The sequence below is a fragment of the Mirounga angustirostris genome, unplaced genomic scaffold, assembly GCF_029215605.1.
Source record: "Mirounga angustirostris isolate CCGP_5_RB_7025 unplaced genomic scaffold, mMirAng1.0.hap1 SCAF_13, whole genome shotgun sequence".
NCBI classification, from domain to species: Eukaryota; Metazoa; Chordata; class Mammalia; order Carnivora; family Phocidae; genus Mirounga; species Mirounga angustirostris.
The window spans coordinates 34,865,187-35,153,544 of record NW_026991721.1 but is presented as its reverse complement, the minus strand read 5'-3'; the positions used below and the strand labels follow the sequence as shown (position 1 = coordinate 35,153,544).

The following is a 288,358-nucleotide window of genomic DNA, read 5'->3' as shown; positions in this document are numbered from 1 at the left end:
TCTTTTGGGGAAGGACTATTTTATTTAGCATTTCGTACAGGGTCTGGAACAATGCTATGCAAGAATAGGTACTCAAAAGTCTATTTTAAAGCAGCAGTAAAACATCAAAATAAGACTTGTTTTGGAGAAAAACTCCAAAAACGTATCTTTTTCTACCACAAACCAGGCTAATCTTGGTAGTTTAGCTGGAGACGACTTTGTGCTTGGAAATTTTTGTAAGCCAGTGGATTTTTGTCTGCATTTTAGGAAGAGTGTCCAGAAGAAGGGGCACAAGCTTTTCAAATTTGGTGGTGGGGGGGGTCGTCACAGTCTTGGATAGTGAAAAACTGAAAGGCATCTGGGGAAGAGTAAAGTTGGTGAGGGGACTTGACATGCCCTAGTGTAGGACACGGATCAGCAAACTTACTGTACATATATAAAAGGACCAGATAATTAAATGTTTTTGGCTTTGTGGGTCTATCACAACTACTCAATTCTGCGATTCCAATGAAAGAAGCATGGGAGAAGCTACAGATAATCTGTAAATAAATGGACATGTTCTAATAATTTACATATATAAGTGGCAGTCTTATGGCCACCTCAGACCACAGTTTGTAGACCCCTGCTATAGGAGAAACACTTGAAAGAACACATACATTTAGTTTGAAGAATACAGAAGAAGAATACCATATCTATTTTCAAATATTCTAATGAATTCCATATCGAAAAAAGATTTAATCTATACTATATGACCAGAGGATCTATAACCAATACACAGAAGCTTATGTCAACATATTTTTGCCAAGTAAAACAGTATTTTTAATAGAATTCTCTAGGGTAGTAGTGAGTTTCCCATCACTGGAGATGGTTAAGCAAGCATCAGATTATTACTCAGGAATGTTCTAGAGGAGGCAAAGGACACTGTTGAACAATTTTACTAAATGTGCTCTAAGGTCCTGGTCATCCAGGAGATCCCCTGATTAACATGGATTTAATGCTCATGGCAGGGCACAAAATAGACTCAGGCTGACACAGAGGAACAGGTTAAATTTTATCTATGATAAGTCAATTATTGGGTGAAAAGCCAACTCTGCAGAATATTAGGTACATATAGTAAAAAGCAGGTTTGAAATAACCAAAAATTAAAACCAAGCTAAATATAAATTCTATTCTAGTGAGTTTGATTTATAGAAGAATTTAAGATTATATCTGGCAAATTGGTTAGTAATTCGAAAACCAGATGAATGTATGTCTCCCAGTTACATAGAGTAAAAGAAAAAAAAAAGGTCCAGAGAATTTCCTTGAATTTTAAAATTCAAGGGATTCTAAATTTCTGAATCTCATTTTGGACTTTTTATAGAATTCTTTTTTGTGCCTTCTGATATTTTGCAGTTATAAAGCTGTAAATGCTAAAAACAACAGTCCTCCCAGATGGAGGTGTAGATCCATAAAATTAATAAACACAGTGATTTCTTCAGAGCCTATTGTCCCACTAATGAAAATGAGAACCAGACAGTGTCTGACGGATGAACATGACAAGGACCTAAACGGCTTAAAATTTGTGGCTCTCCTTAACATGCTACCCATGTGTGCCGAAGAAGCAAATCCTCAATCAGCCCTAGCTCACTTTCCACCTCCCAGTGGAGGGTCGGAAGGGGTGAGTGATTCCAATCAATATCCAGTTGTTAGAGTAACAGCCATGTCGGTTCTGGATGGCCGACTGGGTGAAAACATGTTTGTTCTACTTAATGTGACAGTGTCCTGTCAAATTAACAGCCACGGTGGCAGGAGCAAACTTGCTTAATGGGTTGGAGTCAGTTCCACCGAGAATTTATCATCAACATGCATCCGAGAGGAACCCCAAACCTCATTACCAGGGTTTATTTGTAGATAATAACTGAAGGTATGCCATGTACATACAGCAGGATTTGTTTGCTTTTCAGCAACCCTGGTTCATGCTCTTTATCAAAAGCTGCCCTTTTAACTCCCACAAACTCTGTTGGATCATGCTTGGTCTGTGTTTAAATACACCAAGTAAAGAGGAATATTTAAGCAACTGTACCGAGATAATTTAGCAAGATAAAATGATGATTTGAAATAACCAAGTATTTGATGTCGAGGGCAGCAGAGGAGAGAAACTACCCAGAGAGTTGCTTCACCCCACACTTCATTGTCTGTACTTAAATGCATGTTTCCTCTCCAGGGGAACCTCTGTTCCAAAGCCATCGTCACAAACTGTTTGCCAGGTTCTTCCCACAGCTCGATTATGTTTGACCCATATGATATAAAAAAAATAAAAAATAAAATACCCTCTATCATTTAAAAATAAAAGAATTCCACACACAATCCTGGATGTCTTCTTTGAATTAAAAACCACAGAGAAGTGGGTAGCATAAGCCAGGAGCTGCCTGTCCTCTTTAGATGGGCTGAGTGTTCTCCACGGTGCCCACTGGGCCTGCTTTATTCATGGATGTGACTGAGGCAGCCCCTTAAAGCACTGAAGTTTTCCATCCCTTATGTAAAGGTTGAGTCTTGATTTTCTTCATCATCAGACTCATGGGTGGAAGATGCAATATCGTGGCATTGCGGCCCATGGATAATGGTAAGACCGTCTTTGCTTCTCCCTTTCTCCAGCCCCGCAATCCCCCACCAGAGCCTCTCGGTGGTCTGAACCAGTGGAAGTTAGCTGACAACAGAGGCTGGGCGAGGCCCGCCCTTCGCAGGACAGTCTAAGAATGGCAAGGAGAAGATCTGAGAGGATCTATTTGGAAGCAACAAATCTGGAAGCCAGAACGCATGGATTCTAACCCACTAATTGACTCTGTGATCTTGGCAACTTGATGCTCAGAGTTTTCCATCTGTAAAATGAAAAAATTGAGCGAGATGATCCTTGAAGGCTGTTAAGGTCCATGCTTCTGTGGTGGAGGGGTTGGTACAACCTTCATTTCCATTGTCTGTGTATCCCTGTCAGCTTCTCGGATGACATGAGGCACTGGGAGGCACCTAAGTAGCTGACATTTGTGAGACCCTGAGCTGTTTTAGGGAAGGCAGGGGATGTAGCTTGCCTGATAACAATAAAAATATCTCTGGGTAGCTTTACTTAAAAAAAAAAAAAAGTGAAGGAATCTACCAATGGCCGCTTTAGCTGGATTGCTGCTTGGAATGAGAAGACAGCAATGCAGTTCCTGCCCCCCGGACTGGCCTGAGAGCTGAGGATGTTGTCCTGGGCGATTATGACCTTAGCTGTTTTCATAGTTCTTAGGAACCCGAGGGCATTTTTTTTTTTTTAAAGATTTTATTTATTTATTTGACAGAGAGAGAGACAGCGAGAGAGGGAACACAAGCAGGGGGAGTGGGAGAGGGAGAAGCAGGCTTCCCCGCAGAGCAGGGAGCCCGATGCGGGGCCGATCCCAGGACCTCGGGATCATGACCTGAGCCGAAGGCAGATGCTTAACGACTGAGCCACCCAGGCGCCCCCCGAGGGCATTTTTCAAACGAGAAAACTAAACTAACAACAGCATACTATTTTCATCATTTAGATCACAAATGATTTTCCCAGAATGATTGGCTCCAATTTCAGAAGGAATCTGGAAACGGATCCAACGTGCAGTCCAGACATGCAAGTTCCCCATGAATCATGAACTCATTTCTGCTTGCTAGGGAACGGCCTGCTGACACTAAAGTATGGACGTTTGATGGCAAAGTCATTTCTCTTTGTAGGGCAGCAACTACATAATGAATCAGGAAAAATGGCAGCGGCTTTTAGATCTTCATTTGCTCAAAACAGATAAAAATCTTTTCATTCCACCTTGTGAAATGTCAAATCACCCACTAATGATAAAAATCAAAACCTGCATTTTCACAGGATTTTTTTTAAAGTGTATTACCTTTGTTAAGGTACAGCAATGTTTTAAATAAAAGTGAACACACACTTCAAAATGTATCCATTATGGGCCAACTGAGACCTCGATAATTTAGTAACTTTTCTCTCTGAAAATGGGGAATTTCAGAAACAGATCCAGACTCTTCTGTTTTTACCTCATGTGGAACTGACAAGAGGGAGTGAGGCTATTTACTGCCGGTAATGATAACCTGGACACTGACATTCTTCCAGACATTAAGTCATTTGCAGTTTCTCTTTGACAGGTATAAAGACTCAGAAATTAATTGTGGGAGCTCGTCCTGATTCACCCAAGATCACCCAGCAGCTGCAAGAACATGTTCTGTCAAAAGCTTAAAGATGAATCAAGTTTGCTTGTTGAAATGTCCAGCAAATAGGAGACTAAACATGGTCATATATCCTGTTTTGAATTAAAAGGTACAGCTGACTTCAGAGCTATTAATGAAGAAGAAAAGAGAAGCTAAAAATATTACAGTCTGCAAGAGAATCTGATTTTAATGAATGGGTTATTTTTTTTTCACTAAAATCTTGAGTAAGTGGGAAAATTGAGGAAAAGAGATGAGCAAGCAAAATTTTGATTTGGCCGGAAAACATGATTTTTTCTTGTTTGTAGCCTTGCCATTGAAGATCTTCCTAGAGAGATGATCCTTCTGTCTTAAATTCAACTGGCCTTTTATTGGGCACATAACTGGCACAGGCGATGATGATAGGAGGCTAGAAAGACCACTGAACAAATACGCCTCCTGCTGTCAAGGAATTCTTAGACTCAGTGAGTAGAGTGTATTGAACATAAATGAGTAGTTCTGAAAAGTATTTGTTCCTGGGGTCTTCCAGATTCATCATTTTGTGTTTCTGTTTCCATTGGTTCTTGATGGAGACAGAAATGGAGAAGGATGGGAGAAGGATCGCTGGATTCAGATGGAAAAGTCTTGAGGTTGAAATGAAGTGACGTGTGAATGCTTTTATTACAATGTATGCTACTTTATAAGTGTCAACAACGTGCATGTATATTTCTTTATTGTAACAAAGGCATATGGTAGACATTATTTTGATTAACTCCTTGATAAGGTGGGAAGGGAGTTGGATGTCACCAATTTTTCTTAGTCAACCAGCCAAACATGTATTGTGTATCTACCGGAATATGACGAAGCCATGTAAGCTGAGCCATATAAGCCAGGTTGCTCCGGGAACATATAGGAAAGACGTTGAAACCAAATTTGGGATGCCAGGAACTGATTCTTTAAAGAAACTGATATTTGAAGACTACCGTGAAAGAAGGTACATTTTTAGATAACTTTTACCATTTCCCACAGTTTTGTCTATGAAATAAACGAACTATTGGTTCAGAAGCTTAGGTAGTTATCAGATTTCTAAGAAGATAGCAAAGTGCAATTTTTCCAAAATCAAAAGAGAATCCTTCCTTTATATAAAATTTTGTCACAAACTGCTGGAATGAGCTTAGGCAGTGTGCATTTTGTATGATATAATTGTTGAAAAATGAAATCCTAGCATCTCTGTCAGTGTTAAGTGACAATTAATGGGCCATTAGTTTATCAGAAAATGTGCTGAGCTTCTGTTATATTGCTAGAACTCTCAGGTGAAGAGGCAGTACAAAAGAGATTTTGAAGTTGTCTCTCTCCTTCAGGAATTTACAATCTATTGGGGAAGACAGACTTGTACAGACATGACTAAAATATTAGGTTTGAAGTAGAATAAGTACAAATAATTGCTATACTGGTGAAATAAAGTAGGGAACAATTATTTTTACTATATGTTAAGGATTTAGAGACAATTTTACAGTTATGAAACAAACTGTGAAGATAAGCAGTGACATTTAACACTTATTCTCAATTCAGCTTTGGGTATTTGAAAATTACCTTAAGGCAGAATTGTTTCTATGCTCAGAAATGTGGATATTGGCTTTCCTTCTCCCTTTCCATTTGCCTAAACAAATTTTTTTACAATCATAGCTTTTCTGCCCACATCCTTGCCTATGGGCATTTGTAATCCTAAAAAGGATGCATATTTTTTAGGGTTCTGTCAAAATTGGATAGTTTAGGATTTCAACCCTGAGATGTGGGTCTTAGCTTCAGAATGGCTGAGGAAAGTTAGAGCATATTTGAGGCGCTCTTTGCCAGGGATATCATGAAAAATCTATGACTTCAAGGGCGCCTGGGTGGCTCAGTCAGTTAAGCATCTGCCTTCGGCTCCAGTCATGATCCCAGGGTCCTGGAATCGAGTCCCACATCGGGCTCTCTGCTCAGTGGGGAGCTTACTTCTCCCTCTCCCTCTGCCTGTTGCTCCCCGTGCTTGTGCTCTCTGTCAAATAAATAAATAAAATCTTTTTTAAAAAACTATGACTACAGAAAGAATGAGTATCAAAAAATTCTTTTCCTGCTGTACCTTTCAGAGAAGAGATATTGTGATTCTGTGCAAATGTTGGTTTAAACCTCCGTGGTCTACAAAACTCTAGATGATTTGACTCTCGCCTGCCTTTCAACGTGTTCTTACCCCCAGCTCCCCTTCATTTACTCTTCTCTGACCACACTGGCTTCCCTCTGTTCCTCAAAAATCTGACGGTTATTTCTCCCCTCTTTAGGGTCTTTATATTGGCTGTTTCCAAATCCTCTAGATGGCCAGTTGACTCCTTCTCCTCATTTAGGCTTCATTTCCAATGCCACATTTTCAGAGTGGTCTTACCTGACCTCCCAGCCTTTTGTGTCATTTGCCTGTAGGTACAAGCAAAAGAAAATGTGGTTCAAATCCACTTAAAAAATAGGTTAGCTCTCACACAAAGAGAAATCCTGAGGTGGGGTGAATTTCATGTGCTTGGCTTAGCAGTTTCTTTCCTTTTCTTCACTCCAGCTTTCACAGTATCATCTTTCTTTTTCATTTTTTAAAAAGATTATTTGAGAGAGAGAGAGCGTGCAAGCAGGCGGGGGTCGGGGAGAGGAAGAGGGAGACAAAGAATCTCAAGCAGACTCTGTGCTGAGTACAGAGCTCCATGTAGAGCTTATCTCACGACCCAAAACCAAGAGTTGGATGCTTAACCGACCATGCCACACCGGCGCCCCAGCACCATCTTCTTTCTAAAGCTGGTTTCCTTCATGATTGTAAAATGGATCCAGGGAAAATCTGGGCTATAGGTTTTTTGTTAATACCATAAGACTACTGATTGCTCACTACTGTTTCTTAAAAGCAAGGAAAAAAAAAACACTCTCAAATGTCTGCAGCAAAATTGTTTCACTTTCATTGGTTAGACCTGTGTCACATGCTTATGCTTGAACCAATCATTAATAAGGTGGATGGGATCTATTCATAGTAACAAGAGGCTGAGGTCCCTTTCTCAAATAACATTGGTGCTATTTGTCAAGAGAAAATGGGTTAAGTGCTAGGGAGTCAACTGAAATGTCTACCCTCCTCTCAGGCACAATCCCTTTATCTTTTTAATGTTTACATTCATAACAATTTTAAGTTATATATTTATGTTATTATATATATTGTTATTGTCTGTCTTCCTCACCATAATTAAAATTTCACAAGAGGATGACCTTGTATTCAATGATGTATTTTTCCTTAGAATAATAGAATAGTTGGTGCATTTAAAAAATTTGTTGAATCAGTGAGATATGGTATCACTTTTTCTTATAGAGTCTTTTGATTTCAGAGGGATGAAAAAATTTGCCAACTTATAATAAATTGACTCTTTCTTTTCATTACCCAGAGACACTTATTTCTCAGAAGGCCTCAGTTATTGGATAAAGATTCCTAAGAAAGTGGTGATTTTATCAGTCTTGGGAATTTTTGAACTAAACTTTGAAGAATGAATAGATCAATTATGTAAAAAGAAATAATGGGGAAGGTGTATGGGGAACAGGAACAGTAGCAAAACAGTAGATAAAATAGCTTGGGGTGTGCTAAGAAATGAAAGCAGTCTGGTGTAGCTGGGACTAGGATGTGTCCAGTGACAGGGACCAGTGGGGGGTGGGGGGGGGTGGCAGGAAGAGAAGCAGCAACATTGACTTTCTCCAGAATGTCTTCCACCATTGTGATCACCTGGTCGCTACCTTATTCACTTCAGTACATTTATAATTTGTTTTACATTAAATTATCTTACAAATATTCCTATTTCTTGATCCCTTAGGTGTATTTTACTTCTTTACCAACTTTGTAAACTCACTGTGGCAATGAATAGTTTTACTGTGTGTTAAAATGGAACTGAACTGACCTAGGCATAAGGGAAGCTTCATAAAAGCAAGGACCTTGAGTGACTTTTTCACCACTGTATCCTCAGTGCACATGGAAAGCACACATTAATATTGGTAGAATAACTGAATGAAAGAGGGAATGACTCAGACAATCTGTTTTTTAAATCAGGCTTCCCCTTCACTCATATGATCTTGAAAGAGAGTCACCAAATCCCTTTTAAGTCTTGATTTCCTTATCTGTCAAGTGAGGATGATGCTGCTGATGATAAAACATTGCTGGGAGGGTGAGGTGAGATAGTGAAGGCACTTTAGGAAATGAAATGCTGTACAAATGTATATATATATCACAGTGCTGGGCATTATTCTGAGATCAGTAGCTACACTCCAGGAGCAGAGATGGGAACAGGAACAAGATAGATTGTCAATTTGGCCTCCAAATGAGAAAGCGTAATGCTTACATTGTTTGGCCTATCTTGAAGAGTTCAAGCTGCACATATACTATTTTTTATTTTATTTATTTATTTTTTTCATATTTTTTAAAAGTTGCATATTTCACAATAAGAAATGGAGATAGACAATCAGCTGAATAAACAGCTATAGAGATCCAAATCCAAAGACTTCTAGAATTTCAAGATGTTGTGTTAAATAGATGTTCTTGAGTTGGAACGGGCCTCTTCATAAGCAGATATCTCTGGGATTCATGGCCTATGTCAGATGGCTCTTGTATTCCTCCTCTCATTCTTACCTGAGAAAGAATGATGAAATTTTCTTGCCTTGATGTAGAAAAATCATCACCACACCAGGGGTCAGGAAATGTATTATAGTACCAGTTCTCCACTAATTACTTATGTAACCTTATATTAACTGCATATTGGTTTTTCCTCTATAAAATGAAGGAACTATGTGAGATAAGCTCTGAGGTTCTTCTGTTCTCTAAAATTTTATAATCCCTAAGTATTCAGAGGAAATAACGAATCTGAATCCCAGGCAACTTTTCACCATCACTCAGTTTTCTGAGTCCCTTATTCTACCATTATCTGTCCCCTTCTGCACATATTTCTACAGCATACTTTTATTCTGGCTTTGAAAGGCTTACTTTGGGGAGTCATTTTGCTGGTTAATTTAGCTCATGTCTTACTATCCAGCTGGATGATGATAATAATAATAATAACTACCACTTATATAACACTACCTGTGAGGCAATATTCTAAGAGCTTTCATATATTAACTCATGTATTCCTCATAATAGCTTTATGAGGTAGATGTTACTGTGATCCTTACTTTATATATGAGTAAACTGAGGCAAAGGTAGGCTATGGAGTTTGTCCGAAGTCATACTACTCTTAAGTACCATCACAATTCAGATCCAGACTGTTTTATATCCCCACATACATGTGTTAAAGTAATAAACTATACTTAATATGGAGGGTAGGAGGAAAGCTGACAAGAGGTCTACAGCCCAGAGCCAGGCTTCCAGATCAATGTGTCACGTACACAGGACAGGTAAACAATCCAAATCGAGGAGGGAGAGCGACCAAAAGTCTGAGTTCTATCCCCTAGGCCAGTTCGCTCCCCAAATTCTGTCTTTGGGATTGCCTGCCAAAAATGTGACTTTAAATATAAAACTAACAAAATGAAATCATTTCTTGGAGAACATTTCTGTGGTTCACTACGGAATGCCAAGTTAAGAATATCTGTCTTACATTTTCAAGCACATGTGTTGTAGTAATTTTATGGGGTAATGAGTTGGCTTCCATTAAAGATATTTTATTTTTACAGGGGCCAGGCTGGAGAAACGTTATGTGGCAAGCAGTGAAATACCTTACTTCTTTCAGATTGCTTTAACTAATCACCTGCAGGTGAATTTTCTAGGAACTCTAGTTTTAACCCTTTGACTACTATGGATTTCAGTGGTTGTGACTGAAGACTTTGGACATAATGGCATGGGAGTCTAGTGAGCCATGGAGGAGTTCAGGATATGAGGGAAGTGATCAGAGTTTCATGGAAGAAACACAGGATTTTCATCTCAACTTTAAAACTTAAATGAGACTTAACGACCATTCATTGGATTCAATAGAAAATAATTCAAAATGTGACATAGCTAATAAATGGGGACAGATGTAATTTATAAAAGCTAGCATAGTCTCCACTTCCCAGGTTATCATGTGGCAGATGTTGCTAGTTATTTGCCCAATATCCATTCTCTCCTTGCTTGCTAACAGAAGCCAAATTTTGCAACAAAAACATTTTATTCCCCAGATTATCTCACAACTGGAGGTGGCCATGTACACTTACGTGATAGAGATAAGAGGGGAAGATGGCTGGGGCACCTGGGTGGCTTAGGTGGTTAAGTGTCCAACTCTGGATTTCAGCGCAGGTCATGATCTCAGGGTCGTGGGACCCAGCCCTGTCTTGGTCTCCGTGCTCAGCGGGAAGTCTGCTTGAGATTCTCTCTCTCCCTATGTTTCTCCTCCCTCCCTCTCTCTCTTTCTCTCAAATAAATAAATCTGAAAAAAAAAAAAGAGGGGATGATGGCCAAGAGAATCAGCAGCTATCTTGTAACTATGAGGCAAGAGAAAGGAGTGATACAGAAATTGTGGTGGGATGGAAAGACTTAGATTCTTGATTCTGTGTGAAGCTGATGCAGCTACCCTGGACTGCTTAGCCATAGCATTCTAGTTTTCTGAAAAAGAATGACATCTTTTTGATGTGTGAGCGGTTACCTAATTCTGAGGCTAAGGGAAATACTCCTTCTGTGCTTTCTCCTCTTACTTACTCCCTTCCAGTGCCCCAACTTTTAGGACTGACATGTGTTTGCACCTCATCATGTCTGTGGGCAGTGGGGGATGCCAAGATAGGGTCACATGACCATTTCTTCCATTGTGACTATTATTCTTGAATAGGACAAACTACTCTTGGTGTTCTCTGAGAAATAAAAGGGTTTGACCCAAGATGCGATCAGTTGTAATGATACGTTGAATTTCAACATAACAAACATATTAGTCAGTGGGGTAAAAATAATCTAATGAGCATTCTACCAGGAACAGGAAAAGAGTTTGGTGCCTGGTCTTTGCCCCCATAGTGGGATACGGAAATATCACCCAAGAGTTGCTGTGCCCTCCTGACAGAGAAAAAGTGGCAAAAGGCTGATGGCAGCTTTCAGTGTTCTGGGCCTAAAATGCAGCCCCACTGGGAAGAATTCCTCTGAGGCTCAAAAACAACAGGACATGAGATACTGGGTCAGTAAATGCTGTTAAGGAAATTTTAAAGAACTTTGAAGGGACAAGTTCAAGAGTTACTAGGGAGTTAAATGGGCACTGTTGATGTAATTCATCTGGTGTTCCCAACACAAACTGGAGGCTAAAAGTCTGCAAGATAAGGATGGTAGATTAGAAAGACGTTTGATGTCATCATTACACTTAAGCTACCCGGCCTGGGGCTTCTTTTTGTATGAGCCCAATAAATCCTTTACTTTTTTAAATTGTTGGGTTTCTGTTATTTGCAGCTGACCTTACTTCACACTAACACATCCCTTCTTCTCTCTTCATCTGTAGGGTGACCCACAGGTATTTAATAAGGCTGAGAAAGGTATGGGGGGGGGGTGGGGAAGACAGACCTTGTGTTAGAGGACTTTGACTATGATTATGTAGGCCTTTATGATGTCTACTTCATGCTTGTGTTTGGGATTTTTTGTTTTGTTGAGAGGCATTTAGGCTTATTCTATGTGGAGGAGTTCAATGAATATCAGTTTCTTTACAGTTTGAGGTGGGTTGAGATCTTCCAAGGAAATGTGGGCATTTTGATTTTCTAAAGACAATTTGAGGAATGCAGGATGGAATGCCGAGAAGGAAAGTGAGTAAAGAAATAAGTGGAAGGTGAGCACGGAAAATGTGCCGAATATGATACAAGTCGTCTTCTTTATTCCCCAGCCCTGTTCTTCAGGCGTATTTTGTTGAAACCATTTTACAAAATCAGAAATCTGAAATCAAAGTGGGCAAAATACCTCACAAATAAGTGGAAAGTCAGATAACTTCCCCAGATAATCTGACTGAGCAACCAGATTTTCTGTGACCTTTGCCCAGGAAGCAGACATTACCTTTAGTATACTGGACAGTTCAAACCTGCTTGTTGCTCTGAAGGGGGACACTATCTCCCTCTTCCAAGGCCGGACAAACATCCTTGAAGAGAACACACGGAACTAGGACAAGCAGCCAGGGCCTTTGCTTGCAAACAGTGCAAAAATAAGAAAGGCCCATGGAGAATTAGCTCCCCAAAGCATCTACCTTTATGGTCCTCTTCCCCACTCTCTCTGACACCCCTCATCACAGTTCTACCCAAGTGTTCCTTTCCTTGGGGGCTTCGGGGTATTTAAGCTCTTTATTCCCTCCTGTCACCCAAGAAAAGTTTTAAAAACACATTGTAGGCAATAAAATATTTAGAACTGCATTCCAAGGGGTTTTCACATGATCTTTTCAGGCAACAGAAGCATAAGCATGAATTCATTAGCTCATTTATTTATTTTATGTTTATTGTGTAACAACTATTGAGCAGGTCCTAAGTGCTTTCATTATAGAGAGGACAGGTTTTGATAAATAAACAAATTAGCTATTCAGATACCAGGGACTGTGAAGAAGAAAACACTAAGAAGTATGAATTTCACAGGGGGTGAGGTTTGGTGCTTTTACATGGAATGTAATGAAGTGAAAGTTGAGCTAAGAACTCAAGGATAAGAAAGAGCCAGTTACAAAAAGAACCTGAAAAAGAATGTTTCATATAAAAGTATTAGTCACAGCAAAGACCTAAAAAACTGGTCCCGGATGTCTTTGGATGAACCAGGTGGGATGGCTAATGCCGTACATGCAAGCAGGCCAGTCTTGGAGTTCTCGTGTAGCTTGACCTATGTTAACAGGAAAGTCGTCAAGAATGCTGTGTGTTTCTGAGTATTCATTTGCTTAATGTCACCGCAAAGAAGTTTAAAATTTCTACAACATGTTACTAACTTTGAAATTAATTCAATGCCTAAAAGTGTAAACACTGTGTACTTTTTTGAGGGTTTCTCTATTAAACAATAGGTTAAAAGTTTCAAGAAAATTGCTGACCAAATTGCAAGAAGTCTGAGAAACCATAGACAAATGTTAATGCAATTTTAGAGTGCGGATCAAATGACGTATTAGATTCAAATGACTTAAATGAAACTCTACAAGACTAATAATTTAAAATTAGAAGAAAAAGCAATAGGAAAAACAAAAGCACTGGATATCAACAAATTTTAGCATGGAAGAGTTTAACATAGAGAATACGAGTTTTAATTGTGGGTTCTATGAGGCAAAATATTGGAAATAAATAAAATATTTCACTAATAACTGCCAAATTATGTCATGCAGAATATGTACTTTGTTGAGAACGTGTACCTTGTCTCTAGGGACAGTTATTTCACACACCCTTGTGTGATGGTTAATTTTATGCGTTGACTTGACTGGGCCTCCAAGTATCCAGATATTTGGTCCAACGGTATTCCGGTATTCCTGATGTGTCTGTGAGGGTGTTTCTGGATGAGATTAACATTTGAAACAGTTGACCTTATGCAAATTGCCCTTACCAATGTAGGTAAGCCTGATTCAATCCTTTGGACGTCTGAATAGAACAAAAAAGGGTAAGGGAAAATTCTCTCTCTTTACCTGACTGTTTTCAAGTTGGGACATCAGTGTTCTCCTGCACTCAGATGGGGCTTTATATCACTGACTCTCCTGATTCTCAGGCCTTCATACTTGAACTGATACTATGCCCCTGGCTATCCTTGGTTTCCAGCTTGCAAATGGCAGATCACAGGACTTATCAGCCTCCATAATTGTGTGATCCAACTCTTTATAATAAATCTGTGTCATTGTGTATACACACAAATACACACACACACACAATCACCTACTAGTTCTGCTTCTCTGGAGAACTCTAATACTTTGTGTTAGTGATTTAACATGTTACTTTTATCAGGAATACTGGCATTAAAAAAAATAATGGTGGAATTTTCAAAGGCAGTATTTTATGATAGGAATAGCCTCTGTAAGGTAGCCCTTCAATTATAGAACCTAAAATAAAACTACCACCTTGAGTAATTAAGAGATGAACTTTAATTTGGACCTTGGCTCCAGTAAATTCGCTGCTCTATGAGAAAGTAACAACCTAGTTTAGCTTTGTAAAACTAAACTCTATCTGTAAAATAAGAATAACAGTATCTCAAAGAACTGTCCATCTTGGAGAACTGTCACGAGGATTAGGTAAACTCATGTATATAAGTTTTCCAACATAAGTCTAGCACCTGGTAATCATTAAATAAATTTTAATATGTATTATTACTGTTGTTATCTATATAAAGTTGATTCTATTTGAAATTATTCTAATAACTTCTAACATGCTCAAAGATTAATAAAATTATTTTAAAAATGTGTGGGTATGGGGCACCTGGGTGGCTCAGTTGGTTAAGCGACTGCCTTTGGCTCAGGTCATGATCCTGGAGTCCCGGGATCGAGTCCCGCATCGGACTCCCTGCTCAGCAGGGAGTCTGCTTCTCCCTCTGACCCTCCCCCTTCTCATGTACTCGCTCGCTCTCATTCTCTCTCTCTCAAATAAAAATAAATAAATAAATCTTTAAAAAAAAATGTGTGGGTACAAGAGCAGAAGCTGTTGACGTAGAGGAAATAGCATTATCTTTTAGACAAAATATGAGGTTAAGAGATCTCACATTTCCACAGCTAGCCAGCATCAACTGGAGCAAAAGACCAGAGGCTCCCACAGCAAATCATAATGGAAGTTGCAAACTCCTGGGCGAGATCACTTAAGTAGGCTCCATTCGGCTGAGTTCCAGGAAGACAGGGCTCAGCTCATTTATTTCTCTGTTCTCAGTGTTTACCGTGACACAGGCCCTGGTGGGCTCAGAATAACCCAGCGAGGTGCATATTATTATTGGCCCATTTTACAGATAAGGAAACTGAAGCCCACATGGAGTAAGAGAGTTGCTGAAAGTCAAACATGGTAACTGGGGAGCCAGGTCTGGGAGCAAAGGCCACGTTCTTGACCACCCAGTGGTACTGCGTCTCATTGCCCATTGAATGCACCTACACGGGTGCTATACAAGAGGCTTCAGAATGGAATCTTACTCATTTTGCGATTTTAATCTAATCATTTGTTCCAGAATGGAGAAGAGATTACTGACATCATAAACACATTCTCAAGAGTTTTTTGTTTTTTTTTTAAAGAAAGTTTAGAGAGAGCACTTTATTTATTTATTAAAGATTTTATTTATTTGACAGAGAGAGACACAGCGAGAGAGGGAACACAAGCAGGGGGAGTGGGAGAGGGAGAAGCAGGCTCTCCGCCGAGCAGGGAGCCCAATGTGGGACTTGATCCCAGGACCCTGGGATCATGACCTGAGCCAAAGGTAGACACTTCACAACTGAGCCACCCAGGCGCACCTATTTCAGCTTCATTCTTAAAAGATATTTTAGTTGGGTAAAATTCAGGGTTAGCAGTTATTTTCTTTTAGTACACTGAGGACGTCATCACTGTATTATCTTTTCAACTCTACTCTTTCTGCTGAGAAATCACTTACCAGTCTATTTACTGCTCCCTTGAAGGTAACTCCAGTGGTCTAGTCATAGCCCCACTGACTGCTTTTAAGATTTTCTTCTTGATTTCTTTTTTTTTTAAGATATTATTTATTTATTTGAGAGAGAGAGAATGAGATACAGAGAGCACGAGAGGGAAGAGGGCAGAGGGAGAAGCAGGCTCCCTGCCCAGCAGGGAGCCCAATGCGGGACTCGATCCCGGGACTCCAGGATCATGACCTGAGCCGAAGGCAGTCGCTTAACCAACTGAGCCACCCAGGCGCCCTTCTTCTTGATTTCTGTAGTTTTATTAGGATGTTCTAGGTGATTTCTTCTCCCTCTTTTTTTTTTTTTTTTAAGATTTTATTTATTTGACAGAGAGACACAGTGAGAGAGGAAACACAAGCAGGGGGAGTGGGAGAGGGAGAAGCAGGCTTCCCCGCGGAATAGGGAGCCCGATGCGGGGCCCGATCCCAGGATCCTGGGATCATGACCTGAGCCGAAGGGAGACGCTTAACGACTGAGCTACCCAGGCACCCCCACATTCTCAAGAGTTTTATCATCAAACTTAACACTTATCAAACACCTCTGTGTCCCATGTCAGTGATTCCTGAGCACAGCAACTCCTTTGAGAACTGATGAAAACTATGAACACTCTCTATACAAAAATTCTGTTGCAGTTTTGAGGACTTCATGGTCAGCCTGAAGGCGCTGCAAATATCTCAGGTTGTGAACCCCTTGTGCTACCTCACCTAGTCCTCAGCATAATCCTGAGTAGTTACTCCTACACCCTTTCACCAGGGAAGAAATTAAGATTAGAGACTGAACATAGTTTGCTCAAGGTGACATTGTGGATGGGGAGCAACATGGAAACTAAACTCAGATCAGTTTGGGTCTAAGTTTGGTCTATTTAAGTGATACCACATAGCTTCAAATCTAGTGGGTTTTTTTCTTTTTTAATTTTCTCTATCACTTGGCATCTCATTTTTTTTTTCCTTTCAATTCAGAGAAATTAAAAAAGAAAAAGATCTGATTCCTCTGGTTGTCGTGTGGCAATTAGAATTTGAACTTTGAAACCTGGAGTATAAAGAATGAAATGATTAAAAATGTCTGTCTGCTAGGAGCTTTTGACTTTAGAAAAAATGCCTCATTAGCTGACACAGAAAGGCATTCTCACTGCATGCCTTACTTTGATTTTGCAAACTGGGCACTGGTGTTATGGTTTGATATAGCTCTGGGGTCACAGGGTTTACGGTAAGTTAATTTAGTTCAGCGTTTGGCCTAAGATAGGAACTGGCTTTAGATGCAGAAGTTTATCCAAATTGTATGGAATTTTAAGCGATGTAGTACAAACCAGAAAGTACAATTAAGTTCCTAGCATCAAGCTGGAAGTGACTTTTGGCTTGGGAAGTGGGTCCAGGTCCAAAGGGATTGTGAAGACTCTGGGTTTTGAGAAAGCGTCATAGTAACATTCACATTTCCACAGATGCTTGAAAAATTCTGATTGAAATGGGAATATCAATCAAAGGACAAAGAACATCTCATTGTTTATTGTTCTTCCCATAAGGGAAAAAGTCTGGAAGAAAAATTCATAAATGAATTCAGCCATCAACATCCAATTTAAAACTAAATGACATCTTACCTATAGTATGATTTCTGTGTGGCCTTGATCTTTAATGAAAATGAGAACTATATGTTGTATTTTGCTCCTAATTGGCTGTTGGGAAAAAAAAATAGTGCCTAACAATATTCTTTTAAGGTTTTGAAAGAAATTAACTTTGTGGTCTTGAATCAAAACCAAACAGTGATGAAGAAAGGTTCCAAATAAAAAGTTCTTCCATATTAGAAAGTCACCTCTGACCATGTTTGACTTCTCCTGAGAACCAATGTCTTATGATCAATAGCTCATTTCAAAATTTTTTTTTTAATGACCAGAAAATTTGTAAAATAAACTATCATTTCCATAAAGGAATATGACATATGAGGAAGGAGAAAGTGTTAGGATTCATGGGTCAACTCTATCACAAATTGCTATACTCGTTCTTTTCTTAAATGTGTCCCCTCCCATAGCTTTATTAGGCTGAATTTACATAACAAAAAATTCACTTACCTAAGTATACAATTTGATGATTGTTTATACATTTATAGTCATACAACTATCACCATAATCCAGTTTTCAAACATTTCTATTATTCCTAAATTTTCCCTTGTGTTCCTTTGCAGTTTTAATCCCCAATTCCATACCCAGCCTCAGGCAACCATTGATTCATTTTTTTATCTCTATAGCTTTGTTTTTTCTGGGTATTTCACAAAAGTGTTGTTTTTTGTGTGTGTCTGGTTGCATTTTGAGGTTCTTCCATATTGTGGCGGGCTCAGTAGTGTGTTCCTTTTCCTCTGCTATGTATTATTCCACTGGATGGGTAGATTATATTTTGTTTATCCACTCATCATTTCATGAACATTAGAATTATGTCATGTTTATGGCCATTATGAGGGACACTGCTATGAATATTCACATACAAGTCTTTGTGTAAATACATATTTTCATTTCTTTTTGGTAGATAAATAGGGGTGGGATTGCCAGATGGTGTGGTAAATGTTATAGACTGAATTGTGTTCCTGTCAAATTTATATGTGACTCTACTTGGAGCTAGAGCCTTTAAGAAAATAATTAAGGTTAAATGAGACAATAAAGGTAGAGCCCTAATCCAATATGACTAGTGTCCTTATAAGAAGAGGAAGAGACCCCAGGGATGCTCATGCTCATGCACAGAGGAAAGACCACATAAAGACACAATGGGAATGCAGCCTTCTGCACATCAAGAAGGGCCTCAGGAGAAACCAAACCTGCCAACACCTTGATCTTGGACTTCCAACCTCCAGATATGTGAGAAAATGTATTTCTGTTGTTTAAGCTTTCCAATCTGTGGTATTATTTTGTGGAGGCCCCGAGGAAACTATTTCAGTAAGTTTAACTTTTTAGTAAACTGCCAAACTGTTTTCTATACTAACTGTACCACTTTTACATTCCCACCAGTAATATATGGGAGTTCCATTTTTGCCAGGTTCTCACCAACACCTGATGCTATTCACCTTTTTTATTTGAAACATTCTGGTGGGTGTAAAGTGGTATGGTGTGGTGGTTTTGATTTGCATTTCCCTAATGACTAATTATATGGAGGATCTATTCACATGTTTATTAACCATTTACCTTCTTTATTTTCTTTCATAAATATCTATTCATGCCTTTAATCATTTTAAATTGTGTTATGTTTTCATATTGAGTCCTTTGTCAATATATGATTTACAAATGTCTGTGGGCAGCAGATGGCTTATCTTTTCCTTTTTTAATGATTCATTTTGAAGCATAAAATCAATTAAATTTTAATTAAGTCCCATATATATATTTTCTTTTTATGGATTTTGCTGTTGTTTTCCTACCTAAGAATTCTTTGCCTAACCCACATTTTTCTCCTGTGTTTTCTTCTAGAATATTTATAGTTTTAGCTCTTATGTTTAGGTCTGTGATTTATTTTGAGTTAATTATGTATATTATGTGAGGTAAGGTTCTAAATTCATCCTATTTCATGTAAATATCCAATTGTCCCAGCAGAATATCCTCCACTGAACTCCCTTGGCACTTTTGTTAAACATTAATTGATCACACATTTAAGAGTTAATTTTTGTATTTTCAGTACTGTTCCATTCATCCAGATTGCTTATCGTTATGCCTGAATTACACTATCTTAATTATTGTACCTTTATGGTTTTACACTATCTTAATTACTGTACCTTTATTACGTTTTGAAACTGGGTAGTGTAAGTTCTCCAAATTTGTTTATCTTTTAAAAATTGTTTTGGTTAGGGCACCTGGGTGGCTCAGTTGGTTAAGCGTCTGCCTTAGGCTCAGGTCATGATCTCAGGATCCTGGGATCGAGTCCAGCATCAGGCTCCCTGCTCAGCAGAGAGTCTGCTTCTCCCTCTGCCTCTCCTCCACTCATGCTTGTTGTGTGTGTGCAAGCGTGTGCACTCTCTCTCTCTCTGAAATAAATAAAAGCTTAAAAAAAAAGAATTTTCAAAAAATGTCCTTAAATTTTCAAATAATTTCTTTTAAATTATATTTTATCAGTAGTTTTTAAATCAATATCATTGTTTATATGTGCCTCTCCACTCATTCTTGTTCTACTATGATTATAACTACCACCACCACTACTACTACTGGTCTGCTAAAGATTTATCTACTTTATTATTTACCTTTTTATTTATTTATCTACTTTGTTGGACTTAATAAAATCCAATAAAGTTGGATTTGTTGAGATCCTTTATATCCTTAATAATTTTTTTGTTGAGTTGATTTAGCAGCTTTGACAAAGGCATCTTAATCCTCATCTTACTGAGGATATTATTCCATTGCCTTCTGATTTCTTGCAGCTGAAAAATCAAATTATTATTCCTTTTAAGATAATCTGGTATTTCTCTTTGGTTGCTCCTAAGATGTTCTCTTTGAATTCAGGGTTCTGCAGTTTTGGTTTTTTTGTGTTTTTTTTTAAGATTTATTTATTTTAGAGAGAGAGAGTGGAGGGGAGGGGCAGAGGGAAAGGGAGAGAGAGACTCTCTAGCAGACTCCCTACTGAGTGCGTGAGCTCCGTCTCAAGACCCTGACACCATGACCTGAGCTGAAATCAAGAGTTGGATGCTTAATCAAAACTGAGCCACCCAGGTGCCCAAGGTTCTGCAGTTTTATGATAATATGTCTATGTGGGGACTCATTTGTATTTGCCCTAGTTCTGCTCTGATGTGATTTGTAAATATAAGGATTATATTTCTCATCGATTATGCAATAATCTCAATCATTATCTGTTTTACTATTAATTATCTCCAATTCCTTTTATTTACTCGTTCAAGGACTTGTACAGATGTATATTGAATCAAAACACTTTCTCCTAAATTTCTCTTAACCCAAGTTTTTATTTCTAGTGGAAGACTTTCTTTTCCTCTCAAAGTCAAACTTCCTTGCCTTTTTCTTGACTGGGACATTTTTAGTCCCACATACATGAAGGAGGCTGCTGTAATGACATCCTTGCTCTATGCAGGGCCCCCAGTTCCAGTTCGAAGCTACTGCTCTTCTGCTCCTAGGTAAGGAATAAACCCTAGACCCTAGACCTTCTGCTCCTAGGTAAGGGATAAACCCTAGACCCTAGATTATAGGATCTGTTTCAGGGTTTTATCTTCTACAGGATGTTATAGGCTAAAGCAGTTGCTTACCCTTTTCAATACAAGTTCTCTTATTCTTTTCTGGAATATGAGATTTACGTTATTTCTTCTGAGTACAGCTATTTATTTGTTTATTTACTTACTTCTCTTTATTAAATTTTATGTAGCGTTACCGAAACTTTTTGAGGAGAAGAGCCTGTATTAGATCAGTTTTTCATATTGCCAAAATCACAAGTCTCCTTTTACATATTTTTATATATTTCATTTTGTGCATAATTAGCTGCCATTGCAATGGGCTTTCCATGCATAATCATTGAAAACTCAATGACTAATGTTACAATTGGCTCATTTATCTGGTACTAAATTCATGATCTACAATCATTTACCATTTAGAGTCATATTATTGAAGAGTCCCCTTCTTTAAACAACTAAAAAATAATAATTCCTTCCGGGATGAGCCAGAATTTTTCTAAACAAATGAAGAGCCCTAAATTAGATTTAAATCAGCTCAAAGAATGTGGTAGAAATAATTGCTGCTTTTTAGAAACCATCATTGTATTGATGTCTTCTTAGACAATTTTTTTAGCTTCCAATGAATTTTAGTTATTTGCTCCCAGGTTTGTGAGCACTGCTAATAAGAAGGAAAAAAGTAAAGAGTGAATATAATAAGGAAACTCAAGTCATAAATATGCCAACTGCATATAAGCAGCATTAATTATAGGCACTTGTGAAGGACAGAAAATTAAAATACCCTTCTACAAGTTGCTTGAGTTTTAAACCTCCACTTGCTCTCTTATTAAAATACTTCACTGTGTAATTTGGCAAGAGTTACTTGACATTACTCTGAAGGTACCTAGAGTTGGAACACCAGACTCAGGAGTCAACCCTCAACCTTCTTATATACTGTGGTCTGTTGGGAGATTCCATTTCTCTTATGGTTTTTATTGAGACCAAATGGCAGGAGAGAGTTAAACTAAAATTTTCTTAAGCTTTTATGTTCTGTTGGAAATGGTCATTATGGATTTATATTATACCACACTTAGGCCTAAATACATACAGAATAAATGATTTATTTAACTTAAGTCAAACTTTAGGCAGATAATCCTCATTGTATAAGATTTCTTGAGAGCAAGAAAATTATGTGTGGTGGGCAGAAAGAATATGTGGTGGAGTCAGAAAGAGAGGAACTTTGTCATTTATCACTGGATGACCTTTGTTAGGCATGTTACAGAATATCAGCTTCCTCACTTGGAGAACAGAGGTAGAGTCTTCTTCACAGGGTTGTTGTGATAATTTAAAAATAAAATAGATGTGCAACATTGAGCCAGCCCCAGGTGCTTAATAAATGTCAATTTCCTTCCTTGCTTTTCTAAAAATTTGGATTAGGTGTTCCAGGTAAGAGACAAAGATTTTTTAGAGGGAATTTAAGAAACACCCATTGTAGGCTGTTTACAAGAAAAAGATTGGAAACATAAGGTTTCAAAAAGGTTGAAAGTAAAAGAATAAAAAAAGATATGCCATGGAAATAGAAAGTTGGTGTCATTTTTATGAGACAAGTAGACTTTCAGATAGAAAGCATTGTATTAGAGTGGGTCACTTCATGATAAAAGGTTCAAATCACTAGAAAGAATAATAATTCTAAAATTGCAGTTCCTGTAAGCTTTGCAAATTTGTGATTTGTGTAATTTCTTATCTCATTCTAAGTAAACTTATTTTTGTACCTGAAAATTTTTGAATTAATTCATAAAATTTTGGCACCGGTAATCTGAAAAGAACCCTGGAGGTGGGTGCCCTTTTCCAAAGCTTGCTAGTGGTGTGGAGGCTAGGACATAAGGGGGAGAGCAAGTTCACACAGAAGTTACCTCAAAGACACACTTCTGATTCCATACTGAATATGTCACAAAAGCTAATGGCTTTATGCTTTTTCTATTGTTGTTTAATACAAAGGACACTTGTGTTACCCCTGTGATATCAGAGGATGCCTTTTTCTGTAGGATTTAAAATAATATCATTTGCCCTTTATGATATTGCTGGTCTCTTGTCTGCACTCTCCCCATCTCTGTGAACTGCTTTGTTGTGGGCTTGCTGCCTCAGAGATTCGCCTCCAATCCCTCACCTCAGCCCAGGTACAAAGGATTCTGTGGAAGGAAGTTCAACCCCTCCCCCACACACAGACAACACACAACCTTCTGCTCTAGGGAAACAGGCAGAACCATAGACTCCAAGGGATAGATAAAATAAGAAGACAAAAAACAAAAGAGGAGAAGGTTCTGCAAAAGGTCAGACTTCCACAGACTCTTAGGGAGAAAATGTCTTTCCTTCTCTATGGGGATATGAATGAGCTTTTTATCTAAACCAAGCTCCGGAGATGGAAGAGCTGGAAAATGAAGAGCATTAATAATGTCTTCTTTTAGAGGTGCGACTATAAAATTAAAGAATGAGTCATATTCTACTGTTTAGTCTATGAAACTAAGAACTGGTTTTTCCTTTGTTTCTTTTTCTCTTCCCCTCCTCTAAGGAACACACAGATGATTTAAACAGACTTGAATTACAACCTACCTAAAATAATAAAGCAATTGAGGGGGAAAAAATCAGCTGAAGGTGTAAACCCCCTCCAGGCTGAATGACTGCAGCATATTTCATCCTCTCATTCTAAATCAATGCTAAGCAAAGCACAGAAATGTTTACCTTTGTCTGATCTCTAATTCCCTAAATTTATGTGGAATCATGCACAGATGCGCTGGAAACCAGCCTGGAAAAGCCTGGCATTTTAATTGATCCCAGAGCTTCTTGCCTCATGGCTCCTGCTGTGATGAAGACTCCTACTTGTTCCAGAGATTCTCCGCCCGGTTGCCTAGCCACCGGCAGCTGGCCAATCAAGGTGTCCACAGGCAGCGGAGGAAGTAACCAATCAATTTTTTAATTTCCTTCTGTAAACGGGAGTGAATCAGGATGGATTTGAAATCTCATTAGTCAAAAGTAAGACGTGTAGTGTGCATTTTAACATATGTATTAGTTGAATACATTTGGCGTTTAGTCGGAAATTCTGATGAATATCTGAAAGCCCATTTCAGAGAAGGTTGAACCTTGCACTACTAACTTATTTTTTCAAATCAGTTTTCTATTCCTACTGGCCCAATCTATGTATAAAATTTCAATAGACTTTTCTTTTCCTAATTAACACCTGACTCTTTGATAACCAGCTTCTTATCAATTCTTACCAATTCTTATCCATTTCTTTCTAGAGACGATGGCATGTATTATTTCCAAATCATCCAAATTCAGTATACAAGAGCCATAGTTAACTAACGTTTTGCCTTCATTCCCCAATGCATCCAGTCATCTGTTTTTTGCTCTTGGTTCCCCCCCACCCCTATTTTGACCCTATGTCTCCATTCTCATGACCCCACAGTTTGATCTATGGCCCAGATTTCTTCACATTTGTATTCAGAAACCGCCCTTGGCTCTAGTTCCTTTAATGCATTCTATCGGCCATCATCAGCTGTCATCACTTGAATCTTCTTCTGGAAAACCTTTACTGAAATGCAGGCTGAGATGAGTTGAAGTCAGCACTTCATGATTGGCATATTCCGGTAAGTTGTCTTGCCTCTCCCTGCCTGTTTCCTCATCAGTGAACATGAGATAATTAGGTTTAAGGAGGTGATGTCTGTGCTTCATCTGGCTCATATTACAAATATATGATATTTATTGTATAATTATATATACACTTTTTTTAGAGAGAGAGAGATAAAACATGTGTGTGAGGCGGGGGAGGGGCAGAGGGAGAGAGAATCTTAAGAAGGCTCCATGCCCAGGGGCACTTGGGGCTCAATCTCATGACCCTGAGATCATGACCTGAGTGGAAATCAAGAGTCTGCCGTGCTTAACTGACTGAGCTACCCAGGTCCCTCAACACATATATCTGTTATTTAATTCTCACTACTATTATTTAATGGCCCCTGTTTTGTTAACCTTTTCCTTGTATTTTCAAGGTCTTCATAATTTGACTTCCATCCCATCCATCTGTCCACCCTTATTTCTAACATCATCCTTCCTGTACCCCTGTGCTCACTACCATGTAAGCATCACTCTAATCAGAGAGTCTCCTTGCCGAACCTCACATTCACCACATTACACTCATTGGGACCATCCCCTAACTCCTATTTGTTCTTTGGATCTCAAACTCAAGCACCACTTCTTAGTAAAATGTTCCTTTATTATATGCTTTCAAAAGGCCATGTTCACTGACTTCGTAAGACTTTCTCAGTTTGTAATTATACACTACCAGCACAGCTACTTAATAATTAATATTTGCCTCTGCTACTTTTTAGATTTCTGTGAAAACAAGAACAGTGTAAATTTTTGTTTACCACTCTATTCCTAGTGCTTAATATGGTAACTGTGGTATAAATACCTGTATGAGAATGTTGTTGAATTCTTATTAACTGAAATGGCCTCTACTCTTCCTCTCCCTTCAGATCTCAAAAATCTTAACCTTTGAAACTGTATACGAATTCCATTAGAGGGACCAATATTCAAATAAACATTAGTTGAAAATACTCTATGTGCCCTATATTATGAGGGGCAATATGGAGGGATTATTTTCCCAGACTTCATGAAGAAAACAAGATACGGTGGAAAAGGAGGTGAATATAAGGAAGGTGTAGGATGAAACCATGTAGTCTAGTAGCAAAAAAACAACAGACTGAAAAATAAGAATCCTGCCATTTGATATTTGATCCTGGATAAACATAACTCACTTCTCTATGCCTCATTCCTTGTCTGTAATATGAACGCATTGGACCAGTATTCTTTAAAAAGTCTTCAAACTCCGTGGGTCAAAACGAAACATATGATGGTATTAACAAATCAACTGTTCTCTTATTCTTGTAATTCCTTTCAGTCTGAGTTTCTATAGATGAATGCGTGTATTTAATAATCTGTAGTTAGAATATTATATTGGGGTTTTCTCTTGAACAGAGTAACATAAACATTCTCATGATGCTACAATAGACACTACAGTCTTTATTTTTCTATGTTTTTATTCTTTGATTAATATATATTGAACAAGGACTTTGTGATCGGCACTGTGTGAGGTGCTGGAGGTAAAATGCAGAATGGGAGAGATACGGTCTTAGTCCTTTGGGAGCTGCTAGTCTGGGCTACATCCAATGACTGTAAGTTGTATGTTGGACTCACCCTTTTTTAGAGTTGCAGTTTTCCACATGTCAATCAATATGTGATTATTCATATGTTTTTATTGGTGTTGGTTATTACTTATGTGTTCCCATCAAAAGTATACATTTCTTAGAAGCTACATTGTGTATGAGTGTTCTTAAATCACAGAATTTTCATGTCAATTTTGATATTAAATATTTTATTTTGTTACTATAAATGTCCATAAGAATTGTCAGACAATGTATCCTAATATATATTTAGAAAACTTTGTCCTGACTTGTACCTGCATGCAACACCAGTATGTGTTAAATGTTTCTTATGAGTCAGCACTTATGGTGGATTATTTTTTTTTTAAGATTTTATTTATTTATTTGAGAGAGAGAGAATGAGAGAGAGCACATGGGGGGCGGTCAGAGGCAGAAGCAGACTCCCTGCCGAGCAGGGAGCCCAATGCGGGACTTGATCCAGGGACTCCAGGGTCATGACCTGAGCCAAAGGCAGTCGCTTAACCAACTGAGCCACCCAGGCGCCCTATGGTGGATTATTTTATCAAATCCTCGCAACTAACTTGTATGTGATGAATACTACTATCATCCCCACTTAATGGATGGGAAAACTGAGGCCTGAAATCACAGATACTACATGGTGTATGTAGGATTCCAAGCCAGGTTCTAACCACTATGTCATATTAAGCCAGCCCCATGCTTTCCTTTTCCATATACCCTTGTTTCCTTCACATCACTGCACAAAATACAATTACTCTTGTAATACAATAAATGCTCAATCAATTCTTACTGAATTATATTTTTAGAAGAATCTTGATAATTTATTTTGGAACACCACATATATCTTTGTTTTTCTCTGATAAGCCATATCAGATTCCATGGACTGGTGTGCAGGAGGGAAAGGAGACAGAACAGAAAGAAAAAATCCTGAAGATATTTTACGTTAACTTTTGAATCTCAATTATTTTAAATATTTGGAGAATTTTCTAAAGGCATCCACTTTTCAAGTACCAGTCTTAAGTACTTTGGGTGCATGATATTATGTAAACTTCAAAATAACTGCATGAGGTAGGTGCTGTAATTATTCCCTTTTTAAGGATGGGGAAATTGAAGCTTTGTAATATTAAGACACTTGCCTAAATTATTTCTTCTGGAACGACACCTTGCTCCTTTTTCTTCTCATTCCTTTTTCCTGCTTCCTTACTGAATTTGTAGTCTCCAGCACCTGTGCCTTATTGGCATTCTATTATTATTTCTCACTGCAAGGAATGATAGTAAGAACAAGAATAACTAACATTTATTCAACACTTACTATGTTCCAGGCACTGTTTTAAGCATTTTACGTGTATTAATTTAATTCTTATAATATTCCTTTAAGGTAACTACTATAATTATGCCAGTTAAATGAAATAATGTATGACGTGGTTAATCACATCTCCTGGTATAGTTTAGAGGTTCAACTAATATTAGCTAATATTATTATACATATTATAATTATTAGATATACTTGCATTTTGGGCACACATAGTTTTAAGCTTGTTACTTTACCTCATCACCATGGGGACTTCCTATGTATGTGTGCAGCTGTGTGTGTGGTCTATCTATAATTGGTAAATAATCATAAGTTTTAGGCAAGGAGGGAAATCTATAAACTAGCATTCCAACAAATAGGGTATAGTTTATTTCCTCTGACCTCTGGTTGAATTCTGCTTAGTTTCAAAGACATTTATTTTTCTGATAGCTTTAATTTTTAGAAAGTCTTTCTTCACATTGAGTTTAAATCGACTTTCCTGGAGTGGTAGGTGATTGTACAGAAAAAAATGGTGTACCCTTGGACCTTGACATCAACCAGGTTTGGCCTTAAAACCTGACTCTATCACTAACTAGTTGTGGTCTAACTTAAGCTACTCGGTCTCTCAGCTCATTTTCTTCCTCTGTCAACAGGGCATCTAAATCCTTGCTGCAGAGGGTTACTGTGATGTTTGAGGTATGTTTATGTTTTTATGAAGTGCACTCACAGAGTGCTTTGTACTCGTTGGTTCTGCCCCTGTTCTTTTCACATCTGGCGGGCACTGCCCTCTCGTCTGAGCCACATTAGGTTAGCAGGAGGCAACATAGTTCAAATAGACGGAGAACAGTGGCTGAGGTGCTTGCCAGGGAAATGTGTGCTGGCTTCATTAGCTTCTATTAGATCCAGTTTGCCATGTTGCTCATAAGCTGGCCCTTCACAGTATCAAAGAGCAGAAACCCTCACAGAACCATTGACCTTACCTCCAAATGGCTGCAGGGGTTTCACTCAGGCACAAATCAAATCCGAGAGCAGGTTCCCTAGAGAACTCAGCTACAAGCTGTGCAACTGCAGTAGTCACCAGGGTAAAGAGAGCATGGGAGAAAGCTATTTGTGACTGTGGACTGGGAACGGAACAGCTCACAATGTCAGAGATGGTCTGGATGAGGGTTGTGGGGATTGCGTGCCTGAAAAAGTCAGTCCTCTCCATGCTATGATGTAAAGAATACTTCTAGAAAAAGATATGGTCTAATGATATAAATAATACTTCTAAACAATAACAGAGGAGGTGTTCAATACCTATTTTGTGGCCAACTAAATGCATGCATGATTGGATGAATTAATGAGTGACTAGAGAGTACGTGAGAGTTATTCAAAGGTACTTATTCATCATCCATCCTTCAAAGCATCCATTCATTTATTTATCAGACATTGGATGCCAGACATGATGGTAGATGTTAGGGATTCAAATATTAATATGACATAATGGCAAAAGATTCTTTTATTAAAAAACTCAAGTAATTCTTAATTGAATAGGAAAAGATGTGAATATATCATTGTGAAACAACATGGTTAGGGTATTAACAACATAATGGGGACTATATTGGAGAAAAATTTCTTTCTGCTGGGGGGTCAGGAATAGAAATGAAAGTCACATCAAAGAAGACATTTCAGTTGTCCGGGTGGGTAAAGGAGGATGAGAAGGGCATTCCAGGCAGAAGGAATAACATTTACATTTATATGCAGTTTGGGGAAAGAACAAATAATCTAGGGTAATCAGTTCATTGAAAGAAAGCTCTAGGATGTGAAGCTTAAAAGGAAGGTTGAAGTAAAACTTAGAAGGACCGCAATTTGAGGAGGGAATTGCTCATGGTAGATAATTTCAACATGTGTTCACGCCTCGGAGATTTTGTGCACTTTCCACCCCAGTTCATCCTTTTAACCTGCCACATCCACAGGTGACTCTGCCCACATTGCCTTGCAATATTCAGCATTGCCATGTCTGGCCAAGAAAATTGCTGTCCTGCCTAGGAGTCTTTAAATTCTTTCTAAAGTTATAAAACCCTCGAAGTGGCCAAATGTTACTGTTATGACTTTGTTAAATTAACATTTTTTTAAGTGGAGCACAGGATGCCAAGTGGTGAGCCATGGTTCAAGAAAAGACCACAGGAGAAATTGAAATAGAGAAGTTTATTACTCATAGGTTCTGCAGGAAGTACAGGACATGCCTGGCGCGACCACATGGGGAGGTCAGAGCAGAGTGCACACAGAGAGAGAGCCAGGACCTGGGGCACCTGCCCTGATTAGGGTCTGTGAGTGGGGTGCTTTGGGGTTCCTCGGCTAAAACTGGATTGGTCAATTCAAACCAAAAAGATTAGGGTTTGGGGGGCTCCATGGTGCTCTTATCTCAGGCACACGAGGGGAAGGTCTTCTGAGCTGGGGAGACCGTTAATCACAAGGGTTGTTGGAGGAGTTGTGTGAGGAGCACTTACATTTGCATGTGACTCTGCAGGCAATCCAGGGCGTGCCCTTGCAGGAGGCCTAGTGTCAGTTAAAGGTTCTTACTGGCCTCCTGGCTAAACAGAATGGACAGCCAACAGCAATACCACGGAATGGCTTAGCTAATCTCTTGACAGTTATACTCCCCTGGTCATAAAGTCTTTCTGTCTTAACCCTTCTGTTTAAATTTTCCTTCAAGCTTTTCTTTAAAGTTTCCTTCTTTAACCTTTCCTTACCAAGTTTGAGAAGGCATGACTCATTCATTCATGTGTTTATTAATTCAATAGGGATTTAGCAAATACCTGTGAAGGAGCAGGCACTCTAGTAATCCCTAGACATCAACACATCACCATCATGTCCTTCATATCTGCCTTATTTTTCACAGATAACTCTCACTTAGTCATTTTTGTGTTTCTGAGATACAAACAAAAAATTCCTCATGCATATTTGTCCTCTGAGTTGTTTATCTTTATTGGAAATTTACAAACTCTCAATCCTGTGATTTACCTGCAAGACCTCTTTAGCAAAGAAGCTTACTGTAGAAAAGAACTCACTCTTTTTTTTCTTTTCTTTTTAATTTTTCATTAACATATAATGTATTCTTTGTTTCAGGGGTACAGATCTGTGATTCATCAGTCTTACACAATTCACAAGGCTCACCATAGTACCTACCCTCCCCAATGTCCATCACCCAGCCACCCCATCCCTCCCACCCCCCTCCACTCCAGCAACCCTCAGTTTGTTTCCTGAGATTAAGAGTCTCTTATAGTTTGTCTCCCTCTCCAGTTTCATCTTGTTTCATTTTTCCCTCCCTTCCCCTATGACCCTCTGTCTTGTTTCTCAAATTCCTCATATCAGTGAGATCATATGATACTTGTCTTTCTCTGATTGACTTATTTTGTTTAGCATAATACCCTCTTGTTCTATCCACATCATTGCAAATGGCAAGATTTTATCTTTTTAATGGCTGCATAATATTCCATTATAACACACACACACACACACACACACACACACACACATATATATGCATGCCACATCTTCTTTATCCATTCTCTGTTGATGGACATCTAGGCTCTTTCCATAGTTTGATTATTGTGGACATTGCTGCTATATACATTGGGGTGCATGTGCCCCTTCGGATCACTACATTTGTATCTTTGTGGTAAATACCCAGTAGTGCAGTTGCTGGGTCATAGGATAGTTCTTTTTTCAACTTTTTGAGGAACCTCCATACTGTTTTCCAGAGTGGCTGCACCAGCTTGCATTCCACCAACAGTGTAGGAGGGTTCCCCTTTCTCTGCATCCTCACGAACATCTGTCGTTTCCTGACTTGTTCATTTTAGCCAATCTGACTGGTGTGAGGTGGTATCTCATTGAGGTTTTGATTTGGATTTCCCTGATGCCGAGTGATGTTGAGCACTTTTTCATGTGTCTGTTGGCCATTTGGATGTCTTCTTTGCAGAAATGTCTGTTCATGTTTCTGCCCATTTCTTTTTTTTTTTTAATTTTTTTTTAAGATTTTATTTATTTATTTGAGAGAGAGAATGAGAGAGAGAGAGCACATGAGAGGGGGGAGGGTAAGAGGGAGAAGCAGACCCCCTGCTGAGCAAGGAGCCCGACATGGGACTCGATCCCGGGACTCCAGGATCATGACCTGAGCCGAAGGCAGTTGCTTAACCAACTGAGCCACCCAGGCGCCCCTCTGCCCATTTCTTGACTGTATTAGTTGTTCTTTGGGTGTTGAGTTTGATAAGTTCTTTATAGATTTTGGATACTAGCCCTTATTCTGATATGTCATTTGCAAATATCTTTTCCCATTCTGTTGGTTTTCTTTTGGTTTTGTTGACTGTTTCCTTTGCTGTGCAGAAGCTTTTTATCTTGATGAAGTCCCAATCATTCATTTTTGTCTTTGTTTCCCTTGCCCCTGGGGACGTGTCTAGCAAGAAGTTGCTGCAGCTGAGGTCAAAGAGGTTGCTGCCTGTGTTCTCCTCTAGGATTTTGATGGATTCTTGTCTCATATTTAGGTCTTTCATCCATCTGAGTCTATTTTTGTGTGTGGTATAAGGAAATGTTCCAGTTTCATTCTTCTGCATGTGGCTGTCCAATTTTCCCAACACCATTTGTTGAAGAGACTGTCTTTTTTCCATTAGACATTCTTTCTTGCTTTGTCGAAGATTAGTTGACCATAGAGTTGAGGGTCCCTTTCTGGGCTCTCTATTCGGTTCCATTGATCTATGTGTCTGTTTTTGTGCCAGGACCATACTGTCTTGATGATGACAACTTTGTAATAGAGCTTGAAGTCCGGAATTGTGATGCCGCCAGCTTTGCTTTTCTTTTTCAACATTCCTCTGGCTATTCAGGGTAAATACATCTGATTTGTTAATAAGTAATATGTTTGTGTCTCTGCAGCACCAAAGGAGATTAGCCATTACTGTAAATTGTACATATAGTTTCTTCTAAATAATTCAGTTTACAGAGCTGGTACTGACAAAATAAGAAATGATAAGTAAAACATATATTTAAAGAGAAGGGGTTTTAAAATTCATAATTGTAATAATCTGTTATTCTCTATCTTTGGTCAGTATTATGAGAATATTTTTTAAAAGCACCAGTAAAAGGATTTGTGTAGTTTTTGGCCTGAAAGGAACAAGTCCCATAGTGATCACAACGTGCTCGAGCCCTTCCTGTTCTGTGAGTTTTACAATCCTGAGTTAAACAGAATACAGATGTCTGCAGATGAAAAGAAAACATATGAAATTCTCACTCTCAAGCCAGGAGAATTCAAGCCAATCCAAGTGTGAAGGCTAATGTCACAGCTGAAATAGAAGTCAAGAGGGTAGCTTTGAATATAATTAAGATATGACAGTTTCACTCAGATCCAAAACCCAGGCACCAAAAAGCAGAATTTTCTCAAAAGGTGTGAAGGTGAAAATAAAATGTTTCTGGGAATTGGGCTGTGATCCAAAACTAATGAATTTCCCATTGAGTTACTAATCATCTAGAGCCATGGCCACCAGACAAGAGGCCAGGGAGATGACAATCCTCATTTTAGAATTATTTGGATCTCTCCTCTCTTTGAGGTCTGCAGAAACTAATCTTCTGGTAAAGAGGGGGAAAAAAAAAACAGTGTCAACAAGAACAGAATCCAGATCTTGTCACTTTAACTTGATCCCTATCTTCTCGGCATACTATTTGAGTCGACTGCTTGCCAAGACTGCCAGTCATCATCAGGAAAATACCAACACAGTTAAATATTCACATTGTATAACCACGATATGGATCTTTTGTTCTACCATGAGCTACTCTTTCCCAGAAGATTTCAACTTTATTAAGGGTTACACAGAAAAAAAGCAGAACTAAATCAAATGAACTGAAGATCTTTATTTAGTGGTATTAATTTTTACACTGTGACACAGACACTAGAAAATGTTAATTTTTATCTGTTCTTAAGGAACAGGAAAGATTAGTTATTTAACAAAAGCCAGCCCATACAGAAAAAATATATTAGAGAGAAAAATAGGTAGCAGGATGGGGAAGGAAGTGGAAGAAAACAGAAAAAAGTGACAAAAGCAAAGAGGAAGAAAAGAGAAGAACCTGGGGACAGAAAAAGGAAAGAAAGCAGGAGGAAGAGAATTGGAGAAAGAGAAAAGGATGAAACTTGGGTTTGTTTGTTTTTTTTTTTAAACTTGATCCTTAAAGTTGATTACGTGGAACCAATGAACAGATTAGGTTCCAACTAGACGCCAATGACTGACTATATGTTAGAGACCGCGATGAATGAGACCCAGTTGCCTGTCTCAAGAGGTTTACCATCCGCTGAAATGCTGAGCTATAAAGTAAAGAGAACCAGTATTTATAAAAACCATGCATGTCCAGGCACAATGGGAAGTGCTGTAAATATGTCGTTTTATCCATGCATACTCAGCATTACATTCCACTTTGACAAGTGAAGAAACCAAGGCTCAAAGCGCCCCTGTTCCATGATGGAAGCAAGAATAAAACCCAGATTAACTTGATGACAAACCCATGCTTTTTCCACTGTATCCTGCTTGCAAAATGATAAGTACTATAATCAAGCTATGACCTCAATGTTTTTGGAGAGCAGAGAAGAGAACAATTTATACTGTCTTAAAAACATCAATAACCATTGTTTTCAACTCTAATTTCTCCAGTGTTCATGACCTGAAGTTAGAGCAGTGTTTACTAACAAATATTTTGCAAAATTCTAACTCTTTAAGTTATTGGCCAGTGAGAGGTTCAGTGGTCAAAAACGTATGGGAAACTCTGCAATTCATATACTTCTTTTGAAAATTCTCAGTGCCTATTTGTCTATTACGCCTCTAAGGTCTCTTGTTAAATATTATTGATTGATTGAAGATCCAAGATTAAATTAGTCATGGAATATTCTTTTGGAAATGCTGATTTAGAGGCCACATCTTAAATGAGATAATTAGACCATCTCACAACAGTGTGCTGTCAGCTGTGATCAGAATTATAATACAAGTGCTTATTTTTCTTTTTTCCCCTGAATTAGTCTTTATGCAAAAATGATAGATTACTGGTGTATTAAGCCAAAAATTAACGAGCATTATTATGATAAATGATTGACTTGCCACAAATCAATGACCACCAGTCTCACTTTTGCACTATCTGGAGGTGTTTCCAACTGTGCCAGAGAATTTCTAAATCATAGAAATCATAATTCATTCTCACAAAAATAAATATAGTTAATATTCATTAACCAAATATTTCTGTTGGGACAGTCTCTACTTCACACTCTCCACTTAGTCTCTATGTCCTGATGTTTAATTAAAAAATATGGTCTTAATATTCAAACTAGCCACTTATTGTTCATTTTTCATTAATTTATATTTTTATTATTAAAGTAATGCATGTTCATGGTAAAAGAAATTCAATGAGTACAGAAGAGAATGAGATGAAAAATTTTAAAGGGCTCTTTTCCTACCCTCAAACACTACTTCCTTGTTCTAGAAGTTAACTACCTATTACTTGTTTATACTTTTAGAAAGGCACACACATATGCATATAGTTTTTAAAAATAAACAAATCATTTTATACATATTATTCCATAATTATTTTGACATTTAATCCTACATCTTGATTATCTTCCTATAATCAAAACGTATTAATTTACCTTATTTTAAAATCAATTTTATTGAGGTATAATTTATAATAAAATTCACCAATTTTAAGTCCACTTTTTAAAAATATTTTATTTATTTGAGAGAGAGCACTAGAGAGAGAGAGAGAGAGAGCAAGCATGAGTGGGGGGCAGAGGGGGAGCAAGCATGAGTGGGGGGCTGAACAGGGAGCCGATGGGGGGACTGGAGCCCAGGACCCTGAGATCATGACCCAAGCCGAAAGCAGCTACATAACCTACTGAGCCACCCAGGTACCCCCAGAAATGTGCACAGTTAATATAGTCACCAACACAGTCATACTTATATTACTATAGAAGTGTCCCTTATATAAAGTGGCAACCAAGCTCCTTCTCCTCTTTTAGAAACCACTGATCTGCTTTCTATTTCTATTGGTTTTACCTTACTTAGCAATTCAAACAAATAATTGAAATAATACAGCTTGTAATCTTCTGTGGCTAGCTTTTTTTTTCGTTCAGCAAAATGCCCTTGAGGTTCATCCAAGTTGTCGTATGTATTAGTAGTTAATTTTCTTTTATTGCCAAATATTATTACATTGTGTGGGTATACCAATTTTTTTATCCATTCATCACCTGGTGAACATTTGGATGCTGCCCAGCTTTTGGCAGTTGTAAATAAAACTACTGTGAACATTCACATTACACACAAATCTTTGTGTGGATACATGTTTTCATTTCTTGGGTAAACACCCAGAAGTGGACTTGCTGGTTTATGTGGTAAGTGTGTGTCAATGAGAAACTGCCAAACTGTTTTCCACCAAACTGTATTCTCCCAACTGTACATGAGGGATCCAGTTAGTCTATATCCTTGTCAAACCTGGTGATTTTAGCTATTTTAGCGGCTATGTAGTGATATCCCATCGTGATGTTTTTAATTTGCAGTCTTCTAACTAATGACTTTGAGCATCTTTTTATCTGCTTATTTGCCATTTGTATATCTTCTTAGTGAAATGTTTCTTCAAAATTTTTGTCCATCTTTAATTGAGTTATTTTTATTCTTGTTATTGATTTGTAAGAATCCTTTATATATTCTAAAGACAAATTCTTTATCAGATAGATACAGGTTTTGCAAATATTACTCCCAGTCTGTGGCTTGCCTTTTGAGTCTCATAACAATATCTTTTAAAAAGCAAATTATTTTTATTTTAATGAGATCTAATTTATTGAGCTTTTTTTCTTTATTATCTATTGCTTTTTGTTCCCTACATAAAATATCGTTGTTCAACCAGAGATCACAAAGATTTTCTCCTGTATTTTCTTCTACAGGTTTTATATGTGTGATTCTTACGTTTAGGCTTATTATCCAATTCAAATAAATTTTTCTTTGTCTCATGAGATAAGAGTGGAGGTTCAGTTCTCATGAGGTAAGAGTGAAGAGTGTGTTGTTATCCAATTGTTCCAGCACAATTTGTTGAAAAGATTATATTTTGAGTTGCTTTGGTGACTTTGTTGAAAATCAATGGATAATGTAAAAGGGGGCTTATTTCTGGAATATCTACTCTGTTCCATCTATGTATAGTCTATCTTTACATTAGTATTACACTGTCTTGATTACTGTAGCTTTACATGAAGTTTTGAAATCAAGTAATCAAATTTACTTTATTCTTCTCTTTCAAGCTTATTTTTTTTCTCTATGTTCTTCACATTCCTACCTATAACTATTAAAAGTATTTTTACTTTCACTAATACTGCATACTAGCAAATATTTAAATCCTTGCCAGTGTGACAGGCATTGTAGTCCCTTGTGTAAAGATTGAATGTGCCTTTCTTTATGTGGTTGGGAATGATGCAGAATGATGTTATGACATCAAACAAGTGTTGATTTGCTATACCAGCTCCAGAAGTTTAGGTGTGAGGGCTGTATGCCCAGGAATAATAACAGCCATCACTTGGGCAGAATTTACCATGTGCCAGACACTGCCTTAAGCACTTTTCTCATATCATACCATTTAATTGTCATCACAACTCTATGACCTAGGTAATGGATGGAGGAAATAAGATACCTGCCTAATCTCCCAGCATTAGGAGGAGACTGCTCGTATTTCCTACATGTTGAAACCAACCAACCAACAACCAAAGTAAAATGCCAATCCCAGCTAATGGAATAGGAATTGGACTTCCAGCTTGAAATCTTCCTAAAGACAAATTAAAGAGTCAACTAAATCACATCTTTAACAATGCACTGTTTATTAGGGCAGGCACATGTGTTCATTTTTTTCCCTAAATATAGGAGACGATACCTCCAGTGACTGATTTCTATGTTTTATTCCAAAGCTTTCAAAACAAGTGCTCCATCAAATATTGCATAAGAGTTTTGCAGTGATAAATGGTTTCATTTACAGGCCTCAGTACCTCCCAAACCCAACTCATTAGGTCCAAAGTGGTACAATTAGAGAAGCATGGGGGAGGTCTGGTAATGGGAAGACCAGAGAGCTCGCAGGAATTGCCATTTTAATTTTAATTTGTGGCCCTTCACTTCCGATTTCTTCTCTTTTCACTTTGAATCAGAGCTGTAAACTTACATGCTTTCCGCAGCCTTCTCTGACTTCCCCGAGGAACTTACACTTGTTTTCCTCTCCATTAATGTGAGATTTCTCCTCCCGTTTCATTGTGCGCAGCCACAGAGGTGATGTCATTGAAAGCGCCCCTTCCTTTTCACTCTGGTAAATAAGGAGATCTTTTTCCATGCTGACAGCGGGGTCTCAGAGGCCAGATTCTGTTTGTACCAGAAACTTGCTCTTCTAAACCTCAAAACACTTCACCATATGTTCAGCTCACATGTTCTCCTGGCTGGTTAATTTAACCCATGCAAGGCTCCTCTCTGCTTGGGGCAAGCACTGGAGACATTGCCTGCTTGTGAATTATTACTTATGGGGATGTCAATTCACAGGCCACTTGCAATGACCCCTGGGTGCTTCACTGAACTATGAAAGACACCTATGAGGAGTGATTACAGATGCAAGATATCTGGAATTTAAAGAGGAAACATAATACCCAGGCCTGACACCTAGAGTTTTCTTTAGTTCATATTCAGTTCATAAATTTAAAGCAAAACATACTACTTTAAAAAAAATTATCCATTTGTTGTATACTTTGGTGACACCCAACCTGCTCTAAAATGTCACTTTACATACATACATACAATGCCACTTGGTAAAATAAATATGAGACAAAGGAATAGGGGCGACAGAAAAATTAAAGAATAAAAATGAGTTGTTCCCCAAATATATGCCATAGGGTCTTACATCATTGCTGGAAACAGGCCATATAGTCAACTCTAAATTTTCTAGTAGCTGAAGCAAAAACTTAAAGTTTCTAAATTCATCATAGGCATGAGGTATAAACTGTCCAGTTTCTCAGGAGTATATTCTAGCCAGTACCAAGTTCTAAGATACATTTCTCCTAGAGCTCCACATTAAGGGGTCTCTGCAAGAGGGTTTTCAGTAAGATTATAGTGATAAGCATCCACAGTCACAGTCCTAGAATCAATATTATAACCCATTCTTTAATAAACCTCAGTGAAGTTTAATCTCTCTAATACCAATAACAATTTTGTAAAAGCCGTTTTATTAAGAGGGGTCAAGACACTCTAGTCCAGGTACTCATCTCTCTGATACTTTGTTCATTCAAGAACAAAATGTCGACCATCGACTGGGGAGAAATGAATGAAATGTTACTATACATATTACTTCTCATAAACGGGGTTTGATTATAACTGGTAAGCCAGGAGTTCTGGGTTATATTCTCCCACATGAACTCAAGAGTAGAGATATTTTTTTTTTAAGATTTTATTTATTTATTCATGAGAGACAGAGCGAGAGAGGCAGAGGGAGAAGCAGGCTCCCAAGGAGCAGGGAGCCCGATGCGGGACTCGATCCCAGGACCCTGGGATCATGACCTGAGCCGAAGGCAGACGCTTAACCATCTGAGCCACCCAGGCACCCAAGAGTACAGATATGTTTTGGTAATCAACTAAATAGAGGGTAGAGCTGATATTTTAAAAGACTGTCGTTAAGAACTGTGCTGTTTATTTTGGTCTTCGTTTATTGCTTCCAGGCCCGAAGCTACCGTGGAGCAGGAATGAGCCTACATGCTGCTCAAGCTGTGAAAACCAAGTTGCAGAAGAGGTTGAGGAAATATGGCGAGAGTCCAAACAGGGGCTGCTAGAGTTACAAAGCCCTGAGGCCCTAAATTATGCTTGTGCATGCCCCACCCACCTCTCTGCCGGACCCGCAAGGATTGAGACTGGCAGACCACCACCATCACAGCACTTCTACTCTTCGTCATAAACTTGGAACTTTCTAGGATGCTTAAAGAGACTAAAGCGATACCCTCAACTTCAAACTTCTTTTGAATCCACTCTCCCCAAGAAACTATAGGGTAGAAAATAAATCTTGTTACATACAGTCCTTTTCTTAAGTCATGGAGACTTTGAGACCCTGAGGAAAGCTGTGAACCCTCTTTCTTTCTCCCAGAGCCACCCTGTTAAGGACTCCAACATCCCTATGCAGTATTTTGTGCAATCTTGGAGGGCTTATGTAACCTCTGATAACTAGATTGAGAACCCAGGTTTTAAAGACTTTGCAATGTACCAGAAAGTCTAGATTCTTTAAGCGGCCTACACATTCCCCCAGATAGGCCATGCCTCTGCGTGCCCACTCTCTCACGGCTCATCTCCTGCCATGTCTCCTCTCCCAAGATCCTAAAGATGGCTGCTTCTAAAGCATGTTGTGCTGATTTGTGCCTCAGAGTATTTAATTATACCCTTTTCTTTTCTATCTTCCTGGTGAATTCTCACAAAACCTTCAGGAACAACTCTGAAAATTAAGTTGTCCTTAGGGTCTCTCCTCATTCTCGCATAATTGCTCGCCCACCTCTTTGCCCACAGTGTATTATATAGACTTCTATAAGGCATTGGTCACTCTCTGTTGTAGTTATTTTTGACATGTGGGTCTCCAATTTAAAAAGTGATTTAAGGGATGCCTGGGTGGCTCAGTGGGTTAAGCGTCTGCCTTAAGCTCAGGTCACGATCCCAGGGTCCTGGGATTGAGCACCCCGTCGGGCTCCCCGCTTACTGGTCAGTCTGCTTTTCCCTCTCCCTCTGCCCCTCCCCCCACACTCTTTTTCTCTCTCTCTCTCTAATAAATAAATAAAAAATAAATTAAAAAGAAGAAAGTGACTTTTAAGAGCATTAACCATTTTTTAGTCACCCCTGCATCCTTCGAATAGAGCATAATTCCTAAAACATAGTTGTTGTTTAGAAAGCTTTTTAGTTTCTTAGAAACTATCCAGAATCTTAAAAATCTTCCTGTTGGTTATGGACGCAGAGGCTCAGAGAAGTATTTGTGGAATCAAATGTTGCTAGAGATTCTAGGACTGCAAAGATTTATGGTATTTTGGAGCATGTTCCTGTGCAGAAAATTGGTTTGGCCAAATGTCTCAATGTGTTAAAGAGGAATATTTACAAGGATCTGATTTAATTAAAGTACGTCCCCCATGATTAACTGCTAGACTCTAATTATTGACTTGGAAGTGTTACAGGAATGTCTAATACCATAAGATTTTGTAGAATGGCTTTCCCCCCTCATTTTCAAAGAACACAATCATCAGTCAAATTAGTTGGAATATTTTACAAGTGGATCATAGATTGATACCTTTATATTCTTCCAGACTTGAAGAATGAGAATCTTTGCTGAAAGTGTTTCATTGTGCTGCATGGTATAACAGAAAGAGAAGGGCTTAATCCCAGCATGTCACCCAGTGGTTGTTTTTCACCTCTTAGGGTCTTCAGATATGGAATGGGCTCAGATGAATGATGAGGACTAAATAGGATAAGAGGCGGGGAGAGGAACGGGATGTTTGGCAGGACCAGTCTGTCGAGAGGACCCTTCCCTGTTGAATACATGGTGCAAGCTGGGAGCAGAAGTTATCTGCCATGGGGCGAGATTGAGAAAGTGGCCCCAGTGGAGGATGAAACCTGATGCCGGCCTAGGAAAGGAGAACAGCCTAATTATTTTTGCAAAATTACTCCATTGCTTTAAAATCTTCCTGGAATAGTTAAACAATTAGAGGGAATCAAAGGTGTAGAGTGAATAGAACACTGCTTTGGCTTTGGATCTACCATTTTGAACCTTTAATAAGATGATAGACATGGTGCACATGTGTATACGGTTTTATTTCATTCTTAGAACAACCCCATAGAGGCAAAGAAATGGTTTTGTTGTTATTATTACATCCATTCCATACACAGCTCCGCAGACTGACTCTTAGAAAGATTAAATAACTTTTCCAAAGCAAGGCAGCTATCTGTGGCACCTGGATGCAAATCCGGGTCATTTAGGACATAACCACGTCACTCTCCTGCCACTTGAGCTTGTGGAGCTTTAGATCCCTTGCTGATGAAATGCAGGCCATGATTCCTCCTCATCTTGCTATAAGATTTAAACGAGATAATACATGGTAAGTGCCTCATGATAACTGCAGGATCTGTATAGCTTGATAAAAATAAAGGTTGATCTCAAAGGAGGGTGTGTGCGTGTGTGCTTGTGTACGTGTTTGTCTCAATCTGAGGAGTGGGATATTTTTTACCTGCTGACATGGGGGTACCATGAGAAATTGGCTGGCAGTCAGCAGGCAGTCCAGGGTTTATGACCCTGGCTCAGGGCTCCAAAGCACATCAGACTCTGAGGTAAATAGGAGGGATCCAAGGTCAGGATGGCGATGTGATGAGGTAGTTTGTACCCACTGTGTTTGTCTTTTAAGTAACTAACAAAGAAAGAAACAAGCTCATACCCATTGCCTGAATTTACACCCTGGGGACATGAGGGGTGGGATAAAGGAGCTGGGCTAGAATAAAGGATTTATTTTTTTTTTTCTCCTGCTTCATGAGTAGCCAAGGCCAAGGTGTTCTTGCATCTACCCTCCTCACCCCCTCTCCACCAGCAAAGGTAGGAAAGCAATTGTACTTCTATTATTTAGGCATAAATACTTCAAGGATTCTATCTTTTTTTTTAAGATTTTATTTATTTATTTGGGAGAGAGAGAGAGAGAAAGCATGAGCAGGGGGAGGGGCAGAGGGAAAAGCAGGCTCCCCGATGAGCAGGGAGCCCCATGGCAGGGAGCCCCATGCGGGGCTCAATCCCAGGACCCCGGGATCATGACCTGAGCCAAAGGTAGATGCTTAACCTCTGAGCCACCTAGGCAACTCTTCAAGGATTCTTTCTAAATAGTGGGTTAAACACACACCACACACACCACACACACACACACACACAGACACACAGACACACACACACAGGATTGCTACAGAATAATTAGGATACAAATTCCACACTATGCCTCAGACATAGTAAGAATTTAATTAGCTTTCAGCATTACATAGTTGGAAGCTTATAGATTTAGTGATCAGAAAGACCTAGTGCAAAATCCCAGTTCTACCATGTATGACATTTGGTCCACTCCCTAATCTCACTTAGCCTCGAGTTTGCACATCTGTAAAATAGGACTAAGAATATCTGCCTTGCAAAGTTTGTTCATGAATAAGTGATGTGGAAAATATAATGCAGCTAGCTCAGTGCTTGGGTCAGCAAATGTTAGTTGCTGGAATTTCTAATAGATTGCTTGACGATTTTGACCGTGTTGACCATCACTACCTCTCCATCACTCCACCACCAACCATTCTTCTGTAACTTTTTTTTTTCAGGATGTAGCACTTGTTCTCTGCCCCTAGAGGAACGAACTTCCTTTTCTGCATTCTTACTTAACCATCACCCATAATAGCCATTTGATAATCTCCCCTTTGACTGACACGAGCAAAGAAAATGGGCTGTGTACATGGCAGAGAATTGGTGGTGCCTTTTGAATGTCCTTCTTCCTGCAGCAGAAATCCTGCCCCGTATGAATGGGATCATCTGCTGCATGTGGATATTTGATTCCCTGAATCCCTAATTGGACTATTCTATGTGCACTCCATTTTCTTAAATTATCTGGTTACCAATTTTTCATTTCTTTATCATTTTATTCTTGCTTTATTCTTTTGCTCCAAATATGTTGCCACGTCTCTGAGCTGTCAATCTGGACTATCCTTCTGATTAAATAACATCTTTTTGTTTGGACTTGATGGATCAGTAGATTAACACTCAAGATAAATGGAATCAAGGTGCCACATCCGGGACCTGGGGTCAAGCATGAAGTTGAAACAGTCAGAGAGGCTGTTTTTCAGTCAAATGGCATCGCAAGTGGGACGTTCCATATCAGTCAACATCAGAAGGCGGATGAGCACAGAGAAAATTGGGGCATGACGCTAAGCATTGCAGGGTCTCTGGAGACCCATTAATGGAGACTAAAGATTTGTTTTGGAGAGTGAGAAGTGCAAACTAGAACAATTTCTTCCCAAAGGAAGCGGTGGTTTTTCTAGGGTTCCTGTGGCCTTCAAATGGCTAGGAATGAAGCAATTAAAGAAATAATGTGTGTCGAAGACATCCATGGGTTTTCTGATCAATACCACATGTCTAGGAATCTCTTCCCCTCCCAACTTGTATTTGCAGTCACAGCAGCTAGGTTTTCATTTTTTCCCGTCCACTGACCACTGCTAGTTGACCCAGGGGAGGGAACCTGATACAAACTGGGCCAAAAAACTTCTTTAGGACTCTTGGACTTGGGGTCTAAAATATACCAAAAAATGCTAAGAGTCTATCTTGGACATGTACAAGAAGAAAGAAGCCAATCTTTTGAGAAGGGGAAGAATATATGTACAAAACATGGTGAAATTGAGAAAAAGAGAGACCTGACAAAATTGGAATCTTGAGACGTCCCATATATTCATAATAAGTTATTTCTATTTAAGGTAGTCTTGTTAACTTTGTCACTGTGATTAAAAAACTGTCCAACTAAACACGCCAAGCAAAGTGTCATCATTAAGCTTTTGCTGAAGTCATTCTCCTAACTGGGACTGTCTCCTTTCCTCTTTGACCTTGTCTACACCTATTGTCATCTGCCCATTTAAGTCTCTTCCTCTGAGAAGCCCTCCCTGATCATGTCTGATGTCAGTTTTTTGGGATATCTCTTGCATGGGCAGCTTGATGAAACTATTCGTAGGTTGAATTCTGTATTTTCTTTACTATGAGTTTGGCCAATCCTTCATCTTCCCTGCGCAATTTTTACATCTTTAACTTGAAAACAGATTAGTTATGCATTAAAATCAAAGAATTCTGTATCGGAAAAATAATTTTTCAAAGTCTTATAGTAGAGATTTCCATGATCAAAGTATAAAGAAGTAGAACATTCTAATAGAAATATTTCCACTGACCACGTGAGACTATATTCCCTGACAATCTGCTTTTGGCCAAGTGTGGGTCTAGATTTGTGCTTTTGGAAGGTAAGAATGTACAAAGAAAACTCAAATAATCCACTTGGTGTAAGTAAATGAGGCTCCGAGAAATGTATTTGGATTTTTAATTCTATATATAGCAGTATTCAGGATAGCACTCTTATCTCAGCCCAGATTTTACAATGGAAAAAACATTGGCCCAAGAAAGAGAAGACTTGTATGTACGCACACACATGTACATACACGCAGGTACACACGCACGTGTGGGTGCATTCAGCTCTGGCTGTCTGTGGCTGCATTACGTACGAATGCAGCTGCTGGACCCAGTGGTAAGTATTGACGATAGGGGAGGCGACACAGCAGACGGTCAGCACATTCACCCAAATGTCAGGCAGTCGCATCATTAACATAGTGCAGTGTCCAATAACTCTGAGCTCCCCATAGTGCAGACTCTGCAGGAATAATTACTTGGACATCACATGTACTTCATCACTTCCAAATTAGATTTTACTAATCCACCGCTTTATTTTCAGTGTAATCTCATTACTACAATGGCGGTTCCTTTTTTTTTTTTCCAAAGCCTCAGAAGATTTATTGCTTTAAACCAGTAACAAGATTTAGCGATTGCCAGAGGACATATTATTTTAAGATTTAGACTGATGTGAGTTTGGCTGTGGAAATCCTTTCCTCCTTCTTTTCCATCCCCCCCACACTCTAAGAAAGATTGTAGGGTGAAAAATAAATTATAGCTCCATACCTTGATTTTCCTTTTTACGGTAATACAAATAAAACCATATTAAAGAATGCAGGCGACTATCTAGAACAAAGAATTAGGGTCAAGTGGATCATTGCACACAATCTCCTCGCAAAAATGCACCTAAGAAGCAGTGTCCTATATTCTCAGTGGAAATTTTGTCATGTATACTTTATTTTTTCTCCACTAATAATTGGATAAAATGAATGTTCTTCGTGCTTTTTTCCATTCATGTTGGCCCCGAGAAGATGAAGCTGAATGATTTCTTCCACCAAGATACAGTAGTGTCTAAGGAGCTACAAATTTTAGACCATGCCAGACAGGAATTCTTTTGATCTTTCACAGTGTTAATCCCACATAGCCTGGTTATTTTAACTGACAAAAAATATTTCAAAATATCATGGAAAGCAAGACAAATTATGAAAAATTACCAAAAACCAATGCCCTGCTTTTAGATTTATTAATTGCCTTAGGATATTTTCCTAATTATACACATACTTATACATTCCTTATATAATTTCATACATCATCTAATTTCCATATTAGGGAATCAAAAATATGTGATTAATGATCAACTGAATGAATGATTACTAGTATTCATTATATATATATAGTTGCACTCCCTTTACAGGGAGGTTTTTCACTACAGAAGTAATTACCAGCAAAAACTCAATAAAATGTTTGTCACTGATATGGGACAGACACTGCTAGGCACTGACATTAGAAAAAGAATCAAAATTAGCATGTTTTCTGTCCCCGCCTGCCACAACCCCCCACCCCCTGGCACCTAGAGCACATAAAAAGTAATGGGAAAACCAGATAATTAGATACATGATAATGGTTTAATATGATGAGTGAAGTACAAGGTGTAATAGACAAATTCTCCCTCATTGTATGAGCAGGGTTGAAAGTGAACAAGAAGGATGATGAGGAGGAGATGGGGTATTTGATATCTTCTATTCTCCTTTCAGTGACCCAGCCTTGTCATTTGGATCATGTCCTTTCTGTATATTCCTAGAGATTTGTTGACTAATTACCATCATATGCCCTACATTCAGGGTGTTAGGGAGTACCTTTTCTGCTAAAGGAAGGAATATAAAGTGTTGGAAGACCCAGCTTTTGGTCCTGGGTTTGGCAATAATTGATGCTCCATTCTTGGGAAGAGCTCACAGTGTATCTAGGCTTCAGTTTCTGTGTCTATATGGTAAAGATTTGAACTAAAGTATCCATAAGAATGTTTCGAGTTCTGAAAGCTCATGAACTTAGTCATCTTTCCAGATTATTTCCCCTGCTTCTTTATGGAGTATATTTGAAGACCATCAAGATCCATGAAAAGAAGAAAGAGAAGAGGAAAATTAACAATAACTGAGTACCTGTTATGTGGCTTTGATACTCTGTAAAAAAAATCTAGAAGTAGAGATTACATCCCAGGAGTACTCTGCGAGATTTACTAACCTGCACACAGTATATATATGTGGTAGAGTTGAGATTGAAACACAATGCCTAAACATTAGTGATGACATTCCAGGTACATAGACATAGAATTAGGAACAGTAATTCGGGATAGAGAAGGCTTCCTGGAATCTGTGGAGAGGCAGATTTTTAAAGGCTAACCCTCCACATATGAAATAAACATGTTTGAGAAGACAAGGACAGACAGAAAAACAAACAAACAACAAAAACTGAGGAAAGCCTCTGGTTGGGGATGCCCCCTTCTGGAAGGTGATCTTTTTACTCCTAAAGTATACTTCCTAAAGGATACTTCTCTAAGGATAATACTGTCCTCCACCTGGAAATCATGTCATACTGACAGCATAGTATACAATCAGAGGACTGGCTAGGGTCTTGTGGGGAAGGAGGACCATTCAAACCGGTTTGATGATCCCATACTTTTCTGACACTTTGTAGTGCCAACAAATGAGCTGACTACATGTTTTTACTTCTATCTGGTTGCTATGGTAATACAGCTCAGCTCTTTTCTAAATTTCTACCTTGAGTAGAGTGTGTTACATAAAAAAGGGTTGTTTTTGCCCAACCTTGTGGAGGTGGTGGCAACTATTTAAGCTGTCAGCACCTAAGCAGGAGTGGCAAAACCAGAACTAGGGAAGAGGTGGAGGTCAGAGATCCTTGAGAGGTGGGAGGGATGTCAAATCTTAGCTACGTAGTCTTGGTATCTGACTTAGGTGTCAGAACCGAACACGAGTTGGGACCAAAAACTAGGGTCCATGAACCGGAAGCCCAAACATTCTTAAGGGTTCAGTATTCTGTTCAGTTGAGGAATACTTTCAATAGCTATAACACTCTAAATGCAGCAAGATTGGGGCGCCTGGGTGCCTCAGTTGGTTAAGTGTCTGCTTTCAGCTCAGGTCATGATCCCAGAGTCCTAGGATCCAGCCCCAAGTCCCACATCAGGCTCCCTGCTCAGTAGGGAGTCTGCTTCTCCCTCTGCCCCTCCCCTCCACTCATGCTCTCTCTCTGGCTCTCTCTCTCTCTCAAATAAGTAAATAAAATCTTAAAAAAAAAAATAAATGCGCCATGACTTTTCTTAAAGGCATAGTAGTTTTATTTAAAAATAAAATATTTATTTTAGAATGATTTCAGAATTATAGAACAGTTGCAAAGATAGTCCAGAGAGATCTTATATACCTTTTAAATTAGTTTTCTGTAGCTATTATAACAAATTACCAACTAGGTGGCTTAAAACAACACAATTTACAATTTCGGAGGTCGGAAGTCCCAAATGGAGTTCAGTGGGTAAAATGAAGGTGCTGATAAGGCTGTGTTCTTTATGGGAGCTCTAGAGAAGAAACCATCTCCTTGCCTTTTCCAGTTCTTAGAGGCTTCCCATGTACCTTTGATGCATTACCCCTTTCCATCTTCAAAGTCAGTAATGGCCAATCAAGTCTTTCTCCTACTGCCTCACCTGGATGTTGATTCTTCTAACACCCTTTTCCTCATTTAGGGACCTTTGCAATTACATGTGTCTACCTGTACATTCCAGGATTATCTCCTTATTATAAAATCGATTAGCAAGCTTAATTTTATCTGCTACCTTAATTCCCCTTTGCCGTATAATTTCACAGTTCCAGAGTTTTGAACATGGGCATTTTTGGAAAGTCATGATTCTGCCTACCACACCCTTTATCCAGTTCCCCCCATATTTAACATCCTACATTACCCTCCCCGGTACATTTTTCAAAACTGAGAAACTGACATTGGTACATAACTAAAAACTAAACCTATAATTAATTTGGATTTCACCAATTTTTTCATTAATGTCCTTTTCCTTTTCTAAGATCTGATCCAGTATACCACATCATATTAGGTGTCATGTGTCCCCAACCTCCTCTAGTCTGTGAAAATTCCTCAATCTTTCTTGATCTTCATAGTTTTAAGAATGCCAAATGGCAGTGTTTTGACTGTATGCCACTACTCTGTATACATCACATTTATTATTACAGCCCATAAACAAAGTCAGAGAAGCAAAATCTTTTCTTAATTTGCCATAGCATCATATTGCAGCTCTGCAAGCGTTCCAGAGAAAATGTACCATTATGAATGGGCTCTTTCAAAGCAGTGTTCAATTGTTGGCTCCAGAAGAGAAATAGAGCTCAGTGGCCAAAACCAAGCCTTTGTGGATTTTTCTCCATTTATTATAAAAATACATAGGTCTACCATTAATGATGTAGCATGGTATAATGCAAAGAGAACAGGGCTTGGGATTAGAAAGTACAAGATGTTTTGTTCTGTTTTTTTTTTTTTTTTTTTGCTACTGTTTTCATTATTATTTTTTAAAAGTTTATTAAAGAAAAATGGGAAATGCAAATAAGAAAAAAAGAATTAAAACTAAATGCAAGGAGCCTGGGTGGCTCAGTTGTTAAGCGTCTGCCTTCAGCTCAGGTCATGATCTCAGGGTCCTGGGATCAAGCCCCATATCGGGCTTTCTGCTCAGCGGGAAGCCTGCTTCTCCTTCTCCCACTCCCCCTGCTTGTGTTCCCTTTCTCTGTCAAAGAAATAAAATCTTAAAAAAAAAACCAAAAACCTAAATGCAAACCATCTAGAAATAACCCTGTAAAGGCCATGCTATATGTTGTTTCTGAAAATAATCTGGAAATTATGATTATATACTTAAGATCTTTTTCACTTATTATCATCTTGAATTTCTTGATGTACTTAGATGTACTCTGATTTATTTGAATTTTAGTTTATCTCCAATTTCACTGTCATGAGGGTAAAGTTAACTAAAATTTTGTGAACATACTTAACTATTTCTTTAGAACAAATTCTCAGTGGAAAAATTTCTGATATGTTACATTATGTTGGGTTAACAGCAACTCAAAATATCAGAGGCTCGGGACGCCTGGGTGGCTCAGTCGGTTAAGCGTCTGCCTTCAGCTCAGGTCATGATCCCAGGGTCCTGGGATCGAGTCCCACATCGGGCTCCCTGCTCCGCAGGGAGCCTGCTTCTCCCTCTGCCTCTGCCTATCTCTCTCTCATGAATAAATAAATAAAATCTTTAAAAAAAAATATCAGAGGCTTAAGGCAGTGGTTCATGATAGTGGTTCTTTGGCAGTGACTTGGGCTCTGCTCCATGTCACCTTCACTGTGGACCAGGCCATCAGAGTAGGCATTGTCTTAGACATTGCTGGTTAGGGAGGCAGTGAGGAGAGAATAGTGAGGCACTTGGTGGCTTTCCAAGTTTCTCTTTAGCTCATGAAAATTCATTGGCCCAATCAAGTCACGTGGCTAAATGTGACTTCAAGGAGGCAGAAAAATATAATCATCCCATAGAGAGAAATACATTGCCAAATGACCCTTCCGACTGGTTTTACCAGTTTATATTTCCATCACAACGTATGAAAGTGGTGATTTCCATATAGCTTTGTAAATACTGAATATTATCATGTTCTTCTATTTGCCAATTTGACAGGAGAAAGTCGTATTTCATTGTTTTGTTTTTTTTTAATTATATCTAAAAAAAATTTTAAGTAGGGGCGCCTGGGTGGCTCAGTCGTTAAGCGTCTGCCTTCGGCTCAGGTCATGGTCCCGGGGTCCTGGGATCGAGGCCCGCATCGGGCTCCCTGCTCCACGGGAAGCCTGCTTCTCCCTCTCCCACTCCCCCTGCTAGTGTTCCTTCTCTGGCCATGTCTCTCTCTGTCAAATAAATAAATAAAATCTTTAAAAAAAATTTTTTTAAGTAAAAAAATTTTATCTAGCTTTTTATTAATAAAGAAGAGCCCAGTTTAGTTTTAGTTTTGCATTTAATGGATATGAGTTCTTGGGGAAGTTAATTGTCCTCTTTAGCCTCAGTTTACTTATCTGTATAATGGGAAGAGGAAAAATTTCTATCTCATTGAATTATGGTAAAGATTAAATGTGATAATATATGGAATTATTTTGTTAACTGTGAGATTTTTTAAAGGAGGAATCCATTTAATAATCACCTCTACAGTATTAAATGCCTAATCTAGTATAATAGTACAAATAAGAATAGGAACTACAGTAACATCATGCGTTGAAGACTGAGGTGTTTCTACAGGGCATTGCAATCAAGAAAATTCTGGTCCTGTGTGTACCAGTCATAATTTATCCAACTCTTAAAGGATGATAATATTTTTCTGCATAACTACTATGAGGATTCAATGAAATAAATTATGTAGGGTATGTAAAAATATTTGAAAATATTTATCATTAATGGAAATATGGTAGTTAATAAATAATGAATAAATTGTATAATCATTACCATTTGAAAGCAGTTATTAAACTTATAAAATCAATGTTCCAAGTTCTAAATATACCAAGCACTTATTCTCTGCCAGGCTCTGTACTAAACCTTCTACATGCATTATCTTATGGAATCCTCCTAAATAAATGCATAAAATTGGTATTATATGTATTTCAATTATTTACCAAGATATGAAACAAATTTAGTGAGTTTAAGTAATTTGCCAAAGACCACAGTAGGGAATTGGCAGACTCAAGGCTAAAACTGAGATCACATGCCTTCAGAAAGCATATTCTTAAACATTATGCCAGGCTATCCCAAGCCAAAGACATTTGGGGAATCAGAATAAGTAGGATACTTGTAAAAGCTACATGTATAAGGTAAGAAAGAGAGTTAAATATTATTCAGAGTGTTTGACCCTAGATAACCCAAAAAATATGTTTACTGACCTGAATTCATATCACCCAAGATAAATGTTTACCTTAGTACATTTCTCATGATATGATCAAGGCAACCATTATGGCTCCACTTGACCTTTATTTTACCCTAAATACCTGAGTAAAAATTTTTTTTAAAAAAATGAGTTTTTATACTATTTAACAGATTAATATGGATGAAAGTCCTATGGAGACTTTGTACTTGGAATTAATTGTATAAATTCACCATTAACCCTAATTTAATGATGCACCCTAGTACCACAGAATCAAGGTCCTTGGATGACAATTTTAAGCAGTACAAAACCCAGGAACAGGGATGCCTGGGTGGCTCAGTCAGTTAAGCGTCTGCCTTAGGCTCAGGTCATGGTCCCAGGGTCCTGGGATGGAGTCCTGCATTGGCCTCCTTGCTCAGCGGGGAGCATGCTTCTCCCTCTGCCTGCCACTCCCCTTGCTTGTGCTCTCTCTCTCTCCGTGGCAAATAGATAGATAAAATCTTTAAAAAAAAAAAAAAACCCAAGAATGTGTTTTCTTCATTATTCTTCATTTGAACTTTTATATTAATGACTTGAAATTTCTGGATTATACAGACGCGTACCTCTGCCACTGAGAAAAGAGAAATACATATTTTTCTCTATGACAAAAACATAATATGAAGGGGAATACTGAGGGTCATCTTAGAAAGCAATGGGTCACACAAACACATTCTAATTATTTCAGAAAAGAGTGCCTTAAGATTCTAAAGCTAAAATCATTTTTATGGCAGAAATCTCCCAATATTTATTTGATTTACCTTTAACAACTTGATGCAGCAGGTGAAATCTCTCAGCTACCAAGGAAGTACATTTAGCAATTAATTTAACTCCAAGAGATTGCCAGGAAGTTGCTCTATTGTGAATTTTTTATGGCTATGGTGAGTGATTAGTAACACCTGTTTCAAAAAATTTCCAGTCGTGATTAATAGTGTAGAACATTGAACCTTGGCTACAGATTTATTTCTGTGTTACAGTAAAGCCAAATCTGTTTCCTAAGGAAAATTTGGACCTAACTCCTAGGCATTCCTTTGAACCTCTGTTTAGAACCGAGACAGAGTATGAGAGCTCTGTGTAGCTGGATGGCATTGTTCCACCACTTCGTTGAGTTGTTCTTACTAAATTGCCACTGGTTATGATGACAACAGTCTGCATTGCAGGAAATTAGAATAGACAGATCCTTTATCAAAGGGATATTATTGAGTCTGGTGTTCCTTGCTTCGGTTTGGAATACTAGGAAAAAGATGTGCTAGAAAACCTGGAGTTGACTTGCCAGGCAACAATGGCCACTATGTGGACCTCACAATTTACACATTGTATACAGGCATTTTCTCTAGTTTCCTGCTCTTATTCTCCTTTGGGCCTGATTTTTTCAGCCTTTAATTTTTGATCTGTTATATTTTTATATAATCATAAAAATGTATTCATTTAATAAAATTGTTAAATAACCATACACACTGAAAAGAGTCAGCTTGGTGATTTTTACTAAGTGAATACACATATTTGTCGACCACTTAGATGAAGAAATACATTATCAGTGCCCAGAAACCATCTCTTGAACTTCTCAGGCACTAATTCCCATCTTAGTTTTCTCAGGTTTTAAACTTTACCAAATGGAATCATATAGTATGTATTCTTTCGTGTCTGGCTTTTATCCCCTCCATTTTGCACGTTTGTGAGATTCATCCATGTTGTTTCTTTGTGTAGTGGTGGTATGTATATTTTCACTGATCTAAAGTATTCCACTGTATGAATATACCACAGTTTACTTAACCATTCTATGGTTGATTGACATTTTGGGTGTTTTCAGTTTGGTCCATTCAAGTTATACTTCTGTAAACATTCTAACATGTATGTTTCTATTGGAGATATATATAGTATGCATATGAAGGCTGCTTAAAAATAATTTTTGGAAAGAATGAAGAAAAGAGTGGATATACATGCAAATACATACTATATTGTGGAATGTGGGTGAACTTCTAATTCAAAAATCTGAACTGTTTTAATAAGGAAAGTAAAATGATCAGAAGTACATTTTTCAGCAAAATAATGTAGAAAATGGGTTGAAATGGAAAAACAATTAGGCGACAATTGAACGATCCAAATGGAAAGTGATGAGAACTTCCGCTAGGGGGAGTAAGAGGGAAAGATTGAATCAAGAAATACTTGAGAAGCTAGAATCAGTGGGACAGGGTGATTGGCTATTGAAAGATCGGGGGAGGGAAACAGTCGTGCTGACTTGAGCAGCTGGGTGGATAGTACGCAGTACCAACAGACGAAGTATTAGAAGAAGAGAAAACTTATTGGGAAGGGGAAAAGCTGAAATCATGAATCATAAGTTCATCTTTGAATATCTTGAGATTGCGAAAACTTCCTAAAAAGGGGATGAATCTGAATGTGGAAACTCCAGTAGCAACTGGACCAGAGGAGGGATGAACAGTAAGTATCATTGTCTGAGTAGGAGAGACTGCATATGTATAGTGTCAATGTGTGTTCTGATGTAAGAGGTGACCCAATAATCACCTCACCAAACTGCGGTGGCAGTTATATAGGGAGGTAAAGTGGAAAATAATTTATTTGAATTAATATTGTACTTGAAGTTTCAAAAAGTCCTAAGTAAATCCTCTCCTCTTTCTCATACTTTCTTTCCTCACTGCCAGAACTCTTGTTCGAGACCTCACAGTCATAAAACTATATTCTTCAAGAGGGCCATAGAGGTTATTCCTTCTATCTTTTAGAATTTATGATGAGAAATTGAGACTGAAAGAGGCTAAGTGACATATCCAGAGCACATAAGTAGAGAGAGAAGGAGCCAGGAACCGCATCTTGGTCTCATTTATCCTTGACACCATCCGTTCGATATCTACACTGACTTTTCTCAACTGGTCTCACCATTTCAATCTCTCCTTTTTTCAGTCTGTGTTACCTAAGGTTATGGAAGTTTCGAAGATGTCAATCTCTGTTTAAAAACCTTCAATCCTTTCTCACTGCCTACAAAATAAATACAAACTCTTGATGTTCGTATTCAAGGCCCAACTGCAAAATAATCTCTTCTCTCATTCCTATAACCCAGTCAAAGAGAATAATTTGCCCTTCCCCAATACACCCAGGAATCGATATCTCCAGTTCCTCATCTTTACCTGGCAAAAATCTCACTTCCAAAGCCTGTTCTAAAAGAAGTGTTTTTGTTTTTTTTTTTTAAGATTTTATTTATTTATTTGTCAGAGAGAGAGAGTGCAAGCGCGCTTATGCGCACATGAGCGGGGGGGCGGGTGGCGAGGAGCAGAGGGAGAGGGAGAAGCAGACTCCTCACTGAGCAAGGAATCTGAGGCAGGACTCAATCTCAGGACTCTGGGATCATGACCTGAGCCAAAGGCTGATGCTTAACCAACTGAGTCACCCGGGTGTCCCCCAAAGCCTGTTCTAAATACCAACCACCTCCATGAAGAATTTCTTTATTCTCCTAAATTACGTTCCTTTCTGAGTATGTTTCCTCATTTGGAAAATTGGAATATTAATATCAAACACATAGACTTGTGCTAGAATAACTCTTCTTTAATGTCTCCCCTTTTGGAAGTTCATAGTTATGTATCTGTTCCGTTCTTGTACCCCTGTATTTTGTATTTTTTAAAGTTTTATGAGTGCTTCATTTACCCCTCTGGCTACATAGCAAATATTTCAGGGATCATAAAGTACTTAGGGTTGGGACCATGCCTCATTTTTCTTTGTATCTCCAGCCCCTAACTCTCTGCCTGGCACTAACTAGGTGCTTAATAAATTCGTGAAGTATTGGATCCATTAATTCCCCAGAATAGGTTGTCTTCTCATCATCTAGTCCTGAATCACTGATCATTGCTGGAGAGAAAGTTCCACAATGGAGGAGTTTGGGGGCTGCAAACATCAATCCCTCCCACAGCTCTGCTAGCTTTCCAGCTGCCGGTGGCCAGCACTCCATCCCTTTCTTCACAGTAACTATTGAAACCCTCTCAGCTCTTTCCAAACTCTGTTTCTCTATCTTCTCCCTCCCTCACAACGAAAATAGAAACTCTCAGTTTTCTGCAACCTCATCCGCCAATTTATTTATATTCCCTTGACAACACTGCCTTGCCCCCCATTCTTACTTCCATTTTTGCCCGTCCAATGGACTAGCCACTCCTTCTCTGTAAGGCTAATTTCTTCAGCTGGGTTCTTGATTTCAAAGCTTGTCCTCTTCTGCAGGTGTTTCCCTACTACTTATTTTTCTTCTTTTTCTCTTCTCCACTGACTTCTTCATAACAACACATGAGCATATTTAGTTGTCTCCAACCTTAAAAAAAACTAAGTCATCCCTTGATGACTTAGTCTCTCATGTACCCCACGATATACCTGCATGGAGTCTCCCTTTTGCCACTACCGCTCAAATGAAAATGTTCAGGCAGAGAGTGCCAGTAGTTTCTTGACTGCCAGATCTGACAGATTCTTTCCCTTCAATGGTCCCCTCATTATTCCCCCATCATTCGACAGCCACTTTCATGGTCTCCTCTGCCTTAGCCTGTTTCATTAATCTCCGTGTGCGTCAGATCCTCGGCCCTCTTCTTTCCTTTCTCTCCAAGTGATCCCATCCTCTCCTTATATAAGGACTCTCCTATCTGTAATTCTAGACCTGCTCTCTCTTTCCACCTCCAGACCTGCCTCTCCACCCAGCCACGACACTTCAGACCCACAGCGTGCCTAACAGTGAAGTCTGTATCTTCCTCTTGCCTCCTCTGAGCTCTTCCTCCTCTCTCTCTTAGAGAAAAGCACCACCAGCAACCCAGGGGTCCAAATCAGAATTTGTGGATTCACCATTGATATCTCCTTTCTTCAGTCTCCTTCTCAGCACACTGAATGACTCACCACATTGTGTCAACTCTGTCTCCATTACAAAATCTCTACCCTGTGTGCAAAGCCATCATACCTTTCTATTCGTATTGCTTGTATACGAGTTTGCTAAGGATGCCATAACAAACTACCGCAGACTGGATGACTTAAACAATGGAAATTTATTTGTTTGCTGTCCTGGAAGCTAGAAGTTCAAGATCACGGTGCCAGCAAGGTTAGTTTCTCCTGAGGCTTTTTCCTTGGCTTGCAGATGGCTGCCTTTTCACTGTGTCCTTAAATGGTCTTTCCTCCATGTGTACACATACCTCTGGTGTCTCTTTTTGTGTTCAGATTTCCTCTAATAAGGGCAACAGGAAGATTGGATTAGGGCCCACCCTAACAACCTCACTTTAATTTAATAACCTCTTTATAGGTCCTATCTCCAAATACAGTCACATTCTGAAGTACTTGCATTAAGGCTTCAACATTTATATCAAGGGGGGTATACAATGCATACCACTGTAATTGCTTCTGTATTAGTATTTCCTATGGTATCTGTATTTCCTATGGCTGCCATTAAAAAATTACCATAAAATGGCTGAGAATAGCAGAAATTTATTATCTCGCAGGTCTGGAAGCTGGAAGTCTGAAATCAAGGTGTTGGCTGGGCCATGATCTCTCTACGGGCTCTAGGAATGATCCTTCATTACCTTTTCTTAGCTTCTGGCGGTTGCCAGCAATCCTTGGCATTCCTTGACTTGTAAACACATCACTCTAATCTCTGCCTATGTAGTCATATGATATTTTTCCTTGTCCATGTCTTTGTATATATTTCTTTCATTTTATAAGGACACTAGTCATTGGATTAGAGCCCAAACTAATCTAGTATGACCTCGTTCTAACTTGATTGTATCTCAAAGATCTTAATACCAAATAAGGTCACATTAACAAGTACCAAGGGTTAAGACTTCAATACATCTATTTGGGGGACACAATTCAACTCACAATAGCTTCTGAGCTGGCTTAACTGTCTCCCCAAATCAGGTTCACTCCCTTCTTCCTGGTACAGTCTACCAAAGATTAACCTATGCTGACATAATTCCTTGAAGTAGATAGTTTACCTTAGTGTTCAACTTTCGATGTTGTATATTCCTTGGGTTTGGACAAATATATAATGACGTATATCCATCATTTTAAACATCATACAGAGTGTCTTCACTGCCCTAAAAATCCTCTGTGCTCTGCCTATTCATTCCTCTCCCTCGTCTAGCTCTGATGCAACTACTGATCTGTTTATTGCCTCCATAGCTCTGCCTTTTCCAGAAAGTGATATAGTTGGAATTCTACAGTGTGTAACTTTTCAGATTGGCTTCTTTCACTTAATAATATACACTTAAGTTTCCTGCATAGTTTTCCATGGCTTGATAGCTCATTTCCTTTTAGCACAGGATAATATTTCTTTGTCTATGTGTAGCACAGTTTATTTTTCCATTCACCTACTGAAGGACATTTTGATGGCTTCCAAGTTTGGGCAATTATGAAAAAAGCTAAATTTTTGTGTGAACAGATTTTGTGTGTGTGCAGATTTTTGTGTGAAAGTAAGCTTTCTACCCCTCTAGGTTAATACCAAGAAGTACAACTGCAGGACCATATGGTAAGAGTATGTTAAGTTTTTCAGAAACAACCAAATTATCTTCCAAAGAGGCTGTACCAATTTTGCATTCCCATTGGCAATATATAAGAGTTCCTGTTGTTCCACATCCTTGTGAGCATTTGGTGTTGCCAGTGTTCCAGATTTTGGCCATTTTGTTAGGTGTGTGGTAGTATATCATTTGTTGTTTTAATTTGCATTTCTCTGACAACATACAATATAGAGCATTTTTTTTTCATTTGTTTATTGGCCATCTGTACATCTTCTTTGGTGAAATGTCTGTTAAGGTCTTTGGCCCGTTTTGAAATCAGGTTCTTTGTTTTCTTATTGTTGAGTTTCAAGAGTTGTTGGTACATTTTGGTTTTTTGTTTGTTTGTTTGTTTGTTTGTCTTAAGAGTTGTTGGTACAGGGCGCCTGGGTGGCTCAGTTGGTTAAGCGACTGCCTTCAGCTCAGGTCATGATCCTGGAGTCCCTGGATCCAGTCCCGCATCGGGCTCCCTGCTCGGCAGGGAGTCTGCTTCTCCCTCTGACCCTCTCCCCTCTCATGTGCTCTCTCTCATTCTCTCTCTCTCAAATAAATAAATAAAATCTTTAAAAAAAAAAGAGTTGTTGGTACATTTTGGATAACAGTCTTGTCACAAGTGGCCTTTGGAAATGTTTTCTCCTAGTTTGGAGCTTGTCTTCTCTTTCTCTTGAAATCATCTTTTGCTGAGCAAAACTTTTTCATTTTAATGAGGTCAAGCCTATCAATTATTTCTTCCATGGGTTGTGTCCTTGGTGTTGTATCTGAAAAGACAGGAATGATTATGTTTTCTAAGTCTTCCAAAAATGTTTCCAAAAATAATTTCAGGTTGAAAAGTTGAGAAAAAGATTTGTGTTGGGAAATTTCAAAACAAAATTTTGCCTGTGAGTTCCAATGATTTAGTCTGCATTTCTTTTACCTAGTCTTCCTGTCTTGATAAGTTCCTAATGCAAGTTTTATAATCCTAGAAAGTATTAATATTTAAAATCTTGGTTATTTGTAGACTAAGGAGAATCACGGAAATTAAATGTAATGGCATTAGGCTCTCATTTTCCTTCTGCAGAACACATCCATCTTTAGGAAATATAATTATTCTCCTTTACATTAGTTCTTTCCTTAACAAAAATTAATGACCCTATAATCCAAAACCTTTTTTTCTTTGACTTAGATGAGAATAGCATGAGAACCCAAATAGCCTTCTGACTTTTAGTCAGTTGTGTAAAAAGGGAAAAGGATGGCATTTTAATAGGTCAGATCACATTAAAAGAAGCTCTAAGTAACCATACACATTCTTTGTATAGAAATGCAATTGACCTTGGTATATTCACCTGATGGACAGCTTCCTTGACGCCTGTGAATTCTAACTATTCAATGTGGGATCTTTTGACTTACTTATGAAGTAAACACTCATTATTTGTGACTAATGACAAGTTTTTTCTTTCCATTTTTTAAAACCTCTATTTTTTTTCCCAATCATTAACACACTGTCTGGGACAGCAATAGTGAACAAACTTGTTTCATATGTAAATTCAAGAAGAAAGCTTCTAACCTTTCATTATTAAAAATGATGTTTGCTGAAAATTTATTGAACATGCCCTTTATCAGATTAAGGAAATTACTTTCTATTCCTTGTGTGCTAACAGTCTTTATCACAAATGGGCACTCAATTTTATCAAAGGCGTTTTCTTCATCTGTTGAGCATGCTCACGTTTTATCCTTTCATCAGTCAATGTTGTGGGTTATGTATTGTTTTCTATGAAAGTCTGTGAATGTTTTTTCTGTTCTTAGTTACTTAAACTCTTCTGGTTCATTTCTGCTTAGTATATCTTTTATTATCTTTGGAATCTTAGCCTTTTCATGTCCTTACTTTTTAGATGCATTCTTTGTAAAGCATATTCAGCAGTTACGTATTGACTGCGCCCTGAAAGCCAGATTTATGGTTAGGTGCCGAAGATGCAATGGAGAATAAGAGATATAAATTCCCTGACCTCTTGGAATGTTCATGACATGGGAGAAATAAAATAAATATGTACCCAAATAATAAACAACTAAACGGTTGTAAATTAGGATCAGTCCTATGAGGTACAGAAGCGAGTGCTAGGTTAGGGAATAATGAATGCAGACTATTTTAGGAAGTATAGTTGGAATGATAGCTAAAAGAAGGCAAGGCTTAAGCTGAGACCTGAAAGATGAGAAGAAGCCAACCTTGTGAGGAGCTAGGAAATCACACATACCTGTGGGGAAAATGCATACATCACATACCAGTATAAATTTAGCATTCTCTAGGAATCTGCAGAACAGCTTTCTACCTTGGACATTGTGAGCAAGGGGTTGGAGGGTCCTAAGAGGATGTTAGAAAGAGAGCGAAGGAAGAGAAGATAGAGAACATTTGTGTTATAATAAAGAATTTGTATATAAGTACAATGGGAAAACATCAAAAGTTTTTACAGAGGGGTGCAACATTTCTGACTTATGTTTCTAAAAGTTCACAATGCTTTCCATGGTAGAAGCTGGATCTAGCAGGTGGAGAGATAGGGAGAGGAAACACAGACACAAGACAGGATACTATTGCAGTGAGTGATACCAGTGGCTTGGATTAAGTTGGGGAGAGTAGACAGATTTGGAATACATTTTGGTTGTAAAACTAATAGATCCTGTAGATATTTTGGACATGGGGGGTGAGAAACCAGAAAGAGTCAGGCATGCTTCTCATGGTCATGTCTCAGAATGGTAACTTTAACTGAAATGAGAGAGATAATAGGGCTATGGAGAGAACAGAATATTTTTTGGGGGGTATATCCATGTGACCCTTGGGAAATGGTTGTGGAAACAAAAGAGATCAATTTGAGGCATATTATCACTGAGATGGCTTTGGGACATCTGAGAGAAAATGTCAAGTTAACAGTTATATATACATATCTTCAACTTAGAGGAAATGTTGAGGAAAAAAAACAAATTTAGGAATTGTCATCATCTAGAATAGTGGTTAAACGTATGATTTTGAATCTAGACTGCCAGAGTTTATCTGGTTTTGGTAGCTGTGTCACCTTGGGCAAGTTATTTAACTTATCCATAGTTCAGATTTGTCATCTATAAAACCATGATAATGATGCTGGCAACTACCTTATGTAAATAAATTAATACATGTATAGAATGTAGAAAAATTTCTCCTGTGTTAAGCCTAAATAAATGTTAGTTGCTAAGCATCATCATCATCATACCACCATCACCATCATCATCATCATGATCATCATCATCAATAGCTCTATGGGTTATCTTTCTTGGAGAAATTTTTCTTTTTAACAAAAGTATCCCTGGAAATACTACTTTACTCCAAATATAGTGACTCTCTAATAATGAAATTTAAGGTGAAGGTAAACATTCTACGGAAAATTATTATAGAGTATAAAGAGTATAAATACTCTTGGAAGTGGGATATTTTGTAGCCTTCAATCAGAATGCTAAATTAATAATCTATGCCACCCTCTATATGAGTTCCACCCTAGAACCCACCCTATCCAGTGCCTGGCAGGTAGTAGGTCCTAAGGGAATATTTGTGGGCTGAATAACATTAAAATATATTGATAATTGTCTGGAGTTTTTAAATTGTGTATTCCCTAGAGGGTTCTAGGGAATTAGAACAGTGTTCTAGAACACTGCTGGCTCACTGACATGTCAAAAGGACCTTTTGCCAAATTTCATGCCAGGACTGCATGTATTTCAAGCTGTTCTATTATATTTGCCAAACAGACTCCCTTCTCTACTTCCAGTACAAACTTACAATTCAAAAATCAGACACCAAGAAGAGTGATTCATTACAATTTTGGGCACTGAATGAAGTCATAATCCTTGTTTGATTCAAACAACTGAATTTTTTTTCTATCAGCTAGGGGTCATGGTCTATGTGTAATCTCTCAAAGACATGTAAATGTTTATGTGATAGAATTGTCAAATAGCAAGAAAGGATAAGAATCTATAGTTGAACCACAGTCACTGAGCTCTCCATGCCCGTAGTAAATATTTTAGTGCACTCTAGTGGTAGAAGGAGATAGGCTGGGGGACTTGGAGGAACAGGAGGATTAACTATCATGATTGTTATTTTGAAAAATGTGCCACCAATTTTGGGTTTCAAAACATGATTATGGTAATGTTTCATGTAAAAGCTAGAATTCACACATGAACCTGGCTCCTCCCCATCCAGAAAATACCTGGAGGAGAAAAACTACATGGCTTTAATAGTGGAATACCTCCGTTTAAATAGAAACACAATGTGTATTTCTGAAGGTACCCTATATTTTGTGATCATTTTATTTTTGATAGGAGTGGAGTTCATTGTTATCTTCCCATAGAGAGAGTAAGAAGTATTTTTCAATAAAAAGTTGCCAGGGACTAGAGTATGTGCATGCAAATAAGACAACAGTGGTCATAAATGTAAATTATACATTTGCACACACATTGAAAAATGTTCATTTTAGATGATTTTGTAGTTTCTTCCTATCTCCCCATCATGCCTCTGGCTTTTCCTCTCTGTGATCAACTCCAACTCCCCGATCTCTGATTATTCATTCCTTGGCTCACAAAAACCTCCTTCGGGTGCCTCTTATTTTATTTCCTTGCTGCTGTTAATCCCTTTTTCCAATGATTTGTATCTCCACAGACTGTAAATTTCTGGGAGACTCAGCTGTGCCTGATCATCCCTGCCACTTCCCGCAACACCCTGCGCAGTGCCTGGTGCATAATGGGCATTTGGAAATATCTGATGAGTGAACAAATTTATGAACATCCTGACCTGCTGTTTTAGAGACTCATTATAATGATGGATTGTATTCATAAGACTGCATCCTCTGAAGTCCCCAGCTCAGTCCCAAAAGCTAGATAGCAGGGAGTTTGGACCTCTTCAGTGCTGTTACCCTTTGAGAACCAGGTGCCCATGCCAAGAAGAGTTGATTTCACACTGATTTCTTTCCTTCTAAGGGACCAGCTTAATCTTCTCACTTGGGATACCCTAGGGGGAAGGAAAAATTCACTCAGACAATGCAGTGTCCAAATTACCTTACTAAATTGAAAAGTATATGTTGGGTGTGTGCATTATCGAGGGTGAAAGGAGCACAACACCCACCTCTATGTTGTCCAGTAGAAAGACCCTAGGTTTAGAAATCTAGAGAACTGACATGGATGCTCTATAATTAACTCACCGCGTGGCCTGAAACAAGTAATGGGTCATCCGTAGGTCCCAGGTATCTTATTTATCAAGTAGAACCATAATACACAGACTCCAATGAAACAAAAGCTGTGAAGTGTTTGGCAGAGATAATAGGGCTCTAAGAGCTATTGGCTTTTGGAAATATCACATATGATACAGCCTTAGAGGAAACATTTGAATTCATTCATTCACTTATTTAACAACTATTTTGTGGCTCATCTGTTATGTGCCAGGCACTTTTTTTGGCACAGGAAATAAATATAATGTGAGCAAAACACACACACCTCTGCCTTCATGGAACTTGTATTTTAGTGAGAGAAAACAACAGTGAATAAACAAATCACATGTAATATATAAACATAACAAATTCAGTGTGGTGAAGAAAAATAAAGCAGGAGAGAGAATGACAGAAGACGCAATTTAACAAAAGGAGGCCAGGTAAAAACTCTCTACAGAGGTGACATTTAAAGCAAGACCTAAGTGAAGCAAGAAAGTTAGCTATGTGAATATTTAGGGGAGGAGCATCTGAGGCAAAGGAAACAGAGCATCAGCCCAGCTTGTATGGACTCAAGGAATATCAAGAATGTCATTGTAGCTGAAGTGAGTTAGCAAAAGAGACACCATAAGGAGATAAGCTATAAAGAGGTAGCCAGGGGGTCACATTGTGCAATGTCTTGCAGTCTATGGAAAACCTTTTTAAATAATTTTTTTTACAAGAGCTTTAGAATTATAGAAAAGATGGAAAGATAGTATGAATAGTTTCCCATATACCCCACGCCTCGTTTCCCCTACTATTAACATCTTACATTAGGGTGTATGTTGGTCATAACTAATATACCAATATTAATATATTATTACTAACTAGAGTCCACACTTTATTCAGATTTCCTTACTTTTTACATAACAATCATTTCTTCTGTCTCAGAATCTTATTCAAGATACTACATTACATTTAGATATTGTGTCTCCTTGGGGTCCTCTTGGACCATGACCGTTTCTTAGACTTTCTCTGTTTTTGATGACATTAAGAATTTAGGGAAGAACTGGTCACATACTTTATAGAATGTCCCTCAATCTGGATTTGCTTTATGTAGACTGGGGTTATGGATTCTTGAGTGGAAAACCACAGAAGTAAAGTGCCTCTCTCATCCTATCATATCAGGGGTACATGTTATTAACACAACTTATCACTGATTTTGTTAACCTTTCACCTGACCAAGGTAGTTTTGCCAAGTTTCCGTAGCTATTCTCCCCCACCCCCGTTTTCATACAGTACTCTTCTTTAGAAGGGCATCTATATTAGTATCTCACACTTAAAGGGGTGGGGAGATATGCTCCATCTCCTTGAGGGGATAATATCTACATAACCTAGGGTGCCCAGGTGGTTCAGTCAGTTAAGTGTCTGCCTTCAGCTCAGCTCATGGTCCCAGAGTCTTGGGATCGGGTCCTGAGTTGGGGTCCTTGCTCCATAGGGAGTCTGCTTCTCCCTCTGCCCCTCCTCCCACTCGTTCTCTGAATCTCTCTCTCTGTCTCTCAAATAAATAAATGAAACCTTTTAAAAAAATCTACATAACCTATTTGAAATCCCTCTGCACAGATTTGTCTATTCTTCTCTATTTATTATTCATTCATTCATTCGATCAATCATGTATTTATACCAGTGTGGACTCATGGATACTGATTTTGTACTTCAGGTTGTAATCCAATACCACATTATTTATCTGTTGCTCATCTTGTCCCAGGTGTAGCCATTGGGAGCTCTTTCAGTGGGTTGACACAGCCCATCATTCTGTTTATTTGAGTCATAGTGAGACATTGATCCTCCAACTAACCATAGTGGAAGTCATTGAAGAGTTTTGGGAAGGAGTGACATGATCCCATCTTCATTTTAGGACTCCCATGGCTGCAATGTAGAAAATAAATTATGAGGCAAGGATGGAAGGAGGGAGTTTGTAGGGTAGCTCTAACTCCAGTGTGGGTGAGTGACGAAGGTGGCTTGGAAAAAAAGGTGCAACAGTAGAGATGAAAAGGGATAGGATTTCAGATATAACTTGTACATTGAGTTACAGTATTTCCTGATGGATTGAACGTGGAGTGCGACATAAAGAAGAGTCAAGTCCAATGACTGGTGATACTATTTACTCCTATGGTGAATGCTAGAGAGGGAACAGTTTTGGAACTCTAATGCATACAATATATATATCAGAGCCACACTAAATAAAGCTCTACTTAAAAGAGCAGTTGCCTTGAAAACCTTGTTTTGACTGGTTTTTCTTAGAGAAATCAGCAGCATGATTCAAACACAGACTCTTGGGCCAAGAGAGGCAGATGGTAGCTGTTCCTCAGGCTTAGGCTTAAGGGAAGAGTTTCCATTTATTTTTCCGAATATGGTTCCCCGTATCTTAGTTTATAAATATTTCTCTCAGACTGTGAATCTGGGCTTGTTTTGTCTGTGTACATTCAACTCTCATAGCCCTGGGGGAAGTTAGTCATTTGGAAATCAGAGAGCTCACCAGGAAAAGCAAATTGGGGCAGCCCTAAAAAAGGTAAAATTTTTCCTTCCAAGGAGTAAGAGTACTGAAAATGAGACTTGATTTTGAGACACTTGGGTTTGGATTAAGATATTCTATAAATTCTCTGAATGAGTTTATGAGTAATTCTGTCAGCCAACAGATATCTGCTATGGGCCTATTGTGTGCTACCCTTTGCCTATGGTACCAGGGCAAGAGTTGAAGTTCTCTAATCACCCAGGGGAGTAGAGATACTGTGCAGGAGTCTAGCCTAGGGTGGAGCCCACTGAGTATCCCATCAATGGGATATATTATTATATTCCATTTCACGTACTTTTACCCCTTTGGACCATTGTCCATGCTGCTTTCTCCATCTGGATGATACTTCCCTTCCTTCTCCACCACTTATACCATTACTAACTATATAATTTACATTATATTGACTCACTATTTTTACTTAATTCAATGTCCCTTATTCAATAATACTTTTAAAATCAAATAAAAAAATCCAAGCACCTGTGGTATTATTCAACACATGAAAACAAATATATACTAGTAACATAAAAAACAATGTTTTTTGTTTCAAACACAATAAAAAATCACTTCTCATACCACCATTAAAATGTATACCATGCAGGGTGCCTGGGTGGCTCAGTCCTTAAGCGTCTGCCTTCGGCTCAGGTCATGATCCCAGAGTCCTGGGATCAAGCCCCACATCGGACTCCCTGCTCTGCGGGAAGCCTGCTTCTCCTTCTCCCACTCCCCCTGCTTGTGTTCTCTCTCTTGCTGTGTCTCTCTCTGTCAAATAAATAAATAAAATAAAATAAAAATGTATGCCATGCTTCGAGGCCCACTAGACTATATTTTATTATGATGAATTGTCAATAGATTGCAAATTCTCAATTGCCAAGTCCCAATTGTCTACCCTCCCTTTATCCATGCATCTTTGTAGTGTTCTCCCACTGAAGAAAAGGTGCAAATCCCTGCCCTCGGACTTGGCCTTGACTGATGGGATGTTAGCAGAAAGAGTGCAAGTGAAGGATTTCAAGTCTATATTTTGAGCTCATCAAGAGGAAAGACTATTTTAAATATATGCTCAGCTGGGGCCTAGCACTCAGGAGATGCTAGCAAAAGCTTATTTAGTAATGATTGATGTTATTACCATGAATGTGATTGTCAACAAAAACCATACAAGCTCCCACTCCAAGGTATTTGCACTTGCCATTCCCTTTCCCTGGGAAACTTTTCCCTCAATATTCACACAGCTCCCTCTCTTACCTTCTTCAGTTTTCTGCTAAAATACTATTTTATCAGAGGCCTTCCCTGTGATAAGCAATCTATCTAAATTATCACCACCCAGCATCAGTCATCCTTCTGCCTGTGGTTCTGATCCTGGGATACAAGGGCCCCTCCAGAGGGGTTCTGAGCAGGGACTGCCAATCCTTTGAAATTATATATAAAATTGTGAATGAGGTACAAATGCTCATTTTTCTTGTGAAAAATTCCATAGCTTTCAACAACGTTTAACAGCACCAGTGCCCCAAAAGATGTTAAGGACCTCTGTGAGTTTACAGAGTTTTGGTTTTGGTCAGAGAACTATCACCTTCTCACCTAATGTTTATTTGCTTAACATCTGTCTTCTTGCAGACATGGTAGCAGAGATCTTACACTCGTCAATTTATTCCTACTTTTTAAATTTTTGGTTTTAAATTCCATAATTAATCATTACAAAATTGGGTGATCTTTCTGATAAACCAGTGGAAGTCATTTCACCTGGAAGATGCTTGTAACTTCCTTCAAGGTAATGAAGCATCTTCTTAAAAACTCTGCATCCCAAGCAGAAAGAAACCTTAAGGAACAAATATCTTTCTTGGTCATTCATAAACAACCCACTTTTTAAATTGCCTTTTATGCAAAAAAAAAAGGCACTGTATTTGTAGCTATCAAAAATGTGCTATGATTCAGATTCCTTTTTGAATGTCAGCTCTCTGGGTTCATGGAATAAATGGCTTGATTTAAACTCTGGCTCTGGTAAGTGACTAGGGTGGCAAAACCTGAGGGAAAGTGTTTACCTTCTGTTTGTCTCCATTTCTCTTCTGAAGTTAGAATAAAAGTAGTATTTATATCATGGAGTTATTCTGAGTTTTATGTGACTTAATGACTATAAAGTGATTAGGTAGTTCATAGCATGTCATAAGCATTCAGTAATTGTTCAGTCATAATTGTTGCTAGTGGTTATACCTTCGCTGAGTTTCTCAGCCTGACACAAAAAGGGATATATTAATAACTACTTCTCAGGATCAAACAGGATTGTGTGTGTGTGTGTGTGTGTGTGTATTTCCATTTTGGGTCATCACCAGAACTTTTGATACGACTGCATTTATGATGGTATCTAACCAAAGTGTTTAAAGTAAAGAAGAAGCTCCTTTAATGATTCACAAATATTCTTATTAGATGTTTACATATTGTTTGGTACCAAGACTGCCATGAATAATGTGATAATAGTTTTTGGTTTTGGAGAATCCATTAAACACTGTACATGTATCATGTCATTCAACACTGACAGCTTAGGAAGTATGGGTAACCTCATTTTGCAATAGAGAAAAATGAGACTCAGAGAAGTTACAATTTTATAAGATAGCACAGCTAGCAAACACCAGCCCCACCTTGATCTATTTCCTTCTCCAGTAGTATGTTTTCTCTTTGATACCACCCACAATTCTACTATTCCAACACAGCAACTATTTCTCTATTTCTGTGCTTTTTCGTCATGCATAGTTTCTTATATTGGCATAAATGTAATTTCATATCCCACTCTTCACCTAATATTACATTATAAATAATATTATCAAAGTTGTTAATAATTATTTTCCTTTTTGGCTGACAAACCCACTGAGTGACTTTCCCCTGGTTTTAGATGCTAATGTTGTCTCCAACTTCTTTGTACTAATGGATAATACCAAAATAAGCATATTTCTATGTATTTTACTTCCTTTGAAAAATTTCATCGGAAAAAGTAGCACAAGATTAGTTAGCCAGCTTAATTATATAAAATATTTTACAGTCTTGATTGATATTGATTATTTTTTAAATATGTTATATCAATTTATTCTATGACCAGTGGTGAATGTACAGGTTTCCCACAATTTTGTGGCATTAAATATTACTATTCTTTGTTAAGTTAATGGATGTAAAGTACCTTGCTTTGTTTTTCAATTTGCAGTTTTTTAAAGATTTTATCTATCTATTTATTTATTTATTTATTTGAGAGTGAGAGAGAGCACACATGCAAGAGAGGGAGCACATGAGTAGGAGAAGGAGCTGAGGCACAGGGAGAAACAGACCCCCTGCTGAGTGGGGAGCCCTGCAAAGTGGGGCTGGATCCCAGGACCCCAGTATCATGACCTGAGCCTAAGGCAGATGCTTAACCAACTGAGCCACCCAGGTGCCCCTCAAATTGCAGTTTTTGACTATTTGTTTATTAAAGGTGTTTACACATTCTTGTTTAGTATTGCCACCTTTTTGAATTATCTATGTGTGCTCTTTATTCATTTATCCATTGTAGTCTTGAGTTCTCCTTTATTGATTTGTATTTTTCCAATAAAACACTTTTTTTCTGATTTGAGTTTGTGTAAACAATTCCATAAGTTGTTGCCTCTGTTTTCCAATTGTAAAATTTAAAAGATTATGTTACAAATTAAATTATTTCTATAGGAGGTAGAGGCAACTGTAGTTATTTTTAGAGGGGTAATATTTTCCAGACAAAATATTTTACATACCCAGATCAAAAAAGTTGTCCTTGGTTATGGGGCATCTATTCTACATACGCCTCACTGAGTCCTCTTGTGCAGTATTTCTGTCAAGTGGACCAGTTATTTATGAAATTCTCTGAAATTCATAAATAAAATGAAATATACTGGCACCTAACCATCTGATGTAAATATTACTTGAAAAGAACATAAAATAATTTTAAAATCCATAGATATTTTTAGAAAGCTATTCATTTATCAGATTGAATAAACAACACTGATTTATAAATTTCATGGTTAAGCATTCTTTTTCTAAAAGAATACTAATCTGTGAGTTATTCACGTAGTTTTTAAAACCCTGTTATTTTTCATTTTATCTCAAGCTAGACCCATCTCCCACGAATCTCTTTATAGATGCTATATGACAGCTTCAAAGGTGTCATGGCAGCAATTAACGATCTCAGAACTTATAATAATACAACCCTTTCCTAAAACCTTGGATTTGAATGTTAATTAAGCAATTAGAGGCACAGGGGACAACCACCAGATGATGCCTCTTGGTAGAGTTTAGTCAGCAGACAAAAATTGAATTCTATTAAGATTGTGTTCAGAATTAAAAAAAAAAACTCAAGCAGCCTAAAATACAATCCAAAATAACAATCATAAAAGCAATCTGAGAAATAAGAAGCTATTTTATCTTGGGGGGCTTTTTCCTTTTTATGAGAGTGTTGGCAAATTCCATTAATAAAACATGAACAGGAACTCTTCATCCAAGCTTTTCCCTTGTGAATCATTTTTGAACTGCTGATTTGAGCAAATCCTTCAAAACAGAGTACCATATTAAAACCAAATCCATGAGGTACAGATGGAAAGGCAAGCTCTTAGCATATGTTTGGATTTTATGGATGAATGGTTCGTTTTGATGTGCCCTACCTATTAATGAATTTCCCCATCTTCATATAATCCAGATTATATCAGCAAGTTCAAAGTCCTCTTTTGTTACAGTTGCTCACCCTCGCCTTTATCTACCCCCCTCTCAACACCTACCCTCCAACCCTAACCCGAGGAAGGCCTCTGACACAATGATGTAACTGTGTGGGGCTCCAGATCCCTATTTGCCAAGTCTGTGGATAAAATCTTTGTTTAGAGGGGTGAAATCAGTATGAGAGCTACCCATACAGAACTTAAATACAACCTTGTAAAAGGCACCAACTTTTGAGGTTAGTTAACACTCAATTTTATGATTTTAGAAAGGTAATGACTCTACCCAAGGTTATTTTGGGTGGAGACTGAGAATTGAATTCTTAAATGAAGGTCATTCAGGTTCTCTATGAGTTTTACTCCTCTCTCTCTCTCTCTCTCATTTGTTCTGTTTTACTATTTTCCTTTCTCTTTTCTTTTTTTAAATTTTTTTTAGGAAAGTTCAAGTAATAGTCACTGGTTTCATGTAGCTCATTAAGCTAGAGTACTTCTACCATGCTAGACTGTTTTTTAGGGATCTAAATCTCCCCTGTTACTTAGCCACTATTAGACTTTTTGCCCTCTAGCTCACTGGAAAAGTCAATGTCTTTCTGAAACAAATATTTGAGCGTTGATCAAGCTCTGCATTTCCACAGATGAGGACCATGAAACTCAATATATGCAAATACGTATAGCAGCAACTGGGGAGAGTGCCTAAGAACTGCCTATTGTGGTGATAAAATCAACTCCATGAGACTAGAACAAGACATAACAGAAATCAATTTGGTAAAATAAAAATGTCACAGTGCATTTCATGTAGTTAGAGTATGTATTGTATTGAGATTTCTTTTTTCATTTATATATCTTAAGTAAACTTAAGATCTTGCCAAAATGGGATCCCAAGTGTGCATTGTTCTATATTGTACATAAGGATGTACAATAGTTCAGTTCAATAAACATTTAAGAAATGCTATGTCCTAGACACTATGCTAGGCAGTAGGCACAGAGAGATAATAAAGCATGATGAGTTTGCTTATTGAGTGGATGAATCAATGGTAGGACACATTGAATCCTATAAGAAAGGATATGGGTTCTTGATGCACCTGAAGTGAAGATAAGGGGAGACAAGAGGATTTCCATCATCATCATCATTATCATCATCATCATCATAGACCACACTCATAGAATACTTATTCTGGGCCAGACCCTAAAAACTTTACATGTACTAAGTCATTTAGCCCTCAAAAAAATCCCATGAGGTTGACTTACTTTCACTTTACAGATAAGAAAAATGAGGCATAAAGAGGTGAAATAATATGTTCCAGGTCACACAGCTAATAGGGTAGAGCAGAGATTGGAGCCCAGCAGTCTAGCTCAAGAGTCAACTTTTCATCACCATGTCATCCTTCTCACCACAAGAGACAGAGAAGAGAAAGTGGTGAGACAGTTTTACAGTGTTTTCTCTCCTCTCCCACCTCCCCAAGGCTGAGGCGGAAACCCCTCCACTTTCGTCTAGAGGAGCTGTGAATGTGAATTTAGCTTTCTTTATTACTAACACTCTCCACCCCACAGGGCCCTAGTACCAGCTCCATCTTATGAATAATGAGGAGGAGGAACTGGAAGTGAGTCCAGGAAGATGTAAATGACTTCCCAAGAAGATGCTAATTTTGTGCTGGTTGGCTTCTATTTGATCTGATTTCTGTATCCTTAGCATGTAACTATATTTTGAAGTTGACAAATTACCTGAAAACTTAAAAAAAATAAAATAAAAAGAATCAGCCATTGTTCATTTTCTTTTCTTCTGTGTTTTGTGTTTTCTTTCCCTTCCTTGGAAACTTGCCTTCAAGATTCTAATGTTTGGAAAAATATTCAGAGAGAATGAAGAACAATGGAGCAAGAAAATGAAGTGTGAGTTTGGGAGAATTGAGTGTTATTGCCTGGGAGTATTCCATTGGGATGGGGCCTGGACTTCTAAATCTAAGACCAATCATGCCTTCTTTTCTCCTCGTATACAGGTTTTCCTGAGTACTTGGCTCAGAAATCAAACAGCTGCTCCATTAATTGCTTTAGACCTCTAGTGTTAGTTGTTAAAAACACCTCCCTGGAAGGAGTACTGCCCTCACTGGTTAGTACTCGGCACTAGAGTAGGCAAGAGGCAATTTCTTGTGTTCTATGTTTTGATGGAAATCAGAAAGCCAGCACCCCAGCCCACACACAGCTAAGCTAAAACAAATCTCTGCTCATGTAGACCTACTTTTCTGTCTCTACCAGCACAGTGCTATGTCTGCTGAGGCCTTTTTGACTCCCTTTCCAGAAGCAATCTCTCAATTTCTGAGTCAGTATTAGGGAGATTAGCAGGAGAGGAGAGCGACGAATAATAACTAAATTTGAGCATCTACACTGTGTCAGTGGTGTATTAAGCACTATTCATAAGGTAAATATGATCCACTTTCTTTCTTAAGATGAGAAAAATAAAGCAGGGAACAGTTAAACAGTGTCAGAAGCTGATGGGACTGAGAATTAACCCATCACTAGGATGACCATACATCTTGGTCGATCCAAAGACAGCCCCTGTGACACTCATTGTCTTCATATTATTCTTAATAATCCCCCTCCCCTGCACTCTCAAATGTTAGTTTATATGGTCACCCTGGTGATCATCCTTGTTTGAACTGGAATTCTATGGCCCCAGCAATTCTGCTGGGTTCCAGTGCCTTTTTTGTCTCCCATCTAGAATCTTATTTATTTCCAGCAAGGTAAGAAATCTAGTACAAAAATAGTGTAGGGCCTTGATGTCCCCTTTAGACACTAAGTTGTGTTTTTTCCTAATCCTGGTTTGGGCCAACTTGGAAACCTGAGTTTAGACTAGGTTGTACCTCTTGTCAGTTAGCCTATCAAGTATTTAAACCTTCTATAGGGCTAAGGACCTGCCTTTAAGTAGTTAGAATTCTAGTGGAGCTAATTAATAGTCTGACCAAACCCTGGAGGGAGGGACCAAAACTAGCTTCCTATTGCTCCTAAACAATCCAAACATTTCGCATATGCACAAGACAAGGCCCTTGATGCTTTTGGTTACAGTCTGGTTGGTGTCAGTGCCTAGGCTGGGATTAAAAAAACAAAAACAAAAATAGGGGGAGGGGTAAACCTGAAGCTATAACAGCGCCACTGGTAGAAAAAGACTTTCTATGGGTCAATAGGGAGATGCAGGGTATTGTGGCTACCAAACAGAGATCTTGGGCCACATTAAAACAATCATAATATCTCAGTAAGGAATGCAACAGATCCATTCTATGGTTTGCTGGTCAAAACAATCCTGGGAAACTCTCTTCTCTTAAAGAGAAGAGTTCCTTGGTTGTTAAGATGATCAAGTCCATGACATATGAGGAATGCTTTCGTTAATTCATTCATTCAACAACTATTTATTGAACACCTATTATGTACTAGGCACTGTGCCTGTGTTGGGGATCCCGCGTTCTCTGCCCTATAGAGCATAGAGTCTACTGAGGGACACAGACATTTATCTGACAGTTGCACAGATATAAAATTACTGATAAAAGCAATGAAGATGTACAGTGTGCTCTACATAGAGCATAAGTGGGGACTCTGTGGGTAATGTATGACACTGCTTCTCTGAAGAAGGAATAGTTGGACTGAGCTCTGAGGGTGAGTTAACAATTGGTAAAGGTCGAGGGAACATTTGGGGCTGGGAATGGGCATGCACTGAGGTCTTGAATCAGGAAGGAGGAGCCCATTCATGGACTAAAAGAAATGCGGACCCAGACAAGTTCCATATTAATCTAAAGAGCAGATGGAAGTGGTGGGATGAAAGTGAGGTGGATTTGGGGAGTGTGAAAGATTTCCAGATAACCTGTCCTCTGGAAGGGGAACTTGCATGCTACAGTTCCATTGGGTAGAAGCTATAGAAAACTATTGTAGTTTAAAATAAGGAAGAACTTCCTGATTCAGTGTTTTGAAGGCAGTGAGTTTCTGTCTCCAGAGCTGTTTAGGTGTAAGCTAGATTACAATTTGGATAGAATCTTGTAGAGATGTTGAAAGGGTATTGGGCCTGTTGAAAATTTAAGTCCATCTCAGTAAGAAGATTTTGGGAATCACATACTTTCAATTGAAAACAAACAAGCAGGGGCGCCTGGGTGCCTCAGTTGGTTAAGCATCTGCCTTCAGCTCAGGTCACGATCTCAGGGTCCTGGGATCGAGCCCCGCATGGGGCTCCATGCTCAGCGGGGAGTCTGTTTCTCCTCCTTCTGCCTCTGCCCCTTCCCCCATACTTGAGCTCACTCTCTCTCTCAAATATATAAATAAAATCTTTAAAACAAACAAACAGGGGCACCTGGGTGGCTCAGTCAGTTGAGCATCTGACTCTTGATTTCAGCTCAGGTCATGATCTCAGGGTCATGAGATGGAGCCCCAGTCAGGCTCCAAGCTAAGTGTGAAGGCTGCTTGGGATTCTCTCTCTTCCTCTCCCTCTGCCCACCACTCTCAAACAAGACAAAACAGATCTGCCCACCCCTCTCAAACAAGACAAAACAGAACAAAACAAAATAAAACAAAACAAACAACAGCAAAGCAAAGTAGCCCTGCACAGGGCAAACTTCTGATGAAAGGATGCTATTACAAATGCCCCGAGGACAAAGCAAAGTCTTGGAGATTTCTTTCTGATAACATAATAGCAAGATTTTCAGAAATCTCAGTCCTGGCTAAAGTTGTAGTGTCCTGGAAGTACAACATTTACATTTTTAAAAAGCTGCTTTTTATCTTGCTATCCCATTCCTCGACACCCCCACCCACCCCCAGAGATGTCAAAATGTTGAAAATGCTGACTCACTATTGCTGATCGTGACTAGTGTCAATAACCTGCATGCAGCTGAAGTGTGATGAGAAAACAAAAGTATGAGCAGATAGTGCCAATTTTTCCCAACAAAATTGTAAACTTTGATTCAACTGTTGAATAAAAACTATAAATGGACAAAGGTGCTTTTAAGGCATCTCTCTTCTTCTTTTTTTTTTTTTTTTTTAAGATTTTATTTATTTATTTGACAGAGAGAGAGATAGCGAGAGCAGCAACACAAGCAGGGGAGTGGGAGAGGGAGAAGCAGGCTTCCCGCCGAGCAGGGAGCCCGATGTGGGGCTCGATCCCAGGACCCTGGGATCATGACCTGAGCCGAAGGCAGACGCTTAACGACTGAGCCACTCAGGCGCCCTAAGGCATCTCTCTTCTGATAAACCTATTCTTTTCTTCTAATTCCTTTTGGTTTTGTATTTTTGAATGAGCTGGAATTTCTAGATTTTCTTTGTGCAGAGCATACTGTACGCAGTCGCACTTGCTAGATCGCCCACGCAGTCATCTTTGTAGAAGAGAGTTCTTTCTCTTGCAAAACAACAGGAAAAAACAAAGAAGTAATATTCTTTATAATAAGGCACATCTGTTTTTATCATAAAGTAGAATTGATATGAAATATCTTAATCAGTGATTATGGACAATTATGAAGAACCTTTTTTTTATGAATACATGCTTTGGTTAACTCCATGCAAAAGCCCTGTGTACCTTTTATAGACCCCATAAAAATTTCTTCCAGCCAGACATTGAGTTTTATAGGAACATAACACTTTCTAGTTGCCTCCCAGCCACACGCACCTGAAACACACACACACACACACACACAAAATAGGCTAAGGATGTATCTAGTTTATAATGTTCTTTTTCATCGATAACCCCATCACCTCAAAATGACTGTGGGATGTTTTTTTCCCTGACTCTCACACCACAGAAAGCATAGGTCCAGATTATATTGAGAAACAAAGAAAGTGCCATCATCCCTTTTAATGCCAATATTTTCCATCTACACATTTTTCTATGTTTCTTTTACTAGGAGAACTTCAAATGTTCAGATACCTTGGAATTCTCTAAGCCTTCTTGGTAAATGTGCTCTAAAGCCCCTAAGAGGGCCTTCCGGTGACTTGAATCTTTTCTATAAGCCATCATTTGCTTTAAGTTCCAGATAAAAAGAACTTTCCTTTAATTAGAAAAATCTTTTTAAAGCCTGCCTATTTTATTTCCAGCTCTGTGGTAGGTACTGAAGATATAATGAGGAACATAATTTTGTTGTTTTGAGGTGGCTTACAGTAAGGAGAACCTGGCAAACAAACAATTAATGATACACAGAGATAAATGCTAATAGAAGTATGAACATTTTGCGTGCCAGGATTCTTATTCCTTTTTGAGTCATGGACCCTTCTGAGAACATAACGGTCTGTTATCTGTTGTTATATAATAAATATTTGCCTGAATACTTAGCAGGTTAAAACATTATCTTATGCAATTACTAAAGGTCAGGAATTTGGAAGTAGCTTAGCTGGATGGTTCTGGTTTAAGGGTATCTCATGACATTGTAGTCAAGCTTTCTGTTGGAGTTGCTGTCAGCTGAAAGTCTGACTGGGGCTGGAGGATCTGCTTTCAATATGGCTCATTTTACATGACCATTGGAAGAAAGCCTCAAGGAGTTACCTATAGCCCGTGTCAGAAAAACTCTATTCCCAGCCACATGAGCCTTTCTATAGGCTTGTGCATGACATGGCACTTGGTTCTCCTTGGAACAAGGGATCCATGAAAGATACAGAAAAGAAAGCCATGATGCTTATTGTAACCTAGCATCAGAAGTGACATACCATCAGTTATGCAGTATTCTATTGGTCTGTAGACTGATCTTAGTAAAATTTGGAAGAAAATTACAAAAGGGCATGAGTATCAGGAGACAAGGAACATTGGGACCATCTTTAGAGCTGACTACCACATCTCTGTGGACTTCTTCCCAGAAAATACACCATAAACCCCAGGCTAAGAAATGCTATACTAATAGAGGACCAAATATATAAATGTGCCTAGAGATGCCAGAAAGCTTTTGTAAAAGGTGTGAGCTTAATCACAGCCTTACAGAGTGATAATTTCGTCAGTGGGTAAGATAGAGAGGCAGATGGGTATTCCAAGCAGATTAAGCAGGAAAAGCACACATACATGACAAAAGTCACCTTATATTTGGGAAACTACAAGAGACCCAGTATGCTGAAGCATTGGAAAATTGAGAGGCATAAGCCTGGGTCAGGTCACAGAAGACTTTAAAAGCCATTCCAGTGAGGATGACTTTTATTGTTCGCTATGGAGAACCTGTAGGGACTTGTAAGAACCATGTAAGGACTTGATTTACAAAACCCAATTTGTACAAACCCAATCTGTACAATCTTGACAGAACCCAAGATTGTTCTGTCCATTAACTATAAGTTATGTGGAAAGCAGAGAGCTCAGTTGGGAAGCTATTACACCGGTATGGAGACAAAATACAACGATGACATAAGCGGGGGCATGAACACTGGGAATGGAATGGAGAGTTCAATTCCAAGGGTTTTCTAGGAGGTAAAATGTATGGGAATGGGCAATCAATTGATGTGGGAGATGAAAGAAAATAAGGCATGAATGAAGCTTATGAGCTTTTGCTCCGGACAACTGTCAGAAGAGGCTCTATCTGGGGAGTTGATAAAAGCATAAATACGAGTTTGGGACATCTGATAAGTATTTTCCAATGCATATGTACTGGAAAACCACATATGTGAAAACTTCAAAAAATAAGTTTCCATGAATAAGTAGGTTTAGAAAATACTGTGAATCATGGGCGCCTGGGTGGCTCAGTTGGTTGGGCGACTGCCTTCGGCTCAGGTCATGATCCTGGAGTCCCGGGATCGAGTCCCATATCGGGCTCCCTGCTCGGCGGGGAGTCTGCTTCGCCCTCTGACCCTCCTCCCTCTCATGCTCTCTGTCTCTCATTCTCTCTCTCAAATAAATAAATAAAATCTTTAAAAAAAAGAAAAAGAAAATACTGTGAATCTTATGCCATTGGAGATTTACAATGCACATCAATGTATTAAGGATCAAAGTTTTTTGTTGTTTTTTTTTCCAACAAAGAGACCCATATATTTTCAAGGTAATGTTTCCCCAAAATATTTAACAATAGAATCTTTTGCTCAACCTCTATTAGCATACTGCAAAACTGCATACTGCCTTCTGTGTAACAATTGACACTTCATAACAATTTACAGTTTGCTCAACTCATCAGTAAATGTCCAACAAGTTGTCCAATATGATGTCACAACAATGTAGTTACCAAGTTTTTGAGCCTCACATTAGTCATAGTAAAGTTTTTAGGAACCAATATTTATTTGAATTTATAAAGAAAATCAAATTGAGTTTTAGGCTTTTAGCTATTTCAGTATGTGTAGTTCCCTCTATCAGAACTAATACACAATAAGGTTTTTAAAAACTATGCCCCCCCCAAAAAAATTTGTACCTTGGGGAATAAAAATGTTTCCTAGGTGAAAAATTTACCAACTTTTTAGTATGATACAATAGTTACCTGTTGCAATATAATGAATGTTTGCCTCTCTCCCAAAGCACTGCCGCATGTTGAGGTTTTGAAATGAAAAAGACATCAGGGCCCGGATGATAAGTGGTGTGTCAGCCAATGTTTCTTAAGTGAATGCTGCTTATGAGAACCTGACAATAGGCCGACATCACATGATCTTCACTGGGTTCTGAATCCCCATTTGTAAAGTGAGGAGAATGTTTAGCAAAGCTCACTGCAAGGCTGGAAACTCACAATGGTTCCTGAAGCTGAACAGAAGGTGTTTCTGCACTTATAAATTAATGCAGACACTGAAAACTACCCAAGGGAAAATAATTTGCTTCCAACCTACAGTGTTTTTTAAGCTTCAAATTTCCGATTATAACCCCCAAAAGCCCAGCATGTTACCTGGAGAAAGAGTAGTAGAGCATTTGAGAGGAAGGTTTAAGCTGGGCGAATCTTAATTCTGCTCTTTTTATTGCTATGCAACTGAGCAAATTACGTAAACTGGGTTTGCTTGTTTGCTCAACCATAAAATGGAGGTAATAATACTTAGATCTAGGGTTTTGTGAAAATTAAAAGAATAACTCAAAGAACCCTCAATTAAGATGAGCTATTATTATTATCAGCAAAAAGGCAACTTCCACATATAATCTGGATCACCTTAATATAGAAAAAAAATTGTATAGATCTCACAGTGGGAAACAAATAATGACAATATCTTAGATTTGAATAATGTTTCAGAGGATATGAGTGATTCCACATCTCTCAGCCCATTTGATAATAAAGCACACTTCTCCACAGAATCGTGTTAGCAGATCTGTGTCCAGCCGCTGGTGGGAAACGTATAAGCATAGTGAGCCAGGGAAACACAGGACCGACAGCCATTAGTGAGAAATAACAGATGGTGTCTCATTTTTTGCTATAGGCAAAGATCCAAATGACATGACTAAATAGAAAGACAGCCCCATAGGACTGCATTTGGGCCCCTACTGAGCACGGAGCCTGAAAGGCAGGGACATTTTTAATAACCTTTCTTTGACAAGCTTAAAGCCATTTAATGTCTAAACCTGTCATACATATCCAGCCAGGAGAATAGACCTCCAGAGAAAACCCCAGAGCACACAGTCTTGCCTCCCTGTGAAAAAATAAAAAATGCACGCACACATTACAAAAAAAATTATATGGCAAGGGCACAAAATGTTAATTTCCCTTTAAATAAAAATAGTCATTGCCCTTCTCATGGCAACCTTCTAGACCTGCATCCCATTATGCATTGGATGAAAAGTTGAGTTTCTATCTAATCATCATTTAAATAAAACAATAGAGGGCTCATGGCTACTTTAGCTGAAATTTTAGTTCAGTCTAATTAGAAAGAAATGCATTATAAATTATTATGTGTTGAAAGTATGCACCAAAAAAAGAAAGAAAATGAACTCATAATTCTTTATATATTGGATTTCACTTTTTCATCAATCCAAATGAAACAACAAGTAATTGCTTCTTTTTTAACAGCTTCTGAAGTAAATGGGGAAAAAATCAGTAATCACCATGATTAAAAACTTTGTTATTTTGTCTATTTTTATAATATTCAGCAGTGGTGCACCAGTGATTCTGCAAAAACATTAACTACAGCAAATCTATCTAATAAATTGTATTTGTTTTGCATCACGTCAGCTAGTAGGAGCATTCGTGTAGACATGAATTTGATTTTCCCTGGAGTCCATGGCTTTATTTTGCCCCAGCTGTTTCATTTTCTTCTCATCACCAAGATCATTTTATTATCATAACTTTCCATGCCTTATTCTCCTATAGTTTTATGTGAATACAAGCATATAAAAGTTACCTCCATGCCGAATAGTGGGTTGAAATTTACATTTAAATGCTGCCTTAAAAGTACTTTTGTCAGGAGGAGGAAGGCTGATAGAAAAAAAAAAATAGCTAGAAAAAATATCATCTTATCATTGCTTAACTATATTATCACTTACTTACAAGGGCTGCAATGGGAAATAAATCACCTTAGTAAAAAAAGGAATAATAATGTCTATTTGTTCTACAGATTAACGAATTAAACTCAAATAAAAGAGGCTCACTCATTGCGGTTGGTAGACAGACCTGGCATAACTATCCATATCTTCCTTATAAATCTCTCATGCCCAACACATTATTTCAAACTTGAAATGTGTGCTTATTTGTAAATTCAATAACACAGTAAATTCCATGAAAGAGGCACTTTTTCTTGTTTGCCACTGTGTTTCCATGCCACACATGCATGGTAGATTTTTAATGACTATTTGTTGAATATGTAATGTAATTAGCAGCACAAATGGATAGGACTACAAAAGCCCCGTGAAACAGAAGCAAGCTGGAACACATTTTATCCTGGCCATATCAGAAGAAGTTTGCAGTTGAAAAATGTGGGTCCCAATGATGGAAAGGAAACATGTTCAAGCTCATTCCTTCATCAGGGCAATTTCCTAAAACCCTAGCCTTTGCCTTCCCTCCTCCCATTCCCCCTTTTCAAAAGACATCTAGGGTCTCTCTTCCACAGTTCTGCATAACCCAGCATATCCATGGTTATCTTGATACTTGACCTCATGGTGTCCACTCGTCTCACTTTGATGAACCAGATACTCATTGTGTTCCTATCACTTCTTTCTGCTGATGCTTACATTGTTGCTTCTTAGAGGCCACATAGTAAATCCTCAGAAAATGAGTACAGACCCACGTCCCCAGCTTATGATGCTTTGAATTACAAGTTTTCAACTTTGTGATGATGCAAAAGCCAAATGCATCCAGTAGGAACCGTTCTTTGAATGTTGAATGTTGATCTTACCCTGGGCTGGCGGTATGTGGTAGGATGCACTCTGTGATGCTGGGCAGGGCAGCGAGCACAGCTCCCAGTCAGCCACAGTCATAGGGACCAACAATGACACATTTAGAATCAGTCTGCACCCGTACATCCAATCTGTCTTTCACTTTCGGCACAGTATTCAATGAATTACATGAGATACTCAGCACTCTGTTATAAAATAGGCTTTGTGTTAGAAGATTTTGCCCAAATGTGGGCTAACGTAAATGTTCTGAGCACCCTTAGGGAAGGCGAGGCTAAGCTCTGATGTTCCTAGGTTAGGTGTGTTAAGTGCATTTTCAACTTGCAATATTCTCAGCTAATGATGGATTTACCTGGACGTAACCCCATCGTAAGCTGAGGAAGATCTGTAGTGAGCAAATGGGTGTACTGCTTTTATAGTCAGAAATACGAATGTTTAAAAAAAAAAATTCATTCATGTTGTGACTCTTGAAAAAGCAATTGTTAAAGAGCTTGCAGCCAATCTGGGCTATGTATACCTGGTTCATTTTTCTGTACATAAAAATAAATATCCTAACATTAATTTAAAGCCTGTTGTTCCAGGAAGATACAATGGCACATCCCATTTCAAGGGGTTTGGAAACATACATGCCCTCTCAGTGCTAAAATTGGGGGTGTGGGGTAGGGGCATCTGGGTGGCCCAGTTGGTTAAGGTGGCTGACTCTTGATTTCGGCTCAGGTCACGATCTTGGGGTGGTGAGATTGAGCCCCGAGTGGGGGCTCCCCTCTGGGTGTGGAGCCCCTCTCCCTCTGCCCCCCATCCCTCTCTAAAAAAAATAAAACATTAAAAAAAAATAACCTGGAGTGTAGTCTCCTCGATATCAACTTTCAGTGTGAACTGCTCAGCATTGAGTTAGGATTACTTTACTTAAAATAACGTAAATAAATGTTTTCTCCTTGTTCCTTTTCTAATGTTCAAAATCCTAGTTTTTCTCTAGGCTACCTTTAATTCTTTATATAAAAATATTCTTCCCCTTATGGGCCCTATAGCATTTAAATATATTGCTGGGGCACCTTGGTGGCTCAGTCCATTAAGCGGATGCCTTCGGCTCAGGTCATGATCCCAGGGTCCTGGGATCGAGCCCTGTATCGGGCTCCCTGCTCTGCGGGGAGCCTGCTTCTCCCTCTGCCTGCTGCTCTCCCTGCTTGTGCGTGTTCTCTTTCTCTGTCAAATAAATAAATAAAATCTTTAATAAATAAATAAGTAAATTGCTAACCATGGTCTAACCTGAATTACAGTAATGCTTTCTCTCGCACTGGATTTTAGGTTCCCCGAGGGCAGACTAAGGCCTATGTGTATTCATCTTTGTATCTCTTGGTTTAGCACAGTGGCCAGTCAAGAGTGTTTAATAAAGGTGGGTTTACTGAGAGTCAACCAAAAAGCAGTCCATAATTTTTCCTAGTCTGTGGAGGGACTCAAGGACTAGCAGGTGAACAACAAGCTCCTCCAGTGTTTGCTTAAAATACATCAGGCTTATAGGTCAATTTTCCATATTCACAATTTCTCCAATGAATATAATAACATCACTATGACTGATAAAACATTATTGGCTTGCACACATATATCAAATCATCACAGTGCACACTTTAAATATCTTCCAATTTTATTTGTCAATTATGTGTCAATGAAGCTAGAAAAAATTTTTAATAAAAGAATGCTTGTTTTAAAAAGAAAAAAAAATGACTTTATTCATGAAAGATAGTATTTATCATCTGACTCTTGCCTAATGCTACTCTGGAGAAGTGCCCAAATCCATCTTATAAGCCTGGATTAAGGCTTAAGTGATATCTGAATATAATAATGCAAAAAATTACTTGTAATAAAACCTCGCATATATTTGTGTTTTCTTATAATTACAAAGCTAATTCATGTCTATTCATCAGCATAACCCTTTAAACGTCTTTTATTTAATTAAGTAAATATTTGAGGCTTCACTGTTCCAGGTATTGTACTAAGTGCTGTAGATACAAGGATTATCAGAAAGAAAATTATCTGTCCTCACAGAGTTTATGACTCATTGGGGGAAGCAGAGGGGGTGTGGGTTAGTTAACACATATTTATGAAACAGCAAATTAAGTGCTATAATTTTGTAATTACACAATGCTAAAGGAGTATATTTAAGAGTCTTTAATCCAAAAAACAAGAATATCTATCTATACTCATTTTCTAATGAAAAAAATTCTTGTGGTTATTTTCTCTTACCAGTTAATTTGGCTGATCTCATTTTTAAATTGTTCTGGCATTATAGATACCTTCCCTTTTGTCCTGTAGGATCTTTTAAATTGGAGTACTCAAGCTTGTATTAATGATTAAATATAATAACATGTATAAAGCACTTAGTAGAGTACCTGGAACAGAGTAAATGTTGTTCTTACTGGCTTTCAATGTGCCACGCATTCTCCTAGGTACGGTAATAAAGGACAATTTGTTTAGTCCTTATAACTGCCCGGTAAGGTGAATATTATCATTAGCATTCCCATTTTAAGGATTAGAACACTAAGGCTCAGAGTTCAAATAACTGGTCTCAGATGACCAAGAGACTAGCTGTAGTGCTCTCAAGATCTGAACCTTGGTCAGCCTGAATATCGGGTACATGTCTGCTTTTCCTGTTGCACTGTGCTACCCTCGCTCTCCCCTTAGAGGCCCAGATATTCCTAGTATTCACCTGTATTTCTGTCTGGATGTTTCAAGGGCCTGTGGACTTGATCATTATATTTACCACACTTTCCTTGGCTACATATCTCCCTTCATACCTCCAACCTTGCTTGTACCCTCTCTAGCTCCATCACATTTCTTCCATCAGCCCTAGTACATCTCAATCTTTCTTTTTATTGCTTGTAACTGGTACCTATCCCTCTTTGATGTTTACTTTGTAACCCTTTTCCCCCTGACTGATGTTAGGATGCAAAGTTTGGTGATCAGAGTACTGTAGGAACCTAGAAGAAAAGCACAAGTGTTAATACAGCACTTTTTGGATTCAGATCAATATAGATTCAAATCTCAGTTCTAGTGCCTTGTAGATCTTCCTGAAATTCTCCTGCTTTGGGCTCTTTACCTGCAAAATGAGGATAATGTAATTATTGTGAGAATTAAATTAGATAATGTTTCTAAATGCTTGGCATATGACTGGTACATAGTTAAGGGCTCAATAAATGGTACACCTCGTAAATATCATTAATCAGGTATTTTTAATGAAATAGAATAATCAGCTTCTTAATAGTGAAAAAGTATTCAATGAAAATAATATTATTATCTCACTGTTACCACAATGTGGATAAAATAATGACAAGTATATAAATAAGACCCATGCAACCAATTACAGATCTCTTACACTACATTTTTATAACTCTGAATCTTGCTGACACTAGTAGTCAGCAATAGAAAACAAGCCACTTTTCAAAGTTGTGGAAAGGTTAGAAAATAGGGTAGCTAGCCTCTTACACCTCTAGTGATCCTTCCTTCCTCATGTTCATGCCCTTTTGTAGTTCTCTTCTGGGTAAATCGGGGCTGGGATGTGTGATGGATAGAATACAACAAATGTCATGGCAAGCGACTTTCAAGGCTAGGTCATAAAAACAATAGCTTCTGCCTTGGTCTGTTGGAATCTCACTTTGCTGCCATGTTATGAGGACATTGAGCAGTCCTGGGGAGATATCTGCAAAGGATACAAAGTGAGACCTCCAGCCAACAGCCAGCACTAACTTGCCAGGCATTGAATAATCCACCTCGTAAATGGATCCCCCAACTACCAAATCTTCAGATTCTGCAGCCCCAACTGACATCTGACTATAATCTCATGACAGACCCTTAGCCAAAACTGATCAACTGAGCTGCTCCCAAATCTCTCACCCACAGAAACTGCAAGATCAGTAAATGATTATTATTGCTTTAAGGTACTTAGTGGGTTGTTGTGTTATTCCATCACAGATAACCAATACAGACAAGGGGGACTTAACCCAGCCACAGTCTCTTATCTCAGTCTTTGTGTTCCTTATTACTTTCTGCTGGAAGAAGCTCCATTTCTTGAAGGATCTTTGACCTTTTAGACTTACCTCATGTTAGAGTCTCTCTCTCTGAAAGTAGAATATTTCCAATTAATATCATCACCAGCTGTCTGCTGGATCTTGCTGCTAATACTTCTAAGTCACTATGATTTTTACCTCTGTTCTGTGTTTTTAGACTTATTTAGGTGAATTAAACTTTTAACATCATACTCTACCCATATCGTTTTCACTACATAGCCTTTCTTGGGCCATATTTGCATGGAACATATATCCCCCCAGCCATCATTTTGCTCAGAGTGGCTCGTATGAACACACATTAAAGTAGATGAAGAGGGGGGTATATATTACTCCAGGGCTTTAATGTGTTTGATTTGTGGTTATTCTTCCATTCCGTAGGGTCGTGAGTTCTCCAGCATGGGCCAGGCAGAACTCTTTGCTTATTTATTGGTCTCAATTATTTCCTGTTGGTTTTGGATCATATCAACAATTTTCTTAGATTGTACAGAAATTTTCCACATACTCCTTATATGTCTAGGATGTTCAAAGGCAGAAGGTTCCTGGAAAGGTCAATTAAGAATGCCTTAGGAGTTCTTAAATCACTAAATTTTAGCTGATTGGTCATAAATAGTATGGTACAGGAAAAAAAAAAAACCCACAGGAGACATCTGATCAGAGTCCTGTGTGACCCTACCCAGGTTGTTTACCCTCTCTCACCTTCAAATCCTCATCAGTAAAATAATACCTACCGTTCAAATTTGTAATGAGGACAGGATTTAAAGTTGGTCCCAGATACTCTACAAGTGGCAACAATTATTAAAGGGATTCTTCCCATGACTCAGAGAAGCGCACATTTCCCCCTAGTTGTCCCTTCACATGCAAGTGTTTTACCTTTTATTCTTTTTAGAGTGATCAAAGTCTTTTAGAAAATATGAGGGTTTGATTGTTTCAATTACAAAGTTGGGAATCCCAGGTAAGCCACCTGTAGTGGTCCTAATTTGAGGTCTGTATAAATTACTAGAGGTTATTTGCAGGTTATCAGACACCTCAAAAGGTCCGCCAAACTTTAGAATATATCTATCAGCTAAATGTTCTGCATTTCTCAGTAGAGCTTTCTGGTTAAGAGCATGTGTTTTGAAATTTGACTTGCTAGCTTCAAATTCCAGTTTGGCCACCTACAGACTTCAAGATAAGAGGCTTACCCTCTCTGAAACTCAACTAAACGTGTGTGTGTGTGTAACAAAGATAATACTACTACCTGCCTCACAGTTTTTAAAGGCATTAAATATGGTAAGATATATTGAATACTTAGCACATTTTCTGGCCCAAAGAAAAACTCAGTAAAATCCCAAGAGATGTGTTGCTGTGAGGGCAATAGACTATTACGTCATCTTAAAAATTTACCTGGCTCACTTTTGCATGAGTGAAAAACCTAAGTTCTCCTATTCCCCCTTCCCATGAGATGAATCCTTCCCAAGTAGATTCCTCTACCACATAGGGGTTTGAATTGTATTTATGGTGCAATTTAAGAAATGATATTGAGTCTATTTATAGCCCATATTGAAGTGTACCTCAGAGCAAAGCAATATGTCTCCACTCCATCAGACTACTCTTCTCAAAGTTAAGACTCCAGTTTCTTCAATGTTTCTTCCCTATTGAAAATCTGTTCTTGTCAAATGTCTTACAATGATATATTTCTTCACTTTTGATGACATTGTGCTCTGGAAGTTTGTTCCAGATGGTCTCTGAAGTTGATTTATTACAGTTTATAGATCAGCAAATATATTTCAAGGCATTTCCATTCATAGCTCCTGTGTTAAATGAATGAGACCTGGGTTGAGTCCCTGGGTATTTTCTTCACCATCAGCCTTCATTGCCAGGCCAGATTTCATCAGAGAAATCCTGGTATGCTCAATCAATGCAGCACAAAGCTTCCAAGGTCAGTTATTGTCCTGTGTGGAATGCTGTTTTTCACATTCACAAATTCTCTTTTGTGCAAAACCATAAGGAAACTGGTGTCCTCAAATCCAAGGCAAATTAACAACTGGCTGTGGCTATCACGAATGAACATGTGATTATTTGCTTATCTCCAACTGGATAAGCAGAACTTTGGCAAACCAGTGAGAGTTGAGATAATAGGAAACAAATGTTTTCCTCTGTTCATTCCATAATTTATGACTAGACCTAATATTTGAGACCAGAAGGAATAAGAAGAGATGGGAAGAGAGGCACCACTTTAATCAGATAAGTCTCTTAAATGTTTCTATTTATAAACTTCTTTTATTACCTTAGAAAAATTAAAACAAAACAAAACACCATAACCCCACAAAATCCACATAATTTCTATTGATATTTTTAGAAGCAAAACTAGTATGTATTAGCCATATGTACACAGCTTAGAATTTCTGAGTGTATACACACACACATATATACTCCTATGTATATATGTATGTATATAGACATACTTTTAGGTTAGATATAATTATATCTATCTATATAGATAGATATTCTAAGAGCATCTTATGCTCTTAGGTGCAGATATTTTATTTTATATACCTGAGGTCAAACCTCAAATGACTACAGAGGACTCATAGGTAATATAATTGATTGACTCAGGATAGGTAGAAGATAAACCAAACAAATTTGTAGGGAGAGGTATTTTACAAGTCACCAATTTGTACCAACAAATTTTAAACTGCTGAGATTAGCCCAAGATTCAAATATTTAGTCTGTCATTCACAGGTCTTCTAATTCATCATAAAGATTTTGGTTAGTATATTTTTACAAGGGAGGATAATTTAGGAGCAACTTTTTCTGGGTACAAGGAATTACAAAACCTATGTTTTTAGTAGCTAATGTAAGAGATAGTTTATTCTGCTTCAGGTACTGTGCTAACAGTTTTTAACTTAATCTTTACAGTACCTTATGAAGTAGATACTATAATTTTTCTCATTTTACAATTGAGGAAACTCAGAGTTAAGCAATGTGTTCAAAATCTGATTATCAAGTCCGGGGTTTGAAGCCAGGTTGATCCAACGATAAAATCTAAGCTCTCAAAAAATTGCTGTAAGAGGGGCACCTGGGTGGCTCAGTCGTTAAGCATCTGCCTTCGGCTCAGGTCATGATCCCAGGGTCCTGGGATCGAGCCCCGCATCGGGCTCCCTGCTCCGCAGGAAGCCTGCTTCTCCCTCTACCACTCCCCATGCTTGTGTTCCTGCTCTGTGTGTGTCTCTCTCTGTCAAATAAATAAATAAAATCTTTTAAAAAAATTGCTATAAGAAACTTTCTAAGACCTAATAGATAGATAACTGTCTCACTTTCCTACACTGAGCCTGCATAGGCTATATATAACTTTTAGATTGAGTACTCAGATAGACACTTCATATTCTCCCAAGTCTCATGATATGATGGGAATGATGGTCTGTTTCACAAACGAATTTTTTTTTAAGATTTTATTTATTTATTTGAGAGACAGAGATGCAAGCGAGAGAGTACAAGCAGGGGGAGCAGCAAAGGGAGAGGGAGAAGCGGAATTCCCACTGAGCAGGGAGCCTGATGCGGAGCTCGATCCCAGGACCCTGGAATCATGACCTGAGCCAAAGGCAGACGTTTAACCGACTGAGCCACCCAGGTGCCCCTCACAAATGAATTTTAAAGATGGTTACAGATTATATTAAATGTTTTCATGATATGAATGACTTTGAATAAATGTTAAGAATACTTTTTTCTTTCAAATTGAATCCAGATCGTTAAAATAATTTGGTTTTTCAAAAAATAGTCAATAGTTTAGACTACAAAGTAACAGCATTTTGATTGATCAGATTTTTCTTCTACTTTCTATTTTTCTAAGAAATTAGGTATTCAACCTGTCAGTTGCCCTTTTTCTGAGGTATCATTAAAAAATACTTGCATGGAGCTGGTGCAGCCACTCTGGAAAACTGTATGGAGGTTCCTCAAAAAGTTGAAAATAGAGCTACCATACGATCTAGCAATTGCACTACTGGGTATTTACCCCAAAGATACAAAAGTAGGGATCCGAAAGGGTACATGCACCCCGATGTTTATAGCAGCAATGTCCACAATAGCCAAACTGTGGAAAGAGCCAAGATGTCCATCGACAGATGAATGGATAAAGAAGAAGTGGTATATATATACAATGGAATATTATGCAGCCATCAAAAGGAATGAGATCTTGCCATTTGCAATGACGTGAATGGAACTGGAGAGTATTATGTTGAGTGAAATAAGTCAAACAGAGAAAGACATGTATCATATGATCTCACTGATATGAGGAATTCTTAATTGCAGGAAATAAACTGAGGGTTGCCGGAGTGGGGGGTGGGGTGGGAGGGATGGGGTGACTGGGTGATAGACACTGGGGAGGGTATGTGCTCTGGTGAGCGCTGTGAATTGTACAAGACTGTTGAATCTCAGATCTGTACCTCTGAAACAAATAATGCAATATATGTTAAGAAAAAAAAAGAAGGAGGAGGTAGCGGGAGGGGAAGAATGAAGCGGGGGAAATCGGAGGGGTAGATGAACCATGAGAGACGATGGACTCTGAAAAACAAACAGGGTTCTAGAGGGGAGGGGGGTGGGAGGATGGGTTAGCCTGGTGGTGGGTGTTGAGGAGGGCACATTCTGCATGGAGCACTGGGTGTTATGCACAAACAATGAATCATGGAACACTTCATCTAAAACTAATGATGTAATGTATGGGGATTAACATAAGAATATTAATTAATTAATTAATTAATTAAAAAAAATACTTGCATGGAAGTCTCCAAATCATTTTCTTTGGCATTTAAGGTACTTCAAATGGGAGTTGATGTTCAAAGGGATGACCTTCAGCACTATAAAATCGCCATCATCAAAGATTCGATAATATGCCCACATTTACTAATGCAACCCTTGATCAAAAAAGAAAATCTACCCAATGAAAACACCTCATAACCTGGAAAGCATAACTATTCTCTTGGAAATTTAATAAAGGGATGAGTAATAAAGACAAATTCTGGAGATGGATACACAGAGAAAGCCATGGATGTGGAACCCAAACTCAACAATGGAGAATCAATCCAAGGTAAAATGGAATGTTCATTGCTTTGGCCAGAAACATCATGCAGGAAAAATAATCACTGTTATGAGAAAAGTAGAACCCTGGGAGAGAATTTTCCAAATCTTATGCCAAGGTCTATAATGTTACTATTATTTTCTGTATAAATATATGTTCTGTAAAATGGACCTAGAGTGATTTGATATGAAGACCTGATTCATTAGCAATATCCAATAAATCACAGCTGTGACACAAACCCTCCCAGAGCATCTAATCATGAGGTATATTTTATTTGCAACTTTGGCTCTAACGAGAAGTGTCAAGTTATTAGTTTTGAGATTTTATAGACTGGTTTTTAGCAGATCCAATATAGCCAGGGGATATAAGTTGGTATTGGAACACCCTTATGGAATTTTCCACTGAAGCCTGAGGATAATACCAGAAACTACATATTATAGTTCATGCATATGAAGGTGTATGTATAAAGCTTTCACGAAGAAAGTGAGAGCACCTGGCTAAGGATTCATTTATTCACTCATTCGAGGGATATTTATTGAGTGACTACTGTATGCCAGACTTTGTTCTAGGCCCCAGAGAAACAAATGGGGAACAAGAAAAACAAGGCATCTGTACTTCTAGAGATAATATTCTACTGGAAGGAGTTGGGTAATATACAACTAAGCAATAAATGAATAAGATAACTGCTGACAGTGCTAAGATATATGAAGAAATAGGGGCACCTGAGTGGCTCAGTTGGTTAAGCTACTGCCTTCGGCTCAGGTCATGATCCTGGAGTCCCTGGACTGAGTCCCGCATCGGGCTCCCTGCTCAGCGGGGAGTCTGCTTCTCCCTCTGACCCTCTTCCCTCTCATGCTCTTTCTCTATCATTCTCTCTCTCTCAATAAATAAATAAAAATTTTAAAGAGAAAAGAAAAGAAAAAACAGAACACAATGATGCAATAGAACATAACTGGTCTATGTATGAGTAACTTATTTCTGGAAGAGCTCATGAAGTGAAGGATGTACTAAGATCTAAATGTCGATTTATGCCAGAAGCTGGGGGCATAAATTATGCATATTTCCTTTTGATTAACCTCTGGTTTTAGGTTAGCCTTTTTTTTTTTTTAAGATTTTATTTATTTATTTGACAGAGACAGAGATAGCGAGAGCAGGAACACAAGCCCCGGGAGTGGGAGAGGGAGAGCAGGCTTCCCGCCGAGGAGGGAACCCGATGTGGGACTCGATCCCAGGACCCTGGGATCATGACCTGAGCCGAAGGCAGACTCTTAACGACTGAGCCACCCAGGCGCCCCTTATGTTAGCCTTTTACCATTTTATTTTTCATATAACTGTGTATGACTCTCTAGGTTGTGAAACCTCACTATGCCTGGATCTGGTCGTCCTTTCTAAGTCCTTGCCTTAATAGTTAGGTGCACCCCCATAGCTAGCAAGCCACCTCAAGGAATCAAGCAAGGGCTCCGAGAGTCTTCAGGGCTGTATACATCTTAAAGTGTGACTACCTGACTGTGTAAGTTGATAAAGCTTCAGCTATATCCTTTTGAGAGTATGATACTTTTGCCTTACCATCATGCTAAGCTTATAGTGAATATAAAATTGTAGAAAATAGTAAGGCATGGTTTCTCTAAAAAGTTGCGGAATGACAGATTAGCTTACACAGCTAGAAGAGCACTTCAGCTTTTCACATAGTGGAACATGGATGTCATTTTGCCCAAGGGGAACTAAATGGATTGTAAATCCTTTGTTTTACTTCCTTAGAAATCTGTGTAGGGTACAGAGAATTTTTAATCAATGGTGAAATCAAAGCTTAATGGGAAAAAATGAAGACATGAATGGACTTATTAAAGGATTCAGTTTAGGTATTCACAGCTATACTATATATTTCAGAATTGTGGAGTAAGGGTGGTTAGGAAGGGTGTTATCTGAGAAAATAGATTCATGGCTCAGATTTGCATCTTAAAATATGATCCTCGGTTATCCAGCATTGCCAGTCACTAAGATAGTTGAAATTCCTGCTCAGACAGTTATCAGAGAAATCATTAAATCATGAAAAATGAAAAGATGTTCCCAAAAGCCCAGAATTCATCATGGAAAGTATAATGAATAAAAAATATTTTTATTAGTCGTTCATATGCTTTTCTGTAATGACAAGGAAATAGTATACTTAGAAATTGCAACATGTTTCCTAGTCTTGGGTTCTATAATTTTGTCACTGACATTTTCTGTAGCTTTTATTTTGGTACTTAAATTTCCCATTCTATTTATTTTTGCCAGGTATCTGAACTTTAACTTAATAATTTAACATTTTAGCTTCCTTTAAAGTAAACGAAATAAGAAAAAATAGATGTATAAATACTGTGTTTTAATCATTAAAACATTCTTGGTTTTGTAGCAGGGTTCTCTAAGATTAGACTGGACCATGTCCTATTCTTTAGATTGACTTAATCAACATCTCTTCCAGCCTTCTTTCATAGTGCTTTCCTGTATACAGAGTCTGGAAAGGTGAAAGGAGAACTTCTCAGACTCCCTTGAAGCTAGGGCTCCAGGTGTGATATTGGTTCTGCTGAACAGGTGAATTCTGAGGAGAGAATCAAGACCTGAAGCATCCATTTTACAGGTGCAGATCAGCAGGTAGAGAGCATCCCCTGGAAGCCAACCTTTCCTGCAGTTTCCTCCTGAGCTCCAAAGCACTACTGAGCAATGATTTCCTGGAGGCAATGATGTAGTAGGTGTAGCAGCTTCCTGAATGGATTGTGGATGAGCTAATGTAATACCAGGGCCAGTAGTTGAAATAATGGTTTCCTGATTCCCCAGCTTCCTCACTGTGGAAAGATAGCAATTCCCATAATAAGCAATTCTTGTAGTTTATTCTGGGAGTCTTTCCTAGGAGACTAGGCTAGAGCTTGCTCCTCTAGCCCTTGTAGTGATTTGATAAGCACCTAAGAGGCTGTTTTAAATCTCCTTCTGGGGCGCCTGGGTGGCTCAGTTGGTTAAGCGACTGCCTTCGGCTCAGGTCGTGATCCTGGAGTCTCGGGATCGAGTCCCGCATCGAGTCCCGCATCGGGCTCCCTGCTCGGCAGGGAACCTGCTTCTCCCTCTGACCTTCCCCCCTCTCATGTGCTCTCTCTCTCTCATTCTCTCTGTCTCAAATAAATAAATAAAATCTTAAAAAAGAAAAGCGCATCTGTTGGGCGCCTGGGTGGCTCAGTTGGTTAAGCGACTGCCCTCGGCTCAGGTCATGATCCTGGAGTCCCGGGATCGAGTCCCGCATCGGGCTCCCTGCTCGGCGAGGAGCCTGCTTCTCCCTCTAACCCGCCCCCCTCTCGTGTACTCTCTCTCTCGCTCTCTCAAATAAATAAATAAATCTTAAAAAAAAATCAAATCTCCTTCTGCTCAGAGACCAGGTAGCGGTAAGTTTTCAATTTGGACTAAGATGAAAGATGGAGGCTCTATTGAAGTCTGTTAGCTCAAATTAACCTCAATATTTCTGAACTTTTAAAGGATGAAAGCAGAGATTCAGTCCTAAAACTGGTAGATTTTTATGACTTTAGGGGTAAAAGAAGATATTTTTCTCTTATTAAATTAATTGTTGTTATTATTATTTTAATTGTGGGAGGGATTACTTTATAAACTTCATGGTTAAGTTCCTACTCAATATCTTTGATTCAGCTCCTGATCTTGGTGGAGTTGATCAAATGAAAGTATTTTGGATAAAGATGTCAAAAATTCTACTTGAAAAAGGCTGCTGTAATCCTTGAATGCGGAGGGAATTCTCAGCTGTCCTCCATGCCAAGAAAAACTCCTTGCTCTTCCCAAAGGAATGTTTTATATATAGATACAGATACAGACATACAAATAAACAGAAATGGATGGATTATGGATACTAATTGGGCCTCATTTACTACTCCTCGGCGCCTGGCAGTGTTAAGTACACACATGTGCATGTTAGGCTGAGGGGTAGGTAAACTGAGTCTTAGTTTTTCACAGCAGATTCAACCATCTCGCTTTTTGCTCTCCTTTTCTCCCCTAAATGTTCCAATACTGTCATTTCTTATGACTCAGAGGCCAGCTGGGGTAAGTGTTCAACTGAACTAAGATGAAAGATAGAGACTCTCTTTTGATTTCAAATCTAAGCTGATTTTCCAGCTGAACTTTATCAGAATACCACATTGATTCCAGGCCCTAGATGAGTTAATAAAAAAGCAACACCTACTCTGCTATTATTTGAACGTGGAGGTTTCTTTGGGGCTTCTTGGGTCATAGACAAAGCAATAGTCAGTTATTCCTGAATTCCTGGTAATCATATCAAAAATTTCACCTTCAGTCCTAGACTGAGGAGTTGGGAGTAGAGTTTTTAATTGCTCTTCTGTTAATCTAGTAGCTTTGTGGACATCTGGCAACCCAAACCTTAAAACTCTAAAATGGAAAGAAATAGTCTAGCTGTGTCCAAAGTAAATATTCACACCTAACAAGATAATATTTGCATAAATCCTCGACCTATTTGGGTAAAGATAGTTTTAGAATTGTCAGGTATTCTGTTTAAGCCACAAGGGAGTTAGTAAAAGCAAGCACAGAAATAACTAGGACTACATCACTTCTTGGAAAAAGTACTGTTTTATCACATTCTCATTATTTTTAATGCTATTCTTCCTTTAAAATAGATACTGAGTTTCCATTTTAAGCAGGTACGTCAAGGTAGAAACAAGATTCCCTCACTGTCAAGCTATGGTACATACCTGATCAGCCAGGTACTTTTTATCAACTGCAAACAAATGCCAAAATGCTAAATCCTTTAAAACACAGTAATTTTGGTTTAAAATCCAAGGTCAGATATATCATTCATTAGCTGTTTTAAAAGATTTTATAGGTAGATAGAGAGAGAGAGAGAGAGATGATAGAGGCTAAGTGAGGCTAAACCTTGGACCTAATCTTGCCAAGTTAGATTCTTCCAACCCCCTGCAGAAATTGATAGCAAATGAAGGAGGCCCAGGATTGAGAGGTAGATCTAAGTAAGAAAGCGGGACTAATGAAAATCAGGTTTAAACTTTTCTCGATGGTAGACTTCTCCACTCACCGTGACTAACTCCATAGTTTACAGTGCTTTGCACACTGACAGTCTGGCTGAGAATCTTGATCAGTTTCCTTGGTTAACTCATTTGGATCCCAACTCAGCTATAAACACCTTAAAGACAGGAATCAATCTGAGCACTTCTACCGAAGACAAAGCTTTGCTCGCCCACGGTGAAATGTCAATGAAAGTTTGTGGAATGAATGAACTATTTGCCAGTTTGACTTCCACCTGGATGGATGGCATCAAGAGCTCTAGCCAAGGGCTTCTCAAAACAAATGTGAATGATGACCTGAATTTTGTCACAATTCAGATTCTGATTGAGGAGATCTAGGGGAGGCCTGGAGATTCTGTGCTTCTGAGAGGCTCCCAAGCTATTTAGATCCTGGTGTTCTTCAGACCATAAAGGATCTAACTCACTCCTAAAGGGTCTTATTTTCATGAGGCAATGCAGCCTAACAGTTAAAACTATGAAATGGAGTCAGAGAGACATGAGCTCAAGTTTTATTCCTATACTCACTAATTGAGTCAACACAGGAAACTTATTAACCTCTCCATGCCTTAATTTCTTTATGCATAAAAATTTTGATAAATGTATCAAGTTTTGTGGGCATCATGATCTTAATGAAATAATGTCCGAAAATATTTAGCAGAATACCTAGCATATGGCAAGCACTTCAGATGCAGTCTCATGATTTTTCTCCCTGCTTATGCCTAAGATTTTACATTCAAAAATGTCTTTGTAGGCTAAGTAAGTTAAACCTCAAGCCAGTCTTGCCAAATTTCATTCCCCCCGGCCCCCTGCAGAAACTGATAGCAAATGCAGGAGGCCCAGGGTTGTGAGGTAGGTCTGAGTGACAAGGCAAGGCTAATGAAAAGCAGAGCCTTAGAGACACTGGATAGTAATGTGGAGTTAATTACTGAAAAAAGCAGAGTTTTTATAGTAAAATAAAGCAGGAAAAGGGGCTGAAGAAGAGCATATGGAGAGACAATCTGTTTCACGTGGAAAATGGAAAATGGGTACAAAATATAAAAATGGCATTCGAAATGCTTCTATTTCCTATATCTTAGGTCAGGTTACCCACCAGAAAGATGGTGAGACAAGGATGCATGGCAGTGGCTTAGTAAAGGAGGTTTTCTCAGGGAAAACCGGTAAGAGTGTGGGAAGCTGACGAGGGACGGGGAGAAAGCCAAACAGAGATGGACCAGCTCTCAGGCAAAGTCTCACAGAAGGAAAGTTCAGCTGGACCTTCGGGGAATTCCTGGAGTGTAAATTCGCCTCAAAGATGTTTTGACTTGAGGAGAGCGAGCTGGCTTTTTTTCACTGGTTTTAAGCTACCCCAGAGAAGGGGAAGAGACATAAATTTAAATCTCCACACACTTCTAATTCTCCACAAGTGCTGGCAAAGCAGGCTCCAGTGCCGAAAAGCAGTCTTTCAATAAAGAGCCACAGGTCCTTGAGGCTTGAAGATAAACCCTACAGAAAAGGAAGGATAGGACACAAAATGATAGATGCCAGACTACTGAAAATTAAATTATAAAGGCAACATTATTGTTTACACCTTCCCAGGACAACTGCTAACAATGAGAGTAGTTCTTGTCTATGATTCTTTCAATGCCTAAGGCTTCTTATTGTGAGACATTAAACAGAAATGCCAATGTTCCCTGCAAGTCAGGCTGATTTTTCAACATGAAGTCTTGTCTTGTTTTATTTTTATTTATTTATTTATTTTTTTAAAATCACCCTTCAGCACCAGAACCAGTGAAAGCAAGCAAGATGAAGGAAATGTTAGTAAGCACTGGCGTATAGAGAAATTGGGATAAATATATATCTATCACATGTAAGATTTGGACTGAAGATTAGCTATAGTCAAGTTGCTTAAAACCTAATGTTGTAGACCGGAAAGGAAAAATGTCCAAAAATGATGTACTACAAGTGAAACAAAATATGGTTAATCGCTCTGCCTTTAAAAATTGTTTCCTTGTTTTGTTTGCATTCTCACTTTCTGAGATGAATAAGCTCTCATGAAAAGTATAGAGCTGGACCAGTGATAGAAAGAGTGATGTCCAAAATAGCTGTGCAGTTTTAAGTTCCATAACTTGACTGGCAGAACCTTAGAAATTGAATGTAGAGGGCGCCTGGGTGGCTCAGTTGGTTGAGCGACTGCCTTCAGCTCAGGTCATGATCCCAGGGTCCTGGGATCGAGTCCCGCATCAGGCTCCCTGCTCTGCGGGGAGCCTGCTTCTCCCTCTCCCACTCCCCCTGCTTGTGTTCCCTCTCTCGCTGTGTCTCTCTCTGTCAAATAAATAAATAAAATCTTTAAAAAAAAAAAAAAGAAATTGAATGTAGAACCAAGTGTCTTAGGGTAAAAATAAACTGTAATGTTCTGTTAATGCAAGCACTCCTATCTAGTCCCATATTTCCCATTGCACACAAATTGAATCTGAGGTGAAAAACTAAAAATACTTGAATCTATTTTTTGCACTTGTTACAGAAAATACTGAAACTGGAAGAAAAGGGGGAATTGCCTTTTTCCAAGGACAAGAAATACAGAATATTTTCTTCTAAAATTTGGAGAGTTCGGTGAGATAAAGCAAGCTTTAGGTTAACACTCAACAGAAGTTTAAGAGACCAAACAAACACGAGTATGTGTGTATATGTATGATATATATATATATATGTTGTATATACATATATAATCATATTTCTCAAATAAAATATTTTATACATAGTAAGAAAAATATTGGTTATAATAAATGACTAGCAGAAGTAAATGTCTCTTATTTAGGGTCCTTTCAAATACTTCAGAAACAAAAACATTTCAAAAGAGCAACAAAAACTTAAAATACCTAGGAAGAACTTAATAAAAAATGTCCAAGACCTATGAAGAATAAATTAAATAATACAAATTAAAAAAACAAATAAGAGAGATGCAATTTTCCCAGATGCTAAGACTAAAAAATTATACAGATGTCAGCCTAGATTAATATGTAAATTCTATATAATCTAAAGAGAAAGTCATTAAATTTTTAGATGGAATTTGGCATGGTAATTCTAAAGTTCACCTAAAGTACAAAATATGTCAGAATAACAGAGAAATTCTTGGTAAAAATAATGCAAGGAAACTTACCAGATACCAAATCTATAAAAATACAGAAATTAAAACAAAGTGGTTGTAATGAAAAGATAGACCAGTCAAACAGAATAGAGTCTAGAAGTATTAGCGTGGGGATTTTAGTATATGAAAAGTTAAAATTGCAAATTAGTGGGGAAAATATACACTATTTAATAAGTGGTGGTGGGATAATGGGATTTCCATGTATATTTACGAAAGGCAAAAATATATTCCATATGGAATAAAGATCAATTTTAAATGAATTAAATATAAACAAAAACTACACCTAAGAAACATAAAAACCAAAAACTACAACATCTTAAAAGAAAATAGAGGGAGATAGTTTTCATAATATTAAGGTAGGGGAAACTTTCCTAAGTGAGCAAATTAGAGACTGTTTAAAAAAAAGCAGAAGTGACTTTTAAACACTTAAGACATCACTATGATTAAAGATGTTGTAAGAACAGTTAAAATAGGGCGCCTGTGTGGCTCAGTCAGTTAAACGTCTGCCTTCAGCTCAGGTCATGATCCCAGGGTCCTGGGATCAAGCCCCACATCGGCCTCCTTGCTCTGCAGGAAGCCTGCTTCTCCCTCTCCCACTCCCCCTGCTTGTGTTCCCTCTCTTGCTCTGTCTCTCTCTGTCAAATAAATAAATAAAATATTTTTAAAAAGACCCCAAAACAGTTAAAATATAAGGGTGAGTTCAGAGAGAAAGTATTTGTAACATTTTTAACATATAAAATGCTAAAATCTCAAAAATACAAGGAGGCTAAAACCTATAAGATAAAAATAGAGGTAGAGGATAAACAGATATTTCACTGAAGAAGAAATACCAATGGCCAACTACCATATAAGAGATCCTCAATGTCTCTGAGAATCAGGAAATACATTATAAAATGGGAAGTTAGCATGTAAGCTAAGAATATATTTGTAAGAAACTTGATAGGGCAAATTGTATATTTTTAATTAATATTTGAATAGGTAATATTTCACGTGGGGCAAAATGCACAAGTACAAAATACTATATAATAAAATTCTCCTTCCCGCCCAGTTCCCTGCCCGCAGTTTATCTCTTATAGGCAACTAATTCAATTAGTCATCTGTGTATTTTTACAAAAATATTGCATGCATTTATAAGCAAAATACACTATACTTGCCTTTCATATTCAGATAAACACACAGAGAGCTTTCTCATTCTTTTTTATGACGTTATCATATTCCATTGTATAGATGTGACGTAATTGATGGTTCTATAGGTTGACTGCAATACTACAATAAAAACACACTCTACATAAATTGTATCACTTAGATGCAAACAGCTATGCAGGATAAGTTCTTAGGAGTATAATTGCCGGATCAAATAATATTTGTGCATTTGTAATTGAGTGTAGCCTTTTGAGGAGGAAATTTGAAGACAGCTTTAAAATTTAAAATAGCTATGCCTTGGGACCCAGAACCTATCCTGTAGAAGTAATTTTAATGTAAAAAATGATGTCTGTGAAAGGGTGCATATTGTAGTATTTTAATAGCAATAAACTGGAAATCTAAATGTCCTTACTTTGGGAATGGTTTTGTATATTTAGAAAATATATATTGTGACCTATTCACATTCCAGAATAACATGCAGCTATTAGAACAAATGAGTTAGGTCCACATGAACAAATGTGGAGATATCTCCAACAGATATTTAATTAAGTGAGAAAAGCAAACGACTGAACAATATGTATCATATGATTTGTTTTTTTTAAAAAAACTACCTCTTCGGGTACCTGGGTGGCTCAGTCCATTGGGCGTCTGCCTTCGGCTCAGTTCATGATCTCAGGGTCCTGGGACTGAGCCCTGCATCGGGCTCTCTGTTCAGCGGGGAGTCTGCTTCTCCGTCACTCTCCCTCTCTGCTCTCTCTCTCTCTCAAATAAATAAATAAAAATCTTAAAAAAACAAAAAACTACCTTTTCTGTCTGAAAGGATACACACCAAGTTGTTGAAAGTGATTATCTCTGAAAAATGAAAAGAGACGGTATAGGTGATGGGGCAATGAGAAGGGGAATTTCATTATTTTTGCTGTATGTCAGGAATTACATTGTTTTGTAAATTTAAAAAAAATGAAAATGTTAAGAACACCATCGGACTTGTGAGAGGCAGGCACCTGGGTGAAATCTCCATGAAAAAAGTCAGCCTCTAAAATCCTTTGCACCGGTGCCTGGGTGGCTCAGTTGGTTAAGCGACTGCCTTCGGCTCAGGTCATGATCCTGGAGTCCCTGAATCGAGTCCCGCATCGGGCTCCCTGCTCAGCAGGGAGCCTGCTTCTGCCTCTGACCCTCCCCCCTCTCATGTGCTCTCTCTCTCTCATTCTCTCTGTCTCAAATAAATAAATTTAAAAAATCTTTAAAAAAAATAAAAAATAAATAAAATAAAATCCTTTGCACGGCAGCACTCAGAGACGCTAACACGGAAGTTGCAGACTGCAACAGATAGAAGAGGTGTGTCGGCAAGGATGACAGCCCAGCCAAGGCCGGCACAGGCGGGAAGGTAGACTACCTTTGCGGGTCCATATGGTATTCCCATTCTAAAAGTGCCTTTTCGGCTATAAGTCATAAATCTCATTTTAAACTAAAAAGCAAAGAAAACATAGGCACAATCTTTGCAATTTTTAAATGATGCAATGTGAGCACTTTGGCAATATATATAAAATGCATTTTGTGTAAAAAGGAAAATGTGGAACCAATATAAATAAATCATGTTTTACAAGTTATTTGCAACTGACTGCTTTATATGAATCTACCATATGAGCCTATACTTACACCTTATAAACATGAAAAATAACTAAAGCAGCAGGAGGGATTTCTTTCCCTCAATAAAAGAACCATATGCCAGGTAGAAAGTAAAATAATCACATCCATCAATGTTGTTTCTGAACCTCTGTCCTTGCTCAATAACAGTAAACAGCTGAACCCTACCATCCATTGTACATAATTATATAGAGTAATCTTTACTTATGAAATGTGAATCCGTGAACAGCTAAGTAGAGAGACTCTCTGTTCCTGATTCAATCATCTAACAAGTTACACACAGAAATATTCTTTTTTAAAAAGATTTATTTATTTGAGAGAGAGAAAGAGCTTGAGCAGGGGGAGAGGTAGAGGGAGAGTGAGAGAAAGAATCTCAAGCAGGCGTCATGCTGAGCCTGTGTGCGCTTGATCTCATAACCCTGAGATCCTGACCTGAACCCAAACCAAGAGTAAGATGCTTCACTGACTGAGCCACCCAGGTGCCCCTGCACAGAAGTATTCTGCTGAAAAGTTGGATACAGCCCATCATAAAGACCTGGTATAAATGCCCCTATTCCACATCCCAGTAGGGGCGGGAGAAGATGATCACAAATGCTGTGACCAAGGTAGTCTCAGAATCCTCAGCTCAGCGCTTCATTAGTCAGCAGTCATGACCAACCAACCAAAATCATCGCCAAGCCAGGTGAAAGTCGAAAAATTCCAGTTTTCCATTTGAATCTTTCTATTAAAATACCTGTTGTCGGCCAAATAAATAAATAAAATCTTTAAAAAAAAGATATTTAGTTCTGCTGATTTCACTAGTTTAATACTTTTGATAATTGTGATTGTTTATGAGAGTAAAAAGAGAATTGATTCAATAGAGAAATATTTTCGCTGTTATTCACACAGGATTTTGTCCTTACACCTACTCTACCATGTGTTAAGTGGAATGTTAAGGATTTAACAATTCACCTGGTACTGTTTTTAGTACTCTACATTGAAAAAAAACTTACATTAATTTTAAGCTAATTTCTTAAAATATTTTTTTTTAGTTTTATACTGTCAAAGCCAGAAAGATCAGTCTTTTCCTCACTATATTGAAACTAGTCATTAGTGCATATTTAGCATGTAATATCACCTGCCTTCCAAGGCTCTTGACAGGGAAATATCATCTGCAAATACCTCAGTACAAAAAGCAAAGTTTAATATGAGGCTTCAACTTCTTCAGGCTTTTATCATTTCAGAGCCAGCCCTTAGGTCACTCCCCCTTTTTTTTCTTTTTTCCTTTTCTCTTATAATAGCATTTATGCTTGCTTTGCCTTCATTTTCAATATTTCTAGATAGGAAAAAAATAATGTTAAAGATTTCAGTGCATTCTATTTATTACTTACGCGATAACAAATACGTTGTCAAATTTTAAGAAAAGGAATAGATCAAATAAGTAAAAGCTTACTTGATATAAAACTTAACACTGAGCTAATATAAAACTTAGAGTCCTGGTTACATTTCCATTGTCAAAACTAATTATTTATTAATTTCTGTTAACCTTAGTTTTAAGAGGGCGGGAATGGATGAAATAGCTTTTTATAACTTTTTGTAACAAGCAACTCCAAATTTCATGATTTAGTATTCATGTTGGAATTTAGAGTAATTTAAACATTAACATAGTTTTTGTAAGTGAACAAGTCCTAAAGTATACAATGGAAGTGTTTATCTTATGCTCATTTCTTATCATGATCAGAACCTGACCCAGTAGGAGTTATGGTAAGGTGTCAACTAACTGAATGAAGAACTAAATACGTGAATGAGAAAATAAATAAGGAAAACGTGATTCCTTTGATAAGTAGGTGCTATGTATTAAAGTGTATATTTACAATCGCTTAACTTAAAGGAAGATTAAGTATAGCATATTATGCATGATTTATAAAATGTATTGTGTGTACATATTATGCATATTGATGATGGAGTTACACCTCTCATTCTTTGTTGCCAACACAGATACTCAGCAATTTAGAGTCTTAACTGTTTTATCAGTGAAATAAATACTTCTAATAAAGTTAATTATAAATAAATTCTAGGAAGTGCTAACTGTACTTCCTTGATTTAAAGTCACATGTTTCCCATGTGTAATGTGGTGGTGAACCTTCCAATTAATGGCTTATGTAGGTCAGGAAAGAAATTAGCTATAGAACCTGTCTCTATCTTATAGTACTTCAAATACTCCTCTTTAGCCAACTCTTTATCTTAGAAACATAAAAATGTGTCCAGAATTATGTGTAAACAACACTCACACTCAACATTGAATCAGTGTTGAATGGTCTGCATGGCTTTACCAAAGAGCTGTTCTAGCAGTTAAAATATGAAGAAATTTGACAAGTGGCATACATCACTAGAAATTTGGGTCCAGAAAGTTTTCTCAAATTTTACACCCTGTATTACTCATATATAACTCAATAGAAATATATCATCTCTCATGTAATCATTGTTCTTTCCTAAAAAAATAGACATATTAACCAGAAAAAATGATTCAAAAGCAAAATCTGTATAGAACAGAGAAACAAGTTTTCTTAAGTATATCCTTAAAAATTAGGACATAGTCCAAATGATCTATTATGTTGGATATATTTTAATAAACACTCAAGCTTCATTTTATTATTTTTTTAGATTTTATTTATTTATTTGACAGAGAGAGACACAGTGAGAGAGGGAACACAAGCAGGGGGAGTGGGAGAGGGAGAAGCAGGCTCCCCGCAGAGGCAGGCTTCCAGCTGAGCAAGGAGCCCAACACAGGGCTCAATCCCAGGACCCTGGGATCATAACCTGAGCCGAAGGCAGACACTTAACAAACTGAACCACCCAGGCACCCCTAAAAGATAATATATCAATTTATAAAAATGTGCTTCATATGTCATCTAGGATATTTATCACATTAAAATAAACAAAACATAGCAGATTCATTTTAACGATGTTCTCTGTGAATCTCTTACTCCTATAAATGTTTGCCTACATATATGTGTGTGTTTGTGTGCTTATTTCATACCTGTCTTCCCCATTAGTCTACAAATTCCATAATGGTGAGATTCACAGTTACTGTATTCAGCCCAACTGACAAAGACGCTCTCCTTGACCAAGCTTTAGGCAGACTCCTCTGAACTCCCTTCTCAACTGGACCCTGACTCTTAGGCTTCCTTGTTTGTCTCTGCATAGTCCAATTTTAACAAGAATCCCGTTAAGTCAATTTAACCAGAATCCCCCACCCTTGATCGATATCTGATCACACTCAAATCTGATCTGCTTGCTCATCTTTCATCACCCCTCAGCAGATGTCTGATCAGCCTGGCCTGCCTTCAGCAGGAAGCCTGCTAATCAGTTGGTTAAGCCAGAGTCCCCCTCACTCCTGACGTTTCCTCTTAGTAATTATCCAACCACTGACCACCCCCCCACCCAACACACACAACCTGCTCCTGGGCTATAAAATACTTACTCTTCCTTGTTGTAAGTTGGAGTTGTCCCCAGGATCTTTCCCCTACTACAAAAGTCCCTTGTAGTGGTCCCTACACCTATTGTGATGGTGCTGAAGAAAGTCTGTCTTACTGTCTTTAACAACTGCCATGAATAATTTTTTCCTTAACATAACAAAGAGTAGGCCCTTGACAATATCTTTTAAAATTTTTAAATAAAATTAAAATGTCTCTCAGTTGGAAATCAATGATGTATACTAGCATATTCAAAATTCTAACTGACTCTTCAGTAAGGGAAAACTAATTTTTAAATTTCTGTTTTGCAAGTTTGTTGACATCCTTTGAAATGAATTCCTGGAATTCATTTTGGGAAATTGAAATGCTAAGCTAATTGTAGCTTTCCAACTTTGGCATGTAATGTAGTAGAAATGAAATATCAAGATAAGAAAAAAATGGCTATGAGGATAGATATCCATATCAAGGCATATGTTTAAGGCAGAAATCATTTTGCAAACTATTTGGGCATTAAGAAAGCTGTGCTGAATATAATTATTATATTCCATGGATTTAGCTTGATTTTTAGTTATTTGAATTCCATACACACATTGCTATGTATACATAAGCAAGATACTGCCTTAATACTATCTTTACTTGTTTATTTTTCCCATGCATATGTTAACCTAATGTATATCTAAATTCTACCACATGAGCCATATTAAGTACTGCGCTCTCCTGCAGTATTAGTATCATCTATATGATAGCTGATATGTAGGTATGATAATAACTTTCTTGTATAAAGTTAACAAATCCATATTACTGACTGAAAGTTATACTTTTCATTTGAACAACTTATTTTTATGTAGATTCAGCCAGTCTTAATCTTCTAGACTTTGAGATAAAGCCATTTTAAATAAATTATGTATATACTCATAAATATAAATGTGTATACATTATAATGTATATGTAATCTTTTGCATTTTAATTTTCTACATCTGTAGGTATCTTTTACATAGTTTTCTATTTTCTGACCCAAACTACTAATAGTAATAAATATATTTATATTGCTTAAAGTATAAATTCCAGGAGCAAAATTCTGAAAGATAATGCAAAATATTGTTTCAATGTTTCATCAGAATATATTCAGTGGGTATGTCAGTCAAATCAGTAAATCCTCCAAAGATAAGAATGAATCATTTTCCCCAAAAATCCATAAGTGTAAATAAAGCAAAATTAAATCATAATTCTCTGTACCTTTAAGAAATATCATATTCTTTCCTACTTGCATGAAAAATATTACAGATGCAGAAAATGTACATTTTGTATCTTAATAAAAATAAGCTACTTATTTCTGCGTTATGAAGTCTCTCATAAGAAATTACATCTTTGACTCTTTTTGCATAAGTCTAAGAAAATGGTAGTTAATGGACTACTTAAATATTCCTTATACAAAAGAGTCTCAACAGATATGAATTCTTATCTCTCCACGTTTTATAATTCTAGTGTGATCATTTGTATAATATATTCATGGTCAAGAATATATTTTTATGTTCACCACCTAAAATTTTATCAGCATGTTTCAATTTGAATTAATCTTCTCTCCCTCCATACTTTCTTATATGCCTTTTACTATTCTACCCTAAAATTACTTAACGCTATTTTCCTTATTTGATTAGGTATTTCTGGAAACAAGGAAATCTCAAACATTACAGTTGCATTGATAGGTAGATGAACCAGGAGAGAAATAGCTGAATAATTTTTTCTCTGACCCCCATTCCCCACCCCCCAGTTCTCTGATATCTTATACTGAAACTGTTTCTTAAACATCAATACATAGTGCACAGTTAAAAGTATATTATATATGTGTTAAATTATCTTTAGTGATTACAATGGCTTTGATAATAGTTGTCTCCTTTAATTTAAAATTCAGAGATTTATCATTTTAACTTAAACTGGAAATATATGGCAGCATTAGCATATGTAACAAAAATTAATGCACCTTTGCAAACAAATTGAAACTATAATCGAATCCTACCTATTCTACCTGTTCTTAGATTATTATCTATACCATCCATTTGGATTATCTTGGATATTGCATGTCTAATTTTAGAATATCAGTAGATGAATAAAATATATATAGGCTAGAGTTGTACTGTCCACTGTATGGTAGCCACTAGTCACATATGACTATTCAAATTTTACTTAATTAAAATTAACTTTAACAAAATTAAGACTTTAGTTCCTTAGTTGTGTTAGCATACTTCAAGTACTCAAGAGACACATGTGGCTGCCAGATAGGACAGCACAGATTATACATGCTACAATTATCTTTGCCATTATAGAACATTTCATTATCACAGTTCTATTGCTCAACTCTGGCTTAGTGAGTTGAGATCAAATCAGCTGTTAAGAACTAGAAGGTATTTTTCTGAAGTCATAGTCTTACATATAAATAATTCAAGATTTCCCTTTTAATCTCCTCAATGTTTCAGTGACAGAGGCAGCCAGTAAGTAATGTTTCCTGCACCTTTCTCACAGATGTGACATGGATGTGATTATTTTTCTGTTTCTTTAGGGCACGTCATGCTTGGAGTTCACTGTGGTACTAATTCCCAGGATTTCATTACTCTTTTATACTCATACATTTTACTGTGACTGAAAATCTAATTTTTTAACTTGGTTGATGTAAAGTAATTACTCTTCACCATCACTTGCTGCCAAAGAACCTGGATTAGTTGAGGCTTACTGATAATGGATGGCTTTATCATAAGAAAACAATAGATACTTGGTGCTCTCCCCCCTATGATTTAATATGAAGTTTTCTTTTCAAGGCCTGAAAATTCCTTCTAGTTTTATGAGTTCTCTCTTTCCAAAAGACACCTCATTATGGTTATTCCATACCTTCTTTCTTCTTAATGTCCTACTTCCTTCCCTCCGTTCCTCACTTAGAGCAAGCGACTGTGTCATATTTTCTCTACTGAGATCAAAGCTACCTACTTGTGCTTTTATATGTAAGTTTTCTCATACGTTTTGCTTCCACACACTGTTGTCTACAGCTCTGTTCTTTCCCCTCCCTGATGTTGTAATCCTCTGGGAAAGAGAGCCTACCTCTGCTCCAAAAAAACTTTTCCATCCATTGTCTTTGAACTCTACCTGCTCTTGTCCTTGCCCTAATGTCTTAAATCTCTAACTCCTTCCTGGTTCCTCTTTATATCAGATAGGATTATATGGTCACAAACAACAGAGATTATCCCTGGCCAACCTATGAGAAACAAAATTTATTGGAAGCATATAAATTCCTCACAGACTTACAGGAATAGTTGGAAAAAAGAGTAAAGGGCCAGAAACCAGAGAAGCTCTAAGGATCCAGACGATGAGCTCAAGTCGGGCAGGACACCATGAATAGGTGAATGGACTCCAACCACTTTTTTCATGTTTTGGTCTACGGGAGAGCAGAGCACCTTAACCAGAGTGCCACTGGGCTATATTCAAAGGGTCAGTATAGTTTTCTTTCTTTTTTTTTTTTTTTTAAGATTTTATTTATTTATTTGAGACAGAGAATGAGAGAGAGAGAGCACAAGAGGGGGGGAGCGGGAGCGGGAGAAGCAGACTCCCCACTGAGCAGGGAGCCCGACACGGGACTCGATTCCGGGACTCCAGGATCATGAACTGAGCCGAAGGCAATTGCTTAACCAACTGAGCCACCCAGGCGCCCTTAGTATAGTTTTCCTAAAGCAAAAGCAGGGTGCTATTACTTGAGGAGGCACGGCATGCTAGAAGGCATAAACTACAAATATCCATCATACTTCCCTTTCAAACTTGCACAAAACCACTTTAAATACACATGTACACACAAATGCATACCCTAAAATATTATATCATTGGCTTCTTACAACTATGATTCCATAATAATTTATACCATTACTTGAGCATTTACCATATGCAAACATTATTCTCAATATTTTCATAAGCTATGTTATTTCTCTTTACAAGGATTCTGTTGGTAGGTGCTATTATGATCCTTATTTCTTTCAGATGAAGAAACCAATTCTGTTCCTCAATAGGATCCAAGCTGCATCTTTCTGATTCCAAATACTGAGTTCTGAGCAAATACGCGGGAATATTTCTATTTGCAATGAGTTTTTCAGGTCAGCCAGGGGTCTGTGGTCCGTTTTCTATGTTTTTCTTGCATTAATAACTTCCTTTAGCCTTCTAAAAACTGTCTTATTTTCTTTCAAGTCTTGAGAAACTACTTATTTTCAGTTTGTCAAAATCTTCTTGTAGTCAAATGCAAGGCAATTTCAGTTTCTCTCAGTCTTCTGTTTCCAGATGACACCATGGACCATCCTCTTGTTAAAATGTCCTTCAGTTTTTGTGACATCATGTTCCTCTTGTCCTCCTCTCATCTTCTTGTATGTCATCTCTGAAGATCGTTCTTCCTCCTTTTGCTCCATAACTGAGTGACTTTCTCAGTGTATAAGACATAAGTCTCAAAGACAAAAAGCCAAGGTCAAGGACAGAACTTTTATGCCAACTTTCTTGGAGACCAAATCAAGTCTTATGACCATCATTTCCCAATGCTATTTAATGTCAAATGCTGTATACCAATTTCTAACTCTTTAAATTCTAATTTTATATTTGCAGCTGTCTGCAGACCATTAGGCTTTCAAACTTATTTATAAAATGTATCTTAACTGGCCATCTTTTGGAACAGCTCTATTTCTGTATTAGCACCATAGACCACTAAATCCTGCCAACTATTTAAAGTATTTTAGGATTTTTGTCTAGATCACTGAAATTGCCTATTAGATGATGGAATGATGATTGCTTAATTAATATTAGTCTTAGATTTTCCCCAGTCACTCTGATCTCCAGAACCCAATACATCTAAATAGCATACTCCACTCTGCTTGTTTCCTCGGATAATCCTCACCATGGAGCAGAGCTTAGAAGAGATTTTAGTGGTCATACACCCAGTATCTGCTATGCCTTTCTGAATCATCCACCCATGAGCCCATAAAACTCAGTATCTTCAATCCCTGCTAAGGAAGGTGTTATTATGCAGCAGTCATAGATATATAACTTTGACTGAGTTATTTAATTTTCTATTCCTCAGTTTCCTTATCTGTAAAATGAGGAAGATAACGAGATCACCTTACGTGGTGCTGTGAAGAAATAAATGACTAATCAAATAAATGAACAAGTAATCCCAAACAGTGATTAAGTGCTATAACAAATATAAAACAGACTTATGTAATAGAGTTAATCAAGTGTGTAGAGGGTGGGTGGTGGAGGGAGGGCTACTTCATACAATCAGTGGACCCAACCAACAACCACCCAGCTCATATTCCTCCATCTGGCACAAAACGATTCCATGAAATATTTTGTTGAATATCTTGCCCAAATCATGATAAGTTTTATCTATGGCATTTCCAAGAATATTAGCATAGTAAACTTCACTTAAATGAAAAAAATTTTGTTTTCATGACTTGTTCTTAGTGAATCTTTGTTGGTTGCCACCAGTTACTTTCTGCTTTGACCAGTGCTCATCAAATCATCTGCTCGGTGATTGGTTATGAATTTTAAAGTAAAAAGCACACGCAAACAATGAATCACGGAACACTACATCAAAAGCTAATGATGTAATGTATGATGATTAACATAACATAATAATAAAAAAAGGAAATAGAAAAGAAAAAAAAAGCGTAATACTTGTTTCTCTGTTTTCTTACCTATGCTCAGATTATATAGAAAACCCTGGAAAACTACATCTTTAAGTTTGATCTATCTTGCTATTGTGACTCTGTTAAAGAAAAAATTATTCTGATACTTGTTAAAATGGTAAGGAATACTTTACTCAATACCATCGCAATAGGGGAGATATCAGGCTCAAAGACGGCCTGGTATCTATAGCCAACTAGTAGGGTGAGGGGGCAGTAGGTGGAAAATTACTAAAAGGAGACATCAAACACAGGGAGATTCTTGCTAAACTGGCCTTACAGGATCCTTGCTAAAGACAGGCCAAGGGCCTAGACATTTAAAGTGGGAAATGAAGAACTTTACCAGATATCAAGGGTGATCAAACATCTAAGGGTGGAATGCCTTTGCGGGATTATTTGCTAAAACTCAGCTGAGCAGGCCAAAGACAGAACTGGACAGGGGTCAAGTGTCAGGATTGGTTGAAAAGAGGGTTCAGGGGAGCTCAACTAAAGTTTAGTTGAGGAGAGAGTGTTTGTCAACTTGAAGTCACCCATTTTAGTTGTTAATTTCTCTATGACATAATATGGGTTGGAAATTAAAAACAAAATGAGGGAACACCTGGGTGGCTCAGTTGATTAAGCGTCTGCCTTTGGCTCAGGTCATAATCCCAGAGTCCTGGGATCGAGCCCCGCATCGGGCTCCCTGCTCCGCGGGGAGCCTACTTCTCTGTCTGCCTGCAGCTCCACCTGCTTATGCTCCTTCACGCGTGCACAAGTTCTCTCTTTCTCTGGCAAATAAATAAATAAAATCTTTTAAAGAAATGAATCCCATTGAATGATAGCTAGCTATGAACTGAATGAATTGCACTATTGTCAGTGACTAAAGAAAAAAAAAATCCCTTCTTAGCGATTTCTGGACTTAAAGCTTAGCAACATCCATTCTTTGGAATAGGCTGAAGAAATCGCTATGGGGACAAACAATTAATATCCTGTCTTCAAAATGTTATGAGTAGGGGCGCCTGGGTGGCTCAGATGGTTGGGTGTCTGCCTTCAGCTCAGGTCACGATCCCAGGGTCCTGGGATCCAGTCCCGCACCGGGCTCCCTGCTCCTTGGGGAGCCTGCTTCTCCCTCTGCCTCTCTCTCTGTGTCTCTCATAAATAAATAAATAAAAAATAAAAAATAAAAAAAAGTTATGAGTACCCATTTTTTTGAAAGTTATTCTGTAACTGTGTTTTTGTTTAAATTATTCACCATGCATAATTGTATCTTCAAGGAGCCATTGTAAAGCAAATATTGTTTACTCACACCATAAATTTCAGAATAGAATATTTAAAGCATAATAAATTTCAATTTATTCAATTAATGAAAAATAGGATATTTGAGTAATTATTATACTCTCTCTTTTCTTTATTTCCTCTAATCTTAACACTGTGTATCTTTATGTATTTATACATAATTAGGATATCAAAAAAGGTAGAGATATACTTGATAACTCATAAACATTGTTAACCAATGTGTTCTCTTTTAAGACTTGCCAATAGTTTGCAACTTCCAGTTGCAGAATAATCATTTCTACCTCTCTATCAATCTTCTCTGACTCAAAAGAAAGTTTGAAAGGAACTGGTTTGGTACCTACATCTCAAAGTTACAGACAAATCATTTTCAATTAACAGATCTAATTATAAGCAAAGTCTGTCATCCCTCTTAACTTTTTAAAAAGAAAAACAACTTCTAGCAAAATAAATTAATTAGTAATAAATTAATGAATAAGTTTGGTTATTAATTATATATTATGTATAATTGTTTATAGCAACATACACACACATTTTGTTTTGTCATTTAGCCAATTGTCTCTTTTCTCTGACTTCTCTCATCTTTGTGCCTTCTGTTGTTATGTTATATATTAGTAGTCCAGGGAAAAAATATACTGGATTGCTGCACAACTGCTCTCAAAGAAGACATAAATCAGTTGAATAGGGTCTACAGATCCATTTAAAATTCTTCAAATCAATGCTCCACTGATGAGTATAAAATTAATGTGTCTAGTCACCTTGGCAATGGTTACCAAATCAATTAGATGGTGGCTATATTGATATATTTCCTAAATTGCATTCATAAAGATTATTCTTAAGAAAAATATTTGGCACTTTTATTGTCTATAAAAAATTTTATATGCTTACTACTTTAATTCAACAAAAGCACAAATAAAGAAGTAAAAATCTTTCCTATCCTACTATTTAGCAATAACAATCATTAAATTCAGCCAGATACTTTTCTATGTGTAGATCTATGTCTATATCCATGTGGATACCTGTATCCATATCCACAGCTGTATAGATGTTTAGATAGGGAGTCAGGTAAGTAGATAGTAAACAAGCAAGCAGATAAATAGTAGACAGTATCTACTATGTACAAGTAGGTAGGTATAGGTAAGCAGTAAATATTAAGTGATTTTTTTATTGAATTATAATTGACATATAATATAACATTACAAAAAATAACATTGCAAAAATTGAATTCAACAGAAAAAGTTAATGGATCCTATGCTGAAAGCCCCTGATCTTAACATTGCAAATAATGTCTTCTACTAGGGCACCTAACTTTCAAGGAGCTACATTTTTCTTTCTCTTAGTTGGAAAAAATAAATTTATCTCATCAAAATATATTCTTGAAAAGTGAGAAAATACAATCAGTAGGTACTACCACTAAAATGACACAAGTGTTGGAATTATCTGACAAGGATTTTAAAGCAACAATCATATAAATGATTCAATAAGCAATTACAAGCACTTAAAACAAATGGAAAAAAAAAAGAGGGGTCTCAGTCAAGAAATAAGATATAAAGAAGAAGCATGTGAAAATCTTAGAACTAAAAAATACAACAGAAATAGAAATTCAATGGAAGGACCCAACAACAGCATGGAGGGGACAGAGGAAAGAATTAGCGAACTCAAAGATGGAATTATAGGTATTACCCAGCATGAACAAAAGAGAAAAAACAGACTGCAGGGAAAAAAATTATGAACAGAACTCAGTGACTTGTTAAAGTAAAACAAAATATTTACCATTATGTCATTGGATTCAAGGAAAGGGAGGAGAAAGCGTGGGACTGAAAAATATTGGCTGAAATTTTTCCAAATTTGGCAAAAGACATAAGCCTATAGATTCAAACATGGATGGAACTCAAGGGTATTATGCTAAGTGAAATAAGTCAGACCAAGAAAGACAAATATCATATGATTTCACTCAAATGTGGAATCTAAAAAACAAAATAAATGAATGAACAAAAAACAGAATCAGATTTATAAATACAGAGAACACACTGATGGTTGCCAGAGGGAAGCGGTTGGGGATGGGCAAAATAGGTGAAGGGGAGATTGGGAGATAGAGGCTTTCAGTTATGGAATGTACAAGTCATGAGAATAAAAGGCACAGTATAGGGAATATAGTTAATGATATTGTAATAGCATTGGATGGTGACAGACGGTAGCTACACTTGTGGTGAGTATAGCATAATATATAGAGTTGGTGCTATGTTGTACACCCGAAACTGACGTAATATTGTGTGTCCACTATACTCAAAATTTTTTTTAAAAAAAGAAGCTGAGCAAATTCCAAATAGGGTAAAGCCAAAGACATCCATAAAGATACACCATAATCAAACCCCCAACAACTATAGACAAAGAAAAAGATCTTAAAGCAGAAAGAGAGAAATGAGATTTTATCTATAGGGGTAAAACTATTTAAATGACAGATTTGTCCTCATAGACCACACAAGCCAAAAGGAAAGGGCACATTTTCAAATGCCGAAAGAAAAGCCATGTCAAATTCTATATCTGATCCAAATTATCTTTCAGGAATTAAGAGGAAATCAAGACATTCTCAGATGAAGAAAAATGAAGAGAATGTATCGCCAATAGATCTACCTTAAAAGCAAAAGATGTTCTTGAATATTCATGCACTTGTTTTGCTGAAGGAAGATGTAATTACTCTTTTTTTTTTTTAAGATTTTATTTATTTATTTGAGACAGAGAGAATGAGAGAGAGAGAGAGCATGAGAGGGGGGAGGGTCAGAGGGAGAAGCGGACTCCCTGCCGAGCAGGGAGCCCGATGCGGGACTCGATCCCAGGACTCCAGGATCATGACCTGAGCCGAAGGCAGTCGCTTAACCAACTGAGCCAACCAGGCGCCCAGATGTAGTTACTCTTATCCAAATTACATAAATGAAAAGTTGGAAGCTTAGAGCAATGAAAGAATTTATCCGAAGTTATCCAGAGATAGTGTTTTATGATAAAAAAAAATCAGTCATAAAGGAAAAACCATATAACGAGGTTTTTATTTCCCCCTTTTTGTGTCCTTAGTTACACTTTAGTTCCCTCACCATAAAAAAGTCATTGTTTTCTTTAATCTTTTAAAACCCTTAAATGGAATTATAAATGCCTTTTTAATTGTAATATGAAGTGTAATATTCCATTCATGGAACTAGACTCTAAAAAGGGTGTAATACCTTTAACAAATTACAGAGACCATATTCTTCAAATATCCTGCCTTCGCTAACGTCTATAATGACAAACAGTGAAATCATTTTGAATCTACTGGGGCCAATTTACTGGTGCAGCGCACAAGGTCCAGTGCTTCCAGCTATAATTAGAAGATGGCGCGGGCTCTCGATTAGTTTCGGGTCCTACGCCTGCTGACTAGTGAACTAGATCGTGTATCTTTTGTAAATTGCTCTTGTTAGTCGCTTGTAATTTATTTTATGTTTCCAACAACAATTTCAAACCAGCAGTGTCAGGAACACATGTTTTTGCACTTATTGGAAAAACAGACCAGAGAATGTGCGCCTCCAACCTCGTCCCCACTATTGGCTATCAGTATTTATGCAGACTACTGATTATTTTTGAAAGTCATCAGAGATCGTGAACATAATTTTTTTAAATACAAGAGAGAAAATAGACTTCCTTTTTGGCCCAGAATATTTATTGCAGAACTATGAGATTGCTTTATCTCTAAAATAGTTTATAGTCTGCATTGTTTTCCCTGTTCTTCATTTTGATAGTCAATATATTAGTAATAGATTATTTGAAATTTTATCTTAACATCCATTGTGGATTCAAATTCAGTTAACATTTTTAAGGTACATAATGTATCTAAGATTAGCAAACACCTTTTTACCCATTCTTGCCATGGCTGCATCTATATTCACTGAACGCTAATAGCGTGCTGTTTTCTTATTCCATTTTGGCATATTGTCAATGCTCATAAATGTATGCACAGTCTCCAACAGAATATCTTACAAAATAAGTATTGATAATATGTCAGATGCTTGGTATAATAATGAATATTTCAACAGTTATCCCATAGAGCTTTGAACAATTATGGAAGGTAAAATACCCAATATTGATTTACACATATATCCATACTTTACATATTGCTTTCCAGATGTATTTTCTTTTGAGAAATAAAAAATTTGGTTCATAACATATACATTATAAGCTAAATTGGTTCGTAATCAGTTTTAGTGCATCAAATCACAGACTGACATATAAGGAGGTGATCAAATGTTATTTGAATAAATAAATGAGTAAAAATTTGCAATGCAAATATGAACTGAAGGATATCTAGTGAGGAGGCTTTGCTTTGCTTGTACCGATAAATATATTTGCCTTTACGATAAATTTATTTTAAATATTGATATGTAAAACCCAAATTTCAGTACAAATTTCAGATATGTCCCTAACAATGAGGTTATAATAGACCTCATTCAGAACTTGATAATCCTATCCGTAGTACTTGTATAAATGTAAAATACACAGATTATTCACTTTTTATATCCCTATGCTTATACTTCTGAATTACTGTATATAAAATTTTCTAAGATTAAAGTCCTGATCATCAATGAGATAAAAAGATAAAACCACAATGAGATTTTAAAACACTGTAAGCTCTTTTGAACTCAAACCTTTACCCCAATATTAAGAGTAATGAAGCTTCAAGAACCAGTTGTATACACATTAATTATTGTAATTATTTGAGCTGCTTTCCCTTAGGGCCACCAGATTTCTAAGCCGAAAGGGCATTCTTAGCCGACTATGACAATTAGCACCTGATAAATGATGCTACTGCCACACTTCTAAGATAGTGATTGATCATTTCCAATTAATTCCTGAGAGAAATCAATGCTTCCTTCCTAGAGCATTTACGTTAACTAATTTATGTTAATATAAATATCCTATATCCACAATTATCTAGGGAAGGTGGGCCATTCTATTTATAACTGGCTACTATTTAGAGCATCAGTATACTGTTTCAGAGCTCCATATATGTGTAAGAGTTATAAAAACCAAGGAAATTGAGCAATTTAACCACAGCAACTAAATCTTGACATCGATGAAGGTTGACCCATGTCAAATCCAACAAAGAAGCTTCAGAAGATTTTTCAGATTGTTGGGTTACAGCTTGAAAATGCTACCACATATTGAGGTCACCACTCTTTTTGTTTGGATTTGTCCTCCTTGTAGCCACTAGGAAAATTATTTATGTTTCTTAAAGATATGACCCAAAGGGTAACACTCTAAAGAAATGTTTACTCCACTCCTATTCCTATTTTATTATTTACTCCATTCCCATGCATTCATAAATAGTTATCAACTATTTAATATGCCAGTATGTCTAATGTTGCAGAGAGGACAAATAACTTGATACCAGAAAATTATCCTTTGAACTTGGTGTCAAGTATTGAGGGCAGAAGTTAAGTTGGTATAGGTTAAAGGAAAAATGAAGACTTCTACTTCTGGCAAAGCCGTAATTGCATATTCAGTAGGGCTCAACTGCTACAAACATTTAGATTCTCAACAAAACATATTTTAAGGCTTCGTTGGAATTTTAGGAAATAAAGGAAATTTCCAAGTCACCTCTCGCACCCTGCCCCACCAACCCCCTGCCAAACATATTATCTCCAAAGGCAGAGATATGAGTAGCATGCAAACCTGCAGCTTCATCTTTGAGCGTACAGCATTTGTTCCAGTTGCCCTCAGTCATGTGATTAAAAGTAGCTCACTAGAACCATACTGCCATTCCAGTTCACTGGAAGGGAGAAACAGGGCATAAGGACAAATAATTTCATATTCCTAGAGTGTGAATCCTAAGTTTGGCATATCAATTCTGCTTATATACAGCTGGTCAAAATAGTGTGAGGGCCATACCTAACTGCAAGAGAAACTGGAAATTTACTCTCTAATTGGGTAGCCATTTCTAGATGAAATGTGGGGGTGAGATATTATGTGTCAAAAAAGATATATGTCAAAACATGAGACTTGCAGTGAAAGCAGAATCCAGAGACAATTTAATAATACAAAAAGAAAAGTTACAAATAAGCTAAATGTCCTTGTTTAAGAAGAACAGAATAAAACAAAGAAAATAGATGAAATAATAGCATAAACATTTAAAAGGAAAAAATGTATGATAAACTATTAGTTTACTGGTAAACATTACGTAACATTTAACATCTGAAGAGACTAATCAAAAAAAAAGCAAAGACAGGCTAAGTAAAAAAAAAAAAAGAACAAAAATGAAACGGAACTATAGATACACTAATGACAAAAAAGCTAAGAAGATATTAGTGATAAAAAAATAAGAAACCACTTTGTTCCAATAGATTTGTAAAGTTAGATGAAATAAATTTTTAGATAAATGTAACTTACCAAAACTGACTTAAGAAGAAACAGACATGTTATAACCACTAACAAAATTTAAATTTTAGTTAAGTAATTAAAAAAAAAATCAAGCTCAGATTGTATTAGAGAAATTCTACAAAACTCTCAAGGAATTGATCATTCCAATTTTATATAACCCTTCCATACAATAAGAAAAATAGAAACAGTCCATAATTCAAATGGTATGGACAATATATCTTAATTTCAAACAAAAGTAAGAATAAAATATTACAGGCCAACTTCACTTATGAACTGAGAATCAAAAATCTAAACAAAATATGCATGGAATTAACAGAATATTAAAAAGTTAATACATTTGACTAAGTTGAATATCCCAGAAATGAAATGACAAATTATCATTAGAAAAGATAGCATAATAAAGGTGGAAATAGACCTCAACATTTTCATCTCATTAAATGTAGGAAAAGCATTTAACTAATATTTATTTAGGACAGTCTATAATCAGTGCAGATTTTCTTTATTTTTAAGGACTAAATATGAGTATGTTTGATAACTTTATAAAATCTAGAAATGGCATGTACATTTATTCTAGCTATAGAAATAGTGGACATATGACCAAAAGATGGAAAGGAATACATAGACATTAAAATAGTGCTGAGGTGACAGGATATTCCTTTAATATTGTTATTTATACAACAAAAATGTGTTTACTGTATTAAACTCTCAACCCCATTTTATTTAATTATTTTTTAAAGATTTTATTTATTTGACAGAGAGAGAGACAGAGAGGAAACACAGAGAGCCTGATGTGGGGTAGATCCCAGGACTCTGGGATCATGACCTGAGCCAAAGGCAGACGCTTAATGACTGAGCCACCCAGGCGCCCTTCTCAATTTCATTTTAACCTCATTTTCTTTTTAAATTTATTTTAATGGTCAAATCTAAATAATAAGTTTCATTCTTAGTTCTCATTTTATTTTTATGTATAGTTGCTCTTCATAAATACTAATGGATTAAATTTACATAATTTACAAACATGTATTTGTATTTATCAACCTAAAGAAAATAAGTGAATATGCCTGTTTATAACTTCTGAAATCATTTTCATATGCATTATCATTTTATCTTTTAATTATGCTAAGTAGTAGAAAAGGTGGCATTTTTCCATTTAACAGATGAATAAACTCTCATTGAGAGAGTGAAATAACTTGGTAAAAGTTATAGCAGGGGGTAATAACCCAAACTTAATAGAATATTGAAAAAATATAGGGAATAAACTGAGGGTTGCTGCAGGGGAGGTCAGTGGGGAGGATGGGGTAACTGGGTGATGGGCATTAAGGAGAGCGCTTGACGGAAGAGCACTGGATGTTATATGCAACTGATGAATCACTAAATTCTACCCCTGAAACTAATAATATACTAGATGTTAACTAAATTGAATTTAAATACAATATATGTGCCAGACCCTGTGTTAGTTGGGAGTTTACAATGATGATACAGATCCTTTTAACTAAATATTGGTTTTCAAATCACCAATCACCTAAAATCACCTAGAAAGTTTGTGGAGCAATTTAAGTTAGAAAATATCCAGATCTACATTGGCTTTACCACCATACAATGTTGGACAAATGTTGAGATTCAATTCCTGAGTCTCAATTAATAAAATTGGAAGCTCACAGCACATTGCCCTGTCTTACAGAGTTTCTGCTAGATGATTTAATTGTAAAACTCTGTAAACTATATAACATCATACATATGACACCAAAAATGTGACAAATTTATTCGCCAAAAGCCAAATCTTAGGCATTTTCCATTAGAATCAGAATGAGTAGCCAGCACATAGACAACAGCATTTAGATTTGAAATAGTCTAATACACTCAATAAATATACAACCAGCCCGAAAAGTGCTAAGAGAACACTGAGATGTATGTCCTCAAATAATACTAACAGCAATACAACAGACATGAAGTCATTTTATTTGCCAACTCATGAGAAGCTTGAAATTATTTCTCATCCCTTCCTCTCCCTTTTTCTTATAGATTCCTAGAGAAATAAGATTGCTATAATCAATAGCATATTTTCAAATATTTAATTCTGTTTAAAATAAGATAAAGAATACAGATTAAGGTTCTAATCCTGGTTTCATTTATGCAAACATCTGGAGTACCTACCACATGCCAGGCACTGTGCTAGGCTCTGGGGGGAAAAGAAAACAAAACAGATAGGGCTTCTGTTCCCGTGTTACTTATTTTCTGTGTGCCCTTGGGCATTCTTCTTGATCTCTTTCAGCCTATACCCTGATTTATAAGAATACAGTCTTGGTATGAAGATTAGACAAGATTATCTATGTAATGAACATAACATAGAGCCTAAAATAAGATATGCTTAGGTATAAATATGGATTTTAAAATTTTCTTAAATCTATATCAATTTTTATCATTTTAAATAAGAGTATGCAATATAGCTGCAGCAATAGGGAAATTACAAACTGTCATTCTCTAAAGCTAAACCTTAGAGTTATGGGATTTGGGGTTGAGTCAACATTAGGACTTGCCCCTATAGAACTTCACTAGGTTGTTTCCTGAAACAGTTCATGTAACTGACAGAAGGAATTGCCTTTCTTCTTGCATTAATGGCAAACAATCTAAAAGATGGTCTACATGGATTAGAGGTAGAAAAAGGAATCAGACCACAGGAAAATAGAACCTACTACTGTTAACCTAGGATTATCTAAAAAAAAGTGTACATGCTAGGGGAACAGTAGCTTACTCCACGTTCTATTATAGAGTTAAAAATTCCACAAGATTATACAACTTCTCATTCTAACTACGTTTCTGGAAATTAGGAATTAACTTTCTGAACATCCCTACGTTTTCAAAAAAAATCTTGCTACCAACTAACTTGGATAGGGACAAAAATATCTTTATAAATGCAAAGTTATATCCCCCTAATAAAAGTTAATAAAACACTCAAGTTTGGAGATTGGGAATCACTCTACCAGTTGTGGAGCATCTGGGTAAACTCACAAAATTAGGTTCCTACACACACGAGACAAATATTCTAAACTGTTCCCATAGGGCAGCCATTAAGGAAAAAATGAGGAAATTTAACTATTTTAAACACTTCATTTAACACATGAGGCAACTGTAGCACCAAGACTGTGATTTATTAATCTAGTCAATGGCTGAAGCACTAAAATCTGGGTCTTCTAATTCATATTTGGTTTGATTGTTTTACCATCAAATGCTAAATCCAAGGGCATATATTTGTATTTACTATACCTTAAGCAATTTTTTTTTTTTTCTCATCCTTAAGTCAGTGCTTTAAAATATTGTTTGGTAAAAAACAAAAAACAAAACAAAACAAAAGAAACCTGTTTGGTCTCTGAATTTCAGAGAGCAGTGATTTGCAGAAATAAGAAACTCATTGAACAACACAATTTTAATACATGTTGAGGCTGGCTAATTGGTTAGGATACTAGGTTAAAAAGGCCAAAGTCCAGGGTTTAAACTCCAAACAGGCCAGTTAGCTTTTCAAACGAACATTTTTTGACAACCCATGTTGTTGGTTAAAGGAAACTCTTCACTACTGAGCGGTGGGTAAGGGGGAGGGGGGCTACAAAAGTAAGCCATACTTATAGAAAAAAAAGGTGGTTTTGTCACTTTTAAAAGTACACATCTTTTCAGCATTCTTAGGAAGGAGCCTTCTAATAAGCAAACTATTGTTAATCTCTTGGCTTTAAGTAGGATCCTTCCAAAGTCACTCCTCTATCCACAAAATCCATGACAGTACAAGCCAGTTCCTTTACAAATTATAAATTATAATCCTATTATAAATTAGCACCTAAAATAATATTTTGGACACTTGAACGTACAGATCTGGAGCAAGCACTGGAATTTTAATTTTGTAAACTATACCTACAAATAATAACAGAACACCGCCCATAGTGAACTGGGGCCTGGGCTGAGACCTAAAACTTTTGTTCCCCCCAACTGCACTATCACGACGCACTCCCAAGAGCTAACAACAGGTCTGTCCAGATGCTGAGACCAGGGACTTGGAAATCTCCATCTTGCGCCTTGCAGGACTCCAGGGCAGTTAGAACTTCATCTTTGAGAGGTGGAGGGGCCTGACAGAGGCTTTGAAACCTGCCGTACAACTCCTCCCAGGACACGTGTTGGGACTCAGCTCCAACCCAAGTGCCTTTCTCAAGGTCGTAGCGCAGAAGTCGACCCCAGTCCGTAAGCAGACCCAGGTAGGCCCGGGAGAGCTCTGGATGGCGGCCTGCCACCGAAGTTAAAAGCCCGACCGGGAGGTTGTGGCAAAAGGCAGCCATGACACCTGACTTCGCCAAAAGCCAACGGACCAGCTCCTGACCCCCCTCTCCGGGCGTTTTGGGGGTGCCCAGCTCCAACTCTTCTCCCTGGGGCCGGGGAGACGACGGGGGAAGCAGCAGCGCGACCGCTATCACCTTCAGAAAGTTGTTCTGAGGCAAGCGGTCCCACAGAGCGCCGAGAAACCTGCTGGGGCCCTGGGCTTCGGCCTTCGGCACCTCCCGCAGACGCTCCAGCAGCAGCTCCGCCTGGGTCTTCAGCACTGCGTCCTCAAGCACCGAGTTCTCTCCGTAGCCGACGAAACGCAGCATGTGGACGGCGGAGCCGCGGCGGGCGAGGCGAACCAGGCTGCCTTGAAGCGTCTCCTCGTCGGCGTCCGGGACGCCAGGGCCCGGAAAGAGCTGCTGCAGCAGGTAGTGATAGGCGGCATCCCCGAGGGCCCGGTTCTCCAGCAGGCGCAGAGACAGCAGGCGGTCACAGCGCCCCAGCGCCTGGAAGTTCGTCAAGCCGGGGACTGGAGCGGACCCAGGGGCGCCGTCCTGTCTCCCCCGTTTCTGCAGTCGCCGTTCCAGAGCCGTGCGAATGCGGACATGGCGGCCAAAGCGACTGTGGACGTGGCGCAGGTAGCGAGCCCACTGCAAGGCCCGGCGCACGGTTGCGGGGTCCCAGGTGCTGACGTGGGTCGTGCGGGAGACGGCCAGAAGCTCGGAGAAGCGCTCCAGGTGTTGCAGGATCGATTCCATGGGGGCGTGCTTACTTCCGCGTTCACCTTGGAGACGCCGACTCTCTGCGTGCCGATTGGAGCGTCCGTGTAAGGATACGCCTCTCTACGACGCTATTGGATAAAGTCCTTATCAATCTCACATCGGCTTTGATCCGGGTATTTTGACCCCGGGAAATTTAAACTGGAGAAAAGGCCCGGCCGTTTTACTTTCGCCGCCAATATTAAGGAGGCCCTTGGGGCTGGAGGAGAATAAATGTGGGGCGTCCTAGAGAAAGTTCCCGGAGTCACGTGTGAGATGCTGTTAGTCACGAAAGTCTCCGTGCTTCCTTTCACTTTGGAAATAATCCCTAGTAGAAATTTCCTGAGCTTTGCCTGAGAGTCTGTGCTGAGGTTTATCATAATTGGGTAATGCCAGACGTGGTGTTAATATTAAATGAAGGCTTTAATTAACTCAGTTTAATAGAAAATGTACTGGCCTCCAATTAATTAATGCCAGGCACTCTTAAATTCCGGCCTTCATGTTGTTCTTTCATTTTTAAGAACTGAAGCCCAGATTAATTGGAACAAACAAAACTTATTAATACTTCACTAAAAATTTTAAAGGAACTTAAGTTTTCATTTCAAAATTGCACTATTTATTTTTGTTTTCATTTTTTCCATAGCAAAATAGCTCAGTTGAATTTTGTTTCACACAAACAACTAATTGAGCAAAAGTGACAGTTAAGAGCAGATACCAAAAGCAAATACTTGACTAAGATTGTGGGAAGAGAGAGGGGAGAGAAAAAAAGGATCTATTTCGGGAATGTCATCTGGATTATTCACTCATTTATGCATTCAACAAATATTTATGTGCCAACTACTAGAGGTTGCATTGTCCAAATACCCACAACAATTTTTAACTTACTGATGTTGATGACACAGCTCATTTGAGCTGAGTTCCTTTACAGTCCTAAAGATACTAGCCAAAACTCATTCTAATTTAAGTAGGCAGAATTGATGTTTTGTTTTGTTTTAACAAAAGGGAAAGAGAAACGAATTTAAGAGGGGGAAGAGCCATGTTTCATTTATTAAAATGAGCATTCCCACATCTATACCTCTGAAACAAATAATACATTATATTAAAAAAAAAAGATACTAGGAAGGGAAAAATGAAGGGGGGGAAATCATGGGGGAGACGAACCATGAGAGACTATGGACTCTGAGAAACAAACTGAGGGTTCTAGAGGGGAGGGGGCTTGGGGGGATGGGTTGGCCTGGTGATGGGTATTGAGGAGGGCACGTTCTGCATGGAGCACTGGATGTTATGCACAAACAATGAATCATGGGACACTACATCAAAAACTAATGATGCAATGTATGGTGACTAACATAACATAATAAAATAAAATTAAAAAATTAAAAAAATAATTAAAAATGAATAAATAAAGCAGTGATGCTTATGCTGTTAATTCGGTTTTATTATTTGATATTTATCAGCCCACAGTCATTTGGTCCTGAAGTATTACTAGATTTATGCCAGGAATACCATATATCCCAAAATTCTTTGTATTGGCTACTAGACACTTTGAGCCCAGTGTGCAGCCTGCCTTTAGGAAATGTACGGGCTTCACTAATTCATTCATTTATTCTTCTATTGAGCACTTGTTATGTCACATCATGTTGATACTAGGGATTTAGTGATAAATAAAATAAATGTAGCCCTTGTCCTAGTGGAGGAATTCATCTCCTGACTTTGAAGAGAGACATTAAACAAGTAACCTCAAATTTGATAGGAGGATAGAATAGAGGTAGGTCAGTAAGACTTAGGTAATAGGGAGACCTCTTTAAAAAACTGGCTTTTCACCTGAAAGCTCAAAGATGAGTGTTGAGAATTGTTTTCATGGCCAAGGGAACAGTTAAGTTGCAGATAACTGAGTTGAGAAAGTCTAATCCATTCAAGGAGGTGAAAGAAATCCAATAACGATGCCTTTAGTTCAGGATGGGGTGAGAACTTATGGCAAGAATTGTTCATATTAACTTCAGCTTCAGATCTTTCCACTTATCTCTTTAAAATACTATTTTATTTTAAATCCTTACTTGAGCAATATAATGTATAAATTTATACATATTTTACATTAGCCTATTTTCAATAAACAATGTCTATGAAGTCCTCCCCTTTAGAAGAAAGAAAAGCCTAGGGTTTAGAGCTTCTCCTCAATGTTAGATTTAATTCACCAAAATTCAATGAGCATTAATTCTACTTCTACATATAGCTTCTACTATATGTAAAGTGTTAGGGATTGAAAGATAATTATGACAGGGCCTTCACTTTAAGAAACCTACAATCTTGAGCCAGGGGTGGGGAGGGGCACAAAACCACTTAACTATAATGCAAATCAGATGTTATATGTTTTAAAAATTGTAAGAATGATTCTCTGAGAGACCAGTTATAAACTGGAGAGTCCTAGGAAAGTTTTATAAAGGACCAATACTTCATTCAGGCCTTAAACTCCTTGAGCAAACATGGGATAAGGGAAAATCCAAATGAGAGAAATAACAAGGTAAAACATATAATGACATGAACATGTACAGTGTGGGCTACAAATACCAGGAGCAATCTCCCACTTCTTGGTTATGATCCCTAAGTTTCTGGGATACAGTAAATTAGGATAGTGTATGGAAGGCCAAATCTCAGGAGATTTTTGTTAAAACATGATAATCATTCAAACCATGGCTGTTAAGCAACAAACAAGTGAGGTTCAGAAAAGAGAGGACATGAGATAATAAATGTAAAATGCCGTACCTAATATTATGACTGTCTTTTAATATCCATTCTATCATCACTCCCACCCACTTTGAATGATGACAATGCCATTTGGGATAGGGACTCAGCTCAGCTCAAGGGGTAGTACCTGGTAATTTTGAGCCAATCATTTTAATCTGCCCCTCTTGTAATTCAGTAATTAATTTAGGAACCCAGTCTTAAGACTTTCAAAGTAAAGTGTTTCCTAATGACAGAAATTTGTTCAAAAATAACCAGGTGAATCATTTTCAATCCCTTAGGCCTAGATGATTCAGAGAATACTTTCTTACTTTTGAGAGTCCGTAGAGCATGAACACTGAGCATGAACGTTGACTAATATGAAGAGGAAGTGGTAATAAACCATCTGAGTGTACATAAGCTGAGTATCAGGCATGCTTAAGAGCTAGTTTCTGTCTTCCTCTTGATACTGTTATATATCTATATGAAGCCCAAAGCTGCCACAGCCGCCTCCTTCCCAGAGCCAAGAGAATCTCAGAATCACAAAGCATACATCGGATTAAGACAATCCTCAAACTAACCCCGTTTAGGATTATAGCCCTATATGTTCCCAGTTATGGTATGTTTGTGTGTGTGTGTGTTGTTTGGTTTTTTTGTTTTGTTTTGTTTTGTTTTTTGGCATGTGTGCCAGTTTTAGTTTCATTTTTGTCAGTTTTAGCTAAATGCACCCAACTAGTACAAGCCCTGTAGGACACTATATGACATGTATAAGCAATACATTGGCTATTGCTGTTGTTATTATATAAGCCTTGAAAGTATACATCTGCCCACATCTCTAAATTCCCCTCCTCCCAAAGGTAAAAGAGCAACCACCAACACTGTTACGGACAGTGGCGAAGAAAATTTTATTGAAGAAAGATGCGGCTTGCTGCAGCAATATTTACTCTTGGTCCTGTAAGTTTTCTTTTTTTTTTTTTTTGAAAGAGAGAGAATGAGAGAGAGAGCACATGAGAGGGGGGAGGGTCAGAGGGAGAAGCAGGTTCCTTGCTGAGCAGGGAGCCCGATGCGGGACTCGATCCTGGGACTCCAGGATCATGACCTGAGCTGAAGGCAGTCACTTAACCAACTGAGCCACCCAGGCGCCCGGTCCTGTAAGTTTTCTAATACAGTCTTGTTCAATGCACTGTAAAGACTAGAAAAATCAAATTGGTTTTATTCTCTAGGTGAGGTCTAAATCTTAGTCCTATAATTTATTGTCCTAAATTATAGGACACTATGCAGCTGAGAGACCAACAAAAACAAAATATTCTGATACCTCTTTTTTCTACTCTGAACAATGTCATAATCACATATCACCACATTAATTTCAGCTATCTGGTTGTTGACATAATATTTTTTCTGTATGAATAGGTAGGCCTGGATGCCCCATCTTCAGGCAAGACAGACACAGAGGGTTTTTCCTTCATCCAGGAAACTGCTTCATGGAAGGAAAGTGTTTTGACCTTTTTACAGTCCCTCCAGGGGCAAATATTATGGGCAATGATTACACCTGATCCTGACTCCATTACCTCATTCAAAACAGTGGTAAGAATAGGTCTCTCTGTATTCTTTAGTAACAACAATAAATAACAAGCTGGTATACCTTTTAAAAAAATTTATTATTAAAATATAGTTGACATACAATGTTATATTAGTTTCAGATGTACAACATAGAGATTTGACAATTCCATACATTAAGCAGTGTTCACCACAATAAGTATAGTTACCATCTGCCAAGTTGGCACAACTTTTGAAGAGAGATTTCTCATAAAAAATTTGCAGACACATTTGTCATTTTTTTCCCCAACAATGCAATCTATCTTTCTGAGAAGGCTGTCATGGGTAAGGGGCCCAGGAAGTTAGTGGAAGAGTTCCAGATGTCCAAGAAGGACAGAGCATCATCCTAGTGAATTCAGAGGAAGGTGTTGGAGAAGGGATTAAAAGGTAGGACTCTCCTTGTACGCATAGGTGTAGATGTCTGCTCCAAATCTCTTTTTTTTTTTTTTCACAAATCTGAGACACTCCTTTCCATTTGCACTGTATGTGGCTTTAAGCGGTCTCAAAGCTAGTAGTAGAAAGACCGTTCATTTTTTTTTAATGTTTTATTTATTTATTCATGAGAGTCAGAGAGAGAGAGAGAGGCAGAGGCAGAGGGAGAAGCAGGCTCCCCGCTGAGCAGGGAGCCCAATGCGGGACTCGATCCCAGAACCCTGGGATCATGACCTGAGCCAAAGGCAGACGCTTAACCATCCGAGCCACCCAGGCGCCCGGAAAGACCGTTCTAATAAGGCATAAATATTCTGAAAATCAGAACTTCCATGAAAACTTTGAAATACTTGATACTAGGAATTTTTGGATTCAAAATTCACTTACGTCATTATAATAAGGTTTAGCATTATGTTGCCTTTATAAGGAAAGAAGAGCTTTTCTTTAAATATAATTTCATTTTGGGGTGCCTGGGTGGCTCAGTTGGTTAAGTGACCAACTGTTGATCTCAGCTCAGGTCTTGATCTCAGGGTCGTGAGTTTAAGCCCCGCACTGGGCTTCACGCTGGGTGTGGAGCCTATTTAAAAAAAAAAAAAAAAAGTACAATCTCATTTCTTTTTTTTTTTTAAGATTTTATTTATTTATTTGACAGAGAGAGAGAGACAGCGAGAGAGGGGGAGTGGGAGAGGGAGAAGCAGGCTTTCTGCTGAGCAGGGAGCCCGATGTGGGGCTCAATCCCAGGACCCTGGGATCATGACCTGACCTGAAGGCAGACGCTTAACGACCGAGCCACCCAGGCGCCCCACAATCTCATTTCTTATAAATTTTGATTGGTTATAAAAGTTGTTTTATCTGTTTTAGTTACATTTTTAGTCAGTGGTGACTCTCAAGAATATGAAGAGAACTTAACGTCTTAATCAGGAATTGTGACTGACCCTGCCAAACATAAAACCAATATCCAAAAAAATCATGGAATCAAGATTTTCTCTCTAAAAAATTTCAGAGTTTTGAATGTCAGTAAGAAGTTCCATATAAATTCAATATGTAGAATCACCTCTGTGCATACTAGCATTCTAAGAAAGTGCAAAAAAAAAAAAAAAAAGTTTTTTCACCCAGTCTTTTATACATGGCTCCCAAATCCTCTTTGTTGACTGCCAGGTGCCACAATGTGAAAAGCGTGGAAACAGGGCTCTAACACAGGCGTTCTAATGCAGTTAGCTAAGGAAAGGGGACAAAAGAAAGGGCATTGCAATTCCAATTAGCCTGCCTTCTGTTTTTGTAAATATGCTGGGGAGAGAGTTAGTTGGCTCTCTCCTTTTGTACTTCCCATTTCATTTCATCTGTTTTCCGCCTCCTTTTCCCTGCTCCGCACAGAGGGACTGGTCTGATCCTTGATGGTATCAACCTCTTCTCTTCCCGTCTTTTTGCTGCTGAATGACCAGTGAGAGGCATTAGCAAGCAATCAGAAGGAGGAGAGACTTGTAGCGTTTTTCTTTCTCTGCTCTCTGCTAAGGCCTCAGGATTCTTGTTCCTTCCTCTAAAAGTTCTAGAAGGCCCTCCACCCCCTACCCAGGAGGTTTTGATAGCAACAATTCCTCCTGGCGGCCCTGGGGACTTGCTGCTGTTGCTAATCCCTGGTTGCCTTCACATACCTTACTGATGCCCTTAACCCTGGCCATACCTTTGTAAATACTGCTCTGTTAAATTATTTTTAAAATCCCTGCTGACTGTGCCTGTTTCTTGCCAAGACCTTGACTGACACAGTTATTTGAATTCTGAGCCATTCCTATAATTAACATAAGTCTGTGAGTCATAATATTATCAATCAGTATATGTTTAGGGAATGCTGAGTAGTCTAGCACAATGATTCCCAAATGCCTTTCATTGCCACACATTGCTGCCAATCTATCAGAAAGTCATCATTATTACAGTGATACATGACATATGACAGAACAATGTGAAATGTTTTCAGAGACATAGTTAATTTTAGCAAATTGCTTTATAAAGCAAAGGTGATACTAAATGGTAATTTTGTGTTTTCTTTATTTGGAAAAATTAAAGTTTGCTACTATTATCTTCAACACCTACTTTAGGATATATGTGCGTGTGTGAATAGATATATGTTTACATCTAGATATAGAGAGAGATTATAAATCTGTGAAATCCATAACTCTGAAAATCTGTCTAGTGTAGGAAATGGTAGTAGTGTTTATGAATACCTTGGAATATTGTACTAAGTAATAGGGTCTGTGTTCAATTGGCAATCAAATGCTATTGACAATTTTGGGGCACAAGAATGTCATGATCGCATCTGCTGTAACACAATGTAGACAATTAGTTGTAGCCAGCTGGGGCAAATGGCTAGAGATGGAGGTCCAGTAGAAAAATATTGCAAAGGGTGCCTGGATGGCTCAGTCAGTTGGGCATCTGCCTTTGGCTCAGATCATGGTCCCGGAGTCCTGGGATCAAGCCCCACATAGGGCTCCCTATTTAGCGGGGAGTCTGCTTCTCCCTCTCCCTCTGACCCTCTCCCCTGTTCGTGCACTCTCTCTCTCTCTTGCTTGCGCTCTCAAATAAATAAATAAAATCTTTAAAAAAAGAGAATTAAAAAAAGAAAAATAGTGCAAAAGTGTATAAAATGACAGTTTCACTAAGGAAGTAGCAGAGGAAACATTAAGGAGGTGTGGGGAGAAGGTGGTAAATAGATTTGAAAATTCTTTGTGAAGAAGCATCGATTTCTTAATGGAGAGGAGAATCAAAATTATCTGGCATATTCTCTTGCAAGTGATCGGTGAAGTCTCTTTACCTTTGGAATGGAATGCTTGGAGTGGTATTGATTTAGACTGATATAGTTTTGAGAAAAAAAGAAGAAAATAAAAACTCAAAACATGGCTAAGCAGAAATTTTTATGAACTTGTTTAATCCTAGACTACTGTCATTCCTTGCACTCTTTAGGATCCCCTAGATTAGCATATTAGGTAATAGAACAAATAATTAGTGAATAGTATGGTAACTCCAAAAGACATCTTGGTTGCATGAGGATTGAGTTATTAAAAACATGGGTTGAATTATGCAAAAGGAAGAATTTAAACAAGAGTCTCTCCCCTTCCTTAAATAATCTCTAATGCAATTCTCAGAATCTAAATATTTACCTTAATATCTCTTGGATTGTTAATATTCAGAAATTACTCAAATACTTGAATTAATCACACTGGAAGAAGCTCTCCTGACTTTAGTCATTTTGATATTTTTTCCTCTGCTTGGCACATGTTTGGGGTTTTGTTTTGTTTTGTTTTTTGTTTTTGCTTGGCACATGTTTTGAAAAGAAATTCTATATGTAAGGGACAATGATGAAATTCATGTTGACAGTGGTCAAATATATTATATATGGTTTTATCACTATATATCAATACACAGATTATGCACCCTTCTTTACTTATATGTGTGTATTTGTATAGAAGTAAGTGAAATGAAATTTCTAATAAGAGGATACTTGAGCCAAATACTTAAACTATATTTATTTTTAAGATTTCTTTTACAATTGGTGATTTTTTTTCAATTATCCAAACCAGAAAGAAAAAAATATATATGAATCAGTTTATCTCTTTCCCTTTGAATTAGGAGTTTGATTTCCATGCAGGAGAGCTCTGTAATAACGTCTGGATGCCTTTATTTTTATCCCACAGTTATCAGTATATTGCTATATAACTACCTGCCAGGAAGGGCTTTTTTTCTTTTTTCTGGTTCAATAACTTTTTAAGTGTCTGTTGTTCCCATTTTCAAGTCTCCAAAACTTTTATGTGAATTCTTTCAGCACATTTTTTTCATTATTTCCCAATCTTCTTTTTTTTTCTGGATGGCTGAAGTTTCCAGACATATAACCTGAAATGTCCTGAGAGAAATAATATATAAAAAAATTAAGCTAAGGAAATGGAAAGCAAAGTATGCATATATAATACATGTGTATAGATACATAAATTCATTTTAAATTTTCCTTGAAAAAGCAATAGGTAAATCTAATTTTCCTTATTAATATTCTCTCAACAGAGTAGCAAATATGGTAGAAAACTTATCAAGAAACTTTCTTTTTTTAAACAACTTCCAGACCTAATCTTCATTCTTAGATTGGTCTAGTCTGTTAATATCATTAATGTCAAGGAGTGTTTTCCCCAAAGATTCCTAACATTGCAAAATGAACTGGCTGAAATAAGCCAAATAAGTGATTAAAACAAAATTCACAGTATCACAGAGACATTTTATTGGAATGTAAAAATTCTTTCTGGTAATGTTTTTATCAGTAAGTTATAAAATTTTAAATATAAAGGGAGGCTTTAAAGGGAATATTTCACCATCAGATTTGAGGGAAACACTCCATTTGAGGGGAGAGAGAGAGATGTTTGAACCAAAAGTGCCATAGCTAATATTTCTTTTTTCTTTATTCTTTTGAATGGACTAATGAAAGTTGTAATTTTCTACCAGTTTGTGTGTCTTTACTTAAACAGATGCAGTGAGTAAAGGCCCCTATTTCTCATTATCTTAGAATGTGATGAGTCTTCACCTTTCCACTAGTTGATGTGTTTTGGTATTCATCTGTTTTATTGATACTGGACATAGAGGAGGAGATGTATACAATGGAGCAACATCTCTTTTTCCCAGGATATTCATAGTACCTGGATCCATTTAAAGACATTTCAGTATTCCGTAGACAATTCAACATGTCAGAAAATGCCAAGAGTTCAGAACAAGACAAAATTACTGCGGGAATTGTAGGGTAGAAGGAAAAAAGTAGTTATTATAATAAAGGCAAGGCTTAAAAATATATATGTAATGCAAGTTAAATTTGACTGTATAATGGGAAACATTAAGAAATTTTTTTTTCAGAGAGATACTTGCCTAAACAATATTGTTATTGAGATATTACAAAGTTAGCGATTACAATCAACAATATAATTTTTAAAAAATTTTAAAACGTCAAATTTTATAGTAAAAATTTTTGTCTATTAAAAGTTGTAACCTAATGTCAACCTAAATAAAGAGGTAAACTGAGGCAGGCTCAAATTACTAGAAATTGAGTTTATTCGGGAATAGCAGAGGAATTGCAATTTGGGAAATGCATACTCTAGCAAGCTACGTATAGATGAGTCCACTGAAGGTTTGGAGTGGGCTGCTTTTATGGTCCAGGTGTGCAAAGAGTGGGGAGTTCACCCACAGTCCAAGCAGTACATTCATTGGCTTGAGGATGGAGAGGGATTCTTAGTGGATGTTAATTGGTCAGGAGATAAATCTCCCTCTGTAAAGCAGGCATTTATGGGAAATCAGTCTCTCAGTTCTTAATTCTGTTCTTCTGAGGGTGTACTCATGAGATTCCCCATTTCCTCTTTCCTGGTTCCGTTGTAGATTGAAATTCTTTCGCCAGTGTAATGTTCTTAACTCTTTCTAGTTCAAATAAAATTTTCTGTTGGTGGTGTTCTTCGTTGTAAAAATACAAAATACGCTTGATTTTATTCATTTAAGTGAGAAAAAACAATTTGGTGTTTTTATCCTCTGCCCAACCAGGAGAATATCAGTTAATATTTGCAATTCTGTATAATGAGAAATGATTTAAGTGAACTCTGTGTTCTCCTCTAGCTTTGCAATGTGATGATTTTAATTAGCTCTTTTTATAGATTTTAGTAAAAAGGAAAAAAAATAGCTTAATTTAAACAGGATGACTGAATATCTCTACAGTGTGCATTAGGATGGATTTACCTTTTATTGCCTATACCAGCTGCCAGATTTTCCTTTACTGTCCTCTACTTTTTTAAACTTAAAGTACACTAAATTTAGTTCTACTGCAAGTTCTAGCAGTTCAAGTATTTTCAACTTTAAATCCATCTATGTGTTCTTGAATTTTGTAATCTCATTAGGTATATGGTTGAAGAACATAAACTATGAATATTAAGCTGATACCTAGATGATAGGAAATTTGAAGGACTCCCCACACAGCATTAAAGGAAATAAGCAATTGGAACTGCCAAAAGAAAAGTCTGTTTTGAGAAAGGTAGGGTGTTTGAGAAACAGAGTCATAGGACATTTGACTAACTGTGTTAAATTGTTTTTGTATGGCATCTCTTTTAGAAGGTAATCCAGAAATCAAAAACCTCCTTCATACACCGGCTTAGTGAGGTAGTATTAGCAGAGTTCCAAGTTTGTTTTCTCGTTCTAAACTTTCCTCCCTTCCTCTTTTCCCCTTCCTTCCTTCCTTTCTTTGTATCTTTCTTTTGTTTTTTTCTTTCTGTTCACTCCTTTGTTTTTATATATGGTCGAATAAGATTCACCAGCTTTGCAGAATACAAAGCACTCAGAAAAGGGAGGTAATATTATTTGGGGTATATAGGAGCTAAAAGGTAGTGGAAAATATATGCAGGCTTTATTTTATGATGTTTTCTTAAAAAAATATATATGCACCTTACCTCTAACTTGACGAAAGTCGTCTTATTTCTATTCCAGAACAGTCTTGTTCTTTCTTTTCTCAACCACTTTAGGACTAATGTTTCTTGCACCTGGAATCATTGTCTTCCCTTCTGCTTCACATGAAACACTTCCTACCATGCTACAAAACCTAAGTCAAATCTTACCCCTTTTATGAGTTTTTCCTGATAACTCTAGCTGAAAGTAATCTATTGCACTTCCAGATTCCCGTAACACTTGTGGTTGGACTGTTAATTTGTCATTTACTATTTACTACCTTTTACTACAAGTTAGGTTCTTTTTACGATGCAAACAGCATAACCGTTTAATGACATGAACCTACTGGATCCGTTACCAAGCCAGGTATATTGCTACTACAAGGATTCAATAGTCCAGGTTCATTGTGCAGGGTCTCTCCTCCACAAAAACGGTATGAATACACAATCTAATTACATTTTCAAGGGGATGTGTGCATCTTAGCTCGAACTTCACCTTTTTTGAATGGGATGACTGTGTCTTAAGGGCATTTTTAAAGTCCACAATAATTTTTACAGTACCTTGCAGGATATAGGAATGCAAGATGATGGACTGGAAAGGATATGCATTTTCTTAGATGGTAAGACTTCTTTTCAACAGACGTTGAGCTTCTAAAGGGGAGGGACTAATGCTTTGAACCTTTGGTTCTTAGCATAATCACTGTTACATAGTTGGTGTTTAGTAAGTGTATGTTGAGCTCAACCAAATTTTGGAATCAGACAGACCTGGGATTAATATCAGTGTTGCTTTTACATTTACTTTGGACAAGTTACTTAACTTTTCTGAGTTTGTTCCTTCATCTATAAAGAAAAGATAATATTTGTCATAATGTTGTTATGCGGACTCAGTGAGATCATGTTTGCAAAGCACCTAGCACATAGTTGCTAATCTACCATCTATGTACAATTCCTATTAGAGAGTTCTTTCCTCTTTCTCATTAAGATATATATCTTATATATGCATATATATCTATGAATTGGCAGACAGGGGATTGAGAAGGATATTCTAGCTATGAGGACTGGCAATATGAAAAAAAATGAGGTGAGCAAGATACATTGGAGAAATAGTGTGTTCATTTTTTCAACTAATACTTTTTTTTTTAAAGATTTTATTTATTTGACAGAGAGAGACACCAGGAGATAGGGAATACAAGCAGGGGGAGTGGGAGAGGGAGAAGCAGGCTCCCTGCTGAACAGGGAGCCCAATGCAGGGCTCGATCCCAGGACCCTGGGATCATGACCTGAGCCGAAGGCAGATGCTTAATGACTGAGCCACCCAGAAGCCCCACAACCAATACTTTTTGAACCCATATCATGTACCGTATTATGTCCTAGGGCTATAATAATGAATATAATAGATTCTGCTTCAGCAAGACCTAGTCTAAGAGAGAAGAAAACTTCAAATAGTCATAGTTATGATTGGGATACTGGGTGTGGCAGTTTTAAACATGGTCCCAGAAAGAGTTGACACTCCTCCTATTGAAAGGATAGACCAATATTGCACAACAGAAGGAAGGCTATGTGATTCCTGAGGCTAGAACTGAAAAGGGCCACACAGCTTCCATGATTCACTCGGACGGCTTGCTCTCAGGACATTCCTCTAGCAACACTCCCTCTAGGAATCTGGCCACCATGCTGTGAGAAGGCCAGTTCACATGAAGAAGCCTTCAGTCATCCAAGCCCAGACACCAGATATGTACGAGGGGCAAAGTCTGCAGGTTATTCCAATCCCCGAATTTTCCCACCTGAGACCCCCAGGCATTTTGGAACAGAGATAAGCCATCCCTGCAGTTTTCTGTTTGATATTTTCCATAGGGTTTGTTAGCAACATTATGTGGTCGTTGTTTTACACCATTAATTCTGGGGTGGTTTGTTACATGGCAATAGAAACTAGAGCATGAGGTGGTACCTGGACGAAGGTGTTTAATTCAAAACCAGGCTAAAGGCTATGAGGTCATTATCACTTAATGGTCCAATAATATTTTAAAACCCCTCCAGTTAGAATTATTTAAATACTTTCCTTCCTAAGTAAGTGTAAAATAACTTGTAAAGTAACTCATAGGTCCAAGTGATAGGAAATAAATAATAAATAATGTAAAATTTACCCATTTTTTTCCAGATAAAAAGAGACATTCTTTCCCAATGTGTAGTGTCTTCCTGTATCTTTATTATGAAACTAATAGATAGACTATAAAGAGTTAAATAGTTAACTGTATAACTGTTCCTCATGGTTAGGAACAGTTATACATGATTATAAAAATTTTCATTAAAGAAAAAATATACTGATGCTTACATCTGAATTAATAACCAAATCTGTTAGAAAATTAACTGAATTGAAACTTGAGTTATACTATTAAGAGACCACACTTCTTAATTTCTCATCCAACACTATCTAAAATCTGGTCAGAGCCTCATCCCCACTACTAGCCTCTATGATCTGAAGAGCCAGGCTCTCCAGACTGCCTCTCATTCCCTGCAGACCATACTCTTTCGCACCTCCACTTCTGGGCTCAACTCCCCTACGTTCTCCTGTAAGGGTCACCGCCCTCCCCCGTGCCACCTGCCCTGATTCCCAGAGACATGGTGACCTTGCATCACTTTGCTTTTCTCTTGACGGTCGTTTGTATCAATATTTAGCTTTCATTTCATTCTGTGTTTGGCTAATTCTTCATGTCCATTTCCTTCACCAATGGAAGATTTTTCAAGGGTAATGACTGTATCTAATTCATCTTTGCATTCCCACAGGACCTATCTTAGGTACTTAATAAAGATTTCCTACATGATAAAAAAAATACAGAAAACACTCTGAGGTAAGTTTGTAATATGGGCAAGAAGCCTTCCAAAAACACTGTTGGAATCTCCACCTATTCTTTAATTCCAAAATTTGTTCAAGGAACTTGAAAAACAAGAACAACAAAAACAAAATTACTGTACTTTGTTGGAATTATAAACTCTAAATTGTAGAAATTGCCAATTTGTTTTGGAAAAAATAGTGTCTCTGTTCATGAAGACATCTGTATAATTCCCATACATAATTTGGTTCCACTTATAAGCTCTGCCTCAATGAAAAATAATTAATGTATGGTTTGGCAGGCCTCATAAATGCCTCATCTGCTCACTCAGCAGAAAAAAATTAAACCAAACCATAAAATGTAAATAATATTCTTTCTTGGTACAGAGCCTAACTCTATTCTCTTACCTTCTCTGTGTCTGGCACAAATATTTAAGTTAAATATTAAATTTTAATTAGCAAAATTAGTGCAATAATTAAGGGTGAGTATATGAGATTTTATAAGTTACCTAATAATTCCGAGGAAGAGTGTTAAGTGAACTTTTTGTATATAGCATGTTTTTGTACTTTCTGTACCTCTTGGATCATACTTTTTTCCTGTTATTTCATAGAAATATTATTCAGTAAAAAATAAAAATATCTTTATGTGGCATCATATTGTCTGAATAAAACCGCAGACCAAAGTTATTCATAAACAAGGAACAAAAAATGTTTCAAAACAAATTGGAAATTTCTTATTTCAATCACATCCATAATTTCTACAAACCTTAAATCAGAGCATATACTAGTTGTTGTCATTTCTGTAGAACTTGGGTCCTAAACTTGGCTAAATTTCCTGAAACTTGAAGCTTTCCCTAGTCTCTTTACGAGTAGCTGCAACATATGTCATTAATGAAGGGTGTTGGGTAACCTCCCTGCTATTGTTCTTAATTCACCACATGACAGACACCAACCACCAACTAAGGAGATCTGCCTAAGGCACAGAAAGTTGAAAATAAATATCTAATGAAGCAAAGAGGATGATGTAAGGAAAAGAAAAAAAATAGGACATAATTGTATAAAGGAGAAATCGAATGAATGTGAAGAGAATGTTCACATGTTGCAGAAAAAAGAAAAAAACCAACAATAATCCAGGTAAACTATAAAAAAAATTACTGGAATTTAAAAATAAAATAAACAAAAAGCCCCGAGGAGGAACCTTATGCTTTGACAAATCCACAACCAAGTGGTAAAGCAATATTAACAAATGAAAATCATGCCCATACTTTATTCATAAGCTACAAGATATATGAGCTAAAGAAAATTGCTGACAGTGGAAATAGTCAAAGGCAGTTCAAGTTACAGTGGATCTCATGCAGAGGTATTGCTTATTACTTTCCCACGGGTGGTGTCTGTCATGAGTGTGTGTGTGTGTGTGTGCGTGTTACTTATAGTGCTTACATATTTTTGTACTCTACGCTGGGTATTTTCATTTTTACTTTATTAAAGTTTTAATTTTTTACTCTTCTTTAGTTTTCTCTCGTACAACGTATTTTGAGATAACTTACAAAAATTCAGGAGCACAGGGAAGTACGATTGGTATATTTCTATAGAAAGGAGATAGTGGGAAGGAAGGAACATTCTAAGAGAGGAGTACAATGCAGCAGAATCTAGTAATCACATAAGAAGAATGATTCTGGAAATGTGAATAAGGTGAAGAAAGGGAAATGGGATAAAAACAGAGTTCTCCGGTTTTATAAATCTCTTCCTTCCGGTTTTATAAATTTAAAGTTTCTTTTCATGGCAGGACACATCAGGACATGGTGACCCTAGGAGATGAAAGTCAGAACTCTTGGTTACAGCTCCGAAGGAGAGGAGGGTGCCAGGCAGAGCCACACCAGGGCTTGCACCCTGGGACAGGGTAGCAAACTGGAATGGCGGGGGATGGCTTCTGCATGGCAAGCTCAGTGGGTTTACAAAGTTTGTCAGAGCTCCTTGGGGACTGGATAATTTGAGTATTTCCTTGTCATCTCTTTCTCCAGCTTAACTGGGCCCAAATATTTGATCAAACATTGTTCTGTTTCTGTGAGAATGTTTTTAGACATTTTGAATGTTTGAAAATTTAAATTGGGTGGGCGCCTGGGTGGCTCAGTTGGTTGAACGACTGCCTTCGGCTCAGGTCATGATCCTGGAGTCCCTGGATCGAGTCCCACATCGGGCTCCCTGCTCGGCAGGGAGTCTGCTTCTCCCTCTGACCCTCCCCCCTCTCATGTGTTCTCTCTCAAATAAATAAATAAAATCTTTAAAAAAAAAAAAGAAAATTTAAATTGGTATATTGGCCTCCTTAAGGTGGGTGGGCCTCGTTTAATCAGTTCAAGGCCTGATTGACTAAAAAGACTGACTCTTCCCTGAGTAAGAGAGAATACTTGACTGGTTTTGAGCTAGAACAAGGCCTTTTTTTCTGCCTCCAGACTCAAATGGAAACACTGGCTCTTCCTGGGTCTGCTGGACTTCATATGGGAACTACACCATCCACTCTCTGGAGCCTCCAGCTTGACAACTCAGCCTGCAGATCTTGCGACTTTCAGCCTCCATAATCACAAGAGCCAATTTCCTACAGTAATCTCTTTCGGTCTCCGGGCTATTTGGCCTGCTTATCTGTGGGAGCTAATTAACAAGAAGCCTGCCCTGATTTCCATCTATCCTCTTCTGCAGCCTAAGCCAAAAGGCAGGAAGATTTTGAAATCTATATGCTTTATCACCATATCTTATGCTGTGTTCCTTCTGTGAGTTCTTCTTCATACTGTCAAAAGGTATTTGACTTAATTCCATGTGACACAGAGCCCTCGGCACCGGGGGCAGGTCATCTGGCCTTGAGTTAGGATACCTGGCACCAATGGTCTCCTCTTGTCAAAACTGGTTCAGTTATTTTTCTCTCGGAGTATTGTATTATCATATTTTAAGATTCGAACATAAATTCATTTGAGTTTTATCTCAGAAGTAAAAACTGTTAATGTATAGGCTCTTCCCTCTCCTTAAAAAGAAAGAAAAAAGAAAGCAAGGTCAGAAGGAAGGGAGGAAGAAAGATGGAAGGAAGGAAGGAAGGAAGGAAGGAAGGAAGGAAGGAAGGAAGGAAGGAAGGAAGGTGAAAGGAAGACATGAGTGTCAATCCCACCTGTGCTGTTCAATAGACCATTTTTCCTATTACGTTGTGAGCTCCTGGAGAGCAGGGCCTGCGACTTCACCTTTATATAAGAAGTGCACACATAAGGTTGGAGAATGAATGAATGAATGAATGAATGAATGAATGAACCATGAAGCCATTAGTATAAAATGGTATAAAATGGAATGCCATAAAGTGAGGAGGAGAGAAAGATTCAGAGACAGGATGCATAACATTCTCTGATCTCTGTATATTTAATGATGGTAACGTCCTTATCCCAGGGTAGGGGAGGGGATTGTTGTAATGAGTCAATGAGATGGTTTAGGTGTTCAGTTAGTCATCAAATACCTAACATACATTTCACACTTGCTGTATGTCAAACAGTAAACTAAATGTTTTACAGGTATTCTATAGCACTTTAGTCATGCCTGTGAGAGAGGAGCTATTGGTTATCCACACTTCACAGATGTGGAAACTGATAACTGGAAACCAGGTTAAGTAATTTGCCCATAATTTTTAGGAACTAAGTGAAGACACTAGAATTTGACCTTGGTTTTGTCTGGCTCCAGTGTGGACTCTTAATTATTATGCTAACTCTAATGACTATTATTTTTACAATTTAATATGTCTACTCCTTGACAGCTTTGGTGGGGACAATGGCTGGTGAAATCTCTTTGCAGATCTCTTGAGTCGTAGTGGTCACTGTGACAGCAACAGTATTTCCCTCTGCCAAGGGAAGCCCCTGACCCCTTTCTGCGATGCTCTCTCACTTTGGGCTGAGTGTGCCACCTTTCATGGCATGTTGCCTAGTCTCGAAAAGCCCTTCAATGAGATAACTTTAAGAGCCATTTCTCTAAATGTTTGGTATAAATCAGAGGTTGGCAAAGGTTCCTTGTTTGTAAACTACGTTACAACAATGGAAATTTCAGCAAGTTTTCTCATCCTTCAATAAAGTAATCCTAAGTTTGTCATTATCAATGTTCTTAAAAATTAATGGATAGCTAGACCAGAGAGTCACAAGAAATGTGACAGTAAAATGTCACTTACAATGTAAATTGTTCCATTCACAATGACGCAAAACCAACAGCTGGTGCCATCTCTGCAGAAGAATTTTCATTTAGTTCTCTTCTGATGCACACACTTCTTCCCTTCTTGTATCTGTTCCATCACCCAATGACACCCACTTTTTCTCTCTCAGATATTCCATGGGTTATGGTTCACTTATTCATTCATTCAATCATTCAACTACCTTTGGTGTTGAGTATTGATATGCAAAGATGGATAACCTGGTCCCTGCTCTCAAGGGACTCACGGTTTAGGGGGTGGGGTTGATGCTTAAGAAAATCACTGTGATGCTACGTTATAAATGAGATATATAAGAAATGGAAAAATTCTCAGAGCAACAGACAGAGAGACACAGCAATATTTCTGCCAGAGAGATCAAGAGAGCCACAAAGAAGATGACTATTAAGTTGGTCCTGGAAGAACGAATCTGCTTTCTTTCAAGGGAGAAAGCAAAAGGTAAAAGATCATTCTAGTCAGCATGAGCAAAGGCATGGAGGTCTGAGGGTGTACGATGTTTGGGATATTGTGACATGACATCATGTCAAGTTTACCGCTAACAATATATATGCACATCTGTTTTGTAGTTTATAATGAAACCATCTGTTCAGTGATACCCTATCTCCATTTTGACTGATTTTCTTCTTAGTTTAGTTTCTAGGTCAGATATTTTCAAACCGTGCGTTGTGAAATATATTTAGCAGTTCTTCAATAGCATTTCTTTTCAACAGAATGGCATCAAAACACTAGAATAAAGCCAAGTAGAAAAATATCAGAAAGGTTTTTTTTTTTTTTAAGATTTTATTTATTTATTTGACAGAGAGAGAGAGTGAAAGAGGGAACACAAGCAGGGGGAGTGGGAGAGGGAGAAGCAGGCTTCCCACAGAGCAGGGAGCCCGATGCGGGGCTCCATCCCAGGACCCTGGGACCATGACCTGAGCCGAAGGCAGACGCTTAACGACTGAGCCACCCAGGTGCCCCAAAAAATTTTTTTTAAAAAGGAAAATATCAGAGTGCATTAATGGAGGAGGGTTAAGTACTGTTACGTGAAATCTGTTGTGGTCCTCGGTGTCTGAGTGTATGTCTATGTGTCTGTTCCATAATGTATTTTTTATTATGAGTCACAATAACAAAAAGTTTGAAAGCCACCGAAGTAGTAATTTTTTTCGCTGCACTCATATTATATCGGTTATGATTAAACCTTGAGTCCAAATCAACCTTGGTTTTTAATGAAGTGACAAGTGACACAGACTGACCTCATTTATAAGCCTGGCACACAGGCAAGCATCTGTTTTACTGAATGCTAGTTACATTTTACCAGATGAAATGATTCTAGCTTGGGAATGAAACCATCATTTATAATGTTATTTTAACATTATTTTTCTATTCAGGGTTCCAAACTACTAAATTAAAGACAATATATAAAAACCTAACGAATTAGTAGTAAGTTTCCTAAGAGACTGGCTTTTACTGTAATAGTCATTTATTCATTCAACAATTATTTATTGAGTGCCTGCTCTATGCCCATTGGCATTCTACATGCTGGAGATAACAATGGTATAAAAGAAAGACAAGATGATTGAAATAAAAATATTTTATATTAAACACTCATTATTAAATTTGAGCTTCTTGCAATTAGGGTGGCATGATATTTTAACAAAAATTTTAGGAACAAACCACAAGGATATTTAATGAAGTAAAAATTAAAAAACCCAACTCCAACTCGGACGAGGAAAATCACACAACAGTATACATCGTATAGGGTACTTAAAACTAGATGAGATAAATGGCAGAGTTCATGAAATGATTTTAATCTATCCCCCGTGTAAAAATGAGAAGACATCGGTTTATATATAGCACACATTTTGCAAAAATATGAGCCTTGAACAGTAGGGAACGAATATTGATGCTACTGTGGTATTGTGCTTATAAAGTTAAAGTTCTCTGTTGAGAGTAAAGCAATAGATTTTTTTTTTTTAAGTTGCATGTCAAACTGAGTAAACCTTGAACTTTTCCCAGGAAATTTCTCTCATTTATTCTTTGTAGTTTTATACATGAATGGTGATGAAAAGTCACAGCCTTTACTTGTTATCCCTAACAGTGTTTGTAATTAACCATACGAGGACTTTTGTCTGCCTTATGACATTTCCAAAAAATTTTATTTCAATATATATCGATTGAAGGCCCATCCTAGGGGCCGAGATGCTAGGTAGGGAAATATAAGGATATTTGACATCACTGATAAAGTATTTTGGTAAAATGTAAGTGCTTCCACTGAGCCCATTGCTTCACGTGGTTCTGCAGCGCTCCTGCATGTCTTCAGGCTGCTTTCTGTATCATCACTCTCACCTGCCTCTCCAGCTATCATGTGCCATCTTTAAGGGCCTGTTTGCACTTATTAAGGAATATAAGAATGACTTGGTCCCCTTTGCAAATTTATCTTACCCAGCATCTCTTTCCACATGATTTAACGTCTTTCAACACGCCGTCTGATCCCCATCATCCAGTGAAGTTTTGCCCCACTTTTCGGAATAAGTGAGTATTATTTCTGCGAGGGAGAGAGAAGAGGGAGGAAAGAGGGAGGGGATAGGGGAGGAGGAGAGGCTAACCTATAGATGAGGAAAAAATAAAGAATTCTATTGCTCATTTTATATATATATATATATATATTAAGAGAAAAGGTCCAATTCATATACAAGACAATATTGAAGGTTTAGAATGCCCGAAACACATATGAACCCCCAAACTTTCAATATGAGAATCCTCGAAGCTGTGATAACTTAAAAAGGAAAATTAAACTATGTTTTCTCTAAATCTGGCTTGACTTTTCTTCTTTATGCTGTCAAGCTTCAAGAACATATTTAGGCATTTTTTTTTTTACCTCATTAGATGAGGAATTTGTTTCCTTCACCTTCACACTGGAGAGTATATTATGGTTGAGTCTATTGGCCCATCGTTTTCTAGGTTTTCTAAGATGACCATGTTTAGGTTGAGCCCAAGGCAAGAAAATTCTTGGACAAAGAAAGTGTCAGACAAATGTATCAATGGCCAATTGGAATACATAATTATTTTATTTTGAAAATCACAAAATAAAAAACAGGAGTTGTTACAAATGCTGAAAAAAATGTTAAAACATTTTGATGCCTCTTCAGAAATCTTTTGTATTCTCTTTTCTTTAATTTCTTTAATTTCTTTATTTATTCTGAGTGAAAGAGGGGGGGAGTGGGGGGAGGGACAGAGGCAGAGGGAGAAAGGGAACCTCAAGCAGACTGCACACTGAGTGCAGATTCCTACACAGGGCTCAATCTCACAACCCTGAGATCATGACCTGAGCCAAAATCTAGAATCCGACGTTTAACCAACTGAGCCACCCAGGAGCTGCTTTCTTGTGGTTCTAGTTAAAAGGACAGAGGATCTGCTGTAATGCAGATACTAAAACTAAAAATACCTGGAGGGAAGGGTCTCGGAGGGAGTAATTTGAATGGCTGTGCTTTCCCAGTGCTTCTGTAAGCTTCCTTATTTTCCTACACCGGGTTGAGCATTGCTCCTAAATCAACAAAAATATTGCCAACACTTTGCTTTTTATATTATCAATATTGAACAATGTGACAAGAATATTTATATCTGTAGAGCAATAGGATATAAGATTTCAAAATTCATGGTGTTAGATTCTTTGAACTCATATATCCCAATGATACTTAAATTAACATCTGTTGGCTGATGATATTTTGATCATGAAAAATTATCAAGGATGTTTGGCCTTTTACCTAACCGGCACAGATTCAGAAACTCAAGATACTTTATTGAGGCTCTTGGAATACTCAGATCTGGTTAAATTCTGAGAAATTTTATTATTCAGTGTCATTTACTCAAATTCATCAGTAACCTGCTCTGTGTGTTTTGTTGCTGTTGTTTATGTGTGGCGGATAATATAGGTTTTTTGTAATGCTATTTCTCTTTAAAATGAGGAATGGCTCTTTTCACTGTCTTGTGGGAAGCCAAGGAGGACTATGGAGCTGACAGCTGCAACATCAAACCGAACTAAAATAAAAACCTTGGAGTTCCATGCCACCAAATTTTTCAATCTTTCTCCCTTTCTTCATTACTGGTACTGCTACTACAAGCAAATAACTGATGCAGTTTCTAGATGTTTTAGAGCGAACAACCACTTCCAGATGAAAGCATAATACATACAAAATGCCTTTTTTTTCCCTTCAATTATATCTAAAATTTTCTACATCCCTTAGCTATGTGGATCTACAGGTAGCTTCTCTTTTGCGGGGATGGGTAGGGTAAGTTACTTACCATATTAAAAAAAAAAGGTATCCAAGAGAGGATCAGAATATCTGTGTCAGTGCAATCCTATGCATTGGATGGAGACGCACAGGCAGCTGATGAACATGTGAACAAAATCACAAAAGTTTTTTAATTTTCATGTCCACTCCACGGGAAGTGGTAACCTGCCGCTATTAGGACACTCGGCAAGGGTCACATGTGTAGTAGAGGTGAAGCAGACACTTGAACATCTGTCCACTTCATGGGAAGACTTTTCTTCTCAGAATACACGTACTAATAAACAACAGTTGGAGAAAATTGTCCATGACATTCAACATAAAGCTGAGCTTTAGCTGAGAGAAGGAAGGGTGGAATTGTATTTCCTTTGGTAAAGCGAAAACAGCCGTGAGGGCTGCCTATTCTAAAACCCTGACGTTTAAAAAGAATTGTAAGAAATCAAATTGTTCAATTTGGAACGAAGAGCGGCCGAAGTTACTGGAAAGCTCATGCCTCTGAGTCTGCAAAATCACCGGCCAGGAGAGCAAAACTTTTCCAACACCCAATTTTAATATTGTACTAAAGCCATTGACTCTGTTAAAAACCCTGGAGTTAAATATGATCCCCTCCCCACTGCACCCCCGCCCTTTCTCTCTTAAGTTAGAGTTTGGGGGACAAGGGGGCTGGAGCTTGGCCCCAACCTCGGAATTGCTGCCAAGGGCGTGTAATACAATCTCTCCCCATTTGAAGGGTAAATCAGTGTCAATTGCGTTTGCCGTCCACCAGAAAAAGTAAGCATTTTACTTCCGCTCGGTCTATGTGGACTGATGCAATGTAGGCAATCTGTTTCTGGCAGGGGGGAAAAATCGTTTTCCCAAACAGCACCGAGAGGAGCCATCAGAGAAGCATGAAGAGGGGCAGTGCGGCTGTAGCTGCTGCCGAGCTGTCGGGGTGCGGAGCGCGGCTGCTGCAGGACCTGCGCCGGGAGGGGGCCGGCCCCGAGACGCTGCGCGAGCGGAGCCGGGAGCCCCCGCGCCTCTGAGAGCCGCCAGCAGCCAGCCAGCTCCGGACGCCGGGTGAGCGAGGCGGGCCGGCCGGCTTCCCGCCGGCGCCGCCGCCGCCGCCGGGCGCGCTCGGCAGCGGGACTGCGGGAGCCCTGCCTGCGGGTGCGCGGGGGGCGGCGGGGGAGGGGCGCTCCGTGCGGCGACCTCGGGCGCGCGGCTGGGGCGCGCGAGGAGCCGCGGACCGCTGGACGGGCTCTGGCGCTCAGTGGGTGGGCACTGCAGGGGGTGACTCGGATTCCCTGGACACAACCCTGTGTCCCTCATCCCTATTGTGGAACAGCCCAGATGACCGCCGCACAGAGAGCCCGCTGGGGCGGCTCAGCCAACCAGGGACTGAAGTGAGGACTTCTCATTAGCACATGGATTCTAAACGCACACTTGTGCCTTCGTGCGCCGGGGTCTCTGTGATGCATGCTCAGCGCGGGCGGTTGCTGGGGAGAGGGGAGCCGAGCGAGGGCGGTCTGCCTGGATGGATCCTGAGTGTTTTACTCGAGTGGAGGAGGCCGGGATGGCAGGAAAGAACACGACACTTAACGATGTGGGGAGATACTCCCTGTTTCCGACTGATGAGTTTCACAGAGTTGAGCTTTTAAAAAAAAAAAAGTGAATAAACAAACGCTAGCCTATGAATCAACCCCCTTTGGGAAGATTTTTGCAGAGCAGTAGTGCTCTTTTCATCCAGAGAGCAGGGTTTTGGAATCCTAAATTGTTTGGGGAGCAGCAGGGGAGCCAACTTTGCTTTGCAGGCATTAGGTATTCCGGCAAAATTAAATCCTATCAGCCCAGGAAGGTAAATTGCCATTAAGCTAGCCCAGACATCCGAAGTTTCTACGGTCTTGACTAGAGAGGGAGCAAAAGCAGGGGTTAACAGAATCTGTTTTCGACATTCCAGGACAATTGGGGTGGGGGTGGGTTGTGCAGTACTTCCCTCCAGTTAACCTTTTCGGAAATCAAAGCCTTTACTTTCCCACCTCTTCACCTTCATTCCCTCACCCTCCTTCACTTTCATCCACTTCTAGTGAAGAGTTTGCAAAACTTTACCGTCCCTCTTGTAAACTCCCTCTCTCTCCAAGTACCCTCTCCCACAAAGCTAAATCAGTTGTGTATAGGAGATCTTTGGTGGGGGAAATAAGATCTGCATGTGCACAGGAACACTCATTTGGCCTCCTAGTGTTAAAATAAAGGCTCAGACAGGTCGGATGTGCCAGCCAGGCAGGAAAAGTTCACCTTTTCCCCGCACCTAACGCTGAGATTCACAGCCGCAAGGCTGGGAAGGAGCGCTTGTGGCTCATTGCTTCCTTCCCCCAACCTCTTAGCCGAGGGGACGCTGATTAGCTGCAGCTGGGGTCTAGTTTGCCCAGCCTTTGAAATCGATCAATGGGCTCCTTCTCCAGGAATGCTCCCCCCCTAACTGCGGTGGAGGAGGTGGTGGCTCTGGTGGCCTTCTCCAACATGGGCGTCCTGGTTCTGACCGCCTAAGAGAAGGTAAGGGACAGATGTCTGAGGCATGGGACAGACAGCTTTTGCAATGCACATTGCAGCCTTCATACATGGCTCCTTGAATGGGCGCTGGAACGCAAAGGTAGCTTGAATTTCAGCGTGTGTGCTAACTAAACTTTGGGCTTATTTCTTCACTTTAGTGCTAAACGCCCTACTTCTGTGATGTGGACTGTGCTTTACTGGGAGATACAGTCACACAGCACATTTCTTTCACCTGGTGCAAAAGGTCATGCGATTGCCACGAAGTTTTCTAGAATCTTGGTAAGAGATCTTAGCTAAAGCTTCAACTTGCAGGTATGGTGAAATGTCAGGTCTTATATTAATCACAAGTACGTTATGTGTAATTTTAGAATTTTGATTCAAGCCTGCAAGTCTGTATTACAAACTTTTGGAGTCTTTGGAAGGCCAAAGTTACCTTGGTTAAAAACAATGAGGCTCTGACAATTTCTTTGCCGAGTTTTGTTAAAACTGCAACTGATGTTAAGGCTCTTTTGGTATTTTTGTGGTTTTGATATAGAGGCACAAACAGGATCCCACTATTTCTTTTCATTTCTTCCGAGCAACAATCAAGATTTTCCACTCAGTGTTTTCAGGCTAGAGAAAAGAACGGGAGAGAAGGTAGAAAATACCTCTTGTCAAAATGGGTAATGCTTGTGTAGTTTTTCTGTCCTAAATGTTTTCAGGGTCAGTTGAGTTTTTACTACTGTTCTCCCCTTATATGAGACTGTATGCTATATATATAAATATATGTATATTTATATATATATGCTATATATATACACACGCATATATTCAATACAATGTAGAACTCTGCTAGCTCTTAACTGCCTTATAGTTAGTAAAACAGAAGTCTTTGTATCACAAACAACATCAAAACCCCCAAAATGTTCTCATGAATTAAAGTTGACTTAATCAACTTAGATGAAATTTTGAGGTAAGTACGTAGTCTAATTGATTAATGACTTTCAGATGGTTTTCTATTCAAATTATGTTTCAAGTTAATCTGGAGGGGTCCAAAAACCAGTGTTAAATTCTTTGGAAGAATGGATTAGTAGGATTTTTAAGAACTTGAAAGAATTTCAAATGCCATGAAAATATAAGAATCAATCCCCACTTAGTGTTAATTTATTGGTCATGATTTGAGAAGGAATTCTTACAGGTATACCATCATTTAGTTCAAGACAAATCATCATGGGGCTGCAAGAAGAGAGATTTCCTGGAAGAAAAAAAAACTTAGCATTACTCAAAATTGGACGCCAGGAGAACTGAGTAGGATATTTTTAATGACTCTGACTAATAACCTTGTTACTTTGGGTAAAATATCTTAGGCCTCTAGTCTCTTATTAAAAACCAGGAATTTGCTACATCTTCTAAGATCCATTTGAGTTTAAAGACTTTATTACATAATTAGAAAAATTGATAATGAGTGTCATTTTGCCTTTAGTCTTGGTGCTTTTTTAAAATTTGTGGACAAATTGTGCCTCTTAGCCAGAGTGTGGGTCCACTTCTAAGATCTAGAATAATCTTTCTGATTAAATTTTAGACTTTTATTTTCTAATTAGGGCCTTAGGTTAAGATTTGGTATTCATGGCATTGGTTGAGAATATGTAGCTTTGTAGAGATGTTATTGATTAGCCAAAATGAATCACATAGGAGGAAAGAACTCAGAATGAAGAGCCATCTAGAGTGGTCCTTGGTTATTAGTTCTTTGAATCTCAGTTGAAAGATAGCATTTTCTCCTTCTAAAATTTGAAAGGGTGTTTGGCTTGGGATGTTTTTTGTTAGTTTAATTTTTTTTTAATGGTTTATTGGCCTATAAATTTTGTTTCTTCATTGTTTCACACTCATAACACACAAAATTGAATAAAGGTGAGGTCAGTGCTACAGATCAGAACAAAGTTGGCCTTTAGGGATGGGCCCCTTGACTGTGGGTTCATTAGCACTCTGTTTTAAAAGGTTACCATTATGGAGTCTGCGTGTGTGTGTGTGTGTGTGTGTGTGTTGGGTGTGGGGGGAGTGTCGTGACATCCTTTCTCACTTATTTTTGAAGGTACGGGGTTACCCTATTTTTAACTGTGTCAAAAATGAGGTATAATTTGTTACCAAACTTTGCTTTTAAAAACACATGTTAACTTCTCATTTTAGAGCTTAACATTTCATTCATCACCTGTCAATATGAAGAAAACTTTGGATTTTCCCTTTTTTATGGTTTTATTTCATAAATACTTTGTTTTCATTTCTCCTTTTTTGACTTTTTTTAGTGATTTATAGTTCTATAAAATATTTCTATTTTGTTACAGAACTATTTTTGTTTTTAAAATATGTCAATAGGAGTTTTATTTTGGCACATTTTCTATGAGGATGATTGAAGTTTAGCTAGTACTTATCAGATATAATATACCCAAAACTGGCACAAATATTTAATCTTCGAATTATATTTGAGGTATTTGCCTCCATTGTACCCACTGGAAAACTCCAGTACAACGAGAAAGTCATCCAACTGGAATAGAACAGCTATTAAATAGCTAGACAGTGGAGTCAGTATTTGACCCCAGCACTTCTGATTCCCAATCTAATATTCTATCCACTAATCAAGCTTCTTAGTGGATCTCATAGCAGACAGTAGTGATATAGTGTTTATAAATTTATTCTTATTTTTCTTTCTTTCCAATTGATTTTCTATGTAATACATGTCAGCAAAGTCTAGAGATAGACTGGAAACCATCTTGGTAGTAATCAAAGCACACCTCTAGGGGGCGTGAAAGCATACGTTTTTTTCAGAGTCAAAACTATGATGTCTTCAACTGGGATTCTGGAGCAACAGACTAAACAGTCTTTAAACATGTGATATTTTACTTATGGAGTCATTAATTTTTTCTTCTTCCCCTGGGCTAGTTCAGTCTCATCATAGTCATAATGGTTATTCCAGAATCAGTTCTACTATGGAAAGAAAGAAAAAATAATACACACACACATTCTTTGAAGAATTCTGTATTAAATTTCTGCATGTTTTTCCCTTTAAGTTTTATTTTTCTGAATTCCAAATCCCGAGGGTTGAGTTATTCATTTTTAGATAGATCCATACAACTTGGAGAAGCCATAGTTCAGAGAGTCATAGAAGCATTTGAGTCCTTCTGTTTCCAAAGCAATTGGCTTTGCTTAGTACTTACCAAAGTCACTTATCAAGCTTTTAAAATATTTAGATTATCTGAATTTTCATGGTAACATCTTTCAGTGTTTAGATATATTATGTAAAATATTTTTCTTTCCCCAAAACCTAACTTTTTTTCAGTCTAATGGATCCTTAATCATTTTATTTCCCATCTTTAAAAGCTACTCCTTGGCATCTCTTTTGGTTTTTGAAAATTTTTGAATAATTCAAAGGATCAGAAATTATCTTTTTGTTATAGTGTGTTCTTTGTGATCTAACTCAACTCATCCAGTTGGTTAAAGTTGAAAATTCTAAAAAGGTTACAATCCCGTAGTGATCTTTTTATCTGAGTAATATAAATTTGATTGTTATTCATACCAGTTTAATCACTTCGATTAGAAACTACTTCACCATGGGATAATTCTTCCACACTCCAAAGTTTGATCCTAACTGGATTCATTTCTGTGTTTCCTATTCATGTCTCTGCCATGTTTAAATCGAAGACTTTGTGTAGTGACTTTCAACTGAACCACAAAGTCATGCTAGATTTGATGGTGATTTGAAATATGAAAAATGGATCAGGAGAATTTGGGTTGAAATCCCGATTTTTTTTTTCCCAAGGCATGTAAACATAAAAGTCCCTATCTATGACAGTGACTTTAGGTGTCCATATATTTGGCATATGTTTAATTGTTTACTTCTATCACCTGCTAATTACCCACTAAACCTTCTTTCTCCCACTTTGGCTTCCTGGGGAAATATAATCTTATTATTGTTTTTTTTCCCCCTTTGTATGTAATTTTGATTATATCCGAAGCAGCATAACAAAAATTGCTTAATTACTCTTATTGTTTTTACTTACTGATCATCTATAAATATTAGAAGATAGCTTGAATTACATTTCTGGCAAAATACAGGACAGACTACATGAGAAGTAAATGTGCCACTGTCAAGGAAAAGAAAAACTTCACTGTTTGGAAGGACTGAGGGGAAGGATTGTGTCCCTCTGGCTCATTGCAACTGTTACATGCCATTAGGCTTACTGTAAACTATCCCTTGATGAATTCTTTGCTGGACAATGAGCTTAAGAATCTGAGGTGTCTTCTTGTTTTTACAGAGCAAAATAGGATTCTGGTGCTTAAATGAAAGTTTGCAGAGCACATAATAGGATGTAGATAAAGTTACTGAACTATCACATCTCACTTTCAGGAAAGTAGTGGGAGAGATTGTGTCTTGAGAAGAAAGGCATTTTAGAGGTAACCCTTTTAAGATTTCAATTAGTTATTTAAATGTATGAATCATGTGCTTAAATGTATTATTACTTAAATGTTTGTCCTGAGGCTAGCTAGCCTAGAGGAATCCTAACCAGCCACAGGGAGATGTCTTGTTTTCCTGGGACTGGACCTATTTTTAAAAGAACTGGAGCAAAATGTTTTAGATTTCTGGTATTTAATCGCAGGGTTTGGAGAAAGCTTCAGGACATTATATGAATAATATAATTAACTGCAAAAAAATAGGCAATGATGATATTCTGGCTTCTGTAATGATAATTTAGTAACATATGACAAAATGTATTAAATATCTTTCACATTTGCACTGGTTCACTTTAGGTAATTAGATATATAGAGATTTATAAAAAATGTTTTCAAAGATAATTTTTGTTAATTTTTTTGCAAAAAGTTATTCCAAAGCATAATTGCTTTGGAAATGAAATTGCCTGTTTTTAAATTATATGTTTATGACGCTTTTTAGGTGTTGACTCACGTTACCAGTCTTTTCTAATATTACACCAAAATGTTTGGGAGACAGTCACATTTTGCAATTTTCTGAACACCAATGTTGTCTTATTTTTTTTTTCCAAAAGCAGTCTTAAAAGGCAAAAAATTAAGCTATGCTAAGAGAATTAGAGTTTAATAAGAAAAAAGGAATATTATGTAAAGAATAAAACTGACAGAAGTGTATACAACTTATATTGGTAAATTTAAAATACCATAAATATTGAAATATAGCTGAAAACCCCATTATATCCTATCATACTTCTTTCCAGCTGCAAATATTTTCATTAGTCATACAACAAGTGGTTATTTCATATGCACTATTTATATATAGAATAGAGTCCTACACATTGTTAAACTGATGAGTTTGTTTACCTTAGCTGCTTCAGTATTACTTCTATAGTCTTAGGTCCTATAAATGATGCATGCAAAGTGCTACATTCAAGGCCAAGTATATATTCAAACATCCTTTCTACAATCCACGCAGGGGACTGTGCCACTCATAAGGTGGTCGGGTTAATGAAATCATCTTTTATTTTATAGACCTAAGACATTTCACTACTTCTACTCTAAAGATGATTGCAAGCAAAACTAGTCTGTAAAATATATAAAGTGGGAAGACAAAAGTAAGATAAAAGAAAACCCTATGGCAGTATTTATTAGGGTTGTGTGTAATTCTCGTGGGTTCTTGATGAATCTATTTTGTAAAATGTTTCATTCTGGAAAGAATAATGGTCTTAGAGTATGAAGACCCAGGTTCAAGCCTGACTCTGCCATGATCTGGTATATGATCTTGGTTAAGTCATTTATCCGCTCTTGTTTTTTTTTTTTTTCATTAACTCTAAGATGAGAAAAGTGTAGTAGGTACTCTTTGAAAGCACCTCCTTTCCTGTCTCCCCACCAGTTCTCTAAACTATGAGTCCATGATAGTTTACCCATATGCAAAGAACCAAGTGCTCTGCTTAATCTTACAGGTAATAGTTTTAAGAAAAGTCCTAAGTTTACAGTAAATCGTACAAATTATGTCATTGCTTGCACTCAGTACTAAAATTCTGTGGAAATCTATGGTTTCAGACATTAGCCAAAACATTGGAGTTTACAATTTGGACACTAAAATTTTAATCAAGCCCTTTTTATTACTTTTGAATAAGTGGAATTTCTTGCCTTACAAGCTGACTTTTTCCAATATAATGTTTTACATGAGCTTAGAGCTTAGTGTTGGATTTTTCTATTTGACCTTAGATGGCTGGCGTTTCCTACCAGGTGTTTGGTCGAAAGGGATAGGCCCAGTACAGGAAAAGCAAATAGTGTCTCATGGGGTTTAATAATTAATAACCTGACCTGTCATCAAAGCGTCCATGGACCTTGTTCCTTACTATGTCATGGGCAGAAAGATTTTAACAAGAGACGTCTATGTAAAAAGCAACTGCTCTTTTGTTTCCAAAACAGGGATTACAAGTGGATAAATAATGTGCACTGCTCTGAGCCCAAAGGTACGCAGTGGACCTGGCCTCTCGGATATGCATCAGTATAGCCAATGGCTGGCGAGCAGACATGAAGCTAACTTGCTACCGATGAAGGAAGATCTGGCCTTGTGGTTAACCAATCTATTAGGTAAGGTTATAAGATCTCATCTGGGGGGCAAAGATAACAGTTTTTTTTCCTCTCACCTCATGTCGTGTCCTTCACCTAGGCACGTGACAGCTCCTTGGGAAGAACGATTTCATTATTTGGATTTTCCATCTGGGCAACCTGAAACATGTGGAAAATTTGAATGAATTTCTCAATATCTCTCACATGAACTGTGCTTAGTAATTCCAGTGTCACTCACAGAAGGGTGGAAATGTATGGCCAAATTGCTTATTTCATCTATATGCTGATCTGATTGATTTTGGATTTTTCTTTCATGCAGCTGACCACTTTGACTTGTTCTTTTGACGTTGTACTCAGGCCACAGTCTGTGAAATTCTGACTTCCAAAACTAGATTTCTTTGCCCTACTTTCATAGCACACCTTCTGAAACTGCTGAATGCCCAAGCTCTAGTACAAAAACATCTATCCTTTGTCTAAATGAGCTAACTGGAGTCATCCGACCTTGAACTGAAATTTTTCTTCTCATTTTGCTTTTGTTTTTAAGCATTCTTCTAAAAGTTGTCTCTGAGAAACATGCTACCTCATGCTAAGGCTGCATCTTTTTTTTTTTTTCATTTCTATTGTGCCCTCATATTCATAGGATAAAATTTCAACCATGTGCAAAATGGAATCATACATTTAAAGGATCATCATCTAGAGCAGTGCTGTTTTTACCAGTAGTTTTTCACAGAGAACAGAATGAAAACCTGAGGGAAGGACCCTTATAGACACGTGAGAGAGAAGATTTGAATATTGAGTAAACATAGAATTTATATGGTGCTTTATCATTTGCAGAAGGGATTTCACCAACATTCTTATTTAAAGAATCCGTCGAGGCAAGTATTTTTTTTCTCCCCACTTTCTAGCTGATGGAACTAAGGAGCTTAGTGAGGAGCACCCTGTTTATCTAAAGTGCTAGCAAGGTTTTAACAAGGTTCAGCAAGAATTTAACACATTTTAGCAAGATGTTCTTTTTGCTCACCATGGCTCTGGGGTTTTGCGTGGCTGTTACATTTTTTTAAGCCTTCATCTGAAGGGTAGATGTCTCCTTTTTCCTCAGTGTGTACACTATTTTGACGCCTCTATGTAGTGTAGCCGGAGCTGCTGCCTATGGGTGTGCATGGCTCCCAGCCACAGGGTAAGGGCAGAAATGCAGAAGGCATTGGGAAGACCCTTCACTATGCTATGGAGCTATATCCACTAGAAGGAAGGGGCTACCGCCTTTTAAAGACATCCCTACAAAGGAGCAGTTTTTATCTTCATCACATACAGGGAGTCAAGTTTGTCTAAGCAGATGGATTTTTTCTTTCTCTTTCCCTCTTTTTTATTTTATTTTTTATTTTTTTGTCTCTCGGGGATTCACTAATGATTGTTACATAAGTAATTGATTATTAACTTTGAGCCGTCCTCAACTATGGGCTGTCTCAAGTACAGCGGCACAGAGTGGGACTTAGGAGCACAGACTTGACCCTGTTGTGTTTGAGCCCCAGATCTGCCACTTACTAGCAATATGATCTTGGGCAAGTTACTCACCCTGTCTGTGCCTCAGTCTCCTCATCGGTAAAGTGGTAATAATAGTAGTGTCTCCTTTGCAGGGTTGCTGTCGGATTAAATGATTACAATAGGTGTACTACTTAGTGCTAGGCATATTGTAAATACTATATGCTTGTCATTGTTATTCCATTTACATACTTTTAATGTGATTCTTGTGGATAAGTTTGTATGTTCAACAAATATTTGAGTGTGCAGCATAATATGTTAGTTTAAAAAATGGACTCTGGAATTAGAATGCTTCAATTCAAATCTCAGTTCCACAAGTTACCAGCTCTGTTATACTAGGCAAATGTCTTAATGCAATGTGCCTCAATGTTGTCATCTGAAAAACAAGTATATTACTAATAACAACCTCATGGGATTGTTGGAAATTTGAATGAGATCCCCAGCTTTAGAATAAGACCTGGCACATAATAATCAACTAGCTAGTAAATACTAACCATTGCAATTAACTGTGTTTCAGACACAGTCTGATAAGTACTGGAGGGTAGAATAGTGATTGGGAATGAGTACCAGTTCTTGTAGGGCTTGGAATAGATTGAAAAAGAAGTATTTTAAATAAAGTGAATAAATAATTCATTAATTGGGCTTTTTAACACTAAAAAGCCCAATTGTTTTAAACACTAAAAGATATAAGTTGCAATAAGAACGTAAAAAGAAGGAAGTGGGAATGGAGTAAAACATCAGAGGGCTTGGGGTGGGGGAATCCCCTTTAAAAGGTCTTATATTTAATTGAGAACTGAAGAATAATTAATAGCTAGCTAGACAAAGCATGGGAGAAGAGGCTGAGTGGAAGGAACGGCATACACGGAGACAGGAAGGAGTTTGGTACCTTGGAAGAACTGAATGAAGGCTGGCATCAACAGCAGTGATCAAGAGGGGGGAAAGTTTCATGTGATTTGTTGGGGCTAGGTTGCATACTGCTTTGAAGACAGGGTTAAGGAGCTTTATAATTTATTGTATGATCAAGGAGGAGCCATTGAGGTGTTCTAGGCAGGGAAAGATTGTGATTATAGTATAGCATGATTGTGTAGGCATGTTCCAAGGTCCCATGACATGTCATCAAAGCCATCATTTGGTGAATATGATCATTTACAAAGCAGTTTAACCAGGGTAAGCAGCACAAGACATCCCCAAAGAATAGAGAGTCAGTGTGTGTGTAATGGAAAGATCCTTGTACCATAAGTCAGGAGACCTGGCTCCTAACTTGGTGTCAGGAGACCTGGCTTCTGATTCTGGCTCTGCCACTCAATAGGAAATTTGCCCAAAGTCACTCAGCTATCTTTTCTGGGCTCAGTGTCCTCAACCATAAAATGAAGGGCTTGGAGTGGATGATCTCTAATGTCCTTTCCAGTTCCAAAAGTCTAGGTTTCCAAGAAATCCATCTCTTGAGACCTACTTTGAGATCATCAATATGCATAAACAAGGAGAAAGCAATTTACATAAATGAATAATCTTTCTTTTAAAGAAGAAGAGTTTTTTTGATGCTAGTAGTTGGTAACAAAAATGGCTTGTGAATTTTTCTCAGAAAAGGAATATTCAAGATATAGTAAAGTACAACCTTGTGTTGACTTAAGTTCATAAAAGTAGATAGATAATAGCTTTCAAGTGAATATCCTCATGGTAACTTAGAAAGTAGACCAATAACTTGAGATTATTTTAAAGTGGTAAAACATTTGGAGTTAAGAAAATACACTATGTACTAGAATGGTGATAATAAGGAGGGGAGAAAAAATGTATGGTTATGTAAGAAGATATTTTTATTATACATAATAGATATATTTAGAATTCACATATTTTGGAAATGGAACCATTAAAGTAAATTTTAAAATTATTATTGACCATTTTATCACCTCAAATATTTGCAAATTTACATTGTGTAGCTCTCTTTCAAGTCTTCTTTTTCATCTATTTGAAAGCTAGAGATGTTTTGAAAATAGTTTCGAAGTTGATACTGTCTCCGTGTAAAGCATCTGCATTTTTTGGGTAGGTAGAAATTTACATACTAAATTAAAGCTTTTAATTAGATAATGATGTGGACTTACTTGTAGAAAGGCTTTCTGTCTCTTTTTAGTAATACTTGATTGAAATATAACTTTTTTTCCTTTTATGTCTTTCAAAAGGAGTATTAATGGTTTTCTAAATTCATGTATATCTGGCCCTATATATAAAATGTCAACTAGAAGGTGTAGTTTCTTAAAGAACACTCAATATGTATTCAGATTTTTTTGGTAGATAAAAATGTTTGATAGAGAAAAAATTATTTCATTGGTTCATAGGCCGGTATTCACATTCATGCCATATATGGAGGTATAATACATAATTTTCAGGTACTATATACTTACTTAATCAGTGACAATAATAAATACCACTTTACAGGCGCCTGGGTGGCTCAGATGGTTAAGCGTCTGCCTTCGGCTCAGGTCGTGATCCCAGGGTCCTGGGATTGAGTCCCGCTTCGGGCTCTCTGCTCCTTGGGAGCCTGCTTCTCCCTCTGCCTCTTTCTCTCTCTGTCTCTCTTGAATAAATAAATAAAATCTTTAAAAAAAAATACCACTTTACATTCTTAGGCATAGAATTAAAGCAACAATGGCAAATTTTTAGATTAAAATTTATATATTAGAATATTAAATGCTAGCTATGTTGTGATAAATTAACTAGTTAAGATGAATAAATAGTTACTTTAGTTGGGATTTGTTTATGAGATAGCATACCAGTTTGATTCATGAGATCATCATGTAATGCTTACTGACTGCTCACATATCCTTGGAAATATACACTAATGTTGTTGAAAATAGTCTTTGTAGTCCAAGTATGTTTTCTAATAGCTGGCACCATGGTGCATTTTATGACCAACTTTCAGAAAAGACAGCAAATGAATCCCAAAGATCCCTTTATTCTTCCCTATAAAACATTTCTCTGGCCATTGTCCTCTGCTATACATTAAATGTATACATTTCGTCTTTATTTTTGGTCTTCTGTCTTGTTACTTTTGTTCATGAACTTGCTATTGCCCATTTACTATTTAACTGTGTCCTTAGGACATATTTGAGCACCAGATGATTATACAAATAAATCTTGGGGAGACATTTAATTGTTACTTTGAATAAGCAGCATGTTATTAAATTAACAGTCCCAGATTATAGCATCACCCATCATTCAAATATATGAGGCACATTCTATGAATTTCATGATTGCTGATGGAGTATTGAAGATTGTTGTTGGCTTCACTTTGAAATGAATACACTAATGTAAATATTCTCAAATTGTTTATTTCACTTGTCTTTCTTTAATCATTTGAAAATAATGGTCTACCTTTATTTGGTTATTAACACTATATGAACCATATGGCAATATATTTTTGAGAGAAGCTTTTAGTTATTAAGCATCAAAGAAATTGACATTGTTTTTAAAGATTATAGATTTTTAGATTATAAGTATATATGTATTTGGATATATGCAGGGACTTTGAGTAAATTATAAAATATATTACAAATTACATTATGTTCAATTGATTTCACTTAAATTTAGAAATGCATCATAATAATTGATACTATGGTGATTTACCCTTTGTCTGACTTTCCCTACATGCACAGAAAAGAAAATCCAGTTGTGATATGCTTAATATGATCAATAAATAATATTTCAAAAATTTCAGTTATTTCTAAAATTAATCATATTTCAGCATTAACAAGTTAAGCACCTATTTATTGGAGTTGCCGCTGTTAAACGCAACTGCTGTCTAATGAGCTTGGAACAGCTTTCCTTTCTTTTTTTTTCCTAAAGCCCTTTACCAGATCCTTATCCTGCAATGGTCTCATATTCTTGATATAGTCAATAAAAATTCCTTAGAAAAGGTGATATCTTATGCTAGTTCAAAAGTTTAAAGAATCAAATTCATGTTCACAAATTGACACCTTTCAGAGATGATAATGCCTCATTTTTTTACCCAATGTTTCCAACAGAAACAGCTTTGTCTTTTCTTGATAGAAATGCAGGGTAGAGGCGCCTGGGTGGCTCAGTTGGTTAAGCGACTGCCTTCGGCTCAGGTCATGATCCTGGAGTCCCTGGATCGAGTCCCGCGTCGGGCTCCCTGCTCAGCGGGAAGCCTGCTTCTCCCTCTCCCACTCCCCTGGCTTGTGTTCCCTTTCTCACTATATCTTGCTGTCAAATAAATAAAATCTTAAAAAGAAAAAAAAAAAAAAAAAAAAAAAAAAAAAAAAAAAAAAAAGAAATGCAGGGTAGATACTTTGAATCAGCAGGGAGCAGGTGTTGATCTAGGGCTTCTGGATATAACGAATCATTTCCTATCTCCCAGCCTTCAAAACACTGAATAATCTGAGTTAAAACAGCAGATGAGTTGCTTTGAGCTCTCCAATTAGAGAAATATACGAGGATTAAGAGGTACACTTGAGTTTGCGGTAGAGTTGGGTCCTGTCTGCATCAGCTTTAGAGATGATATATACACCAGTTTTCTGCAGTGAATCAGGCCACACATCAGAACATCTTGAATGACTTTCTCAGCCATTCTCCAGTCTACACCGTGGACTGCTCTTCAGTCTTTAGCAACAGTATCTTCAGCCCCAAGCGGCTTTTGTTTGTTGTTGTTGTTTCAGAAAGGCTTTGTTGGAGTTCTACAAAGAAAAAGGCAATAGAATTAGGGAGAATACTTTATTATAGAAAATAGCTATTTGTGTATTCAGCAAATATTTGTTTAAGTAGCCAAGCATAGTGGCTAGGAGCATTAGACTCTAAACCTAGATATCATGGGTTAAAGATCCAGATTCACTGAGTAAACCTAGATATCATGGGTTAAAAATCCAGATTCACTGAGTAATTTTAAGCAAATTACTTAATCTAATACCTCAGTTTCATCATCTGTAAAATGGATACAATAATAGCACCCATTTCACAGATTGGTGAGGAGATTAAAAACATGAATACATGTAAGGTGCCTGGCATATAGTTAAGTCTCAACTGTTAAATACCATTATTAGATGTTATCATATCTTAGGAACCTGAGTTTAGTACTGCTAACTTACTGGGAGGAAAACTTTTTTTCTCAGCAAAGTAGAAGGTAAAAAGGATTCTTTTTCCAGGTGGCTTCAGTCTAAAACACTACTGATTGATACTTAATCAGTATGGAAATTATGGCAAGCACATACTTCTGGGAGGAATGTACTGATGTGTATAAGCATGTGTGCTGATTTAGTTACTTGGCAAAAAATTTCAGGCAGATCTTTATTTCGTATTATTATGCCCTAGCATTTTATGAGGAAGTGACTAACCACAATCTTTAACCAAATTCCCTGATCTTTGTCTATTGGCAAGCTGTCAATCATGCTGAATTGGTGGTATGAAGATCAGAGTCCACAATTATGAACTCAAAAAGTAAAGATATTACTTCTAGACTAGGCTATTTTTTTTTTTAAGTAGGCTCCATGCCCAGGGTGGAGCCCAACATAGGGCTTGAACTCACAACCCTGTGATCAGGACCTATGCTGAGATCAAGAGTCAGAGGCTCAACCAACTGAGCCACCCAGGCACCCCTAGACTAGGCTATTTTAGATTAACCTTCAAGTCAATACTCTTTACACTCCAGTGTGGGTCAGTCGGTACTCCAAGATGATTTAATTGTATCTATTCATTGCCATATCTTTTCCTAAACATACCAATAACATGAAAGGACAGAGCTGGGGAAGAAGTGATTCTATGATTCTAGAATCCTACTGCATCTAGTATTTATAATCTAATGTCTCAAAAAAGCTACACAATTCTGATTAAAGAAGATCTGGTTTTGCCTAACAGAGGTATTTAGCTTTTTATAATGTTTACTTGAGAAATTGTAATTAGTGCTTCATATAGCTTGTTCTAATGGACTTGTCATGGTTAAATTGAGCTAAATTCATGTGATGATTTTTTAAAAATTTTTGGTAATATTAATATAATAAGAGTGAGGTAATATATCATTCCATATAAAGATTATATTGATCTCTTACAATTATAAAGTATGTTTAAAATGTGTATTTTATGATTCTTTGGGTGGAAAATATGTTACATATGAAGATTTAAAAAAACTTCTCCATCTTGCATTTTTCCTTCATTTGAGGCAGTATGTTTCAACTATAAAGTACGTAACTATGTCTGTTTTAGCAAAAAAAAAAAAAATCCAACTTTTGGAGCTATAAAATATACAGAATTGAAAGCTGAGCCCTAATATATTTTTCATTAGATACAGATGTTTAATGTAAATTCTTTCTTCAAGTATTCATGAAAATCAGAATAACTAAAAATTTTCAGGTATAATGCATAAAAAGTAAAAATCATACCTTTTGGTAAATTGCTAATAACTTTTTAATGAAAGGCATTTTTCTTTTTATACTTTACAAGTTCTTTTAAATTCATTGTAATCATCTTGTCACTTAACATTATGAATAGAATCTTTAAATTGCCATGGAATGTAATGAAATATGAATACCTAAAGACCTCTTTCAAATGTAGAGAATCTTATAACTAATTTATGAAGGAATCATTCAATAATTTGGAGTAAAATTTATCTTCTTTACCTTGAAATTTAATTGATAATTTTGAAAATATTTCTAATATTTACTTTTCATACTTATTTCCAAAATAACTTTCTTATTAGCAAATGCAGGCCAATATGGTGTATGCATAGTACAAATTTTGTTGTGCTCACTTTTTGTATCTTGAGAATATTACTTTCATTCCTGAATTAAGTTGAGCTGCATACAATTTTGAAATAATAGTAGGTTTGTATAGGCTACTTCTGTGGTGAGTAGTTAGAGCTACTGATGTTTTGCCAACTGCAGAAGTCATTATCCTTACTGGGGACTAAAATGCAAAGTATCCAGTAGGGAAAAAAGAACATTTTTAAAAAGGTAATTTTCTTTCCTTCTTTACCTGCCCTTCCCCCAAAACGGTAAAAAAAAAATTTCAAACGGATGTTTCTTGAAATCCAAATGTATTACATATCGTGTGTTGAACTTTAAGCCAGTGGTTTATCTGTTGTTCCAGTTGGGTTATATTTAAGTGTTCATGGAATTGAACTGCATGCATTTTTTCTTAAGATAAAAGCTAATCCTATGAGAATCTTCATATAAAATTTTAAAGTGTTCCTTTCTTTTTTGCTTTAACTTAACTACTTTTTACAAAAATAATATCCAACATTTTGTCAAAGTTTTCCAGCAGTTTATTTCTTCATTTATTAATTTACATGTTCACTGAACATATTTCCTAGGTACCTACTATGATAATAACATACTTACATCTGTAGGAACACACACACACACACACATACACACAACATGCCCCAAGAGGTTTGAGGAAGACATGAACTTTACACAGAACATATTAGTAGCAATAGAAGAGGTTTGATAAGTTGCCAAAATGAGTGATGCTTTTGAACACAACCATATAGAAAAGAGATCAGTATGCACTGGGAGAATCTCTTTCTGGATTTCTGATTAAAGGAAAGCTAGGGCTTGGTCAGGCAGATACAAGGGAAGAGGACATTGTAGGCAGGAGCCATGCCAGGAAGAAAGGCTTGACAGTAGGAATGAGAATGTCTTGCTGGAGGAACTGTGAAGGCAGGGTGCAGACCAAGAATCAAGGAGAGTATAAGGATGTTAGATTAGAAAGGTGGGTTAGAGGCATAAGGGTCAGCCTTTGGATATGTTCAAGTGGATATATTTCATATTTTGGGTGGAAGAGAAGCCTAGGGACTATGCAATGAAGAAGAGTAATGACGCGGTGAATGTGGTGTTTAGCAATAATAATTTTAGCAATGAGTGTGATATGTACTGGAGAGAGAAGTTGAGGACAGGGAATAGCCACTGTTTTTGTCACCAAAGGTTTAGGTATCAAATCATGAAAATTTTTATTACGATTATGGTACTGGAAACAGAAGAAAGCATGAATCTACAGGACTTGTGACTAATATGTTATAGGAAATTAAAGCAGGGAAATAAAATATGCTGAAACTTAGAGAATTAGAGCACCAGGAAAAGGAGAGAGCTTTGGGGGAAATGAATTTGAGGAGCATATAAGAAAAAAATTAGTGGGTTTATAAGGCTGAGGGAAAGAAGGAATCAGGAGTGACAGGTAGAGGGTTTCTTATGGGGGGTGATAAAAATGTCCTGAAATTGTTCGTGGTGATGATTGCACAACTCTGAATGTACTAAAAGCCACTGAATTATACACTTAAAATGGGTGAATTGTAAGGCATGTGAATTATATCACAATAAAGCCATTACAAAATTAAAGGAGAAAAAGAAACAAAATATGTTTTGGGAGAATATAAAAAAGACAACCTTTAACTGGTTAAATGTCAGGGATAGACAACTGTTAATAATGTTCATAAGAGCAGTAGTAGAAGCTGAGTGGTTTTGAGAAGAGAGAAGAACAGAGACTGAACCTGATAATCCACAGTTCAAAGATGGTGGCAGGGAGACGGAATGGTTAGAGAGGTAGTCTTTCAGAAATGATCACTTGTATTGGTTTTGCCTGCATTACCTTAATCAGGAAAACAAATTCAATAGAACTTAGAAACGTGGTTTATACATTGACCACACTAGTACAGTTGCCAATGGTGGTTGATTTTTGATGTAGCATGCCTCTATTTCAGAGTAAAGAAAAGAGAGCTTTGGTGTTCTTGTCATCAAAGACATAAGCAAAACACAGAATGACGATTCTGCTTTCTGTCTTTGCCTTGCAGCCCAGAGTAGTTGAATGGGCTATTGAGGATGACAACTGAATGAATCTCAGAGGTCAAACTGTACAATCATTGGTAAAACAGTTTGAGTTTCATTGACTGGTTGGTTTTTATTCCTCTTGATTGCCAAGTGGTGGGACTTTCACATAGGATATCATTTTGCCACTTTTAACGTGAAAGAAAATTTTTATGCAGTTGAAATTATGTTATGAAAATATAAAACGTTTGGTTCTTGCCACTAAAGGAAAACATAAAATTCCAAAGAAACAATTCTTTCCTTGAGTTCCCATCCCAGGTATATGTAACTCAGCTGGAACAGAAATTTTGGTGATAAAAACTGTGTCAAATACGTTGGCATGAATGTCACATTTGCATTGGGGAATGATTGTGTTTTTATAATGCTTCTTTTTGTTACTGTAGGGAAGGAGATTACAGCAGAAACTTTTATGGAAAAATTGGATAATGGTGCCTTGCTCTGTCAACTTGCAGAAACTATGCAGGAGAAATTCAAAGAGGGCATGGATGCTAACAAGCCTCCAAAGGTAAAAGACCCCCAGGCAAAAATCATTCAGGGGGTGGATTACATTTATAGTTGCTTATTAACAGAGTTTTAGTATTTTGTTGTCAATGGGTATATTAATATGTCTATTAACAAAACACAGAGAGTGCATTTTAATTAGGCAACATGTTATTTGAACTCTAATTACATAAATTACATAATCCTTTTGGTAAGTCTAATTAACTAGAAGGTTATGGAAATTGATGGTATTAATACAAAACAAGGACTGTGTATAAACTGGTTGAATCTGATGTATTGATTACAAATTTAGCACAGAAATGATTTATGTCATCAGGAGGTGAAAAAAATCTGGGCAAGAAATGTTTACTAAATAGGTCTTTGTTTCCAAATAGATCATTATGGTGGATTATTAGAACAAAATGTCTAGAGTGTATGATATATTTTTTTAAATAAGTTGTAGCATTGAACTAAGTCACTTCAAACAATTTTTTTTTCTAACTGCTCAGATTTCTGCACATATTCTTTTTAAAAATTTATTTATTTGAGAGAGAGATATATATATATAGAGAGAGAGCATGCTGTGCACATGCAGTTGGGGCTGGGAGGGGGACAAGGGCAGATGGAGAGGGAGAGAGAGAATCTCAAGCGGACTCCCCACTGAGCATGGAGACCAACCTGGGGCTCAATCCCACGACAATGAGATCATGACCTGAGCCAGAATCAAGAGTTGGACACTTCACTGACTGAACCACAAAGGTGCCCCCACATAATTCTTTTATGATTATTATAAGCACATAATGAGAGTATGGTGCTTGATACTTTTTGAAGGAAACAAAATAGATGACACTTTTCTTAATTTTTAATAGAGAAGGAAAAAGGTAAAGAAAAAATAAGGTTAAAATAATGTTGAAAACAGCTTTAAATGAAATGAAAATGAAATTGAAATGAATGAAATGAAAATTTTAGGAATTGTTAGATTGGCTATAACTCTGGCAAAAAAAAATCCAGTAAAACTGATAATTTATGTATAGTTTCTTTATGATTGCCGAACTAAAATTAGAACACATATCAAGCTCCTTAAAATCATGTATTTTTTTTTACAGCACTGTACTTACTTTGGGGGTTATATTTCATATCACTCTGTAAAGTACTATATGCTATTATACAAAGTCTCTCCATTTTTTTTTTTTCACCTTAAAAGCAGCTCTGTGAAAGTATTAGTTAATTCAGTGGCTCCCAAACCTTGCTGCACTTGAGTATCTTTAAAATTTACTCAGACTGGGCTCCCGTACCTGAACATCCTGATTTAATCCCTATGGGGTGCAGCCTGGGGATTGGGATGTCTCCAAAGCTCTGCAGGTGATTCTAATGTGCAGCAAAATTTGGAAACCACTGTGTTGGTATTTTTTTTTCTCTTTCGGATAGATGCAGACTAAGTGGTCTGTGTGAGATCCCCTGGCTAGTAAGTGACAGAGCAAGACTTTGATATGGACATCCTCTTTCTGAGCCTGGTGCACCTCATTTTAGCTCACTGCGGGTAGTATAGACATGAAGAGATTGTGAACATGCTCATGTCACACTTAATGTTAGGACCCTTAGGAAGCCAATAACTCTCCTGCCGTGCTTTCCACTGTAATGAACCTGACCTCTACTTCAGCTTACCAAGGAGAAAACAACACCTAATAGGAGCACAATTTGTATAGAAGGTTCACTGTGAAATAATTCACAAAGGGGAAAAACTTGCTGGGCCCAGATTCTTTGGAGAGCATTATGTTAATATTGCATTGGTCCTGAAACTTCCATTTGATTTGCGTATTGTTAGGAAGAGTGACCATTACTTCAATGTTAAGGTCTTAAATCCTTCGTAAGTAACAAAGAATAAACAACTCTACAAAGGCTAGTGTAAGGTTTTCTGGTTTTGTTTTGCAAGCTTATGCTTTATAAAACAGAAGCAGAGGGGCACCTGGGTGGCTCAATCAGTAAGTGTCTGCGGTGGTCTCAGGTCATGATCCCAGGGTGCTGGGATTGAGGCCCAAGTCAGGTTCTCTGCTCAGTAGGAAGCCTGCTTCTCCCTCTCCCTCTGCATGCCCCTCCCCCTGCTTGTGCTCTCTCTCTCTCTCTCTCTGTCAAATAAATAAATAAAATCTTAAAAACAAAAAAACAAAAAAACACAGAAGCTGAGCTCTCCAAATAGAATTGTAATTGTAAGACCATCAAGAGTAAACCAACCCCCAAAGCATTAGCCTATAATTCAAAGGCTTTGGTCTTGAGCACATTTTACTTGGGTTCCGGTTTTGTTATTTACTAATTAGACATGTCTATCCTTAGTTTCTGTACCCATAAAGTAGGAGTAATAATTATGCATATATACTTTCCAGAAAGCATTGCACAAAAAAGACTCTAGATAAATATTATTTCCCCTCTGTATGTGAAAGAGTTAAGAGATAATGATAAGAATTTTTGATTTGCTAGAAGAAACTAGAAGAAAAAGATAAGTACTTTGTAAATGTTCATAGTTAACATGATACATTAAAATAGGTGTACCTTTGCCCTAAATCTCCATGATAATATGTAATATTGAGAATAGTTATGGATCAAGATTTTGATAGCTGTTTTTCTTTTGAAACATTCATTTCAAATTATATCATTTTTGTAATAAAACTCTGAAACATAAAAAGAAACAAATTAAGTTTTCCTTTCAAAGTGAGTAAAACTGCAGCAAGGTTTTATTAAACTCGAAATACTTCCTTGACCCTAAGCCATTTGTTTAATTAAATATAAAGTTCAAATTTATTCTGATTATGATAAATATATTTTTATTTTGAGTATAAAAACTCAACTGTGGTAATTGAACAAGTGTAGATTTAAAAATACTCTTTATGACCTCACTTTCAGTGCTCAAAAAATCAAATTTAATCTGAGTTAGAAACTGACACAATTACTCTTGACTGAATTACCTTCTGTGTCCTTGGCAGAATTTGTATATTTCACAACTTACTTCCAACAATATGCAGTTTAAATCAAAATAGCATGTGTCTTACTATATGAAAAAAATGCAAAGAAGGCTAGTTTTTCTTTTTTACATTTTATGAGAAATTTTTCAGTAGATGAGCCAAATGGCTAATATTTCACAGCTATTATGGGTCATAAGTATAATTTTGTCAATCCATCCAAGTTTGACACGAGCATTTTCATAAGTCCAATATACTTTTATTTTCAATCCATATTTTGTCTAAAACAGACATTATATGAAATTGTACGGCATTTTGCTGTTATTAAATCTAACTTTACACAAGAATAAATTTGCTAAAACCCAGGTAGTTAGGTGTACGTTGAATATTTCCTATAGAAAAAAGGGAGGCTTTCAAATTGTGTATAAATAACCTGTAAGCTACAGTATTGTCTGCTTGCGTGTATAATTATTTTCCACCTTGGCATTTTAAAATCTAGGAACAATAGTGGAAAAGACAGAGAAGTTGGTCAATACCTTTGATGAATTAGTGAAACTGTTATAGTTAGGGAGATGTTAAAACAGGATTACATTTAAGAGAATCAACCACAAACTGGATCCCACCTAAAGTCATGCCACAGGAAGCCCTTTGTAATTTTCTCCTAGCACTTAAATCTCACATGCTCATTCTCTAACAATATTTTACTTTTCCTGATTGATCTTTAATTTGGGGATTTTATAGCTGTATAAACACATTTGAGCAAGGAAGTTATGCTTGGTATGTATGAAGTATGTCCATGTTAAGAGTGACTTAAACACTCCTAATATTTGCAAGTATATTTAATAAATAGACAGTTTACAAATTTAATATTTTAGTTATAAATCCATGAGTCATATCCTATTATGGCTTGATAAAATACTGTGAATGAAAATAAATGCTATCCGATGATTCTTTCTAGGCTTCCCAATAGATCAATAGAAATAGCCTCTCTATGTTTGTTAGCTATCAGTAGTTAATCCTAGGCTTTGTATTTTCCCACTTTGTATGGAAACATTGCAGAAATTTCAAGGAATTAGGCAATAGTTAGGTAGACGCTTTTGAGACTCGTGTGCAGCAGTTTAATGTATAATCTGATTTTGGTTAGTTTATATGTACCATAATATGATTAATTCACTCTAACTACAAATGTTAATATTCCTGGAGCTCAGGACCTTAAAAGGCAAAAACCTAACCAAAACGAATCTTTTCAATACCTATTGGGATGGGAAAACTAAAACAAGCGATAAACCCAAGGTCAGATTTTATGCTTTTTGACCCTTCGTTATCTGACTCAAAGTTGGCATCTCCAATCAAGACAGAATAATTGTTTCATTGATGTATAAACTTTCACTTCCTGGTCCAGATAGAATTCAACTGTTACTGTATATTTACTCTGTTCTTTTTCTACCAGTCATGACTTGCTGATTTGTGTACAAGATTCTCTCATCGACTGGGGCATCAACATGGTGCATGACATTCAAAGGGTTCAACCTCTCTTTTTCTCCTAACATTCCTTTCTGTTTGTCTCATTGATCTTGAGAGTCCCTGCCCCAGACATCAGAGTTTCCCCGGGTTCAGAGCTTCCTTTGACTTCAAAGAGCCCTGGGTGGTTAGATCAGTTTTGAAACACATGGAGGGAAAAGACAAAAAAGAAGTTCTGTTACCTAGTAGAATGCTACATTATGCTCCAAGGAAGGAACTGAACATTCACCATCTAAATGTAGAATCCAGTCCTTGTTTGGGGGAAAGAACATCCTAGTCAGATAGAATGTCTATAGTACATTTGCCCATCAAGAATATCTAGTTATTTGAGCTGCAAGATAACACTGCTTCAGGATGTTTTACCATCCAGGAATTAGATAAAACATAGAGATTAGAGGTTTTTCCCTCAAAAATCAACAGCACGTTTTGTTTAGAGAACATCTTATCAAGATTGATTTCAGAGAAATCCAGAAATGTGTGTTTACTGCTGATACCTCTGACAGAACAAAAAAGTATGGTAGAAGTGATAAAAAAGTTTTTTTGAAAAGAAAATCTCAGCTGTGATTAATCTGGAGTCATCTATATCTGGCTATGCAATTAAAATAGCTGTGTATTCCAAAAAAATAAATAAAATAAAATAAAATAAAATAAAATAACTGTGTATTCCTTAAGAAATTCATGATTTTTAAATGCAGATATAATGCTAGGACTAAGCCAACAGAGTGAGGCATGATAAATGGAGGGAATACAGGTATAATGATGTGGAAATAAATGATTTTTTATGGGTTATTTTGCTGCCTGGACTGAGAGGAAAAGAAAAAAAAAAGAAAAGTTAGTAATAAAGCCCAGTTCCTCAGGATTTAAAAAAAAATACATACATCTTCAAGTTTTAAATATATAAAAGTAAATTATTTCCCAATATAAAATTAATTCCCCTGTCACCATTTCTCTAAGTTCTTGACCACTGGGAAAATCTTTCATCTTTTTGTCAGAAACAATGAAATATCTTGCTGAGTTTTTTTTCTCATGGGGAGTGTTTCTCTTCTAGTCCATCTTATAGAGTTACGCCTAAATGAAGTTTTAATACATAGCAATAAATGTTGATGTATCATATAGAATTATATGAAAAGGAGCTTGACTTTTTTTCCCCACCCATAGTCAACTAGTCATAAAAGACTTGATACAGGTCTTGATCTGGGTTGCTCTATGTGTGGGCTAAGGAAAACAAAAGCAGCAGGATGAAAAAGTAACCATAATAGGGAGTGAGTGATGGACTTAAGGAATTTACCTGGATCTTAAGGCCTAATTAACTAGTGCCAAATGTGACGGAATATCTTAGGTGATAGAATATTGCTGAGCACAACTAAAAATGTGGCCAAGTTGATCATCTGGCACTAAGTTCATAATGAACATTTCAAGTTCTATGGTCCCTCGCATCCCAAGATGGAGATTCAGTCTCCATCAGACAATAATAGCAAGCTAGGAACATTTGCATGGTGTCCTTTACAAAGAAGGCAGTGTTCCTACATGGCCCTTACTACTGGACCCAGAAACCTCATTTAGTTGACAAAACCCCCATTCTGGGTTGTCATGTGACTTATCTTCTACCCTCCGGAGTGCATGTCTGTTATGAAGCCGTCTGGTGTGCCTACTTTTCCTGCTCTGGAATATCAAGTCAGCAAAATACCACGATCTGACAGAAGAGTGTGTTGTGTGATGTTGACATGTTCCTATAGGTTATGCCACAGAGCCTGAGCTGATGTATAGGATAGTAAAACACTTCGGTTATTTTTGTCAAGCGTATACAAACAGCTTTTGGAATTTTCTATTTATCAGGATTAAGAAAATTGTATTTTCCAGGGGCGCCTGGGTGGCTCAGATGGTTAAGCGTCTGCCTTCGGCTCAGGTCATGATCCCAGGGTCCTGGGATCGAGTCCCACATCGGGCTCCCTGCTCCTTGGGGGCCTGCTTCTCCCTCTGCCTCTCTCTCTCTCTCTGTCTCTCATGAATAAATAAATAAAATCTTTAAAAAAAAAAAAGAAAAGAAAATTGTATTTTCCAGACCAACAGATGCATGCTAAGTACTAGGATATTTTCTTTTATCCTTTTTGAAAGGTTTTATTTATTTATTTTGAGAGAGAGAGAGCGTGTGTATACACAGGGGGAGGGGCAGAGGCAGAGGCAGAGGGAGAAAGAGGATCTCGAGTAGACTACATGCTGAGCATGGAGGCTGACGTGGGGCTTGATCTCACAACCCTGAGATCATGACCTGAGCCTAAATCAAGAGTCAGACGCGTAACCCACTGAGCCATCCAGGTACCCCTAGGATATTTTCTAATATATATTCTTCAGTGGAAACACCACATCTAGAACAGCAACTCTGATTGAAACTGTTACTTCATTATTTATCCCTGCTGTTGCCCACATCTCATCCATCTTTTTTTTTTTTTAAAGATTTCATTTATTTATTTGCGAGAGAGAATGAGAGACAGAGAGCACAAGAGGGAGGAGGGTCAGAGGGAGAAGCAGACTCCCCGCTGAGCAGGGAGCCCGATGCGGGACTCAATCCAGGGACTCCAGGATCATGACCTGAGCTGAAGGCAGTCGCTTAACTGACTGAGCCACCCAGGCGCCCCTCATCCATCTTTTATACTGGCTTGAGTTGAATGGAGATGTGATAGAAATCACTTTCCTTGCAATGTTCAGGCCATTGAGAGTGCATGAATCTCTGATTTTTTCTGAGTTGTGATATTTTATCCCCTATGTTTGGGAATAAAAATTATGACAGTTGCTGAGATTACTCTTGCCAATTACTCATTCAGGGAAAAATATAAAAATAACTTCTATATGTACAAAGGAACAATAGTCATAACTTAGGCTTAGGTCAAAAACCCATCTGTCACTTGATCTCCATAAGACACTTCCCTTTCCCTAATGCGTAGCAAACTATTCAGGTCCCTTTAACGATTAGAAGGAAGCTTTACAGGCAAGGCTTGAGATCACTACTCCTTTCATTAAGTGGGCCTTGGGTCTATAAATTGGCTCTAGTCTAAGAACAGGGTCATCAGAAAGATTCTCTCATTTTGCTGCCATTGCTGTTTCTGTTATACAAATCAAGAACTTAGGAAGTTGCCTTTCAATTTACAGCTAAAGGCCCCATGATTAATAAACCATAGTCAGATCTCCCATGGGGCAGATTATTCTAAGAGATTTGATTAGCCTACTTTGTATTCTGGCAACCATTCCACCTTGCCTATGACAGTTAAGTGTCACTACGTATTCCTGCCACCCTGCGAATCCCCATTCACATTAACAAGAGAAAACTCCTGTCTCCAGCATCCTCTTTCTGGATCGAAAATCACATTAGGAAATTCTGGAACTTTCCTCACCAACCTGTTCTTCATATCTTAGTAAAAAATAGAGCCTCTCTGGGCCCCACTGAGTGACCCGGGAAAAAGTAGGCTTAGGTGAGGTGCACATTATCAGTTGCATGCAACATTTCTTTTCCAAGGTTTGAATTCCTTCCTCTATATTTTGCCAAGTGGTTTCTAGCCTTTTAGTGGCATTTAGGGTGTGCTAGCTTTGCATTTTCGTTTGTGTTAGCGAATCTAGCAGACTATTAACAGGATCATCTGTAGCTATCCATGCTAGCACACGGAATTCTAGTTAGTGCAGTTAAAGTACATTAATTCTGCCAAATCTGAAATTACATCCTGCTTTCCTCAAAGTAACACCCTCAAAGTCTATTATACAGATAGAGAAAAACCCTGCCATAACATACTTAGTGGCACTCAAGATTTTAAATGTATGTTGAGACTATGTAACCAGTCAGCCAGGAATTCCTGTATTGGCTAAGAGTTATACTGTGAGATGGATCTAAATCCAACCTGATCCAGGCTGCAATATTTTGATACCTGCTGGAGATCATCAGCTCTGACTATGGCTAGCTGAGATTTTAAGGACAGAGCAATGGTTCCAGGAATGCCCAGGTTAATTGATACTCCTTTCTTAGCCTGGTCCAGGAGAATACCAGGGGTAGAGGAATCTACCATGTACCTTCCCTACTTCCTGAGACGGAGTGCCAGCCTATCCTCCCCACTTCATGTCTCTGCCCCTCCCCCAAGATAAAAATTTAACTCTTTCCCATTTGGAAACAAACTGGTCAGGGGACAGGAATTTAGCCAAGAACAGGAGCCAATACCAAATGCAAATCATATTATTTGAATTCTTTATATCACAACTATTCTGTGGAACATTCTTCTGCATCCAAAAGCTCACATGTAAAAGAAACCTGATTGATTTCTCTAACTAGGACAACAGAATTTTTGTAGATTTTAAAATTCATGGTATTTATCAATAATGAGTTATAAAGCTGAAAGAGGTTATTCTAAACTATTAAAAAGATTTATTTGGCTTAATCATGCTTAAAAGAAAGATTGGGTTATCTTTCTATTCTTCCTGTGAAAATATTTCTAAATTATTGTTTATGAAGAGGCAACCAGAAAGTATAGAGCCAAAATCTTAAGGAAAAGCAAAATAGTGTTCTGTCAGGCAGTTAATTAATTAAAATATTATGTTCTTTTTGTGCATTTTGATGGTTCTAGTGTTTATCATCTTTTAAAAGCTATTTATTTGTTGTGCCTTCTTTTATTATCTTAAATAAATACCTGATTCCATATCTGATTTCATATTCATAATCCTGTAATTCTTTCATAAAAATGATGCCAAAATACTGTAAGCTTAAAAGCCCACAAAAACAGTTTATTCTCAAAAAAGAGAATGCTAGTTTTCCATTCCAGTTTTGTTCTAGTATCAGCCTCAACACCAATTCCAAATATCTCATATTTTTCTGAACTTCACTCTCTGATGCTAAAGAAATAAAAACCAATAGCTTTGGAAGACCTAGGATTTATACCAAATCCCAAGGTTATAGAATATAGATACTTAGGCAGTCACTTCAGAGTACCACTGTCAGATTTAATCATTTTAAACACTTTTAGAGAGCTCAGCTAAGCAGAGTGGTTAATCGTGTGGACTCAATAGCCACACTTCCTGGGTTTAAATCATGACTCCACTGTTAATTAACTTGGGAAATTACTTAATTTCTCTGTGCCTTAATTTCCTCATTTGTAACCTGTAGCTAATAATAGTACCTAACTTATCAGTTGTTATGGCGGCTAAATTTAATCTCCATAAGCACTGAGTAATACCTAGTACATGTGGGTGCTCATTAACATGAAGCTATTAAATCCATTTATCATCTCTCTCAAGTTTCAAATTTTAGCAAGAGGGAGTATCATTAGTGTGATTAACAGCCAATTCTGTGGCCAGGTCATGGCCTCACCTTGATTGACATGTTCTCAGACTGAATAAAATGAGAGAGGGATCATTTCCTAAAGAGAAGGAAGAGGATCTTGGAAGAGTAGAGATGTTTTTAATGATCATACTGTATAGGTAGTGATGGCCTCCATATTTATGGTTTCTCCATCCATCACAACACCTGGACCATATTGTTATACTTGGTTGTTTGCTTGCTTTTATCCCTTTACTAGACTCTAAGATCTTCGAGAACATGGTTAATATGTTATTTGTATATAAGTCTATCATAAAATCTGGTGTATGGGTGCTCAGTAGATATGTTTTTGGATGAATGAATGAATGAATGAATGAATGAATGGCCCAGTGTAGATATTTACTTGCAGATCCAGAATGCTGTTTTTAGTGAATTTTAGCAATTCTTGATTTGGAATCATGAAGACTTTTATTCTCACCAAGTTTGAAAATTCTCCCTCTGCTGGTTTTTCTTAACTCAAAAGTCTTTAATGTTCAGAATCGTAAGGAACAAAGCTGACTTTTAGGTAATGGGGAGAACAGAGAACTGGAGAATTTTGGGGTGGCTCAGGGAAAGAAAAAGATTCTGAGGACATTAGAAGTGCTGATAAGAGATTGGCAAAGTAATAGACCATGGAAGTCTAATTTAGTAAGAGAATTCTGGAGATTGATCATTTAGTTCATTGCAAATGTTATTATATATTCACATGGTATATTATTATTTGAGTTCAGAGTGTTATCTAAAGGTAAAAATGATGACAGAAATGAGCATATTAATATCCAAATGTTTTATTCCATTTGAGGATTATTTTTCAAGACCTGTTTATAGTGTATACCGTGGTTCTAATAAAATAAGGATCAGATGAGTGATAACTAGTGGTTTTATGAATTTCTTCATCATGGATAATTAAGAAAAAGAATAATTGTAGGCCCTTTCATGGAATAAGTTCTCAAGAGAGATTTTTGACCTGAAATGAGGTATTACTACAGTAATTAAGGGTTCTGTCTTTCAATTACTGAAGGAGCTGTAAAGATGAAATCACTGTGGAGGGTGTTTTCTTTGCATCTTTTTCTCAATAACCACCCCTTTTGTCCAATAAAATAGTTGGTGAGTGAAATGGGAATATAAGAACCATTGTTTCTTCTCAGAGCCCCTAATTAGCCATCTACCAAAACAGTCTTTAACAACCAAGGAAAAAATACAGTTTCTGTAAAACTGCAGGAGGGAACCAGAGAATTTCAGTGCATAGGAACAATAAGCATTAAATGTTGCTACTGGCTTCCCAAAAATGTGTTATTTTATTAACTGAGGGATAACTCAAAAAAGAGATGAAAATGATCATGGAGTACAGCAAGTTCATTTTATTTCAACAACCTTTAATAATATAGAATGTTATGAACTACAAATATTTTATGATAACTGAGTCCTTACTTATATATATTATTTTAAAATTTGATAGATGATTGATGAGTCTATGTTTTAGAAACAAGAGATGATGTGATTTACTGTGAATATTTATGTGCATATATGTTGTTGGTAAGAAAGGTGGTGATGTAAAGGTAGACCCAGTCTCCTCAAGGAATTTGCTCTCTACTGGGGAGGAACAGGATAGATGTGGTATTAATGGAATACCTTGGAGGTCATGCTCACAAAGTGATTTGAAAAAAATTAGTTTTAAGCAGTCACAGGTGAAATAAAAGAAAGGCAATATTTTATCATGTGGTTGAATTTAGAACAGAACTTAAAACATATAGTAGTATACATTGAAAAGTTTTTATACACATAGTTGTTTAAAATTTTTATTTTGAGTGTATGTCATCTACCTCCTAAAATCAAAAGGTTCACCAATTAAAAATAATAATGCCTGCTTTATAAAATATAATGGCTGTGCACACATCTCAGTGCCCAATGCGCTTATATATGAGGCTATTGCAATGATTTAAGTGGATTTCAGCATATGAATTTGACCATTCCTGCTACCCATACATTATTATTACATCCTTTTCCTCTTTTATCACAAAGTCAAAATTTTAATTAAATTATTCTCATCTGGCTGTCCTCAGTAAATTATAGAAGAATTGCCACTGTCCCTGTTATATAACTCTTTTAGTGGGTGGTCAAGATAGCCACTGTTTAAGAAGGTGGGCTGGGTTTTTTTTGGGGGGGGAAATTACTTAAAACAGTATAAAGTTTGTTGAATTATCTGTATGATGAAATTAGAAGCATATTTGCATACTTCACAATTATTTGGACAAGTGTACAGGTTCTAGCCAAATGGAATATAACCGGGTGCAAAGCATGGAATCAACCTTTGTGATAAGCACTCATGTTTGAGATGGTTTTCTTTTTATGTATAAAGAAGCAAATGGAAAGAATCAGAATTATTTTAGAATTTCCCTCAATTGCAAGAGAGTAAAATATCACCTCCTATTATCATGTTTGGTTCCTCACTTATTTGTTATATGTAGACCAATAGTTGCCAACCTTTTTATTATGAGTGAAAGGAGGTCATTTTCCCAAATTCCCATGGTCTTTTTTCACATTGGAGTTTGCTTCTGATGAGCTAAGAGATGCAGGAGGGGATCTCTAGCCTCACTCAGTATTCTGCTAAGAATCCCCACATTCCAGAGTGAGGGGGAGAGGAGAAAGACTAGGTGGCAACATTTAACCTAGACATTTACCAAGTTTCAGAGGCTACAGATGTATGCGAATCTGCTGATAAAGGACCCTCCTTCAAAACTACTCAGCAGTTCTTTCCTTTCAAAGTTAAAACTGTAAGCTATGGTTGGGTAGTGTAAATAATGGTTGCATTAGAAGCATATGAAGCAGAAGACTAAAAATAAACGTGTCAAATTGAAATTCCGAAAGCATGAAAAAAAATTAAAACAAACTCTGGATTAGAAGAAGGAGGAACACACACACACACACACACACACATTTTTCATCTACATAATTTCATAGCATCAGCAGAACGTTGCCCCCAAGCGTAAAAGTAAACCTGATGGAATTTTTCCACAGTGACATCATCTGTCCCACTTACAGGCTCACATCCTGCATTTAACCACATGCAGGCACACAGGCCAGGAGTGTAACTGGGGAACTGTTTTCCTGATATTTGATAGCACAGACTGTGGCCACTGCTGTGTCAAAGCGCTCTGGATATGGAATACCATGTCACGAAAAGTCACTCTCACCATATGGAGAATAGAGAACTAATTACCTTAAAATGAGCTCTTACTCCATGCTTTGGAGAAATTCAGGTCATTTAAATAAATCAATAATGAACATGCATGCCCCTTCTTAAAGTAGAGCATTTACAGATTTTATAACAAGAACCTTTTTTAAGGGACTGGAAATTTGAGGGAAAATGTTTCTTTTTAACTTGAAAATGTCTGAGGATTGCTAGATGACTTAAAATGTAAGTTCTCATCATATATAGGTGTGTGTGGTCCAAATATGTGGTACTGGTACATTACAGAGTAATGGCATAATGTTTCTTAGATGAGGTAATTGAATTTATAGTGTATGGCACTCTTCAACTGTATCTTAAGCTTTTAGGGGCTGACTACATGAATACCTGCCATTGTTTTGCTTAGCGGTTTGAAAATGCATTACATATCATGTGTGAAGCTGTCTAGTATGTATTTTGTGTTTGTATTGCTTTGCTAGTCATGTCTAATTTCACACAGTGTAGGCTGTTCATCTAATGGATGCCTCCAGGTAAGAAGTAATACAGCAATTCCTGTAACTTGAAGCCAAAACTAAAATCAAAACAAAATAAAAAACTTAGCTCTATCAAAAGTTGGTCAAAAGAACTAAACCCTCTGAAGTAAAAAGGAAGAAAGGAGTCTTAAAATGGGAGTGAACTGACTAGCATCTGGGTAAGGGCAGGAACTGTATTGAGAGTCAGTTTTGTACTAGATGTTATGCAGGATGTGAAGGCAAATAAGTCCTAGACTCTTCCTTCTGGATCAGGAATACTTGTGTTTGTACCATGCCTCCTTTATCCATTGGCTGAAGTCTGCCAATCCCTTTTCACAGTGATGTCTTTAAATATCTGCAATAAAACCTATAGGAGTATAAACACAAAATAGAACCAATTTTATTGAAATATAGTTACTACAGTATTAAAAATAAATATTAAAACACAAGTTAAAAGATAAGCAGTGTATTTGCTTATTTTATTAACCTGGCATTGGTTTTACAAATACTGTAGTTTTAAATTTTTTTATTTTAATTCTAGTGTAATTAACATACAGTGATATATTAGCTTCAGGTGTACAATATAGTGATTCAACAATTCTATACATTACTCACTGCTCAAGGAAAGTATACTCTTAATCCCCTTCACCTGTTTCACCCATCCCCCCCATCCACCTCTCCTTTGGTAACCTTTTGTTTGTTCACTATAGTTTGAGTCTGTTTTTTTAAGAGTCTGTCTCCCTCTTTTTTTTTTTTTTTTTGCCTTTGTTCATTTGTTTTGTTTCTTAAATTCCACATATGAATGAAATCATAGGGTATTTGCCTTTCTCTGACTGGCTTATTTCACTTAGAATTACACTCTCTAGATCCATCTATGTTGCTGGAAATGACAAGATCTCAGTCTTTTTATGGCTGAATAATATTCCACTGTATATATACCACATCTTTTTTATCCATTCATCTATCAATGGACACTTTCACTGCTTCCATAATTTGGCTATTATAAATAATGCTGCAATAAACATAAGAGTTCATATATCCTTTCGAATTAGTGTTTTGTATTCTTTGGGTAAGTACCCAATAGTGCAATTACTGGATCATAGGGTAGTTCTATTTTTAATTTTTTTTTAAAGATTTTATTTATTTATTGAGAGAGAGTGAATGAGAGCCAGAGAGATCACAGAGGAAAAGGGAGAAGCCAACTCGCTGCTGAGCAGGGAGCCCGATGCAGAGGCTCGATCCCAGGACCCTGAGATCATGACCTGAGCCGAGGGCAGATGCTTAACCAACTGAGCCACCGAGGCACCCCTATTTTTGATTTTTTGAGGACCCCCCATACTGTCTTCCACAGTGACTGTACCAGTTTGCATTCCCATCAACAGTGCAAGACGGTTCCGAAAAATGCTGTAGTTTTAAAGTATAGGAGAAAGTAAACCTAGTATTTCCAGACATATGCAACATATGTAATAGAAAATAAAACCATACAATCTCTATTGGTGAGAAAGGTGTGTAGTTTGATTACATTCATAATAAAGGAATATTAAAATTCAGTTAGAGGAGAGTGAAAATAAAGATAATTTTTTTTGCTCATCTCAAGTTCATGGTCTCCCCAGACCAAGAACCAATTCTGGATGATCACAATCTAGTGAAGATTAGTGTCATAGACATACAAAACTCAGAATAAACAGATTTTAAATAGGTACAGTAGGAAGATTAAGACAGGAGAGATTTATATTTTATGTATATAATAAATGCATGTGCAAATATCTAATAATATATATGTATAAATTATATATATTGAAAATCGTAAATGAGGAACCAACTCATATTTTGTTCCATGTTATCATATTTGCTATATTTAAACGTTGCTTAAAGTTTGAGGAGTAGCTATCTGATCTTTTTTCTCAGACTTACTGAATGCCATGGGATATGATAATAAAGCAAGTATTCAGTAGGTACTTCTACTGTGTCAAAATTTTAACATGGATTAAATCATCAAGTAATTTAAAACTTAGATCATGTCATTTCTTAGTTCAAAATTATCTAATGACACCATGACTTACTTTGACTAAAAGCCAAAATCTTTATGACTGCCTACAAGGCACTACATATTCTGTTCCCCAGCTATCTGATTTCATTTTCTGTGACTTTCTCCTCACTCTACTGTGTTGCAGTCATAATGAGCTCCTTGTTCTTTGAACCCCACAAGCAGGTCCCAACTACCACAGGACCTTTGCAATTGCTTTTCTGTCTACTTAGAGTATTCTTTCCTTAGGTACGTGTATGACTTGCTCCTCACTCCCTTTAGGTCTCTGCTCAAATGTTGTCTTTTGGCTGATGCCTTCCCTGACCTCCCTATGTGAAGTCTTTCACAGATGATCTAGAATTTTCAACTTTCAATTTTCAACTCCCTGCTCCACGATAGATATTTTTTTGAGTGCTGCATTCACGATATTGATAAATAAAAAGAAGAGTAAGGCATTCCTGTCCCCTGTCAAAGGGCTTACAGTCTAGTTAAGTAGATAAAATATGAACATATAAAAAAACAGGTATCAACAGGTGCTCAGTAAATCACATATACCAGTAGTTGTCAAACTTTGTATCACCATAGCATACATTATATTGATGATATTCAATCAATTATTCAAAAAACATTTATAAACACCGAAAATATGCAGGACAGGGTAACTTACAGAGTAGCAGGGAAGGAAGAATAACATTAAGCCAACAGTGAATTACAACTGTGTTATGTATAAATATGGGAAAATCCAAGCATATGAGCGGCTTTAAGAGGGCACCCTGACCTAGTCTTGTAAAAAGGACTCTTAAAATATTCTGAAGCAGGAATGGGAGTTAGACAGAGAGGGAATCTAGAACATTCCCAATGCAGAACATAGCACCGGGGAAAGCCCTCAGATGTGGAGGCGCATGATGACTTTGAGGAACTAAAGGAAAGCAGGTGTTTGGATGCTAACATGAATAGTAGTATTTGGAGATGAGACCGGAGCTAAGTCTATTGGATGTTGCCCTCTATTAAGAACAACATTATGCCACTGAAGTATTTTAAACAGGAGCATGATAAAGTCTTTTAAAAAGATGACATTCGCAGGGAGGTAAATGGATTGGAATAGAGAGGTGAATGTGGAAGTGAGGAGCCCTCTTAGAAAGCTATTGCCCTGGTCGGGTGAGAGATAATGACCATTAGCCTAGGACGCTAGCAGTGGTCCACAAAGAAGCAGATGGTTTTGAGATCTATCAAAACTTGGTGGGGTAGGGATGGAAAATGTTTCCTTTCTTCCTTTCTAAGTTCTTTGGCTAGTCTAGTAATTAAACTGACATAAGACAAATTAATAGAAGAAAAAACAAATTAAATTTCATATGTTTGGGAGTCCCATAAAAATACATGACTCAAAGAAGGGACCAAAGCAGGAAGCTTTTATATATTTTAGACAAAGAAACAGTACATTTGTGAAGAATTGACAAGACAAATGGGGTTGGACTCGGGGTAGTATATTGATGAAGAAGTAAAGAAGCATAAGGTTTGTTTATACAGACTTCTTGGCCCTCAATGTCCATTCTCCATATGTCCACAAGGATGCCATATACCCTGCTGTAACAGGGAGGGTACATTTTACACGAGAGATTTATCTCCTGCTGTCTGAGAGACAGACCTTTTTGTTCTGGCTGTTTTCAAGTACTTCTAATTCAAAATAATCAATATGCCAAAGTGGTATATGTTGGGGTGGCATATCTGCTCCCCTTTCGTTGGCTTGGTGGGATTTGGTGATGAACTGGATGGAAAAGTGAGGGAGATTGGTCCAGGGTTTCATATGTAAAGAAATGAATGGTGGTGCTTTATTTTACAATTGGAAAGGCAGGGGAAGAGTAGGATTGGGGGGAAAATCATGGGTTTCTATGCAGTATACCCCCATGGTTACCCAAGGGTTATGAGCCTTGTGGGCTCCCTCTCACACCACTCCTTACATTTCTGCTCAAGAAAAAAATATAAGCAAGTGAGTTGGCAAACTCAGTTGGGCAAAGAGGTAAGGGAAAGGCAGAGAGAACCGTTATATGTCGGGGCTGTGTGGTGGGAGGGAGCATGGGGAGCATGCAAGAGTGGGAGCAGAAGCTGGTGGGCCAATAGGGGAGATTGTGAAGTCATGATGCTAGGTCAGCAGGTGGGAACAAGACTAATACAAACAGTGGAAGTTGAACTTATAAGGAGCTTTGTCTTTATCCTAAAAGCACTGGGAAGCTAAATTTGCCTTTTGAAAAGTCCACTCTAATTAGAGTGTGGAGAACTGATATGAATGCACAGTATAATAATGAAAAAAAATTAGAAGATGGATAAAAACAAATTGTGATTAAATCGCCATACAAATGTGGAGCATCTGTTTTAAAATTTTTTTCCCTAAATACTTGCGGGCTTATTACAGTAATTACAGATGTGACAATGTAACTTATAACTATTTTTTCAGCTCCCCTCAGGGCCTTCTTTGTAAATAGACCAAAAGTAGACATGTATTTGAAAAAAAAATTAACATTAATTGAAGATAAGCAATCATCTAGGATTAGTATTAGGCACTTTCCAAAACATCTTATTTAATTCTTTTTTTTTTTTAAGATTTTATTTATTTATTTGACAGAGACAGAGATAGCGAGAGCAGGAACACAAGCAGCGGGAGTGGGAGAGGAAGAAGCAGGCTTCCCCTCGAGGAGGGAGCCTGATGTGGGACTCGATCCCAGGACCCTGGCATCATGACCTGAGCCGAAGGCAGACGCCTAACGACTGAGCCACCCAAGCTCCCCATCTTATTTAATTCTTAAAACATGTTGTGAATGATAGATCTTAAGTTCCAAAAGGTTAAATAGATCAAGTAACTGTTCTTGTTGACTGCATCTTATTGCTGGTCAGTTGCAGTTTCAAGGCATAAGCCTTGCCTCTTTGATTTATTATTAGTTTAACATTCCCTCAGTAAATCTTTCAAATTTACTGAGAGTCTAGGGAGATATCCCTGTTGATGAACACTTACAGTGTGCCCCAAACCTGCAGTGCAATGAAGTTACCAAAACAAAATGAGAGAGAGAGAGAGAGAGAGAGAGAGAAAGTCTTTGTTCAAAAGGTGTTTGGAAGTATGTTAGCCGCTAAAATAAACTGGGCTTCCTGGAATCCATTCAGGAAACAATCTTGGGAATTCTGATAATGCTTTTCTTTGTTGGATATTTTACACATGCCTACCAAAAAGTAGTTTTAACTAAAATATTAGAATCGGTGCCTCTTTGAACTCAGAATTTGCTGCCAATAATTATAAATTATTATGTCTTAAAATGTACAAGATCTTTGTGGGGAAGGAAAAAAATTCAAGACCCATTTTAAAAGAATTTAAAAGAATTTTCTTGCTTGTTTCCTTAATGCAGAAAACTAACATATATTCTCAAGAATGTCTGTAAAACTATCATCATTTTGGGGCACCTGGGTGGCTCAGTGGTTAAGCGTCTGCCTTCTGCTCATGTCATGATCACAGAGTCCTGGGATCCAGTCCCGCATCAGGCTCCCTACTTGGCGGGAAGGCTGCTTCTCCTTCTCCCACTCCTCCTGCTTGTGTTCCCTCTCTTGCTATGTCTCTCTCTGTCAAATAAATAAATAAAATCTTTAAAAAAAAAAAACCTATCATCATTTTGTCTGAGCCACTATAATTAATTAATAATTAACAATTACTATTAATTTTGTTGAGAATCTGAGGGACTACTGTGCCTGGTATCCAACAGCCCTTTCTCTGAGAAATCTTTCATATTCACAGAGTAAGTTTTTCTTCTTCCCATTGAAGCCTGATTCTTGCAGTCTTGATACTCCAGCTGTGAAGACAGAAGATGCAGAACAAAAAGAAATCGCTTTTTTTTTTTTACTTCCATGGAGTTATCTACAATTTTTTCTTCATTCCTTCAATTTACCCTTGACAATTTACTTATGACAAATGACATAATTATTTTTCCAGAGGACACGTATAGTTGGATTCCTTCTTAGTTTAAAATGTTAAAATCTTTTCATTATTCCCCAGTAGGAACACTGAGATTATAAGCAGGCAATCACATGCATCTGTCTACACATTCAATTGTTCAAAGTCAAGGGATTTTCACATGAAAATATCTGGATTTCTAAATTCATCTAAGAAAATGGAAGGTCTAACAACAGTGAGACTGTATTTTTTTATGGTAACCACTTAGAATTAAATAAATATGGCTGCCCCTCCTGGATATGGCATGAGCTCTTCAGTTTTCCACAATCCCCACAACTCCTTATAATCCCCCAGGAGCTAGCCACTTCATTCTTTTATTTGATTTGCCTGGCCACTTCTGGGCCTTTATAACCCTGATTGGAATTATAATATTGGTAATTCTTGTTAGGTATAAAATACCTTTTATGATTCTGGCCCAGTTGACTTTTCTGGTCTCATTTTCTCTTCTACATGCATTCTGCACTCAATCATAATGCCCAGTGCTTAGTCAGGTCTCATCAGATGTTTCACTTTATAGAATGTACTGCCCTTCTTTTCTATGCCTGTTGAGCGTTTGAGATCCTTCAGTTTTGTACATTGCTGCTCATATGTAAGGTCTTCCTATAATGATGTCCAGTCAACCCCTCCCCAAAGTTAAATGCACACACCCTGAAATTTCCCAAAGAGCTAAATTTTAACTCCTATTTAAATACTTAAACTTCTGTTGTATTTCTCACCATATGAAATGATGATTTTAAAGTCTTTTTCTCAAAAGACACTGAAGGTCTCCTGAAAGGAAACCTGTCCTTATCTTTTTTGTATTTCAGTCTGCAGTGCCGAGTGTCACAACTGATATGGAGTTGTGATTTAATAATGGTTGGTTGAATTGAATCAGATTAAATGATTTCTATTTAAAATCATTAGCCATAGCAATTAACTGAATTTTAAAGTGTAGGACTAGACTTTTGAAATTTTTAAGAAGCTAATCTCTGGGTAGTCATATGTGAATAATTAGTTGGGAGAACAGAAGCTTTTCATAGTAGTGTAGCATTTATATAATGATTCCCTTATGGGTGTATATGTAAAATTAGGCACAATGTACATAAAAATGGAAAGAATGCATTTTCTGTTTAACAGCATATTTTTTTCTCCTTTTAGAAGCATTTGGTGCTTTTAAACAACTATCAATAACATAATAATGCTTTCATATACTTTAATTTTTAGAGCTGTTTTAAGTTCATGGCACAATTGAGCAGGAAGTACAACAGAATGGTACATTTGTTACAAATAATGAACCTACGTTGACACGTCATTATCACTCGAAGTCCATGGTTACATTAGGATTAACTCTTGGGGTTGTGCATTCTATGGGTTTTCACAAATGTATAATGATGTATGTCCATCATTATAGTATCATATAGAGTAGTTTCACCACCCTAAAAATCCCGTGTGATGAATCTCATGATGAATTTCCTATGCATCCCTCTCTTTTCCCTAACCTTTAATTATTTTACTGTTTCTATAGCTTTACCTTTTCTAGAATGTCATATAGTTGGAATCATGTAATATATAGCCTTTTCAGATTGGCTTCTTTCACTCAGTAATATACATTTAAGGTTCCAACATGTCTTTTATAGCTTGATAGCTCATTTCTTTTTAGTGCTGAGTAATATTCCATTATCTGGATGTATGAGAGTTTCATTCACCTATTGAAGGGCATCTTGCTTGTTTCCACATTTTGGCAATTATGAATAAAGCATGTTTAAATAAATAAATGCTTTAAATAATAAAGCATGCTATGAATATCCATGTGCAGGTTTTCATGTGTATGTAAGTTTTCAGCTCATTTACATCATAACTTTTCATTATCCTTCTCATCCTTTAAGCCTGAAGTTTGAGCACTGAGCTTGAACTTCATTGCCAGCATCATTTTACATTATGGCAGAGATAATTTCAGATGACTCAAAATCTTAACATATTTTTCTATCACTATTATTCAAGTGACTTCCTCATGATTTTACTGGGTATACCAGAATTTGGATATGAGAAACCTTTTTTTCATATTTTTAAAATTTATGTGGTTATGAAGATTACACTAAATTTTGTTATAAGACCTGTTCTCTTTAGAGTGGAATATATCTGGAGAAGGAAAAGAGAGGCGATGTCCATTTTGAATTCAATCCAGTGAATTCAACTGCTACTGTACTAAATCACAGCTCACTCTGTCAGAGGCATGAGGTCCTATTGCAGAATCCCCAGGAGAGGCCGGTGGTACCAGAAAGAATTTCCCCCCTATTTTTCATTTTAATAATTTTGATCTTAAAGAATACATTTTCATCCTTTCTAAAGCCACTTGGTAGTTATAGTTAGATACCTTGATACCGTGAATGTTCAAATAATTTTATCGAGAGGTTTTCTTCAGGAAAATATATAGTGAAACTAAAAGCAGCAAGGGGATGCAAATGGAAACATTCTTTCCATAATGGAAAGAGTGACTTTATTGCCTGCATATTTGAACAGTACATTCTATATACCCTTTGGAAAAAGAAAGATATTAGTTCTTGGCAATTTCCACATCTTCTTTTATGTATCTCTTCTGTTTTATATCTGAAATGCCTACTCGATGTAATCAAAGGGAGTAGTTTGTCTCAAACTTTTGTGAAGAATGGATTATTTAAACTACTAGTATTAAATTTTCAGTTCACTGCATGTAGAAAAGTGGAGAGGGCATTCTCTCAATTTTCTTTGTAGTTTGGATGGGGAAAGAGAGTACATATGCTTGATTTTAATGTTACCTGGCCCCAAAATAGGGGAATAAATCAACTGCTGAAATATATTAACTTCCAGGCATTGGTGAGCTGTCAAAGAACAGTTAGACATGTATGGGTATAAGAGATTGAATGATTTGATTTAAACTGCATATGAGCTCCATTTTTTTGTCTTGGAAAATAGAGAAACTAACACCTGCCTAATTCAGGGCATCATGTTTTGAGAATTAAATAGGATAATCTCTATGAAAGGAAGTTTTGTGTGCCTAAGGCATGATTTACACTCACGGTGTTAATTCCTTCCTTTGCCACCCACCATATGATTCAGGAAAAAAATAAGTCAGTACTGTGTCTAGTACTGCACTATATTTGATGCTATGGCAGTATAATGGTAAATAAGAGCCTGGTTCGGGGGCGCCTGGGTGGCTCAGTCGGTTAAGTGTCTGCCTTCAGCTTAGGTCGTGATCCCGGGTCCTGGGATCGAGCCCCACATCCAGCTCCCTGCTCAGTGGGTAGCCTGTTTCTCCCTCTCCTGCTTCCCCTGCTTGTGCTCTCTCTCTCTCTCTCTCTCTCTGTGTGTCAAGTAAGTAAATAAATATTCTTAAAGAAAAATAAGATCCTGGTTCTCTAGGTGTAGGCTATTATAAGGATTATAAATAGATCTATACGTATATAAATAATCACTACCACCCTTTTGAAGCTGTAACACTCACAACCTTAACTAGGACATACACAGGTTGAACTCTGCAGCATACAAGTAAACTCTTTGCAAGTGACCAAAATAGTTTTGTCCCAGTAACTATATTCAGGGGAACTATTAGATTTGAGGGTAGTTGAAAGACATGGGAATGGTATTAGTTCAAGGGAAACTAGGCAAGTGGTCAAATATTGAACTCGCAAACCCCAAATAATGGCTTCCCTTTTCCTATTACACATGTGCTAATAGGATGGCCACAAGCCACATGTGGCTATTTAATTTTAAATGGATTTTTTTTCCCAATTTTAGTGAGAAGTACTTGACATACGTCAATGTATATGTTTAAGGCATACAGCATGATGGTTTGATTCACATATATTATGAAATGAATCCCACAATAGGTTCAGCGAACATCCATCATCTCACATAGATTAAAATTAAGTAAAAGTTACAAATTAGTTCCCCAGTCACACCACAGTTCAAGTGTTCAATAGCCCCATGTCACTAGTGGTTACTAGAACATTCCCACCATCACAGAAAGTTCTATTGGAAAACTACTCTAAAAGTGAGGTTCAAGTTTAGGATGAAGATAGAAGTAAATTGGCTGTCAGTCTTTTTCTGAGTTCTGGTACCCATAACAACAACAACAAAAAGAAATATTTGCAAGAAAATATGAAATAAGGAAATCATAGTTAAATTCAGCATATTTTTATGTGCATTGATAACAGGGATAATGAATAAACTGTAAGGAACACTTACTTCTGTACTTGAATTATATTATTTAATTCACATTCACACACGCTTAGCTGATGAGATGCATTGTTTTCTATGTGCATTGACTAGGAGAGTGAGGCACAGAAACATTAAGTAATTTGCCCAAAATACCATCCCAAGAAGGTGAGATAGCTGAGTGTGAACTCAGGGAATTGGACTCCAAAGCCCCAGCAGATAATGGAGTAAATTAAAAGCCTTTAGAAGTAAATTTAAATTCTTCTTATTGCAACCTAATCTGCTTATTCCCTGAAGGGAAAGCGAAGGCACAAAACCATTCTTTTGTACATTAATCATCCGGTCTCTAAGTATTTGGGGGGCCATGAATACATATCCTGAGTTAATCCCACTGAGAGAAAAAAAGGTAAACATTAGACTCTTGATATTAGAAAAATTAATGTGCATCCGTGTGATGGTTTACTAGAAGTCACTTCTCATTTTGCTAACACAAAATATGGAATCCAGACCATGGAGCCTGGGATACAGCAGTGTGACTCTTGCAAGTAAGTGTACCTAAATTTTTACCCAATCTCAGTTCAGCTTGGCGGTTATTCTCAAGTCATCATTCTCTATTCAGTAACTTCCAAAAATAGCTCAAAGTTGTCACTTAAATTTTTCAGTTATACATTTCTTAATTTATGGAAATCGTTTAATATATAAATTATGCTATGAATTTAGTGAATTTTGAAGGCCCTGAAAATGTGTCCCCTGGGAATGTGAAAACTCTAATACAGTGTTTACTCCTGCCCCATGTTGATTACAGTCTAGTTTGTGGAGTCGTCTTACCATTCATGCATGCATTCCTCAGTCAGGTTTTGAGGACATAATATGTAACAGCACTGTCTGGAAAAACTTAGTAAATAACTGAAGATGGTCTATAATTTAAATGCTGTAGGAATTGTTTGAAGAGGTGAGCAGTAAAGGGAAAACTAATAGGGAAGATATATCAGATGAGCCATGTGGGGAAGTTCCCTTTTGAATCTCCAGTTCTTTAGATCAGAAGTCTTCCTCTCCATATCTGTGGTCAATTTTCAGTCTTTCAGGTATACACATCCATCATTACTTAAGGCAGTTCTCTATTCTAAAACTCTCCTTCAAGATTTCCTTGGCGGGCGCCTGGGTGGCTCAGTTGGTTAAGCGACTGCCTTCGGCTCAGGTCATGATCCTGGAGTCCCAGGATCGAGTCCCGCATCGGGCTCCCTGCTCAGCGGGGAGTCTGCTTCTCCCTCTGCCCCTCCCCCCTCTCATGCTCTCTCTATCTCATTCTCTCTCAAATAAATAAATAAAATCTTTAAAAAAAAAAAAAAAAGATTTCCTTGGCAAGGAAATCAACAAGGAAATAGTTGTTATTCAATCTATTGGTTTTTATTTTTATTTAATGATATTAAAGAAGAGATCCAGAGCTATTTTCCCCCCCTAGGATTTTCATGAGAACCGAGAGAAATTAACAATTAAAAAAAATCACAGAGGGGAGGGGGGTGGGGGGATGGGTTAGCTTGTGATGGGTATTAAAGAGAGCATGTACTGAATGGAGCACTGGGTGCTGGGTGTTATATGCAAACAATGAATCATGGAACACTACATCAAAAACTAATGATGTAATGTATGGTGATTAACATAACATAATAAAAAAATTATTAAAAAATCACAGAACTGGAAGCGATCTAATTGCCAAGGTTTTCAGAGCTTTATAAACACATTTGCGTAAAAGATGTCAAAAATACTTTTAAGTTCCAAAGGTATTGAGTGCTGATATTATTGAATCATTTGTTCTTTAATTCAAATGAAATCAAACTTATGCCCTAAGACTCTTCATTATAAATGGCACAGTAACCCTGGAAAGACCTTTGATTTGGAGTCGGTGTTCAACCAGGAAGAATATTAGATCCCACAAGCACGCGACTGCTCTTAGCCATCGCACAGAGATCCTTACACCTGGTTATGCGTGATGACCTATAAATAGGTACTCTGTGTGAGGGCTCAATTCATTAGTCATCTGGACTAATGAGGATGACTTCTTAAAATTTTACCAAGTAAAACATTTCATCTGGATGAGGACTGGAAGCTACCATTCACTCTGTTTACAGTGTCCTAAGTCTTCAGATGACATAGAAGCACTAAATCTGACAGGTCCAGAACAGATACAGATATCCCATAAATCACTTTACTACTGCCTTGTTTGATTGCTGTTACTATTGAATTCCTCTGCATTGGATATCCCCAAGTTATGAAATATCAGTAGCCAGCTTTCATTTTATTTGTCCTAAAATAACTTTCATGTCTTTGAATAAGAATGAATTTAAATACTTATCCTCAGGTATATGTTATGTAAATGACTTTGTAAGGACCAGAACCTTGTAGGGGAAAATGTTGTTTTCACTTCTATACTTGGTGCTTGTCCTTTTAAGTTCTTAAAGAGTAGGTTGACTGATTTCTGAGGGCTTGTTGCTTTTGGGTATTCTCTCAAAATATGTCCCTTGGTAGATTAAGTGTCACATCAATCTCTAGCTTCTCAAGTGCAAAATGGATATTGTATTTATTTCCGCTACACAAGCCTTGAGCCTTATGTCCTTAGGTGTCCTTAGCATTGTCAAATAGTTTATAATTTCTAAGTTATACTTCCTCTATGCAAACTCATTCCTGGGTCTTAAGTGGTTTTCCACATTTTATTATTTCTCTATTCAGGGATAGAGGTGGCAAATCTTAACGTGGCTCTGTATTTGAATCTATTTATGTTCTTTTCTTAGAGATGATCTTTGCTTTAGTCTTATCATAAAAAAGCTTTATAGTCACCTCTTGGAGATTTTTGTTTCCAGCAAATCCTCTTATGTTTTAGCTGACACAATTTACCAACTTTGATTATTTAATCTGAAAATATTGATAAGATGTAAAAGTCATTTAAAATCCTACTTGGGGTGCCTAGGTGACTTGGATGGTTAAGCGTCTGTCTTCGGCTCAAGTCATGATTTCCAGGTCCTGGGATGGAGCCCCATGTCAGGCACCCAGCTCAGCGGGGAGTCTGCTTCTCCCACTCCCTCTGCCTCTCCCCTTGTTTGTGCTCTCTCTGTCTCTCTCTCTTTCAAATGAATAAATAAAATAAAATAAAAAATAAAATAAAATCCTCCTACTTATTTTAAAATTATGTAATGAAGTAAATGAAACTATGCATCAATCACCTTCCTCAAAGGTAATTACTATCAATTTTGTGCATGTCCTTCTTAAATTTTCCCTAAACTAACATTATAAAAATGAGTACAATAGGGGTGCCTGGGTGGCTCAGTCGTTAAGCGTCTGCCTTCGGCTCAGGTCATGATCCCAGGGTCCTGGGATCAAGCCCCGCATTGGGCTCCCTGCTCCACGGGGGGCCTGCTTCTCCCTCTCCCACTCCCCCTGCTGTGTTCTCTCCTTGCTGTCTCTCTCTGTCAAACAAATAAAATCTTTAAAAAAAATGAGTACAATATTCATATTTATAATACAACATATTTACATGCACTTTCACCTTATATATGGCCATCTGTGTGTGTGTGTATATATATATATATAGTGTACACATATACACATGATCATAAAATGAAATTGTGGTACACATATCTGTTTGCAAATTATTTGTTTCTGCTTACAAGTACATACTGAACATCTGTATGGTTCAACATATATACATTTATCTTACTCTTTTTAAATGCGTAGAATTCCATTGTATGTATACTATGTATTATTCCACCAGCCCTCTTTTGGCATATTCTTATTTCTATATTTTCTTATTCAATCACTGTTGCAACAAATATATAGATATAGATATATTTTAAGCACTAATGCTATCATATCTTTAAGATATATACTTAGAAGTGAATTGCTAGATTTAAGGATTTTTTTTATTTTAATAAATACTGAGTGATGTTTGCAAATATTTTATAAAGGAGATATTACACTATGCTATTTATGATTGGTTTTACAACTTATATAGAAAATAATTTCCTTGAAAACTTTTACTTAACCAAAATGGTACAGGGGGTATTGCTACACAAGTAACCTCATATATATTTATATCAGTAATGCCTAAAATATATAGCTATATAAATATTTGTGTATTCATGCAAAAATCTTCATTATGTCTCCTCTAAATTAAATTCAATCAGCAAGAAAGAGATGGACCTTTGAGAGTGGACAGACACAGACTTTGAGTGATGTAGTAACTGAATATTTTAGTTATGTGGGCCATAAAAGCCTCAGACATGAAGAACTCTAGTAATAGTATGATGTTAGTAGAACTTCACCAATCCTCTAAGGCTACTATCTCATTTTTTATAACCATTCTTGCAAATGAGTTGAACAATCAACAACATTTTGCTTTTATTTGTGGTTCCCAGTGAATGAAGGAAACATTCTATTTATGAACTTAAATCACAAAGTGTTTCTCCCTTGATCTTTTCTCTCTTTGAGGTGAAGTTCTATGTAGCCCACATCATCCAAATCCATTGTTCAGTTTTTCATGTCACAGAGAATTGCATTCTGTGACTTCCTGGAATGCCATGGACACTGGTTATGTTCTAGTAAAGAAAATAAGACCACACACCTCTCTAACACTTGGTATGGTGTCAGTAGAAGTTTGCTGGCTAAAATTTTATGGCAGACTGTTAATAAGAAAGTCTGTCCAGGTTCATACCCTCCCTTATCTTAAGCATTTTCTTTTCTTTTCTTTAAAGTTTTTATTTATTTGAGAGAGAGAGCATGAGCAGGAGGAAGGGCGGAGGGAGAAGCAGGCTCCCGCCTGAGCAGGCAGCCCTACAAGGGGCTCGATCTCAGGACCCCGAGATCATGACCTCAGCTGAAGGCGGCCGCTTAACCGACTGAGCCACCCAGGCACCCCTTAAGCATTTTCTTATCCCATAAGAAAAATGATGCATAATGTCAATATGTTTCAGGGTCAGATAGCAGAAATCCAACAGAATTATTTTTATACTATTATGTATATTATTAATAATATAATATATTGATATGTGTGTGTGTGCATATAAGAATGCAGGTTTGTGTGTTACATATTGTTTATATTCATGTAGCATATTTGTGTTTCATTCTTCTTTCACAAATGGAAAATACATTTATGAATAATTTTTGAGAAATAATGATAGAATATTGGATGGAACATAAGGCCAAAAAAAAAAAAAAACCTAAAATAGAAGAGAAAGAAAAAAGGCAATGTGAGCCAGGGAAGGAACTTGCTTGTATTACTACAAGATGGTAAAAAAGAAAAAGTCCAAGATTTGTTTATACGCACAGATTTTTTTATAGTTTCTTAAAGACAACTAAGTTTCATGTGCATTTTACTTCCTTTTCTATACCTCTTCAAAACCTATTTATTGATATGCAGTCATTCCAAAACGTTTTGTTGAAAACATGAATGTATATTTAATTGGTTGCTGTGATGACTTTGCCGGATATTCCACCAGAGTGAGATTTCTTTGTTTTTCAGAATCTGCCCTTGAAGAAGATTCCGTGCAAAGCCACTGCACCCTCAGGCTCCTTTTTTGCCCGAGACAATACAGCAAATTTCTTATCCTGGTGCCGAGATTTAGGGGTAGATGAAACGTGTCTATTTGAATCGGAAGGTTTGGGTATGTATTTCCTTCAGAATTCTAGCTGATAAAATTATTATGTATCTTTGTCAGTCTAACTATCAAAAGTTTTTTTGTGTGATGTCATTTCATAGATTGTTAACTTGAAAAAAATTCAAAGTTTGATGTCAATTGCAGGTTTGTTGTAAATATGAATCTTTGAAGGTAGAAAATGCATGGCTTTTACTGTTGGTACTTCGTGCGTGAAAGGGTAGGAATATAAGTAGCACAATTCCAAGCTAAAATCAAGTATATACAATGCCAAATGGGGGATATTTGGAAAATGGAGGCTTACATTTTGCCACCGGACTCTAACCTGGACTAGAAAGAGAGGTGTATATGATCCAGCCATAAAGGCACTATTGTTTTTTACCTCCACCAAAGGCTGAAACACCATTTCCTGTAAAGTCTATCTTTGTTGAAACAGTTTATCTATTTTTAGTGAGTTAAAAATCAGGTATGCAAGCAGGAGATTGGAATAATTGAAAATGGTGAAATAAAAGATAGATACCTTAGTGTCTAAACCTACCCAGATAATTGTGGGGTTCTTGTCTTATTTTGCCTTATGATTGAATTTTGGCAAATCCATGTCCAGACCACAGAACAAGCTTTTGCATTTCCTTGGGAGAAAACGGATATTGTTCAGCGTTTCGATATTACTTGATATGCTACCGTTAAATGTTCAATCCTCCTGTACCAGCTTTGCCCAGAACAGCTCTCATATGGAGAGTATTAGAATTAAAGCCCCCTTCTAATGAAAACAGAACTGAGTGAAGAAAGGAGGGGGGAGCCTTGGTTCTTTTGCCTGAGGCTTTAAACAATCAATCCACAAAAATCACATAATACCAAATATTAGCATCAAAGTAAGCTGAGCATCCATCAGAGAGAACAAGCATACAAATTGCCTTCCACACAGAATACCCTTTGCCCCTAGGCCTCACAAAACAACATTTCCCTGCTGAACCTAGGAAATTGACAGTAACAGCTAAAATCTTACCATTTTATATGCTTACGGAAATTTGTATTTGCACTAAGAGGAGTGAATGTGATATGGAAAAGATTGCCATCAGATTTCTGAGGATTCTCTCAACAGAGAAGAAAATTATGTGAATTTAGACTAGGAGAACATTTTATACCTGAAGGAAAAAATAAAGAGTAATTGCTCAGGAGCCTAGTATGTACAATAGTGTGCTCCTCAAGTGATCGTTATATAAATGGACTTTGACTGCTCTTACTATTTCCTCTCATTAAAGTAAACCAAACTTGGGGGAAGATGTGTGTGTATGGATATAGCCCTATTTCAGTCTGATGGCAATTTTACAAATAGATTTTAACTTTCAGGTGTCTAGGAAACTGTCTGAGTGAAGACTTCTAGGAAGGGAGTGTGGTGGAATTATTTGCAAAAAATATCTTTGAAAGATCAAATGAATCAATGAATTAATGAATGAATAATAAATAAATAAGTTCAGATCTTAGTCACAAGGAGTATATTTTTCATGTGTGGACAAACAACATCATGATTTAAAGTTCTCAAGTGCCCCTGCATTGCTTAAGGAACTGCCGCATGGGGAAACTGCCCTATTTGTAAATTTATCGAACAGGTTTTCATTTAAGAAGCATCTTTTAAGAAACAAAACAGATGAACATAGGGGGAAGGGGAAAAAAAGAGAGAGGGAAGCATAAGAGACTTTTAACCACAGAGAACAAGAGGTGAGCAGGGGATGGGCTCAGTGGGTGATGGGCATTAAGGAGGGCACTTTTGTTGAGTACTGGGAGTTATATGTAAGTGATAATCACTAAATTCTACTCCTGAAACCAATATTACATTATATATTAACTAACTAGAATTTAAATAAAAATTTGAAAAGAGAAAAAAATAAGCATCTTTTTCAGTGACTACCATAGGCCAAGGTGGATGACTACCATAGGACAAGCTGTCAATGGGAATACCTTGTCTCAATTTCCACCCTGCCTCTGAGTTCTTTTGTTAGTTGAACTAATAAAACTTTCAGTTGGAAACCAGGAAGCTTGGATGGCTTTTTAAAACCCCATTCAGATAAGTAATACATTTTATCTTGAAACAATAAAGCCTAAAGCAACTGTATAATAAAGGTCCTGGTATATAAATACATACTCTGCAGAATATAAAATAATGTCAAGATAAATTTTGAGATGGCCTAGTTCTTCACTCTGTTTGAAAAAAACTTGACTTTATAAAAAGAAAGTCCCAGGTAATTTATACATGATAGCTACTGAGTATTTTGTTCAAACATCTTTCATTTTGATTATCTTCTATATTATAACTTAGCTTATAACTGGCAATGAAACCAAGTTTTCAAGCAATTTTTAATCCTCTCAGCACCAAACGAAAGCAGATAGTTAGGCTTTCTGGTTTGCTGCTCAATGAAAAGACAAATTTGAAATTTCTGCTGCTCAGAATAGGACATGAGGTGAAGTATAATACGCCCCATGAAGACAGAAGAAGGGAGCCAATATTATAGCATTGACTTCAGGATTATTCAGAGAAAGGAAACAGCTGTGCCCATAGATGTTAATGATAATCAAGAGGAAGGACAATGAGAAATTCCATTTCCCCAAGGGGAACCCTTTCTTCTTGGATTTTTCTTATGATTCACTGGGGGTAAGGAAGTGATTGAGCCACGGCTGATGGCCTTGGTCTCTGTATTGTCGAATTGACTTTCTCGCAACAGTAACAGTGTACCCTGCTTGATGTCTTTTCACACTTCACTTTTGAAAGGGAATTTAGGGCAAGGGTTTTTCTTTTTTTTCCTCCCTCAAGATTTCATTTCAGTAGCACACAAGATGAAGTGCATCCTTTGTGTCCCAGTGTTTTGAATAGCAAATAAAATGAAAAGATGCCCTGATGAAGGGGGAAAATCTGTTTGAATGAATGATAAAGTAGATCACTGTCCTGATTGTGTATCAAGAGGCTTCTGTCTTTAGCTGTTCAAAGGTCTTTGCCTGCATAAAGCGTTCTTATCTTTGTGGCAACTGATATGCTACCCTCTGTTGCAGAGTTTTTTTGGGCAGTTATTTGCAAGGGGATCTTGATTCACAACTCGCTCAATCTGTTCTCTTTCCACAACAGCTAATGACAAGAAAGCTCCGTAGTGGGGAAGGTATGCTGGGGATGAACTGGGGAGCATGGATAGCAGCTTATCCCATATGCTTCCCTCATGTTTCTTGCCTTTTTGATTCTTGACAGATGATTTTCCGTGCCACACAACACCATCACATACAGAGTATAACCTGTAGCTTATCTTCAATGAAATTCTTGGTAATTTTTCCTCTGTGAAATGTCAATTCTCAGATCATAAATTCACTATATCTTGAATAGTGTTTCAAAAAAGAGTCAAGAGAAAAATGAACAAAGGTCATGAACAGCCTCATCATAGAAGACAAAAAAAAAATCTAGGAGGGCACATGATGTGGTGAGCTCTGGGTGTTATACGCAACTGATGAATTATTGAGCTCTGCATCTGAAACAGAAGGATGTACTCTATGTTGGCTAATTGAATTTAAATGAAAAAAATCTAATAAAGATATAAAAATGTTGGACAGCTTAGCAATAAGGTAAATGCAAATAAAAACTAGGAAAAAGTAGTAAAGATTGACAAAATTATACATTTAGTGTTGAGTATGTAGAAAAATAGGATCTATCATTGCTGAAGAAAACTAGAAATTGGTATGCCTTCTTTAGAGGGCAATTTGACATTATATATCAAAGACCTCACAAGTGTTTATGTTCTTTTGTCAAATTGGTGTACTTCTAAAAGTTTATCCAAAGGAAGTAAGTAGAGGTAGGCACCAGAATGTTCACTGAAATGTTTTTTGTAATAGTAAAACAAATGGAAATGAATGGAATCTGTGACAGTTAGTGATATCTTAAACCAACTAGAGTCATCATCCATAGATACCAACCAAAAATAATAGTCTTGAGACTATTTAAGAATATAGGAAACTTACAATATGCTATGAACATGAGGTCACCCATTTATATCTAGTAAATAACAGTAAAATATATCCAGAATTTGAAGGAAAGATAAATAGTAATTACGTTGTAAGTGATACCATTTTCTTTTTCAGTTACCTATTAACAAAATTAGAGAGTAAACAAGTATGGCATGTAATCTGAAGGATGAACAATTAATTTTATTTATATTAAGATACAATTTGAACATTTTAATTTATATTTTATATATTATTTATATATATTTATATTTACTTACATATAAAAATATATTAATATGTATATTAAATATATGCTTATATTTACATTAAGATACAATTTGAACCAGTTTGCATAGAGCATTATTTGTTGCCATAAAATTTTACACATTGAAATTATAATGGCAATTTTGTATTATGGAGGTTAAACTGACATTTCAAGTGATAATAGAATTTTACACGGCTATACAAACAGATGACATAGATCTTTGTGCGCTCTGTGGAACATGCTTTAACACTACGGGTCTACACATGCTCAGCTATAACCCCCACTGTTCAAATCAGGCTGATATATAGGTCAGTGACTAGAGGAGATCGGTTTTTTTCATGTCTCATAATTGATTTCATTTGGATTCCTTAAAAATATTTAAGATTGTGCTTCAGGTTAAAAAGATGAACATGAATGTTTCCTTAAACTTAATAGTATATAGTTTATCAGCCTAAAGACAAAATATTCCTCCAATAAATATTTTAAAAGAAGTGAACTTTACTTCTAATGGTGGAGTAAAGAAAAAATATTTAGAAGATTTCTAGGTGTGAAAGCATTTCTGTTTTCAGTTTGACAGAGGTATAAAAGTTAATAGAATGTATTGATATTCCCCCTAATAGTAAGTGTAATATTTTTTTCCAAGGTTAAATACTTTAATAACCTTTTCTCTCATAATGCTATTTTGATATGGCTCATTTTTATCATTTAAATTAAGACCAAAAGTCTGTGATTTATTCTCAATCTTAAAAAGTTTTAAGTTATGAATCCTAAAATTGATGCACTTATATGAATTTTTCTAAGATATTTTAAGTAAGAAACTATTTCCATCAATTAGTGATATTCTTGTATAGGGGATTTATTATTTGTAATTTATTTTAGTATACTAATTTAGAAATTGTCAAGTGTCATTATTTTTCCCAGAGCCTTGTTTATGTTGCTTAATTTGTATGCATTCTGGTGAGCTGGAAGATGGGGGGAGAAAGGATGGGGGGAATACTTTAAAAATGCATCATTTTTGTTTGCTATAATTGTGTCAATATCATTCTGTTATTGGATGATTGTAGGATTTGGAGGCCAGTGACTATTCTTCATCTATTTCTCAGAGAAAGAATCTACTCAACAAGAAAAGGGTTTGCTATCTGCTGTGCTAGCATGCAAATGTGTGTGATTTGCTCTTTGTTTTTATTTTCTGTGTTTGTGTTTGCTGTGTGGCACTGTCTTCTGTTGATGCATGACTCTGATGAGCAGTTTTACAAAATCCTTTGTTTTCTTGAACACTGGTCAAGCACAGATCTATCTGCAGTATTAGTTTGATGTTGCTGCAGAAAATTAAAAAGGATTCTGTGTGGATTTGTAAACATTGTTTTCCATTTTATACTTTAAAGTCACCTGTTACATCGGGAAAAGAATCTGTGTCTACCTTCCAGTGTTTGATAAGTCATCTCTTGTCTGTATTGAGGGCTCTAAGAGTATTTCTGTGGGAAAAAAGCTATAATTACTTTTATCAGTATAGGGCAACAATTTCAAGATACTCATTCAGCACTTGGGTTATTTGTATTCAGTTTCTTTGCCAGGGACAATTTATTTTAGACTTTTGGTTTTTTAACACCTGTTCTTATACTTACTTGATTAGCATCTCAATTCCCTTTTTTACTTTTGAATTCAGATATTCTCTCCAAATTTAGCCATTTGCCCTATGCCAGAGCAAATGTAAGAGAAAACAGTACAGAATCTGATTGAGAGAACTAAATGTCTCCCTGGAATGAGAATTATATCAAGACTCAGTGGAGTCAGGGTTGAATTAGGGAAGTGAATGGCTTTCTAGCTTTCCCAGAATCACATTTTTGCTGCACAATATTCAGTAATGATAACCATGTGCTCCATACTGGTAGCTAAGTAGTACACATGTTACCATATCCACTCCTCCAACAACCAAAGTTTTATAAATGAGAATGCTGGAAACCAAAGAATTAAATAACTTGCCCCATGTACATTTCTCAACGGCCCAGCTGGAATTTGAATTCCACTCCATTTACCTCCAGAGATCATGCCCCTGTGTTATAGAAAGTGATGCTCTGTTTGATTAATTTTAGAAGTTCATATGATTATTTCAAGTAGGGGGGAAAATAAAACATAAATATAGACCAAATTAGAAAAGATTCTTGCCTCTTGTTGCTGTTCTGAAGGTTAGTGACTTAATCAATTAATTTCGCATATTTCACATAAGGTTTGGGTACTGAAGAAAGGAAGGGCAATACTAGTTCTAGGACATTTCTCAACTTAGTCACAAAGGCAATTAATTAGGTTTTATTCTATATATCGTCCATAGTGATGAGATTATGAATGAATTATCCCAGTTTGTATGAATATAAGGATGTCATAGCCTATTCTAAATGTGAATAGTGATTCTGAGACATCTGGATAGACACAAACTCAGCATTCATGAGCTGGTGAGAGTCTTAGTCTTTTCTTTAGCCTCCCTGAGATCATTTGAAGGCATTTAAATTGCTGTGCTACTCCTAATTGCCTCTTACCTTTACTCTCAATGGTTTCTGCGTGGGTCTTACCAGGAGTGACATGATACAGGGAACGGTTTGTGACTAGCCCTTCACTTTTTGGGAAGCATCTTTTGTACTTTAATCCTGGCAGGAGAGAAATACCCATAATACATATAAAGGGCTAATCCAAAGCATGAATAATTTTCCTTTAATTCATCATTGTCATCACTGTTATCTGAAACATTTGTAGAGCATATATATATATATATATATATATATATATATATATATATATATATATATATATCAAAGCACATTTGAATGTTTCTAGCAAAACAGAGGAATTATAACTATTGTTTATTATAATACACAGCATTGGTTAATACAGTGCTTCTTCAAAATTAAAGTGCATACCCATCACCTGGAGAGCTTGTTTAAATGTAGGTTCTGATCAATAAGTCTGGGGTGGGACCCAATAATTTGTGTGCATACCCATCACCTGGAGAGCTTGTTTAAATGTAGGTTCTGATCAATAAGTCTGGGGTGGGACCCAATAATTTGTATTTTTATCCAGCTCCCAGCTGATGCCAATGCTGCTGGTCTGTGGACCCTACTTAAGTAGCAAGGGAGTAACCTTTATTGAGTGCTTGCCATATGTACCAAGTGCTTTTAACCATAAAATCACCTCATAAGGAAGAGCAAGTAGAAGGCAAGATGTCTGTTTGAGAGATGAAAAAATTATGCAGCCTAGACTAGAACCCAATCCTTCTGACTTCTAATTTATTGTATTTTCTATCATACCACTCTTTCTGAGTATTAGAACTTGTTATTCTCTATTCTGGGAAGGTGGACAATATTAATTTATGACATTTTCACAATTAAATGATATTCAACCAAAATGTGTTTTTTTTCAAGTTTCCTTCCTAAATATAAATCTAAAAACCAGTTTCCTTCAAAACCAGTGTGAATATTATAGTCTCTAGTGTATAGACACCAAATAGACAACACAATTTTTCATGCTTCCATTTCTTTGCCCATGTGTTAAAACTTAATATATTTAGCTAAACTATACATTTATGGTTGAATGCATTTTATCCTTGCAGATTCTGTGACATTGAAACTCTACCCTTTGCTTTAGTGGAAGACCTCATTTTCTATTCCTGGAGCTAGCAGCACTCCATTTGACATTTGATGCCCATGAGATTTTTATAGAATCTAGGTTATACGCCTGAGTCTCTTGCCACAATTTTTTTGAATAGGGATCCGTGTTACTTTTCCCAGAGGTGTTCTGCATTATGCTTTTCTTTGAGATGGTTTTGATTATTTTTTTAAAATCCAATGATAAAACTTTTTGCATAATAATTACCATTGACTGGAGAGCTTTTTATTTGTTTTAAAAAAAAATTTTTAGAGGAAAGAAGCAATAGTGATCCCTTCTTCTAACTCAAAGCAAAAACCCATATGAATGTTTCAGTGATAGAGTGAAAAAAATGTTTTCTACTGTAAACTTTAGTATAAGTAGAAGCTTTCTTGTTTTTTTGCAAAGATGAATCATTAAAATCATTTGTTTAAGATGAGTATCCTTATGACTCAATACAAAAGCTTTCGTTCAAATGCAATATGCTAAAAGTTGTCTTTTTAATCATCCTGACAAAGACTAGCTAGCACTCGATTATTTGATCTTCTAAAATATATGATACATAATCAATTTGGGTAATTTACTAAAAATGGACTCATCGAAATTATTTTATTCTCAGAGGAAGAAAATTTAATGATAAGGTGTTTGCTGTTTCACAAAATGACACATTTCACTCAAGCTTTATACTTAGCACAAACTTGTAATAGCTATAGGATTATTGGCTTTATATTTCTGTATATGCTGACCAAACTGACCTACTTAACCTGACATTTGATTTAGATTGATTTATAATTAGTGGTCTCTGATATAATATAAATGATAAAATATTCAGTATATAGTCACTATAATAGGACCACTTTAAATTATATATATTATACCAATGGTAATTTTTTTATAAAATTTTATAGTGCTTAGCATAGTGACTGATACCTGATCGATGCACACACAAAAAAATGTTTTTAGAAAAAAAATAAGTGAATTATTGTTGACTAAGCCAAATGAAGACAATCTTTGAACAAGTAATTTATAACAAAAATTTTAAGAAATAATAAAGCTAGCTTTGGGCGAGTCTTTCCTTTTTTTTTTTTTAAGATTTTATTTATTTATTTGAGAGAGAGAGAATGAGAGAGAGCAAGCACATGAGAGGGGGGAGGGTCAGAGGGAGAAGCAGACTCCCTGCCGAGCAGGGAGCCCGATGCGGGACTCGATCCAGGGACTCCAGGATCATGACCTGAGCCGAAGGCAGTTGCTTAACCAACTGAGCCACCCAGGCGCCCTGGGCGAGCCTTTCCTATGTGCCACACATTGAGCTAAGAATAACAATAAATATTACTTTGTTTGATCCTCCCAAAATATTGCAAGGTATACACTTTTGTTTTTCCTCAGAAAAATTAGATTTTATAGAATAACCTCCCAAGATCATGCAGGCAGTAAGCCTTAGAGTTGATACTCACACACAGATCTTTGTGGTTTGAATCCCATGGCCACTGTATTCTATTAACTTACTTTAAAACTTGCTTGAGTGCAAAAACCAAACAGTCACCTCTTTGACAAATTTAGATACTATTTAAAGACTCTTGAATTTAATTGTATAGCCATAAAGCAAGAGTATTTGTTTTTACAGTTAAATAAACATTGACATCATTTGCATTTTCTGAAGACGCCAGGTAAGATGTTAGTCTTTAGTTTGTTCATTGTCAAAACCACTATCATCACCAGATGATTGTCATCATCCTTGATTTTTGAGATGTATTACTTAGTAATTACTGTTTTGTGCTAAATTATGCACCTCTACAGCTTCATCTCACTCATTGCTCACTAGTCATCAGACATGGTTTTTCTGTTTTGTTTTTTTTTGTGGGGTTTTTTGGTCATTATAGGCCAGGCATAATATACCTGCTATTTAAAAAGCCCTTAATATGTGAAACAATAACACGGTGGTGTTTTTTGAGGCAAGTTTTTTCCTTTATGAAAAATAACATTTCCAAGAAAATTGGGAAGTAAAATAATCATTCTACTCGTTTTTCCTAAGAAATGATGCTGAGGGAGAGGTTAATTTGTCTTAAATTTTATAGGCTGGTTCTTTTAAGGATATAAAATGAAGAATCATGCTGTTACTTTGTAGTTTGCCAAAAGTGATTTCCTAATGAGTCCATGGTAGATTCAGTGTTTTGGCTTGGGCATGCCAAAGCTGTTTTAAGTTGATAGCTCAATTGAAGAAGCAAAGAAGCACACAATAGTAATGTGTCTCACATATCACATTGTCTTTATTACCCACATTATTGTTTTTCTTCAGGATGAATTTTATTTTCCATAAAATGTATCTATTCCAATGCTTATAGAGTCCTCAAACTATGTATAATAAGTTGGTTAAGGAATCATTATAGTTGGGTCAGGTACTTTTATAATTGGTTATTGACTGCACATTGACACAATTGGGTCAGTTCACTAGTAATTTTTACAATTTGATACTGTTTCCATCAAGAAATACATGAGATTGTGTCCACGTCTTTTGGAGCTGTAGCCACTTGCTTTGCATAGCTTTCACTGAAGATGAGGGTATTAACAGGGCCTAAAAAAATCTTCCTCTCCTCAGTTTTTATATATTCCTTTTTCCACTCAAAAACTCCTGTTTATTATTTTGTTCCATGGATAGGATTTTTTTTTAAAGCCTGAGTCAGAAAGAATTGATTATCTAGACAGAAAGATTGATTTTCATTTGTTTGCTTCTGTTTGGTGATGTTTGTGATTGTTCTCTTTTTGAAATTGTTGCCTATGTGATATTACCGTCCATATGTTATATTGCACTGAAGTTGATTTAGTAAAGTTGTGAAGTTTGTATCATTCTAGCCAGAGTCAACCAGTGGTGCTTTTGAAATTGGAGTTATTAACTATCCTTATTTTTAGATTGTTTAATTAGAAATAATTTTAGGCTTCCTGATTAGGGGAATTCACTCAGGGTCAGCTAAAACTAAACTTTATGTTACCAAGAATTGAAATATTCTATAATTGAGATTTTCCATAATTCTATTTTAATGAACATTGTTAAGGGGAATAGAAGTTATTTTGTGAGCTTCAAGGGTGACATCTTATAACAAGATAATAAAATTGTGTCTGTTTAAAGCCAATTATATACTTTTACAATCCAAGTAAATGTTCTCTTTCTATTCACCACAAACTCCTAGTAAATTCCATTCTGATGTCAGTGGACCAAATATTGCCACTACCATAATCTGTGGAGTGAAAGAATTAGATATTAAAGTTAAAGGAATAGAATAATGCTGGGAAATAGAATTATTATAAAACTCTATGTTTAAGAATTAAAGCAATATTATTCTTTTTCTTAAAATTTATCAATAAGCTATCAGTAAGCTAATATTTTCTTCTATCAAGATATTGTCTATGTAAAGACCATTCTCAATACATTATATTTTTTCAATATCTGTTGGCTTTATTAGGTGCGGTATATAACAATATTGTTAAAATTCTCTAATCTTGTTAAAAAGAGAGCAATATAAGCGGGACATACACTTTTGGTAGGCTCAACAAATCCAAGTATGATTTGTCAGCATTACTGAATGTGTCCAAAGCAATTCATAAAGCAAGATTTATTAAGTAATCAGATTATATTAGAATCTGATCAATACAAAGAACAGTCTTCTAATTTGCTCATTTTATGGGCAAAGTTAGCTATTGGTATATATTGATACATATTTACAAATCCATTCAGTTGGAAGTATATCTTTCTAAAGTATCATTTAATCAGACTTGATTAGGAGAGGACATCAAGTTTCAGAGTCTCATTGATGTCACTGCTTGGAGGATAACAATGGCCTGTGGTGTATCATTTTTATCCTTATTCATTGTATTATTTCGCTCAAATCACTGGTGAAGATAGACTCAGGATTTTTAAGAGTTCAGCCTTGCTCCATAGTCTTCTGTGTGCTATATATTTTTAAATATCAACTATTTATATCATAATGACAGCTACCTATATTTCCAAGATTGACTTACTAATATTACCTAATAAAAGAAAAACACTTTCAGGATGGGATTTACTCAGGGTAAGATTTTCTGAGACTCATGACTTTGAGAAGGGAGGTTAGGCAGAGAGTTTTGAAAGCTGCTTTAAGACTTCAGTAGAGCTAAGTGTACCGTGGGATGGGATGGTTTCTGTGAAAGTGAGAATGAAGACTAGCTCATTTACAGGAAGCATGAGGGATGAGAGGTCATTGGCAAGCCTGTTCACGATTGAGCTGTTTTACAATTCCTTCTATTATAAAGGTGTCCACCTCTGTCTTGTCTTTCAGTCCTCCACAAGCAACCCAGAGAAGTATGTCTCTGTTTGCTAGAGCTTGGCCGGATTGCAGCCAGGTAGGTCAAACTGCTGCCACTATGTTAAGATGTGGACCATCTCAGCATTGAAGCAACTGAGAAGCTTGCTGGCTTTTCATTGTTAATTTAACCTGGGTATTGAGAAGCTAATTTTTCAAATATAATCAGTACAAACATCTCAAGAGCAGTTGTTCAAACTAAAAGCATGCTACCAATATTCCTAGCCCCACGATCATGTCAAAGCCACTACGTCTAATAAGCATTTACTAAAAGCATATCCTCTCATCCAATACATTTTCCCTCGATCCTTTTCTTGGGGGGTGGGGGAGGGTCTTGTACATGAAGTTGTGTGTGACTATTACTCTTTCCACTAAAGTCTGTTCCTGTTATGTCTCTCTCTCCCAATTCCTTCACCTCCTCTCTCCCTGTTTATTCTTTATAATAATTATTAATTCTTAATGTAATCCCTAAAATCATCTAATATTTAATGAATTTATTAAAATTTAATAATTTTAATACCTGTCTCCTCTTTTGTTCCTTTTTTCTCATTTTCTCTCATTCAACATCCCATCTCTCAGGTCTTTTAGCTTCTACTTCTAAGTGGGGGGATAGTTTTTCAATTATTCTCCCTATTTTGATTAGAGAAAGGCATAGAATACTATCCTTCATAGGTGAAGATATGTATGGAATCATTTTCTTCTAGGAAAAGAGAATTAATTGTAAAAGTCATAATCATAGCTAAATAGACAAAGAAAGGGACTTTATTACCTCAGCTGACTTGCTTTGGTTTCATATCTTATCTATCATTATCTTGCAAATGACCAAACAGATCTTCTGACAGTTCTGTGAAGCTGAAAGAATTAGAAATGAGGATGTAAGTGGTTGAAGAAGTCTTGATTCAAAATTAAATTAAGAATTAATTAGATGTTTTTTTCATCAAGATCTGAGTACACTTTCAGGATAGAGATCAGATGAGCCAATGAGATAAAGGGAGAGCTAGCTCTGGGTGAAAGTTCTCAAAGAGAAATTTATAAAGATAATCAGGGTAAAGAAGATACAAGGTGTACACATCAGCAAATTACAGCAACAGGGAGAAAGGTTGCTGCCAGCGAATAGACCTGGGTTTTTTGTTTGTTTTTGTTTTTGATCCAATTGAAAGTTAATCTGCAATCAGAAGTAACTCCAAATTCCATAAAACATGATAGCCAACATAATCTCAACAAATTGTATGTCAGGTATGAATTTTACTTTACCACAATAAGTGTGTACGAGGAAGATTCTTTAATTTAAAAAAAAAATTCAAATTAAATATGACTGAGACTCCACTCAAAGTGAAAAAGCCAATTTGAGACGTTTGGAGTTTTCCCCATTCTCTCCCATACTGCTCCAGATACTGTGTGAAGGCCTTGTGAGAGGGTCCCCTAGTCCTCTGTCCACTCAAGTCTCTACTGCTGGGACTTAGTTTGAGCTTGTAGTGTCCAACTCCTCCTTTGGACCCCACTCACCTACAGAGCCGTCACCTTCCTGGGTTCTATGAGGGAGCGAGACAAATGTATCAGTTGCTTCTAGGACTCTGCTAAGCCACCCAGTCTTGGGCAAACAACCTTGAGTCAGAGGAATAGATATCCTTTGGACTCTACAGATAGCCCCTAAAAAGGGGGAAATTAAAAATACGGGGGAAGGAAGACACACAAAGTAAAATCTCAATAAATGAGCAGTTGCCATGAAATGTTAGAGAGAAACATGGATGGCTCCTACTTAACAGATTAGGCAGAACACTTTTTGTTCAGTTGTTTATTTTAATTATACTGCAAGAATATTCTAAAGTGCCAGATTCCATTTTGTAGTTTTAATAATCTAAATATATGAATCAAATCAGCATCATGATTCTGAAAGCCGTGATATGCAGGTAAAGAGAAGGAGTTACACCATCTGCAGAATTAGCCATGAGATGTCATTATCCTCTTGTTTAGTTTGTATTATTTGCCTGTTTTCTGGGTTTATTTTATTTTTTGTAATTATACTTTTTATTACTGGAACACTGTGATTAGGAATCCAGCTGAACCAGACTTTTTAACTATGACAGAGTTATCAAAGGAGACATGCTACCCAGTGACAAAATCCCTTTAGAAATCCCCATTCCTTCAGCTTCAAGTCTGGCATAAATTGCCCCTTGCCATAGTATATAAAAAAAATTAAAATCTTAATTTTAATGACAGAGAATTATAATGGCCTGGTCAATTTCATGGGGAAGGATCATTTCAAGTTTTGTGGGGTTTTTTTTCCCCCAATTACTTTGAAATTGAGATTCTGGGTTGCTCCATTTCTTTATTCTTTTTTTTTTTTTAACCAGTTTATTGGGTGACATACAAAATGCTGTACATATTTAATGACAGGTTGATGAGTTTGGAGATAAGTGTATATCTGTGAAACCATATTGCAATCTATGCCATCAATCTATCCATCACCCCTCAAATTTTCATCCTGCTGTTATTATTATTATTATTATTATTATCATCATCATCATCGTCACCATCATCGTTACTGATGATAAGAATGGGTTGCTCCATTTCTGACCACACTTATAACCATGTAAGCTGGTGAAAGCAGTAATTATTCATATTACAAAAATATTACTAATTTCACAAAGGAATTATCTAAGGATTAAGATAAGCTTTATGTTACAATACTCAATTTATAAACCTTGTTATTTATTTTCTTCACTTACTTGAGTGATGTGAAATACTGCACTTACACAGAAAACCAGAAAATATGCTGAGATCATTCAAGGTGTTACTTTTGTTGTGTGCAGCATAAGGTAAAACAGTTGAATACCAACTGGATAGATTGAGCATTTAAATATAAATGTCTACTTAAGTTTCTATCTGTACACATTTGAAGATTTTTTTTTTTATCGAATGGAAGTTCATTTGTGCTTTAGAGACAGCAACCCAATAAACCCAAATTTCACTCCCTACACTGTATGTTGGAGCATATTAGTTAAAGGGAAAAAAGCAAAATTCATCCACCTGATCTAATTTGACTCCTAAATTTTTCTTTGAACGTATTAAAACTATGTCTGCATCTTTATTTTGTGCTTCCTCCTCGCCCCACGCCTCCATAGAGGATTACATAAATTATTGAGTTAAGACATCTTTAGCCAAAACTAGAACTGATTTGGGGAGAGCTCTTAGGAATCAGTACATTAATCTGTACACACACTAGATGAGTTTTGACCATAATGGAGTTCCCGGTATAATCTTATGAGTTGTGAGCATTCTTTTAATAATCACTGACAGATGATGCTTTTGTATATTTGATTCAAACATTAACTCCTTAAAATTACACAAATGTCATCTTAAAAACATCAACATCACTTCAGGTATGATTCTCAAAATGTTTCTGATTCTCTGCCATGTTTTCCTGCCTGGGGACACTCAGTGAAGCTCCTTTGAGAGCTGTGTGGGCTTCTCTGAAATCTGAGATGGGAGAATGAGACCACTTATTTTTGTTCTCATGGGTAAAACTTCCTTTTATTTTCGACTAAATAGAGCTATCATCACTGGAGAGTGAAATCCCGTTGTTAATATTTCAGAAACCATGTCAGTTTCTGAGTGTAAAATATGCTTGTTCTCATTTTGAAAAGTAAAACGCTCAGCAAAAGCAGGTCAATAAAACCTGAAAGATCTCTTTAATGACAATGCTTTGACATTCATTGCTGAAATATGTTCCTATGAAGTCAGCCTTTTTACAGACTACAGAATTAAGATTAGCTTTATGCTAAAAGTTAAAAACTTCTGATATTTTGGTTTGGGGCCATAATCAATAATTAATATCTTAGTGGAGGTTTTTATATTATTATTTTTGAGTGCTTCCTTAATTTTGAACAAAATTTATGACCATTTGAAAGAAATATACTTGGTGAACATTTTTGTTAGTCTATTTCAATCCATGGCCTACTGAAGTGTTGCTTAAAATAAAAATATTCTTATACAAGGTTTATTAATTAACACATCCTATTTAAAGCACTTGACTCTGACTGCTAAGAATATCACATGTGTTCACGTGGGTGAAATTTCCTTCCAAATGTAAACCTCTCTTTAAATTACTTCAAAACAGAATAAAAATAGGGCAAAACTATCTTGCAAGAATCTATAAACTGTTAACTATAAACTCATCTGTTTATCTATAAATTTATCTGCCTTAAGAAGGGGGAGTTTCTAAAATGTGTCCCCCTAACTCTACTGAAATAGGTCCCAGATGTCTTTTGTTTGAAAACTCTAGTCTACTAAATAGTTTGAATAAATTCTCTAGTTCAGGGCTCAGTTTGAAAGCTCAATTATGTCATCTAGACCAATCTCAAAAATCATGTCATGTGCCAGAAAAATGAAAAAGCCATTCCTAGAACCTCTTCATAAAGTCATTAACCAGAAGACACTTTCCCTGGCACTTTGCTTTTTTTTTTTCAATGAGACAAAACCAAATTTCTTGCCCTTTCATTATTCACTCTACTCTCCTGTTACTGGGGTATACAGATGTGAGGGTTTGGTTTTAGTGGATTCAACCTTCTTGCTATCTTTAGTTTGACTCTTATTCAGTGTGAAAACAACAAACTCTCTCTCCCAAAACTCAAAAATCTTGTAGCTGGAAAGGAGTAGAAAATAGTATAGATTTGTGAAAACCTTACAGACAAAGTAGAAACATGAAGTGGTATAGAACTTAATCATGGAAATCAGAATAAAGCAACCTTTTGGAGAGTAGAAAAAAAGACCTATTTGGTGACTAAGTTGGTTTGCAGGTGTGAGCCCCCAGGCCCAGGGGAATGTCATGATTTACAGTCTGTTGACATCTCCAGACAGACAGGAAGCCAATGAATCGTATTTAAGTGTGCATTTTGGGGCTGGCTGACTCTACCCTAGGCAGCTTGAAGTATTTAAAAGCCAATATAAGCAGAGATTTGGAGCTTAGTGTTGATTCCCTGTGTTCAGTGGCAAAGCTAATTTTCAGCATTCCCAGATAAAGAAAAATCTCAGGGCAAGGCTTTTCATGCATGACTTTGTTACCAACTTCATTCAAACTTAGTCTACTTTGTATCAGACATGGCAAAACCTGTTGTTCCTCTCGTAACATATTATTATTTTACTTTGTAAAAAAAAAGAGAGAGAGAGAGAGAGAGAGAAAGAGAGAAAGAAAAAAAAGAAAAGTAAAAAATTATGGAGCCTATTCCTGAAAGGTGGCCTGAATCCACCGACAATTACAAGTGAAATCATATTTTCCAACTGGCTTAATTTATACATTTGAATATGATGTTTTAACTTATGATTAACTTTTAATTGGCCGTGAATTCTAGTGTGTTAAATTCCTCTAGCTTCACTGTCCAGTTTGTGTTATTCTCTTAAGAACATTAAATATAACAAAATTTTGTACCTTGATGGACTAAGTATTCAAAGAAGTCTAGGCAGATTAAAAAGAGTTGCCTACTGAAGAAGTTCAGCCAGCGAGTTAGGAGCAAAGCTGAGTTTCTAACTTGCTCTGCTATATCCAGCACTGAGATATTTCTGCTGTTTCATAATTCTAGGAAAACTGATATAAAGAAAGCCTAGAATAAGTTCCTTTGTAAAGGATACAAACAATAGTAATAATATAAACAGTAGTAATAATACTACCTTACATCTTAATTTTCAGGCCCTTATATTATTTCATTTGGTGGTATAATATATTTTTCAAAAAGCTTGGGCAAAAGCATCTTTGTGCTGCAGGTTCCTAGTGGTAAAACCTTTGATACATCCATTATCAACACAATTTCAGAGGCTGTGCCGTGTGTTAGCCACTGTACTGAGCATGTAATGGATACTTTTTTTAAGGTTGTATTCATTCATTTGAGAGACAGAGAGAGAGAGTGAGCTCACAAGCAGGGGAGAGGCAGAGAGAGAAGCAGACTCCCCTCTGAGCAGGGACCCAACATGGGGCTCCATCCCAGGACCTGGAGATCATGACCTGAGCTGAAGGCAGACGCTTAACCATCTGAGCCACCCAGGCGCCCACAACATTAAAACACAGGAGTTAGAATTTCCATTTTACATTGAACTTTCAAGGAGGCTCAGAAATAATGTGTGTCAGGATGCCCAGCTGTGCTGGGTACATTGAAGATGTTCAATAGCAGCCACTGTTCCACCATCCTCCCTCCCTCCCCACACCATGACATCAGACCTCTGGGGCAGGCCATTTTCATTTCTACTTTCCTGATAGAAAACAGACTTTTAGAGGTTAAGTGATTTGCTACATTTAAAAAGTAGGTTAATGGCACAGTGAGCTCAAGTCTACTTCAGGGAAGAATGATACACAAATCTCCATGTGAGTGTTGTTAGTACTTGTCAACAGTAATGAGATGCTGGGTTGACTTCAGTGTAATTAATGAAGTACTAGAAAGAAAAAAAATGTATTTGGTTTAGTTTTGGATAGGGTTTAAAATCTTCTGGAAAAACTTTTGGTAAAGCATTTATGTGCACTTAATATTGACATGTTTTATTAAAGTGATATGCAATTGGGGTACCTCGATGGCTCAGTTAATTGTCGGACTCCTGGTTTCAGCTCACCTCATGATCTTAGGGTCGTGAGATCAAGCCCCTCCACCAGCTCTGTACTCATCTGGGGAGTCTGCTTAAGATTCTCCCTCCCTCTCCCTCTGCCCTTCCCCCTGTTCATGTGCACTCTAAATAAATAAATTAATAAATAAATAAATTAATTAATTTAAAAAACCTTAAAAAAATAAAGTGACATGCAACTAAAGATCCAGAACAATGAAATCAAATTCATATTTGGAACCGAAAATTATTCTTATATGATACTATGGTATTTTTTTTCCATTCACATGGCAACTCTTTAAGTACGTACTGTGTGCCAGGATCTACGCTAGCTCTTGGAATGCTATGAATTAGACACTGGTCTCTACTGATACAGATTTGCAGTCTAGTGCATGTTTCCATTATATCTCATTAACTGGATAATATATATAAAACATTAGAAATATGAATGGTGCCTAGGTCTTTTAGCTAATGATTTATTTAACTAAAAATTATTCTGTTCATTAGTGACGGTTCTCAAAAAAGCAGTTGTTCAGTTGAGTTATGATAGCCTAAACCGTTTTGTACTAAATTCTAAGTTTTCAGCTCTTAAAGAGCTTCTGACACAGCATGCATCCTTACCCTCTAAATTCTGAAAAAAAATTGAAAATGAAATAAAAGAGTTGCAGATGGAACATCAAATATCTACTGGTAAGATCCAAATTGACAAAACCAGAGAGGGAGACCAACCATAAAAGACTCTTAATCTCAGGAAACAAACTGAGGGTTGTTGGAGTGGAGGGGGGTGAGAGGGATGGGGTGGCTGGGTGATGGACATTGGGGAGGGTATGTACTATGGTGAGCACTGTGAATTGTGTAAGACTGATGAACCACAGACCTGTACCTCTGAAACAAACAATATATTATATGTTAATTTAAAAAAATAAAAAATAAATAAAAAAAGATCCAAGTTGGGAGACATGTTTAGTGTCTTTAATTGACCTCCAGAAATAGGCCAATTAACTACCTAATTACAAACAAAGATGGATAGGGTGGAGTTTTCTATGGAGGTCTTTCTGGGGGTAGCTTCTTCCCTAGAAGAAGGGTGAACTGAGTCAAGCATGCTCAGCTGATTCTTAGATTTTACAATTTGATAAATCCCTTCATCTTGTTGGAGAAGAGTGAGTAATGAAAGAGAGAGGCCGGCAATTGAACTAATTTAGCACCCTCGACAAGAACAAAACATCAAGAGTGGAGAAATTGCTTCCTCTGGAAGTGTATCCTGAACACATGTGTGATGATGTGAGTTAAAATTACAAGCCATTAGAACAGGACAATAATCTAAGCTTTTGCATTTAATGATCTTTTAAATGTATTATTCACTCTGAGGTAGTAGACATACTGTTTACATATTTATTCTCTCTGTGTAGATTATTTTCTTTGTAGATTATCCATAACCTATTTTTCAACTTTCCAAATGACTTTTTCCTCTCCTTTCTAACATGTAATCACCTGATTAAAAGGTCAGAGAAAAAGAGCTTCCGCCCTACACTGAGAAAATCTGGATTTGCATCTTTGTCTTGCTCCTAGCTAATTCTGTACCCTTTCTGGATATTTATTCTTTATTCTGTAAAAATGTAAGAGTGTAACTAGATGATCCCAAAGGTCCTTCACACTCTCAAATTCTGGAATTATCTTTGGTCTTCTCCACCTAGGTAGACTGATATGCATCTAAGAAACCAAACCAATTTAAAATTTAGCCTAAGAAAAATATGATTATGGGAGATAAGAATGACAATAACAATGACATCTTTTTGAACTTCTATAATATTGATAATTTACAACACATAATTTTTAACATTGTTATTCTAAACTATTTCTCTATTCGCTCTTATTCATTTTCTTTCACTGTACCCCCATACATGCTTTCATTACATTGTTTTTAAGTGTATAACCTATGACACAGTATAACCCCACACTACATCATTCTGGGCTCGGAGGAGGTGTACAATTAACAGTGAATTTCTTCTCTGTTAAATCATTTAAGGATGTTCATTTTGGGGATTGCTATTTTCATCTTTAACAAGCTTGTGTTCAAAATAGGAATTCGGGGCTCCTGGGTGGCTCAGTCATTAAGCGTCTGCCTTCGGCTCAGGTCATGATCCCGGGGTCCTGGGATCGAGCCCAGCATCGGGCTCCCTGCTCAGCGGGAAGCCTGCTTCTCCCTCTCCTCCTCCCCCTTCTTGTGTTCCCTCTCTCGCTCTGTCTCTCTCTGTCAAATCAATCATCAATCAATCTTAAAAAAATAGGAATTCAATTACAAACCTCTAAGCTAGTAAATTTAAAAGCTGAAGACTAAATTTTACATGATAATTCATGTTATTGCCTCAATATATTACATGGAGTATTTTTATTCTTAATATGTCAGGTGTCTATTCATGTGTCTATATACATATCTAAACATAAGTGTATATGTATGTATCTATATCAAAATCAGATATATGTGTTTTTTCCTGCTTAAAAGGAGGCCAGTTTAAGAACTTACCATTTCAGTGCCAGAGAAAGTTAGTTTTGAAAAGTCAGCAATTTGGTCCTATGGCATTTATGATCAAATGTAACATATGGTAAGTGTGTTATTATAAGTTATGCGTGTGTATTGATCTGGTGTCTTTTAAAAGGTATGGTGTGGAACCTCCTGGTTTGATAAAATTGGAAAAAGAGATTGAACAAGAAGAAACATTTTCTGCTCCTTCTCCTTCACCTTCTCCTTCATCAAAATCTTCTGGAAAAAAGAGTACAGGAAACTTACTGGATGATGCAGTAAGTGAAATTGGTTGGATTTCTTACCAGCCCTTTGTCTTTTTTGAATTTCAAAACTCATTCTGTACAATCTCTTGTCAATCTAACCTTTACCTATTTCAATTTCATTGAAATTCATTTTTAAATCCTATGAAAAAGTTTGTAGTCCTACAACAGTAGTAGTAGTCATTTGAGATTCGAACCTGAGCCAGTCATTTAAAATAATGCGTCACTGAATTCTACTGAGTAGTATCTAAAATTTTAGGATAATAAGTTAACTTCCTAAAAATTATCTTTGCAAACATTCAACCTTGATCGTTTTGGTTCATGGTTCTTTGTTTCACAAATAAGAAGCCAGAGGCAGGAGAAGAGAACACCAACATACCACAGAGAACAGAGTTGCCCTTTGCTACATGCCTGCTCTGGGCCAGGATCTATCATTGTTTTTCAAGGGCTCTTGTTATCATAAGGCTCCTTTCTTGTTGGAGAAACTGAAGCAGGAATTGAATCACCTGCTGAGGGGAGAGGAGCTTAGATTCCAACTCAGTTTTGCTAACTATCTGGGGTCCCCACCTCTCTCCTTAGCAGGTTACTATCTTTGGCAGATTAGGGAATGTTTTCATAGACCCTCATAATCACAGCAAACAGATTCTGGGAGGAAGAGTAACCTGGATGAATTAAAACTCTCTGGCTCCTCTGCTGTCTGTTAAAAGTAGTTCTTGGTTATAAGAAGTGTGTTTGATTGTGTGCATGCATTCACCTCCCAGCACACAGACTGAGTGCAAATCTCAAAAGTACTTGGGCAATTGTTCAAAAAATAGTTACCTCAGGGATGATAGACTGAAGTATGTCTCCTACATGGAAAGGTCCTCAGAAACTAGCACCAACCATAATGCACTTATATGGAATAGGCAGGACTGAAAAGCAATGCTGGCCCATAGCTGAGAGTTTCCTTCTCTAGGGTCTGAGCTGCAAAGAGCTGGGAAAATGGCTGACTGACACTATAGGATGTGGAAGACAGATTGCCTCATCTTTTGCTTTTCCCCATGTGACACTATGGCCTATACTGCAGATTCAGAGAAGCAGAAGTACAACAATTTGACAGATTGAGAATTTCCATTTCTAAGGGCAGCCAAGTTAAAACTTACCTTGCCAAGGTATTTTAGCCAATATCAGTTTAATTTCATTTCTTTTGTTCAATCCACTCAGGAATTAAAGACTAGGAAGGGCATTTTAATCCAATGCCGTCTAAAAGGATTTTAAAATCACAGGATTGTTTTTAGGATTGGTCACATCCCTTCCTTGTCATAGTATTTCATTTTTACTGTGTAAGGAAATTGAACAACATATTGTATTAACAGTAGGCAATGACATATTATTTATATATTGATGAGAATAATGTTCCTTCTCTCCTGGTTATACTTTTCCGATTAAGCTTACTTTAGAGTAGGATGTTCCTTTAGACTTTCTTATGAATGTGTTTCTCTGGGGCTACTGTACTTGATTTTTGTTCTTTTCCTCTTAGATGTCACCTCCGTTCACTTTCTCCGATGCATTAGAGGCAGAGTTTTGGCCAACTTCACCCTTAGCCTTTCAATGAATGAATCACTGAATCAAATGAATTTCTTTAAAAGATTTTATTTTTATTTATTTATTCTAGCTGGAGAGAGAGAGAGAGAGATAGCACATGCGGGGAAGAGGAAGAGAAGGGGAGGGAGAGGGACAAACAGAATTGGAACTGAGCCTGGATCCCGAGGCTGGGCTGGATCTCAAGACCCTGAGATCATGACCTGACCTGAAATCAAGAGTCAGACACTTCACCGACTGAGCCACCCAGGCGCCTCTCAAATGAATTTTTTAGTTTGCAAATTATGAGACCACTTTTTGGTGTTTGATACTGTTTACCATTCTCTTCTTGAAATTCTCCCCCTTAACATTATTGCTACCAGAATGATCAGCAAAAAATGCAACTCAGATTTGATTAAAATTATATAGGGGTTCCCTTTCACATTCCAGGGTAACGCCCAAACTCATTGACATGCCACATAAGCCCTCCATGTTCTGGCCCATTTTGTCTTTCCTGGACTTTTTACCCTGTGGACTTATTCTTGCATTCTGATGTATCCATTGTAAACATGTCTGCTAATCCCAGATTTCTAAGGTAATTTTATATCCTATGTTTTTCCTCACTTGCCTTCCTCATCAGCCTTCTGCTTACTCAGCCTTTGAATATTCATATAAGTGCTTTTTCATCTTTTAAAATTCAGATTGCACAGCCTCCTGTATAAAGTTTTTATCAGTAGCTCTTATCCCAGGCAAAATTGACAAATTAGTTCTTGATGCCCCAAAGTTTTGTGTATATTTAATGAGGTATGTGCCTTCTTGGGCATAAATGCCCATTCTTCTCTAGGTGTGGTTCTTGGTCTCGATGACAGTATCAGATTTTATTCATCTATATCTATCCAGTGGCATGCATACTGGATAAATTACCAATGTAGGTAATAAAAGTTTAAAAAAGCTTCTGCCTTTACCTGTTTATCAAGAAAAGCCATGTGCTCTGGAAGTACGTGTACTCCTCAGCCTTGCTGTAGCTTGGCAGACGGTGGAGAGATTGCCACTTGACGCCATTTACATGAACCTGGGAGAAGTAGCTAGAAGCAACTGGGTCCTTTTCTTCACCAGCTTGTCCCACGTGTGGCCATCTCTCATCCCCCTTCCCTTGAGTAGGGGAGTGAAAGGACGGGAGAGAGAAGGTGGTGCAAAAAGTATGGAAGGGATTTTGGAAAAGTCTTGCCGGTACTCCAGTTGAGGAGTAGAATGAGATGGGTACTCTCTTTAAAATGGCATGACTGTTGGGGCGCCTGGGTGGCTCAGTTGGTTAAGCGACTGCCTTCGGCTCAGGTCATGATCCTGGAGTCCCGGGATCGAGTCCCGCATCGGGCTCCCTGCTCGGCAGGGAGTCTGCTTCTCCCTCTGACCCTCCTCCCTCTCAGGCTATCTGTCTCTCATTCTCTCTGTCGCAAATAAATAAATAAAATCTTAAAAAAAAAATAAAAATAAAAATAAAATGGCATGACTGTTGGGGCGCCTGGGTGGCTCAGTCGGTTAAGCGTCTGCCTTCGGCTCAGGTCATGATTCCAGGGTCCTGGGATCGAGTCCCGCATCGGGCTCTCTGCTCCTTGGGAGCCTGCTTCTCCCTCTGCCTCTGCCTCTCCCCCAGCTCATGCTCTCTCTCACTCTCTCTTGCTCTCTCTCAAATAAATAAAATCTTTAATAAATAAACAAACAAACAAACAAATAAATAAAATGGCATGACTGTTGCTCTGTGGTGGTTCTTTCTACTCCAAGTTCTGTTATCTCACCTGCAAACCATGAAGGGCATTTTGGGAGAGCTTCAAACCCCCTGTAAGCTTTACTAAGTGGAGTTTGGGAACATAACCATCTGTTTAGCTAAGGGGTTTTAATTGAATGTAGGAAATGTGTCAAATGGATATTTCTGTACTATTGCCAGCTAGAATACTCTGTTCTGAAAGTCTTTAAACCAGCATTTCTCAAATAATGTTTAATCAAACACACCGCCAGAGGCCCCATGGGGAAAAGAATTCCGTGGTTATGTTAGTTTGAGAAATATAGCTTACCATAGTCCCTGTCTAGAGTTTGGCAATGCACGCTGGCATATCAAAGGCAATAATGAGTTCTCTGAGAGGGTCTTGTTTAACCTGGAGTTTTCCAGATTTATCTGGCCACAGCAGTCTCTTGCAGGCTCCTTCACTCTACGTTTGGGGAAATTGCATTGAAATATTCACATTCTGGTTAAGTGATAGTTTTTCATTGGTGTGTTTTGTTTCAGGGACAGCGGAACAAAGAGAAAAATAACTTGGGCCTCACCCATGGTTTAAATCAGAGCTTCATATGTCAAATATAAAAAGGAAAGAGTTCCTGTGGCGAGTGCTTCGCTCTGTGTGAGGCATAAACAGCCATTGGGGAGTTGAAATTCTTGAGCGGCAGTGTGTGCTATAGAATAGGGGTATAAGATAGAGATTGCTTGCAAAGTCCCTGTGTTTTGTTAATAATATTAGCTATTTTTACTCTTTTATTTCATCAAAAAAAAAAAAAGAAAGGAAAAGAAGGAGAATAAAGAGGGGGAGCAAAAGAAGAAGAAGGGGAAAAGAAGAGAAAAGAATAAAGAGAAAGAAAAGCTGACCTAAGATATCATATTCCATGAACTGTTTCAACAATAACTACCAGTTTGAAACTTTCGGTGTATCCTCAAATTTCCTTAGGGAAATTGTGGAAAATTGAAAAAAAAAATAGGTGACCCTTTTTGCAGATAATCCATGCCACATTTTTTAATCAAGATAGCATCAGAGACACACACTGAATGTGGAGTCCATTCAGATTAATATATTCTCCAGATGTCCTGATAGAGGGAATCAGCTGTGATTTAAAAAAACAGGGTTGTGTTGAGTTCTCTGTTTGCCTTTACTCACGGTGAGCGCAGTCCCACACAATGAATTGAATACAGTTCTAAGAAACCATTCTTACTTTCTTCCTCTTCTCCATCAACTTCCTCAGTCTGGGGATGAGAGATAGTATAATTCTGAGTAATCAGGCTCCTCTTGAAATCCTATTTCAGCAGAAAATTGGCTGAGTTCCTGGCCAAAAACAGAACACCTGCCAGACTGACTTATCCCAAGGTAATATAAGAAGCACAGATGTCTTCTGTCACTGTTGACTTAACAATATATTTCCACTACCCACAGTCTGGCCTTGTCTCTTCCATTTCTGCCTCCACCTCTCACACAACTACAAAAAAGCCCTTGATTTTAAAAAGCCAGTCCATTTTCAAAGCTAGGAAGGCAATGGAGAAGGGCAGGTCACTTGAGAATAGGTTTCTTGTATTTTCTTTCATTTAATACCAATAGTTTCTGTGTTTCATCTAAGAACACTTCAAGATGGAAACACTTACCATACATAATCATGATTGTCTTGTCTTAGCAGAGGAACTACTTGAACACCAATTTACTGCCTTGCCCAGTTCCTATGTGGCAGTGAAGGTGTGCCAAGCATGGGTCTCTTAAAATGTGCCACGTCTGGGTCTCTTAAAATGTGTTTTTATGATGCTGACTGATTTTCTGCTGGATGGCCAAAGTCCTTTCTCCATCCCTCCCTTCCTTTCCTCTCTCCCTTCTTTCCATCCTCCTTTTTCATGGAAGCCCTTATTGTGGTGAAAAGATATGGTATAAATTAGCAATGGTATAAACTGAATATAATTTATATATATATATTTATATGTACATACACTTTTACTTTAAAAACATTTTTACAAATACATTTAGAAAGAAATACACATAGAGGAACTCTGAGAACCGCCCACATTCACTGAACCCACCCTACCCCAGAATGTGGTTCATATCACTTAGACTATGTATTTTTTAAGGAGTACGGAGATAGATAAAATAGAGATGAAATCTGATATTCAGACATGGATTCCAAATGACATGTAAATTTTAAGATACTGCCACAAAAGTAGGTTTTGGTAGGTGAGAATTATTGACATGGAGTGAATTGCTGGGTGACTCTGGGTGAAGTAGGGATCATTTCCTAAAGGAAATCTTAGAATTCAAAATAATATGAAACAGTAGGCTTGTTTTTTTAAAAAATAACAATTTAATTCTCACTTATTTTGAAAATGGTAAAATTAATATCATTAAAATTATAATGAGGAAATTTTGCCCTGTTAACATACATTCTATTCTAGCTTTCAATATGTTTATCTTGGCAACACAATGTACACAATCTTTTTAATTCTCCCCAAATGAGAACCTAGCTCATTATTCCTACACTGCCAATTGATTTGTTCATCATTATCCTCAAGTCCATAGTTTGATACAGAACAAATCTAAAAACATTAATGGTCCAGGGGCCTTTGAACTCACGGAACAAATTAATCTAAATGGAACCTGATTAAGGAAAATTGAACTTGCCTGCCTTCTTTTTCAGGTGAAGCGAATTTCTGAAGATCCTCCTTGCAAATGCCCAAACAAATTCTGTGTGGAGAGGCTCTCTCAAGGAAGATACCGAGTGGGAGAAAAGATCCTCTTCATTAGGGTAAAGTTTTACTTTTCACTTGATATCTTGTCCTTTCTGAGACTATTCAGGACTTGAGTTGGGAATTACAGGGGAAATATGACCTGTAACTAAGCAGGAACTTTCCTTATGCTGCATACAGTTGGATTTGAAGATAGGAGGTATGAACATTGTTAATATATTATACATAATTACTACTGAGGGCTAAATAAATAGAACTATCTTTCTCTTTCTACATATAAACAAACACACACACCAAACAGATCATAGAGATCGAATACAATGAGAAAAAGAAAAGTCAAATTCCTTTTTTTATTTATAAATTTAGTTTCAAAGGAACTAAACACCGCGCCCCCTGCCCCCAGGCTCCAAACCCCATGGGAAAAAGAAAGAGTATTCTGCCCTGGTCTTCCATATCCCAAGTTTGGGAAATGATCGTCCTATTGGTCCTGGTAACTTTTCAAATGCCTTGAATATGATTTTTTCAAGAAGTTTGGGTCATGAACCAGAGTGAGAATGCAAACTCATTACAATGGCATGGTTAACTAATGACTGCCATTTCTTATTTCGTTCTCTGGGTTAGAATAAGGAAGCATGAATGTGTGCCAATGAATGTTCTGGTAGTATGTGTCCACTTTACAATCATTTATGATCAGTAATGTCCACTTTACTAATGAAAAATCGGACAAGATATCATGAGCAGTTTTAGGTTGTTATTAGTGGCTCAAAGTAACATTTCATGCTTTTCACTTGTGATCTTTTTTTGTGAATAATCAAGATAATTTCATCTCAAAATAAGTTTGTGACATTTCCTAAGACCAAGATTCTTCTTTTCAAAATTAAGAAAGATGAAAATATAGCACTCATATATTCCTAGAAATTAATAGTATTTTTCTTCCATATTTTTTAGTCATTTTTTAAAGAACAGAGGTTATGATTCAAAGGAACTGTATTCTCTCATTTGAATAAGTTAAAATATCTTGCTTGTTATTTGTTTTGTGGAGCAGAAGGAATGTGTACAGCAAGTACCATCAATGAAAATTCATAACAATACTCAACATCAGTGATAACCCAGTATAAATTTTGTCAGTGTAAAGTTTTCTTAATGTCAACTTTTGACTGAAAGTTATTCATATGACAAATTTTTTTGAGGCTCTACAACATGTTATTTGAAGAAAAGTTTGATCATAATTAGCCTTCAAAAATAATGTTGATCATTTTGTTTTTTAATCTAACTTTAGGGCCATGTTTATTGATTTTTTAAAAATTTCCAGGTAGTAATTGCTATTTTGCTTTGTAATGACAATGAGAAAAATATAATGATATATGACAATTAGGTTTTTGAGAACAAATCTGGAAGAATGGCCTCACTAAGAGAGTTGCCCTAGTATTTGCTTATTGTTCTCTTGGTCTTATTACAAAAATAACATATGCTGCCTTCTTTCGTTTTAGTACATTAAAAAAATAATAATTTGGCATCTCTACAGATGTGTTTAAATTTTACTAGGTTGGGGGCGCCTGGGTGGCTCAGTCGTTAAGCGTCTGCCTTCGGCTCAGGTCATGATCCCAGGGTCCTGGGATCAAGCCCCGCATCGGGCTCCTTGCTCCGCGGGAAGCCTGCTTCTCCCTCTCCCATTCCCCCTGCTTGTGTTCCCTCTCGCTGTGTCTCTCTCTGTCAAATAAATAAATAAAATCTTTAAAAAAAAAAAAAACCCATAAATTTTACTAGGTTGACCTTTCTCAGGATAGCCTTTCTTGAGACTCAGACTTCTTGAGAGTGTTAGTTCCTAGAGCCTAGAATCAAAACCTAGGGCTTCATTTATTTACATAATTATTGCTTTTTATTTTAGAAGTGTTGGCAAACACATGATTAATAAATTAGATACTTTTCCCTATAATGTAGCCTAAAATCTTTAAGCAAAAATATGTATCACATATGTCTATTTGTGTCAGGTCTTCCATATTTAGTCATTGGTCAGAGAATTTGATATCCATATTTATGAATAAGATAAATTTATATCACATTGGACATTTAAGGTATTTTTTGATGTTCTGTTTTTCTATTCAGAAAATAGTTTCCTTTTGGTGAAAGTCTTTTCATGTATTGTTTATGGAGGAAATGAGATTTGCTTTACTGAAAAGAATTACATCGAAGTCCTGAGTGATAGCATTTGAATTTAATACCAGTGAACACAGCATACACATATTGGACACATTCAGTTTCATGCTTCTGATGTTCTGAGTGAGGCTGCAATAAGAGAATATGGTCATTCCTGATTGGCCCAGCAAGTTATGGCATCACTCAGCTATAACACGTGCTGTAGAACAGTGTTGTAATTAACTACACTAATCTCCTTCTCTTTTTACACTGTCCACAGGTAATTTACACTGTTTTTTTTTTACAACAGGTTTTACTTTATTTTTAATTTTTATTTATTTTTATTATTATGTTCAATTAGCTAGCATATAGTACATAATTAGTTTTTGATGTAGTGTTCAACGATTCATTAGGTGCGTATAACAGGTTTTACTTTAAAAGTGGCCCATTTTTTTCAAATCCTTTTGAAAACAAACTTACTATCACTGCATAAATTGGAAACTAAAACTATTTGTCAGAAAAGGAAAATATCCATTAATATGTTTTCATTGAAATTCTTATCCTTCAGCTTGCTAGGGGTCCATTTCCACCCTGATGGAGTAAACTGATTTTAAAAAGGCCGCTCTCCTTGTCTCTGTTTTCCCTAGAAGCCTTCACCTCCCATTCTACTGAGTTTAGGAACTGAAATTTCACATGAAGACCATATGCACCTTTCGTTACATGTTATCTCCCTATTTATTCTTCTAAACTGAATGGACAAGCTAAAAAAAGTCTTATTGATATGTATACACTTTGGCTAGTACTTTTTGATTTGTGGCTTGGACTATAATTAATTGTCATTCTGCACTCACTCACTATAAGGAGCTGAGAGTTATGACTCAAAAATGCTTAGAGGTATTGGTTTTCAAGTGATCATATGGTTGTTGCTGCTAATATTTTAACTTTAGTTTGCTCTGAACACCTGGATTAAGTACTAAGTGCTTATAGTCAGAATCTCAAACACACTAGGGGAGTGATTGCCTGACTGTCTCTGCATTGCCGTCTTGTGTTTCTTATGTTTGTATTTTTAACATTGGCATATTTTAAAATTTGCCATATCTCTTTTGAGGCTGCAAGGGGGGGTCATATTTACTACATAAGTAGATGCATTTATGCATATGATTCTATAAAACATACAGTGAAATATACATAGTATATTAATTATATTAGTGTTTATCCCTTAGTTTTCTGTCCATTCAGAGAGCAGCGGTGTTTTCATATGGCCATAATGAACCTGTCCACGCAAAGAACAATTTTGAGTCACTTGAGGCTCGTTAGGACTATTGACTTAGCTCTTACTTAAAGATAACACAATTACTAAAACACTAACTGAGAAAAAACCCTTCCTTAGAAGGTCATAAATACAAGATTATCTTAATCTTAAAAGATTCTCATATTTTTATTCTTCTCAATATAAAGCAGAGTTAATAAGTTCATTGCCAACTAGATTTCAAGGTTTGTTGACAACACCCAATCACTTTACTTATGTATGGTTTTATTATTATTATGTATCTGAACACAACGCCTCTTTCTACACTCAAAGAGATACAATAACAACAAATAAGAATGAAAAATACAAGAATGTTTGCAGATGACAGAGAAAGAGCCGGGAAGACATCTTCTGCAGAAGATATCTTTGCTAAGCATATGTCTTATTTGTGGGTTTCTAGAAACGAGTGTATGAATAGCTACTTTGCATATCTGGCTATCTAATGCTTCCTTATATACACGCATCTATATGCTTATGTGAGCATGTTTATTTATATGTATATGTCTCCGTTTAAGGGTGAGGGATTAATCTCTACCCAAATATGAAGAATCCTTTAATACAAGGGAGAACCTCTGAGATTTTTGACGGTGGCTTTTAGGCAAACAGCTAATAATCCCCTGCCAAAGTCAGAATGCTCTTGTTTCTAACTTATCAAAAACAATCTTTTAAGCCAGAGTTTTGCCCTACATCTTCCAATGACTGACATTGTTTTTGAACTGTCTGTTGGACAAGCAAGCTACGTGCAGCTAATTTGTATCTGCATAGTGCAGATACGCATTTACCCTGCTCCAAGGTATAAATATGTCAGTTAGTTTTCAGTGACTTTTGAAATTGGACAATGATGATAAAAGCTTCTTGTTGATTTCTGTGGTTAACAGATGTTTGGATCTTACCCTTTAGCCATGGTGTCTGTATCCTTGAAATATAAATAGATGGACCTGAGGCCTCGAGTTGTGATTTTGAGGAGAAAAGTATGAATTTTCCATTGTCAATTTTTTCAGTTAGCTGGTTTCTATCCAGGCTTCAAGTATCAAGAAGTCAGGTGGCAATATAAATTTGTATAAGCTTGTAGGAAAGGTTTTCAGAAACATGTCTTAGATGCCATAAAAAGGTACTATTTGATTTGTCAGTCCCAACTCGATGATAATGTTCTATTTAAATAAAAATAACTATTTAAAGTGATCTCCCTGAGGGGCACCTGGCTGGCTCAGTTGGTAGAGCATGCGACTCCTAATCTTGGGGTCATGAGTTCAAGCCCCACATTGGGCGTAGAGCTTACTTAACAAAAGAAAAAATACACTAAAAAAAAAAAAAAAAAAAAGCTCTCCCAGATAAGCAGCATTCGCATCATCTGGGAACTTGGTGGAATTGCAAATTCCTGGGCCTCACCTGAGTTGGGGCCCAGCCACTGTACTTTAACAAGCTGTCCGGGTAATTGTGCCGCGTGCTGAAATTTGAAACGACTAACCCAAAAGATGGGAAGAACTATAGGAAGGAGACTTGTTGTACCACAGCACAATTAGAAGTACTTTGCATGTCTGATCATGCCAAAATATTGGTTGTTCAGATACCAGAAAGGATCATTTTGAAGACTTCTATGTATCATTGTGAGGAAATACTGAAGATACGATGTTAACTAGAAAAAAACTAGACTTTGGGCGCCTGGGTGGCTCAGTCGTTAAGCGTCTGCCTTCAGCTCAGGTCATGATCCCAGGGTCCTGGAATCGAGCCCCGCATCGGGCTCCCTGCTCCGCGGGAAGCCTGCTTCTCCCTCTCCCGCTCCCCCTGCTTGTGTTGCCTCTCTCGCTGTCTCTCTCTCTCTGTTGAAAAATAAATAAAATCTTAAAAAAAAAAAGAAAAAACTAGACTTTTAAATTGTATTTACATATAAAATATCTCTGTAAACATTATATATAATTATGATTAAGGCTTGAAGGGAACAAAAATAATTATTAAACATTTTTTAATTTTTGAGGGCATAGAATTATGAATAAACTAATTTTTGGTTCTGCATTTATTCCTGATGATGACGTTAAAAATATGAACTCTTTAAAAGAAGAAAAGTCAGCAACCTGATACAATTGCAAATTTGAAAAGAAATAAAGAGACTTCTAAAGGGTGTCAGATTAATTAGCTGATTGTTCCTTTTTCTGGTCATTGGCTAAGCTTCCCATGTTCTGGAAAAGGGTAAGGAGGTTTATTGGAATCGTGGTGTTATTTAGATGAGGGAGGACTTTGCATTTTGTGGCAAACTTGCAGCATATTGTTTCCTTGGATGAAGCCCTCACCTTTTCTTATCTCTCTTTACTATTTTATCTCTCCATTTTGAAAACTGACTCAAATTATTTTGGGTTAGCACAAGGAAACATGCAAACATCTGGATAATGTCCCTTCTTGCAGACCCCATCTGTGAGCCATATACTCAGTTTTCTCTCTCCTACTCATTAAAGCTTTAATCCTTTGATATCCCTTTCCTTTCTGACTCAATTTTCAGTGACATGCAAATGGCCTAATGCAACAAACTGAACTCTGTTAATGCATGAAATAGATGTAAATGGTTCTAATGAGTAGAACATCCATGGGGCAGGACCTTTACACTTAACATAGTTGCTCTAATATCCTGGTAGTAGGACATTCTGGCAAGAAATAGCAAGCCAGTGGGATCCATTGTGAGGTAGCTGACTTTCTGTGCTACTTGATTTGGGCACTAATATGCTGAATAGTCTTTTACTTAATTACAATTTGTCACTACCCTAACGTTGTACTTTAGCATGGTTCGAAGTGTGTTCCAGGGAAAGGTGTTCAGAGAAATTATTTGTAAATAACAGTTCTCATGCTAAAGAGTTTAAACAGGTGTCTTTAAGCACTCTTGTTATTGAACTGACTCTATTAGCCTCTGAGCACCTGATGGATCTCATTTTAACCTCTCATCCTGGGGTGGTAGAGACTCTTGCTGTTCCCACTTGACAGATGATGAAGCTGAAACACGGAGGTTGAATAACTTCCCAAAGTGATAAGCTAATGAGCGGCAAAAGTGGCATTCACAGCCCTAATTCCCGGTCAGTGCTCTTGACCACAAAGCACTATTGATTTATGTATCTGGGATTATCTGGGATTTCTTGGAGGATTGAATTGCTCATGTGATCTACTAAGTCCTAGAGTGAGATGTACTATGTAGCATTTTCTAAATGTATCTGACCATAGAAATGTTCCCTCTCCTGGCTTTTTTTTCCCCCCAGAGCATCATCCTGGGCTAGGAGGCCATGAAAACATACTTTGGGAAAACTATTATCAATTGAAGCAAGTGAAAAAAAAAGAATTTGTAACATAGAATTATATTGAAAGTTTTCTACCTTTTGCCAGAGTTAAAATCTGTCTATCTTAAAGTACTGCTAAGAATTATTGAATTTATAGTCATTTTTACCTCAAGTTCCATTTGGAAACCATGATTCAAGGAAATGACTGGAAGATCCTTAAAGGAAAAACAGCTAAAATGTAAGAAGTATCATTTGTACTAGGCATTTCAGCAGGGGCTTTCTATGCATTGTCTCACTGGATTCTCTCCACCCCACAGTTGGTTTTGAAATTGCTTTTATCTTTTTGTTACAGATGAAATACAAAGTCTTAGAGGGCTTAAGGTCTCAAGTAAGTAGTATGATGAACAAATTGAAGTCCCAACTGCCAAACACATAACACACTCCACTCCAAGCTGCCTCCCTGGGGCATGTCCATTAAATGCAAATATTTTATTCACAAAGCTAGTCCTCTAAAAAGGACCTGCACCTTTTACAATATATTTAAGGCTCAGCTACATAGTAGTGTATTCCTTATATCATTTTTACTTTAAAAATGCTCCAAATTCAGAGGTCATTACAATTGCATAATCAATAGTGCCTGCTATAAAGAAAGGCATATAATGTGTTTGTCTGACTGTATTATGATAGTGATAAAAATTATAACAATATTTATTAGGATTAGGTGTTTACTTGTATGCCAGATGCTGTTCAAAATACTTTATATGGCCTATGTTGTTTAATAGGTGAAACTAAGCAGAATTCTCTATAAAATATATTATCTGTCCTGATATCTTTTTCATAGAAGTCAGAATTTAATTCTTCTAGGTTACCAGTAGAGTCTTGTGGAATCTTCTTGCTAATTGTAGATTATTTTTAAAGTGGATTAATATTATTTCAAGACATTTTTATAGCAGACCTTCACAGTTGGGTAAAACCTTCATATGAGGTTCCATGCTAACACTCTAATGGTTCAAGGTATTTTACCCCCACATTTTGAGAAATGTGACTACTTGAGGAGCCTAAAGAAAAGACAATGAATAATTTAGTTGGAAGTCAGCAAAGGAATTTGAAATCTTATGGAGTCACCTTCTTAATACTACTTTTGAATTAGATCATCTCCGATCAATGGAAATGTCAAACACCTTGTTATTGATTCTTTGTAATTTCTTATTTACCATATAAATTCTTCAGGTTTATACCTGTGTGGTAAAGATCAATTCACTGTAACAAACCAGGCAAGAGAGGAACACAAGCTCGGTTGCCATAGCAACCCAACCTGGCAATGTCTTCTGGGACTGGCTCTAAGGGAAGGTCCGATGATAGCAAGTGATATTACTTTCTTTAGTGTTCTTATGACACATATTGATTTACTGTGAGTAAAAAGTAGCTGGGTTCAAATTGCATACCTTTCCTGGTAATGAAAAATGGCCTGTTGGGTAAAAATGCAAAGGAGTTTTAAACAAGTAGCAGGGAAAATAAAACTTTCATTTATCTTAGTGGAAACATTGCACAAACAGCCATTACTCAGCAGCTGGATGTTGAAAATTCATTTTTTTGAGAAACATGAATATAAACCTTTTATCTAATTTAGTGATTTATGTAAGCAGTGATTATGATTTCAAAACTATCTCATGGCTTATATTCTTTTCAATGAAAATAATCTGGCTGTGTTTGCCTCTGATACATGTAAAATGTTAGGCAGCATTTATAGTGCTCTAATCTATGGTGAGAGAAGCCTGGCTGTTATTAGAACACGAATATTTCCAAATTGGGTCCCTTTCTTTGCCCAACTGCCTCAAAACTGAACACTAATTCAGGAAAAGCAAGCAACAGTATTTAAAATGTATTCAAACACTGTAATTTCAGATTTTAAATTCTTTTTTTTTTTTTTTTTTTGTAGTATTTTACTCCATTAAAGGCACTTCCATTTGTCTGTAATTTATTCATGTTCAATGAGGCTGGGCTAATAACACAGATATAATTTACACTTTGGTAACTCATCTCTCAAAGGACTTTGCAAATGTTAATAAGTCCTCTTCACCTCTTTTTCCTCAGAAAAGCATAGATCTTGGATGAATGCAAAATAAATAGTGATTAACCATTGCTGTAAAAAATTTAGCTGATGGAGTACTGTCTTTCTGAGATTTATCACTTGAGTTTGAAAACCTTTAAGCATGGAGAAATTCAAACTTGACTTTGTCCAATATGACACCACTTTTGAAAGCAAGAAAAAATAATGCAATTTGATAACTCTTACAAGACTGGAAAGATTAGCTAATATATTGGGACAGTTCTCTATATTCTTATTGGAGAATTCACTGCTCCTTTCATTGAAATGTTGAAAGGTATATCAAGTGTGAAGAACAATAAATAAATGAGAACTCAAAACCGAAGGCCCCTTTCCCCTGAGAATTTGTCACTATTGGCCACTTAGCATTGAGAAGGTTTTTAAAAATTGTGTGTACTTTTCAGCTGACTTGATAAGCATTTTTTTTAAAGACTTTATTTATTTATTTGACAGAGAGAGACACAGTAAGAGAGGGAACACAGCAGGGGGAGTGGGAGAGGGAGAAGCAGGCTCCCTGCCGAGCAGGGAGCCCAATGCGGGACTTGATCCCAGGACCCTGGGATCGTGACCTGAGCTGAAGGCAGATGCTTAAAAGCTGAGCCACCCAGGCGCCCCAACATGATAAGCATTTTTATTCATCTCCAATGAGATTTACCATAGATTTACCATGCCTTTAAGTTGTACAATACATGTGTGACTCTCTTTCACCTTGAATCACTTTCTTTTGCCATTGTACTGCATCTAAACAAATGGACGATTTTTTTCCACTGGCCACAAATCAAAATTATTTAAACTTACAGAAGGATGGGAAAATTAAATGGCTTCATTGAAGAAAAGCTCAGATCCTATGATCTACATTTCCAATTTCTGTATCACTGTAGCCTTCCTGCTATTAAGATAAATTTGCATGTGTGTATGTCTTATATAGTAATACGTGTGTGTATATGTGTATATACACATACATGTATGTATATGTAATGAAAAGGCGCACTATTGAGTTGAATTTGTTCAATGATTTGGCATTTTGATTGTTAAAAAGTTCTCAAGCTGATTTTTCAAGTCAAGGATTTTGTGAAAAAAAAAAAAAAACACCTTTTTTGGGGTCTATATTTCCTTACATATACTATTTACCACTCGCTGAATGTTTTCTGCGTGTCAGTTGGTTTTCTAAGTACTTTCCCTGGATTCTTTTATTTAGCCCTCATAACTGTTTGAGATAGGCACTACTGTTATCTCTGCTTGAACAGTAAGGAAACCAAGCATTAGTGAGTTAATTACTTGCCAAAAGTCACAAAGCTCTAACAGTCAAACTGTCTTTGAGTTCAACATATCCGATTTCAGGGCCCATGGTTTTAACTGTACATTACTCATTCTCCTTCAGATCATCTAGTCTTTAGGCAAGTGATGTTGTGAGTATTGCTGCTCAACTTTTCAGCATCCACTGCTAAAGTGACCCACACTTCATGTGCGGCTCCTAATTTGCTTAGGCCTTTGTGGGTGTGCTCTGACAAATGGAATTGAATAGTTAACCCCTGTTGGAGTGTCAGAAGAGTACCCAGGAAACAAAGAGTCTTATAAAAAAATCAGAAAAACCAGCCAGAATGGTTTTCACATTGTTCAACATATTCATTGATTTTCTTTTCAATATATTGATCAGATTTGTAAAGTCTTCCAGAAGCCAAAGTTTATTCTGGAAATGAAGATACTAAGGAACATTTTGAAGTTACCGTAATTGTATATTTCCATATTTCCAATTCCCATTTGCTTTTATGCAGTTAAGATTAAGGCCCTTAATCTGATTATGTATGAAAGGATTTCCTACACATGCTATGGTGGAGTAGGGAGGTGAAATTGTCTTTTGTATCTTTTTATATTCTTATTAAAGGGTCTATATTAGACTTATGATGAAGTGCAACCTGAACATTTTTGGTATAGAGATTGATGCTTTTGAAAGCAAGTTCCCTAGAAATGGATACCATTTTAAAATAACATTTGTTCCTAACTTTTTATCCTGGTACTTCATGGTGGTTGAGTATAGCTTACTTCTGTACGATTTGTAAAGTACATTCGCCTATAGATCATCTCATTTTATTTTCATTACTACTCTGTGAGAAAAATCAGTGTGATTGTTAATTTATACATCCTACTGATGAGGAAACTATAAGTAATAGAGATTTAATAACTTTCCCAAGGTAATCTAGCTAGCAAGTGATTGATCCAGGGTTAAATAATATATATTTTTATATATTAAATTCCATGTATTTTAAGTTTCACACAATAAAATTTCCCTTTGAGTTTTTTTTTAATTTTAACATAAGTTAAAATGCTTAGTTGTTCACTGTTTTTTTTAATTTAAGGATCATTGGCCTTGCTTGCAAAGTAGACATTTCATAGTAATGAGATTGTAAAGTTTGTAAGATTTTTATCTTCCTTCCTTTTGTCATCATCCCAACAAAAACATTTCTTGGCTTATATGTTCTATGCTGATATAAATATGAGTGATTTTTGGTGACTACTATCAATTATTTTTGCAAAGGGGAAAGAAATGAAACAATTATACCCAATGTGTCATGTTCTTGAGTTATTGATGAGCCTTCTAGAAGTCAAAGAACAAACCAGTGAAATATCTGACCTGGCTGGCTCAGTAAGTCGGTAGAGCATGGAACTCTTAATCCCAGTGTCATAAGTTCGAGCTCCATGTTGGGCATGGAGCCTACCTAAAAATTAAATAAATAAATAAATAAATAAATAAATAAATAGTACACAATTATTCCATGGGTTCAAGTTGCATAAACAGTTTGTAGCAAGATTCATTAAGAGACACTTTGCAAATGTGGCCATCCTGAGTTTGTATTGAATGTAGTCAAGATGGCGGAAGTTTTTTATTACAACATTGACTATAATAAATTAGGACTCGTTTATTTAGTATTACCTTTTTCATAAAATCAGTTAGTTAAGTGTATGCATGACTCGGTCCTTTTAGACTGCCTTGCATTTCTCCTCTAAACTTGGCCTTTTGAATTTCAGTTCCTCACTAAAAACATGAACTCTCAGTCCTGGACCCAAAGGTGCCATCATCACCTAACTGCCAAGCCTTTCATTGCAAGAGCCTTACTGGTTCACATCAAATTTTAGTTCACTGGAATGGTGTGTTCCAATTTTATTAGTATTAACATTTTCATTTGAAGCTGGGTTGTGTGTTGTTTTAGAATATATTCTGCCAATTCCTGCCATCTTGTTAGAAGCAGACTAAGATCTTGAGGAAATCTTTGCATAGATTTTGGGAAGAACAAGGTATAAGAATTTGATTTTAACATTGGCCTTAGGATATATACTCAATTTGCTTTATAGCAAAAATCCTGATATTACCAAAAAAATCCAAATCCTGGTGAGTTACTTAGCAATATTTTCCCTGTTTCCCTAAAAGAACACCAGCAAGAAATCATTACATTATGACATTAGTCTTCTAGTTATAGCTTTCTTTTACATTGTCATTTCTTCCACACACTTGCTTCTCTTACCAACTTCGAATCTTCCTGCACTACACTCACACATTGTTCTTCTAATGCTCTTGGCTATTATAAAGAAATGCGTTCTTTTTACCCCAGAGTTCTTATAATCTACTTTGTGTTATAGAAAAATTTTAGGGGATTATAAACTCTGTGGGAAAAAAATTATAATTACTCAAGATATCTCCATATAAAGGGCATTTTCATCCTCTTTTTAAACCAACCCATCCAATGTTAGATCCATTGTTTCCCTTGGTTAATAGTCTCTTTTATTCTGAACATGCCATTTGTCTTTTTTTTTTTTCTTTTTGAAATCCAGCCTCAGAGAATATGTGAGGCAGAAATAATTAAGTAGTCTGTCTGAAGCCTCATTTGAAGGCAGGTAAAGGGCAAGGATGATTTCAAATCTCTCTTCCAACTTTGGCATTAGGCGTAAGGTCTCCAAGAATCACAGTCTAAAATGGCAACACCCAGACAAATAGTTATCCATTAATTTGTCATCATCCACCAGTGTGTTAGCCATGATAATGTTATTCAGTCCATGATTTTGTTTTGAAATAATCATGGTGTTTTGAAGTCCTGGGATGACAGAAAAATGATGGAAACTTATATGGCACACAGAACCTTAGGAGTATTATTAATGTCTCATTGCCTGCCCACCTGATAGGACTAAGGCTAAGGTGGGCTTCAGCCTTGCACAGAGAGGCACTTTGGACCCCAAAGTATATGTCACCAAATTCCTTTCCCATCATGATGTCCACAAAATGCCTTTCTACCTCTTCTATATCTGCAGTCAACATGACAAGGAATTAGAAGTGTACTTGGAAGCTAAGAGAGGAATGTCTCTCATAATCAACCTTGAAAATCTTATCTATCTCCTGTATTTACTCAATATCTTAAAACAAAAAGAAATTTCCCAGTGAGCACTAAAAGAATTCCAGATAAACTTGAATTTTAATTGATATCTTGGCACCAAAGTTTGAACAGGATCTTCCTTCATGTATAGCATTCTTAGATCTGATGGATAACACACTGGCATATACCAACTAGAGGAAAAGTAAGGATGGAATATTCTAGACATAAGAGTTCCCTCTTTTAATAATAAAAAAGTTACAGCCAAGATAGTATCCAATCATGGGAAGGGAAACAAATATTTCCCAAGAATGACTTTACTTTGGAACTCTGATGCTTAGGCAGAGAATCTGGATATGTCCTTCAATTCTGATTAAAGAATTTTCAGTAAATGACTTTCCAGGTAAGCTAGGTGTCTCCTTGTGAGTATGTGACAATTGTGAGATTAGAATTCTACATACATTTAAAATTACAACAGAAGGAAGTGGTAGAGTATCTTGTGTGTCACACAATTTTCTGAGGGTGAACAAAATGGTAGGGCCTTGAGTAAAAGCAAGAGGCCCAAATGAATAAGGAGAATGGGCACCAGTGAAGTCAAAAGAAGATGGCAGGACTTTCCCCTAAAATAGGAATTTTCATGCAGAAAATACATACTTCACTTATTTAATTTTCTCTAGGATTTCATTAGATCTTCTCTAGAGTGTGGTATGCTTTTCTTATGGAATCGAGACCCAGACTTGATGTCTGTTTCCCCGGCAAAATTATTTCCTTGCACGTATCTCATGTTTATAATAAGAGCTCTGAGCAAGGAGCAGAAGACCGAAGGACTCCAGAAAATAGATCGTTCCAACGTGTGTGTTTTAAAATGTCAATGGCCAGCACAGTCTACAATTCCCAGTCCGTGTATGCTTCTGTTATCACTGACCGTGGATTATTAGGCAAGAAAACGTCCCTTCACTCTAGGATACAGGGCAATAGAAGAATCGTTCTTACTGCAACTTGACAAGAAAGGTTTTCACTAATCTTGTCACAAAAGATCCCAGTTTGCATTTTCAGGTGATGTTCGTGTCCTTCTCTGCAACGGAGGCGAAGAGCATTTTATGAACTTCGTATCTTCTTGTTTCAGTAGGGTCTTCATGGTTGTGACTATGTCTCCACAGCCAAAGCAAGGCAGACATTTAAGGTAATTACTTAGATAATTAAGGGGGAAACCTCTCCACTTTGCTTTCACTTTGGAGCCTTGGCCTCCAATCAAAGAAGGGAAGTTGGGCACCCAAGCATGAATATTGTACCCGCTTGAAAATTTTCAGCAAGGTCTTGAAATGCTGTTTCTTCTTTGGTTTTCCCATTATTCTTTGTAAAAATAGCAACGTGGGGCTTATTGTGCGTGGGTCGCAGGCAGTAACCTAGCGATTTCTGTCTTTTCTTAGTACAGTTTTCACGCTCCAGTGTGTTCCTTCACTGAGCTTATTATTAGAATTATTTGAAAATACAAACCTGGACTTGGCTTCTGTATCAGCTTAGTCTTTGCTTTAAAATATTTAAAAGAATACACTTGTGGGATAAAAATGAAACACAATATCATTTCATAATATTTCCATGCTATTCCCATTGCACAAATTGCCCTTTGTGGTTTAACACATGGAACCTCATGGACCCCTGCCAAATTTTTGCTTCTGACATCACACCTAACCTCCCGATGTATCAGCAGTTCTTTAATGAACACATGTGATTTACCACTTTAGTACAATAAAAGCTAAAGAGTTTGGGAATGGGATAGGGCGTGAGTTTGATGCCTTGAGGTTGCCAGTGTAAATAGAAATGTTGGCTCATTTTTAATTTTTAAGTATCAACAATTATGATCTAGAAAAAACAGATTACTCAAGTAACTCTTATCTATTCCACAAAACCATAAAATGGTTGTTAGAAAAGCCCCATTTTTTAAATACTCCTTTAAACCCGATGACTATATCTTGAAGCTAGTTTTGAGAATTAGTCTAGATTTCTAAAGTATTGTTAAATGCATTTCTTTATCCATAATTTGTCCCATGATTCATTTACCAAACTCATGAGGGTGTGCTGTGTGCAAAGAACTACCAGAAATCCTGAGGATACACTTGCTCTATATATAAGCTTTGTTTCTTTGTAAGAATCGTGCTTAACAATGTAAATAATGGTCATATACTGCTAATAATTTTGATGATGAAATAGAATTTAATTGGTTATCCTTATTAATAATTGACAAGTAAGAGAGAGAGATGAGTTCCCATAAAGTCACTTCTAAAATCCTCTCAATTAACCTGAGAATGTTATTGAACATCAGAGTGCGGGACCGAGTTGGGGGACAGAAACACCGGGTGTAACCTTTTTTTGGACCTGTTGCAAGATGTTGCATAAGGACTTTGTGACGCAAATTGCTACTAAGTGAAGGTGAAATCCAAATCGGGTGTGCCAATCTGGCTGTGACAACCTTGTCTCCCATCTATCACCAAAGATGATTGAACCACTCTTGCTGTCTGGGGGCAGTTTCCCTCATCGCTGTTCAGATGTCACTTAGTTAAAGAAGAAGATGTTGTCCTACAGGTTTTCTTCATTCAAAGAATATGAGTGACTATGCTCTTTTCACTACTTCACCTTTTCAGCTACACCTCTCCTTGCTTCCCTGAAAATTAATTTTTTAAAAAGTTTAAAAAAATCCATGGTGCCTCCTGAGATCACACTAACTTCAAAGATTTTTAAAGGGGCATGTAGATTGCACTAAAAGTCAGGAATGTGATTACCTGCTAGCCCACATCATGATTCTTCCTATTTTAAGGGTGAGTCTCTATAGAATATCTTTGAAGTTAGTGTGATCTCAGAAGGCACTGTGGATTTTATAGGGGAGTTTTGTAGTGAAGCTGGTATGCCAGTTCTTTGGGGGGAAATTCACATCTCCCTTTGGGGAGGCTCAAACCTGTGCAGGGTTCTCTTCTCCCTTTTTCTCTGTCTTCTTGTCTTTCCCCAGAGAAGATGCGTAGAGGAAGGGAGTATAATTTGCCAGGTTTTTTAAGGTGGCATCCCTATCCTGGTTCCTTGTTCTTCTTTCTCTGTAAGTACAGACATAGAATGACAACACTGGCATTGTCCTCACTGGAGTGAAAGGAGCTAACATCAACATCTAGACTTGCTTCCTGGAGGCATTTCTCAGAGATCCTATAATGCCCAAAGAAAGAGTTTGGAGCTAAGCTTTATCATTTGGTAGGTATGGTCCTTTCAGGAGTTATTTCTCCTTTGACTCTTGGGCCCAGGAGGTTCTCGGAAAGTACTAAGAGCTTTCTAGACAGTGGCAAACAGGATTTAGGAAGCTTTGTCACAGCTTAGACCCAAGGGCTGACATCCCTGGAGGCCAGCAGAGGCCAACCCCCTAATTCTTCCTCCTCCTGGAGGTTGTAATCTGTAATATGCCTCTTGTGGTTCCACTTTGCTTTCACACTGTTCCCTGGAGGGAGCTCAAGCTGTAGCCTTTTTGATTCCTGCAGGGGAGGCTGTCAAGCTATCCTCTTTCTTGAGTCTCATTAGCCAAGTCTGCACCCAGTTTCCAGTTTTCCCTGTCTCGTTTCAGACACCTTTCCACAGGTGGGACTTATGCTCTAATCCTCTTCCCTCTTCATATCCAGGGCCACACCCCAATCCTCGTCTCTCCAATTTAGACCACCTTGGAATCTGGCCAGGTCTATATAGGCCTAGAATTGGCCACCTGCCTTGGAACTTACTTGGTATGAACTATTGTTCTCTCTGAAGCAAGGTTATCTTTTCTGCCTGTTGTTGCTCGCACTTACTACATCAATTCTTTTTTACCCCCAAAATGTCACTTGCTACAGCAGGTTATAAAAAAGATGCCAGGCATCCTTTTAATCATTTAGATCACAGCACTTTCCACATAACCAGAGGCTTGTGCAGGAGGTGTTGAGATACTTAAAAGACCTCCACCCAGGACATTGCCAGTTAAATACATCAAATTTCCATTTTCATTTTATGCACAATTTCATATTCAATGATCTTCAAACCAATTTACTCTGTAACAAGTGTCTCTCCAGAATAACCCAGTGCTTTCTCATATTACCAGGTGTTGGAGCTGCTTATCTTCATCCGTGTTCTCTCCCTGACTTCTTTAAAGTGAAGGATTTCAAAACAAGAGTTCTGTCTGGGATTAAAATATATTTAGTGTGCCATTTTGAACAGAACACTGCTACCATGTTTTAGAAGAACAATTCCTGGACTGTTTGTTTGTTTGTTTGTTTGATAGCAAAGCATTTGAACATTTATCTAAGAGACTCATAGTTGAATTGCTTTGGGAGAGTGCTTAAGGCACTCTTAAGAATTTAGACCGTGTTGGGGGTGACATCAGAATAAGTCAGAAATCTACCTTTCATTAATCTTTCATGTGATACATTTCTTGGGGTTAGATCTGGAGTTGGAGTTCCCAATAGAGTGTTACCTATCCTAGGGTTTTTCTGTTAATCTGGACTTTGGGAATCCAGAAAGGCTATCAGGTGAAAGAGAAATCTGAGATCAGACTCAGGGAATAAGCTGAGGTAGCCAAACAAGAGTAGAAGGAAAAGTGTTTCAAGCAGAATTAGAAAGGAAAGAGCATGCACAAAGGCTCAGAAGCACCAGAGGGAAGAGAAAAGGAGAAAGAGAAAGGGACAAAAAGGAGAAAGAAAGAATGAGACATCAAAACTCCTAGAAGTGCCACCTTTAGACCAGAAGGCAAGGGGAGGAGAGGGTAAAGAGAGGCATATGGGCAAGGGGAGAGATGGTGAAGGCAGGTACACAAAGCCAACTCATGAAGACCTGCCTGTGTTATGAGAGCTTTGGTTTTCTCCTGAAGGCGGTACAGAGATGTGAAGCATTTTTCAATGGGGAGAGATATGAATAGATTACATTTTAAATCACTCAGGCTGTAGTGCAGAGATTGAATAGAAAGGGGGTAACACTGGACCAATACCATCCAACCATGTTGGCTTGGGAAGTAGGCGGGTCATGACCGTGGCAGCTCAGCCTGGAGACCTATCTGATAAAAACCTGAAATATAATGCATATTATGGTCTACTGGCTGAGGCTCTCTATCTTGGTATATAGGTTACTCAGAATTGAAACACTGTCCTTTAAACAGAATATCTAAAAAGGAGCATGTTGATTTTGGCTTGTTCTGACACATCTGCCTGGCATTGGCAGGGTTTCAGCAGGTCAGAATTTCCGCTTGTTAATAAAGAGTGTCTTTGGTGAGAATTTTACATAGAATAAAATTGTAAGTTACTCGGAGAAACTAAAAAAGAATGATGGGAAGTGGTGTTTTTAGATCTTACAACTGTGGTGTTTTCTTTTTTTTTAAACCTCTGGGTACTATCAATCGACAGGAGTCAAGTAATTAATAAAAAGGCACAAGTTGTTTCTCCTATCAACAAGTTTTTAGAAATTTGTTACCCTAAGCTCTTATTTTCCAGATGTTATCTGGTGTCTCAGTTCCAGGTCTGCCTGGTGATTTAGTGCGTATTTCATTTAGCATAGCAGGGCTATAAAAAATACAGTGCTCTGCCCCCAATAAGCCCAGCAGTCAGACCAAGGCCTTTTCAATGAAAACTATTCCTTGGGCCAAGAATCCTCCCCAGAGTATTCTTTGGCCATTTACAAATTTCTTTACATGAGTTCATTACATATATACCCAGAAAGCAGTGATTCCAGATGTGTGGCCAAGTTCAGAGGTACATGTTAATGCAACGTATCCTCTCCGGTTAAGGCTATGAGTGGTCAGCAACAGATACGAAGGGCCTACTAAGTCTCAGATACAAGTTTCATGGTTAGAACAGTGGACAAAACTGTCTCCCTTCACATTCTGTTGTGGGGAGATAGACAGTAAACAGGTAGGCCATGGGTCAGATAGTAAAAAGCCAGATATAAATATCTTAGGCTTTGGGGGCCATACGGTTTCTGTCACAACTACTCAACTCTATTGTTTTAGCACAAAAGCTGTTTAAGACAAGGCAAAATGAATGAGCATGGCTGTATTCCAATAAAACTTTATTTATAAAAGTAACATGAGTGCTAGATTTGTCCCATGGGCCCTATTTTGCTGACCCCAACATAGATCAATAAATAAGTAGGCTGTTCTCATGTACTAATAAGAAAAAGAACAGAAGAGGATAATATAGAAGAGAGGGACTGGATGTGGCTGTTTTGGCATCAGTGATGCTTTATGATTGGATGAAATTGGGATCCAAACAATTAAGGAGCAATTTGATGACATCATCTATCTTTCTCTTAAAATATATATAAAGCTATTCAAGTGAAGTTACAGATCACAAAGGTATAGAAGGTAGGGACTGTCTAGAACAGCCTGTCATTTACAGGGAATTAATAATTGTTCCACTCTTGTTGAAGAGAGTTTCAGATATCTTCCCATGATGTCCTCATCATTAATTTGAATTTCCTCTGAATTTCCATGGCATATATTAAATGATGGTACTAACTGAACACTAAGAAAATACCACATTGGCCAGTATGTCTTTTGTGGATGTTGCTTTTTGCTGCTCTGAAGTGTATGAACCCTGTTTTATACTAGTTTCTATCTTAAGTGCCTAGTTTGGTGTCCTTATGTTGTTGGCACACGATTAGGTTATCATATCATGAGGATTGGAAAAGGAATGCAGTGGGGCGCCTGGGTGGCTCAGTCGTTGAGTGTCTGCCTTTGGCTCAGGTCATGATCCCAGGGTCCTGGTATCGAGCCCCGCATTGGGCTCCCCACTCGGCGGGAAGCCTGCTTCTCTCTCTCCCACTCCCCCTGCTTGTGTTCCCTCTCTTGCTGTGTCTCTCTCTGTCAAATAAATAAATAAAATCTCAAAAAAAAAAAAAAGGAATGCAGCTAGATATTCCAACAAGAAATGGCCCCACTTGATAATTTACTTTCACAATGTATCAATGATGGTAAAACATTAATTGAAGAAAAAGGAGGGACATAATTTTGAATCTCTCTGTGGTCTCTCAGTTGTCTCTCTGATAAGGTCTGTAGGATTTATTGTTTTCTGTGCAGTTATTGTTAATTTCTGAGCCATACCAGAAATCAGAGAGTACAAGCTTATCAATAAGATTATTGACAGTTAAAGCATGTGGAGTAATCTGTCAGACAAAAGCTATAAGGAGCTGAATAGAAGTTATGACTCAGACCTCAAAGATCCAGTTGGGAAGGGATCCAAGAATTAATAATACAAATAAAATCAAAAAGACAAAATAAAGATTGTCATAAGACAGGGTATGATTTCAACTACAGATTCAGCAGTTCATTTGACAAAAATTTGCTAAGTACCAACAAAGAGCTGGACACTATTCTAGGCACTGATGAATTTAGAGAAAGGTAGATCCATGTGCATTGGATATATCTGGAAAGCTTTCAAAGAGAAGGTGGAAATTCACCAGTGTTCTGAGAAATGAATGGGATTTGGATGTCGGAGAGCATTTTTGGAGGACAATAGGGTCAGCATGGTGGAAGAATAGGAAGAACTCAAAAGATGTTTAAATAGTGAATGGGCCAGGTTAGCTGGAGCTCATGTAGAGAGTTTAAGTAGGGAATAATGTGATAAAGGTACACTGGGGGCAACTGTGGAGGACCTTGAAAATAAAGCCAAAAACTGTCCATTTTGATCTGAAGGCACTAGACAGCAACAGAAAGTATTGATCAGTAGCATGATAAAATTGATATGTAAGGCAATTAATTTGGGAGAGGTTTATATAGAGAATTATTGATTGCTGCAGGAAGAAACCAAAGGCAAATGCAGCTAAGTAAGAGGTTATTCATAAGATATGAACATTAATTAAAATTGTGGCAGAAAGAATGGAAAGAAAAATATGAATAGTATTTTGAGGGTAAGCTTCATTTGATATTAATAGAATAGAAGAAAGAGGCAAAGAAGAAGCTAGATTTTTGAAAATAATGATTTTCTTGTGAGAAATTACCTTTTTCCCCAAAAAAAAATCATAAAAAGAAACATAGCTGACAAGAGTCCCTGAGGTCAATGTGATTCTGCCATCAACTTGCTGCATAACTTTGACCAAGTTTTTAAAAATCTCTGGAAGCTGTCTGTAATGTGAATTGTAACAGTACTCATTTCAAAGAACTGAGTATTCATTCATTTATTCAGCAGATACCACACAAATTATCTTCTAGCTTCTGAGAGTAGAGTGGTGAGTAAGACACAGTCCCTCACTGCCTTTAAGGAGAATACTCTGTAGTAGAGACAGATTATCTTCAAGTAAGCAAATACACAAGGTAATTGGGGGTCTGGTAAATGTCAGAAGGAAACGTTTTATGCAATAGAGAATAATGGGATTCAGGAGGGGTTACTTAGGTAAAGCTCTAAAGGATGGCTTCTCCAAGGACGTGATCTTTGAAGTAAGACCTAAACCATGAGAAGTAGCCCGGCTTGAGAAGAGCAGGGAAGGATGACAGGGAGAGCAAGTACAAAGCTCAGCTTATTTGAGGAGAAATGTAGCAGGTTTTTCTTTTTTACCTTATATTTGAACAGTTCTGGAAAATGAGACCAATTAAAATGTGCATCCCTAGAGTCCTAGTGGTGGGTCGTCAGTCTGTGGGCAGAAATTGTAACAGATGTAAAGGGGACACCTGCCCTCTAGTGTCCTCCCGGGTTATTTAATCCTTTCATAGGATTTTCCCACCTCAGTGTCGGGGGATGTTAAAAGTGGTTATGCATTCACTGGTTCAGTGAAAGGCATTAATGTATGTAGGAAACAAAGGAAAAAAATTCTGAGAAGCCAGCTTCTGTCAAAGAGCAGATTTATATTTATTTCTTTATATTTGCAAATGAGAAGGCTTGGAGACAGAGGGGAACAAGAAGTGTTCTGTTGAGAGGGATGACTTGCATATTTTGGTCTGGTCTGTTCATTCTTATATAAACTAGAGCAAAACAATGGTCCCATTAAATGTTGTCTTTTCTCACTTCAGTATTTTTCCTTTTTGGGTGGGGGAACAAGAATCTGGGAATACTTTGATTCTGTGGTGTAGGTGTAAATTCTAACTCCTCACCCACAAGAAAAATTGTGAAAAAATGGGCCCTAGAATTTTCTTCCTGATGAACTCTTGTCCTCTTTCTCATTTTTTGGTCCATTTCCCTATTTTAAAAAGTGACAGGGAGACAATGGAGAATAAAGTGGAAGGTTCTGGACCCTGACTTCCTCTAACCTTACCTCTGGTGTCTTTCTTGCTCTGCCCCAACTACTGGACTTCTCTTCTTTCAGCACATGTGTTGTTTCCTGAAAGGGCTTTGGAAATATTGTTCTTTTTTCTGGAATGCACCTCCTCTCTCTGCCCATTGCCTAACATCTCATTGTTTAGTCATTATTCCTAATGTCTTGCCGTCCAACGGAACTTCCTTCCCCATCATGTTGGGCCCCTGTTAAATTCAGTTTCTCTGTTAAGTTGCACAGATCCCAAGCACCCTATACTTCTCTTTCTTCACCAGAAAGGACTGTAGGAGTAAGACTCGTGTTGTAGTTGCTCACGGATTTCTCTCAGTACGGACTCTCCACTACTTGGTCTTGCATATGAGAGTTGCCTAATATTTTCAACTGTATTGCACTGAAATAAACAGATATTGTTGAGACATAATGCAGAATTCTTGAAAGCTGAGGGACTCTGACAACAAAGATGTGGATTTTTTTATATTAATTTTTATATTAATTTCCTTTGTTGGCTGTGAGTAATAGAAACAAACAAAACATTTGTGACTTAAAGAAGATAGATGTGTATTTCTCTACTGTCAAAGTCCAGTGCTGGTTGGATGACTCTGCTCCTCCAAGTCCTCAGGGACTCAGGGTCTCTCCAGCTCAAGACTCTGCCATCAGACACATGGTCTAAGATGTCTCTGTGCCCCAGGCAGAAACATGGAGGAAAGAATGATGAAAGGACACATGTCTGTACCATTTAAGTAAAGTTCCGGACTTGACTCATCTCCCTGCAGGAGAGACGAGGTAGGCGACCTTTATACTGGGCAGATGTGTGCCAACTACATTTCTACCACTCTAAAGGAAGATATGAAGTACTATAGGTGGACTGTATCTTTCTCAGGAGGTCAGAGTAAACATCACGGAGATCAGGTGTGAGCTGAGTGACCACACGGCTGATCATCAAGCATTCATTGTGGCCTTGGATTCAAGGCTTTGATTCTTTTTTTTTTTTTTTTAAGATTTTATTTATTTATTTGACACAGAGAGAGATAGCGAGAGCAGTAACACAAGCAGGGGGAATGGGAGAGGGAGAAGCAGGCTTCTTGCCGAGCAGGGAGCCCGATGCGGGACCCGATCCCAGGACCCTGGGATCATGACCTAAGCTGAAGGCAGACGCTTAACGACTGAGCCACCCAGGCGCCCTTAAGGCTTTGATTCTGTAATTTGTAATAAAAATTAAAGAGACAAGAGTTATGGATACTAAAACCATCTCTTCTTCTGAGCTGTGGCTTTTGTTTTTGTTGTACTGTAATCCATACAGGAGACATACACATCAAGGTAGGTTTTTAAAAAGAAATAGCACACTTTTCTCATGAAACGTGTTGACTTGCAAGCAGTGTAATTGTAACTTGGATTCAAGATTGAATTTAATCAACCATGTTAGGTCTCTTAAGTTCCAAAAAGTAGGATAAAGGAGAGCAAGTGAAGTTTAGAAACAAAGGAAAAAAATAGTCAAGGTACTTTATGTTTTTTATTTAATGCATGACGATTGATAAAGCCCTTTGAATTAAGGACATTTGACCTTCTGAGAGCCCCCAAAGCTAGATAGATCTATGGGTAAGAACCATAGAAATTAACAGACCAGGCCAGTGTCAGGAAACTTGTAAGAGATGGAAGTATGGATGAGAAAAGATCCACCCCCTAAATGCCCTTTTGGTAGAGCAAGCAATAGGAGAGGGAACCTTCACTATGATCTTTATATGGAGAGTGGTTATACTTTAATCATAGTTCTTGGAGAAATTATGGCATCTTCCATGGTCAGGGCTTTTCGTTACTTAATTACTGCAGCAAGGGCAGCAATGCAGACTGCCAGGGTACACAGCCTTTCAACAAACAAGGGGCAACATGCACACACACACACACACACAGAAGATGCTGGGGTCTACACTCCACTGTCACTAAGCAACCAAGAGCAGATTTCTTTGTATTTGGAGTTATTCACTCAGCCTGGGCGGGGCGGGGGGGTCTCCCAGAGGGCCCTTCAGAGCTAGACCTTGTGGAGCGCTGGATTAAATGAAATTCAAGGATATTATGGCTGTTCTCGCAGGATCTCCATTTCCTGATGTGGGTCCCGCCTCTGCTTTTCTAGCAGGTCACATCTGAGTGCAGCTGACCCTTGGCCTGATTCAGAATTTTTCACTCACAGGTTTAATTAAAATTTCTAGCAAGCACCATCTATCATTTCTCTTTTGTAATTTTTCCCTCTCAGAGAGAAAAGCTTGGTGCTCATTACCTCTCGTGTGTTTATGGTGCTCGTGTTTCTGTAGGAAGAGATTCATAACCCCTTTAACAACTCACAGATTTTCACTGGGAACCTTAATGGAAAGCCAATCTTCACGGCTGGTCTGTGCTTTTAATTAAAGATGTATGTGTAAACTCCCGGAGGTTTATTATTTGACTCAGTGTAAAATATTATCAAATATAATATCGATGGGAATTATTTTTTATATTAATGTAACAAAGTAGTTCCCACCTTGAGCTATCTAGATCCCCAGGCCTTTGCTTGTAGACATGGGGGCCCATAGGCTAATTTCAGCATCTCAGACAGCAAAATGGAACTTGCATCTTCACCAAAGGTATCTTCACCAGGGATGCCTGGGCTCACCAAAATATCAGGACCTAGGTCAAATTAGTATAATAATTGTTTCTTTATACTAATCAATTTGTGTTCTATATAGCACAGCTTTGTTTTTGATTAATTAGAACGGGACTAAGTTATTTCTTAATGAATACGTTTTGCAGACAGACTTTCTCAGCATGAGATGTATAAAGAATGTAGATTTTAGAATAAAATATATTGCTGCAGCCTTGGTACTTCTATGTCCCTTTGAGGAAGCCATGCAACTACTGGGAGAAGGGATTCTCTCATCTGTACAAAGGGGATTCGTGGCATCTGTGACAGATTTGCTGGGAGAACTAGAGACCATACTTGACCCAGTAACTAGCACACCGTAGCCTCTGTTTGAAGGCTCAACAAAGTTAAGACTCAGTCAATCTGGGTAAAGCCAGCTTGGGCAAGCCATGAGATCATTCCAGAGCTCCTTCTCATCTGTGGGAAAAAATGGGGAATGCATTGGATTGCTCATCTCTAAGATATACTTTCTAGCTTAGATCATGTATATTCCTCACCACCCAGTCTAGACTTTCCCTCCCCAGCTCCGCCAAATTTAAACAGTGTTGAATGGAACATCGCCGCTCTTCTGTGAGCCTATTTCCTTGTCTATAAAATGGAGATAGAAATATCTCCTTTCCGGAGTATACAGGAAAAGCCTGGCATATATAAAATTTGTTTAGGTTAAGTGGCAGCTGATAACTCAAAGGAGTTCACTCAGCCCTTCCCGCAAGCAAGGTTTCCTGGGTTTTTCACCATCCTGGCCATGCTCTCTGGGTATGGGCCACGTGACCCGTATCTTTCCTCCAGGGCCTGGAAACCCAAACCCGGTCCTGCACACATGTTCTCATAAATCATCTTCTAGCTCTACTCTGATATAAGGACATTTAACCTTCATCTCTGAGACATCTCTCTTGGTACTCTTTCTACCTGGTTTTCTCAACTGGTGGTTGATTCTAGAAGGTCTGAAGTCATGGGTTAGATTCCTTTGTAGACCATTTTGCATTTTCTGGCATGGCCCCAGAAAGCTCTGGTAAGTCTGACATAGGCAAAAGCCTGTGGTTCCATTCGTGGTTCCATTTCAATGGCATCCTCTCTCTTAGCAAAAAAGAGCAAAAAATTTAAGAAAACTCCAAAGTTCCTCTATCACACTCTACGTGCTTCATCTCCGTGGGTTCTGAATGCCGGGGACAGCTGGTTTGATCTGTGTGGGCTGTTGTCCTGTTGTCATCTCAGTGCAACCTCCTCTATGTATCACAGGCCCATGCTTCACAATGTCGTTGCTGAGAGAAACAACAAAAAACCCACAGCACTCAGAAAGTACATCCTTATAGGCTGTATGGACAAAGAAGGTCAGGGGCACAAAGCATTTGGTAGCCTACCACCCCTCTTTTTCTATTCATCCTGAGTGAGTGGGTCTTCCAGCTTCTCCCACACTCTCACCCAGCTTCGCTGACTTATCCTGACACATTATCCTCCTGGGGAACTATTTTCCCTTACTCCCGACACATTTGTACTGTATCAGAGCTGCGCTTACCCAGGAAGTGCCAGATGGCACTGAATCACCAGCTGCTTAATATTCGAGAATAATATTATAGACAGAACAGAACAATGTACATGCTGATTAAAGGACTTTGCTGATGTCTTGGGAATCAGGGAATGCCCCAGTCACCTCCACAGCTGAGCCTTGACAATCTGTATGGATTACAAGCTTCTTTGGGGACTCTTTGCCACGCATGTCTCCACTTTACTTTTGTTAGCGCACCTGCAGGCAGCACTTGGATTTTTTGCTTTGAGCTTTCTGCCATTCAAAGTCCTGGATGATGTGTTACCTTCACGGGAAGAGATGTTAGCCTCCCAGGTGCCAAGTGCCCGCTCCTCAGGATGGAGTCTACAGGAAGATAAATACAAAAACAAACTATTAACATAGATGATTTTACTTCGATGGAGAAATTGGCATTGTACTTCTGGAAGATGTCAACATGCTAGCACGTCCATGAATTGCTTTTACGTTTATGCTGTGAGTTATAGGTAGTGACCTGGATTGATTCTGAACACAAAGGAGTACAATACATAACAAGGCAGACCTCCTCTTGTGTAAGTCCTGCAAAAGGACTTCGTTTTCTATGGAAGTTTTGGCTAAAACCAAAGCAAAGCAAACCAACCGAGCAAACAACAACAAAAAGCCCCCACTCGCTTATTATTTTATCTTTCCAAGAGCAAACCACTTTTGCTGTGGCAACTTCAGAATAGCATAAAGTGGTCCTGATTATATCTGACAGTTAGGTTAAAACAATCACAGAGCTTTGCCAGACCCTCATTTCCGGAAACGGATCTGCATTTAAATCAGTTGGTTTAAAAAAGTGTGAAAAGGAGAATCTTATTGGAGGTGTCAGCATCAATCTTTATTATTTTTTAAACAACTGGCTGGATAGAGATACTGGTAGAGATTACTGAGGATGCCCTGAAGTGGGTTTTGAAGATTAACCGAGAAGACCAGCCTCGAATCTCCTCACTTAACAAGTCACTCTCTGTCCATTTATCCACCTACTCATATAGCAATAGGTCATCTCTTGCCCAATATGTGCAAGGATCTGTGTTCAATAATTGTAATTTGGAGTTGGTATTAATAATAAATCACATCTCAAGATACATCTTGAACATCTTGCTGAAATCCTAGAAGGTAATCAGTAGTGTAGGACAAAGAGGATTCTAACTGTAGGTACCACTAACTTCTGTGAAGGTTGGCCTTGCATGGAAATGTTGTTTATGAAAATAGACAAAAAAAGATTCCCATGTTTGTCACTGAAGTCACAAGATCGATCACACAATAGAAGACAAGTGGGTGGGATGTTCTCAGTGTTGGTGGGCTGCAAACTTGTATCTCCTTTAGTGCCAAACATCATTTTCATAACCTTCTCCATGCTCTCTCTCATTTTCCATTCTGTATTTGAGGGCTCATCAAAAAGAAGCAAGAAATGCCTTCCAAAACTACTCAAAACCTTACTCTCATAGTCACGACTCTATAGAGTCTCAACAATAGCTGCATCTTAGAATCACCTGGAGACCTTTAAGAAAATTACTCTCATAAGAAATTCTAGTTTAATTAGTCTGGGGTGGGACTTAGTAATCTGCATTTTTTAAAAAAGATTTTATTTATTGGGGCACCTGGGTGGCTCAGTCGGTTAAGCATCTGCCTTCAGCTCAGGTCACGATCCCAGAGTTCTGGGATTGAACCCCACATCGGGTTCCCTGCTCGTCCCCCTGCTGTTCCCTCTCTCTCTCTCTTTCTCTGTCGAATAAATAAATATTTATTAAAAAGATTTTATTTATTTATTTTTAGAGGGGGCAGGGAGAGGGGCAAAGGGAGAGGGAGAGAGAAACCCAAGCAGACTCTGTGTTGAGCACAGAGCCTGGCATGGGGATTGATCTCACAACTCTGAAATCAAGACCTGAGCCGAAACCAAAAGTTGGGCGCTTAACCCACTGTGCCACCCGGGTGCCCGGGTAATCTGCATTTTAACATGCATCCCAGTAACTGCTTTCATTCTCCCACATGAATTATATTTCCTTAACACCATCAAATAGGCACAAGTTATTCTTACCACTGATATACTACATTTGTCCATGTTTGGTGAGGGAGAACAGAAATTAAGATGAGATTCCTGATCGCAAAAAACCTGCAGACTTGGAGCTCTCTGAAATGTACAACATGAATCCCACTTCTGTAGCTATTATACTGTGTGAGTCTGGCCAAGTTTTCCAGTCTCTCTGATCTTTGACAATTAAACTGCAAAGGGAGAAAGCTAATCCTTCCCATAAGGTTATTAGAAGTATTAAATGAGAGAAAATGCTCAATAGAAAGTGACTGACATTATCATTTCATGTTCACTCTCACTGTTATTATGAATTGAATGTCTATCATTTATGCAATTACATACAATATATGCAACTTATAATTATACGTATAATTATACATATAGTAATATAATTATACGTATATAGAGTATGTATATAGAGAGTGTATGTACACATGCACACCTAACATTTTTTACTCTCACGTAAATATTCTAGAGTGAAAAGTAGATTTATTTGGAAAAAAAGCTACTTCATAATTTTCAGTCCAATAAATGAAATAAAAGGCAATGGTGAGAAACATTGGGAAAAAACATGTTTACCTCTCTTTGTCCAATGGGATTTAAACAATAGCACTAAATTTTTAAGGTGGGGATGATCACGCACCTGTGCGCTGCTGCCACCTAGTGCCAAGATTCATAACTGCAATTCTGCTACATGTTTGACGGTATTCGAGGTTGAAAAACAGCTTGAAACAGATGTTAAATAATGTTGAGATGTGTCTGTGAGAATTTATTTGCTCCCCTCCGCCTTTTCAATTATGTAATGGGGAATAGCTGCTGGCCCAAGTGGAAAGGGTTCCCGACTTCTTGCTCGTCACGTGGTTTGTCGGTGTGTAAGGGGTCCGAGCGCCTCTCCAATGTGAAATGGTGCACGTTGCCTCCTCAGGTCTGCGCTTTAGCAAGGCTCTGCTGCCCTGCGAGAAAAATGAATGTTGCTGCCACCATTCTCTCTTCTCTTCTTCCTGTAGTCAGTATTATTTTGTGAGTCTTGCTTGTTAATCTCATGTGAGTGAGACAGCAGGAGAAACAAGAAATTATGGCTGAGGTTGGATAAATGATTGAAACGTGTGTGTGTGTGTGTGTGTGTTACAGGAATGGTTTCAGTATGATTTGACTTCACGTGAGCAGTCATATCATAGAACAAGGTTTCTCAAATTTGGCACTATTGACTTATAAACCTGATAATTCCTTGTTATGGGGGGGCTGTCATGTGCATTGTAGGGGGGTAGCAGCCCCCTGGGGCCTCTACCCACTAGACACCAGTGCAACTCCCCCTCCCAGTTGTGAAAGCCAAAAATGTCTCCAGAAATTGCCAAATGTCCCCTGGGTTGAGAACAACTAATGTAAAAGCGTGCTATGGTAACTACATATAAACACAGGATTTTCATACTTGTTCATTAGTCTAGGGTTTGTACCAATTGGGGATAGATTTATAATGCCTGGTGAATCATCAGCAAATTCAATCAATCTATTCATTAATTTATTTGCTCATTCATATATTCAATAGAGGCAGTATCATATATATATATATTTTAAAGATTTTATTTGTTTATTTGGCAGAGAGAGACAAAGCGAGAGAGGGAACACAAGCAGGGGGAGTGGGAGAGGGAGAAGCAGGCTTCCCGCTGAGCAGGGAGCCCAATGTGGGGCTCGATCCCAGGACCCTGGGATCATGACCTGAGCTGAAGGCAGATGCTTAACGACTGAGCCACCCAGGCGCCCCGAGGCAGTATCATATATTAATAAGTGCTCTGAGTTCGAATCCCAGCTCTGCGACTTACTAAATATTGTGATTAAATAAATAACATCTCTCAGTTTCATTTTCATCGACTCTAAACTGGTAATTATACCTGCTTCATAAGATTAATGTGAAAATTAAATGAGATGTTCCATTTAAAGTCCTTAGCACAATGTTTACTAATTGGTAATTACATGATAATTATTGGTTATTGCTTAATAGATATTTTTCATTAATGCTATATGCTGGGGATTGTGCCAATCACTAGGCAGATAATGCTCCAAAATAGATTAAGTTGTACTGGAGAAAGTAGTTAAATAAAGGTATACCTAATTATTTTGATTACTCTTGTGATAGATGAAGAAGTACAGGGCCTTGTTAGGTATCATTTTTATTGAGATTGCCAGTAACATGACACAGATGCTTTTAGAGAATCACCTGCTAGTCAATAATTAATCAACTGAAGTAGAGAAAAATTTGACATCCTGGAGCAGTATTATAACCCATAGATTTAAGAAAATTATATTACTTTACATACTTTGCAATTAATTAGCAGATAAGAAATATGCTTTATGTCTGAAATATGTTTTATCTGTGTTTATAGCTCAGTTTTAGGATGAGTTATAAAATATGAAGCAATTTAAAGTAAAGGTTGATTGGGGCATCTGGGTGGCTCAGTTGGTTAAGTGTTCAGCTCTAGATTTCGGCTCAGGTCATGATCTCAGGGTTTCTCGTGTCAGGCTCCCTCTAAAAAAATAAAAATTAAAGAAAATAAAAAATAAAGTGAAAGTTGATTACAATACATTAGTTATGACAAAGTGTTTTTCTTACTTGACTTAAAAAAAAAAGATTTATTTATGGGGCGCCTGGGTGTCTTAGTTGGTTAAGCATCTGCCTTTGGTTCAGGTCGTGATCCCAGGATCCCTGCTCAGCGGGAAGCCTGCTTCTCCCTCTCCCTCTGCCTGCCACTCCCCCTTCTTGTGCACTCTCTTTCTCTCTGCCAAATCAATCAATCAATAAGATGTATTTATTTTAGAGAGAGAGCACAAGCGAGAGCAGGGGAGGAACGGAGGGAGAGAGAGAAAATCTCAAGCAGCCTGAGTGCAGAGCCTGACATGGGGCTCAATCTCATGACCCTGAGACCATGACCTGAGCCCAAATCAAAAGTCACACACTTAACTGACTGAGGCACTCAAGCACCGTCAAGTTAGAAAACTTGACGTTTTTCTAACATGATATACAGACATGGATCTGAGAGCCTGTTCTGGAAGTTGCTTTAAAGTCATGAAGTGTTTGGTAAGGCATATTACATTCTGTGTCTCACTTTTCTCCATCGAATGGGGAATGTGCACCCTCCTCCCTCCACCTTCCTCACATCACATGAGGGAGGATGACATAATTCCCACCTGTGCATCAGTGGTACATTCTGGGAAGAAGATAATGTCAACCCTGGGGGGAAATGAGCTGAGAATGAGGTCATTGGGATACTCTAAGACATATTGCGGCAGGCATCCACCACCTTGCCCAGGCAACCATCTTCAGCCTAGATCACTGCTCTGGCCTCCAGACTGGCCTACTGCCTCCGCTTTGTCTATGCAGTGCAGCTAGAATGAGCTAGTAAAAGTGTAAACACATTATTTCCCCCCTCAGAGTCCTTAAAAGGTTTTGCATTGGGGCGCCTGGGTGGCTCAGTTGGTTAAGCGACTGCCTTCGGCTCAGGTCATGATCCCGGAGTCCTGGGATTGAGTCCCACATCGGGCTCCCGGCTCGGTGGGGAGCCTGCTTCTCCCTCTGACCCTATCCCCTCTCATGCTGTTTCTCTCTCTCTCTCTCAAATAAATAAATAAATAAAATCTTTAAAAAAAAAAAAAAAGGTTTTGCATTGAATTTAGATACCAGAATCCTTAAATGGCTCAACAGGACTCCTGCCTGGTTCTTCAGGCCAGCTTGCTGACGCTCTCTTCCTTGTTTTCTTCACCATCATCACCCCATATGCTTCTGTAGCATCTTCAGTGAGCCAAGTGCTCCACATCAGGGCCCACTTTGATTCCTGTGGCTGGAATGTTCTCTGTCTGCTGCTGCCCCCAACTTCCTTGGACAGATTAACGCACATACATCCCTCAAGGCTCATCTTCCAGGCAGCCTTCTTGGACTTCCCAACACTCTTAGTTTCCCTTTGGGGCCATTTGGATTGCCTTTCATTTGATGTAACAAAAAACTGTGTTGACATGGCTTGAACTTCACACAGACTGAGGTTCAGAGATTGGTTACTCCGGCTGTTCATTTACCAACACACTGATCCCATTAGGGGACAAGGGCTTTTCTCATCTTCAGCTCTGCTGCCCTTTGTGTGTCAGCTTCCTTATTCACGTTTCATCCCTTGTGGTTCTAAGATGGCTGCTGTGAGCTGGAGACAGTGAGTCTGAGGTTAAGGCGGGAAGAAGGTGGGAGGAGTGGTGCCAGTCGTGGTCTCTTTTTGTAGATCTCCTTACCGCTTGTTGGCCAGTAGAGTTATAGCCACCCCAACTGCAAGGAAAGCAGAGAACGTGAGTATTTTGATTTATTAGTCTCTAGCATGGAAGCAAAAAGAGAGGGGATTGAGAATGGCCACTGAGTCCGTTAATCTAAATTGACCTTCAGAACATGTGTTTCGATCCCTTAGCTCCCTGGAATTGTCCTCTGTGGCACACATCACATTTGCATTTATTGGTTTAGTGTCTATTTCTTCAGTAGACTGTAAGCCCCGTGAAGGCAGGGAAATGTTGGATTTATTCTGTATGATATGTTCCCAGTGGTTAATATATTATCTGTCATATGGTAGTTTCTTAGTGAGTATTTTGTGGAAGAAAGAATAAAGAGTATGAAGGACCTAGTGTTACCACTGTGGAGGATAAGATGTTGGGTGAGACGCCATGTTCACAATAAGCATTTCTCTTTTCCTCTTCTTCATTTTATAGGAGATGAAAGAAATAAATAAGTAACTATAATTTTAAAAATTCCAAGAGAGTGATTCAGAGGAGGGGCAAATGGCATCTGATTTGGAGACAGGAAGGTATGAAAGCCATGAAAACATCCAGGAAAGAAACAGATTTAGGATGACTTTCTACATGTTATCAAGGAGAACGTATTGTATGTAAAGAAAATGATAACATCCAGGAAACAGTAATGTTGTTTGGCTGATGACTGAGAAGGTAGGATTCTAAGAGGAAGAAAGCTAAAGAGTTGAATTCAGGCCAAATTTGAAAAGAACCTAGAACGTATATGTCAAAGATTCTCAAGTAAAGAGTAAGTTCAGTCTTGGAGTAGTGTGTACATGGGCCCTGAAAAGAAAGGCAGAACAACCAGAGCAATTATTGCTTGTTCAAGAAAGACAACAAAGACCTGATAATGGCCGATGAGAGTAGGAAAGCATGGAATCGATTTAAGAAACAGCAGAAGTGGGGCTCCTGGGTGACTCAGTCAGTTAAGCCTCTGCCTTCAGCTCAGGTCATGATCGATCGGGCTCTCTGCTCAGCGGAGAGCCTGCTTCTCTCTCTCCCTCTGCGATCTCTCTCACTCTTGCTCTCTCTCAAATAAATAAAAATCTTTTAAAAAAAGAAAAAGAAAGAAAGAAACAGCAGAAGTTCAAGCCTATTGGGCTTGGCAACTTCTTAGTGTAGGCTGGCTTTTCAGTTTATTGGTCCTGTTTTGAGTCTGTTCTACCCATCCTCTGTCCAGAGCCATGTGTCCTGACACATTCCCTAAATCATCTTTACCTCCTGAGATTTCTTCTAGTTCATCTCTATGAACAAACTTTTGAATTCTGGGATCCTGTAACCATGTGGTGTCCAGCCCCAGGCCAGAAGATACTTCAAGGTAAAGCATTGAAACATAATGTTCATAATCTTATGTTGTTTCCCATAAAGCGGAATGAAGGTCAGGAGCTGGAATGGATAACTTATAATGTTACTTGCTGGTGAAAGTACAACAGGAAGTTCAACTCAAGGGACCCCTCTCTCCTCATCTCAATCAAAATCTCAGTCATTTTCACCTCTTTCCTATATACTGTGAAAGTCTCTAATCTCTTTTGCTCCAAGCAAATTCTGACTCTTCTGTGGGTCTGTGGGAGATCTTTGCGCAGTAGACATCTTGTCATGCCAATCCCTTGCCTAAAACCTGTCAGGGACCTTTGTTATCTCGTGTGCTTAGAAAAAGATTCATGGTCATCTTACGCTTGGTCATTTTTTGCGTCATTGGCCATATCTCCTAGCTGTCTCTCCTCATCCCTCTCGCATCTCAGCTGTGGAAGTAGTGAACTACTCACTGTTATACATAGACTGTGCTGTTTTATGTTCCTGTCCCTTTGCACATGCTTTTCCTACAGACTGGGATGTCCTTCTAATTGCTCCTTTATCCAGCAAAATCTCAAGAGAGCACTCTTGGAGACTCAGATGACTTCCTCCAAGAAATAGTCACAAGAACACTTACCCCTCAAGGTATTTCCAGAAGGTTTTCATAGCATCCTTTGCAAACCTTTAACGGAGCAAGCTTGACGAAGGTATGTGGGAGATGATTCAAATTATGTTAGAATAAAAAGAAATTTAAAACATGGTATACACAGAGAAGACCTGTTTTTGCTCCAGAGTGTCAAAGACCACAGAAATAAAACAGCCTACAAAAATCTACCTCAGGGGAGGAGTAAAAACAACATGAGGACATAGACAACAAGACTCCTACAAAGGTGAAAACATTCTAGCAGGAATAGCTTCCATCAAAGATCAAATAATCTCTGAATGAAAAGCAAACACAGATCAGGTGAGATTAACTCCCCTTCCTGGAAACCTCTTAGGACTTGGGAGAGACAGAGAAGAAAGGGGGGTAGGTTTGAGATGTAAGAATGAATGGATGGTGAAGGTCTGAGAGGCTGGATAATGGAGTTTTGTGAAGCTGTGTAAAGGGCTAGAAAAGAGAGAGAGGGAAGGAGCATCCTCCAAATGAACTAGGCAAGAAGGGACGTCAGGGCAGGAAGGGGAGAGGGTTACATCCTGATGTCACACTTCAAAGATAATGGATGGATAATACATTCCAGCGGGAAGGCCCTATGCTGAGGCTTCAAGACCTCAGACAGCCGTGCTTTTAATAAGTACTTTAGAAGCTAATGGGCAAAATATGGACTATCCACTTCCATTGAATTATTTGTATGAATTCTATTATGCACAAAAGGAAAGAGGAGAGATCCAAAATCTGGAGGCCACGGATGTGACTTTAACATTAATTACAAAATGTTTGTTTTCATCTTGCCACAGAAGTTTGTTAGATGCTAGGGAACATGAAGCACAAAGTGACAGGGAAGAGCTCTGGCCTTCAAAGGTAGGAGAACAAACAAAAGAGGACATTGAAAACAGAAGAAGGAAGGAGCAGAAGCAGAGCGAGTTATACTATTGCCGGCTCAGTTGCCCTGGACCCATACTTCAGAGAAGAGGATGGCTTCAGTCTGTCAGCTGTGGTGATATTTCTGTTAGCAGGTAGGGATGGAATCTGTGTATGAGGCTCTGACATAGACGAGCACTTTATTGGACGTTTAGCTGAATCTGAACCAAGGTATTGGGAAGCATAGATTCTACTTGTCAGTGAGGAGTAGATACTGTTGTTCCCCCATCATAATTTAACTTAGAATTAAAGGGACACAGGGAAGTGTTTATCAGAAAAAGACCATAGTTTCTTGTTGACATGCAGAGATATAGCGATGCTGGAAAATTCCTGAAATATATGAAGATGTTTGTACAAACAGGAACATGCCATCACATGCCATGGGTTGTTGAGAGGAAAGGAGGTGGTCAGGGGACCCACATGGCTGAGGATGTGTTCTGTGGATTTTGTGTGAGAAAATGCACATTCTTAGAGTAGGACTAAACAAAGAGATAGTTATTCCATTGCGCCAGCCAGGCCCTCATTAGGCAGACAATACCCCTCTAATAATAGTTGAGGAGAAAAAAATACATGGGGCTGGGGATGCATGTGTATCTATTTATATGACATGGAATAAATTTATTTCTCTAACTGTGTGTGTGTATATAACACACCCATGTCCCCCACAACACAGGCACTGACGAAAGACTTCAAAAAGCAAAAGTACAGAAATGAGAGAATAGGGCTATAAAATTATAGAAACATAAAAGTAAAAGATGAGCTGGTGAAAATTTTAGTGTAAACTCTGACATGAAAGGTACCAGCATTCTGGGAGGTGAAAGTAAATTTAAGAGAAAGAAAGCCAACATGGGAGCTTGGGGAATTCATGTCTGAAAACGGTGAATTTGAGCACGCAGTTTCTGGTGATAATTTTTTAAGGCATGAGTTATGTGTGGCTTTTATCAAGAGAGTTTGTGTCATCCTCCCTACTGGGACCTTTGGGTGGCCCCATGGAACAATAGGCTCATTGGTAAGTGAGCATGTGACCTGCCCCTGAAGCAAGAATGGATAGACAGTCTGTGAGGAATTGTTTAATTCTTCTGGACTTCATTTCGAAGAAGACCGGATAATTGGAAGTGAGCTTCAAACTTCACCTACTCATTTTGAAAAAGGAAAGATGGAAATAGAATATTCAGCAAAGAAAAATTTTTGAATCAGAATAGCACGCCTATTTAAAAGATGTGGCCGCCAAGAGGATGGCTGTGTGAAAAATAAAGGCAGAGGTTTTTTAAAAGCCATAACAAAAGTAATATTTTATGTATATACTGATAAGTGAGATTGGTTTAAATTATTCTTCTATATTCTCGAATTGTTTAAATAGCATAAGAAACTGAGTTAGAAGGATGCCTGGGTGGCTCAGATGGTTAAGCGTCTGCCTTCGGCTCAGGTCATGATCCCAGTCCTGGAATCAAGCCCCTCTTTGGAGTCCCTGCTCAGTGGGAAGCCTGCTTTTCCCTCTCCCTCTACTGTTCCCCTGTTTGTGCTCTCTTGCTCTCTCTGTCAAATAAATTTAAAAAATGTTTTTTAAAAATGTTAGAAATCATATTTGAGCTTAGGTAACAAGAGTAGGAAGATGATGATTGAGTAGTCTCAGGCGCCACCCCCCTTCCTTACCCCACCACACACGTGGACTTTCCTTCCTCTTGTTTGCCCGGCATCATTGGTGATACCAATGTTGGTCAAATCAGTATTCAGTGTTTACTTCCTGACAATCATGTAAATATTGTAGTATGCCGTGATTACTTTTCCTTTTTGTAGCCATTTCTCTCTTCCTAAGTCGGACTGAGAAGCTCTTACCAGATCCCCTTAGAGAACTCTAAAACCTGTCACAGTGGCATCATAGGCAGGTATACCAACTAACCTAGGGGTTTCATTTCTGTCCCTCCTTGTCTCCCCTTCCCCAGGTTGGCCTCAAGTGTCAACTGAGACTCTAACTTGTTCTTATGTGGGATCCCCTGTTTCCTGGATCATATGCCTTCTGTGGATTACTCCCTTGTTTTCTTAGGGGTCATCCTGAGAAAATGAGTGATCATCATTCATTCAACATATATTGACTGAACATATATTATGAAATAAGCACTGGTCGAAGAACTAAAGATATATCAGAGAAAAACACAGATAAACCCTGACTTCCTTGAGGACCTTTTTGTTCCTCTGTGTGTGTTTGTGTGTTGGGGAGAGAGGGTGTAGGGTTGCCAGACTCAACACAGATAATGTATATAATTTCAGGTAAACAACAAATACTTTTTAATATGTTATGTTCCAAATATTGCAGGGGACATACTTAAACTAAGAGAATGTTTTTCATCTGCCATTCAAGTTTAACTGGGTTTCCTGTATTTTTATGTGATAAATATGGCACTCTTAATTTGGAGGGATTATATTGTATAGACAAGGAACATAATAAATATGTAAACACTTGCTAGAAAGTGATAAAATCCATGCTAAGGTAGGAAAGGAAAAGTAGGGCAGGGTAAGGCAGGTTGGGAGTGCCAGAAGCAGAGACTACAATTTTAAAAGTGTGGTTAGGGTAGCCTCCTTGAGAAAGTGAGAGATTGTCAAGGGCATGAAGGAGGTGAGGGGTTAGCTTTGCAGTTATGGGGCAAAATCTTCTAAATGGGAGGAGCACCAAGTTAAGAGTGTGACTGAAGTAGCCTTGGAGTATTTGAGAAATAGCAAGGAGGCCAATATGGCTGTAACAGAGCATGGGAGAGGCTCTGTGGTAGAATGTGAAGTCAGAGGTAACAGGAGTCCAGATCATCCGGGAATGTAGAGGCCTTTAGAAGGCTGGGTGATGGACACTGGAGAGGGTATGTGTTGTGGTGAGTGCTGTGTGTTGTGTAAGACTGATGAATCACAGACCTGTACCCCTGAAACAAATAATACATTATATGTTAATAATAATAATAATAATAATAAACAATAAAAAAAGGACTCTGTAGTTTACTCTTAATGAAATGGGGAGTCACACAAGGTTTTGAGCGGAGTTGTAGCATGAGGTAACTTCTGTTTTAACAAGATCCCTCTAGTTTCTCTGTTGAGAATTTACTAAGGGCCAGGGGGGAGCAGTTGAAGGGTTATTACAGTAATCCAGGTAAAATGGAGGGAATTTGGACCTAAGGAGATTAAGAGTGGAGATGGGGAGAACAGATGGGATTCAGGATGAATTTTTCCTCTAACATTGTCTTGTGAAAATTTTCAAACATATGGAGAATACCCACAGAACTACCATCTGGGTTCTATAATGAACACTTTGCTGTATTTGCTTTATCATGTATTTATCCATCTCTCCATCCGGCTCCTGTATCATCCCCTTGTTTGGAGCATCTCTGATTCAATTCCTGCAAAGATAAACCTTTGGTGTCCTGCTGGGATAACAGAGTCATTTGTACTCTGGGATACCCACAGGCAGAGCAAATGGGGAGTGGGGTGCAGGAAATCTGAGGGGCTAGCCAGTCCTTAGACTCTCAACAAATTCTCCTTTCTTCAGCTGCACGTCTCTCCTCGCCTGATGGAAGTGCCTGGTGATTCTAAAACCTGAATTTCTTATAATTTCAAGGTATGATCTGACTTGCTTCTTTTCGACAAGCTGTCATTTCAGGCTTCGAGTTTCAACTCTCTCCACCCTTAGTTGGTTACAATTCATCCCTCTGTTGTCCATCTTCTAAAACTGTCTTGACCTTTCAGATCTACCATCATCTCCTCTCAATTTCCCTTTGTCCTGTGATTTTAGAATACTTTTATTCCTGGCCTTTCACTTGAATGGGACTTTGAGAAGAAAGAGACTCATGTTTTCAAATATTTTATCGATATAAAAGATCTAACTGTATTTATTCATACTTTGTTTTCCATTTTGATGGATCTCCCCATATGCTAAAGATACATTAAAAACAGTAGCAAAGTAATCGTTTTTCCAGTGTCTGCATTACAGACACTGTTGTTGCCTTTCAGGACCTGGGAGGACACCAGGTTGGGAACCACTGATGTGCATCATTGTCATGAAAAGTTAGCCTTTGGCTGTCTCAGTGCTCTTGGGGTTTGGTATTGGTGTTTAGATGAGAGAATGGGAGCTCAGATGGAGTCAGACAAAGGTGACCCCATTTGATGAGCGGAAGGAATGGTTTTAATTGCCTCTTGGGGCCCAGCTCCCTTTGCTGAAGTTGTTACGTCTTTGGGGTGGATGAAGCCTAGTTTCAATCGAGCTGTACCACCTACAGATCCTTCCTCTTAGTCAGCTCTCCTCTTGTAGCCACCAGTATGTTCACCTCATTGCTTTCACTCTGCTGAGTGTTCTGTGAAATATTTATCATACTTGCCTTTCCTTCCTGAAATGGTGCCGTACACTGGTAATTAGACTGCAGCTAAGGCTTCTTCATTTCATTTGGTGCAGATCTGGGAAAATGGAGCCCTTGCATAACAAGTCGATAAGAACTGAGGCAGTTGGCGTTAAGTGCTCCTACACATATTTCCAAGCAGATGCAAATGGAACGTTTTGCCAGTTGATCATTACATTCATCTGCAAGCTGCTCTTCTCATGTTTGCTTCCAGAAAGAAGCTACTGAGAGTCGTTTGTCTACAATGAGCCTGGGAAGTGAACTATTCCCTCCCCCTCTCCCAAGAAAAAGCAGGCTAGGAATTTTTTTTGGCCAGCCTCAATAGCCAGATTTCTGACTCAAGGCTCTGTTCGTGTTGGAGGATTGTTTGTCATCATTTAGGGCACTGCGATAGTTCGGCCTTCACGTGAGGGTTTGAGGATTACATTCTCCCTAATGTACGATTTTATTACTGAAGACAACAAATCACAAAACTGGGAATCAAAACACCAAGGCTATGTTCTTGGCTGTGTGTCTGTGAGCCACCTATTTAACCTCTCTGAGCCTCAATTTCTCCATCTGTGCAATGGCAACAGTAATACTAGCCTGCTGAACGACTGGGCAGGTGTGATAACAAAATGAAATAATCTAAGAGAAAGTACTTTGCAGACTGTCCGGGGTCTCTCCTCTACAGTTTCCTTTTAGAGTGTGAGACCCACAGCCAAGCACTTTGGGGGTACCTAATTTCAACATTTCTGTATGGGTGAAACATCAGGTTCAAATTCAAGTAAGTCCTTCCAAGCACGTATTAAAACACCTTTTTTCTGGGTCCAGGGCACATTTAGAGCTGAGCAATATGATCATCTGTGGAGACACCATAAAATGACAAGACATATTCCTAGAAAAAAGAGTCATTGTCCATGGAGATAGTCTAGATAAGAAATCAAACAACCATAACCCCTGGCAAAGTCCCTTTAGGGTATATAGTTAAGTGATAATGAGTATTATCTTTGAAGTGGGAGAGACTCAGGTCAAATCTAAACTTTGTCACTTCCTAGTTATGTGACTTGGAGCAATTTACTTCCCCTTTCTGGAGCTGCCATTTTCTCATCTGTCAATGCGGATAACAGTGCAATCCACTTAGAATTGCTTCAAGAATTAACTGAAATAAAATCTGTAAGAAGCTTACCACCATCATCACAATAACAATATTATTATTGTAATAATAATAACAACAACAACAACAACAACAAAACAACAGTGGCAGACGACTGTTGGGTATCATGTGCCAGGCAATATTACTACATGCTTACACATTCTTTGTTCAAAAAACTCTATGTTATAAACATTCTGCAGATGAGAAAGTGAGGCACAGACAGATTAAATCGTATCTTAGGGCTATCCAGATAGTTAGTGGTGACTGTGTCTAGGCAGTCTGGTGGGGTCAAAGCAAATGGCAGCTTCTGCTCTGTTGACTGTTACTCATCTCTCTGAAGCTTCATCTAAGAAAAGGGCAGAAAGGACTATTAGGAAGATAAAAGTGAAACAACAAATGTGAAAAGTGTTTGGCAAACAGTGATAATTCTACAAGCTTGTCTATTGGGGTAGTATTTAACCATTTATAATTTCAAACAGCTAGAGAGGTTGAGCTGAATCTCCAACCTTTGACAAAGAAGCCTTCACGCGGCATCTGTGGCCAACAGAACCTCACTTGCCCTGTTAACAGGTGACCTTATCTCTTACCTTGAAGATGCAGGGAGCAGGCTTTTAACATGGCAGACTAGTGACTGAACACCTGCCACCTTACTCCTCCATGTGTCCACGTACCTTAGGCAGCCAGCTGAATTCCCAGTCGCCCAATTTTGAGCATATGACATTTCAGGATAATATCAGTTGATGACAGAGTCTGTTGTCCTATAAATTAATTTAACACTCTCTGGAGAGCAGATGACTGCGTTCTAAAAACAATATTTTCACTCAAGTTATGATGGCTTGTAAAAACACACAGTGAATGGGGTTGACGAGGAGGTGTTAGGAAGCATATGATATCCCAGGAGCCTGCACTGATTTAAATTTAGGTGGCTTGCTCCTCGAGGCAGTCAGTGTCAGAGAGAGTTGTCTCTTAAAAGGATGGCTGTGGTGGAGAGCAGTTCACAGACTGGGAAGAAATAGGAGGTGTTGTGGTCAGTGACACGGGGAAGGGCTTAATGAGAGCCAGGGTTATGCTGAGGGACGCAAGACACTTGAGCATTAAAAGAGAAAAAGGATTGTGGATCTGTTCAAATTTTCTATTTCTTCCTGTTTCAGTTTTGGTAGTTTATATGTTTCTGGAATTTCTCCATTTCTTCCAGATTGCCCAATTTGTTGGCATATAATTGTTCATAATATTCTCTTATAATTGTATTTCTGCGGTGTTGGTTTTGATCTCTCCTCTTTCATTTGTGATATTATTTATTTGGATCCTTTCTTTTCTTTTTGATAAGTCTGGCTAAGGATTTATCAATTTTGTTAATTCTTTCAAAGAACCAGCTTCTAGTTTCATTGATCTGTTCTACTGTATTTTTTATTTCTGCTCTAATCTTAATTATTTCCCTTCTTCTGCTGTTAGGTTGCGTATTTGGAGGGAGTGAAATTTTTATTAAGTAATTTTCTACTATAGTGAATGGTATATTCTAAAAACTGCATTCCAGATGTAATGAGACTCTGTGAAGGGAGGTAATGAAGAGAATAATATACTTGATTCTGGATCCATTTGGGATATTTTCTTCTTCTCTCCTCCCTTCCTCCTTCTTCTTTCTGTCTCTCCTGCTCATTGCTCTACTGATTGTTAATTCAATCTCACTCTCTCCTGTATGATTCCTGTTACTTTGTTTTTTGACCCAAAATTCATCTTTCTCTCAAAGGAATCCTCTAAGCAGTGGTCAATGTGGATTTTCATTCACATCCTGGTTTTTTCAGACTCTCCCTCATAAAGACAAATCATTTCATCTTTTCCTTTTTCTTTTCTGTAAATAAGTAATGTCTTCTACATATCACACATTGTAATTGTTGCCAGGTATACAAAGCTGAGTAGAATGTGACCCTTTAAAGAGGTGAGAGGAAATTAGAGAAAGATGGACAAGAAAATAAGACAACAAAATATGATAGGTACTCTGCTTGAGGTCTGTGCAGGAAAATCTCAAGGTCCCCTCAGAAATAATCTAAAGGTTGGAGAGTACAAAAATATTCCATAAAGGCAGTGATGCCTGGGTGGAGCATTAGTAGGAGTTAACATTGTTTCTTCATTCATTTAAACAAGCATTTATTGAGTGCCCATTGTGTACTTGAAACTGTACTAGGCCCCCAGGGCCTCAAATTTACTAAGGAATAACCTTGCCTGGCACTCAATAAATATTTGTCGAATGGCCAAAGAAAGGGACTCACTTTAATTTACCTGGTGAATACAGAACAATTCTCTGCCTTCTCTGTAGATAGTTATGAAACTTTTAGGGGATTCCAAGGAGTCCAAAATATTTGTGGGTTAGGTAATTTGGAGTATAGGCGTGGGCACTGACAGGTAGGGCCACACAATAGCTGCATCATTGTGCAATGCACAACTTGGACAACATTAAGGCATAGTGAGGAAGAAGGTGGGGAAGGAATAGTAGCTGAACCATGAAATGCTTTGTGTGTCAGGCAAGTTGTTCTCATGGCTGGCAGAGGACAGACAGAGATAGGAGAGGGGGTACCAGAATCACTAGCAAGTTGGTTCTTCAAATTACGTGTACTTCTACCCACCCTTGAGATGCAGATTCTGCCCTGTCCCTACACACATACATACGCGCTCATGTGTGTTCACACCACTGCTCTTCCAGAATCTTTGCCGCAGGCTTCTTGTGCTGATGAGTATGAGTCATATTCCTCAGGTGGGCTGGAGCTGAAAATGGCTAAGAAACACTACAGACAATGGAGACCCATGCACGGTTTTTAAGCAAGGCGGTGGCCTGATCAGATTTTCCTTTTAGAAAGAGCGCTGGGGCACTGGAGTAGAGCGGGCAGTGGCGAAGTGTGAGAGATGATGAGGGCATCCTGCTTGGAAGCTTTCACAGCCTCAGGGGCTACTGATATCAGTTTTCAGACAATTTGACAGATACTCCTGTTTCCCTCAGTTTTCAAGGTCACAAACACAAGATTCAAATCGGAATGAAAGAGATTTGTCAGTATTTTGCTAAGAAAGTGGTGACACCTAAAACTTTTCATAGGAATTATAGTTTAGGACAGATGCAAATATTCACGCATATCTGTACTGGGGAATTGATAAGATAATGCTACCAAATATGAATATGAAGCTTATAAATTATGTTTACCCAAAGACATTTCTTTCACTTATTGTTTATTTTTGTTGATGCTATTTTTGTTTATTGCTTGTATAATATAGCTTAAAAATAAATACATCACCAATAAACCCATAATATTTTTTTGGCTCTCTTAGGTGACCCTTTTTTTTTCATTTAGTAAAACATATGATTTTGTGTGATTTACATAGATTTCAGCTGTGCCTTGTCAACAAAAACTGAGCTGATGTATTTCTGTTTCTAAAGACTAATGTTCCCAAGAAGAAGAAAAATTCATACTGTCCTTGCTTGAAGCTCCTTAATACCAACACATAATGTGATTCCAGTCTGTCTCTCCAAGCTACAAAATTAAGGGGAAAAAAAAATCTCCTTTCTGAAATCCTATTATATCGTAAGAGCCAGAGCTCTGGACCCCTGATACCACAGTGACCCCGGCATTGGTAGGGAGCTGTTGGTGAATCATTTCTATAACTTTAAAATTTTCCGTTGTGTTCTAACTTGATATGGGAGAATTACCTTATTTCCTTTCCATTTTTTCCCCTTTGAATTAAGTATCTGGATGAGTTACAGAACTGGTTGGTTATGAGATAATTTTTTACCTTATAATGTTAGGAAAATAAGATTGAAAGGTGGTGCTAAGAAAGCAGGCTTTAGATTGCACATTGTAACCTAACAAAACGTGCATTGTATCTAGTAAAACAGAGTTAGGACTTACTGGACATGTTATTAACACCTGCTGGGTCAATATATTAAGTGATTCACCCATCTTTAAATATTGGATTCTTTTTTAGAATAATAATTTCTGGAAGAGTACAACTCCTTAATTGTAAGGCCCTGCACTAGGTGGGGGATAAAGGAGATGTGATTTCTAGTGTGGCTCTGGGGAGCCCCCTGTGTGCCCCTTTCTTCTCCTGTTCGTACACCTGTGAAATGAGAGAATTGCCAATGGCCTCAGTGTTGTTTTTACTCTCTTTATTTTAATAAGGCATATCTGTAGGTTACCAGGCACCTAGTAGGTGCTCTAATACTAAGACTCTATTTCATCTAAGATAAAGGGTTCCCTGTTGCTGATGCATACAATAGAGGCCTCCTTGGAAAACAACACATAATTGCATCAGAATAGGACAAGGCATAAAGCAAATGCCCTTGATAAGAATGAGAATTTTTTCCCCCATTACTGAAAGAAATTATTAAAAAACAAAACATGACTTTGAGGCATACTGGTTCTCTTCTTGGGCAAGGAATATATACCACTCATAGCCACCAAAAAAGAAAATATTTGCAGTGTCTCCAACAACCCAGATCTGCTTAAACTTCATCAAGGCCATTGGGAGAAACGTGGAGACAGATTTTTGTTATTGTTTTGTTTTGTTTTTTTCCTTTCAGTATTGAGAGATGTTGCTAAGTCAGTAATGAATCTTCTTCCTTTTGGTAGGATCAAAGGCACCGTGAGGAATGAGGCCCCCTGTAAAAACTAGCAACAGAAGGGGTAGGCCTAAGCTGCAAGCAAACACTACCACTTTGCAACATGCAGTCTTGGAGAAGATTTGTAGCAATTCTAACTTATTTTTCTTTGCTTGAGAAGAAATGCACCAAACAACAGCACAAAAAACCAATACTAAATACTCAGTTGCCATGTGCATGGATGCTACCAGTCAAGATGAGTTATCTTTTGGAATGGAGAACACAAAATTGTTCAATATTGTGAAGCATTAAAAATAAAGGCACTGTAACTAAACAGAGAATCAAAGCCTAGTCCTACTTAGACCGACAGCTATCTGGCTATAAATATATTCTGTCCTATTACCTGCACTTGACACATGTTTATTTCTGAAGTAATTGGGACCACTACAAGATAATCTTCTGAAATGAAATTCGATGTGTATATGGGGTTTATTAGAACATAGCACCATAAATCATTTTACATGGGCATTTAATTTGCTTAAGCTGCTTATTACTGTTTCTGACATTGATAGTTCCTTGTCTGTGCAAATTTCACTAGTAAGCAACTAAGCAGATATGAAAATCCAAGTCTAAGAGTTTCACAGAATCAGTGGGTGTGGCCTAATGGGAAAAAAAACCGATTCTCGTTCAGTTCTTCCATTGATTTGTGCCACAGGTTGCTTAAGGGCATCAGTTCTTCTAAAAGCATCAGTTTTCCCATCTAAAAATGGAGTAATGCTGAAAATGACATCATCAGTTAAGCAAAGTTAGGTAGAGCCTGTGGAAATATACACAAGAAAGAGTATTAATATGATTATAATATTGATACTGCTCTGAGCTCGCATATGGGAGATTTAAGAAAGAAGAAATCTATCATCACTCTCTTCAGAGATCTCACATGTTATTAAAAGAGGCAGGCAGGTAAATTGGCAATTACAGTAGATTGAGTGAAACAATGAAATCACGTGTAATCTAAACAGCATACAGCAAGGAAGCATTCACTTATCTGGTAAGGAAGGTGATCGTGGAGAATTTTTCAGGCAGAGGTGATGTTTGAATTAATGTTTGTGGTCCTGTTAAGTAGGGAGGGCAAAGCAGAAAAGACACTCTACATTTAGGGGCAAACATGCAAAAGCATGAAAGGCTGTGTTATCTGGGAACATAGAACTAAAATAATTCATGTGTCCCAGAGCTCAAGGAAGGGCGGGTGAGGCTGGCAGGAGTGGTCTTGGTGAATAATGTATGCAAATAAAGGGAACTGAATATTAGCCTATAGGGGAGAGGGAGCTAGTGAAGGCATTTAGGCAGGAGACAATCAAACAGGCATTTATGGAATTCCCTTTGGTGGGAATGGATTTGCTAAATTCAGACAGGCTAGAGGCAGTGAGATCCTTACAGTGGCCCACGGAAAAAGTTGAGGTGCTGAAATGAATGGCAGCAACAATAACATAGATGCTGAGAATCATTCTGGGGAGAAATGAATGTTTTTGGTGTCTGACTAGTTACGGAGAATGCTCATCCTACCGACTCTTTTAGGAAAGGCCTGTGGAGCCTTCAGTTGAAGGGGGAAGGTGGTGGACTGGTTATGCCCTTGCATTTGGAAGCTCAGGGAAGAGGCAAGGGCCAGAACTATAATTTGAGAGACTAAAGCAGATAGTAGAGAAAGCTGCGAGGTTCCAGATACAGCGTGGTCAGAGTGAGAAAAGCAGTGGAGAAAGGACAGAATCCTTCAGAATCATTTGCAACAGCAAAGCTTAAAAGTAGGCAGAAGAAATAGAACCTATGAAAGAGGCAGAGAAAGTACAAAGAGAGAGGTAGGAGGAAGTCCAGGAGAGGGAGTCTTGTCAGAGAGAATAAAGGAGTAGGGAGTCTCACGGAAGGAGTGGTCAATACTATCAGATACCTTACTTGAGTGATCAAGAAAGACAAGGATTAAGGACCATCCATTGGATTTGACAATTCTAGAAACCATCTGATTCCCTTCAATGTGTAGTCAGTTAACAGGTGGCGGCAGAAGCAATGTGTAGTGGGCTGGACAGTGAATAGAATGTTGGAAGCGAAGACATCACGTGTAAGCTTACCAGAAAGCTCAGATGTAAGGAAAAGGTGTGAGAACAAAGAAGCCTGGGATGGAAGGAGCAGAGTTTTGCTTTGGACAAGAGTGAGAAAGGCTTGGGTATGTTTATCCCCTGAAGGATAAGGACTATTGTACAATAAGTTGGAGAGAGAGAGTAGAGAGATGGGATGTTTGATGCAGGAACTTCTGCATGGTGGTAATGGGAATTAGGACATATGGGGAGGAGTTGACTTTGGATGAAGGACTTCTTTCTGTGATGAAGAAAGTGGAGAAATGGATAAGTACAGATTGGAGTAAATTAGCCAGTGGAGATGCTAAGAGAGAAAGCCATGCTTGATGGTGAAGCCAACAGCAGAATGAGGATGACAGAGATGGGTAGTGTGTTTGAGAATAGGGAGAAGCAGGAAATGGAACTGACCAAAACCAAAAGGATCAATTAGGGCAATTGGCCTAATGTCACTAATCCCTGAGATGAAAAGAGTTCTTCCAGTGGGAGCTCAGCTTCTCTCCTGTGATTTAGAAGATTATACACTTAATCCAAGGCTGGGGTTTTGTAGGGCAAGCACTGTGGCAGGGAGAGAGGGTAGAGTTGAGAGTAGTGTGGTTTATAGCAGGTTAATTTTCTTTTAGGTTCAACAGTAGGGGTTTAGTTTAAGGAGATGGGGATGGGTGTTACTATTTTTTGAGACTTAGCACATACTAAGATAAGGCATGGAATTTAAATCTCTACAGTCAAGGATGTAAATGCTTATGGCTGTGAAATCTTAATCCCATGCTTGAAACTGTTGTTCAGTTTGACCACTGACCTTCTTAGCAAATTATAGGTTGTTGATTCACTATTGAAAGGATATGGAAGAGAAGGTGGGCAGAAATTTAATTTCCCATGTTATTCACATTCAGCATAACTCTGTTTCATGCTGGATCCACTTCGCATGCGTGGATTCATTAAAGAATCTGCAGGAAGAGTTTGTACCTAAATGATCGTATATGCCAAGCAGAAAAACATTTCTTTCACTGTTTTCCAGAGTTAACGAATTGTCTAAAAATTGTACTGACTGGTGATTCCTTCTGGTTGAAATAGCCTGCTCATAGTCAAGTGAATTTGGGCACTCTGCCAGGCATTCATAGCTAGGATGTTTAGAGGCAACTCTTAAATGTAATTTACAGGGCTAGGAGGTGCCAGAACATCAACAAGAGGCACAGCTGTTTTCTAGAACAGAGGGAGAAAGGGGCAGGGTACTGTTTGGGTGCCCGCCTTTGCAGTTTTTGTCCCGGTAACTCCAAGTTTTGGAAGTAAGCGGTAGAGGCACACACAGGAGCTTGTGGGGACGGAAGTAGGTCAGTCAAATTAGCAAAAGCCTTGATGGATTTCGCTTTACAAAGAACTGTTGTGGGACAAGGATTAGACTGCAGTCAGGAAATCTGGGTACTAGTCTCAGCAAATCACACCAAAGATCTGGGCCTCAGGATCTTCATCTGAAAAACAAGATCACGGTACCGTTGGCAGAACCAGGGGAGGCAAAAGAGTTACAGCTGAATCCTGACTCCTTTTGCCTGCTTTATATGACAGGGTTTTCCGCTGAGATTTTGTTTCACGAGTAGATTCTGGTGCCAAAATAAGTCTAAAAACTTCTAGTTAGATGTTTCTGAAGGTCCTTTCTAGTCTAATTCTAATTTTTATTCTCGAAATGAGAATAACAAGTAGAGTAAAATTTAACTCCAATTTCTTCATGAGTCTTGGTTTTTATTGATGTCCAGCACATTTTTGTTACTTTGCACAACATCTGAAACTGCTTCGCATCAACCACATGCATCAGGATTTAACTTGAGTCCATGGATGTATTTCTGGGAGTCTGCGAAACCCCTAAACACACATGCAAAATTTCGTGGATACAGGCATTCGAAAAAAGTCCAGAATTTCCATCAGATTCTCCACATGTAAATGAAAGCAGTGAGCACAAATCATCTTCCACTTGATGGGAGTAAGAAAAAAGCCTCCAGATCTTAAACTGCACAGCAAGAGAAATTCAAGTAGATTTGGTGAAAATGACTCCCAAATCCCCTCACACCACTCTATGTCCTTCCCAAGATTATAGTGCCAGTGTGGATTCATAATATTGTGGGCAGGGAACAGAGTCGGCAGGGTCTTTGATGATGGAGCAACATCTCCCCCTAACCTTACATTTTCTGATATTTGAAAAAAGCCAAGATCAAATTCTTTGGCTCTCCATGCCAAACCTCTACAGCTCTGGCATGTTTTTACTAGATAAAAAGAACCATATATTCTTCACTTTTTAAATCTGTAGCCTTGTTAATCTGGAACTCTACATGGCCCATAGGCCTGAAGGTAAGTGATTTTTTTAAGTAATTAGAAAAAATAAGAGTAAAGGGAAACATAAACGTTTGGCCATTCAACAACATCTGGCCTTGAAGGGCTCAGTGACTGGGGAAGACTTAAAATTTTTTGAGTGCATTTCTCTTCTATTTCATATTGAGTATTTGTGTGATTATTCACATTATATTCAATGGCAGACATTTCCATGGTCTTTTGAGTCCTGGTTCAGAGGGGAATAACTTGGTGGGAATAATGGAACACTTATCTGAGGCAGTGGGCAGAAAATGGGGGCAGTGATGAGGCTATAACGGAACATCAGAGAGAAGCTTCTGGACACATTCAACCAAACAAGGGATTATACATAGATCCGGATTCCCGTAGCAGGGTGAAGCTGAATTCTGGGGATGTGTACCCGTGATCCACTTGCATGGGAAAGACAAAGCTTCTTTCACAAACTCTATGCTAACTCAGACACTATCCACCAAGTAGGAAAACAATGGGGCATGAAAAACAAGACAGACAAAAAAACAGTAACAGGGCTAGAAATGAAGGTTGATTTGAGATACTGTAAGAATTCGCAGAATGTAATCCTTTTGTTCTCCTTTCATTTCAGATGCTGCATAACAAACATGTCATGGTCCGTGTGGGAGGAGGATGGGAAACGTTTGCAGGGTATTTGTTGAAACACGACCCCTGCCGCATGCTGCAGATCTCCCGTGTGGATGGCAAAACATCCCCCATCCAGAGCAAATCTCCAACCCTTAAGGACATGAATCCGGATAATTACCTGGTGGTCTCTGCCAATTATAAGGCTAAGAAGGAGGTTAAATGAAACTAGTTGGTCGCTGCAAGGGGACTCTCATAATGGCCTGTACCCACTTCTCCAGTGTAGTCAGTTTAGTTCACACGCTCTGAAAATTACTTTGGAAAAAGGCGTTAACAGACAGAAAAATGTCGTTATCATTGAAAAGCGTTCAGAGAGTAGCACTATTTATTTTGATGCTTCTGTAGAAAACGACCAATTAAAAGAAATTCTAAACTCAGATTTAAATTAGAAAAAGTGTAGGCAAATTATTATTTCTCAATATGTGAACACAGTCTTTAGTACATTATTAGAAATACAATTTTAGCTAGAGATAAAAACTGCTCTTAGAAGAAAATATTTAGGATTTCTACATCAGCCAACAGGAATTACCTGCCTTATGTCTACAAAAAGCACCCCAGACACTTTTATAATTGCAGGATTTTTAAGCTAATTTTTTTTAAAAAGTGACAATTAGTGTGATAATGTGCTACTAAAAAATACTCAACAGCACTATAAATAAGTAGAGTGTTAACAACAGTAATACTTTACTGGAAAGGCCACTTCAGAAAAGTTTACATTCGCTTGGAAGATTGCCTTAAAGTTTATTCCTTATCTATGGCCAAATATCTGGGGTACTTTTGGAAGTTTTCAGTACACCCCTTAAAGAATTGCTCATGAAGTGTTTCACACATTCCTTAGCACATGGCTGTGTTGAGACTGACTTAGTATAATTCACACACATAAGCTGACATACATTTATATTTTGACAGAGGAAATTGTACAGTCAAATGTTCATTGACTTCATGTTATTTTAAAGCATTTTCATATGAAAATATATCTTTAGTTAATCCTACTTTGCTATGCTGTCTAGTAAAGTAAATTTACTGTAGCTGATGATGTTACAGACTTACGTATACCCTTGTATACCTAGGACAGGGCTGTTTTGTACCCATAAACAGCAAACTATTGTCCTCACTGATTCAAGAATTAAAAAAGATAAATTAAAAAATATTATCTGTCTCTATATCAATGCTTCATTCTCAAATAAAGATCATCTTCAAATGGCGACTTTCCCTGAGAGTTCTAGGAAGGGTCAAATTAGGGTTAGCTAGTGCTTCTTCACTTTGGGCAGCTGGGTGATGGCATGGTTTGTGCACCTCAGCAGAAAATCTAGATACTATCATAGGTAAATCCCTTAAGTGCTAGCCTAGGTATCATAAATATAGGCAGAGTTAATTTGTCATTTCCTCATTTTTTAACAACAACCAAAAATCCACCTTTCTGCCTCCAGAAAGGGAGGAAGTATCTCAGTTTGTCACTGGACTGATTTAGTCAAAGTACACACAACCTGTTATTTGTGAAGTTTTTAAACAACAGGCATTGTATAATTTGGTGGTGCTGGAAGTGGGAGAATCATTCTGGGGAAAAAAATTTAAAGTTCTGTCAGAAATTAAATCACCTTGGAACAGTAATAATTGTAATATCTTTTAAAATACATTGAGTGATTTGATTTTTATGTTACTTAAATTAATATTAGCATTGAATTTCTCTGTATCCGCAATGTTTTCATCAAAACTTTCTCCTGTGCTTACATTTTTCCATAAACATATCTGTCTTTAATAATTAAAATGTCATTAATTTAGTTTAAAAATGTATAGGTTAACAAAAATAATATTAATCCCTTCATCTATTGTGTTTTCTATGCTAATGTACCAAATTACCAGAAACTTAGTGGCTTAAACAACACAAATTTATTGTTATAGATTCATAGGTGAGAAATTTGAGATGGTTTCACTGGGCTAAAATCAAGATGTCAGCAGGACTGTGATCTCTTCTGAGGAGCCTAGGAGAGAATCCGTTTCTTTGCTTTTTCCGCTTTCTAGAGGCTGCCTGATTTCCTTGGCTCATGTCCTTCCTCTGTCTTCAAAGCCAGCAATATGGTATCTCAATGATACTTGTTTATTCACATCTCTTTGGAACCACAGGTTGGAAAGATTTTCTGCTTTTAAGGATCCATGTGATTAGATTGGGTCCACCTAGATAATACAATATAAAATCTCCCCCATTTTAAGGGCATTAACTGAATCACATTTGCAAAATACCTTTTGCCATAAACATGCTATGGTCCCAACCATTTAGATTTTTTTTTTAACTTCTCAACTGTGCTTTGTAGGTTTTAGTTCAGATCTTTTACTTCCTTTCTCCTAAGTATTTTATTCTATGTGATACTATCATTGAAATTATTGTTTTTTTAATTATTGTTATGTTAATCACCATACATTACATCATTAGTTTTTGATGTAGTGTTCCATGATTCATTGTTTGCGTATAACACCCAGTGCTCCATGCAGAACGTGCCCTCTTTAATACCCATCAGCAGGCTAACCCATCCTCCCACCCCCCTCCCCTCTAGAATCCTCAGTTTGTTTCTCAGAGTCTATCGTCTCTCATGGTTCGTCTCCCCCTCCGATTTCCCCCCTTCATTCTTCCCCTCCTGCTATCTTTTTTTTTTTAACATATAATGTATTATTTGTTTCAGAGGTACAGATCTGTGATTCAACAGTCTTGCACAATTCACAGTGCTCACCATAGCTTAATTTTAAGATTTATTACTTGCATATAGAAATAGAAATGACATTTTCATATATTTAGTATTCTGGAACCTTTCCAAACTCATTAGTTCTACAGATTTGTGTGTACTTAAGAATTGTCTACATGAGATGCATGGTATTTTTTAACCTACTTTAAGTATGTCTGTTACTTATAACCTAGCTATCTGAGAAATGTAAAATGAGAAAAGAGCACCTTAGGAATTAGGTAGAGTAAGGAGTTAGGATAACTGGACTTCTGATTTATGTGACAAAACAGATTTCAGAAAAATAGCCTAGAAAGAGTCAGTCTGTGTGCAAAATTAATCTGTTCCATTTGAGGTATGTTTGAAAATGTTGAAAGTGCTAAGTGGGCTCAAACCTGTCTGTGACTAGAGGACATTAATTTGAAACTTAAGTATGGTGCTATAAAAATAGGCAATACAATCAGGGATATAATAAAGTGTCATATCCAGGTCAAGTAATTTATGAATATTCAGTTCTCAGACAATAATAATCATATTTAGAGGCAATATTTGCAAGATGAAACATATCTAGAATAAGGAGAACAGGATAATAAAAAGTTATGTCATATGAGAAAGTTAAACTGTTTGAGTTGTTGAAACAAATCTCTCTGAATCAACCCAAAACTCGTTCAAAGTCTGTGAAATACACAAATGCCTTCTTAGTGGCTTTTGAGAATGTCAAAGAAAATGGCTATGGAGCCACATTTGAATCAACTTAAAGCACATGTGGTCATGGGAATTTGAGATGCTTGTTTGAAAATGTTAAAAAAAACACCGCACACCTTAAATGTCAACACAGATAGGGATGCCTATCTACCTACCTGTCTCTTACTGACCTATTTATGCAGATATTATTTGAAACTAAAACTGACAAGTTACTTTTTCTTCAAAGGGCACAGGATAATTCTTAGTGAAGATAAACAAGTTGAACTGTTGGAGGAGAAAAGGAAAATTCAAAGCTGACATCAATTCTCCTGGGGTATCAAGGATGATAGCTAGAACCTTTATATTATTTTGCTCTCTCTCTAGAAAACAGGACACTAACAATATCATTCCTCCTTTTGAGTATAGAAAAAGAAGCATGCCTTGCTATAAATTCAGGGATTTTATGATCATACCAATAGCCTTTAGCTCTGTTGTTCTCATTCATCCCAAAGAGATGAAAGTGTCATGGTTTCCTTAACCATTTACCCAAGTTCTAATTATTTAATACATAGTAAAGATAAAATTTTGTTAAAGAGATGGCCAAAGTCAATTTTTATATAGGAAAAATGTATATTTGTGTCCGCATAAGGCAATACAGATTTATAACAAACCATGTGTGTGAAAACTATTAATTACATTCCAAATACAATCGGTGGAACCATAGCAGCACATATAGATGTTTAAAAAAAAACATGCAGCATGTCAACAAAGGGGCTGTGTGATAATATACAACTTTTTGTTACCAGTCATATTAGTTTGATGATTAGAATTAAGAAGCAGTAGTTTTAGCATTTTACATCTTAACATGATAGTTAACAAATATGTATTTTACTGTTTCAGTTATATTTTAGTAATTTGTTGGAGGGTTTGGGTGACATATTAAGCATTACACCATGTTTTCCTATTTAAATTATGATTTATGGGAAATTGGTTCCAAGTTAAGGTTTCCATCAGGAACTGATTCATAACTTGATGAGGGAGATGCTTGGATGTCTATGTACAATTTTTTTTTAAGTAGTCACTTACTAGTTTCTTACCAAGCATCTCATCTCCTCTTTTCCCTTCCCCTTCCTAAAACTACTCTTAACGTTTTAGTATTATCACTTAGCCCATGTATCCCATGTGGTTTTGGGGAAAGCTGATTATAACCCATGGAGGCAGGCCATGCATGATTGGCTGGAGCAGCATATCCCATTGTTCCCAGAAGGCAATACACCACCAAATCATTCATGGTTCAATAGTAAATAAGCATGGTATTTGGATATAAACTCCATTAGAAATAGGGCATTATCCCCTGGATATAAACCTTTGTTTACACCAACCCAAGCTGTAATTCTTAAGATGTAGTACAGATAAAATTATTCTTTCTATATTAAAGCAGAAGAAAGGATTTGCACAGTTCAAGGATAATATGCTCTGGTTCTATATCTATTCAGCTATTGAGGATCTTTTTTCCTTTCTGCCTTGGAAAAATTAATCATGTTCATAAAGTCAAGAATTTTATTTCTATAATACAATTTAATGATTTCACTATCCTTTGTGAACAAAAATACCACTAATCTTCTAAAGGATGAAGAAAATTGAGCCTGTATAAATGTATGTCTCGACTGGATATTCATAAACTATTTTATACCACAATAGAAAAAAGTAATTTTTCCAATCAAGAGTCAAGACTTAGAGTTCAAACTCTTTAAAATTAACATATACAATATACTGCTATATGACGTAAGTCTTGTGGGAAGGATGAGCACAATAATGGCTTGATTTTCTTTTTGTAAATCAAGTGAGCTGGTCTATTTAATTTATAATTCCTATTGGCACTTACTATGTATGAATTCTAATTTAGGACTCAGATTGTGGCCCTGTCATCCAAAAGAGCAACCAAATTAAAAGATACAGCAATTCTTCTATTTTAGCTTATTATATACTAGAAACACTCAAAAAACAAAAATGCTATAAACTCATGTTACTAATAAACACAAATCTGAAAAATTTATGACTCTGAATCCCATAGAATTACCTCATAGTATTTTTATGTTTAAAGTAGACCTTTTAAAATACAGTACCTACATGTTTCTATTTCAATACATTCACATTTGCATTGGCAATTTCATATCTGTACAAATCTTATGATCATTCTTTAATAAATATAAAAGAATAAAAACACCTGTGAAATTTGGACAAATATACTACTACTCAGTATAGCCCATCCAGATTCTTAGTTTAATTCATTCCGTTTCTACAAAGATCTTTAGAGCTGAATCTGATATTGTGTAATAGTACATCACTGCCCTCTGATGGTACTACTAATATATAATTTTAGATTCAGCAAGCAAAAAAACAAATTTATTGCAATGTAAAACACCAAATGTTAATTTTATAAGCCACAGAAATAGAAAATAAATAAGGAGAAATTCATAATTTTCTACAAATTTTCATTACTTAGCAAGTTATAAAAATTTACATTGTTCCTTCACATAAGCCCTTCAAATGATTTTTCAAAATTTTCCCTGATGACCAGTTTAAAGGCACAAAGTCCATAAGTTTAAGCGAAAGCCTTCACAGATAATGAAATAAAGAGATACAAGGCTAAGCAGAAAACTATAGACTGCGAGGTCATTTTATAAAGGAGAGAAAATACAATGGCAAATTTTAATGTCTGAGATGTATGCAGACTTTTTACATGCGATATATATTTATTCACTATTTAGGTCCATGTTTTAACTACTAAAAAATGGCAAATTGCCTACTGCCTGCAGAAGAGCAAATATAAGAAAATAAGTATTTAATGAAAGGTCTGGCATTTTCTAAGTTTGAAAATCAAAAGCATTTTCAGTATATCAATATTGAAAAAGCACTGACTGCATTTCATGGCACTCAAATTGCAAAGTCTGAATCTTCGTTTATTCAGAGAAGAAAGTAAGCTGAGGACGTCCACTTGATTGCAGATATTAGTTATTGGCAGTAGACTTTTCCACTCATGTTATGCTTATGAAACTGTCCACTAGAAAAGATAAAAATATATGGGGAAAAAGTAAATTTTTTTAAAGTTATGTGAAAATATCCTTGTGAACAAAAATAGGAATGTGGGCTATACAAATGCAAAATGATTTCTGTGTGTGGCAGTGAGAAGTATAATTTTACAATATGGTCAAACTTCTGAAATAAGACATATGATTGTTTAAAAACATAAAGAAGTAAAACAAAATATCTGGGCAGATTAATGGGTGGCTAAATCCCAAATATCCAATAATCAGTTCAGGAAAAATAAAACAAAACACCACAAAATAAAAACAATGAAACCTATAAAATAAAAATAGAGGAATTCTTGTTTGAGGCAGGGAGGCAAGAACTAGCAGAAATTAAGCAATGGTTTGGCAAAGTCTTTTCCTTGCTTGACCTGAGAAACTTTGTTGTTCTATTCAATCAACTCTATCAAATCTGCAGTAGTAAATTCTGAAAAGAGCCCCTGGGATGGTACCAGGTATTTACCAGTCTCTTGAGCAGTGGTTTTCATGTACATCCAAGGAATTTTATTGGGTGTTACATATTTTTTTAAAATCTGTATTTAAGTTTTGAAAATTCAGGGTTAATCCAAGTAAAGTTGCTTTTGTTTATTTTAGGACCTCTTAGAGACTTGAACACTGTGCCTTTTTTAATCTCTAAGAAAAGGATTCAGGATACAAGATGGGATCCAGGATTTTAAAATAGATTTTTTTTAAACATAGGACTCTTATTTCCCACAATATATCTCTGAAGACACTAGAGTAGTGATTCTCAATCTGGTTTGGCTTAGGCTACCTTGAGGGGCTCAAAAGAGTCTTGATGACTAAACTCCACTCTCAGAGATTCTGATTGGTATGAGGTGGGACCCAAGAGTCAACCTTGTTAGGAAGTTCCTCCTGAGATCCTACCATGCAGCCAGGGTTGAGAGCCACTGCCCGAGAGGTCTGCCATTAGTCCTGTACTGTTATATCCTGTACTGGTATTAGTGTGCACCCGGATGCCAGCATCACACTCACCTCTTAAAATAAGCCTTGCCACGGTGGAAGACAGTATGGGGGGCATCCCTCAAAAAATTAAAAATGAAATAACATATGATCCAGTAATTCCACTACTGGGTATTCACCCAAAGAAAATGAAAACACTAATTTGAAGAGATCTATGCACCTGTATGTTTACTGCAACACTCTTTACAATAACCAAGATATGAAAGCAATCTAAGTGTCCATCGCTAGATGAATGGATAAAATGTGCTGTGTGTGCCCTTCCCCCACACACAATGCGGACTATTACTCAGCCATTATAAAAAAAGGATGAGATCTTGCCATTTGCAACAACATGGATGGAATTAGTATTACGCTAAGTGAAATAAGTCAGACAGAGAAAGACAAAACAAAAAAAATTAAAAAGCAGAAACAGAGTCATAAATACAGAGACAAACTGATGGTTGCTGGTGGGGAGGGGGTGGGAGGATGGGCAAAATGGGTGAAGGGTAGTGGGAGATACAGGCTTCCAATTATGGAATGATAAGTCATGGGGAAAAAAGGTAGAGCTTGGAGAATACAGTCGATGGTACTGTAATAGGGCTGTATGGTGACAGATGGTAGCTACACTTGTGGTGAGCACAGCATAGTGTATAGACTTGTGGATCACTATGTTGTATACCTGAAACTAATGTAACATTGTGTATCAATAAAAAGAAATTAAAAAGATAAAAAATAAGGCTGCCTTTCCAGAAGATAGTGAGCATTGCCAATGCCAATTATCCTAGGCAGAGCTAGTCAGGAGATGAGTATGTGGAGTTCATGAAGACAGGGAAAGGACATGTTTTCCTCAGTCTATGGAGTCCAGTTGGGAAGAATCTAGCTACATAATAGGACCCTCCAGGCTAGCCTGCAGAACAGGCCCGGCAGCAGTCTTTAAAGGACCCTAGGCCAAGGGGTTTGAAAATTAAAGTCACACTCTGTCTTATGTTCCCCCTTCTGTTAGCTCTGAGCCTCTAAAAATTGATTTTGAACTTCACTGTATGCTTTTGATGATCTATGCAGATGGGTCAAGGAGAAAGGAGGACATCCCTTAAAGCTAGTGTATTAATGGTAGAAGTGATTAGGCATATTCCAAGGGAAAATGACACAGTGTGTAACAGGTGTGGTTTCTAAGAATGAGCCACTGTCCAACTTTGATGGCCTTGAGGGTGATTTTTATTAGTGGATCCAGAGAGCTTTCTTGTAAGAACAGTACACAAAGAAAATAGGTACTAAATTTAAAATTGGGATGATTTTATTCTGAGCACTTCTGAAGGGATCAGAAGCAGTACATGGCCTAATTTATTTCTAATCTATAGGCTTCAGGCTATGTTTCAGGTTTAATTAAGAAAGCTGCTTTCTTTCCTAGAGTTTAAAAGCTAATGTGAAATTTGTTAGTTTAGAATATGTCAAATAAGTACCCTCTTAATTCTGGCTACATATAAAGTATCTTTTTCTTACAACATTATATGTGATTTTGATTGTCGCACAGTCCCTCCATTTCTTCTATTATGAAAACACTGAAACTCAGCATCATTTCCAGTCCTACAATTTAATTTTCATAATTTTTTGTTTGTTTTTGAGAACCTTCTATTAAGTAAACCTGGTGGCACAGACCTATATCTTAGTGGAATAATTAAACATCTATATTTCTGATAAATATTTGGCTTTGTATCAACCGTTTTACTTTACAGATTTATTCTATTCTATTGTGGAGGCATATAAAAAAATATAAGCACAAAGGTCACAGTTATTTACCTTAACATTGAAACCAATTATTCTACACATTGTTAAAAATTAATGATAAAAAATTTGTTTTCTCTTAATTTCCTTTATTAAACAAAATTAGATGAATATACAATGGTGAAATACACACAGATAAATCTTATCCCTATGTGATATTCCTGAGCCAGAATCACCTCTGATCAGGAGGCTCCTAAATGGCCTGCCCCACAGGTTAGGAGGATATATACATGTATGTTTTTTTATATATAGTTTATATATAGTTTTAGAAGCAAAAAAAAAAAAAAGTATTGTGATAGTGATAGTGTTGTATGGTGACAGAGGGTAGCTACACTTGAAGTGAGCATAGCAAAACGTATTGAGAAGCTGCATCACTATGTGGTACACCTGAAACTAAGGTAACATTGTGTATTAACTAGACTTAAAAAAATTAAAAATTAAAAAAACAAATTGAGAAGCCAGTAAATCAGCTAAATAAGTGCTAATAAATCATTGACAAGTTAAATATAAACAACTGAAATTCAGGACACTGTCTTTTCACAAATATACTTAAGAAATTTATTTCCTTTAAAAATGGACCAAAGAATAAAATCTTAATATCTGGACAATTATTTTATTGAGTTTTAACAAGTAAAATAGAACCTTTATAGTCCTGCAGCCTGTAAAGCTCCCCACGTTCAGGGACCTGTTTAACTTGTCTATCATTATATTTCCCGTGTCAAGAACTGCAATTGCTACATTGGGAGGTGGGAGGTACATGTATCACACTTACCCTCCCATACACCCTATTATCCAAATTGACATTTACTTAACTATGATAATGAGTGACAATGGAAAGCTCAAAAACTTCAAATCACTGAGTGAAAAAATGTAGGTTATATTAAAAAAAAAGAATCCATAGTGTAATCCAATTTAGTAAGATTAATGTATAATGGATATTAAAAATGATGCCTGTCAAAATGACTTGGGGTGATTTTTATGTTCTTTATATTCCTCATATTAAGTTTCCTATATATTAATATTAATTATATAAAGTACTAAGACATAGCGTTAAGATAATCAGGAAAAACAATCTTTTTTCCTTTTGGGAAAAAGAAGGCAAATCTATTACAATGAATATTGGAATGTCCAAATAAATTGGCACTTCTTCCAATATCTATTATTCATGTTTTTAAATTAATTCAAAATTTCCTGATAATCCATTGCAAGAGGAAATTATCGAACAGACTGCTACTGAAGTTTTTAAAAACTCCAGGTAAATTAAACCTTAAGTAAATTTTAATACTTACCCTAAGCCCACCTTTTGGTGGGGGCCCAGATTCAGCCATTTGTTTTTCTATTTTTTCCTTTTTCTTTCTTTTTTCTTCCACAGACCGAACATCCAGAATGCCCCGGGATGCAGCCTTTAGAAAATTTATTAAGTGGTACAGAAAAACAACAAAAATCAGTATTTGGTATCCAAAAGGCATCTGTTGCTTTTTAGGTTTTTCTTTGGAGGTGAGGGGTTTTATCTTTGGTTATAAAGAACTAGACTATTTCTACAATGGCTTTATATGAAACATATTATCATTTTTTCATTGGGTATTTTTTCCTTAAATTTCACATCTGTCAGTGTTTTATAAGGCATCGTCATATTATCCCAAGGAAGAAGGGTATTTTTTTTCTTTTTCTTTTTTTTTATTATTATTTTTTATTGTTATGTTAATCCCCATACATTACATCATCAGTTTTAGATGTAGTGTTCCATGATTCATTGTTTGTGCATAACACCCAGTGCTCCATGCAGAACGTGCCCTCAATACCCATCACCAGGCTAACCCATCCTCCCACCCCTCTCCCCTCTAGAACCCTCAGTTTGTTTTTCAGAGTCCATCATCTCTCATGGTTCATCCACCCCTCTGATTTCCCCCACTTCATTCTTCCCCTCCTGCTATCTTCTTTTTTTTTTTTCTTAACATACATTGCATTATTTGTTTCAGAGGTACAGATCTGAGATTCAACAGTCTTGCACAATTCACAGCGCTTACCAGAGCACATACCCTCCCCAGTGTCTATCACCCAGTCACCCCATCCCTCCCACCCCACCCCCCACTCCAGCAACCCTCAGTTTGTTTCCTGCGATTAAGAATTCCTCATATCAGTGAGGTCATATGATACATGTCTTTCTCTGTTTGACTTATTTCGCTCAGCATAATACCCTCCAGTTCCATCCACGTCGTTGCAAATGGCAAGATCTCATTCCTTTTGATGGCTGCATAATATTCCATTGTATATATATACCACATCTTCTTTATCCATTCATCTGTCAATGGACATCTTGGCTCTTTCCACAGTTTGGCTATTGTGGACATTGCTGCTATAAACATCGGGGTGCACATACCCTTTCGGATCCCTACTTTTGTATCTTTGGGGTAAATACCCAGTAGTGCAATTGCTGGATCATATGGTAGCCCAAGGAAGAAGGGTATTAAAGGGGAATCTCACATTACAGAAGACATCTGTAATTTTCATGCATTAAATGATATAAATGCATTAATGTAACCTACAGAAATACAGAAATCATTCTGAAAAACGATTACATGTAAATTTACAGGTTATCAGACACCATTTTCATTAGAGATACTAGTAATAACTAGAATAAAGTATACAATTATCTACATGGGCAGAATTTTATTTCTACTCTTACCTCCTTCTGTCTTCTCTCTGCAGCCTCTGCAAGCTTTGCTCTTTTCTCTTCCTAAAGAAAATGTGTAAAAAAATGTTTTAAAATAAAATGAAACATTATCATGGATAATTTATATCTTAGAGATAATATAACCAATTTACAAAAATATTTAGTACTTGTTCAAAATGTCCCACTAAGACTGCCACTGTTTACAATGTTTATGAAATACCCAACTTCCTGAATTTCATTCTTCCAATCAATATATCTTCAAATAAGTACATAAGACACATATACATATTATATATGCATATATATATTCAGGTTGGCCTATAAAATAATTCATTTGCTTTTTTTAAAAAAAAAGAGGGGCTTACAAGCTAGTCAGGGCAATAATAAAACAAATGACATTTAATAAGACAAGGAAGGAAATACGTGGTTTGAAGTAGCCTGGTATTTTCAGGAAATGTTCATCAATGAAGTGAGCTAATCTCATTTTGTAGGACAGGAAGCCCTGAAGGAAATTAGTAAGAGGTACCGCTCCATGTTGGGAAACGGTGGATATTACTTTTTATATCATGTACTATTATTAATAATTATAAATTATAAATTCTTTAAATATATAAGACAGTAAATAGAATTCTCTTGGCAGCTGTGTTAATAGTTCCTTTGTTTTTCATACCACAATACATACATTTATTCATTCAACAGACAAATAGTTACTGAGCAACTATCATGCCTCTGGAACTTTTCTAGGTACTGAGGATGCAGCAGTGAAAAAACACAAACACTTCTACACAGATGGAACTTACATTCCAACGAGGGGACGCAGGTAAATATAATCAAGTAAATACATGTCTGTTAAATAGTAGTAAGTGTTTTGAGAAAATATAAAGAAGAGTATGGTGGGTAAGAAATGGAATGATGAGTGGCTGGTTTAGTTAGGGTGGCCCCCAATAAACTCCAAAGATAAAGTGACATTCAAGTAGTGCTCCATGTGTTTATCTGTGGGGAAGAGGGGGAGGGCTTAAAAAATGCTGGCATATTGGTATTTTCTCAACAGTCATAAAAACAAAATTAACAACACTTAAAAGCAACCGTAGCAAGAAAGACAAGGTAAACTTTCCCATATCGACTTCCAGGTCATTTTTAGTACCCATAATCAAATGGCTGAAGAGTTAATGTACTTCCCGAAACAACTCATTTCCTTCAACGAATTTTTAGATAGGAGAACAGAGGAATTTAGCTCTTCTGTTAGCAACAACCTGTAAGGACTATTAATGTAAAGATACTGTTGTAAATAGGAAGGTACAAAAGTATAAATGAATTGTACCACAAACCACCTAAGTGGGAATTCCAGCTACACAATGAATAATTTCTAGTATAAATATGTCCCAAATACTGCATGAGGCACATCTATTTTTAAAATGTATTCTTTTTTATCTAAAATTTATCGAAAAATTCTAATTTAAATACGTGAAAAATACTGGGCACCCGGTATTTTTATTTGCTGTACGTGGCAACGTTACAAATTGTACGCCCTTTACAAAGTAAAATCCGTACTGTTTTAAAAGAAGGAAGAACTCGAAAGAGAGGGAAATAGTAATGGGAAATCACTGATTACTACAATATCCAATAAAGCACAGGAGTGTAAGAGACTTTACTGAGCACCTTCTTTAAACAGTTGGTACAGACACAGGAAAACGCACATCTCCTAGAAGATTAAACACCCCCGCTGACGAAGAGAGCAATCCTTTTTGCACCCTGACTCCATCCACCGCATCGCCAAGAATGGCCCCCACACCGCACCGTCCGCGTACGCCTGCGTCCTACCAACTCCCAATTTCGCCCAAGTCTGCGAAAGGTAAACGCCCCGGAGCCGCCTTTGGACGATTTTTTGTAACGGAAGTGGAGAGAGCGACACGGAGGCGTCGGCGGCTCAGGTCCCAACGCCGGACCCAAGGTTCCTCGGAGCGCTTCCACGCGTCTTCGCCACCAGACACCCACCGGCAAGCTCTCCAGCCCGCGCCCCCGCTTCCAACGGCCCGGCCCGGGGCCCACAGCTCGGGGCCTCCCGGGGCGCCCCTCCGGAGAACAGGTGCGCGCGGCGCGGGTCCGCCGACTCGGGAACCGGGGGACGTGGGGACGCGGCCTTACTCACCAGGTCCGGCGAGGGAGGCGCGGTCTCCCCAGGACAGGGAAAACAGAGCCCCATCAGGAGAGCGGCTGGGGGTCCCTTTGGGGCCCGCCGCAGACCCGGCAGTGCGACCTGCGCGGTCAGACAGGCTTCCCAGGTTCGCCGCGCTCGCCCCGCCCCCACCCGGGACCGGCGCCTCGGCTCCGCCCCGCCCCTCTGCGGCAACGCCCCACCCCCGGCCCCGCCCTGTTCCACCCCTTTCCCGCGGCTCCACCCCTTTCCCGCGGCTCCGCCCCCCAACTCGTCACTCCGCCCCGCCCCCGCCTCTCGCCACCGCCCTCAAGAGGGGATTCCCCATCGCGCCCCGCCCAGCCCTGCCCTGCCAGGCGGCCGTACAAGGC

The 288,358-nt window shown here is 37.5% G+C and overlaps 3 protein-coding genes across 3 annotated transcripts; 1 reads left to right on the top strand and 2 right to left on the bottom strand.

Moving 5' to 3' along the window:
• Positions 1-118,057: 118,057 nt before the first annotated feature.
• FANCF (FA complementation group F) lies at positions 118,058-123,670 on the bottom strand. The gene has a single exon (XM_054512009.2). It carries the CDS (start codon positions 123,481-123,483, stop codon positions 122,407-122,409), a length of 1,077 nt encoding a protein of 358 aa, XP_054367984.2. The 5' UTR covers positions 123,484-123,670; the 3' UTR covers positions 118,058-122,406.
• Positions 123,671-146,807: 23,137 nt separating this feature from the next.
• On the top strand, positions 146,808-274,894 carry GAS2 (growth arrest specific 2). The gene is made up of 8 exons (XM_045894005.2): positions 146,808-147,057; positions 154,921-155,085; positions 165,809-165,930; positions 195,117-195,258; positions 207,442-207,505; positions 216,708-216,849; positions 222,832-222,939; positions 273,877-274,894. Exons 2-8 carry the CDS (start codon positions 154,941-154,943, stop codon positions 274,093-274,095), a joined length of 942 nt encoding a protein of 313 aa, XP_045749961.1. The 5' UTR covers positions 146,808-147,057; positions 154,921-154,940; the 3' UTR covers positions 274,096-274,894.
• Positions 274,895-279,595: 4,701 nt separating this feature from the next.
• SVIP (small VCP interacting protein) lies at positions 279,596-288,157 on the bottom strand. Its single transcript, XM_045894003.3, has 4 exons — positions 287,982-288,157; positions 285,845-285,895; positions 284,448-284,561; positions 279,596-280,391 (listed from the first exon to the last, which is right to left on the bottom strand). Exons 1-4 carry the CDS (start codon positions 288,033-288,035, stop codon positions 280,377-280,379), a joined length of 234 nt encoding a protein of 77 aa, XP_045749959.1. The 5' UTR covers positions 288,036-288,157; the 3' UTR covers positions 279,596-280,376.
• Between the last annotated feature and the right edge of the window lie 201 nt (positions 288,158-288,358).

What these genes read in the sequence shown, in the direction of transcription:
- GAS2 (XM_045894005.2), top strand. Translation starts at nt 154,941, where the DNA reads ATGTGCACTGCTCTGAGCCCAAAGGTACGCAGTGGACCTGGCCTCTCG. An exon ending in CTTGGCCGGATTGCAGCCAG is followed by an intron (nt 207,506 to 216,707) that starts GTAGGTCAAACT and finishes GTCTTTTAAAAG; the next exon opens with GTATGGTGTGGAACCTCCTG. An exon ending in GAAACTTACTGGATGATGCA is followed by an intron (nt 216,850 to 222,831) that starts GTAAGTGAAATT and finishes CTTCTTTTTCAG; the next exon opens with GTGAAGCGAATTTCTGAAGA.
- FANCF (XM_054512009.2), bottom strand. Translation starts at nt 123,483, where the DNA reads ATGGAATCGATCCTGCAACACCTGGAGCGCTTCTCCGAGCTTCTGGCC.
- SVIP (XM_045894003.3), bottom strand. Translation starts at nt 288,035, where the DNA reads ATGGGGCTCTGTTTTCCCTGTCCTGGGGAGACCGCGCCTCCCTCGCCG. An exon ending in CGCCTCCCTCGCCGGACCTG is followed by an intron (nt 285,896 to 287,981) that starts GTGAGTAAGGCC and finishes CATTTTCTTTAG; the next exon opens with GAAGAGAAAAGAGCAAAGCT. An exon ending in CAGAGAGAAGACAGAAGGAG is followed by an intron (nt 284,562 to 285,844) that starts GTAAGAGTAGAA and finishes AATTTTCTAAAG; the next exon opens with GCTGCATCCCGGGGCATTCT.